Genomic DNA, 254,531 nt, shown 5'->3' on the forward strand with positions numbered 1-254,531 from the left:
AATTTATTTCTGTAATTTTGCTATTTTAAACAATCGCGGCTAGTGGGAAATGTGCTTTAAATTGCATCATTTTTTGATCTTTCTGTGCAGCGTTTATTAGAATGAAATAAAATGTCTACAAAAAACTAATATGTATCCAAACAGGCCAAATAAATTATTAATGATATACAAAAAAGTAAATGCCATAATTATAAATCAATGTGATAAATGATTGAAGAATCAAAATCATCTAACGAAAAATCGATTTTATTATCAGCAAAGTGAAACAAAAAAAGTGAATACTCTTGTATTCATTTTTTCTAACACCATTTAAAACATTAAACGAAAAATTTTGATGCTGAATTTAAGAATATAATTGATAAAAACATCCTACGTTCCATAATTTGCAGAAAAAAGTTCGAATGCAATCAAATATTAGTCAATGATGCTATGATGAACAAATATGAAATCATAATGTTGAACCATTTTCTTGTTCGGACTTAATTTATTGTCTTCCAATCGAACATTATCAGTTCAAATATAATGGCTATGAATTTATGGGTGGTAAAAAAATACTCCTTTATCTCTTCCGCAAAAAAACTCTTGAAATTTCACAAATTATAGCAACGCTTCCAAAATGATTTGAACTTAGAGACGCTATTGCTAAGGGTAATTGTTCAATTTATCAATTAAAAGTAAATATTTGTGCTGAAGAATAAATATCGATTAGTAGCGAGGAAGCGGAATGTCGTTTTATTTTACTCTGAATCAAATATTCCTTACTAATATTGTAGAAAACGGAAGTTTAGTTCATAAAATTAATACTTTTTCCGGAGAAACTTGAAATTTTTTAAAAATGAGAACCACAGATATTTGAAATGAAGGCAAAAATCAAATGCACCGCCCACCTCCCAACGCTTACTGTCATCGGTGTTGTCATTTCGGAGTGTTGTTGGTATATAACAGGCTGCTGCTGTCATTTTCCATCTTATCGACAAGAAGACGTTATGCACATCACATCGATATAAATTGCAAACCGATGGACCGTCTTATTTTTCATCCAAAAAAGAACCAGTTTTTAAATAGACCAATAAATGAATGCGGAAAATGAATAATAATGAACTTTTCAAGCAAAAACTTTTTGATTTTTCAAAATTTCACAGAAATTTCATGAATCCTCTAACTTGAAATATTCAAGGATATAAAACCCTGGATGAAGCCAGAAAATAAGCGGAGTGCCGTCATTAAATGCAAACGAAAATTCGTGGTCAAGGAAGGAATTGCGATTCAAAAATCAACTGTTATAAAGAAAATATACAACACTTTATGCATAATATCTCAAAACATTTACTTATCTATAACATTCCCTTCTATTAGATAAATTTTCATCCAACAAATCATTGCTAAAACAATGACTGACAATGCAATTTTTTTTTTGAATTTTTGACTGAATGATAACCATCAAATAGTTTGACAGTAAGAAGAGCATCAATACTTGTGTAAACAATTTGCATATAACTTTGGAGACTGGTTAAGGATACATTATGAAAAAAGAAGTCAAATTTACAACTGATTGAGAAAACTTGGGAAAACCATATCATTAGGAGAAAATATATTTAAATTTGAACAGATATAAGAATAAGAAAAACGATACTGATATGTATTGTCAAGCTATATGTGTATGTGAATTTCAAACGGCATCACTACACGACTGATTAACATTGCGCCAAATTTTTCAATTTGATCAAATTATTATTCTTTAACTGATTACAACTTATTATTATTATTGCTCATCATTTTTTTGTGGAATTAGTATAATTAATAATAATAAAGAAAGAAAAAGGTTAATAGGAACTCAATACTTCCTTCCATGAACTAAAGCCCTTATAGTTCCACGTCAAATTTTAATTCTTTGTAACCATTAATTTCTGTCTATCAGAACAGGAATTAGTAGTTACAAACACGATAATTAATGCAGGTGATGACATTTCCAGATTTTTGCCTGACAACTTGATTACAAATTATACTTTGATGGAGAATACTAATGTCTTGATTGTAATAGCTTATGGTCTATGGCTGCAGCGAAACGCTTCCGTAACACCATCTCTGAATAAACCGATTTCCCTGCAAATAATGCAAATTGAAAAAAATTACCGAAATAACATCATATTGAATGAACAGCATAACTATATATTATGCAAGGAAAGTTATAGTGTATTGTAATTATTAATGCGACGTCAATTTCAGCCAATCTATGAATCGTTTTTTAAAAATATCAGGAATATTTGTTTGAATATGCGCTTATTTCTCTTATTAACAAGTGTTATCCAGAAACTGTCAAAAATATTTGCTAGAATTCCTTTATTAGGATTTTTCATTACAGAAATATTCTTCAACAGTAAGCAATGATTTTTATGTTAATGACGCAACTATTCTGAGAGAGGCATATGAAAGAAACAGTGCTAATCATTTACTTAAACTTCTTTCTGTAATTCGAGCTGCCATACTACTATAACAAATTTATAGGAAAATTTAGGATAATCAAACTGAAAAAATCTTTTAAAAGTTATTTTGGAACAAAGTGTTAAATTTAAAAATTGTAGTTAAAAGAGAAAAGTCTTTTAGACAACAAGATATAGTAGATACTTGTAAGCTCCAGACTCAAACTGTCAGAAAAAATGAATATAATATATCAAAATAAATTTGTATTAAATCCATAACTCCGAAAATTGTCGTATTTAAATAATACTTAGATAAGTGTTTCATTTAGGAAATCCTTTACCCAATACTTATTCGCACTGTCTGTAATCTTATAGTTTGTAACAAAGAACACGTGCACTGCTTAATATGTTGAAAATTGTTACCAATTTTCTTGTCATTGTCTTCGAGCCCAACAGTCAGATTCAGACTGTCAGCTCTCTATTCAACTAGAGAAAGCCTTTGTTTTAAACCAAATCTACTTGCAGTTTCTGAGAATTGTAGGAGTCTTGCAATATGACATTCACTCTTATTGATATGTTAAAATCTAATGTTTACGGCACAAAGAGTAAGGATGATCTGATAGAAACAGCTCTTTAGCCACGACAATCATGCGCTTTGTTGTAAACCACTTCTACTCTACATATAGATTAAAGGAGATAGAAGGTAAGATGGTGGGCTACGATCGCTCCTCTTTGTTTGTTCGTTTTCTCTGCTCTTGCAGCTACTTTCTAAATTTTTCTAATGATGTTAAATAACTTCGATCCGATATTCTTTGTCCCATTAAATATTTAAAAAGGATTCCAACTGCAAAGTAATTCCTATAAAATATTTGAATTAGAACCTATTTTCAACTCTGGACTATTCTAAAGTTAAAACTATGCGTCATTCGACACATAAGAAAAATGATATTCAACGCCCCTTGAACAAGAGAACCATATCAGCTATCAGGGGGTTGAGGTGGGTTCTGGATGCAAGTATATTTCTCAATGCAGATAATGGTTGCAGATGGTGATTACGGAGAAGTTTTTTGTTGAGAATTTACTGTAAAATATTGAATAAGTCGAACTTTTAAATAATTTTATGAAAAGCTTTCTTAAGAGTTGTTGCATGTGGACTTAGCATAATGATTATTCGATTAGATAGTTGTAAACCATATATAATTACATATGTCGTAAAACGCGACATGTGAAGTTTAAATAAGTTATGTCAACACGAAGAATGAATTTAATAGATTGACCTTCAAGATGGAAAATAGCATAAACATCCTGCAGCTTTTTCTTAACATTCTGCAGAATATTCTGTACTTGTTTGACTCGATGTAAGATTCGACGGAGTCGTCGCGACTGCTTTCCATTTTTCAGATCTTTTTCCAGAACCTATAATTATCACAGTGTATTGTATATGACTTTAGAGTACACTGTATCTCTTTTTATCAGCTTCCTAGTGATCAATCTTATCAATGACCTGTAAACGAAATCGCAGAGCTGGTAAACGAAGCCAATGTCGTAATGTGGTCCATTTATTGAAATCCTGCTGTATTCGGTATTTGTCCCAACGTGAACTGAGGATGGTCAGCTTCTTCCGGAACTGCTCTAATGATAACGAATTTTGATCCTCATTCAGAAACTGCAATTTAACGGAATTTTATTACTAATTTTATTCAAAAATGCTTTTATTCGAAAGCCTTATTTTTATGAAAACATTTAATCGACTAATATAAATGACCAACTGGTCATTTTTACTTTACATGCTTGACTGTCTTTTTACCTTTTTGTATTGTCATTATAATATTACCCTAACAAACATTTAATTCAAAGTAATTCGTCTTGAAAGTGAACGCACAGATTAATAAAATATTCAAGAATAAAATTTAAATCACACCTCTTCAGTATCTCGCTTCAACGTGAAACCATCGATAGCGGTATTTTGCCACGATTCTGGTTGCATCATTGTCAAGGTATTCTTTACTTCCCGGACCACAGTTGCTTCGCACTAAAATTATTTTCTATTTTATAAAACCTCAACAACTTCCTTTTTCCACTATTTGTCAAATTCTATTTAATTATTCAGTGTTTTTCTAACATTAAACATCACCTTATCTTCGTCTTCAATAAGCTTAGCCCGTTCAGTTACTATTTTTCGACCGCCACTTTGAAGTTTCCATTCTGCTGCACAAATGTAACAAGGCTGGAATTTCAGAAGAGTGTTTTTTATTGCAAATTTGGTTCAATTTTTTAGAAAAATCACCTTATCATGAATGCAACTGAGCTCATCAAATTGAAGTGATTACTCGACGGATGAGAATAGCAATGTCAGAAAAAGTTCAATTCTTGTACTTGTAACAGAAATAATCTGTAGATTACATATACTTCTCATCTACTAAATTATAAACCTCACTTTTTCCACTTGCACTTTTCATGTTTTTCGGACATGGCAATTTAAGAATCGTTTTCAGAAAAAAACTCTTACCACGTCATCCATAAGTAATTCATGCTTTTTGCGCAATAGCACAGCATCAACAGTTCTCGAAATCCACAAAATTACGGAAAGCAACAAATGCAACCGTATCATAGATTTCATTTATGAATTGAAGTGATCTGCAGAACATTTGTCTCACCTCTGATCTCTAACGAAAGAAATTAAGTACAAAAATAAATCTCTGAGAGTCAGTAAATCGTACAAAATCAATAAATGGAATTCTTTGAATATCTGCTACAGGTGGAAAATAATTCGAGAATATAAAATGGATTTGCTAATAGATAGAAAACCAATTTCTACAGCAAACAACAAGAAGCCTTTGTTTAGATATCTTTGTTTAAATAATAATAATAATAAATTCAGTAATACTTAGTTGGAGGAAAAGCGTATCATTCCGAAATATTCATTGCATAATTAAATCATTTTCATTAATATCAGGTATTTAACCTATAATATTTAAAATACAGATTATAAGCCAAGCTGAAATCTAAAAATCATGATAATCATATGCATTGATTATTGGAAAAAAGCACATCATTTCAATTTCAATCTGTGAACCGTTCAATCTAACTTGGAGGACGGTCTAGCCTACAGCAGTTAATATTTTATGAAAAGGCATCTTTTTGGTTCATTCAAAACTTCAGATTATATGTCTCAAAGTGTTGGACGTAGCACATTTATTCCCACATCGTTTAAGTTAATTAAATTATAAGATTGACAAGTTATAAATTCATATGCAAAGACTAGAATGAGATAAAGTTTTTGATATCTTTCAGTCCATTTGCTTCTGATTTTTGCTAAATCTTTGTAAGTTACTGAAAATGACCGCTTATAGTGAACAGGTTTATACTCAATAACAAGTTAAACGGAAAAATCAGATGACGAGATAATCTACCGTATAATTTAGATTTCTGAACTATCATCGTATTCATTTCAATCCTCAACAGTTTTCATTTTTCACTTAATCTCTTGGTAAAAGAATCAGTTACTGGAAAATTTGCATACTTCTTTTTCCCTGACATTTAATGGAATTGAACGCAAATGCAAGCAGATTATAAGATAGTGACAGTTTACTTAAAGGAAAATGCACAAATATAATAGTGGAATTGATGAAGTGAAAGAATATAGTAGCAACTAAGAGAGTGGGGAATACAAAGTTTTGTGCCTAGACAACATTCTTATTCCCGGACTACATTGAACACGTCTGTTGTTCAAAAAAATACACCGCATTTTTGCACTTCTACTTTTTTATACCCAACATTAGTCTATTAAAGTGCATCTTATTTTAAAGTACATCTTCCTTAATCTCTATCTGATAAACTGAAATGTGGAACCGATATTCAAAACAAAACCTATTTTATTGATATTTCATACAACTGCAAAAATCATTTTGTGTATAACTGATAACTGATTATTGTGAAAATATATGAGCGCAATAGACAATTCTAACAAAGCAATTTGTCAGTATCACTTGAATTGACTGAATTGAAAACTGACCATAAATACCACAGATAACAAATGATGAGTAGTGAAAGAGAATTCCTAATCTGAATATCTACATTTCTTAAAGACTAAAATGGCAGTCTTCAGCATATTTGCTTATTTCCTTATCTTTAATAGTGAAAATACATTGTACCATTACAGCCTGTCATATTTAACTTTTGCTGAGTGATGAAGACATCAGTTACGAGCTAGTTCCGGCACAAGTACTTTTATTCTTTCTGGAATGCAGTCCACGAATTCCTACAAGTTTAGTATATAATAATCTGAACTGGAACTTCATTTTGAGAATTGAACTTGAAAAACTTGAAATGGAAATTGAAAACTTGAGCTACTTCGAACTTTGAAAGATAATAAAACTATACAAGTAATATATAAAATAAAACGAACCTGATGATTTATCCAATGTGCTGTTGCTAGCACGCCACTATTGTTCGGTATTTGCGCATCTGCACCATAATATAAATCATTTCCTGAGATATCAGTAAGTTTGCCACCTAAAGAATCGCATATCGATTTTATTTAAAGTTTTACGAATTTCTACCAAGCAGCTTAATTCCAACACAGAGAGTTATTTAACCTAACATTTTCATTTTAAAAAAAGGAAGCAATAAACCTGATGCAGTAATTATTGCTTCTGGAGCACACGTATCCCATTTTTTACAACCAGGACTAGGAAAAACATAAGCAGCAGCACCTTCTAAACATTTTAAGACCTAAAAAAATATCAACTTTGACATCATAGGAAAACAATCACTATTAATTTTGGTGAATATCATTACTGATTTTCCCACAAAAAAATATCAGCAGAGGTAATGGAAAAAGTACATATATCTTGCAATGCAGGTTACCCACTGGATAAACTTCACTTTCAACAAAGATAGGCTCCTCTACTGTGAAGTGTATAATAACAAAGTCTAGATTAGGCATAACAGAAATATTATAATTACGCTGAAAGGATATGAATTATCTGAATAACGTGCCTTAAACCCGGCTCCACCAACAAATTCAACATCGTTAATTAAATTTTTTTCCTTCAAGATATTTAGTGTGTCATGAATATGAACAGTGGAATGACTTCGTGTTGTAACAGCATATCGTTGTGAATTGCCTGTAATAAAGGAATTATAGTGGAAAATACAATGTATTAAAGAGCAACTTGAAAACTGTATATTTTACTAGACAACTAAAGAAACGCCAAAAAATATATTACGAAACGAAATGAAATAAGAATTAAGTTATGTCACAACAAAAGAAGCTATTCTTTATACAAAAATTTTCTAAGAATTTCAGCTATAAAATTTTGCACATATTTTTGGAAGTGGTAGAACTATTTTAAATAGCACTTTTTACAATTTCCACGCCATGAACGCCTGTTTCTTTAATTGCCCAAACTGTACGGCCTACCGCACTGGTTCCCCAAAAAGGCTGATGTATAACACCAGCCACTGGCCGTCCTTGATATGATATGCCAATAAGTACGGTCACTTCTTGCTGTTGAGCTGCAAAATGAACACAATGTTTCCATATCATCTGACATGATACAATTTTCTTTTAGCTTTCCAGTCATCAAACCAATACAAAAATAAGACTAAATGAATGAGGATGCAAGCAAGATTTTTTTTTTTGAATAATGAAAAAAAATTATACATTTGGCAGTGGAAATAAAACCTACATATATTGCCCTCAGCTGCAACTAATTCATAGGTTCCATCCAAAGGATCCACCCAAACAACTACCTACAAAATTGCTATGGTTGGAACAAAAACTGTACCGAAAAACATCCACGCAAATAAAACTAAACGCAATTCGATTCAATTTTTTTCTGCATGAAACATTATGGCGAATATACTACTGACATAATATTTAAAATAAAACTTCAAAATAGTGATATCACAAAACACACATCATCCGACGTTATCTGGCGCACTTCATCACTGCACTTACTGTCATGCACCAAAACGCTGGAATCAAAATTATTTACCACACTCGTTCCCATCGGTTCAGTGTTCTGTAAAGTAGGCAACAATCCAAAAGAATTACCTTAATGTTTTTGATTTCAGTGATCTTCACGTCATCAGAGATATCGAGACCGCTTAAAAGATCAGTGTAATTTGAGTTACTGCAGGCCCCATCTCATTTCATTAATTTATAATTCTATATTTTTTGTTCAGCATTCAGCTAAAAGCGGAACCTGGGCAAGAGACAAATCACATAAATTATCTTTGCTGATTTTCTTTTTTTTTTTTTTTTTTTTTTTTGTTTTAATATCTGTTTTGCTAAAGAGAATTTGGATGCAGAGATTCATATGTGTAAAAACATAAATTCTCGTTCAAGAGTGAGGTATGTCCGGCAAGAGATCTTTTTCTGCCTAGGGAAATTTTTTTTTTTTTTCGGAGAAATGAAAGGCAATAAAAATTGCTATCAAGATGAGCAATTAAACATAAAAATATGAAGCTGAAACTGACTGCTTACCTCTTCACCAATAACTTTTAGATTATTCCCAAAATGCTTGTGTAATGATGAAATAATACAATCTTCCGCAGCAATATCCGCATCTGTGTATAAATCTCGTAAATTAACAGGTCCTTTATAATATGATTTACCAGTGCCACTGAAAGCCCATTCCTACAAATAAAATGTTTATCTCCTACATGATTCTCTTCAGTTACTGCTAAAAAGTACCTATCAGTGATAAAAAGGTAAACTGCTGATGGCACAACTCGCAAAAAATAACTCTAATAACGTGTCTTTAAATGTCATTGGAATTTTCAATGAATTAAACCTAATTAATGTTATGTAATGTGATTATGTCAAGAGTCGCAGAATTGAAAAGCACAAATTCTCGACAATAATATATGTCAAACAAATCCATTACGATCTACAAATTGACAAAAAAACAGCATGAATAAAAGCTGTAGCAGAAGATTGGGCAAATCTCTTTAAAAAAAAAAAAACCATAGAAAGCTATTTATGTCAAAAGTGGCAAAAGTTGATATGAATTAACGTGAAAGGCAGAAATCTGGCAGAATTCTATTGGCAAAGCTAACCTTGATAATATTGCCGGCTCGCTGAGCAACACTTACTGACAATGCAACTAACTGAGTTATAAAACACGAATTCTTGAACATTTCTTGCTTCCCTTTCAAATCCATGACATTACTTGCCATGTGAGGGAATTCTAGATCACTGATAAAGAAGTACAAAATTGAGGTTAAGAAACACGGAATATGAAAGATAAAAGACAAGGAAGGTAACTCCGAATCTTGTTCCTCACAAACCACCGCTAACGTTAAGATACGCTTTTCGATAACTGTGACCGAGACCTCAAATCAATGAACCGTAAACTACGGCACGGTCCACTGTATTCTATCGCAACGGAGTAGTAGTGTGGGACAGGCGAATGTTTCTAGTGATTAATTAGCAAAATAAGTGAGCCTACCCTAAACCTCCGAAAGTCTTCAAATGATTCTGTTTTTCTTCTATTTTTAGGGAACATTTAGATTGTGGACAAAGCGTTAAACAGCATTATTATTTGTTTAAATTTACTAGTATTTCCTTTTCTGAATGACTTCTAGCTTTAACGTGTAAACAGTTGCAATGACTTATTTCGACGGAAGCAACCGATTATTACTTAGGAATAAGCCCACCTATTATTATCTAGAAATCGCTCAAAGCTGTAATTAATTTGCTTAGGTGTTCGGATTTTTCGGATCGTGCCTTTAGTGATACCAAACAGACCTTTACGTTTTACATAATGGTTTGTTGGGTGTCACAAAAGCAGGATTTTTTCATTGTTTTTCCTTTAGACATTAAAGAATTACAATAAATCTCTACTTTTTAGCATATCTTGCAAGAAACTCCGCTGTGAAATTATGTTATAAGCCTGGTAGATAAATTCCTTTTCCAGAAGTCATGAATTCGGAAGGGTGAAATCTCACTCCAGTTTTCCATCGCTCCCTAAGAGAGTATATTATAAAAATCGATTGCTGGTTATTTCGAAGAATTTATAGTATGGAACACAAAAATATACTAGTGGCCGACATCGAATAACTTATTCCAGCTGATTTAACGAGATAAAGTTGCCACAGAAAGCCACTTTTCATCTACCGAATTCATCGTGCTCCTTATCGCTTTTTTCATGTCATCAAATTTGAATTTATCACAATTTATAGGTCGGTACTTCCCCTCCGAATCAAATTAGCTCTATATTGGAAATTTTGTTCCTTTCCTGAAGAATGTTATTTCTGATTTTTTTGGTGTCTCCGAACTTATAGTTCAATACTTTTATACTTTGTTTCAACTAGCATATGACTAATTTCTATACATTTTTGCAGTAAGCATTTCGAGCATATTACGAGAAAACTTTTGGATTCGAATTTTTTAAATCAAGTGCATAACCATCAAAAAATGAAAACTTTTCAAAAATGTCTTTTCAAAAAGATATTTTTTAAACAAATTAACATTTGTATACAGATTATGTAATCATTACAGTGAAAACTGCCTAAGATGCACACAGCTGTAAACCTATTTCTATAAGAACAAAAAACCATGAATTTTTCAAAATCTTGCATACTTCCAAAAATAAATGGACCGGTCGATTCCTGAAGTATACTTTAACGAGTCAATAAACAAATTGTGACTGAGGAGCATTAAAAGTATAATTAGATATCTTACAGCGATCTTTCGCATCATAAATGCTCGTGACACAGAAAAATTGCAATAATCTGGTGTCGCTAATAAGTATTACATAAATTTCTGATACATTAGGCTTCATTTTTTACTGCATTTCCAACTTTTGATTGCACAAATGAATTGTTTGTCCCACAAAATTTTAAATCAGTTGAGGTCATTTGAACTGGTTACTTATTAACTCACCATAGGCAAACTATCACACCTTATTTTCCAGACGGTCATTAGCGAAGTACTGCAATCGCCAACACAATTCATTGAGAGACGGACACTATTAGCCTTAAAAATATTTCTGCCAAAAACATTCGCAAAATTCTTATAGAATAAATAGTTTCTCAGGTTGTTTAAAACTTCAACTGATAAAAAACCTTTATTTAGTATGAATAATGGATGAAGGATTATTTCTATCTCCAAAATCTGTCCCATTCTCCAAAAAGAAGTACGAATATCAGTTTTAGTGTCTTGACTACAATATTTCATAATTATAAAATGAACCTCAATCGATTCAAAAGTATTGAAACACGCTTTTATCCCATGAATGCTTTTTGAAAGAAAAGATTTGTACGAAGTACCTGGTATATAATGTACCAACCCTTCATCATTTTTTCTCCAGAAAGAAGCAAGATTGAAATTACAGCAACAAAAGTAAGAAGTTTTTCTATTAGTGATCTTCGTAGCTTACATAACTGAAATTTGGAAAAATGCTCAAGAACCGTAATGGATAGATTATCGAGCAAAATACTAACGTTACAGTGAACTGAAACTGTTATCAGCATTAGAAAATAGTAAAAACAATAAGACCAACCTTTGCCTACATCTCTTTCTAAACACTTCCTTTTTCGCATATTTCGCTCTTTTTTAAGTTCATCCACACTTAGCATAGTTTAATCTTTCACACATAAGATTCATCTCATCATTCGATACCCCAAGGTTTAGCTTGACTACATCAAACAAAAAAGACTGATAAAGGATTTGGTAACAAAAAATTTATAACAAAACAACTAGTCCTTCTAGTTAATATTAACGTCAGACAGCTATACCTATCTGCATATGGCGCAATAACGAACATAATCTACTGAAACCGTCACTCGAAATGGTCTGTGCACGATTCTAAACTACAAATTTAGTTTTCATTACTTAAATAAGCTACACTTATTACACGTCGGTATTTAATACGACACATAAAATAAAATCACAAAAAAGCCTTAACATAAACATTACAGAATGTCACCAAAATGAGGCTTATTAAAGTAGTTATTACAATGTAATTTATGGAAGAAACAAATGTCATCCTTCTCTTTAATGTTGATAGTTGCCCATTAATGAGTAACAGAAATGCAGAATTTGTAAAAGAGTAAAATTTAATTCAACTAATAATTTATTTCCTTAACTTCTCAGTTTCATTCCTGCCATGGTAAATATCTGGCACATGAATAATATCGGCCGGGTTCGCTGAAACAAAATAACGAACAGAAAATGCATCCTGAAAACTACTGAGATAATAAATTAGCATGCTGAATTTGTGAAAAAAAATTTTTAGAAGGCTTAAAGGTGATTTTAATCTTTATTCTCTTTACTCCATACTCCGTAATTATGCACTAGATCTTTACAGACTAAATGAAAACTACGTTGCATCTAAAAAATGAGAGCATGACAGGACAACTATGACTTTTCCGGATTGCTACGTTCGTTATTGCTCGAAGTAAGAATAGGCATGAGCAATTTTGACAATAAATTGCCAAATCTTTGTTGCTGTTCACATTCCTATAGAAACTGCATGCAAATGATAAGCAAATAACTCAAAGCAAATCAAGTTTAATTCTTCGCCTATAAAACATGATACATCATGAATGCAGCAGCATGAGTGTAAGGTATAAACCTGGAAACTTGTACAGTTAAGGCAAATAACTCGGAAACACATATCTCAAAAATCTAAGCTAAGGAGAAAAGGAATTATCAAGAAACCAGACTTCCCCCAGCACAACAATGAATTCTTGTCATTCAGACAAAACAAAAATAGAAATACAAGTCAGGCGTAATGTGGCTTTCCATTCAGTGACGAGATTCTGTATTGCTAATATAGCACTCAATCTAAAAAACTGAAATCATAATAATGATTTGAAAACAATAATGTAAAAAATAACTGGGAAAAGAAATAACCTAAGTTCAGTAGGGTTTTATGCTATCAAAATTCATTCTTCAAAACAAGCAAATTGCGTAAAATACATTACACAAAAAACACTAGATAAATATCTCAAACAGCGTCCAACTAAAATAAAAAAAAAAGGAATTTAAATTAGAATAGCCAGCTTTTATGCAGTATAAGTTATTCTCCACGAGTTAACACCAGTCCGTGACTGAAATCTCGTGCACATAAAAGCATATGCTTGAATATCTAAGGAAATATATTTCTGAAGAACTTCCAAATATTTAGTGAAATGGTTGAAGAATTTGTCAAGTTTTTCGACAGATTTACTGAACGAAGGCAAAGTAGCAGCCACAGTATATATGATATCGTTACAAACCAATGTATTGTTGCATTCCTAGTTCCTTTTGATTTATGATATTCTTTGATGAAAAGTGATATGGTATGAGATACCAAGATTCACTGCATATTACACACTGTAATGTCCCCTCATTTGAAAATGTTTCATTTGCTCAAAATAATATAGGACAAATAGTGGAATAACCATTAATGCTTTACATACTTCTGACATACATCTCATATTTTTCGCATCTTTTATATACTTCTCATTTTTTGAATGTGGATCTTAGTGAATTATGATGCAAAAAAACCTTGAAACTTATAAAAGGATTGATGATAAAGGAGACCGTTTACAGCACTGAGTTCGCTGCTATATTTTCTTCTCTATTGATAAGCAAAGAACTACAGCTAGAGAAAACGGCAATTATTGCAACTCTGATTAAAATTAACTTGTAATACAAAGTAAACAAATATTGAATTTTATTCAGAATGAGATGATGAACTAGATGATTTCGAGCATTTCCGAGATTTTTTCCGAAGAGATTCACCATCACTACTGTTGCTTCGTTTCGATTCTTGTTGTTCATCTCTGAAAATTATGAATGGTATAGTAAAAATTAAGTTTACAACCGGAATTACTAAATCTAAAAACGGAAACTCCAATAGAAAAAAATCTGAAAACATGTTAGCTTGGCAAGGAGTAGCAATAGTTTAAACTCCAGTACGTGAGCGAAAACTCACCAGTAGACATGAATTGAGTAGTAAAAAACACCTAAGATAAAACAAACAATTCTTTAAAAAAAATAAGATGATCCCCAGCTTCGTGACCATGCTTCTGGAATCTCTCTTTCAACAAACAAAGAGGAAAAAACAGTACCTTTCCCTATCCGTATCGATTATCTCAACATCCATGCTTTCTTTTCTCGGTCCATTACGTGCCAAAACTTTTTCCATCAGTCTTTCCCTCATAGCGGTTTCATCTGAAGCTGTTATCTGTTCTGGGTGATCTACTTCCATGCTTTCGCCCTAGAAAAATTTTAAATCATATTAAGAAAAAAGCTACATTCCATCTAAAAAAAGCTTACTTCACTCTGAGGTCTTCGTAAGACAATTCCGCACGAAAATACAGTTAATCAGACCTATTCTGCAAACTAAATAAACGTATCTTAAACGCAAAATCTTTATTCTAAAAGATCTATATAACTAACAGCAGAAGCAGTCTACATCGGACAACCATAACATACTATTAGGCTTAAAAATCCTTGAGATATAAGAGAAATATATCTTCTGATTAAACTAACATGTTCGATCTGCAGTTTCACTTCAGCTTTAATTGAACTACTCTTGCTGTCAGTTTTTCGACTACTCCTTTCACGTTCTTTCTCTTTGCGCGAACTTTTCTTCCCCTTATCATGATCCTTTTCTTCTTTCTTATCACTTTTTTCACTTCGATTAGTTTTTTCCTTATCTCTTCGACTGTTACTTTCACGATCCTTTTCCTTCCTATCCTGAAAAAGGAAATTGAAGTATTAAAAAACACCCCTTTTTATAAGACTTCAAGAACTTATTTCTAATCTTCTTTGATATAAATCGCAAAAGTATAAACCTTATCCTTATCACGTTCACGTCTGTCATCCTTCTTGTGCGGTGTGCGACTTTTACTTCGTTTTCGTTCCTTCTTCTCTCTTTCTTTCTCGCGTCGTTCCTATAAAGTCACCCATGCCAACATTTCATATATTTACAATTGTATAATTGTATAACAAAGTTTTTTTTTGAAATGACTTCACCTTTTCTTTATCTTTCTCTTTCCTATCTTTTGAACGTGAAAGTCTTCGATGACGAGAATGAGAACGTCTACGATGTTCGCTATAATAAATACAGAAAGGTTATAAACTTCAGACGTTCAACTGGTTTCAATCTTTAAACAATATAATTAAGAAATCACTGTTTTAACTCAATTCCTTGTTATCTGAATTTAAGAAATTGTTATCTGCGAGGTCCATATAAATAGTACAAACAAAAAATAAACGTCAAGGAGAAACAAAAATCAAACTTCTTTGCATTACGTCGATCTTTAGACCTTCTTCGTATAAATTTTCTAGTATTTTGCATTACAGATTAACAAAAGAAGACAAGAAAAAAAAAAATACCGCGATCTACTGCGTGATCGTCGATCTTTAGACTTGCTCCGATGTCGACGGCGTGATCTAAACAACTGGTATAGCACCTGGTAATTGAAGAAGAATAAATCACGGTAAAATCTCAGATATAGTTTAAACATACTTTGACCGTGATCGAGAGCGTCGACGTCTGCTTGAACTACGACTTCGATGACGTCGAGGGGACCCAGATCGTCGCAAAGGAGAGTAACTTCGGTCCATTCCTAAAAGAATTCACCAATAAAAAGACGTTATTTATTTTCTCTTTCAAATTGATTTTAGTTAGCAAAACCGATAAGTTCTACACTGCACAAAACACTATTCAAGAAGTCAAATTAAGAAATATAACATCAAAAAATATAAACCAGTGATCCACATCTGGGGAAAACAAAAGTTACCCAATCCTTGGTTCAGCTTACTGAGGGCATTAGCGGATTTATCTGGATTTTGATTGACCCGAATGGCTTCTTCGACCTCTTGCAAGGCCATGTCTGCCGTCTTTCTTTCCGGTTTAATTATAGCAACCCGAGAATGTTGTATGCTAAAAATCATTTGAATATTTCGAAAATTTTGAAGGATTACAGAGCAACTAAACGGAACGATTCAGTGTAAACAAAAGTAATTCAGAGATAAAATTTAGCGCCTTTTATCTTCTTTTGAAGTTGTGACTCATCAATGATTAACTGAAAACTAAACTGAGAATATAAACGCAATAGTCTGGTAAATAACACCATGCATTTATTTAGAAATTCAGATATCTGAATGAAAATACGTAAAATATTTAAAGAATCAAACGATAGTAGAACGAACCGTAAACAGCGACCCTTAAATTCGATGCCATTATTTTGTAGTGCAATTGGGACTGTTGGTTGATTGGTAAACTCGATGTATGCATACGCACACGGCAAATTTTCAGTGCCGGATGTCATCCGAAGATACATTACCTTAAAACTCAGTTATTGATTTACGAATCAGTGAAAGAAAAACTCACAATCTGCTGTACAAGATATTTCCAACGACCAGAAAAGCAAAGAAATAGGAACATCTTTTCAGAAAATGGAAAACGGGATTTAGTTACAACTTGCAAATGCATGTATCTAGAAGACAACCACCTTTAGAATTAAGGATTTGAAATTTCAAATTCCGTTCAGCTATCAGATATAAGAAATTGTTTTCATATCAGGATGGGAAGAGTGGAAATTTTGAAACATTTTTTGCTGTTTCTGCAAGCAGCCAGCTTATTCAAATTATATTCTGGATAAAACGAATAAAATAAAAATCGCAAGCATATCATTTCTTTTATACCACAGTGACTCCAAGATCACGTGACTATTTCTTTTTTCCTTTCTACACATAACAGCGATTTAAAAATCCGACAGAATACCTAATTATCATAAAATGATGAAGCCACTTATTTCGCTTATTCCTACAACTCAAATTTTGCATTTTCAGATAACAACAAGACTCTAACTGCTATTAAAAATGAATTCTGCATAAAATAAATAATATAAAATATAAAATTGTTGAACTCAATCTTGAAATGTAATCATTTCTTATATTTAAGTCACAGAGTCACGGTTTCACAGCATTTTGAGGATGACACGTGAAGCTGGAAGTGGAACAGAGGCTACCTCATCATTTTTCACTTGTTCAAACGATAAATTTCTGTTAAGCACGCGATCAGAGAGAGCTGAAAAGTCTTAACTTTCCTTAAGCATATTTCAATTTACTTTTTTGGAAGTTTCAAATTTTCTATGAAGTTAGAAAAATCTAGGCCATGTTCGTTGTAAACTTTTTTGCACTGTTGAATGAATATTATCAAAACCTCAAACATTTTGCAGGCAAATGTCTTCTGTGCGAAAGCTAAACTGTAGAATATGCCTGGAAGAAGACAACGAATCAAACTTAATTTCACCATGTGAATGTCGTGGTTCTCTGCAATTTGTACATACACGATGTTTGCAACACTGGTTTGATGTCATGCACACGCGAGTAAGTTAATATTATACACAAATTACTGGAAACCGTTAACTTAATGACTTCTCAAAAGCAAAGGAGATAGAGAAAAAAAACTTAAAATGTAGTCATTTTTATTTTCAAACTATTGAACCATGTTTCACAACACTATTAGGATGACACAAACCTGAAAAGGAAATGAAAGCTATCTCATCACTTTTCGTTTGTTCAGATATTGACTTTTTCTTAAACGCATGATCAGAGTGCTTCCCAAAGTTTTAGTTATCCTTGGGAAAAAACTTACGAAAAAAGGAAAGGTAATTTTATAATCTACTTATAAAGCTAATGCTCTAATTATTAAGCTTTGTCAAATATGTAAAACACAGTACGAACTTGAAGATTATGGAATGAAACCTTATACGGAATGGACATTGCCTCAACCACTGAGTGATGATTGGGAGGATCAACTGGATTTTAAATGCGCCCTATTTTGGCTTGTATTTATGTCACGTATTACCTACATTGTACTCAAGTCAGAACAGCTTCTACTGCTTTTTTATCTTTGCTTTCTTAACAAATAACTTATATTAAGCAACGATACACTTATCTGTTTATAGGATAAAACTTCATCATACCAATCAGTGCTAACTGAGATAAATTATGCAATAAGATTATCACTAAAGTAAAAAATTAAAATTAAGCTAAATATATTTATCATTTTTAAAACCTTAAAATTGATTAAACTGATGATTGTAGATTTTAGATTTTTCTCTTTTCAAATTTCAGACATGGTATGAGAGAAACGCGTTTGGCAGTCATTCACATTGTAGGCGGAGGTATATTTCCATCGCCATCTCTTTCTAGCATTATTTGTGGAAGTCTTACGCCTACAACTGTATGCTTTCAACATCATTTTCAGGGAAAATGTACTACATATGGCTTCTATCATTCTGCATAAACTTTGCTTACTACAGTACAGTGATTTATGCAGTCATAAAGAGATGGAAAGAGATAAATTCCATCTATGTTTGGAAAAGCAAAGGAACCAAGAAAAATAATTGATAATGCAATTAGTAAAGCTCCACACAATTTTTACTAATAAAAAACATTCCTAACATATTTTATTAAAGAATGAAATTCGAAATATTGATTCTAGAGCGTGACATAACTTTATTCTCACCAAATTCAGTATTAGTGACTGCTGCAAAAATAATCTTCAATACTATTAAATGAAGTATTTGACCGTAATCAACAGTGCACTTAAATGATTCATCTGTTACCATGTTTTCAAGTTAAATAAATTTTCGTAAAGCAAATATTTTTTTCTACAAGAATCAAAGACAAATAAAATGAACTTACTTCACCAATGCTGTCGTTGAAAAACTTCATTACTTCGTCACCAACGCAGTCTTTCGGTATATTACCAACATAAACTGTACGACGGATTTCTTCTACTTTTGAGGCTTCTGTATTCGCACTCAATGTTGGATATGGTGGTAAACCAAGCGCCGCCAATGTCGGGTCCACTGTAAGCAACTGAAAATAGCATACCAATTTAATAAGACTGAAGCAAAAATTTGGGATTATATCTTTGAATTTCATTTTCACCAGCTCATAACGATATAAATCAAACGAAGCTTTTTTCGAACTCACAAGCAAAAATTTTTGTTTTGCATGTATGCATGCGGTACATTATACCAAATATAAAGTAGATAATAACAAAAAAAAACTGTTTGAAGTGGAAGAATGTTATGAGCTGTGGGTGATACTTGATTTTTTTTTTTTTTTTTTTTCATGTAGAACTAAAAATATAGACATATGTTTGCTCAGAACAAGGGTCGTCTTGGCGCTGAGATGCCACGGAGGACCCACCAAATTCTGACTTCGGTATTGCACAATCTGTATTTGTACATGTTCACAATTCAATCACTCTATACCAAATTACTGAAACAAAATTTAAATGAATAGGACAGCTGCTGCTGGATCTTTTTGTTAAAGCAATGTCCATGAAGTTGAACTGAATCCAGAAAGAACGGCCAGAGAATTCCAACCAGCAAAATGCGATGTTTCTTCGCTACTGTGATTTTTTTTCGAACCTTCAAAAATTTACAGCTTCTCTCAAATCAGCGAAACGCATGTCATAGGATGGACAAGCTATATTCTTAGACATTGCCTAAGAATACGGTAAACCAGATGAGTTTATAAATTATCACAGTAAAGGTTGCTGATGGGATTATAAATGCTGACCCATCAGTTCAATTCACTTTTTTGTCCATTTAAACCTCAAAATATCCCATATCTATCACTTGGTAAAACAGACCCTCTAGTGTCTTAACTGATAACTAAATCAGAGATCTTAAGCGACAAAACAGCAATAAGCGTTTCAACGGCGAGCTGTAATCGATAAAGCTGAAACAAATGAAACACATATTATAGCTCAAGGTCTGTTTCGTTAGAACTTAACATAAATATCGCCAAATTCAAAATACAGATGAACTGGGAAGTTATTTTATCCTCAAATATTTACCTTTATCCTCTCCCTTCCCACATCGGTCAGTCGTTGTCTAAAGAAAATGATTTTAATTTAATAATTTGATATAATCAAAAATAACCATTTGCTGCCCATCTCCTAAATCCTTGACTTGATTAACAACATTCGGTGGTAACTGACGTTGTCCTGGCCACGCCGGCCCACCTGTTTTCAGTGCTGTATCTTCATCCGGTATTGTATCTGCAAAGATATACTTACATATTTATTTGAAAAAATATATTTTTAAAAAATTAAAAAAAAGAATACGTTCATTTTTAGCATTAAATTAATATGTTCTATCATTATAAAACAGCAAATTTGGCCTTATATACGTCAAATAATTATCATTAGCCCAAAAATCTATGAATGAACTGTTAAGATCAATTTCGAGTAATCATATTTATAGCTCAGCAATAGTAGAAACAATACAACAATTCACTAGTTTCTCAAGCATGCCCGCATCACATGGAAAGAAGGAAACAATTAACAGATTCGGAGAGATTAAACACCACTGAACCTGATATAGATGGGATACAAACAAGAGCACGATCGATAAAAACAGTGTTCGTCAAATGCTGCGCCACTTCTACTGATTTCTGATCTTCAAATTTAACGTACGCAAATTTCTGAGTAAATGTCGATAATTGTGGATGATTATCAGAAGGATAAATCTGAACGAATTAATTATTACTGAACAAACAACGAAGAAACTATCCGCGATAAACACTTCCTTTCTATCAGAAATCAATTACGCGATAAATAATAAGGCACTCTTCGTCCTATCACTTTTTCCATTCCCATAGAAAATTAGACTCTGGCATCAGTAAAGATAAGACTAAATTGTAAAGGCGAAGACTATGAACATATATAACCATAAATAACTAGAGCAAATAATTTTTTTGTATGACAGAAAATTGAAACCCATAGAGAATTTCCTATTAATGTGACGATGGGTCTTACCTTAAATTCGTCAATTCGTCCAATAAAAGCGAAAAGCTGATATATCTGTTCACGCGTTGCTGTCATCGAGATGTTGCTAACGTGTAGCACACGAAATCGTGGTTCATCGGTGCCCATTGCTGCAACGAAATTTATTCCTTTTTTAAAACATCAAACACACAACATGACCATAAATGAAAAAGGACGATTAAGAATAGCATCACAATTCCTTCAGTGAACAAAATTACAAGCAAAAATTCGGCTTCTGTTCCTCCAGAATTATCTGAAAGTTTTACGCTTGAACTCCTTCATACCAAAGGTAACTTTTCAAAAGAAGCTATATAGCCAAATAAAATATGCATGGAAGTGTAGTACAGAGAAGAATGATTCTAGTACAAATGTATAGATTTCCAGGAATACGGCAGAAAAAACATATATGAGAGGTGCGTTTATGCAGCGGAACACTGTAGTAATGTAGTTCACTATAGTAATTACAGGTATTTTGGGGTAAATCTGCTAAAAGGAGATTGTATTATCACAAAATGCATCGCTTCCGAATTACTGCACTTACTATACCATAAATATTTGCCAATTTAAGATTTCTTAAGATTAATCAAGATAAAGTTTAATAAGTCCTCCTCGTAGTACACTTAAAGTAATTAAACTAACTAGGCAACTGCAGAAACCAGAATACAGAATGTAGATTAATATAAAAATGATAGGATATAGAAAAAAAAGGAACGAAACAGCTATAAGAGAAAGATACACAGCTGAGAAGTAAGACCAAAATGCTAAACTACAACATCCACTTCAATTAAATAGCATAAGTTCACGAAGGTACGTCTACACTATCCAAGTACGTCCCCAAATAACCTTTCCAGTCGTTGCCTCGTACTTCACGGTTTGCACCTTCGCCAGGACATTGTGCAATGAAATGATGTCCACAGAAGATTAAAGTGTATATTAAGATGTTATCGTACTACATTGTGACATATTTTGTTGTACCGTATTATCATTTATGTTGCTAATGATGTTTATTCATCTTATGCACAACTGTCACATTTTAAAATTTGCATCTTTTATCACTAATTCATAAGCAAAAAGGAAAGAATAAGCCACGGTTATGCTTTTTTTTGTACTTCCGTTGAGCAGTTCACTTGTTAATAATGTCAGGTAAAATTTCAATTCCGGTGGCTTGTCTTTTTGTGAACGTGATATAAAAATTGAAAACCTGCTTTGCATGTCATTCGAAAAACTTACTGCAGGTTATTGAGGAATAAATATTTCCACAACTTAATAAGAAGAATGGCTAACATTGGAAAGTAAGAAGTAACAACAAGTATTGCCCGTCGCATATCTTCATTAATTACGTTAAATTTTATAATCTGCTTTATTTCAGAAGAAAATGCTTTAAAAGAAAAGAAAGGTTTGACAGAGGAAGAGTTGAAAAAATTGCGGGCTCGTTTTAAAAGAAGACAAAATAAATTTGCAGCAATAAAGTATGGATATAAGAAAATTTAATTTTTTGAATCCTTGAAGTTCTGCAATATTTAATTTCCGAAGAGTTTGCATACAATATACTCACATGGAGTAATACTCGATTTAGTGATAATGACTCATAGATTACTCACATTATTGATATTGATCACTGATTAAAAAAATATAACTGAGCTGATGTTTGAAGGAAAGAAATGTCACAATAAGTTTTGCTGTGGTGCGATATCAGCTGAACTTTTTTGACTAATTTCAGGGGTCAAACACAAATAAGAATCGCTGCTGGTATCATGCCTCACATGTATGCCCTTTGGAATGTTTCCAAATTTGAAATTTATCAACTAATTCAAATCTCATGAAGTATAAAAAAGGATAAATAAAACAAAACAACTTGATGTGCACGCTATTTCCATGATACGTATAAATGCTCTAAAATTGTTTTTCGCTTGATACTGGGAAATAACTGAGACAATTCGATGTAATATATAAGAAATTTCAGTGCTGTTCTTTCGCCGCGTTGTGCTGAAGAAGAAGCGTTCGAAAAGGTCGATGTAGACATCAATCCGATAATCACTGAGACAAATAAAGGGTTTTACTTTTCAAGACAAGTAGATTTCAGAAGAGGGACCCTACCAAGTTTATAAACATTCTGATATAACAACTTTGTTTTCATCCTATTATCGTCTAATATTTCTCGCAACGCATTCTCAATTACTTTATTATTCAGAAAAATTGATACCGAAAACTGGTTCTGAAAACTAATCTTGCAAGAAACTGTATTGTAAACTCTGTTGTTTCATATAGCTAAAGTACAATTAGACGAGAAATCATTCACTGCATCTCTCCTACATAGTTCCCCACCACTATTTGCGGGTCAAGAACCTACGAATGAATTTTGCTCGCTCTTGAAGCATAACACAACAGCTGTTTGACTGCATTTTGCATGGCGAAAATCGAAATGTCTTAGATGGGAAATGTAGTGGATAACTTACTAAAAGGCATCTCTCAATTTTTTAGTTGCTATACCATTACTTTCAGGCTGTTTTCGATGCAAGAACATTCCAATTTAGCCAGCGTTAGTATTCTGGATGTCCAGTTTTTCAAAAGAATTTTTAATAAATAATACAAAATCCATATCTGCTTGTTATTTCCAAAATTAACATAAAATTTCGATCTTAGTTTGAATACTCCGATTCTAGTTATTTTAGGTAAATGAAGCAATACCACAGAAGAGGTTATTGATAAATGAATATTCCACAAACATGCTCCCAGTTTCCTAAATTCAGTTCGATGAGTCTAGTAGGCTGTGAATGACTAAGTTTATTTTCTTGTGTCCTAATCTCTATTGCATGTGCAAGTTACCGTTTTGAATACCATTGAGGTGCGGGAACAAGGATGGATTTATCTCTGAACTCAAAGTTAAAAATCAAAAGATATGTTATATAAAACTTGAAAGATATATTGTATATTAACCAGTGAAACTCAAACTAGCGATAGTTCTTCTTAATTACTGTATAAATTTTTTATAGTTCACACAAAGTTCAGGTTAATAATCTCATCATCATTGTTCCCATAACAATTATTGTTTTCTTTTTTTCTTTTTACATTACAGAAAGAAAAATGCGCTTTTGAACAAAAGTACCTTATTAGAACGAAAGAGTGCACATAGATCAAAAAATGAAGATGCATACACAACAAGGAGTTCAGAAACATTTTCACAACAAAGTTGCTTGAATAGCTCAACCAAAGCAAACAGAGTTAGTCAAAGCGGATCAACCTCTTCAACAGCAAATTCTATAAACAAGTTAAGAGCAACGCAGAAAAGCAAGGAAACTAAAAAGAAGTGTTCTGAAACGAATTCATCTCTAGAATTCAAAATTGGTAAGGTAAAGAGCATCAAATCTAGGCCAAATACGCTAAAAAACAAAGTTAAAGTAGGTATGGGAAGAAAAAAAATGCAGAATGATAAGGGGACAAGGATGAAAAAAGAAGATCACGTAGAGTTTAGAGCTTGTCCAAAAAAGTTGAAATTATTAAAAAATCATAAAAAAAAAGCGAGTATAGAGGATGTAAAAGAAACAAAACAAGTGAAATATGGAATGACAGAAAGCGAAAAGAAAAACCGGAAGGATAGAAATGTGGTACCGAATGAAAAGGTAGCAGGACATAAATTAAAGTCGGAAACGTCAAATTTCAGTTCAGTTGAGGTATTCGATTTTTGCATACTTAATAAATTTCTTTTATGTTTATAAGACTGGTTAATTATGTGAACTTATTCTAATATTGTAAGGCGAACTGAGGAAGTAACAACAACTGTCAGTTCCTTTCCTGAATTTATAGATACCTCAAAATTTATAAATTTTACTTCGATCTAGATCTGTGAAACTTAATTTTTCATAGTTAATATAAGCTGTTCTGAAAATTTCAAGAAGTAATTTCCAAAACAACAAACAACTCTCATGTGAAAGTGATAAACTAATTTGGAAATCTGTGCATTCTTACTTTACTGAGAAAAAGATAGAAATTGAAAAGATATTGTGAACGAAAGCAAGATATGTATATTAAACATTTATGAATTCCGTAAATTCAATTTAGGGGAATTAGTTGGATTAAGATTATAACGAAGTGATATTGATTTTCAGTCATCGATTAAAGCAGAATTACTGCCAGCAAATACTTTTTCGGGTAAGTACTGCGCTACATGTTTTTAATATTTTTAAAAGCTGTGATTTCAGGAATTTCCAGGGGCATTGTTAGCGTACCTAATCATGGTTTTGCTTTAATTTTCAACATTTATTAATGTTAATAATTATAATCTAGAAGAATATCCACAAAGCACACAGGATATTAATTTGCTGCTAAAACCGATTGAAATGACAAAAAAAGATCAATCACTGTATGAAAAAATGGACGACGAAATCGTATTGGATACAAACCTCCTGCAGTCATTGGCAACTGATTTAATAACAGAATCCAAAAAAGTGAATAAAGATGTATTAGGTCAAAAATATTTGTAAGCATATTTTTAACACAGATTCAATTTGACTCTATGTATTGATATTTTATCAAATTATATTTTATCATGTATTTATTTTATGTTCAAATTCAAAGCTACCAGAGTAATATGGATGTATTAAAGTAACATAGATGACAATTAACTAATTCATTTATTAATAGGAAATCAAGACAGGAATTTTAGGAGATGATATTGCCAAAAAATTAATTGAAATAGAGAAAAAAGATCAATCAACGATAGACCAAGACCATATTAAAGAACAAAGAGAGGTTACTTTTTCATTTCATAGTTTTTTCATCTTGAAGATAATTCTGTTTCAATCTTAAATCATTGGATTTAAGTATTTAGAATTGATTACTATGAATTTTTAATTTAGCGACAAAATCAAGCGCAAAGTTTATAAAAATTTATGCTTTTATAAGGAAATACTGATGTAGTTTTTTAATCAGGAAATTTATATCAATTACTCGATAATTCAACAGTTTACTATTTTATCAGTGCAGGTTGTAGTATCCGAAATTGCGAAAAGAATAGTAGAAGCACTAACATCCAATCAAGTCCTCGGCAAAGTACTCACACCGGAGGAAGCTGTCATTTTAAGAGATTATTTCAGTCGGAAAATACCATTAAGTGAAAAGGTTTCTCATAAATTACTATTACAAGCAGGGGTAGATAGAAGAAAGGATTGTGGAATATTTATTGACTTTCTTTCAGTTACGAGTTTTAATATTGCTATCGTGTAACGCACTTATCTTAGGTCTAAAAATCAACAAACCAACTTTTTATGAGCTTAGCTCTCAATTACTTGTCTTATAAAAATAATTTAGGTTTGTTTTTTAATATGCCAAAATCGTAAAATATATAAATAAATGATTAACTAGCATTCTATGACAGGTACTTGCAACATTGGATACAGCACTTGATAAAATTTTGCGTCGCGCACATGAATTTTACGATGACAAGAAGGAATTGGATATATTCCTAAAAGATCGAGATTCTGCAAAAACAAAAGTTCTTGATGCCCTTATCGCCAAAAAGTCAAATTATCTAGCTGATTTAATGATGGATGCCAGTTTTTATGCTGATCGAATCAGTAAAGGACTAATTGACGCTTATAAATTAGCCACCGAAGGAATTCTAAGTAAGCGTATAAAGGCAATGTTGGGAAGGGAATCAAAGAACCGGTTATCAGAATATTTCATTGAGTTCAAAGAGTTCTAATTCTGTTTAATAAGTTTATAAATTTTTTTATAAATAAATTAGCTAACTTTTATTCATTTCGTTCAAAATCACTGTTTCCAGTTGCTCGTGATAACTTACAGTACATGCAAGCTGCTGTTGGCCATACGTATCGTTATTCAAAAGACATGGCATATCGTGGTGCTGCACTGACTTACGAGACAGCCGCACGTGGTAAAGAATTAGCCGAAATTGGCGCTTCTGTAAGCACACAAATGACATATGATGCGGCAAAACTAACGTTAGACGCTGCAGTTCGTGGAAAACAGTTTGCGGAAAAGGGTGCAGCTATCGGCTCAAAAATGACATTAGATGCCGCAATTCGCGGAAAACAGCTTGCGGAACAAGGTGCAGCTATCGGCACAAAAATGACATCTGATGCGGCAAAAATGACATTAGATGCCGCAATTCGCGGAAAACAACTTGCGGAACAAGGTGCAGCTATCGGCACAAAAATGACATCTGATGCTGCAAAAATAACATACGACGTCACTAATCGCGGTAGGGGACTTGCAGGACTTGGAATAGCGATTGGTGCAAAAATGACAGAAGCTGCTGCCTCCAAAGGATTACAAATAGCAGAAGGAACAATTCACGCTGCTTCTAAAGGTTCCGCACTACATTTCTTTATATCCAAATTGCCAATTTCAATCAATATTTTCTTCAAGAACTTTTGGACATGTAAATATCTTAATAAAGCTTATATAGTATGAAATTAAGGAACGCAAATGGTGAAAGACAATCTGACAGCAGCGAACAGTACCACTCTTGATTGCTCTGAGACCGCTCTTGAAAGTGCAGTTCAAGCGACTAAACTGGTAAAAATATATGTCCATATCGTTCCTTATAGGAATTCTGATTTTTTTACAGGATGCTTTATTGTTTGAGCTATTTATATAAAAAATTTTTTTTGGCGCAATGGTTCTGTACAACTCATTTTATTTTATATATCTAGGAGAAATATCACAACACACTAGCAAAGTCTTCAATCTAGCTCAATTGACTTCAATAAACTAATATAAGCTTATTATCATGAGAAACAAAAGTTCCTCGAAGCAATAACACCCTTCGTTTCGGATTCAGAATATTTAAAATTTCCAGGAATTCTGTAAATACTGAAATTCTTTTTTTCTTTTTATATGATAGCAGGATGAATGCATCAAAAAATTTATGCCTTCGCGTTATGATAGTGCTTTATTTAAATAATGCAACTGTAAGCTTCTAATTGAGTTTTTTTTTTTTTTTTTTTTTTTTTAAAGTCTATAAGAGAAATTCATAATTGATTCATTAAAGTCGCATCATCAAAATACGTCTAATTCTATTAAAGAAACAAATGCAGCAGAAGACATAGTTCATCCTTGTTAGCTAATTTAGCTTGATTACACCCATTATAAATCGTAAACTTGATCCGTTTCAACCAACTTTTCGTTTTCTCACTAAGGGATTCAAACTTTTCTATAAATTTTGAAGAATTAGTTATCCTTTGCTAACAATAAGCAATGAATGATTTTACAAATGCAATATACGAACAAATGAAAACAAGCAAGTAGGCTGTAACGTTGAAGAATAATTTCGTCACATCCTTGACCCATTTTATTTGAATATAACTAAAGCTTCATTTGTACTGCATAAAGATAGACGAATAATATGTGGAATATCGGTAAGTTTCAGAGCACTTTGGCTGAAAGATTGAAAAACTTCTTTTTAGGTTGGTGAAAAAGTAACAAATCTTACCGGTGCAATGAATCAAGCTAGATCAGGTATACTTCCACAGTTGCTAATTTTTTATCAATAAAAACAAATCAAATATGGCCGAAATGTCCGCCACAAATTAGCATTTTCCAAAATCCTTACTGCATAATCAATCTAAATAAAATAAAAAATTCGTTGCAAATAATTTTATATTTCAGACATTCGGAAATCTAGCGAATGGATTCTATCATTTTTTCAACGGCCTGTATGTGGAACATCCGGTAAGTTTCAGAGCACAGGCTATCAACAGAGATGTTCCTTAGATCATTTTTTTACAACTGTTCTAATTTATTATTGTTGTAAAAAATAGTTGAAATTATTGATACACTAAAAAGAGTTTTTTTGAGAGGAAAAGCGCAGAATGAAGAAAAAAGATAGTCGGAAAGAATACACTCCACAATTCCATTGCTCTCGAAAAGATATTTGCACATTACATTTAGTTTCTTATTGTTTATATATATTATTTCCATAGTGCACATGCTACTAGGATACAATTAAGGACTCATCTGTTGATAGTTCTTCCATTCTTACTTTACTAGCAGTGTGAATTATAGGCACTTCAGAAGTAGAAGATACCGATAACGACTCAAGTGACGACAACAGTGATAAGAACGAAGCGAGTTTATCGGTGAATGAGAAAAGTAAAGTGGTGAATCAGTAGCAATAAAATTAACAAATATGTTTCCTACTCACAGATGTATGTGATTATTTGCGATATTAAATGGCTTGTCACATCGGGAGTCTTTGTGGTCACTCAACACCATGCAACATCTTTCTAGTTTGCAGGATCAATCCTGCATTGCTTTCAAATGTTCAGCTGTTGTGGAAAAAAATAGATAATTCTCAGATAAACTAACCAATTATTGAGAAAGAGAAAGGAACTATGCAGACGAAATATTGGTATTACCAGACACAAATAGAAAACTGCGTTGATACAGCATTGTTGCATCCCAGCCACGGCTGGACAACCGAGGACGTATTTCTGTGCGAAATGTGAAATGTAATGGTTCTCCTTTCGGCGATGTAAATCTAATAAGATAAGAAGGTCGTGGTGTTACATAGTTTTTGGTCAGTATATGGATAGAGGAGAATTACTGGGCACTTTTAATCCTCTTAAAATTGATGACTGGTATTCGTGCGTTAATAAAGAAAAATGGAATAAGTTGATGTGCAGATGAGAAGAGTTTGTATTTGTTGTCCAGTATCCCTTCAAACTTAATTTTTTTGAATTGTCTTTTTTAAATATTTTAAATCGTCATGTATGTTTTCATCTGGACCTCTTCTGTTGTAATATTTTAGTTCCAAGGATTAACTTTAGTAAATTAAGAATTACATTCAAGAAGTGTGATGGCTGTACGGTTATTTGGTCGTGCTCGTTTCGTAGACCTAGAAGAAGATGGTAATGCCGTAACAAGCCGTCAAAACACATCCTTTGTTGCGGTTGGCATCACTGCTGATAATTATTCCGTTTGTATTATTGGTAAAGTTTTTTGCTAATCAATTTTTGGTTTTGTGAAGAGAATACAGCGGAGCAAGTAGTTGTTAATATCCAAAAGCATGAGATTTGGTTACGTTAGATTTCAGATGAAGATGAGATTGAATTATGGAGGTGGCCTATTCCGATGCTAAATGTATTTCGATTAGGCACGATGATGTTAGGTTTCCTGGATCGAGAAAATGATATGAAAATTGGAAGTACAAAGATTTTATATTTTCGAAACACCAAAGGTCTGTTTATTTTAATTACAGCTAAGTAATTCATTTGTGAAGAACGATTTGCTACACTGTTTGCAAATAAGTTTACTGCTTACCTCGTATTAGTTATCTCTGAATTATTTATATTTCTTTGGAGCAAGTTTATAAACTAATTGGCCAGGAATCAGTTGTGACACATTATTAATCTTAAACGAAATTGTTTTAGTAGTACTACTATCAAGAAATTTCAGAAATATCTGAGTTTCTGACGGCTTTTAAAATGTGCCAGTCGCTAAAATCCCCACGACCGTTATCACCAGGAAATGATGCTGAAAAAGTGTCAGTATTTGATGCCCGAACCGAACATGCTTCAGCTACACAATATTTTCAGTTCTATGGGTAATTTTTTTTTTTGGAATGCGATATAATTTTTGTGTATAAGAAGTTGAAGACATTGTCATCATGGTAAAAACGGTGCTTCCAATTCTGATGAAGACATCGGGAATGAAGTAGTTTAAGAAATCACAAGGAGATGGATTTTTGATCCACAGAATTAAGAAAGGGAGAACTTTATAGGTATTTATCACAGCAGCAGAACATGATGCAAGATTATGTACGAACGTCAACATATCAACGAGCTATTCACATAAATGCGAAAGATTTCCTTGATAGGGTAAGTAAAACCTCGTAAATTCTTTTGATGGAAGTATAACTAGTTCTCTTAATTTTTTTTTTGTGTGTGTGTATAAATTCTTTCAAGGTAGTGTTGGATGTGGGAGCAGGAAGCGGTATTCTTTCATTTTTTGCAATACAGTCTGGAGCTCGTCATGTCTATGCTGTAGAAGCAAGTTCAATGGCAATACATTGTGAAGTTAGTTTCTTTTTCTTTTTTACATATATATTTGGCAGTAAATAAATAAAAACATGAGAAAAGAAGAAATGAGATACTACTTGTAAATTTTTATTTTTGTAAATTGTAAAATTTTAGGAACTCGTTCGACGTAACAATTTACTTGATAAGATAACAATTATTGCTGGACGAGTAGAAGACATCACTTTACCGGAACCTGTAGATATCATTATATCGGAACCAATGGGATACATGCTTGTAAACGAGCGAATGCTTGAAAGTTACATACACGCAAGAAAATTTCTTAAACCAGGAGGTATATTTCAAACATTCTTGACCTGTACTTTTTCCTTTCTACATACTAAACAAACTCATAAAATATTCATATAGATGCACTGCATCACTGCATTCTTCAAAAAATATCAAGCTCTAATCGCGCCACAGTTAACCTGATGGTCATTTCATCTTATATAAAGAATTTTATTGAAGCAGTTAGTTGCATATTAATCTCACATCATTCTTTTTTTTTTCATAAAAATCATTACTATGTAATAATATCTCATGCTTCCTGTTAAATTCGTGTTATATAATTAGCAGGAATGAATACCGAAGAGATGCTAGTATCGGGAGCATTAAACCATTTTGTTTGTTTGACTTGTTAATAGTTCAGGCTGTTAGCTTAGTTGATGATTATATTGCATGTATTCATGGCAATGTTCTCTTTCAATGTCAAGAAGTTGTTATGATTGTGCGTTATTACTCTTCATTTTGCAGTCATTAAAGTCGCCCTCCAAGAAAGATTTCTTTGCATTTGATGTGCAGTTATTTTTTCTTTCATTTGTTTCTATTAATTTGATAGGTAGAATGTTTCCGTCTCGAGGAGAATTACATATTGCCTTATTCAATGACGAAGCTCTTTACATTGAACAAACATCAAAAGCAAATTTTTGGTGTCAAGAAAGTTTCCATGGTGTCAATTTATCCAGTTTGCGACCTCAAGCACTTGCTGAAATATTTAAGCAGCCAGTTGTGGTAGGTGAAAGTTTATGTCTGAACGTCATGAGGTGGTCCACCATTTTTTCTTTCTAAACAAATATTGTGTATTTTATCAAGTGTCTCCCTCTTCACAGAAAGCAGTAGTGATTATTTGCTGCTGCTTATTTTCTTTTTGTTAGAATTGTTCCTTTCAGGATACGTGGCATGTAAACTGTCTAATGTCGGGAAGTGTTAAATGGACCATAGATTTCGAAAAGGATCCCGAGTCATTATTGCATAAAATCCATGTGCCATTTGAATTCCAGGTCGCGAAAGCTGGGCATATTCACGGAATCGCATCTTGGTTCGATGTCGCTTTTATTGGTTCAACGTAAATTTTCATTTTATTATGATACTGATTAAATTTCTCAATTAAAACCTAATATAATACAGAATCTTAGTACACATTTTTGCTTTTTCATTTGTTATTCCCACCAATACATTACTGAGGTTTTAAAGCTATAGTTTTACAAGTTTTGATTTAATAAAAATGGATTATCTGCGAAAACTCATGTTCTAGTCATTTCTAGGCAATTTTTTAGGGAAACAGTTTGGTTGTCTACTGCACCCACAGAACCTTTAACTCATTGGTATCAAGTTCGATGTCTGTTTGACAGACCTTTGATGGTTTATGGTGGCCAAATTGTTCGAGGTGCTATCAGAATGCTTGCTAATGAAAGGTGATCGTGTTTTGAAATCTTGTAGTAGTTTGAATATTCAGAACTTGTAGTGGAATTCAAAATATCAGTTTACTTCTTTTGTTTACGGTGGAGGAAGCATTTCATGAAAAAGTGAAGTTGGATGAAGATGAAATATGATTAGAGAGAAATAAATCAAATATAAAAATTAGGTAGATTATGTTATGAAAATTGTGCTCTACAACCATATTTCCTGATGTTTTGATTAACTGAAATGGAACATGTTAAGCACATCTTCCAGGCAGAGCTATGATGTTGAAATATGGGCAGAACTGGGACATAATCGAGTTAGCAATACATTGGATTTGAAAAATCCATTATTTCGATATACGGGCACTGCAGTCCTTCCTCCTGCCGGTTGTGCTAATGATTCTCCGTCTGACGCTCTGTTGCAGAATGCTGGTGAGAAATTTCAAACTACTAAAACATGTCGACTTTTCACTTACTTCGTGGGCCCGTTTTCGTTGAAAGTGCAGAGTTTCTCTGTATTTGCATGAAATACATTTCCACATACCATATGATTAATATTTTATAAGAGATAACAATTAAATATAGCACTAATAAATACCACATTTGATTTTTGAAAGTATTCATGCTTGAGATTTGCCTTGGATTTGAGCTGAGTACAGTATCTCGAATTTTTTGCTATTAAAAAATCGAAAGTTCAATTTAGGTATATTGTCCAATTTAACAACAGGTCAGATGGATTATGCGGTGCACAACATGATCAATGGTTTTGCTGGTGGTTACTGTAGCACTCATACAAATACAACCAATCCTGGAGCATCTGTTGTTGAACCGCCTATAGCTGTTGCTGCACAGATGATTCATACGCAAGATGTCAACCGCGATATTTTTCGGATACGTAAGTGTGAATACTTAACCATGAAATCGAACAGTGATTCGCCGAAATGTACGAATAAATCACTGATCATTTTCATTATAATGACTGCAAGAATTGAATATCCTCAACAATTCAAATTAGTGTATCGATGCTTGGTTCATACAGGATTTATGTTCCGCATGTGGAACTGTTTTTGTCGCTGTCAATTTTTGGAACATTTTAGGCCTCATATTCATGGGTATAACATTTAGTAAGGAATGGAGAGATTAAAATAAGTTTAAGAGCCAGATGTAATAGCCTAATTATGTCAGGACATTGTTTAGATATAGGATTTTTTTGGCTGGACACATCGATTATATTACTTCAAATTTCGGTTGCATACAAAACTGTTTGAAACAATATATACATTTTTTTTTCAGTCACTCAGTCACATTCTCAAATAATGCAAGGTCAAAATGTTATGCAAGCAGGGCAGTGATTTGTCTACAAATTTTTGGCGCATTTCTTCATCCTTTCAAACTTTCCGATGTTTATGCTAATTACTACTGACATTCATTTTTACTCCATTGTTGTTAGTCATTGAATTAGGACAATTTTGCATTTTTGAAAAATATAGATCTTGTTAAGAACGAAACTGGTTTGAAATTCTAAAAAGTTTTAGCACTTATTACTGCTGTCATGAATTTTTTTAAGCGGACTTAAAGTTGCACTCATTTGAAAGAGTAACAATTGAGAGGGTTTTTTTTTTTCTCGATACAATTTTCAAATAGGGAATAGGTTATGGATTTTACTGAATGATCAGAATGTGAAAGACGTATTAGTGGATCATTGCATTATACATTATATTAATGTAAAATCGTACATTATATTATTAATGTAAAACTTTTATAAACATTCTGCCATTTAGCTTTTGGAATATATATTTAAATATTATTTAGTAAATCTAAGTAAAATAAGAGGATAAAAAAAGAACTGTGAAGTGTGAAACGGATAAACAGCAAAGACTATGTTTGAAATAAGTTTAATGTTGGTGTCTTATTTTTTGAATTCATCTCTTTGTCCTCATTTTTATCCACTTAATTTGCTTAGTAGTTTGTTCCCGAACGATGACTGTTTTGTATGAGGTTTATGCTCTTGTAATTCTGTTATTTTTTAATCTCTTTTCATGACATGCAGAACTGTTGCATCATTAAATCATATTAATTATCGCATGTAAATGCCGTCAATGGACCATGATTACAGTCAATTTACTATTTTCCTGTGAATTTGACATATAGCACTCTATTATCTCAACGATTTCTGGTTGGTTTGTTTTTTATGAGGTCATGCAATCAGAATAAAGAGAAAGTGGCCATCTTTTTGTTACTGGATTCGAAATGACTCTTAAATCTTGGAATATCCAAAGAAATATTCTTGGGTTCTCACTTGCTGTACTTTCTTAGGTGAAATTGCTTAAATGTTTCAGTGTTTTTTCCGAGCTAAATACAGTGTTTTGTTTTGAAAGGCGAGTACCGCTTAATTTTATTTAATAAATCATTAAGGATGCTAATTTAATTTGACTAGTGTCATTACCATTTGAAATTTGTACCTTCTGACTATTGAAGAATTTATTGTGCAAGACTGAATTTTGGGATTAGTCTGTTTTATGTTTTCAATGGATGGTGTCACAAAAGTGGATGGATGTCACATACTATCAGTTTCACTTATTATTTTGCTTACTAGGCACACTTGAAGATAGGTGATAATTTTCTGATCTATTCACAAGAAGTTTTCCCAAAAATAACATGTTCAGGTTTATGGCTCATTTCTCAGAACGTGTGATATTTAGACTGCTGATTATTTAAGAATTTAATGAGAAAACGAAGCTGATATGCTACCAAAAATAATCTTTGTCTTTGCATGGTATTACATTAGAATAACTTGTCTAGGACGTGCAAGAGTTTTACGATCATGACTAGGAGGAATTGTAACATCAGAAGGTGAGGAATTTGAGGATGCGTGTATGGCTAGACACACAAGCGACTGTTGCCGAGTTAACAATATTTTCACACGTATTTCTATTCTTATATATTAAGATTTAAAGTTGGACGTACTATTGTGAGAATACTTTAAACTATAGTACGTCTAATTCTAGTGACTAGACTCAATGTAGAATTTTTGTTACACTTCCGATATTGGTTGCTAGCCGTCGTTTTGATGAGTTTCATTTACTATTCACGAGACTGCAACTGCATTCCGTATTGTAATTTCATATTTTGAAATGAAATGGCATCCTTACATTAGTTATCTTTCGTCCTTGCGAAGGTTCTAGAAAAAGTCGAGAATTACAAAAAATAATATTGTTCTTTACTGAACTGTCGCATTTACCAATATTCAGTCCCAGTCGCTGACAAAAACTTCCATCATCGCACTATAAATTGGTTATCATTTCTGGTGCAGTCGAGCATTCCTTAACTTCAGATTACATCAAAAGAAGACAGCAATTAAGGACAGTGGTCATAAAGGTCAAGTGATACTGACTTGGTTGCTTTGAAATGTCATAATTTCAGTACTTCTAATTAAAAGTTGCACTACTTTGCTCGCAGGTAATTCGGAAGTTTAATATCGAAGCACTTCGTAAATACAAATGAAATAATATCTTATGTGTTATATTTTATAATAATATGCCTGTTCTCTTGGGTGTGCGTTCTTCCCTAAATGCTTTCTGATTTATTCACTTATTAATAAATATGCAAATATCACTAGTGTGCTTTGTTGATCTCTACCACTGTGAAATACAAAGCAGAGTCCTTCCCTAGCCTATGAATTATTTTATTCTATTCTCAAATTCTATCCTCAATGATGTGTTCTGTCTACTTCCTTTATGGATGAGCTTCTGAATGTTAGATAGACGTTTCCATACTGTACAATGTTTTAAGTTAAAACTATTAAGAAATAAATGTCTTAACTAAAAAAGGATAAAAAATTGCCAGAATCAAGAGACCCCTGCAATTTGAAGTAATCTATAAGTAACGTGAACTTATGAGATTTGAAAGAATATCTTCAGACATCTAATTATAGACACTTCAGAAGTGCTGAAGAGATGTAACATATGTTTTGGCTTCACACTTCTGAAATCTCAGTGTAATTTTTCAGTATTGAAGATAACAAAACCATTATAATATATCATTGTAATCTCTCCTAGCCCTTCGTAGTTCATGATTTCCAAGCAAACGATCGTCATAATCATTATATTCCGTTATCGACACATTCGCATTTTTTATATGGTTCCCATTGTTCCAATCCTGAATATTTTCTATATATTGCTTCATTCCTAGTCTCCGTTCTTTAAGCAGTTTCGCTATTCTAGTACTAGTAGTTAAAATTATTAGAAAGAATAGTGCTGGATTATTATGAGAAATACTGTTGGTAAATCTCCTTTTCTAACAATAAATTTATGTGGGTAAGGTAACGAAATTGAATAACTTGAAGTAGCAGAGGCGTTTCTGCATGCTGAAAGTGGGCAGTTGATCGAAACATAACACAAGTCATTCACAGACGTTAAAATAATTAAGAATTATAGACATATTACTGTTAAAAGAAAGAGCGAACTTTGATCATGCAGTACTTTGAACTTAATGTAATCGCTGTAATCGCTTAGAAAATGAAGACTATGTAATCGCTTAGAAAATGAAGCTGTAATGAAGTAACTTTAATGAAGCCTTTACAAAAAAAAATGTAAGCAAAATTCCCTACATCATAGATTCCTTAAAATTACACCGTTGGTAATATTAGCACAGTCGTGATTTACGTATAAGTATAAGTGAACTTCCTTAATATCCCTGCGACGTTTAATTTAATGCTACTTCTTTAAATGAATTGGCAATAATATTACAATCAAATTGTAATTGTCGGATGATGAATATGTGCGTGTGAGGTTGATAGCCTTGTAGCTTTGTTAGACTGATAATATTTGTGTTGAGCATCTCAATAAAATTTTACAAAAGGGAAAAACAACGTTTGTAACTATCTTTTTATAAGCATTCTAAAATATACAAAAGAATATTACTTGGCAATCAATATTTATCACTTATTTTCTTTTTTTTTTTTTTTTGCTAATGAATTAGGTGGGATTACTGCTGGTTCGCTTTACAGCAAAATGCAAAATTCTGCATCCGTAAATTACCAATCAAATTTTCAATGGCAACTACTGATCACAGTGCACTGTATCTATCAGCCAGGCTTGGTGGATGTTGAATACGTTATAACGATCGCTCATGTATAATTTGGAAAAGAATGGATGACAAATAATTCCAGTGTTTCTTTTATACAATATCTGATCGACACATCTCTTGACATATGTTGCCTCGTAAGTAAACTTTCTGGATCAGTTACGAACCAAAGATTGTTTTTGAAACTGAAGATTCATTTACTTTAAAATTCTCATTTAATAATGTTTATTATTTACCCTATAGTTATATTCTACTACTAAAATGCATTAATTGAAAACGTTTTTGCCACAGTTCAATATTCAAAAGCTAAGAAAACAAGAAATCTTTGATATCCTTTGCTTTTTAGATGACATAAGTCCAAAATTTCAATTAACTGCAATCATTAGAAAATATTATTAGATTAAGTGCCATCGTCTGTGCACAGCTATGGTTGTAAAAATCAACTCGTTCAACTTGTTCCCATTTTTGCTTCAGTTCTTTAGCTTTGGCTTTATTAAGAAAATTAATCTTTCAAGAACTTTAGCTGCTTTAGCCTTCCGTATTTCTTGCAATTTTTGTGAATTGCTCAATATACAAACTATACAATACAATTGTCCTTTCATACAGATAGTTATAATCACTGAATCCATTTTTTTCTCGTTTAGTTTTTCTGGATTCATGTCCTTGCCATGGCCAACACATAGCGTTCAGTTATGCTATCCTCTGCCATGAAAACATAGTTTCTTTGGTTTTGGCAATTTCTTATCTGTGGCCCATTTGAAGGCAGTTTAAACACGCTTGGTTCCTCTTAAACGCTCCATTCGTTGCTTCACAGTGGACTTGACACTGGCCACCCAGTGTCCCTTATTGCAGAATGATTACAAAATGGTCTTCATTTAACTGAGTATCAATTTGGATTGCTTTTCTGAGTTTCTTTCTGAACATCGCTATCGCTTGATTCTTGCCATTTTGTTGCAACTGGGCCGAGACTTCCGGGTCGTTGATTTTTTCGTTGTTCCTTGTATTAGGCGCGAGATCGTATCTACTTATTGCGCTTGAGACTTGTCTTTTCAAACAGAAAGCAAATAGCTCAACTTATATGTGTTCGAGAGATCTTGAAGTATGCATTGCTGCCTCAGAGTTACTCCAAAATTTCCTCATTTCCGAAAGCGATAGTTAAAATTATTTTACCGTTGTTTGTGGAGTCGTTTACTCGAGGGCTTACTTCAAGTGATTCGTATGTATTTTACAGCACTTTTTTCATATGTAACCGAGATTATCAATACTTCATTTCTTTAAATTCAGTATTCCACCATCTCTGTATATTGCATTTCCTCTCCTTTTCATGGTTATGGTGAGTCCTTTGCACGAATTCCAGCCATTTATCATTGATACTCGAGAGCTTTCTAACATATAGTTCAGTTATTTTATTTTGTCATTAATCATCCTCTCCTGATTTCCGTACTCTTTCACATTGTTGTTCTGCCATACGTTAGTTAATTGTTCCTAGTATTTTATTTCATGTATGAAGAGCTTCAGAATCTTCCCCTTGAAAAATTGTCGGGAAAGATTTAATATGTTTTTTTTTTTTTTTTTTTGTACGATATCGTGCAATACTGTGCTTATATAATAATATGAAGAAAATGAATGCACAGTAAATATTAAAGGATAGCATGGAATTACGACTGATTTCTCACTAAAATTTGTATTTTCATGTCATTATTGATTTTCCATGGAACTATTGCTATCAGTGGAGTTGCCTAATGTACCGAATTGAATCTTTTGAAACACTTTTTAAATCTTCAAGAGTTCCTCCTCTTCTGGCGATGAACTCTATCTTCACATCGGTTTTTTGTTATACTTGTTTTGCTTACTCGACATATCATTGTAATTATGCGACTTTTCACATTTGCGTTGCACTTTCTCTCTTGCTCAAACTCCAGCGTCTCACTTCACGATCCCACTTGTTTAGATTGAATCGAAGCGTATGCCCACTGCTTCAATCCTTTAAACTATTTACCTATTTAATATCATTAAATACAACTAGTTACATTTCTAAGTTTCATTGATAGTAGCAGTAGTCAAGCGAAAGTATAACAACTTAATGGACATTTAATTAATCTAATATTTACTATCGCCATCTTTTTCTGTTACTGTATAAGTGAATATTACAGGATACCGTAGAAGAATAATCTACTGCCGACATTGTGGGGTTACGATAGCAACAAAAAACATACTATTAAAAAACTTTCCTGCAGTTACATTTCTGCAGGAAAGTTTTTAAGTCAGATGTTGAGCCTAAAAATCATTTTTAATAAAACTTCAAGCTTAGCTTATGCTAAGCCTGATTTTCTTGTTTAAATTGAGATATTGAAAGCTTAGACATATGTATACGCACAGTCATAATCTGTTTATTTCTTGCCACAGGAAGAAAATTTATTCGATAAGAATTGAAATATCTGAACAGCAATTTCTTAATATCATAATTTAGCCATCATTTTCCAGTTGGTATTTCCTCAATAGTGTTTATGTTGGATTTTTATAAATATTGACGTTTTCGGTATCACTGTTACATCTAAAAACATTGTTGTGAGGAATTAATAAATAAGAAGGTTTTCAGTTCCAAATTCATGTTTTAATTTCAGTTAAAGATGAAAGAGATTAGAAAACCATTGAAGAAGCTTTTCGCTTCCTCACAATAACGTTTTCACATGAAGTATGCAAACCAAGTTAATAAAATACTCCCATTTTTTTTAACACTAATAATTTCTGATTGTATTTGAAGAAGCGATAACTTCTTCTTCGTCCACTGATGGTCCAGACGATGAGCTCGCTGTATTCACATTATCTTAAAATATTTTGTAGATTTATGTTTTTTATCTTTTTATCAAACCAAAAATTGATCTAAAGAATTGTATATCAATCATTTAAAAGTTCGTACCCCGCTGGACTTCGAACTATAAATGAAATCAATAAAAAATATACGAAATCAAAAATCCCACTTTTAAGAATAATTACTGAGTTACATACCAAAAAGTTTATTAACAATTACGTAAATTAATTCACTAATTTTTTTTCAAGTAATTATGCTAAATATTAGTTCTAAAAATGTTCTCACCATGTTTGAAATACTTCAAATTAGTCACTTTTATTTTTGTCCTACCAATCGCTTCTCTGCAAATAGTATTTTAAAACTGAAGATTTAATTAGATTAAATATAAACGTACATAAAATCAATTATAATTTAATTTCTCCCATCTACTTGCTAGAATGTCTTTTACAATATAAATGAATAACCGCAACGATAAATCTCGAACAACGTCTTCATTCATTTTCCGAAAACCACCCATAGTTAAATGACGCACAATTTTTGGATTGTAGCACTTTGGATCGGAAACCATCCGGACAAGGAAAGAACGTTTCTGAGACAGTGTTGCCTTCTCTTTTCGCTCCAGCATTTCATTTTTGTTAAGACTCGTCCGGTTCGATAGTTAAAATTGTTTTTTATAAATATGATAAATAACGAATAAAGCGAAAGCTTTTTCCTTTTTCTTATTTTTGAAAAAGAAAGCTAAAAGACTTATCTGTTCGATACACTCTTCTTTCTCTTCCGCGGTTTCCAGTTCTTCATCCTCAGCAAGTGGGCATGAAACCGAATCTTCTGCAAACTTTCAATTAGATGATACAAATTTAATGCTATGACAGCTTTTTAATCAAAACTTCTTTCTGGTCAACACATTTCTTGAATTCCCAAGCTGGTCTCATGGCTCATATAAGGTTATCGTGCTTGATCCAGTTATAACTAATATAGTTCCTTTTCACCAGCTACAAATCGTTTATGAGCTCTTATTATTTTGTCGCTTGTCTATATACTCAACATTTAAGAAAGGGTAGGAAAGTAGGAAGATAGAAAGAGATAGAAAGCTAGATTTTGATTAATTTTAACACGATAAGTTGAAAAGAGCTCCTTTTATTATTTGTTCGTAAATAAAGGTAAAATAGAAAGATGAAAGAGATACGGTAGATATGTCGGGCTGTTTGTGAAATGAAATCGTAAGCAATTTGAATATCTTTTTCAGTGGCATGTTCTGCACAGACACAGAAACGAATCACGAAACGTCCATTTAACGATGCTGGTACCATGTGAATACGGCCAGAAGAATTCAACCTTCAAATATTTAGTTTAGAAGCATATCAAAATGAAGCATTGTTGGTTGGGTAGACTCCTAGATAATATTAGAATTCTGTAAAATATTTGGGTATATACGATGATGATTGCAATAAAATTTGCAAACTTGGTAAGGAGTGCTTGATTCATTTCTTCGGAAGCAACCATACGAAAACAAACTAAACCAAGAATTACATCACCAACAATTTCAAAAATATTATCTGCTCGTATGAGTTGTTCAAATAATTTTGCCAAACGACAGTGCTGCAAATATAGAAAAGAATTGTTAATTGAGATTTAAATATCAAACGTGTTGTGAAGTGAAATTGGTAATAAAATGAAATCGGAGTTTTCGGAAACTCAACTAGATCTTCAACTAATGTAAGATTTTTTTTAGTGCCAAATATTTTAATTTAATCAAATTTCATCTTCTTTTCCTTAGACATCTCCATAGTGATATAAAATCTCCCTCCCAACTCTCTTTTGCACTAGTTCATTGCTTCGTTGTATTCTGACCATAAATGATAAAAAATCAAAAAATGTAGCACCAAACGATTTTAAATGTGACAATTGTTAATCATTTGGACAATAAATAATTGAAAAATGTCAAACTCTGCGGATATAACTTTGCAGTCCTTCCACACCATAAACTCGAATTACAAACCACAGTTTCAATGATCGGAAACGACGACTGAGTGGTATACTCCAGTGACGGTAATCGATTGCTTTGTCTAAACGGTAATTTTGAACAGTATAACAAAAGAATATTAAAATATCAAGGGTGGAAGATCTTAAAGAAAAGAGCACTGTTTTGAAGGTGGCGTAAGATTAGAGCAGAAAAATTTAACACTGTTGTTAATCAGTGTTTCAAAATTTTCTAAGAAATAAGACTTTTATAAGATACTGGAATTTCAGAATATGTCAAGGAAAATCAATACCTGTCCAACTGTGTTGCAAATAAAGTGGATCAACAACTAGCGCTTGCGTCAGTTTGTAACGATCTTTTACCCTAGAAATTTTTTATATTATCTGTAAATAATTCAAAAGGATGTTAAAAAACAATGTAAAGAGTAAACATAGCACAAAAGAAGTGATTGATTTTGTAAATTAAGATTCGTGAATATTGCACGAAGTTAGGAGAACAGCCTGGAAACTCTAGGAATTATTACTTCCTTTCTCACTTTTATGAAAACAAATATTTTGTGATGAAAGTTTGAAAAAGTGCTTTTGTTTAACAGTACAGTGAAATTACCACATTGTGGAACAATCGAAATTGATGAGCATGAATTTATTGGGATTGGTGTTAAAACTCATTGCATATTCGATTCCTTCCATCAGTGGCCGGAATTCTGGACAGATCATCGCACTTCCACCATATGCTCCATCTACGTGTAACCATAAATCATTTTCATGACAGACAGGACCAATTTCGGAGAGAACATCGAACGAGCAGCAAGATGTTGTGCCAAGGGTAGTAGAAACGAAAAATGGTATTAAGCCAAGATTACGATCTTCCTGAAATTGTCACGATTACCTAAAAAAGAGAAAACAAGAATAATCAATTCACTGAAATTGAAGAATCTTAAAGTTTGGTTTCAGTTAATCATAGGTCGAGAATGTCAAACATAAAATATATAAATAAAATTGCAGAACATAAATTATATAAACAAATGTGTAACCATAAATCATTTTTCTGGCAAAAGAGATCAGTTTCAAAGCTTTTTAGGACAAGTTTTTAAGTCATAATACCTCTATCGCTAAACGTAGTGTTTTGCCGCGTAAACGAAACTTTGTGTCAGTATCCAAAATTTTCAACTTGACCATCCCGATCATGCAAGCTTTCTCGACTGATGAATGAGCCTTTAAATCATTTCATTAATCTTTTCAAGTACAAATATCTTAAAAGCGCTGCTAATATTTTCTAAATTAGAATATCAAACTTCAGTTTATATTTAATAGTTTATTTAATTCCAATTATTAAAAAGTCAATTAAAGTAAGCAAGTGAGAAAAGGAAATTGATCAATCACTTCTTTAGAACAGTATGCGACTAATTTTGACAGTAAAAGTCCTTCTTCCACAAATGGAAAACGTTGCCTAAGCTCTTTAAGCACTTCAAATCGTGCTGCTAGTAACGAAACAAAATTGCATTCACTTGCGGAACCCTGAAACATTATGAAAATAAAGGTCGAGTTTTAACAATTGGAGAGTTTAGAAAGTTAAAAATTGTTCCAAGTTATTGTTTGAACTATAAATTTGAAAAACTGTAAATTTCTTTCATATGTAAATTGGTACCACAGCATTCTTCAGGACAAGATTTACCTGTATGACACCGCCACCTTTTCCGTTTTCGGTAAATGGCAAAAAAGCATCTGGCAAACCGATCATTCGACCAAACCAATCCAACATGATTATTTCTAGCTCTGTCATCGCAGGACACGCCGCCTAGAAAAAAATTAATTGTCTGACAAATGATTTTTTATTGTCTTTTAAAGCAAAATAAAATGTAAATTCACCCAGGAAAAGCCAACTGCACCGATGGCATCTGAAATCATATCAGCCAAAAGATTCGGAAAGGCATTTCCAGCCGGAAAGTAGGCATGAAATCGAGGGTGTTGCCAGTGAGTAATCTGAAAACAGGTTTGGAATCAATTTGTTCCTCACAACTTTCTGATATGATTTTTAGTCTACAAACTACGGAAAAATATAAAAATATGACTTTTCCTCTAAAAAACTTTCAAACTAGTTGCACTAAATCTAATGTAATTCGTTATTCTTTTAAAAAGCATTCATTACGGTCACAAAAGACCCTTTCCTGATTAATAATTTCTTGTATTTAGTCCTAGAATAGATTCAAGTGTCATGAAGTTCAATTTACCCCAGGCATAATATATCTGTCGAAATCACTAATAACGTCCTCGAATGCTTCCGCATGTTGAGGTGCCATATTGGGTAACAGATTACGTAGATATCCGGGTTCGATTGCTGGTACCACACGTCTCTTTTGTATATTTTCAATATAATCCGCGATGTAGTCAACTACTTCTTTGCCATATTTTCGGAACTCGGTACTACTCATACCGCCTGTTTCTAGAAAGAGGAGAAAACACTTATGTTAGGCATTTGCTGCAGATACAAGAATTTTAAATAGAGTAGTAACAGATAATTTTACATAACCTACTTTTCGGCTGCCACTTCTTGCTTTCCATTTATGAATTTGAAAATGTTTGCTCCACCGATTCTTCAAGTTATTAATCAGCAAAAGAACAATAGCTAAAAGAATAAGAAGTTGGTTAATTGAATATAAAAGCAAATAAAATCAAGCAAGTTGCTTTCAGTTTATAAAATCCATTAGCCATTTCCCGACCTAATTAAATAGTAAAGAAGGCATCATGAAGAAATCAGAACAAAGCTGCATTTGCATTATCTTCACAAATTAAATATGCTCTCATCACACATCTGTTTCTGACAACTATTTAGATTGCTATCCACGCTCGAAAGCATTTTGACATTTTTATCCAAAATTCATGCTATTTTGGTTCATTTTCTTTTTCTCAAGAAGCTAAAAAACATAAAGATATGGTAGGCCATTCTCTGAATAAGCAATTTTATGAGCTAAAATAAGGTCAGATAGACCAGTCTGAGATACTGTACTCAATATTAGATCAAATCTCAATGCATCAAGATAATATCTTTACAAGTGAACAGAAATTTAAAATAAAATATTTATACAGTGATTTTCCATTCATTATTTTTATTACCGGTCTGAAACAATGTCGATGCATTTTGCATTAATATCAGCTACACAAGAGGAAATCTCCACTGATGCAGCAACGAACAGTTAGGGACAGAAGTTATCTCAAACAAAACTGTTTTCAAAAAACACTGTTTGTTCCAAGTTCACAGCTAAAAACGACTAAATCAGTTCTGTTTAGATGGTAACAACAAAAAAGTCATTTATCTCCTCGCAGATTAATTAATAAGTGTTTTACTTTTATTCACAACTAAGGAAACTATTTATGTCCGAATATATAAAGCCTCTGTGACACATATAATGAAAAATTTATCTATGCAGTCATCCTATTGCTATGACACTAAGTAAAATGTTTTCCAAATAAATATGCAAATTAAATTTATTTTAGATGACGTATTTTGCATTACTTGGCTTATTAAAAGCCAGCTTTCTATTCAAGTTTCAAGCATTGAAATTTATCACGGAAGACATTACAGTTATAAATACTACAGTGCCATTCCTTAATAAAATATCAAAAATCCTTCAATCGTTAAAAACGGCGTACTGCTAAACGTACCTTTTCTAAATATTTGTTTATCACCATTTTTATCACTACTTTTATCATCTTACGTATTGCATTAAAATTCATTGGACTACTCATGTAAATATGAAATATTACTTAAATTATATGCAGGATGCGAATGAAGAAAAAACTGAAGTGAAATGGAATCAGTTCTACACAATCCCTTGAGAATTTATATCTAGACTTGGGTTTTATGCGTATTTTTCCAAGTCTATAATTATGTTCTACTAAAAGTCGACATTATTTGAGGTTTATTCCGAAGAAGACGTTTAATTCCTCGATGTTCAGGGTAATTTGGAAGTAACTTGATAAATCCCGGTTTTGTTATAAGTGAGTTCTTTCCATCGGTGCACGAATGTGAAGCTTGCGAAATATTTGTGAAGAACATTTGTTATATTTTGAGAGTAAAATAAAAGTTAGTATTTCAGTTAATAGTACCTTATAATGGTTGGTTTTGAAATGCAGCCTTGTGCCTTTTGGTTGTTGGCTCAATCTCATTGGCGAACGAAAGAGAAAAATAAATTGGCGAACAACAGGTAAACAACAGTTCATAGAGGAAATAAAGGTCAAGAGCATATGAATAATAGTATATGCTGCAGGAAGTGTCAAGAAGTTTAAAATAAGAAAGAATCGCCCGTTCAATTTGTGCATTTCTTTTGATTGCATACAAAATGAAAGAGATGCTTGTTGATAGGATTGATTTCGTTCCACTATTGACTTTACAATTTTAATAAGCATTTGCAACGGATCAAAGCACAGCTTTCCCCTTGATATCCTTGGCATTTAAGCCATACGATTTCAGTCAAATATTTTTGCACGTTATTATTTTAAGCAAACTAGCACATCATTGATTACAAAATATTAATAGTATCAGTGAACTTATATGAGCTGTGAATCCGAACAGATAAAGTATATACAAACTTGCACATCTGCACTACTACCGAAAGATAATCGAACATTGGCCTTTCTATCTTCTGTTTAATGCGGTCATAACCTCCTTTCTCACCACATCTAAATGACCGTCATTGTGAGGAACACATTGATGCGCACCTGCAGAGACGTCTTCGTCTCCTTCCTTCGAGCACATCGCTGCTGATTTGTTCAAGGACAATCAGTGGATTTCAACTGGAAGTGTGCATTTGTTTATTTGTAAATTGCTGATTTCTCTTTTGTGTAAATTGCTAAGATTTCACCATCTTTGAACGTGATATTATCAGCTTTAATGAAGAAAAGTAGCGCGAATAACGCGAGTTGTGTTGTACCAGTCCAGTTTGTCTCGAATTCTCTCCTCATCTTTTTTACCACATTTCTTTGATTTCTCTTCAATACTTTGCATTAGATAGCATTCGATATCAGTGGCATTTCAAGACCGTCGGAACAAAATATCACTGTAACGGCTTTTTCTGTTAAAAGTTGAAATAATGATCCCACAGTCTTGATATATTTATCTATCAATAGCTGAATCACTCGCTATTACCTACCGTTGAAGATAGAGAAGCTGTGGTTCAATTTAGATAGTGGAGACTATACCTGCTATAACGACTACTTTTTTTTTGTTAAAATACATGAAATACCTTCGACATTCACGTAATATTTTCAAAATTTGTATCTCATCAGCAGTTTGAAAAAATAGTCACATTTATTGTTTAAATCCATACTGTTTCGGATGAAGTAACTTATCTGTGAGAAATAATTTGTTTATCAACAATATGGACTAAGTTTGAAATTATTCAGCTATATGTCATTCAACTTCAACTATATATTTTCTAACTTTTTCTCATTTAGAACAGAGGGGAAGGAATTGAGGAAGTGAAGTGTTATCATTTGCTGATGCAGCTACCGCAATGTAATTTTCTAGTTGAATTTAACATAAATTTTGCGGAGCACGTATATGGAGAAATGGTAATCCAAAATTAAAGAATTATTTCATAGGAAATCCGTTTCTGGTACATTGATGTTAGTATTTTCAAAAGGAGGGGGACAAATCTCAAAAAAAGCATACGAAGACGTCTGAAGAGGTCCATTGGTTCTTTTATTTAATATGCTTTTTTCGGCCTTATGCTTTCTTTCTGCGTAAAACTTTAAAAAACAAAATGAAATGTAACTTCTGTTTATTGCAAAATGAAAATCACGGAAGTAAAATTCGACTTGTATTCGTCATTTAATTTCAATCATGCCACTTGTTAAGAACCATAAAATGCCACATTTAGATTACATTTAATGATATGTTAGAACATCACATTCATATATTCGAGTTAATTAACTCTTTGTAAATAGGTAATCTTCTGAAAGTTTGGTCATTGCCTACTTCGAATTGTTAATACCTGTCAGTACTACCAACCTAAACTAAAGAATATCTTTCAGTAGAATGCTACACCAACCTAAACTAACTAAAAATTAAGCGGATTTAGGGAAGTATCTAACTTTCGATCATTTAATAGAATAATCATTTGAAATTGTTGCGCTAACTTACTTCAGGTCTTTATTTGAATAAAGAGTGGAAATATTTTACACAGAGTCACTATTAAACAATAATTATGGCACAGATTATGTTTCCCATTGCTCAGGGATCATAAAATCAGAAGATGGGGAGTTAATAACAGTGTGTCGCATTAGACCTTCTGTTCTCTGCCTACTACCGCGCTTCAACATTTCAACATTCCTCCGATCGTTCAATTTTTATTATTTTTACCCTTAAAAATGTTGAAACTTCATTGATTCATTTTCTATCTCTTGTCCTCATCTATGGCTTACTTATAATTTACGGAGTTTCGAAGAAACTTCATATTCGATAAAATTTCGAGTAATGATTAAGTGATCCAAATAGACATTATCAAGTAAGATATTTATCAATTAGCCTGAAATTGACCTTATTAGAGCCTCCACAATGATCTCATGTTCTCTGAACACACTGAAGTCTTACACTTTCTGCAAAATTAATAACTGTATATATTATATATAAATAAGCTTCAATTAAACCGCTTTTCGCGCACAGTCATGATTCCATTTCGATTCCATTTATTTGGCATTTCAAATAAAATTTCCAATGCGTAATGATGCGCTCCGTTGTAGCGCTTTATTCTTCCCTGATGATCGTAACAACTCATTGTTCACTTCTCCGATTTCTCTAATTCTCCGTTTAATTTTGTTTGTTCGGCTTTTCAAAATTTTTCTTTGGCTGCTTTCATATTCTTAGGCGAAAGACATTCATCAATTTTTCATGATATTTAGTTCCATTCCATCGTTTAGGCGCAATATAGAAAAGAAATAAGATAACAAATGATTTTCACAAGGCAAAATTTCTACATTTGTAAGAAGAGACATAAGTTGGTAATAAAATATTCTATGTGTTATGGAAATATACTTGGAGTCGTCTTCGATCATTGTTAATTTTTTACTTCCATATTCATCAATGGAGTTAGTAATTGTTGCATTGTATAGAAATAGGGAATGTTTCAATACCAGAAAGCTATTCATCATTTTCTAAGTAGTTTTAGACTACCCCATTTTCTATCCGATCATTTGTCTTGGTGAATATAACTCTCTTTTTTTTTTCTCATCACGGAAAAATTCTTCAAAAATCGGAAATCGACTTTTCATCGATATACCGAAGATGATCTTATTGCTATCCAGCCAACCAGTTATTGATTAACGACATATTCTTTTGAATTTTTGGACAAATAGTTATAACAATATTGACAGTGATAAGGATGACAATAAGTAGATAGTTATGATCAAGACAAATACTATATATATATATATAGCAATATCATAGTTTTTTTTTTTTTCCTGGCCTAATTAAGATTACAGTGAATAACCGATATAAGACGTAAGACGATCGAAGGGTCATCTTTTAAAAACTTCAATGATAAGAAATGAAGGAAATAGTTCTATTTATGATACAGTTAGTTATTTCAAGTTGTACAAAGTTGATATTGGCTTTATTTTGTTCTCTTTGATGGAGCGCATGGATTGGAACATTGACGACGGAAATGGTAAGTTGTTCCGAAAAGGTGAAATGCTGTCAAAAATGTTCACTTCCGGTCCATTTTTGTATGCCGCCAGTTTACGACCAGCAAATAGTTTTTAAACTCTTTTTCTACAATATATGTTATATATGAAAACACCAGTGCTTTTACATACCTCTACTCTATTAGCTAGCATTCATTGATGATACAATGTGTGCTATGTAAATAAATTATCTTTACCAAATGTGTCCTTTAGGAAGTGAAGATAGTAAAAGTTAAGTTGAAGTGTCATTCAACGGATTTTGATAAACAGATTGCATTCTCAGAATTATTTATTATAACTATTTATTCACATCCTGCAGTTAGAGTTGTTAAATTCTACAAGAGTAACCGGTTTGTTCCACTGTACATTCTCACCCTATTATCGCTTTATCATCACTTCGTAATATTATTACAATTTCTTTACAGATCACGCAATCATCTCATGGAGTACATCATGATCTTATCAGTCAGTAACTTTTCCCCTTTGTCCAAATTTTGCAGGGACCAAATTTCTTTGGAACAGCAATTCGGAAGCAATAAAAAGAAGTTTTGTACAAAACTTCTATGTCCGTAGTAAAATTTCTGGTTGGCATTTAAATAAAATCACGACGGCCGACTTTTTCAGTGCTTTGCAAATATAAAGTAGTCGATAGAATTACGATACATCACTACCTGCCATCGTCCGATTCACGCTTTTACTATTTGTCAGCTCTGTCTACTGTCACTGCACTATCCTAATTCAGTTCAATTTGATTTCATTTAATTTATTAATTCATTTATAAAAAATAGACGGAGTTATTACATCCACTGCGAAATTTGAAATTTACTGCAGCAAGATCGATTCTTACTAATAAAGAAGATTAAAAAATTTGATGTACTGTGATCACAACTATTCTTTAGGACTTTGCATTTCTTTTATTTATTCATATTCATTTCTAATTTATTTCACCGTATCCTTGTCTTTTTGGATTTCGCTTATATATTATTATCTCTCCATAGTCAGAAATTGTGCTTTTTAAAGTAAATTAGTTTAAACATAAAACGATTTCAAATCTCAGTGTTTGTCTACTTTTCTAAACGAGATCGTATTGTGTGTCAACAAAGAAAGTTACGGATAAAAAAAAAAATAAAATGAAAGAAGTTGTTGATGAAAAACGAAGAAATGGAGATTATATGCCAGTGATTACAAGAAATTAAGTACTATGAACATCTGTTTCAATTAAAAGTGTTTCTTCAATTTTCCTTTCAAATTTGAAACTGTGAGTCAGAAATAGAGGCTGACACGAAATATTTTGAAGTCGTTATTAGTTTTTCAAAAATAAATTATTTCAGTTTTGCTGATGAAGTATTTTTATACTGTTTCAATTTTTATGCTTTCCAAATTCAGTGGTAAAGCTGTGTATAATCAGGTCGTTATGTTTATTTTACATTATCTCGAAATTTTGAAAAAACCAGGAACAAAACTTTGTAATACTTACAGTCATATTTCATTGTTTCAAGATGAGGAGAATTTTACCTGTGCTGTTAGAAATTTTATCAGAAGCATGCAGCAAATTTGTTTAAGTTAAAATTTAACTTATAAGGATGTTAAATACTATCAAATTGGAAGTTTTATTATTCCTTCATTCTCTTCACTTGTTTCAAAGGAATTTCAGTAGCAACTTTCGTTTGTATTCTGAATTAAAATGTGACGATGTGAATATTTTTCTTTTTCCTACATTATTACTCGGCTGTCCGATAAAAATTTTCAGTGCTTTTCAAATGCGATGATAAAGTCGAACACAGCCAGAGCATGTTTATTTCACATTGCCTCAAGTTTTTTCGTGTGTCTGTTTTATGACTTTCTTATAAGATACCAAAAATTTGAATACTGTAACTGTTTAAAAATATTATTCCTCGTTTAAACTGCAGTAATAATCATGGCTTTATATTACGGACATTCTTTGGTAGAATCAATTTATTTAAACTTTGCAAAAGCTTTTAATACTTCGAAGTTTTTTTGATTTTTTTAATAAATTAATGCAGTTAGGAACTAATTGTTCCTGGCCGATATATTTTGTGATCATATAGTTCAGTCGTTTCTATTAGCCGTCAAAATTCAGAGAGTAAACTGAAGTATTTTTTAGAGTTAAATAATGGTGATTCAACATGCTTCAATGAAATTTTCGATCGAAATGATTCAGTTGAAAAAGCAAATGCCTTTGATCAACATATTTTGTTGCCATAATTGTTAATCCATCTTCTTTTATTGGATGAAATAAATCTTTTATAGTATGATCGATAACAGCGAATATTCAACGATAGCCAAGATCGTTTTTAATAAGGTCGAGATATGAAGTCCAATTTAGACTTAAGAGAAATATTTTCTGATGCCACTGGTACAATAATCGTTCATTTTACTGTCATAATTGCCCGAGCTGTCATTTATTCTGAAGTTATTAAGTTGAAAAATGTACTAAAAAAATTTCTGAAGTACTATTTTATATTGCATTTAATTGGTACAACAAATTCACAGTTCAGTTTCAACTGGGTTTCTTTCCAAAATGGTTTCGAGAACATTTCTTCAGAAGCCCCATATCAGAGTAAGATTTTTTGAGTTTTAAAGATGGCATCAACAGTTTGAAATTTCAACTTATCAATTTGTTTGATTACCAAATTTCAATTTGGTAATCAAACATGTGAAGAATAGTGTAGAAGCATTTTTTGAAAGTTTTTTATATATCAGTAGTCTGAATGTTGTTATTTATTCTTACATTGCTTTCGTAACATATTTGATTCACACTTTTTTTATTCCAAAAAGCGAAAGTAAGGACTTTAAAACCTTTAAATACCATAAGCTACCGGTTTCTCTAGTACATTTGCTCCCCGTTTTTAGAAATCTTGAACGAAGAACTTTATATTAAAACGCTGCGAGGTGATCCAAAAATTACTACTTTCGTTATCGACGATAGCGTGGTAAGAAATTTGTTTGTTTGGAATAATGAAATTTGTGAAGTTTGAACGCAATTTATAGGTAGATAGTAAAATAGATCATATTTGAAATCTAATCCAATTCTACTTTATAGCTCGCGGATAATCCAAACAAATCTCAGGTATTTCATAATTCAAAGTCCATCCGATCGAGGCAGCTTTTTCAACGTTCCTTATCAACTTTACCAGATTTTTCAATTGAAAAAAACCCAAGAGATCGTTCAACACTACTCACTGTTATTTTGCCTCGTTCTCCAACCAATTTCGGCCAATTCATCGCTAAAGTTGTTGACATTTCACCAGTCGTGTAAAAGTTTTAACTCTCATTCTTTTGCAAATCTTTAAAAAGTTTTAAAAAAGTAGAAATAAACAACATGAAAGTTATGTTAGACAATCTATTGAGATACCTGTTTGAACTTTAGGAAAATAAGACTTCCAATTCCGATTTCATTCAACTTAAAGTGGTGATGAATCGAATAATTTTAAAAAGATATAATGTTGATAATTTCAGAAATCTATCAGAACGCGATATCAATCGGACATTTTTAGCTTCGCCATCAGATTTTAAGACTATCAGCATTCATGGCCTTCATCCTGGCCATCAGTACAGGTTAAATTTTGCGGAATCTTTTCACATTTTTATTCAGAATAAAAATCAGGGCGAAAGTTTAAATCTTTTCATTTGAAATAACGCATTGAGAACAAAATGCAAATGATGTTTTTCTGGAATTCTGTTTTATTACAGTAAATATATACTAACTAGTTTCATTTACTGGCTATTTCTCTTTATTTTAATCTACTAGGAATGGTAAGAACAAATAAACAGTTTAGTCGACCAGTGATATCGACTCTCGTTTAATGAAAAATAATGTGATTTAGGGACATGAATCATCTTATTTCAAAAAACTACGATGTATATTAAGTGTATGAGAAAGGCCAAATGGATACATAAGTGCTTATAAATTGATTCAAAAAGTGCAATTAATTTCACGTAGAAGTCACTGTGATCATTTTCAGTTGATAATCGAAATGAACATAAAAGTAACTATAAACTGGAAATTTAGATTTATGATTTTTTGTAAAATTCCAAATCTTAAGAGATTTAGAAAAACAAGACTAAACATTAAATAACTGGATTGTAATTCAAGTGGAAAATTATTGTGCATAACGTGAAAATGCTTCCTCATTTTACCTTTAACGTGAAACCACAATGATATATATATGTGTGTTTCCATATATATTTTACACTTTGATATCTAAAATTTGTTAAGCACATGCATAAGATATTTGAAATACTAATCGAACTTATTCGCATCATCAAGAAAGCTCTAAGCCATAGACTCAAATTTACATTTTCATTTTTTGATTATAGTTTTTGGGCAGTAAAATCGCATCTATTAAGATTTTATTATTAGTTACTGCTAAAAAAAAAATTCAAAAAATGAGATTTGATAGGCAGGTAACTTTGACAAAATCCATTTTCTGTCCTTAATTTCTTCAGCGTCACTTCTCACTTGTCATGTAATGGCTGAAGATACATATTCGTTCATCCGAAAATTTGGATCTCTTCATATGAGAGTTTGCTTGTTTGCTTGTCACGTCTTAGTTAGAAATAAAGAGATAAAGGACAAACAGTAGAAGGATTCCCCATAAATAATTTATGGGGAATTATGACTTGATTTTTACAAAAAATTAAAAATTGACATAACGAATAGTAAACCTGAAGGAACATGCAGTTTTTTTTTTTCTCTCAAAAAAGAATTGAAGATTTACTTCTTGCAATACTTTTTTGTGCACTTCATTTCAGTGATTTTGCATTTTTTTTTTCCAACAGAGAAAATTATTTAATGTAAGCGAATTTTAACTTGATTCAGAGCAAATATAATTCCATTTGATTTCAGTGTTACAGTGCTTGGTAGACGAAAAGGTGAATCGCAGCTAATTAAAGAAGAAACAGTGATAACAGATCCGGTAGCACCAGATTTCTCGTCATCTAATGCATCCGTCCTTTCTTTCCACACTAATATTACTCTACGAGCGTTGAAACCTGAAAAAGCTCTACAGGTTAGAGTTTTATTTGAATAAAAAAACAAATGATAGGTTGATAATGAATATTACAATGAATATTAAAAGATAGTAAAGAAATGACTGACAACTGTAAATGATTACAAAATGATTTTGTCGTGAGTTGTTGAAGCTTCCAGCTTTATTTCTGAATGAGTTAAAACAGAATTGTACAGAATTAAGCTTCTGATTTCTTTGAAACTCGTTAATGTTTTTTTTGTCAAGATGAATTTTGATATATGTAATAGAACCTTGTAATAGAATATTCTGAATTTGAAACAGCTCACATGTAGAATTTGTTACAGGATATCTACCAAATATCATATGTACAACTTGATCCGTTACGAAATTTTCCGAAACTTGAAGTTAATGACATTCCGGAACAAAGATATATAGAAATTTATCTTGGAAATTTGATGCCTGGACAAGATTATAATGTTTCTATTACACCACAAATAAAGGATATCGAAGGTCGACCTTGGAATGGCATCCTAACAACAAGTTCATTTTCATCACCGTTATAGCAGCTTAATTTTTTAAACATAGCAGGACTTATAGCAAAAATTTGAATTTTTAGAATTCAAACTCTATCAAAAAATGTTTTAACTGATATCCTATCTCTGTGTTTCTCCTACTGTCTTTCCTGTGTTGATCTCTTGATTCTCTTCTTCGACTTTCCTTTTTAGAACCTTATTCACCAGAAAATTTAACGGTAATAGAGCTCAATACTTCATGTTTACGTCTTTCATGGTTCTTAACATCAAGGACAGGTGCTGATTCAATTTTGATCAGTTATCGGCTTGACAATACCAACAATCCGTTGACTGAAGTAAGATTTGATCTTGGAAATTTCACTTACAAGTTTTGTGAAAGACTAGAAATTTGTCGTTTCTCAGTCATCTTACTTATTCAGCGAATAATTATCATATCATAATGTGTCGTGAAAGTTTTGAAGATTTAATTATTATTTTGGAAGAGGTTGATTTTGAGGAGATTCGTTGGATGTAGATGTAAATATGTGGGGTAACAGAGGAGTATAATAATTCCTTTATTAGCAGAAGTAATAGTACAATAACTTGAGAGTGAACTGAAGTTGAACTCTCCTCGTTTCTGGTAAAAACACACAATGCTCCTTTTCAACAAGAGTGACCTCCTTTATGTATATAGTAAGCAATATGCGTAAACAAAGTATGTGATTTACAATAAGAGGTTAACCTATCGGTCTAACAAAGAGCTGTTGACCTAGGTTACAATCAAATCTGTTTACTAGTTGACTAGCCGCAAAGGACGTCAGTTAAGCAAAAATTGTTAACCTAGTAGTTTCAAGAATAATTTACATTTAGTAGCGACACAACAATGAGTCAACTAAATGAGAATCTGATACCGTCTAAATAGTATATAAAAGATTTATAGTCTAAACATAAGACTTGAAACAAAGGATTCAATGCGAAATTTCATATTAATATATTTCTTACTCATATTTTCAACTCTCATATAGTAATTTTTTGCGATAAAATTTGCGACGTAATAATCCTTTCAATAGTAATTTTAGGTCACAGTACGAAGTAACCAAAGATCTGTCGACATATGCAATGGTTTACAACTTGGACGAACGTACATATTCATTGCAAAAACGAAGAAAAACAGTGAAACATCAGATGATATCAAGCTGCTTTATACGGTGAAACCAAAGGCACCTGAAAATTTGAAAATTTTAACAGATTATGAGAAGCGGAAATTCAGGTGCCGCTTGTTCTTTTATTTTTCGGGTAGTTTTTAATAAAGATTTGATCTACTAGAGCTTATAAGGCCTTTGTAAGTGAAAAGGTAAGTTTTGAAAAAGACATCAAAGCTTATGTAGCTAAAATTTATAGATATAAATTGTAACAGACCTTTTGCTGACCAGATTTTCTTTAGACTGGTTATGGATATAGCGTCAGAATCTGAAAGTTATGTAGAAAAATGTTTCGTCAGTTTGGTAAACGAAAAATTAAATGTCATTGAAAAATTATCAAGCGTTGACAGTACAAACAGCACCTCAGCTGCCAGAGAGTAAGTTCATCCAAGTAATGAAGTCGTTATACAGCTATATGAACTGGTTAATGAGTTATTTCAGAAACTTTTTGCCGAATACGTATATTGCTTATAAAGTATTTAAATTCGACTTGATAATGATTATTAGTTTTATCACTGTAAGTAGCCATTATATTAGTGCTTCACGATAAGAAATCTACTGATTTCCGCACAACATGATTGTTTTCACCGAAGCAATATGCTTATTTTAACGTTTCTGTTTATTTTGAATTTTTTTTAAAAAATATTATTTGATGGAAGTTGGATTTAGATGTTCAATCTATGTAGATCTACATCCCGGTCAACGTTATGAAGTTTCTGCAAAAACAATTAGCGAGAACGCATCGAGTAATATTATCTCTAAAAGTTTTGCCTTACAACCAGCTTTTGATATGGAAACCTTTGGATTACAGCTGTCAGTGAGTGATAATTTTCATGAACTAAACTAAGTAAAGGATTCATTTCTCCAAATTAAACTTTTCCAAAAGTGCATATCTGCATACAGCTATTCTAGAAACTTGCTCATCAATAATGGCTAATTAGTAATGATTAATGGACAAGTTTTAAAATACGTACAAAACCATGCATATTATGAACCGTTCTAAAATCTTCATTTGTCGCGATCTATTGCATAATCTGTATCATTGGTATTTTGATCTGATTAAGATGAAAAATTACAAAAATTAAGAAATGAGTCCAATTTCTACGCAAATTAAAAATGTGAAAATAAATTTGATGCTGTCCATAATTAGTATTATTACTTCTTTTCTTCAGTATGAAAAAGAACTTATAAATAACTGAATTAAAAGTTAAGGAATCCGATGGAACTTTGATGCTAAAATGGCCCGTAGCCGAGATGGCTCAAGCACGACTGGATGACGTTTGGGAAAATATTGTTGGTCCAGATAGCACGTTACATCTACGCGTCGATCCGCTGAGCAAGTCGATGTGGCATGAACAGTCAAAACGCTTTGAACGAAGACAATATGAACGTGATCCTTTGACTATTCCAAAGCTTAGACGTGGTGCTTGTTATAGGGTAAGATGTAAGATGAACCACTTTTGTCAAAAGTCCATTATTATGAAGTATATATGTACCATAAATACTCTGTAAGTACATAGTGTTCATTTGTAAGTAACATTTTGATAAGCAATGATGACAATCGAATAGAATTATATGCATGATGAAAATTAGTGAAATATATGGGCAAAGAAGAATGAGCTTTTCACTGCACCTAACTGCTGATATATACAGAAGTTCGCTAAAGAGAAGGGCCTCCCACTGATCAATTTTTGATAACTTAGAATTTTTTCATCTTCAAAATTTAGCTAATTATTTGCGATATCTGTCCAATTATTTAATCTTCTGTTTAACTTCAATTCAGGTGCAAATTTATACAGTAACAAAAAGCGGCATTGCTAGTGCACAGAAATTTGAAGAATTTCTTCGGATCAGTGCACCAAAAGTCAATATAACGACAAAAGAAATAGCGAAAAGCACAGCTTCTTTTCGAGTAATTCTCGAATCACCTGTTATTTTCGATCCTCCGGAGTGCAATTTACATATCGTAGTACTAGATATGCGAAATATAACCATTTATGACCGCACTACACCTCTGACACCAGAAATATCACCCGTTGTTTTAGAAGGGCTACGGCCTTATCACCGTTATATTATTAGATCCCAGGTGCATTTTTCAATCTTTCTCAAAACATCAACCTCTATAGGACCACAAGTTTTTGAAGTAATTCTAACTTGTTAAACTTGACTGAAAACTGTCAGGTTTCGTATACTTTTCTCATTCTTTGCATAGTCAAATGGCTATTATTACAGTGATCAGTGTTCACAATTTTCAAACATTTGTCACATATGCCTTTGACACACAATAAATGTTTTTTTTTGAATTAATTAAAACATTTTCTTCGAGTTAATCAAATTGTAAAATGCAAATATAAATTCAAATTTCAGATATTTCACATTATTGGCAAAGATTAAATTTGTTTTAGGTCATCTGTGGTAAAGTAAATGATATGAATTGTTTGCCAAAACTTCGGGCAATGGAACCAATCTTTTTCGAAACACGGCAAGATCGACCAGGACCAGTACGAAGTCTGATGGTGCGCATATTGAATCCGTACAGTGTACAATTATTTTGGCTACCGCCATCTTTGCCAAATGGCATTATTACACATTATATTATTGGCATACATTCTGTGGTTTGTTTCTTTTTCAATTGATTTTTAGTTTTTTTTTTTTTTTTTAATTGATTGTAATTTACTGAAATAGATCCCTGATGTTGGTAGTATGCAAATAATTTCTTGCAGACTAAACAATTTATGAGTTACAATTAGTTTAAGTGGGAAAGTGAGAATAGACGAGTTGAAGTTCTGAGAGTCTATTTCTACAAAATATAATTAGACGCTGTAAATATGGACTATTCATCCAGATGAAAGAAAAAAAGACAATTATGGCATAAAGTTAAACTATGAAAAACTTTCTGAACCGATGATATAGAATAACGGTAACAGTATTTTTTTGAAAAAAAAAAAAAAAAAAACTCGAATTTCACCTTCATAAAATATTTGTTATAAAACAGTGTGTATTGACGAATGGATGATTGGTTTTAGATTTTAAAGAAAATTGCAAATTGATAATATTTGTGCGAAGTCATAGCTTATTTACCGCTACTTTCCTTTTTTTTTTTAATTTTAGGTGAAAATTTAGCAAAATTATTTGGCAGTAAATGGTTAAGGAAGAAAACACATCTTTTACTAAAAAAAATAAAATAAAACCTTATGATTTGACCTAGAAAACAGGTTCTCCTCCATGTACTCAACCACTGTTCATAGTTATGAATTTTTATTTGAAATTCCGGACAAAAGAAGGGAAGAGATTCTCACTATTTCCTTGTTCCTTTCTTTTGTATCTTTTTTCTTCCTTCCTTCTTCGCTCCCTTTCCATCATCTTTAATTCTTTTTCTTTTTTTACCGATGATATCTTTCGTCCACTATGCCCCACTCATTTTTTTCTACTATTACGTAATGCCTCGAGATATTGGAATTTTTCGTCGCGACATGAAACTGTCAAGCAGTTCATTTTGCAATTTTTAAACTTCAAGTATTGCCGTTCTAGAATCAGTGTGCCTCTTTGAGTAATTACAATTAAATTACTCAGTTGCATTCCCTCCCCTTATTCTCATGATCACTATATTGCTATTTGCTTTATTAATTTAATCAGCACATGCAATCTTTTTGTTTCCTCTCCGTGCACTTTTTCGGTGAACTTTACATTTGCGCTTCTGTCGTACTGATGCTACCACAACACAAGGTCGTTGAACGGGTTTAACCTGCCTCGACGAAATATTTTTTGAAAATTATTCCCATTTTGCATCAATTTTAAAAGCACTTCAACATCCTTAATCAGTTTCAGGTTACTAGTAAACACTTTTTGTGACACGTGAGTCGTCTGACTCTTGCAGCTTAGAGTTGAATTGGAACTTCCCCTGTCTTTCTTGCTTTTTGTTATTGTAGTTGCTATAGACGAATGCGTTACATGAAAGGTCTATTGTAACGACTTTATTTGATAGCAACCACGATACAAATCTAAACGGAGAATATGCTTATGAAGTTCGTAGCATTAGCCTGCGAATATGAGATGAGAATAAATTGGTGGGAGTGATTACTTCAAGAACTTGCAATAAGTGCATGATTACATTGAGTGAAGAGCTATTAGATGCTCTCCACTCCTTATATAGTAAGAGATGGGTTTCAGTATTGTCAGTTTCTCAAAGAATGACTATTAAATTAGAAAACCTTTACAATATTTCGGATTGCATATGAGCAATTATTATATATTTACGTTATAAATAGGAGGATGATCGAGAAGGTGACTGGTCAGTGAGTGTTGGTGCTGCAGTGAATTCTCCACCGCTGTCTTTTTATGACAGCAATACTAAAACTAACAATAAACAACAACCGATCGAAGCAGTTGTGGATAATTTAGTTGGTGGCTTAAGATATCGGATGGATGTTCGAGCTGTTACGGAAGCTGGTGAAGGTGATTATAGTGCTGCATCTGATACTGTACACGTCGAAATGCCCATTTTACGTTCGTTTTCTCCTTTTATTTATTGTTACTTTTTCAAACTATTTGAATTTGATCTAATAGTTCCATCTTTTTTTTTTCTGAATTTGACTTAATAATTTCATAGCAACTGTATTCTTAATCATAAGTAATCGTGCAATCACCTTAAGGATTATATCAGATACATTATAGTTGTCACGGTGAAGATTTTTAGTGTTTGAAATCGAAAATTTTTATGTTTCTCCACTATTTTGTTGCAGAATTTCTAAACTAAATTCCTTTTGCATTCCTAAATAGGAATGAAATATTTCAGCTCCGCCACGTCCTTCATCACGCATTGAAATAGTGTACAACACAATTCATAGCACAGATATGGGAATACGTTATAGCACATCGATGTTCAATACAAAACATGGATATCTAAAGAAATCTGCTCTAATTGTTGCTGAAGTTAACAATAACAATGAAAATACAATCAACTCTATCACAGACAGTCAAAACAAAACATTTGTAAGATTTTAGTTGTTTAGATGTGCACTTCATAAGTTATTTACTCACTTGTTTACTTGTTTATTTGTTTCTCGTTTACCAGTTTGTTGAACTGGAATGTTTTGTCTTGGAGAACTACTTAATGTAAGCCAGATATTTACACTTTTGCTGACTAAAATTGTCAGCCTAATATGTTTCAAATTTAATTCAACTATTTTTAGACATGGGGTCAAGCACAACAGTTCGATTTATGGCCAGCATACATTGCGGTTGAAACAGCGATCGAACCACTCCGAAAATTTATTCCACCACATTTTGTTTCTGAAGTACGACATGAATATGTTTTTTTACAAACAAATTGTATTGAAATAAATGGGTAGCTGACTACTTTTATTCTCTATACTAATTTTAATTTTGTGAATCCAAATTTCGAACTTTCCACATAAATATGCTTATTTTCCCCCTGTGTGAAGCTGTTTCACTGTCCTTCGATTTTTGTCCTGAACGTTTGGCATAATCATTGTCACTAATTCGTTTATAAGCGTTTGTTGATGGTAATATATGACACTCAATAATATTTTATTAAATGTCATATGTTAACCTTCTCCTTAACTTATCAGTTTCTTTTTTTTTTTCACCTGTCTGGAAATACCATAGGATGTGCTATGCAGTTATTATTTCCAGGAAGCACTCAATTGAGATTGCTGATTTACTTTGGTTGAACAAATTTAATCGCAAAAAAGAAGCCTAATTAGGTCAATAGAGAAATTTAGAACGATTGTGCTCAGTGTATGTTACAATCTTATAAAATCAGAAAGCTTGTTCATTCTGGTACATTTATAAAATTGAACTTTTTTGTTTTCTTTAGTTTAAATTAAATCTCGAAAAGTTGCAGATAATAGGTGCGGACGGCACATGTAATGATATCGAAGTTGATACCATTTGTAATGGACCACTGAAGCCAGCAACGTCGTATCGTTTTAAATTACGGCTGTACACATCACCAGATATGTGGACTGATTCAGAATATTCCGAAATCGCTACTACAAGTTGGTTTATTCATTGTTTTTAGAAATATTTTAGTAGAAGTGTCGGAGTTCCTTGAAAAACAAAGAGTCACCGACAAATCTCTTCAGTACTCTATTTTTACTTTTACGCTATTATGCCACTAGTATGCGTTAGTTTCCTGCAGAAGCACTATAATGCTTTAACGGTTTTTTCACTATTTGAATGAGTGATTTTTAAACTTTTAAGTGATCATATAATTGATAGACAAATCTTGATAGTTAATAGATATTTCGCTTGATTTAATTTCGATGATATTACTGTTAAAATGAGTCTAGGATTTCTAGCGAAGCCGTAAAAAGTTCTATGATTTTAACATTTTGGAACTTTTTGTGAATCAGTATGATTGATTTAAAGAAGGTTTGATTCAAAAATGCAAATTCTGGTTTATATCCGATCGATTATATTTATGTATGTTCCATTGCTGACATATGAAGAAACAATGAAACTGTGCTTATTGTATCTTCTAAGTGGCAAAAGTTGTCGTGAAAGAATTTAAAGATTTAAAAATATTGTTTTTTGGGAGACGTTGTTGATTTCGGACAGAGGAATAGAATATATTCCTTTATTAGCAGAAATAATAATACAATAATTTGATAGAGACGAATCGTAGTTGTATCACAAACTTGTCGAGAGCGAATCCGTCGTTCCCTTTACCAAACTTGTTGAGAGGCGAAAAATCGTTGAGTTATCTTTGTTCTTAGATCAAACAAACAATGCTTTCCTTTTTGGCGCTTGGTGAAAATAATGCCGCCTTATTGGTGATACAAAATAATGGCGCCTTATTAGTGATCTCCTTATGGCAAGCAATATGAATGAACAAAATATATGTAGATAAAAAGTATTATATGATAGCCCTGCTAAAGAGTAATCGGTCTTAAGACAAAGGGTTCAAGATATAAACATTACTTGTAAAATTCATATAACGTATATCTTACTCTCATATAGTAGTGTTTCGCCACATAAAATTCGCGACAAAAATTAAATGGAAAAAGAAATTCATTGATAAAAGAGGAACACTATGGTTATTAGTGAGAATAATAGTATGACTGGAAAGAGGGAAACAATGGGAATTAAATAATTTCCTGCTTAATTAGCTATTGTGTTTTATGTTTCCTGTTAATATTGCTAGATGATTGCACCTAATGATTTGTCCTTCACAGTCACTTGAAGTTTCTCAAATATTCCAAAAAATAGTGTGAATGGGTTTCCTCTCACTTTCTTTAATTTTGTTTATCAGATCAAGCGACTGTTCTCCTTTCTGTTTGATAATTAACTTCAGTTCATTTCTTCTACTCTTATGCTCTTTCTCCGATTGTATCTCTTCCAAAGCTATGTTTGTTTAAAAATTGGATGAGAAACTGTGTCTCTGTGTATGTATGTGTGTTTAAACACAACTATGTACTTTCGTCACAACGCTATTCCCGAGACACCTGAAATCGTAGATGAAGCATGTTGTAGTCTGAGAATATGATGTAATTGTTTAGCTCCGCAAAAACATCATTATTTCAATATGTAATTTATACCTTAAACGTGCATATGCTATTTCACTGAATCAAATAATTTAGCGTGTTGATTTATTTTTATGGATTAATTCATCTTTTTCTTGTCTTTCTTAAGCATAGCATTTTCACCATATTCTTTTACCCAATAATAATTGTGCACTATCCATTCCTTACGCTATGAAACATTTTGAAATGTAAAATGAAAACTACGACTCCTCTTGAGTTTCTCGGTCATGTAAATTTGGTATAACTAATTATTTGTTGTGTTTTATACTGTTAATTTGTTTGTTTATTTGCTTGGGAAAAGTCGATGAAATAACTTTTTTTGTGCAACCAACACTGTTGCACAAAAAAAAAGTTATCTTCTTTTTCCTCACATTCATTTGTGTTTTTTAGTTCCATCAAACTTATAAATGATCCACTACTCACAAAAAACTTTTCATATACTATTGCTTCTTAATTGTTCTTTCTTTTGTTCCAGTAAAATGGCTGGTTGGTAGGATTTCGAAACATTAAAGTAAATGACAAGTTGTTTTTCGGTGCCTATAAATTATTGATTAACCCTAGACAAACTAAGCTAATAATTGAAGAGGAAAGCTTATTCATCTTATAGGTTATTTCTAGGATTTCGATTGGGCACTTATTCAATCATCTGATCTTTCAGTATGTGTGTGTGTGTCTGTGTATGTATGTATGTATGTATATGTATGGCGGTTGTTCGCCATTTGCTTAATCCAGATATTCCTCGAAACAGCTGTTAGTAAGAATTTGGTTGTGGACTAGAAAGGTTTCTCATTAAATGGTAAGCTACGTTCACACCACATGTTGTTGGCCTTTGCTTTTTCTTCTCCTGAGTCTTTAAAGATTTATAAAAACTAGTATGGAGCACAGAAGGTGCTAGCCAATATTTATCTCTCCCTAGGTCAAAATACTTCCTTCCACTTGTATTCTAAAATGTTACCATTATCATCATTTTGTTCCCATTATAAAATTCGCTTTAACGAATTCTGTGCAACATTTTCTATGTTCGCTTATTTATCACTATTGGGAGTACTTTCAATTTAAATATATTGTATCTTCAGATTTATCTACAAGATTAGAATGGAAAGCATAATGTTTTTTTTTATTTGCAGAAGCCTCGCCGACATTGTTTACATTGGGTAGTGTGACGACAGTGCTGTTACTTCTTCTGGTTGTTGGTATTGCTTCTTTAACTACATTTTTCGCTTGGAAAAAACGCAGGAAGTCTTGGTAAGTTACTCATTTAACTGTATCATTTATAAATATAAGATTAAAACAGACTAGTTTCCTTTTATTTCTCCGCTTTCTAAATTACATTTCTTCCCTAATCACAATTCCTTTTCATTTTTCCTTTGCGGTCAGTTTGTTTTTCTATCATTCAGATGCACAGTAATCCTTCAGTTATCATTTCTAGAGAACAGTGATACTGGTCTTCTAACATTGCATTTAAAAGTGATCGAGGAAATTTTTTTTAATTCTGAATTGCATAAAAAGAAACGATTTGTTATGGTTTTTGGATACTTTAAAAAATTTGTATGATGGATGATATTAAGCTTTTCATATAAATGATATGTCTGTTATACGAGGACCAGCAGTTGAAAATAATTTGGTTTCGATCCTTTCACTTTGTAATTTGTCATTTCAGCTGTTGTTGCGAATGCAAAAAGGGCAAAGTGCACACATCCTAAAATATACAAAATTTATCGATGTTCTCTATCATAGTGCAGATGCAATTACTATAATTAGCATTTACTAACAATTACTAGTAATCATGAAACGGTATTAGTGAAAAAACCTAAGTCTATTTGTTATCTTTTCTTATGTAGTTTATCAGTAGTCATTCATAGAGGTGTGGTTTGCAGAGAAACTTACAAGTCTAAACTATCTGAAAATTACGATTCAATCTTAGTTCCATTCTACGTTAGGCGGAATTTTCACGGTAATATCATAATGAGTATTTCGTTTTTTGAAGGTGGTCTCTTATTCCTTTTCTTTTCTGTATTCTACATTCTGTCTCAAATAACATGAAGCTTAAACAAAAATTCTTGCCGAAGGGAAGTAATGGGAAAAAGTAACAATTAACTATTTCTTTCTTAAGCAAGTATATATTTATCCCTGCGAAACTCATGTGTGCCATTTGTGGTCAAGTAAGCAACATGAAATCCCTTCTCTTTTATGACTTACTTCCAGAAAATAGTGCTTCTGTTTCTACCAAATTCCCCTGCTGTCTAAGTATCGTGCAGAGAAATATTGAAACCAGGCGCAATGATCACTGTTACAGCACAACAGCAATCAAGGATCATAGCTTGTATCATTCCTCAAACTGATTCAAATGATGTAATCTAAGCTATTCGAATAACTGAGTTTAAATGAAGGATAAAATAATTAGAAGCTGTTTGCTAATGGTGGATGCAAATGAAGGAGCTCGATTGCGAGTTTATGGATTCCATACTATCACATGCGCTCCATGGAACTTTCAATTAATCATGTAATGATACTAATAAAAACTAACTTGGGAATTCTTATGTGAGAAGCAGGTCAGAGCACAGCAGATGTTGCCTCATGTTAAGATTAATTGTTCAGGTGATGCGAGGTGGTTACTTTCCTGCGCGTGACACTACTTGCATAGCATATTAAAGAAACAACATCTGCTCACCTGTCTAAAATTGTACTGCTGATACAGCTAAAGTTGTCATTCACTACGTTACAGCCATTCGGTAGCCATTTCCTCGTTCACTCACGTGGTGGCATACGTTTCATAGTGACATTGACGATGTGTGTGTATATGATGTGATAGCATTGCGTGCCTGTCAGGCAGATACATACACTGTGGTATAGTGCGGTCGGCCCTTTTTGCAATGTATTTTTCAGTTTGCTTCAGTGCTTGCACCGGTTTGCATTCCTTCCAATGATATTGTTTGCTTACTTCGAGGTGAGTAGGTGGATGTTTTAGATCATTGTTGAGTGTCATCGTGAAAAGACTCAGAACCAACCACTTGTCATTTTGTATCACAAGGAAATAGTTTCCGACAGTGCCCTCATATCCATAGTGTTTATCTCAATATCCTTGGCCCATTCTCATCACGGTCCTGGTTGATTTCACCTCAGCTTAACTGAAGTCATTTCTTTACACTCTCTACACTAACATTCAGATAATCCTTGTTTTTGTTCTATTGTTATTGTTGCAACAGTTACTACAAGTTACCAATCCTTTTGGTAAGTTCTGATCATCCCTGATTCGCATATTCTTTTCCCGGGGTTTACGAAATCTTTCTACAGAATTACTGTGTTTCCATGTTAACATTCTGGCTAATGAGGGTCTAATGAAAGCATTCAAGCCTAAGGCCTTGGAAACTATATGAAACTGGCATTCAGTGAAGTCACTGGCCATCACTAGTTGTTGTTTAATGTAATTAAAATTTAGCTAGTATGTTGTAGTTTTTCTATGACAATGTCTTGCAGCTTAGAAGCGTCTTTTGGTAATGAATTTCCATGAGAATCCATGAAAAAAAAAAGAAGCACAGCTGTAGTTAGAATTCCGATCAATAATATTAGCATAGAGCATATACTTCTTCTGAATACAGCGTATACACTTCACTAAATTTAACTGTTATGAACTGCCCTCCAAAACAGGCAAAATCAGTTACCCACTGGTTTAGAGAGTATTTCTTGATAATTTACGATATGTCAAATTTGAGAGTCGCCAGAATAATGTTTACGTAAAGACAAAGTTTTGAGCAATAAAGTTACTAGTTCTTATACATGTTCGAAATTATTTTCTAGTTTTTTTAATGACATTGTAACAAATTGAACCAGTTGGTTGTCGGGATTAGTTGCAGAATGCTGCTTTTGAACTGTTTAAATTGTAAATACTTTAATTTCTGAATTTTAAAAAGATTTCTTTGCCTGGATTCTCCGTATGTATGTTTCCGTTAATACCGCTTACTTTACCTCATTTCTAGGTACTTTCAAAGTCAAGATATCTCGAGTTCTGAAAATTATTGTACACAGGAAACAGTGTACGTGTTAGATTTCATTTAAGAAAACTCAAAATTTTAGGTCTTCAAAAATTTCATAAAATTTGAGGTTTTGCTTTGCTCTTAATATAACTTTTTTGTTGATTCTCTAATTGAATGTGTGTATGTACTGCACATATGAATTTTTCAACAAGTGGAAGTGGAGCAAATTTTTATCTTCCAAGAGGAAAACTATTTCGCAATAAAATTTTCATTTATCGTTTAGTAGAAAACTTATGACCTCATTTGATGCGTTGTGCATTCAATAAACATCAAAAGTGCTTTAGTTTTTGCCAATTCTGAGCAGAAATGAAGTTGCTGAAGCATTCTTAACAAACTTTTGATACGTCTCCATGGTGCATTGCAAAATGGACTAAATGAATATACTTTTGTTAGATGGGAATGGGTTAGCAGTTAACTTGACAAATATGCGTAGTAAGTATGCGGGGATGATTTTATTGAAGGATTGGGTTCATGAATTCAGTAGCAGATAAGCTAATATATGTTGTATTTGATATGGTGAGGCTATAGAATCACTAAACAATGATGCTACCTTATCTATATTTCTCGTTTTACATTTTTGTTCTCTGTGCTAAATTTATTACATAAAAAGCAGATTGTAATAATTACAAGTTCTCACACCGTTAGATTCCATATTTGCACTCTGCTTAAAGTGTAGTATTCCACTTATACCATCGGAACATATCCTTTATGTACTAAGAACAAGTTAATATTAACATTACGTTATATATTGCTTATTGTGCTTATTTCAGCCCTCGAATATACGGCAGTCAGCAGCATCCGTATACTTATTCACAACAGTTTATCGGAGAAAGAGAAGATAGGGAAGTAACGCGAATCGGAATTGGCGTTTTAAGACCAAATTTTACTTACTCGAGTAATGTTTTTTCCGTTTTTATGCTCATTGCTGTTACTTGGAAGATATTTTTTTCATTTTGCTCTTACTGTAGAATTTTATTTTTAAATTCTGTTCTTTAAATTTGATTTCAGCATTTATTTTTACCTTCGTCTTCGGATTTTGATTTGACGATTAAATCAAAATAGTTTTATTTAACACAGTTTTGATGTTGATCTTAAAACATTGTCTTCAGGAGCATTTATGTTATTATGCTTTAAAAATTAGATTATTAAGGCTAATAAAATCAGTCTTCCTTAGTTCATTATACAATAGCAGCTTAGAGTAGCAATGAGACATCGTTAGGAGCAGTTATAGAGGAAATGCTAATTTGACTAATGGTCAGCTAATTGTTCATTGCAGCATCTTCCAATCAGCATAAACAAGAGCAGAATACTACTGGTGACGGCGAAGTTTTCTCGCACTGGGTAGTTCTCAAGATGATAATGGCCGAACGAGCAGCTCAATGTTTAGCAAAACTCGGTTTGAACACTGCCACAACCACAGCTACTTCTACAAATATTCTGCATCCGCAGACAAGTCAACCTCAAAATATCATTACTACAACGGATTCAACCGCGATGGTTTCTGCAAAACCGAATGATTTGGTAACCACATCCGGACATCATCGAAGGTCTTATTGGATGTTGTTTCTGTTTGACAACAAAATCAATTTAAAAATCTAATAATGTTTGCTCTTCTTATTTGAATATTTTTGGATGCATCCTGAATAAATATCCAGTTTTCAAGTTAGGATTTGGGGTTTTCTTGTTTTCAGCAGATGCAGTTTATCTCATAAATAGAAAATAATCGTCCGGATTTGCGTTACACTTCAGTTAAGGAATCATCGAAGGAGTTTATAATTTTAAGTGTTGAAAAATCGGGGAAAGAGAATTTCAGTAAAACAGCAAAGTGTCAAACCATAGTGTATTAACTATGAACTAAAGCCAATAAATGTCGATAATTTTAGATCTCGTAGTTTACGCGAACGCACGGGTGTTGATCAGCGTCTGGAGCGGTTGCCTAGTGGACCGGTAACATTACAGAAATTTACACCACATACAGTCATTTCAGGAAGCAATATTGATAAAAGGTTTCTTTTTATTATTTAATAAAAATTATTTAATTTTGCGAGTACTACTTATTTGTATAATTATTCTACTGTGTGTTCTGTTTTTTTTTTTTTATATATTAGATAATGAAAAAAATCTTAAAAATATTTTGCTTCTTTTAATCGAGTATTTACGCTTTTGGCGAAGTCAAGACTATCTCCAATAAGTCGTTGAAAATCGAAGCGATGAGGACTTAAATAGATTGGAGAGAAGCATAGCTCTTATAAAAAAGGGTAAAAAAATGCAGCATAGCTCTTATAAAAAAGGCGAAGTAGTGCTTTTAAAGAAAGGACTAATTAATTCTTAAAGTAAGCAGTGGGTATTCGTTTATCATCTTTTATTTTTGTTTTTTCATTTTCTTCCAATGAAATATCATATTTCAGAGCTCCATGGTCTGTTTTATCCATCAGTTTAAAAGTTCAAACTGTCTAGTCCATCGTCAAGCGTTTACTACTATGTGTTACAAAAAATTAATTATGTTGGTTCATGTTTTGAGTTATGATTTAACATTACTTCTTCACTAGGAAATAAATATTTTCAGTAGACCGGTACTTGTCAATAATTTCGCTGAACATGTGCGACTGATGTCAGCTGATTCTGATTTTCGATTTTCTGAAGAATACGAAGTATGTTTTTGCACTAAAATCTATTTTTAATTAAGAGTGTATACTTGTGTTCTTTAAAACATTACAAATTTTAAGCAGGTACTTCCGAAATGCCTAGTTTTCAGGATCTCAAAGTGGTGGGACATGGACAAACATGTATAGCAGCGGACTTAACAGTGAACCGAGCAAAAAATCGTTTCACCAACATATTACCATACGACCATTCTCGTGTAAAGCTCATACCAATTGATGATGACGATGGCTCAGATTACGTTAATGCTTCTTACATTTCTGTTAGTTGATACATTCTCATCAAAAGTGTTTCAAGCTTCTAAAACTATTGTCAGAAGATCCTTTAGAATGCTTCTTTGTCGTAAACAGATTGCATAGAAAAAGTGATCGTTTTATGACAGTTTACAGCAATAAGCATTTTAAGCAGAACGAGAGTTGAAATATAAATGCATTTTTACAGGGTTTCAATTCACGTCGTGAATTTATCGCAGCACAAGGACCTCTTCCTTCGACGCGTGATCATTTTTGGCGAGTTGTTTGGGAACAACATTGTCCGGCAATAATTGCTCTAACAAAATGTGTCGAGAAAGGACGTGATAAATGTCATCAATACTGGCCTGATAATGACCAGCTCAGCGTTCTTTATGCTGACATTGAGGTTTGTCTGTGATCTATTACAAAGATGCTGCATATCTAAGACGAATTATTCAAAAACTGCTTTTCATCTATGGTATGATTTCGCGCAAAACACACCTTTCCTTAATTGTAAATCTCTTGTTCAAAAGTTGTTATTTAATTATATGATCTTATTTCTTGGGTGTATGAGTTTATGTTTTCAGGTGACATTAATGAACGAAACGGTATATAAGGAGTTCACAGTACGTGAACTTAGATTAACAAATATCAGTGAACCAGTCGCACCTTCTCGAACGGTAAAACATTTGCATTATATGGCATGGCCTGATTTTGGTGTTCCTGAATATGCTGCTGGTTTAGTGCGTTTTGTTCGTCTTTTCCGAACTCGACTGCCACCCTCACCTAGCAACAAACCAACCGTTGTTCACTGCAGGTTTGATATTTGTTGTTGTGTCAGAAATTAACCACGAACTTAATATCAATTATGAATAGTATTTAAGTTATATATATGTTTTTTTTTTCCTAAAGGAGATAAAACCTATTATTTGATACTGTTGATCATTGCTCACCAAAAAAACTTTACCAAATATATCTTTACCACTGCTGTTTATCTCGGCCAGATAAATAAGTGGGTGAATATAAACGTTAAATTTAGTGGAATTCTATAATTAAAATACGGAAGTAATTGCAGTGCTGGCGTCGGTCGAAGTGGTACATTTATAGCTCTTGATCGCTTGATGCAGTGTGCTGCGAAAAATTTACCGCTCGATGTTTTTGGCATCGTTTATGAGATGAGGCTTGATCGTTGTCATATGGTGCAAAATGAGGTAGCATTTTTCTATTTTTGTTTTCCCTGTCTATCTTCTATGATAATATTTAAACACTGTCTACAATACACTCATTTTTAAATGGTTTTTGAAAAAATGAGTGTGTTCAATTTCTTAAAACTTGTTAATTATTCCTTAAGCGGAACTTCATTTTCAGCAGCAATACATATTCATCCATCATTGCTTGCTCTATGTTTTGGAAACGCAATATGACATGACTACAAATTTGATAGGTAATAGTCTGTCGCAAGTTGGAAGTAACCAAGGAACTACAACTTTTCTCAGTGATAACGTTGTTATCGACTTTCCAAACAGTATCACCAGTAACGACGTTGGGAACAACCTAAGTGCAGGGATCACAGAAAATGACATTCAAATAATAAGCAGTAATGGGAGCACCACATTTATTGGAACTGGACTTCAACATCAACCAGATACCACATGGATTACCCCTCCTCGTGTCGAAGTACATCTGAATCCAGCATTCGATGATGATGAAGGTATTGCTGAATCTGGCTTGTAATGGCTTTCTAACATTTTGTATTATATTATCTATGAAATACCTGGATGGAACCTCTATATTGGAACTGAGACGTCATATGTTTTTGATGAATTCGTCATCATGTATTTTTAATGGATTCAGGTCTTATATTTTTTGGATAGCTGGAGATGCAGTCCTGACTTCCTGGACACAATGTTCTAATGTGTTTATTTTACTTTCTGCAAGGCCTGATTTTTTCATAAGTTTTTTCAAATATTCAAAGTATCACTGAGATTAAATGTTAATGAATTCTTATTGCTTAGTCACATTTTAAACAAGCTACCTCATGGTTTGCAATATCCAGTGTTTCCCTGATACTTTTATGACGAAAATTTTTTTTTCATCCTTGGAAATTTGAAAATATATCGAAATAGTTTCTTTACGGGTTTCTCTTTCCCATGATTTTTAATGTTTTGTAAGAAGTAATGTCTCTGTGTCGTGTTTCTGTATATTGTTGTTTTGTTGCTCAATGAAATTCAAATTAAAGAATGTGATATATCTCGATATATCCATCAATTCTTCCTACTTCTAAACTGACACTTCTAAAATCATTTAAAATGATAAACATTGTTTCTAATTATCCTTCGATCACATCGTGGGATATTCTACTCAAACTTTTTTCTTTTTTATAAAATAAGGTAAAATGACTTAAAAATTGCACATCTTAGTGATGAAGTTGTCCTCAAAACAGTACCGATGATTGAACGGCCATACATCGCAACTAAGTTCGTATAATTTATCTATTCCTTAAATCTAAAGTGAGAATTTTATTCCATTAATGTACAAATGACCGGGAGCGAAATTAGAACAATTTGCTTGAACATGAATATGATGAGTGCTACTCTGACTAACACTGTCGTTAACAAATATTTTGAAGTCTAATATACAACCATTATCCTGATATGAATCCTGAAAAAAAGAAAGACTTGTTATGGCGATGAATTTTTGTCGAAAATGGGAGTCGGAGTTGATATTCCTTAAAACTGGAACATGTTTTGAGCTTGAATGATTGATTTCTGTCGCTCGAAAGGTGACTAACATCTATTTCAACATTGCTTGAGATGATCAGTCGTGGATCAAGGCTTTAGTTTATGATCTATAGACTTTTAAGGATTCAGTAAAAATGTGGTAAAGAAGGCCTTGACACTGATCACTCTCTGAACTGTTTTATTTAATCCTTTTATTTTTCAATCGTTTTTCGTAAATTGTTAGGTAAGGATTTTGCAATTATCATTATCTGAAATTTGCTGATAAAGATTAAAAGAGCAGCACAGTAAATCACCTCAGCTAAGGAAGAATCAATTTTACTTATCAGTGCAACAATTTACTCCAAAATTACTGTTGCTGTATAGTGGCAGTATTCAAAAATCATGAAGTTTCTTGCTACCTGTCTTTCTACCTTTCAATCATTTTCTTTGTAGATCAGTCTGTCCACTAGAAAAACTCAAACAAGCATGCAAACAAGTGTTGATTGTTAAGGAATTTAGAATAATAAAAATTGAAATCTGAAAGTTAGTCAACATTTCATGTCTTTCGTATGAGGATATACTTAACCAGTTCCAGTTTTATAGAAGATATGGAGTCCTGACTTAGAAAGGAGATTATGAAGATCATACGTAGGATCTCTCAACTGATAAGGTTGATTTACTTGTTGGAACTATTTCTTCAGATTTTATTGTAGGATTGGTACATTTTCGAGATGAAGTTGTGGGCAAATTGCTGCAAAAATGCATGAAATTTTAAAAGAAAAGTGGAAAGGAATTAAAATGGTGAAAAATTTTTCAATTCTATTAGAAACAGTTATTTTCATTCGTAGTTCATTTGTATTGCAAGGAAGGGTATTTGAACCTTAAACACACTGAAAGTTAATCGAAGTATTAAAAAACGAGCTTCACAGATTTCGAATCTCCCATATTATTATATTCTCTAATTAACAGTAATCGTCTATTGTCATCGGTCATGTAAATGCGATCTGTTTTTCGTAAGTTTTCTTGAAAATCAACAGGGAAACAAAGCAAATCCTCGACACGATCAGCTGAAAGAATTTTCTTTGAAGCCATATTCTGTCGTAACGACATTCGATCGCACTAAAATGGAACTGATTGAGTAAGCCACAATTTCATTAACCCTAACTTTACCATTTTAATTGAATCACTCAAATTTTATGAAATGGAATCGAAATTAAAATTATTGAGGCCTGTGCCTTTTGCTATTTCTGACTTCAGGTTGAAGCTTTCCGAAGATAATCTTTTTCATTTTAAATACTGGAGAAACAAACCTCTGCTTTCTTTATTTTTTCATATTCTTCAATGATATCGCCTGAAAAGTCGATTATGTTTGCTTTACAGATTGGTTATTTAGAAGCTCCCGATTTTGTTGATAATATAAAAGTGATAAATAAAACTTACTCTTAGCACTTGTAGTCATTACTATTCTCGAAAATACCCACTTTTGTGAATCGCTGCAAAATCATTGTAAACTCAATATGAACTATCATTGTAAACTCAATATGAACTCAACATTAAATCACTACGAAAACTTACTTTTTATATTTCACTGAAAGAAATAAATTTCTCATATAAATAGATCCTTTTCTATAAGACTGACACCTATTAAAATCAATCTGACTAACAACCGTACCTCAAAGGCTTTCAACTATGAAGTGGTAGAAAAGTTCACCTGTCATATTATTTAGATTGCCGTAATATTCAAATTATTAATAATCGCTGCGAAGAGAGAGGACAGTTATCAAAATTTTCTTGCAGGAAACTCAGCATCCGTATTGCTGTTTTGACGTATCTACCCATTATTTTGACTGTTGGAACGGTCAAATACACAACTACTGATATGTATTTACAAGTTTCATTATGTCGTGTCCTTCGTTCACGTACATGCCGACATATATCTTGTAAACAATCCTTCTTAATCCCGACTCCATCTTTCATGCCATTTTTAACTATCAAATTTTTCAAGCATATAGAATTTAATAATTCTACAAATCTAAGCACAATAGTAAAGTTGGCATTTGTTGGAGCAAATTCAAAAAAGAGTGAGGAATATAAGAAACAAAATTTATTAATTGTTAAGACAGAAATTCATACATAATAATTGGGTGAGATAACATTTTGTATGAAAACGAGCAATTTCTGTATCACATCCTTTTCGCCCGTTTCAATCATCTTATCATGATGAGTGCGCAAAAATGATCGCAGTGTCTCTGTTACTGTGTTCTACAACTCTTTTAATCAAACAACAATCAAGTAATTTATTACATAATCTCAAATTCCTGACTACTATTTCAATTCTGGCCATATGGTTAAAGTACAGTAGTACTCGAGAACGAAGTTCAATTTAGAATCTAGTATAAACATGCCTGCATGCCTTTCACTAATTCCTGATAAGAATACTTGAAGGGAAGAATGTTTGCTTACACGTATTAAGGAATCAGAGTTAATGCCGAGTTGGCAGTATTTCGGTATCATATCGAATACTAGTGCTGGAATAGTAAATGGAAAAGCGCGAATCACCGCGGATAGAGCCAATACAGCGCCATGCCTTTCGCTTAGTGTCTTATGATTTGTGCATTTGAATAATTCCTTCTGGTAAATTACTTTCAAATTACTACTTTATACTTTACAGTTACTTGCAGATAGCATCTCTTAATTCAACATTTTGGTTAATAAAGTCTTCAAAAACTTACAATATAACAACTGGTGAGTGATTGAAAACCGCAGTGTATTAGTGCTGTTAGACAATCAGCTGCCTCTCGTCGTACTTCAAGTTGTGCGTGGCGGATTGCATTGTAAATCATTCGTCTATAATTTCATTATTTCAAATTATATTAGAATGAAATGAAATTTTTATAGAATTCTCTGGTATGTTTACAGAATTCTGCGATGTGAAGGAAAAGTTGTTCACATCTCAGGACAATGCATTTAAATAGCACTAAACATATAAAAAGTGAGAATAGGCTAAGCTAAGGAAGAAGCTTAAAAGTGCTCACGGATTCATTTTTTAAATTATGACATTTATCTATCTTTTGTTTCTTTTTCTCACTTTCAGTAAATACATCAGTAAGTAAGCAAATCAATAAGCATCCTTTGCTTCAATGCATTTTATTTATTAAATTATGAAGTCATGTTATAATATTCCTTGTTATCACACAGCTAATTTCGGTAACGGTTTATAAATTTGTTTAATTGAAGCGGCGAAATGCTTCTCAGAGAAACTTACTGCACAATTTCACGCCTTTTTTGCTTTTCGCAAACAAGTATGTTTGAAAATATAAATACATGAAGAAATTTCATTATAGATACCCATGCCTTCCAACTCGTACTCACATTCATTGTCTGTAATTACTATTTAAACTTCCTTAACAGTCCACTTCGAAACTATGAAAAAAACGATGTCGGACGATTGTTCCACGAAGTTATTTTTCTATTCTTTTACAAATCTCTGATTTGTCAGAAAACTAAACTGAAAATTTTTATTCGATAGAGTTAAATATGACGAACTGTGGAAATGTTGAATTTAAAATGGTCTAATATACCTGTTCAACACTATTCAACATCTCATCAGCAAGTTCGTCACATAGATAAATACCAGACCATGACTGGAACAAGACATCGCTTGCGCCAATTGTCAAATCAGCATCCCGTACCACTTCTGTCTCGTCGTTGCTGAAATAAACGCAAATGAAAGCAACAGATGCATCTTACACAGGTATCTGATGACCATAATGGTTAAACAGTCTTTAAAATAGCCAAAGTTTTGAATGAGAACTTCAATGAAACGAAAAAAAAAAAAACTCACTCGGCTGTTTCTTCATCAGCTAGATGGGTTATAAGTGGAAAGAGAGATATGATAGGCGAAGATAAAGCTACGAAACAGGATTGAAAGTATAGATTCAAAAATTTCAGCAGAGTTTTAATATATAGTTGACGCTGAAGAAATTTCGAATTCAATCTCATCGTTTTTTTTTTGAAACGAATTAACAGATTTATAAACCAAAGAATGTTACTAATCATGAAATAATAATTGTGCATAAACCCAACTTTCCAAATAGCTTCCTAAAAATCTACAGAAATAAACCAAATTCTTCACAATTCTTAGAATAAATCTCGCAATTTACCCTCACGATGACAATATTCGGATTAGTAGCAATCTGTTTGTTAAATTTCTCTGCAATACACGGTGAATTTTTCAATAAAGTAACAGTAGCAGACGGCGGTGATGGTGATGATGCTATCTGCTTTGATTTAACTTCAGGAGATGCACCTCTTTTATTTACTTGTATTTTCCTTGACTTCATCATTTCCTTAATCTATAGAAGAGTATTTTCCTTTTCAAGAAATGCAAGTTAATTTAAGAAAATGAAATATATCAATAAAATTGTACAACAGACAAGAGTTATTACTTGAGTATCGAATATATCTATTATTTCTGCTAACTTTGGAATTCTGTATTTCATTGGTATATTGTTTTCATCACCCATTGCAAAACCATAAACCGCAGGAAATGAAAGCACGCTGCAGTTAATTTTTATACTCCATAGTTCTATTTATTCCTATAGAGCTAATAGTTTTATCTTAGTTTCACAGATCCGATCATTCTATCTTATTTCCATACACTCGATTGTTCTATTTTTGCTAAAGTAAAGCTAAAGTTTCTATGCTTTTAATGAGTATGAAACGCAATCACAATACACTCAAGTGTGAAATGAAGCTTAGCATTTCAATAATTTTTTTTTTCTTTTTAAAGGTCTTTTTGCGTCTCAACAGAAAGTCATATTAATTCACAAATTTTTAAAAAAATTGATAACTTTTCAAAACTCCCCTTTTAACCTTTTAACTAAAATTAATTAAAAATCTCTAACCTCGCAATTTGCTCTCTTTCTGTTGCCAGCCACGATTGTGAAATCATAACATTTGCAATATTTATGACTTGATTTAATAATTCTGTTGTTCTCCAAGCTGAGCAAGAAGAAATGTAGTGTATAAGACCCAATCGTCTGAAACAATAATTATAGTAGAAAAATTAATTTTCAACTTAATTGCTAATTTAATTGTCTGAAATCTCTTGTAATAGAAAGAGATTAATAAGGAAAATGGTAAAACTCTGGCATTATGTTTGGTTTTTCTCATGATTTTTTTTCCTCATCATTTTTTCATAGTTTAACTTTCAAAAATAAAAAAATCACTTACACACATCGATGCCATGTTGTCGGGGCAGGTTTTAAAGCGATTTCAAATAGTGTTTCTATGAGCCAATGAAATCTCCTCACATCAGTAATATCCAAGCAAAACTTCAGCGCAATATCCCAATGATACACTGTTTCTGACATCAAACCTGCAATAATTCAAATACTTTCGAAAATTTCCTGCAAAGCATAATCAGATGATTGAGAATTGACTTAACTGGTCAAGATACCTTCAATATGATAGACAATAATAGGTTTCAACCAGACCCACATCTCTTGCAGATCATTAAAAAGCCAGTTTCTTGAACCACGGATAATGCCAGCGCAATATATTGCAGCAAGTTTTGTCTGTGTGCGTCGTATAAGTGAACGTCCATTCTTTAAACAAAGTCAACATTTATTAGCTTTACCGCAGAATCGAAAAAACAACTAGGACAATGAAATGAGATACTTTTACCTCAGGACCACATAAAGATTCTAACAACATCTTAAATTGCGACACCAGTAACACACCAAAGTTTCGAAACAAATACTGAAAAATGAATTGAGAAATCATGAAGATACTACAATAGTAGTAGTAGTAATCGGTTTACGTGTTTTATCTATAGAAGAAGAATGCAGAACTGAAAAATATCAAAATCATAATGGTAAAACACGTAAGATACTTTTACTAAACGACATTCGCCAGCATAAAATACATCACTGTCTTCCTTCTCCTTCAATAAGATAGTATGCCACAAAATAATAAATTGTTTATCTTTCATATATTCAAGTATTAGTTTTTCAACATCATTGAATTCCGACATAGAGCGTTGCAGTTCTGTTTGTGCATTTGCTGGAGCTGATATTACCAATTTTCTGAAATACTATAAATATGTCAATTTAAAAGAATACAGTTCGTAGAAACTAATATTATCATGAAGAAACGAATATTGTATATAAATTTAAAGTGTAATCAATTTCGATGGAGGAAAAGAGAAGTTGTATAATACATCACAATTATGTTGTATGTTTAGATTAGATAACTACTAGCTGTTCTAATATGTGGTAATTTTAAAAAATGTATCAGTTCACTTTGGCCACTGATAAGCGCCCCAGTGTGGTTTTGATACAAATATTGTTCCATTCCAAGTTTGTTCATCTTTTGGTAAGCCATCACGATTGTAAACGATACATAAATTATCAGGTCTCAAACCACATGCATATTTAAATTTGGGATCAAATACCTGAAGAATTACATTGCTTGGATACTAAGAAGCCAGTCTCTAAAAACTTATTATCAACACAGAATGATTGTAAATTTTGTAGATGCTAAAATAGCCTTATTAGGTGGGTCCCATAATATTCTTTTTGTTAGTGGTTTATTCCATTCCAAATAATTAGCAATACAATCAGCAGCAGTATGTCGCCAAACTGCATGAACATCAACCAACATTTGCAGAAATATCTAAAAGTAGTTTATATTTCATTTCATTTCAAATTAATGAAATAGGGCTCTGTTTAAGAAAGCCTTTAAAATTTCTAAGAGTTGGATGCAATAAAGAATCAAATCCTTCAATTGCATAAACTAACTTCCGCCACTTCAACCGTGAAAAAATTTCGATGAAGGGTGAAAAGAAAAGTTCGTGCTGAATCAATTTGTCGCCAATGGTATAGCTGTCCCTTATTTTTGCAAATTTCAATAAGTTCATTGCGAAAACTACTTATTTTCCTACAATAATAGATATATAATTTCCTAACTCTACCTAACTTTTTATAAGCTGAAATTAAATACCAAAATAACAAACCACATAATTGTTGTTAACATTTCTGATTAATGATGAAAACAAAATTAAGAAGTCCTTTTTTATGAGGGTTCATGAATATCTTACTCGTAATTTTTTCTATGCTTTTCAGTAAATTTGTTTTTTGACATAAGAATTGCATGTGAATGAGACAATTCTTGATATTTCGCATAAAATGTATTATTAGCATTAATATCAGTAAACAGTTCTTGCGCTGTGACACGAATGTTTGTTGAATTCTGTAAACAAATTTGTTAATGAGTCTTTCTTAAAAAATCGATCAAACTTTCCTACCCTTGAAGCCAACCTTATACCTTCCCTTTTTTTGTGCCCTAAAATTTCTTCGACTAGTAAATTAACTTCCATGGAATAAATTAATAATGCAAGATAATTACGGAATTTTAACAATTAGCCACAGTTTTTACGCAAGTGATATTTTATTACAATTAGCAAAAAAAGTTCTTCAATATTTCACTACTGTTACTAAATTTCAAAACTGCTATCGGACGTAAAAATTAATTGAAATAGCAGTTATCAGTAGATCTTATAAAAGTAAAATAAATATACAACAAAGTTGAATCAATGCAATATTCCTCATTGTCTTTTATTTTTAAATAAAATTAACAAACTTTGAACAAAATTATGCACAAAACAAATATATCTGTCCATCTAAAAACTAACGATGTTTCTTTGGATTGTCCACTGTTTCGTGGAAACAGAATCAGTACAGCGCTGTACCAAGGTGATTATAGATGGTTTTTCGGAAACTTTGAGCTTTGCAATCGCTAGCCAACACTTGCATCGGGGAGAAATTGCATTTGAAGTCAAAAATCCACATTTTTTCAAAATATACAGCGCTCCCTGGAAAATCTATTTAGATCATTCCAACGATTGATAAGCTAGAAAAACAAGATTACCAGGAAATGTAATATTTAAAATCTAAAGGATCGACCCAAATACTAATCAAGTACTTGAAACTCTTGGGCAACTGTTAATAACAATAATAGGTGCATTTATTTTCAATTCAAATCTAGAAATGGTATCCTTCTGGATTACTTTCATTTCTTCATGACTGATATTGCGCTTTGGATCCAAATGTTCCAACACATCGTCCACCAATAAATATTTCGAATTCGGAAATTTTGCTATTAGTTTCATCAGTGTTGCTTGAGAAGCTATGCGCACCTTTAACGAACGAAATTTCCTCCAAATAATTAGAAAGCATTTTTTATATTTGAACTTATTGGCAAATCTTACATCGGTGAAAAAGTTTGTACCAAGCTTTACAAGATCCTTCATGATTTTGAGATGCGATTCGGTGAATTTGGAATTTTTAATATATAGATCCTAAAGTTATCTTCAGTGATAATCAAATTTTTGTGATTAATGTGATGAAATAAATTACAGGCAATACTTGCTACTTGACTGAGGCATGACCTTGTAGAAATGACCAGCATTGCAGAAATAATTTCAAACTATCGGACCCCAAATTTTTAAACAATGTGTGTTCGATTATATTAAATTTATAAAAAGCGAACTTTTTGATATGAGAAAATTCGTTGCTCAAAAGAGTCATACTGTTCAGCACGACGTCCTTGTATCGGATCATTGTAATTTATTTTTATATTCTTCTTGTACATCCGAAAGCTCGGTATTGACTAAATATTATTGTTGGTTTACCTAGCTTTCAACAAGTTTTTGAAAATTTCACTTCTGAATCGAAATATGTAAATCATTAAGAAGTCATTGCAAATTATTCATTATGGTGTAAAATTAAAGGAACATTATAAAATACTTACTCGTTCAATACACAGCGCATGCAGGACAGACGAAATATGAAAAAGATTTTTGGATTGACCATCCTGTTGGCTTAATAAAAATTCCATTAAATTATGCATTACAATACGCACTTTTTCTCGAATATTTTCACCATTGAAAGAAAACACTAAAAACTGTCAAAAAATCTTAATTACTATCATAGTGAAGCAATAATGACATTACAATTTGCTGTTACATTAATTAATTATATGAATTTGATATGTGAAAACGAATACTCTTCCTTAGTTTTTGCTCAAAAGTTTGAGAGAAGTAGTCCTCATCCAACTCACATATTTTAATCTTTAAAATTCATATAAAACTAAAAATATCATATAAAAAGGGTGTTGTGTTCGTACTAAAAAAAAACGAACTTTTTATGCGTGGTGACACGGATGTTATACATATAGGATCCATATCAACAACTGTTTCGCTCAATTTAATTTCTTTGGTGTTAAAAATTGGCAAACGATTGCCAACACAGGATAGTAAGTTATAGATGATGATCAATGAACGCTTGATTGCAAACCTGTTCACGTTTATAGTTTTAAACCGCCATCAATTTTTTTTTGCAAACAGAACTGCATAACATTAAATACAATAAATTATGACATTAAATACAATAAATTATTACATACAATAAATTATGAACTGAAGATTCACGGAAAGATTCAATAAAACACTGCAGAATAATGACATAAGCCAAAGAAAGAAAACGAACTTATCCATACTTGCCGGGGCTGTGAGTAATTGAACTTCAGAACAAGCAAACTCATCCAACAATTTTTCCGCAAAATCCACTTCAGCTTCTGTTGGAATATGCCATTTTATGGTCACAACATCTTTAAGACACTTAACACCCCATTTCTGTAACAAATATTTTAATCCTACCGAATTTATAATTATTATCGTTATTTATTAATATTACTATCAATTTTGTTATTAATTTTCCTTATGTCATATTAGATCAATATAAAAACATCATACCATTACATTTTTAAGGAATTTTTATTTACCTTAATGGGCAACGACAAATGCAATGGCAAATCCAAATTATGTTGTTGATCTTCCTCCGATATAGGATAAACTTCTGTTAGTTGTGTTAAAACATTTTTAAGTGACCAACATGCCCCCTACAAAAAATTCAGAAACAAATAGGAAATTTTCACAGCAAATTAAAAGAAATTAATTAGAAAAAAAAAACTAATTAGAAAAAACCTCTAGCTTGGGCTTTTATCAAAGACAGAGCAAATGAAAATAAGATTACTTGATAAGCATTATAACAAATCATTGACATAATGCATTTATGGATTTGAATACATTCCTCCTGATATTTCAGTAGGAGATTGCTGGGCACAGAGAAGATCATTTGCGATAAATATGCAAACCACATTGTTGTTACATCAAGTTCTTTTAATATTTTCTTCTCTTCTGAAATATTTGTGAAGCAATGAAAACACAAAAATTCACTTATCCTTTAAAATGCTACTCAATCTTGTATCTTTTAATAATTACATCTAGCATTAAAAGATTTGTAAACTGAACTTCACATCTGCATTCGAAACTTGCAAATCGTTTATTTATAAAACTTCCAGTCGGCATTTAGAACAGTTAATTTATTTACCTGTTATGTACTGTTTTTGTTTCTCCAACAAGAATTTAATATACATCGGGAAATAACGGACTGGATTAGCCTGAATACAATGGAATTGATTATTTGATGAGTAGTACCCTTGAAAGCTATGGTAAGAAAATGGGATGGATGGAAAAGTGACAAAACTTAGGTAGGAACTGAGTAAGAAATATTTAAAAATTTTTAATATCTTTGGTCTGAGACAATTCGTCTGCTAGTGCTTATCCTTATTTTTCATTTTTATGATAAAAAAAATGTGCTTGAACTACAATATGTATTCACATAAATGGATTCCTGCATAAGTGAGAAAGCAGCATCGGCAGCAACGGCACTTTCGAATTCAGATGTAGAAATGAATTTGTATGTATGATCACCGATTAGCTGGAAAACAAAACCTCAGGATTAGCTTTACTTTAAAGTTGAAGGAAAATTTTTAAGGCAAGATCTATGAACTTAGATGATTTAGAAGGGGTATATTTACTCACACTTCATCAAAATTACAACATTTCCTTTTCTGCATATATAAAAAGAAATCAGTACCGATGCCTTAAATGTAGAGAGAAAACATGGAGCCATGAAAAAAGTTCGAGAAGTACTTCTTACAAATTGAAAAAACACAACCAGTTCATATGGTGGATATTGGAGAAATTATGGATTTAAAATTTATGATTCAGCTCATAATCTTTGGCTGAATTTAAAGAACAGATTAAAATGATAGTTGAATCTTGACGAATTGTATAGTGTTCTGCATTAAACATTGGAGTAATTTGGGTGCTAATGATAATGAGATTTCAAAACATTCATTACATTACAGAAAATTTAATGAATGCCTTCAAATTACTTTTACAAATTAGTCTTACAAAATATATTAAGAATTTATGCTTAAATTAAAATATAAGCAATTAGTTCTAGTGGCTATAGCATACCTCAACAAAACTGGATGAACAATTAAAGAACAATGCATGAAAAGCGCTTTGAATTGTTGCACTTATCACAATTTCTTCACTCCCCATCAAAATTACATCCGAATTATCACATATCGAATCCACGTATGATATGCCATCACTTGGAGCAGAACTTGACAGTTGTGTTATCACTTTGAATACTCTAAAATAAATACTAGATGATGCAACCAGTTAAAATATGACAGTTGTGACAGTGACAGTTAAGAATAACATTTGTTCACTTTAATAAAAATAAAAACTGCTCTGAGTGAAAAAGATATGAAGTGAGACTTTCAATGTTGTGTCAATGCATGTGTCAAAAGCTCAGATCGAGAAAAATGAAAATGTAATGGTGAATTGGATGATGGTGGAAAAACTAAGTATTTTAAAGCAAAAGAGAAAACTGTTGTCGAATATAATTGTGTAACCATTGTAGACAATATCTAAAATCAACTTTCAGTTTTTAAAATTTGATAAGAAAAATCATAATGCAGTTGTATATTTACTTATGCAGTATTAAATAATGTAGTATGAATAATGCTTCACAGCGTTGCGAAATTATTTCATTATTTTATAACATTCTAATATCAGAAAGCAGTTTAACAAAAAAAAAAAAAAAAAGACCCATTCAAGTTTTGGTAACTAACTTATGATGAAACAATATTTAGGTTTAATAAAAAAAGTGCACAAGCAGGTAACTTACTTATTCACAAAATTCTGTACAATGTTTGGGAATCGCGCTGTTAATTTACAAAGACGTTTTTCTTCTTCATTTAAATCCATATATTTGGTCATTTCAAGAGCAGCGGAACAATTCACAATTGGGACTAATTGAAAAATGGTTTCCAGCGTCTAAATTCGCATCGGTTTTAAGTATGCTTGATAAAGAAGCAAAGAAGTGTTAAATTTGAAGGAAGAAATCAAATAAAAATTCGACAACATAATCAGTAATTCGCTATTTCTCTACGTTACTAATTAAATGAGCACTTCCTAGAACGAAGTAAGCATTCAAAAGATTGCTTATCTTTGTTGTTATCAAAAAATAATCCATGCCATAAAATTAGAAAAGAGCTTTATCACTTAAGACAATCTAATAAAGGTATCTTATTGGAATCCAACAACTTTTCACTCTTGCTGATAGTGCTCTTTTCACTCGAAAATTTATACTAGTAATAATTTTAAACGCAGTATTTTCTATATAAATCGAATAGGAATCTACAAAGTCTCCCAGTGAAACTATCGGTAAACTGTTTAGAACAACACGATAGGAAGGTTTGTGTGACTGAATTACTATTTTTTTTTTTTCTCAAATACAGTTTTTAATACAAAACACAAAGAAAACATGTTTCTAACATTGACTCTGTATGTCAGAAAGCGCTGAAAATAATTCTCATTTTTCTTTATGCTAACTTTACTTACATATTTTGTGAAATCAAAATTACAAGATTGACCTGCAAAGAAAGTGAGAGTTTTTGGAAATCATTGATATCGATAGCTTCAATTAATATCTCAAGTAGAAAAATTGCGTGTTCACGTAGCGGTACTCGACAATTATCAGAGTGGACCTCCAATTCATCTATAACAGTCGATGGCGTCGATATATATTCTTTGTCCTGAATTTTTTTTAAAAATAAAAACAGAAAATTTATATGTAAAAACCCAAAGTAAAATGAACAATATTCATCTTCCCATCTCTGAATTTATGGTCGGAGAAAAATGGGATAATTTACTGCTCGTTTTTTAGAAATATTCAGAGTAATAAGTTTTCAAAAAATAAGTGTGATAGCAAGAACAGATATATTATTAATTAAAGAGTAATAGAGTATCTGTATAATAAGAATAAAGTTTTCAAAGAAGAATTATAGCTGTTCATGTAAAGCTATTACAATATGCTAACAATATTGCAGAAACAGGATCACATGCCATTCGCAGCTAAAAAAAAACTAGTCATAAGAAACCAATCACCTCTGTGATTTTATTAATATCGTCAATCCAGTTCTGCTTACAAACATTGTATGTTCGGTAACTATAGGTACCATTGTCACGAACCAGAGGCACGCAAATTTCAACAATACATTCCAATGACTGTTTCAAACGATGTGGTTCTGTGATAGTCGACAGCGATGTATAAATTCTAAAAAAAACGTAAAATAAAAACGCTTTCCCATCATTTTCAAAAAGTCGGTATAATTGTTTTAATTATAAAAAGACTTTGAAAAATGTTTTTCTTTTCAAACTTATCGAATTGTCTTCCAAAAAATTTACCCACATAAGATATGCAATAATGACCGCTGTCCACTCGTGCATTATTCATTAGATTATGGATCATTATTCTTGTGATTAGCACAATATTTGCTACGATATTTTAAAATATAGCCATTTTGTCATCGTCTTATGAATCATATTTTGTTTTTTTGTTTTTTTTTTTTTTTTTTTTTTGATCCAAAAAGTCAGTTAAACGTATAAACTTACAAGTCAAGACACTTTGGTAAGACTAGTTGTGGTGCGAGAAATGCTAAATTTCGCATAACGTTAGATGCTGATGTTTCAGTCGTTGAAAACACCGAATAAAGCACGGATGGAAGCAATGTGCTGACGAACCATTCAATTTGTTCATCCGTAAAGCGCATTTCTGATGGTACCTATTTAGGCTGAGGTTCATTTCAAGAGAATCTGTTTAAGCATGCAACTGGATATGAATTAAAAGCATTTACAGTTGGAAATTATCAATTTTCAGTCGAGAGTTAAAGAAGACCTTGTTTCTGGTTTTCTGACGCACTCGTTCAATACGGATACGCCGTACCATTTCGCTGACCAGAGCATCTAAAAATGACTGCAGAGTTGGCGTATGACCTCCTTCATGTAATGGATGTAAAAAAGATTCGACGCATTTGATCAGCCGTTCGAAACACCGATGAGCACTGAAATATCGGGTTGTCGATGATCGGGAATACTACTTACTAGATAAGAAATAAAATGACTTAATAACTTCTAAAATAGAAGTGTTGGAGAGAAAAGAAAAAGACATTAGGATATTAAGATAGCAACTCTCGGGTTGACTAACTAAGAATTTCCAATCTAATTATAAAATGAGGGAAACCTTTCATTCATTCCACCTAGCATCCATATGATCCATTCTGCACCTGAACTTTCAGAGCCCATCCCTGTCCCATCACCAACTGCTACTTTATTATATCGTACACTTAAATTCAGTGCCCGCAAAAGTTTTGAAAAAATGATTGTGTATTTGGATGACCAATCGATATATCCTGGACAATATTCACTTATCCTGCAAATTGTTAAAGTACAGAGGTTCTCATTTTACTGGCAGAATGTTCATTTCTCATGCAGTGTAAGATTTGATTCTCATATTTTCCATTTTCGGACATTAATCTTCAAAACCAGAGCGGATGCGAACAATAACTTGACCCGTTCTCGAACTCAAGAAAGTAGAAATTTAAACTTTCCAAAAACCTATCGATCAAGATATATTCGCAAATTCATTTGAGGTAAAGCTATTTGTTACTAAGAGATGAGGTTTCGAGTACATTACGGTACACAGTTGGCTAATTATAAAGTGAAGATCAGTGTGCTTAAATGGACATTAAAAAAAGTTAAAAAGAATGTCATTACTGTTTGCAAAGTGGGTATGATTTATTATTTTCTAAATATTTATCATGTAGGCAAAGTTCACTATCTTGCAAAGATATACCAAATTTTTATTTTTAAAGTTCACAATTGCATACCAGTGCAGATTGAAAATGAAAACATACGCGGAGAATATGTGTTGTATGGGACTTTCCCAAGAGCTGTTCATCTCAACGAAATTATAAAAGTACCATATCTCATCGTACCATAATCCAGCACCGTACAGGTCGTGTTCCTCATTGGACATTTTAAGTGGTATAAAAGCTGAGAATAAATTAACGAATTTAATCATTGCATAATCATTCCATACATCAATAAACGGACGTATCTGAAATGTCACACCATGTTAACCTGATTATATTTTAACTCTTCTTGTCTTTTTGTAAGCATTTTTAGAACCAAACCTCATCTAGAATTTCCTTTGTTGCTGATAGTGGAAATAATTCTTTAACAGCCAGAACTGCTGAACGAATGTTCGATTTTTCCAAATTTTTACTGTTTCGTTTGAAGGCTACTTCTATGTACAAATCATAAATTGGTCTCCACGGTAAAGTTACATCATTGCGTTTGATTATCTCATCACTAAAGGACAAGTGGTAAATTAATAGTGCCGCACTTGATTATCAGTGGCAAACATTACTAAAGTTATAAACATTGCTGATCACAAAAGAATAAATTGGTATATATCAACTGCTAACAGAAAATAAATCGATCACTCTCGAAGTTCAATTCCAATAGTATATTATAAACGTTGTAGAAATCCAGTTACATAACGATTTTTAGAACTTTTTACATCATAACAGATAACAGTATATATTTAAGTAGAAACTTTTCGCCAATGTGTGTAAAAGTCACTTAATTAGCGTTTTGATCAATGAGCAAGCTTTATGAATAAGCCTTCGGTCATAATCGGGCTCCAAGATAACATTGTAAATAAACTTGATAAGTTTTATATGATCGGCCTTGGAGAAACGATGACAGAAAAAATTTAAATACCTGAAATAATCTAAAGATTCTTTTTTTTTTCTTTTTTTTTGCAACAATTTATTAAATGTCTATGATTGGATAAGATATAAAATGGATGAAAAAGAAAACAAACTGGCTCAGTTGATTCATCCAAAAAGAAATCCCTGAATCAGCAGCATATGATAAGGTGGAGGCGGCCAGGCCCGCTTTTATCTGCTCTAACCAGAAAGAAGAATTTCGACTGATATTTTCATAATATGGTAAATAAGAATATTCTCGCCGTGTATGTTGAAATTTCGATTTATCACGCAGATAACCTTCTGCACTTGTATACAAGTAACCGTTTTTCTCGCTCTATAAAAGAAAAAAATTTGCATATTACTGTGAATTTCACTTATTGAATTGTTTGATGTATATCTCACAAAAAGGTTATCTTTTGTACTTTCAAATATATAGATGTCAAACGAAGAAGAGATGGATACAATTCATTTAGGACCTGCGCTAACGAACTTAAAAGTATTAGTATACCAAACAATGGATTGTATTAATGAATCACTTGTTTTTCCTTCAACGTTTTCGCCTCATCTTCGCTTTTATTGTCTATTATCCACATTTACCCCTTAAATTGCAAACAAACCGCGCAGAAACTTAAACACAACAGGAATGAACAATATTTTCATAGTTCTTTGCTTCATAAATATAATCAAATGTCATTTACTTGGAATCACTGAAAAGCAATCGATGAAGCAATGCAGGAATATGTGAGATATGTTGAGTGTAAAACAATCTATTTTATCAAAAATAATATTATTAGCGCATGCAAGGCTACTTTAGAGAATTTGTAAATTTTCCACAACAAGTTAAACTTATTCTACAGTAGTAAAAAGAATAACGAAAAACTGCCACATCAACTGCATGATGGCTATAAATTCTTTCGGCACATTCATGTACGATTGAATAAGTTCATTAATGAGGCACTTCGAATGAGAAAGATTATTAACTGTGTGGCAATCAGTGAGAGTGAGACAAACTTAGACAGTGATAGAAGCCAATAGATAGTATGTCTTGAGCTCGGTAACTTAACTGATAAGTTTCTTTGCTTAACTAAGTGATACATTGCAAGTTTCTGCTTCCACTAATACTTTACTTTATTATTTTTCAAGAATATATAGCTTTAAAAAAAACACCTATAACTGAGGGAAATGCCGTATCTTTTATATATGAGATTTAAAAATTAGCATGGTTGGGCTGACAACTTTCTCTGGTGAAATAATAGATGATAAGAAAATCAAATTCGCCTCTACATCCAAGCCATTTCGGCACTCTCGACGACTCAAGCATTCAAACATGAATTTCAAAATTATGCGGTCAATGAATTTTTTGTTATCACACTGAGGGAAAATTCATGCAAGGTCATAAGAATTTTTGTAGGAATTCTTACAAGAATTTTGTGTTTCTTGATCAAATTCAAATTTATCTTTCATAGATACAACAGCCTTCTTCACTCGATCTTGATGGGATACAGGATCTTTATTCGAAAATATTGTTACTCTACAACTATAACTGATTTATGCTAGATTGCTTGATGTATTCTGCGCCGTAATATCCTGTTCTAATAGTCAGTAGCAATCGTTTTTAATCATATTCCTAACATTTATATTTAGGATGCGTTGATCGTTTATTTGTTACATTTTCATAAATTTATTCAAAAATAGCTTTTGATCCACTTGTCTTAGTACATTGCATTTGCATTTGCAATTGGAACGTTTGATCGATCTGTTGTGCCGGAAAAAGATGCAACGTCTCCACATTTCGTGGCACGAATAGTGGGTGATCATCTTCATGGAGTCGTCCTTTGAAGGCTAATACAGATACTTCGAAAGACTGCAAGTGCATGATGCAATGTCGAGATTTTATCAGTTATGTTATTGAGATACCATTCGATTAATTTTATATTATTGCTTCGAAAGAGAAAACATTGAATTTGATACAATGAATCTGAAGCCGATTATTTACCTGATCACAATTAAGTTTACAAGTAATTTCCGGGAAAACATTTCTACACATCCATTTAATCAAACAATCCAAATTATTCACTAGACACATAGCGATTAAACCTCCTGGAACAGATTATTTGAATAAAATGAAATTCTTTTTTAAAATGAATTTTTCCAACTATCAAAATTAGTACTTCCTTAGCTCCTTAACTTTTCTGTGTTCACCTGTCTTCATATTTCTTGTCCTTAGATGTGTGTGCGTGTCTAATAGGAATATAGCATTGCATTTACGCTCATAGACCAGTAAAATAGATCGTTCAAATACGATAAGTATCATATAGATTTGTAAATGATCCTTTAGTAAGTCACTGAAAAAGAAATCTGAGATTGATTTCATTCGAAGTCACATGTCCACTGGGTCAGAATACGTTTCTATTATTACTACTTTTTGCTGTAACAAAAAATAGGAGCCAAATTTAAGACTGTGGAGAAAGTAGAGAAGCGCTCTGCTTCCGGGTATCTGCGTTTTAAAAAGGCTTACTTCTTTCCTAATTAGTTGAAAAACGAATTAGAATTTCAGTGAGAAGTTAGTCTTCTGAGTTATTAAGAAATGAAAACAAAAAAATCACAATGACCGTCCCTTCACAAACTACAAAATCCGATGATTGTAATCTGGAAAACTGCACCTCTGTATAGGCGCTAGCAAAAATTGCTTCAGATTATAAATAATTTTCCCATGCACAGTAATATAATCAATTTCTCGAAATACATTACCGCATCCTTCCAGTGCCTGCGTATTATTTTGCAAAATTCTTAAGAGCAAATGAATTCATTCTAATTATTGTTAATTTTGACAATATGTCACAAATAAAATTCAAAAAATTAGTTCTATTGGATCGACTTTATTAGTGCTCTAAAAATTATTAATAATTTAAGTGTACAAAATGATCTGGAAAGATTCCTTATTGCATGCAAAAAAAATCTATCTCGATGTGTTCATTTGTTTGCATGACACGATACCTGTGGAATAGTGAATGTTTCTGCATGACGATCACAACAAGAACAGATTGGGCGTCGTTTGACCATCTCCTGCTCGTGTATTTCATTACCCTCAATGATGGCATTAATGAACGCGTTTAACAGTTGTGCTGAACAGCGCTGTAAAAACAATGTTGTTGTTTGTTTTTGTTGTTTGTTGTTGTTTGTTGCTGTTGTTGTTTGTTGTTGTATTATTATTCAAAATTATTCAGTCTCAGATATGACATTTCCTCGAATAAATAGAAAAAATAGTATTCAATCCAAATATTATGTTGAAGTTTTCAATTTGTTTTCCACGATTAGACATTTTCAAATATACAAAGTGTTGCAGAATAGCTTTTTATCTCGGAAATCAATAATTTCCATCTTTCGTCATCATTTCTATCAGTGCTGTCTATATAATAGCAGCTGGAAGCAGCAAAGAATTTTATACCGTTATTGGTTTGGCTTTTTCAAATTCAGCTAATATTTTCGATGGCCAATTTCGGAGTCGTGGATACGATCTGACACTATTTCTCCTACTCGCACGTGATATGTGGGTAGGCCGTAGTATAATACCTTCTCGATAGATAAATTCGGTCAGTTTAACAGCAATTATTGTGCAAGCATTAGATGGCTTATAACGACCGGCTAATCGTGACTGTGATATTTCGGTTGGCATTCGCCATACTATTACGCAACCGCCCTGTAAAAACTATTTCAATTGCTTTTTGATATGGAGCGAAATCTGAATTTGCAAGGTGAAAAAGCCTCAACCACAATAAATTAGAGATTACGTTGATTCACATACTTATCTACCTGTTCATATGCAGCGATCAAAGTTGGCAGTAGGCGTCGTTTGAGTTCAACAACATCTTCACATACATCACCGTTATCATTACCACTTTCATTTTCATTTGCGCCAGAAATATTTTGAGTTAATCTTGTGTTTTTCCAGTTACTTTGAACCCTACCTGACCACCTCTGAAACATAAAAAATATAAAATGGTTAAATAGTTTCTGAAAATTTGTTTTTAAAATTTTTTGTAATTTTGTTTATGCAAAACAAATGGTATAAATCAGAAAAGATTTACACATAGAATAGTTTACAGCAGACGTTACAAATGCATATGAGGTTTTGTTGACAATTATGCTTTAGAAACAACTGTGATTCAGTGATGATTGGTGTTAAAATATAAAAAGAATTGTTCGTGTATACACAGCAATAAAGTATATGACTGATTAGTTTGGTTCATTTTCTTTACCTCGGAGTAAAAGAAATTGTCTGACGTTTCAAAAGTGATTAAGTTATTGGGAATATTTTGTTTAAATCTAAACGATCTAACGGAAACCTATATTTTTAGTTTGATAATTTATTAAAGTGTAGAATGCCATTGGTGTCATTCAAACTCTTTCGTTCTTTCATTTCACTATAATAGCACACTGTGGGCGGCTATTGATGTTGTCAGTTTTGTAAGCAGAAGACCACAATACTGGCGGAGATGATGTCACTGGTAATTGTACCGCCCTCTAAAACTGCAGCGAATTCTACGACTATCACTGATAAAATACTAGCAACTTTATTCATCAGCAATATTTGTTAGTCGTATTAGTGTTGCTAACAGTAGCTTCCGAAACGGATACAATTATGTCTCAAGAAAGTAAAATCTATCGCCATTTGGATAATAATGTATTTGGCACAGCTACGAAGCAATTTACTGAAGTCGAAAGAATTTTCAGGTAAGAAATATTTAACAAACATTTATTTCTGAAAAATGTTCTTAAATTTTAATTACAAACAAAACGACATCACCTAGCTTTGTGAAATATGACAGTGTTAAGCCAAACGAAAAAGCTTTTACTAGACGTCTGGGCTTCATGACTATTAAAACGGTAAAGTATTTCATATTCAGTTCACGAAATACTGAGAAACTAAAACAGGAATGATTTGAACTTATTTTCAAAATCTCTTAGGCATTGTAAAAATTTGAATGATTCTAATTGGCACAACTATTTCGTTTTGTTTCAATGAAATCAATATAACAAATTTTTGTTATGTAATAAATTTCTGATTTTTTATGAAAAGAAAAATAATTTAAATCATTTCCGTCGCTGTTTGTATCACTCATTGTCCAACTGATCATCACTGGTCAATAAAGCCTATGAAAGCATCAATATTATTTAAATGAGACTTAGCATCTCAAAAAACTCTCTTAGTCATAGGATTATTGATAGTCCTATGGACCGTTATCATCATTGCAAATCTCGGTGCTACTAGTTAAATCAGAAAGAGTTTTAAAGATCATTATGTTTTTGTAAAAGGATACGTAATGCACATATCTGTCCTGAGTTGTTACTTTAAAAACCTTATTCAATAATATATTTGTATCGAATTTATTTATACCTACTGAAATAAAATGTATGTGTATTTAATAGCATTTTAAGCTAATGTAAATTCGAAGTTTGTATTTTTTTAATTTATTATTTTAAAAACTGCTTCAAAGCTTTTTACTCTTTTTCACGTTTTAAAATTTTCCATGAGCTACTATTAATTTTTTGTTTTAAAAATACAAGTAGTAATAAGTGATAATTTGTCTGGATGAAGAAAGCACATGATTTGTCGTTTGTTTGATAGGAGCACATGAATAACATACTTCAATGTTTTTAATTTGTCCACTACAAAATATAAAACTGGAAAAATATTTGATAAGAATAATGCACTGACCACTCAACAACAACTGTTGCTGCTATCTGTGATCACTCTCTAGCGAAAGTAAAATGTTTGGTTTTTTTGATACTGATTGGATGGAAAATAAACGCAATAAATTTTTTGAAGTTAATTGCTATATATCTCAGGATGATACAATTGATAAGATTGTGTATTCCTCTTATTTTTGTTGTAATTAGGACTGGAATAATAAGCATAATATGCGAAACAATATAAAGCGAAAATATTCATCAGAAGATTTTGTACAAACATCTTTGTCAGGAAAAGAAATGAGAATAAAAATTAATCAAGTAAGATCAAATGTCAGATAAGAAATATTGTAGAACTTGTTTTATTCTTTCCCTTCCATTTTATCTATTTTCATTCCTATTACAACTCAATGAATGAATATAAATTACCAAAAGCAAAAATCAACAAACTGGAAACAACAGAAATTCATGTTTTCTGGTTGTGATTCGCAAAACAGGTCCTTTTAGCACTACAAAATGTAAAAATTTAAGAATATAACGCAAACGATTGATAATGAAAGAATTTTATCTATCGAAATAGTGAGACGTTTTAAATGCATTAGTAATCAATTTGATCATGGAACAAACGGACTGTCATCCAATATCATAAAAGAAAAATGTGCATTAAATTTACCAACTGAATCTCGTGAAATAAAAAAGTTCTTATCATTGGGCTTGGGCTTCTAAAACTATGCTGTATAATAACTACTCCACTGATAATTTTTGAGGATAACGAAGTATTTAAGTAGATCAAATATGTGCTGATGCACTGAGGATTTTTTTTAAATTGATTACTTTCAAGATTTGTTTGAATGTACAGAGTTTGTTTGGTTGTTTGAATGACTCTACTCAATTCATTATTCCTATTTTCAGGAAGAATTTTATCAATGGATGGGAACGTGAAGGTGCGGCAGTATCGATTTATCAGAATAATGAGTTAGTGGTCGACTTGCAAGGAGGATATGCAGATGCAAGTTCGCTGCGTCTTTGGACATCCGATACAAGAACTGTCGTATTTTCTGCTACAAAAGTCTGTAATCTCTTTTTGGTATGATCAGTATATTTGATTTTTGGTATGGTCAATGTATGGTATAAGTTTTGTTCTCCTATATAGGCGGTGAGTGCACTATGTATAGCTTTACTGGTTGATCGAGGACAACTACAGTATTCGGATCGTATCTGTCAGTTTTGGCCCGAATTTGGCCAAAATGGTAAAGAAAATATTACTGTTGGTTGGATCATGAATCACCGCGTAAGCTCTTTGATATTTTTTGTTACTAGAATTCGTTAGTTTGAAACCATGCGTGATTGATATACAATAAATCTTCATAAAATTCAAATTTTTTAAGGCTGGCTTGGCAGCTTTTGGTGAACCGGTCACTAAGGAGGATGCACTTGATCACGAAAAAATAGCTGAAATTATTGCAAGACAAAAACCGAATTGGAGACCAGGTCAGATTAAGTGGTATTTTGTTAATAAGGATTTCGCTTGAAAATCTGCAGTTCAAGGATAGAGTTAGTTCTATTTCCTTACTTTCAGATGTTTTTTTCTTACTTTATGATGACCTTCGCAGAATAATATTTCTTTCAAAAATGTCATCGCTATTGTTCCTTGAAAGAACAATACGAATTTTTTAATTAGTGTAAACAGTTATTATCAACGATGTTATAAGCATTACCTTTTGAATCGTCCCACTTCATTACTGAAACTTAAAAAATGTCTTCTTGAGGATGATAATACTTGAAATAAATTATCTCTTCCAGTTCAGGAACTAAAGCAGGCTATCATGCAATAACGTATGGTTGGCTTGTTGACCAAATTATTAGACATGTTGACTTCAAACATCGTGGTATCGGAACCTTTTTCAAACAAGAAATTGCTGAGAAATTTGGTATTCAAATTAAAATTATTCTGTTGCTATTATACTTGTCCTACTTTATGATATGAAAAATTCGTACTATTATTTAGTCCACGATGGAGTACTTTTCATTCACTTGTAGTTTTCTTTAGTAAAAGATTCAGTTCACTAACTCATACATTTTTTAATTTTGGTCACCTTTTTTTCACACTCAAAATCCATCTTCATTTCATGCTACCTGAACAGAACTATAATTTATTATTAGTTAACATTTTTGATTGAAAACTTTCAAGATCTTTTTATGAACTAAGGAAGCAAAAAAAAGGAATCTCACTTGAATAATAATAATTAATCACATTCTTCAGGGATCGACTTCCACTTTGGTTTACCTTCAGAAGAAGAACATACCGTATCTCGATTAACAGTACCCCCATTTTCCTACAAAGTGAAAGAGATTTTGTACGATCCAAGGATTATATATCTGCTGAGCATATTAAATTTGAGAGCACCTAATTCAATAGCACGAAAAATTCGAGAAACAACTACGTGGATGAAGCTAGATGCGGTAGTTTTTTCACATTGGTTTGCTTTTTTGCGCCAAGAATGATACGGAGATTTATCATATCCGCCTTATTGCTAACTATGATGTGATCTCTTTCAGAATGTGAATACATTCAACGATCCGGATCTTCATCGTATGGAACAAGCTGCAGCCTTAGGAATAACGAAAGCCAAAGATCTAGCTAAATTATTCTCACTTTTTCTACAAGGGAAAATCGTATCTAACAATTTGTTGGATCTTTTCAAAACTCCGGAAATATCACATGGCTTGGATGAAGTAGTCCTTGCCCCATTACCAAAAGGATACGGTTTTATGTACGAACGCCATCCATTTAAACCTGTACGTACGTTGTTTTATATTGTTGCAACAAATAATTCATAAATTTAAATCAGCGTTCTGACGCCACTTTTGTCGTTCAAGTTCAATGATTAATAAAACGATAAAAGTTAGATCCATAGGGTCATTGGCTAGTTGGACATGCAGGTCTTGGTGGTAGCACAGTAATGATGGATATGGAAGAAAAGTTGGTGCTCGCATATGTGACCAACGGCTTGAAACTAGGTACCGGTGAACTCACAAGGACTTATCGGCTGTTGAGGAATGCCGCTTTACGGGCAGTGAGATGACCTTTGAATTCAGATGTAATTTTCAAACATTATCTACGGCAAATTTTTTGACCATACTTTTATTTGCTATCTTCAAATACAATATCTTTCAATAAATATTGCTGAGAGAAAGCTAATTACACTAGAACCGTTATCAATAAATGTAACAATAAATACTGCTTATTGTTACATTTACTTGTTACGTTTCCGCATGGTTCATGTATACCCTAATATGACATCCAATGATCCCAATATTTGTACAAAGTTACAAGTTTCAAGGTTCTCAATTCTAAAGAAGGAAGCATTTTCTTCCCTCATAAAAATCATGCATTTTAGCTATGTTCCTTTTGTTTTGCAATATCATTTGTAATATGGAATTAACGATTATTTTTACATTTCGATATTAATTACATTTGCATTTTCATATTGCATTGTCCCGAAAATTTCGCAGTAATGCAAAACTGAAACAGAACGGTAGTGTTTATATAGCACCGGTATAGTTTGACAAATCAATGAAATCAATATCACCGTAGTATTTCTGACGCAACGCATATTCAATCATAAGTAAATGTAACAATAAGTACTGTTCTGGCTTCATAACCGCTTTGTCACGTTGCGTTCTGACACGAAGTACTGTATCCCGAACATCTACCAATATATCACCATGAGGTACTTTCTCGGTGTAATCCATTTTACGACAACATATATCCAATACAGCCAGTGTACCACTCCTACCTGCACCCGTTGAACAATGCACAACAACTGGTGAACTGGAAAAATAACTCAGAAGAATTTTTAGAGATGTACCCCATAAGTTATAAAAGGTATCAGAAAATATTTAATGACAGTGAAGTTCAATTTTTAATATTTGTTTTAAACTGTGGATCCAACAATCGGAGACATACCATTCATCTTTTAGCCAACCACTTTTTTTTGCTTCATCAATGAACAACTTCCGATTGTAATTTATATCGGATACTAAATAAAGCATTTCAGTTGGTCTTTCTGGTGTACCTTTCTCATGCCACGTATAAAAACATATATGAAGGATTTTCCGTTCTTGCCCATTTCCTTTTCTCAGCTGAAATTCAATGATGCACATCATACCCACCAAATAACTTAGGAAGCACCGTCAACGATTTAAGCTCGAGTCAATTCGAGGCTTGAGATTAGAGCCATTTTTGCTCATATCTGTAGAGATTAGAGCCATTTTTGCTCATATCTGTAGAAATAAATGAGTTGCTCATATCTGTAGAAATGAGTTTTTTCTTTCCCCACTAGATTCAAAATTATTTCTAATACATTAACTAGTGTTGTTATGGATACATCACACCACGCAATCGTTATTACAAAAGTGAAGTGAACTATTAAACCATTAATAAATAATACCTTTAATACTGACGCTTCATATGCTTCTCGAATTAATTGTGATCCGCAAAATTTGATGGAATAGGACCCGAATATGGCGGTAGTTGATCGTTTAATTGGAACATACAAAAATGTCTTTGCTCTATAGAGACTAGTCATTGCAACAATTATGACCACATTTTCCTGATATATCATTGCCCAAAATGACTCCACAGTGTTTTCCATTGGCGACTGCGTCAAAATAAATTTCTTTTCCTCTCGAAAGCCATCCACATAATTAGCATTGATATAATCATGCATGCCTGATGTATGTCTGAAGGTTTCGAATAAAAACTGATAGAAAAGCTTATCAAAAAAGAACCCAAACATGTATGCATGAATTGTAGAAATTTAAAGTTTAGATACTTATTTAAAAAGCAAAGAAAAAGAAATTAATAGAAGCAGAAGTGAATACTGGAAATAAACTGATCAAAACAGGAAGATACTAACGGGACTATCACTCTAGTCTTATCAAGACATCGAATATCTTTGTATCGATTTAACGCTCCATGCTGTTCACAGACAATTGATGAATCTTTGACATCCTTGGAAATAACAGTGGCATAATCAAAGAATAAACCATAAACAGTCATAGAACACACCCGGCGTGTGAAACTAGTAAGCGTTTCTGATTCTCCAATATCATGTAAATACTCACCTGGCTTCAACACATATCTGAAATTGATTTGCCATACCTATACAGACTGCGTATTGGAAACATCCTAGCACCCATTTCAAAAACACGAAATTTCAATCCAGTCGACCGAATAATCTTCATCTATCAGATCATCAACAAATATAGTTACTGTCAAAGTAATTTAGTATCGTTCTATCTTCCTGATCATTTGTCCAGTATTAGTATATATCGCTAACTGCTGTAAGTAGTGTCTGCGATTTATCTGTCATTATTTCATGACGATCTAATGTGATATTATCTGCTAATTTGTTGAAATTCTGTTTTCTATAATGTTTTCTTTTGCAAGCTCAACTGCAATTGCTGTATGCGGTTTGATGGATAAAAATAGTCCAATAAAAGAAAAAAAAAAATAATCCAAACAAATTTCAATTTTTCTTAAGTTTCAATTCCGACTTTTACATTTAAAGACAAACTAGTCAATTAATTTCATTCAAACGAGCCTTGCAGGAACAGCAGGCATAGGTGCAGAGAAAGAAGTTGTTCGAGAAGTGCTTGTGAATTCCGAGCCTTCTGATTGCAATCCTTTGGAAGTGCCCATTCACGATCTGAGAAGAAAGCAAAATAATCCCCACGGTCACTTCAACTCCTCAAATCAACTTCTTCACACCAACACAATGAACTAAATGAATGATGCCAAAGTTCTTCAACATTCTTATATTATGCAACAAAATTACCTTCATTTGAATATGGTCCAGTCTTCATGACTTTCAGTAACCTGCTGATGTTTTATTTATCATCCACAGTCTATCGCAGTAAATCAATCATTTATCTGCTTTGATCAGAGGAGAGCAATGAGTTTAATACGACAGACTAAACGAATGTTTCAGCGAAACATTTTGCTCGATGTAATCGAAATCCATTCTTTTGTGCGGAGTGAACCAATTCGATGCGATTGATTAGAGTGGTCATCTCTTTCAAAATTTTCTTCCACTCTCAAAAACACAAAGAAATACTCCAAAGCTTGCATATGCCATTATGAACCCTTAACTATTTCACTATTCAAATTTTAATGGTTATATTCTACTGCCCAATTGACCGCAACACAGTGTGGTTAAGAAAATTCGTCGAATGTTTAGTGGGCAGCGTGTTTTTTTATTTTTTTACAAAAGGTTAACTGAGTACAAAGAAAGATTAAGAACCTGCGAAAAAAGTACTGAACACCTTTTCCTTGATGATTGAAAGCTATGAGTGAGTAATTGCTGGACAGAGAAGTGTAGATTGCAAGATACAAGGAAAAGAAATGCGTTCAATAAGGCAAATGCAGAGAGTGAGTTGACGAGTCAAAGTGACGAGACACATTTTCTGTCTTTCTCAATGTGGGATTTGCTCGTTTATTCCGGTCGTTTCAGATGAACTTAGACACATAGATAATGTGGATGTTAGATTAACTGTTGTGTGTGCGATCTGTTACGGGCAATCTATATTTCCTAGTTCTTCAGCACTCCCTTCTCGCTTCTCGTCCACTTACCCGCGAGGGGAACTGTAGTCTGTTGAGAGGAAGTGACAGTAGGGTACCACTAGTCAATGTCACTTCAAGTTAGGCAGGTGACAAAAAGCTTTAAAGAAACCACTGTTCTTCAAACCTTTCTTCTTTATATTCGAAGATTCCGACTATTTTTTTTTACAGCTCAGCGATGATACTTACTTTGGCTACTTTGTATATTATGAATTTTTTCTTTGCCACAATTGAATCAAATGTAAGTATTGGGCTGCTAAGGAAGACTGGACGGAAACCGAAACCTAGTGGATATGGCAATCGACCACGTGGAGTTCCATTTGCACGTTGGTATTTATACCTATATTTCCAAAGAAGGGGTAACATTCCGTAGTATATTCAGTGTCTTGAATAACTTAAGAAAAATGAAATTAATAAATTCATATGAATGAATTATCAGGAAGGATTCATTAAGGTGGACCGTTCTATGCAACCGGCGAAACTTTTGCATGTGTAGACAACTCCAGATCAATTCCATTTTCGCAAGTTAATGATGATTATTGCGATTGTCCTGATGGAAGCGATGAACCAGGTATGTACAATGATGCCATTTTTTTCCTGATTTTCTTTAAACCATCAAGCTACTGAGCAATCTATTTAGTAACAATAGCTTAGAAGTGAGATTCAATAGATTGCCCCCAAACATTTGATATTTATAGTACGTTATTATTTTCAAAAAAATGATAATCTTGTACGATAAATCACCAATAAGTTAGCGAAAGCATTTAGTTTTTACTTCTTTCTCGGAAAGATGCAAAGTTCTTGTTATAGTAGTTTAAAGTACGCGATTTCTTTTCTTTTTTTTTTTCTGAATAGCAATAATTATTTTGTCGATGTTTTAAAATCTGAGAAATAATTTCTTATTTGCACTCAGGAACGTCTGCTTGTCCTAATGCCAAGTTCCATTGTCTGAATCGCGGTTTTAAGGCTGAAGATTTACCGTCAAATAGAGTGAATGACCAAATATGTGGTTGGTAAACCTTTAATAAGTTGTTAAAAATTAATCGGATGATGATCCATCATCCCCGCTTTTCATTTTTTGACAGAGACAATTTTCTCTTAAAGCATGATTTAATTTAACTTCAATAATATGTGCTTTAGAGATTTTTCGAGCCTTTGCCGAAATTTTTGAACAATTTAATAACTGCGGTTAGTTTTATACAATATAAAAAAGCTGCTTTGTTTCTGAATTGAATCATTTTTCTTTAGCTACTATGTTTAGATTGTTGTGATGGAAGTGATGAATGGGATAGTGCAGTTGAGTGTCCTGATATCTGTAATGAACTGGGGGCGAAATATCGAGAAGAGATACGCCAAAAAACTGAGTTAGCGAAGCAAGTAATGCAGCAATGATTTTATTAGATGTTACGTTATATCACCTCTTTTTGTTCGCTGAATCTCATAAAAGTTTCTGGTGTTTCATAGATCTTTCATAGGGTGCCAATTTTGCGCCTGTTTGGAAATCATTGATTTACCGTCAAACTTGATTATTCCTTTTGATTCTCGTGCGAACACGACATTGTTCTGATGGTTCGTCTTTTAACGAGAAAATTTCAGGGTTTTGTAAAACGGACGGAATTGGTTGCAGCAGGTCAGCAGTTGAAAAGTGAGAAATTAGAAAAGTTGAAGTCTTTGAAGAAGGAGATGGATGAAATAACAAAGCTGAGAATCGATGCCAGAACAAAAATGGATGAAAAGGCCAGTCTGGCTGCAGAAGCAAAGAAAAGGCATGAAACGACCTGGGAAGGTAATTCACTTTTGATTAAATTAATGTAAAATAATGGCTTGTTCACTGTCTTTTCTGAACATACTAGAAAACGAGAATTTTTTCTTCCGATTCTTATGAACTGTTGTTTATGTTAAATATAAAAGTTACTGTCGTCACTTAATTTCTTGAGAAATGAAGAGTAAATTAGTCAAATCTTCAAGAATGAATAATAGTACTTTTTATATCAATGCTTCCTTTAATTCCTTATGGCAAGAGTTGTTATTATTTAGTTTTCATTGCAGAAGAAAAGCAGAGACTTAAGCGAGATTACGTGTTAATACTGTTTACATCATTCGACTCAAATAAAGATGGAAAGTAAGATCTCCGTAATATGTCGCCTTTTGTTTGATACTAATTCTCTTTGCTAGAAATTTATGGTCAGAGACATTCAATAAGGTTTCAGAGTTACTTTGGATGAACTGAAAATGGCGAAGGAGTTTGATACAAACGGGGATGGAGTTGTTTCTGACAACGAAATCAAGGTTTTATCTTTGACTAATGTTAATTTACTGCAACTTTTCTCTTGTTTTTGGTGAGAAGCATAGGATGACGACTGGTTTTCCTAATTCGTTTTTTTATTACTGAAATTTATAGCAAAATATAAGGGAAAAATGGAGGAAATTTTAGATTCATGAAGCACGAAAGGTTTTTACTATTTTCATTGGGACCTAAGTAAATCGATTTTAGCATGTTTTGCCTGATGGAATGGACGATTGTAATTTTGAAGTTTTTCTTGAAAATGTTTACGACAACATACGCAGTCTTTTCGAAAAAACAAGCGAAATCGAGACAGAAATGGATGAAAATGAACATCAATCCACTTTACCCATAGCAGTGGAATCTAACTCCGGTGTTTGATTAATAAAATTATCAGAAGAATAACTGAAGCATGATTAGTAAATATTATTGAAATAGGTTTAATTTATATACTGAAATGTTGCGGAGAGATATTAAACAAATCGAGTAATATTTGGAAGAAATGTAACTGTATCTTGCTATGTTTTAACAGTAATGCAGAATGAGTTAAATGATTACGTGTTGATTATTGAGTCTGCGTGCCAGCTTATAATTTGTTTAAAAAATGTTGTTGCCTTTCAAAAGTTTATAAGTGTGGCACTGAGATTTGGATCACAATGTTTTAAAATGTCAGAAAACACACAGCGCTGTACTGTTTCATAGCTGCAGAACTACCAGATATTGGTGGAGTCAGTTCATCACTAAATGAAAGTGGAAGTATTGGCGTGGGTTTTCCTCGAATTCCAAATATCGATTTGAAGCAACCGCCATTTGATGAGGAAACGCATGCAATAGTGAAAGGTACTTCGTCATTTTTTATTCAATTATCAGCCGCGAGCTTATATTTAGAGTTTAAATCTGAAAACTTAAATATATTTTTACATCATCGCATTGCTGTTTCAGAGGCAGAGAATACAAGAAAGGAATATGATGATGTTAATAAACGTTACATAGATCTCGAGTTGTTGATGAAGTAATAATTTGCTCCTGTAAAACTCAAATAATGTAATAGATGAAAACGACCGAAAAAAAAAGAGGAGGAATAAGAAAAAAGTAAAAACAAACAAGTAACGAAAAGTTAGGTAAGATGAAAATCTGGTGAACTAGTGGACTTAAGTAGTAGCGGAACATTTTGTCTGAGTAGTAAATTTGGTATGAAATTTTTTCAGAGATTGTGAACAATATGATAGTGATGATTTTGGAACAGATATGGCTTGGGCGTCGTTGAAAGGAAAATGTTTTGAAATGGAAGAAAACGAATATACTTATAAACTATGCTTGTTTGATAAAGCTGTGCAAAAGAGTAAAAATAGCGCTATCGACACTGATTTAGGGTATGTTGAAAATACCGAAGTCATTGGTTAATATTTGATTAGAGTGTTGACTACAATCGACTTCCAGATTTTAACACAATTACCTTAATTTAGACTTTCCGAGCTATTCGAGTGTATATATATCTAAAATACTTCGCATTATGACTTTGAAAATTGTGATTTTTGCAAACTTTTGTTAAACTTCTTATTGCAGCAAATGGAGTGGTTGGATTGGTACTGAACCAAATAAATATACATTACAAAGTTACCAGAAAGGTACACCGTGTTGGAATGGACCAGATCGATCAACAAAAGTAATCACTGAGTGCGGAGAGGAGACAAAGTTAGTGGAAGCATCAGAGCCAAGCAAATGCGAATATATTTTTACTTTGCGTTCCCCTGCTGCATGCCCAGATCCTGCCACTATCGTTGATGAACATGAAGAACTTTAACTGTTTGATATACATTTTGGAAACGTTTTTAAATCCATTACTGTTTTATTAATTAAAATATAGATTTAGAAAATGGAATGCATAAGATAGTAAAGAGGAATGATTTCTATTATTAAAAATGATTTTGAAAATCAAAGCCCCAAATTTCTTTTATAATGTTGTAAGTGTTCACATAGTGCTATGTCCCGAAATGTTATTTGAAAATTTCTCAAGCTGTGAACTCGAACCAATATTAATTGAAGTTTTCATTCATGCTATCCTGTTTGCGCTTAATATGGTATTCTATTAAAACTCTCTCATTTTAAGGATTTATGCCCATGAAATGAGAAGAGACTTCATGATGATAACAGGAGTCTGTATATATATATTTTATATCACATTTTCTTCAGTGGTTCTATTCCTAGCAGACGCATCCCACTGTCTAGAATTTTCCGTGCAGTTGATAATAGCAAAAGTCTTGGTATTGCTATCTCCAGTGGTTCGTTTGATATTCGAAGGATGGAAGAAGCGAAGCCTACAACATTTGCCAGTTGCAATAAATACACGGTTAATCGGCAAGGTTCCATTTCTTGGTAGCTAGCATATAGGATATCAGGAAATGCTTTGAATTGTTTCAAAAGAAGCCAACTCGCTTCATTCGTTTCGAAATTCCCCTCAAATCCCTCCATTAGATTCTGCTTCAAGCCATGATTCCGTTCCTCGATTGACATTAGCCGGCTATGTTTCGTCTGAAATCAACATTTTGCAAATTACAATTGTAAAAGAATAAACCACCAACATTTGGTCTCCAGATTTCAGACAATTTTTTCTTTAAGCCTTTTTAAACATAATGCTTTTAAATACTACTAATTCAAGAGAATCATGAACCTTTTAGACGCAACTAATATCAAAAGAATTTTAATTCTTTTGGTATTAGTGGTGTTTAAAAGAGTGCTTATTGGAAAAGTTTATATCAAAGGATATCCAGTGATACATTGAAAGAAATGAGAGTACGGAGATAAAACTAGTTAAATAAAGATTGTAAAAGGAACTATGCCTGTAGAAGAAGCGCATTATTTTGATTCATTTGAAAAGCCTTATCGAATGAAAACGAGTAATTGGTGGATCGTGCCCTTTTGAGATCATTCACTATCATTGTTCCAAGTGACAGATTCGCTGCGACTTCTTAAAAATACACCTATATCAGATGCTATTTCTCCAAATATCCAATAGTTTCAGTAGACATATTAGTTTATTACATAATAAACATTCAACTGCTGTATAATTATAACATCAAGGATGCTGAAACATCAAGACTAAAGATGAACTTACGAGGAATTTCATTCTGGCTAATTTTCATCGTTCTAGATTTGGTGATAAAGGATTTTGCAAGTTCCAAACCATGTTCTAGTATTTTACTTACCAATTCAACTTCTCCCAGCCTATAAAAATCTATGAAAATGAGAAATCTAAATTTTCTATACAAATTTACAGACTGGACTGATTCATCGAACTATTCTTGAACAATAATGACTTAGAATTAAGAAGGGAAACTTCGTTCATAAAAGTTTTAAATGCCAGTATGAGTGGCAGCACCTGGTAGAAAGACCTTTTACGCGTCCAAATGAGACATGATGTATTTTTTCACCAATATCATTTCGTCCAATGGCATTCAAAAGACACTTCAAATTGGTGAAATGTTGTCGCTGTGCATGATCAACCACATAGAAATACTTATCCGCTGCATACAACTGTTCCCGTAATAAAACCGATGCTAAGTCCCTGAACTTTTGAGATTGGCAATCAAAAATTATGTCAAAATTTGTTTATCCATAGTAAAGTAAACTGCTTGTAAATCTATGCAAAATTGAATGATTACTAATTTCAGTTTATCACTAATGGGAATTTGCATAAAAAGAAAATTAGGAGTGCTTACCTCGACAAATAAAGAGTCGTGTTATTAGATCTTCTGATAACAATAGACCTATTCAGTTCTTTGCATATGACTGTAACAACACCATCACTGCCGTTTTCTGCTTGCCCTTCTCGTAACATACGATTAATTAACTGATGAGCAGAAACGACAAAGTCAGACTCGAAATATTCCACATCCATTGATAAGTTCATACGTCTGAAACTTTTTTATTCGTAATAATATTTGAAATAGAAACTTTCACACTTCATAAGATTCTAAAACAAATACGGGAAATTTGTAAACTATAGTCCAGTTTCGGTGACAAATGTTGAAAATTTAAACTGTTGATGCAGCAATACTCAATTTTGTTACACAATGATTAACGAGCTTAATAAATAAAGAAGGCAGTACAAAGATACTGGAGACGAATGGTGCATAGTCTGAAGATAGAGATTATATTTTCCACCTCACAGAAAATCAGTCAGAAGACAATCAATGAAAAAAGTGAACGGGTAAAGACATTAAACCATGTAACATCTCTGTTAAGAATTTTAGATTCAATCCATATGTAAATAACCTTGCTATACCTATAAAAATGATGCAACTGTTCATGAGATAACTGCCTTGCATTTTGCCAGAACGATAAATGATCATTGGTACCAGCGGTTAACAAAGAATTTTCCATGCTGGCAAGAATATTGTAAGCTTTTTGTAAAAAACTGCTGGAATGTTCAGCTAATTTGTTCGCTTCAACGTAGCATTTAGCCAAAAATGTAAATTTTTGCACAGTGTTCCACGTAGACCATACCTAAAAAGTGCTCTGCTCTATCTGTACAACGAACAAAATAACAAATGGGTAGAGAGAAATAATTATGCCTCTTGGGAGGGTTTCATTACAGGCCAGTGAGCAGCAATCAGTGCAAACTGCAACCCCCAATCACCGATGTAGTTGAGAGATATAACTTTATTGCCAGCAGCTCTATTTATTGTATCGATATAGCGCCCAATAACAGTGGATCTGTAAGTAAAAATAAAAATATTTGGGGAAGTAATACCTAAGGAAAATTTTTCAATATTGCTAATGAAAAGCACACATACAAATCGCAGCCGTTAATAATTAATGAACCGTAATGAAATTAGCAAGTTATAGTTAGTATTTGTTTTTCAACTGATGCCAATTTGCAACTAGGTTTTGCACATTAATCTTTTCTCCATATTAGCTAACCGAGGAAGCAATAAATTCAGCACTGGTAATACTAGCTATAACGTTCATCATATTAACAATCAAAAGTAGTTTTTTTGCCAAATTTTCTACTAGACAACAAAATAGTTACAGAGATCCTTCTTTACTATTACATTATGCATTAATTGCTACAAAATGTTAAGCATCCATATAAAAAATAATGGCAAAACTGTATGCAAAATACTCTTTTAAAAAAATTCCAGAAATAACCTGAAATTGCCAACATGAAATTGTTTGGCAATATTTGGGGAAGAGTAATCAACAACAATAGATTTCCTATTCTTGACCAATTTCTGCAATAACGTTGCAGGCAGATTTTCCTCCCGCCACATCTCATACACAAATCTTTTCATCGATGAGTCAGCTACATGCAGCATTCGGCCTTTAACTGAAACAGATTTTTGAAAATGTGAAGACTTACATCTAAGGCAAAATCCGTAAAGCTGAAAATTAAACGTTGTGATAACTAGGAGAAATCCCAGAACGATCATTCAATATTGTAGGAATTGACAATCCACAACCTTTAACAATCCCATCACACGGTGTTTGAATCTGAAGTCAGATCTTACTTTCCCATAAACTAAAAAATTAGCTTCATTCATTTAAAATGTGTTCAAGATTCGTTCTATGTTAATTAAATTAACCGTAATACATTAATAAAATATAACTGTTCTGCCCGAACTGCATAAATATTTGCATGATTTCTTACAATAAAAAAAATTCCGCTGAGTCACTAATGATTATCTCTTTATGCTGATATATTATTACACTAAATACAATAAATAACACTCACCACTAAATAATATAAACTACCACCCATTCATCAATATTTCGAAAAAAGATTCCTTGTTTATGCTATTTTATTAACATATTCCAGACCGAATAAAAACTTGTGAAAAAATGGCATCAATACACTCACTGTTATTAGCAAATATCAAAAAATTTTTAAAGATTATAATTCCTAAACAAATCTAGTTTTCGCTTAATATTTTAACGATATATTACATTACATCGATCTACATCAATTATGGTGCGCATACTGTTACCATCATTTAATTATGCATTTCATAATATATCCACAGAATTAAAGAATGCAATGATAAAAGAATTACCAACGAATATGAGAAATGCAGTGCAAAAAAAAAGAATTCTGAAATGTTTACAATACATAACACTTGAAAATGTTAAAAAAAATTTAGACAGTGACTCTCTTCAGTGAGTATGTCATTAATGTAACAGTGAATCTTGCGTAAATTTAGAACTCATAAGGCAGTTGCAATTAGTAAACTAAAAGTAGAGTAAACAGTGAATTCTAAAAAAATACTAGATATGCAAAACATGCGACATACATTTCATGAAATGCTTGTCCGCCATCTTGTTTAGCAGTTTCTTATTCCACAGCTATAAGGGACGATTTTGCTGTGCTTTACTGAAGCATATCGAAACGTGTTTCGCATTGAACTCATATTAATATTTGGTGGTAGATTTTTATAGTAATAAAAATAGCAGATTTATTTCTTACAACAATAACTCCACAATCTCTACGTCAGTTTTTTAAAATATTTCATTTGATGATAGGTTGGCAAATTGTTGGGTCAACATATACATATAGCTAAGAGATTTTAGATTAGCCAAATATATCAACTTTCAAAAGGACACTCCTTAACAATTACTCAGGAAGTTTTTTTTTCTTTGGAAATCCGTCGAAAAAATTAAAAAATGATCACAAAACGCGTTTCCCATATTTTTAACGTGACAAAACAACTTAAATTGAAAAACATAAACAACTGAAAGTCAAAATGTGAAAATCACAACTCACAAAACTCTTTTAAACCTCTCCTGGCAGGACACAAAATCACTACTCCCATTTAAAAAGGTAAATTAAGCAAATTCGTCATTTCTTGTTAACAACAGCAAAGAAGTGTTAAAGAAAAGTATAGACGTCACGAGAAAATACAAAAAAAAATTATTGTCACCAAATACAGAGCTTTGTAGCACCAATATTTCATTTATTACATGGATTTTCAACCATCAAAGATGGCTCCTCTATTCAGCAGTGGTTTAACAAACTGAAGTGCTACTAATAAGAAATAATCTGTCAGATCAAGTTGTTATGTAGATATGCCAAAATTCTAAACCAAACTAAACAATGATTCACAGTAATATAGAAGGAAGTAGTGATAGAGCACCATACTAATACCGGAATCAAACACCATGTCTGAAAGCTTTTCTTCGGATATAATAAATACATCAGCACTCTTGAAATGTAACAACATAAATTGAAGTGCACAATTTTACGAAATAATTGATGATATTAACTTTATGACAACTGACGAGTGAAGAAAGAAATGAAGTGTATAATATTTTGCCATAACTAAGAAGTTATAAATGTTGCTGGTTGAACTGCAACTGCTCCTACAGTATAATCGCTCTATTGCAAAATTCATCTAGAGAAGACTCGATTTTCAAACACAAGTAATGGATAAAGGTTTTTGATTGCGTAAATAAAATGTAAATAAATTAAAAGTGAATTTTAACTTCCGATAAATTAGAATATTCCCGAACTAATGACTGGATAACAAAATAGGGCAAAAAATGAATGCCACTGGCGAGCAATAAATAACAGACATTGTTACAGTCATCTGTAATAGTAAATTGTATGAGAATAACAGAAGTGATACAATGAATGCAAAAGGAAAATTTAGTGCAAAGAAATAATATAATTTTTTAAAAAACATAATATAATGTCTTCTACAAAGCAGCTGAAAAAAATTAATGCGTTATACGAACAGAAAGAAAATATAAAAATTATAAAAACTAAGAAAAGAACGTAACCAGAGTCTTTTTTTTTCATTTGAAGAAGTCTTCAAATTTACAATACTTTTGAACATCCGATAAATTATTCTAAAAGATAATAAAAGCAACACTTTATTGTTCATTACTATCTTCAACTAGCACATTGCAATCAGTAGTAACCAATTCGACTCCCCAAAATGATATACAGCAACCAGCCAACTGATTATTTCTAACAAGAGGCAATACCTTAAAAAATGTCCAGAATTAAAGAACATAATTCAGCACTTCCTCTTAAATCGAGAATTTATGAAGGAATCAGTAGAGTGTGGACAAAAAAGTTAAATAAAAGAGTTATGAAGATAAAAATTCGATAGGTTAAATATAACTTCGAAAAACAAATCTAAATGAACACATTTTTTACTTTTTTAAAATTAAATTTTTTAAACTAATAACAAAGCTTACTTTCTGACGTAAATAAGGTCCAAAAAAGATATCATTATAAACAAACATTCCAAAAATTAGCAGTGTAAACCCAAGTAGCTGCAAAAATAAGATAAATAGAGATAACATATTAATACTTTTAATGAAACTTTTTAATAATATATTAAAAAAAAAAAAAAAAAAAAACATTATGGCATAATTTATATACTTGCATGGGGATGAAATGCTCGCCAAAAAGTGGAATTGAAACCAGCCAAACTAAAAGAATTCGAACGCTGTCAAGTACCATCCTTGTAGTCGCTGACAGTTGTTTGGTGACAGAAATACCAGCAAAATTGAAAAATGCAGTGCTAAAATAAACTGTCAACAAGTAAAGCAGATATAAGTAAAAACACTTAAAAAACAAACAACTGTATTAAAGGACAAAGGCTAGAAAGGTGTGAGCAAAAATAAAAATTTAATCAATCAATTTACCCACAAATCTAAAAACGGATGGTTTTTCTATAATGATCATTGGTTTCCATTTTAATTTCAATGAAAAATATTCGGTAGTGATATCGAAAACTTTGGTGAAAACTTTGGTGACATGGTGTGGTAATGAAGAAGAGTGGTAAGAGATTAATTAAAATAATAGAAGTATCCTATTTATGTGTACTTTTGAAAAGAAAAAAACACTTTCAGCAATCGAATCCAATAATTCCTTGGTCAAATCATCTTCAGAAACCAAATAGAATAATTACTATAACCAACCTAATTACAGTAAGCAGCAGTGCATATCCAATCAATGGATTACTTTTTACTTCTCTAAATGTATCGAATACATCCTCTAGTCGATGATATGGATTTGTTGAAAAAATGGACGGCACTTTTATGTAATACATTGGAAACAATAAAAATGTCAGAATTGTTAGGCCGAAGAAACCTATAACAATCAATTTAGCAAGTCGTTAGGCAACAAAAAGAACTATGTATTTGATTAGTTATACATAGTAATTCCAGATCCAATTAACAAATCCGAAAATTGAAAATACATAACGTTAAAATTTCATACAAAGATCAGAATCCAAATGACAAACCTTCTAAACCAACAACAAGTAAAGGTGGCGCATTGGATTCAGTGATGATTTTTTGTTCAACAACCATCTGAATTGACACTATAATTTGAGCAATAATGATCAGCAAATCGCCTAAAAAAATGTGTAGTCAAAAAGATTGTAAGAAAAGCAATACGTCAATCTTTTTTAAGCAGAGATTTTAAACAGGATGATATCTGGATTTAAAACAGATTTCATTCGACTCAAGTCTCTTCCTTTTTTGATGACGTGATTTACGAATTTACGATTATAATATAAAGGAATTTAGTAATTCCATTTGTATAGAAATTTAGTCACTTATCCGTTTATCCGCCAATCTTTTTTCCCAGTATAATGAACAAACCTGTAATAATTCCATTGATATCACGTTTAGAGTTTTCATCAAAAATATCGCTCATTCCGACAATAACAAGACCAACAGTAATAAGGCCCATACCTAACCAACGAAAAGCTTGTAGATATGATTTTAAAAAAGCAACCGAAAAAAGACCAGTGAATATTATCACAGCGCCTGAAATAAAAAAGATTTAATTTAAATAAATATGATGTAATTTGGTTAAAGTAACAAAAGCAAGGAATAATAAACCGTCAAAAAGAGGAATCTTCCGGATCAAAATAAATAATAAATTATAAAAGGTAAGCATATTTAAAAAAAAAAAAAAAACACTAAGAGAGGGAGAGAAACAAGGTAATACTGAGGAACTAACCTCTTAACATCTGGAATGATGAAACCTGCGTAAGATTTAAGCTAATATACATTATCGAGGTTGCAAGAACATCACAAAATGCTGGTACAGCGAATACATAAGGATTAAGTTTCAAAGGATTTTTTTCTGAAATATATCTGGGTATACCGCTTTCACTGCCTTCATCACTATATGATGATGTTTGATCGCGATGATTTTGAATGTAGCGTGCAATGATATAAACAAACAAGCATGACAGTTCACCGATAAACATGCAGATTGCCTGAAGACAAATATTTATTAAACTTCAAATGCATTTTAAGAAAATATTTTTAGCGCTAGTTATTTCAGCAATGACGATTTTAACGAAGAACAAAGTACATCATAGGGGCCTATTTAAAATTTCACAAGATCAAAGAAATTTAAAAAAATGACTTCTAAAAGATATGGCACATATACAATGCATGGTATAACATACTTTAATTCTAAAAAATTCCATCAAATCCTTTCAAAAATAATAATAATGAAAAATTCTTATACCTAATTGATGGAAGCAAATTTGTTTACTTAATTCGGTTTCCTATTAGCAAAGCTGGAAAAGTCATTCACCAATAACCAAGTTTATAACACAGTTCTAAACTTTAAAATTTAGGAATGTACCTGAACAAATGGATGGTTGAAATGTCTGTTATCCGCCTTCATGCTATCAGCCCATCTGCAAAAGGAAATTGACCTATTTACCATCATCATACTTTGAGCGATCTAACCAATTAATTTAGTTAACATTTATCCACAAAATTATGCAAAAAGGAGAAAGGAATGAAAATTTTTCAAAAAAAGAATGTACACTACAGGATGTCAAAATATGAAAAGATATATAACAGCTCAATTATTTGATTATATGATAGATGGGATAAAACCTCAGTAAAATTTCGAAAAGCAATAAGGCTTTTTGAAATTAAATTCTATACTTATAAAATCTGTAACGATACTTACTTTGCTGCAATAGTATTAGCTGATCCCGTAATTACCATTGTCAGGCCAAGCAACAGCAGTTTTAATGCCTGACTCCTATCAGTATCCACCATACTGAAATCAGGAAACACATTATATAGGATTTAAAAGAAATTCAGGGAAGTACACATAGAGTTCGACCATGCATAATTATGAAAGGTGAAAAACAATCTCATTTCCTAGTCATTACTTTTTTTTTACTTTTCGCATAAAACGTTACCAAAAAATTATGACTTAAAAAATAAAAATGAACTGTCAGGTATTTCTAAAATTATCTGAGAAATCTAACAGCTTGAGATTCAATAAAATCGTTTTCAATTTTAATTCAATTGAACTCGAGATAAACCAAACTAAGTTCTTGAGGATCAAATAAAATTAAAGTAAAACTGAATATTTTAAAGACATGTTTTAAAATTATAACTTTTAAATCTTAAAACTGCATGAAATCTATTTCGTACCACCGATAAACATCATAGTCCCCATTTTCACTGTTTGCGAGACCCATTACATAGGTGGGACAAGTATTTTCATTATTAACTAAGTTTAGTGATGCAATGTGATTTGGTTGGGAGTAAAACCGTGTCGAGCCAAAAGTATCTGTGGGTGTGGGTGCGTTGGTGGGATTAGTGTAAGTCAAGCCGAGAGGTGCGGTTGTAGTTGTTGGCTTTACAGGGCTGCGGGTAAATGAAGATGAAGAGGGAGAGAGGGAAGGTAAGTGCTTTGGGCAAGGGGAATAGGTGCAAGAAGGAATCGATATTTAATGGTACCAGGCATACTGCAGGGAAGTCTTGGATCAAGACTAATGGACAGGTAGCTCTTCAATTTATTTCTTTCTCTCTTGCTCTGCTTCATATGTTAAGCAGTAAACGACCATATAAAATTCTCATACTTTAGCATATTGCAGATGGAAAGTAAACAGCAAGAAAAAGAGTTTATTGATAAAAAAACTGGGAAGGATAGTGCGAATCCGCCAGAAGCAAAAAAGAAACGAGTATCTTTTGCTGACGATTTGGAAAAGATGAAAGTATTTGATAGAAGGATGAAGCTAGCAGTGAGTGGAATTACTTGAAATTTAAATCCTGTTGTATAACAACTGCAGCTATCTTGTATGCTGTTTTATATGAATTGTCTCCGTAGTGATCAGTAAAGAGTCCTAAAAAGTTTTATTCGGATAGCGAAGCATCAAAAAAGTCTTCATGATTCAGGTAGATTAGTGAGATTTGCACATTTCAGGTCACACCATCAACAGCCAGTCCTGGTAGAAGCATCATTATGAAAAAGGAAGGTGGAATGAGGGAGATTTGCAATGAAGTCATAAAAAAAAGTGAATTCATGCAGGAGACTTCCATGAATTCAGTAAGGAAACTTGCTGTACCAAATTCGGAAGAGGAGGAGACAAAGAAATCGAGAAAAAGACAATTGCAGAAAATTAGTTGTGGAAAAATTCGGCCAACCAATGAAAGGAGAAAGTTGCAGGTTCGTGAATATCTACTTAAATACTGCGCAGGAAAACCTTTTCTTTACTTTTCTTGAGCAGATTTGAGCTTTTCTCCTCTTTCACAAAGCGTTATATTTCTTTTACTGTAATGGTTATTTAAATAGAAAGTACTTGGAATTATACCTGCTGTATTTAGGTGACACGGAAAATAAAACAAAAATTGTTGAATATGCCAAAGAAAGAGCGCAAAGTGTATATTCGGGAGTTACGACGGAAGCACAAACCACATTTCGACCTTGTACTTCAGTGCAAACATTTGTGGGAGAAATTGCGCTGGTAGTCTTCTTTCCTGATTTATTGTCTTTTGGTACTATTTCTTTCAATGAATCAGTTGGTTTTAGTTTATTTTGAATTTGTGTTTATTTGATTTATCAAAAATGCTACTATAGTGGAAAAACGAGTGAGACTGAACGAAAGAAGTTGGTCATCGATATTTATGGAATAGTGAAGGGAAAGGTGAAAGAATTAATATTCGCGCACGATGCATGCCGAATTGTAGAGTGCATGGTAAAAAATGGAGGGAGCGATGTACGGAATGCTCTTTTTGAAGAACTTGTATCAGAGATTATCAGCATGACTAAGTCAAAATATGCTCGTTTTTTCATCATTAAAATGCTCAAACATGGGTATGTTTTCAGTAAATTCCCACTTCTGCCAAATTTATCATGTTAACAATGAGAATGGAAGAGCTAGTTACTTAAATTAATCGCTTATAAGCTCTGTTCATTTCAGGCGGAAACTTAAATCTTATGCTTTTGCAAATGTTCGAAATTTTATATATTCCAGGAATTGTAATTTTAGTTAACTAAAACTTTTTTCCATTCAACTTGCTTAAACCTTAATTCAAATAGTTTCACAGTAACTTCGAGTAGCTCGAAGTGATTAATGAATCGGTAACTCCTGAACAGTTTTTGAAAGCGTGACCTTCCGTTCTTCTGGTTCTTTTACTTATGTATCATTGACGGAAATCAGGAAATCCAGCATATTATTTCTCTTGCAATATTTCAGTGTATTACAACAGTGAAAACGAACTTATAAAATTAATTCGTGTTCAGTATTCAAATGCTTTGATTTAGATCTGTGGTACAACGTCAAATAATATTCGATGCTTTCCGGGGTCACTGCGTGTCGTTATTACGCATGTCATCATCAGCACAAGTTTTGGAGTCAGCCTACAATGATTATGCAAATGCACAACAACGATATAGCATTATTATTGAGTTTTATGGAGTGGATTTCTCTTATTTCAAAGTCAGTGGTTCTATTTGCGATTTTTCTCGTTTTTTTAGGATAAACTATTCAAATAAAATCATTTTCTAGCGGAATTTGGTTTAATCTTTAAATTAAGCTATTCTTGAATGCGGAATTTTATTGCAGAATATAAATAATAAAAAGTTGTAGCAAGTTTTTGCTATAATTTTTCTCTGTAGTTTAATTTAAAATTTGAAATCCGAAAGCACGAAAATGTCTGCAGCAGGGTTTTGACAATGAGAATTTCCAGTATTTTAGGCTGCTGATAACAGAGTACGCACTTTGAAAGAAATAATAATGGATTTTCCGAGCAGGAAATCATCGGTTGTGAAATATCTGGAAAACATCCTTATTGATATTGTGGACAAGTAAATTCTAAACAAAGACATTAAATTAACTTCAGTTGAATTTTGTTATTCTTTCTGATCACATGTTTTTGCTGAGAAGTGCGGAAATTTACTGCTTACAAATCATATTTGCTTATTTTTAGGCCTCAAATAAAGTTAAGTTTGACGCATCGTTTGTTGAGTGATTTTTTCGAATTTGCTGGCAACAAGCAGTTGGAAGAAATGATTGATTCACTAAAACTATACATACCACAGGTTACGCCGTCATTTCAACTTATAATAAATATTAATCTTATAAATTTTAGGTTTTGTAAATGTTTCATTTCTTATAGCTTGAGATCGAAGTAGGATAAAAGTACGCGAGTGATAAAGGGAGAAAAAGGACGACGAAAAAGATATTTCGTGAATATTCGAGACGTTTTAATTAGAAGCTGTGAAGATTAGGTATAGATTTTTAAAAGAATTTTCCATTTTTTAGATTGTCCATACAAATGATGGCGTCCGCATTGCAATGAAATGTTTATGGAATAGCTCAGCGAGAACGCGGAAGGTTACTTATTTTTTTTTAATATGAAGTTGGAATATTGAATATAATATATTAAAGAGACGATTTTTTGCTTCCAATTTATTTCTGGTGAAGGAATCAAGCGCTTGTTACAGGTAATGCTGAAAAATTTCAAAGGACTTGTAATGAAAACTTGCTTGGAGGAATTTGCACATCGCTTCCTAATTGCTGTTTTCGATACTGTGGATGATACAGTCTTAATTGATAGATACCTTTTAAAGGTTAACTTCTTTCTTTAAGGTTTTTGTGATTTATTGTCGAAAATTTGATGCACTAGGAGAAAAAATTATTTAATCTCAGTAATTGTTTTATCATAGGAAAAAGGACAAAAATAATTAGTTTATTTGTGTTATAATCAGTTTAAAAATGGTTATATGAATAAGCTTTCTAGGAACTGTTGGATAATATTGACGAAATTATTAAAAGTAATTATGGTGTAAAAATTATGCATCATTTAATTCATCCAAGAGATCCTCGCTTTTGTTCAGCATCACAGATTGCAGTTTACAAGGCGGTTAGTTTATAATAATTGATCCTAACATTCCGAACTTGCTTCAAGGACTTAAAAGCATAATAGAGTGTAGAGGATTTATAATTAAATTTAACCTTTTTCATAATTTTGCACTTATTTTACTTTGTGAAACATCTAATTTTAATTACAATTCTTTTAATTTAAATATTTCAGGGGGACGAAAATCCTTACAGCAAAAAGGATTCTAAGCTGCGTTACGCAGAGTTATTTTCATATATTCAGAAGCCATTTTGCAGTTATTTCGCTACAAACATGGATGTCTTGCTTTTCGAGAGTCACGCGTCGTTACTTATCTTGGACCTGCTTGAGGCTCCAAGTACGTTTGCAGTAATTCATCTAATCTCAGCTAAATTTCGAAATCGCAAGGTTTTGTAATAGATAACCAACTCAAGTTGTTAATTATTTCTATCATAATTAACAGTGATATTTGTGTTGTTATGATCATATTATATCTCTATTTTATTTGTAACAACAAGGGAAGAAGAGCGAACCCCGTTCCATGTGTTTTATTGCAAATGCATTAATAGTTTTAATCATTTGAATAAAAATTTTTTCTAGGGTAAAAAAGTTTTTAGATTCCAGATATGTTTTCTTACTCCAGAAGTTCAATCTTTTAGCTGATTTGGATGTTTTCGATCGGAAAGTAAGTTTGGAAGATCGTGCAGCCTGCTATGATGCAATTGCTTTAATATGCAGTCGGGAATTCATACCTTGTGATAGAGAACAACTTCATCCGGTTGAACATCCCCAGGCACATTTTGTAATTTCTAAATTGCTGAAAAGTGATTCTAAATTTGACATCAGGCTCGGTGACTTTATTGTGGAACGCTGCAGAGATCAATTATCATCTTGGGTAATTTTTATTCGTTTCAAATTCCTTCAGCTATTTTTGAAATTATGAGTTAATCAGTGTCTCATATTTATGTAAATTTTAGGTTAAACTACATCTATAAACAAGAGTTGTAGGGAGGACTTGTTACCTGGTATTTGTCTTCATTATTCATGAAAGTATTAATTTCAGCTCGCATGTAATAAAGGATGTTTCATCCTTTTGCATATTCTCGAAAATGCATCTCAACAGACTCAAAAATTGTTAAGAAGTGCGTTGTCTTTGGCAGTAGTAGGAAAATATCACACAAAAGGAGCTACTGCATTAAAGCAGAAATTGAAATAATATTATGTTTGTGATTTTTTTTTTGTAGTTCAAATTTTTATATTTGTATTTTTTCTCGTAATTTTTTTACTAATGTTCAAATAAATTGTCACTTCGTTTTTCTGTTAGTTAAAGGAAAAGAGATGGATGAGTTCAGAGAGAATGAGTTCAAAGAGATGGATGATTTAGGGTGTAATCCACTACTATCGTTCGCTGTAGTATCTGAAAAGTTGTACTTCTTATCAGTCTACTCAAACATGTTTAGTAGCGAATGAAAAGGTAATGAGTTGAAAAAATTCGAAATGTATTTTTTATCAGTTCTGGTTTTACATCGGACAGTAAGCATAATAAAGCTAAATATTGTACCAAATATAATCAGGGTTAGCTGAATTGACTGTAAAGATCAATTTGCACACTGAAATTTTCTCCGTCTATGAAATTCTTCTACAGCACACTACTTAACGAGGTGCATTTTCAGCAACAATTTGTGGTTAATTTTCAATAAGTTAAGATTTTGCAGTTTGGGTAGGTATAAGGTGCAATTTCCTAGAAAGATTAGTGGACTTTTTGATATGGTAATATAGATCAAAATAAAAACAATAAACATAAATTCTACACAGTATACAAACAATATTACTGCTTCTTTGGAAGCACACTTTGAGGATTAATTACATAGAGGAAGTCGTCAAATACATTGAACTGCAAAGGCTTAAGCTCAATTTCTTCATCGTGAACTTTGTTACTCCGGAATGGATCCTGTACTGTCGTCTCAATTGCATTTTCTGACGCCGATTTTATTTGGGACACGGTTTTTGATTCCCAGTATAATTTTGTTTCTGTCTTTGAATACTGTGATTTCGAAACCGGCTCCAATTGGCTCCTTCTTCTCTTCTCTTCCAGATGCGTGGTTTCTAATTTGATTCTAGAATCAGCCACTTGTTTCACCAGATGAAAGGTTCATCTTGTGATACATTCCAGAATTTTAGGATATTGGCTTATCATTGCAATACCATGAAAGACAGTTTTTTTTTTTTTTTTTTTTTTTTTTTTTTTTGGGGAACTTATCAATACCTAGAAAAAGAAGCATTATCCAAGTAATCATCTGTTTGTCCTGAAGAAAGCTGTGGTGAAGACAAAGAAGATCGGGATAGTCGATCCAGGCATTTTTCTAAATCTATTCGTACAGGATCATGGATAAAGTGACATTGGTCGCCGTAAGGACAATAACCAAATGTAGTGTATTTAATACAGAAAGCAGTACGATAACGAGGATTGCTGAAAATTTTCTGAAAAACAAAACGTACAGATATTCAAAGCAAAAATATTCAAAGTGAATTGAAACTTGAAAGAATGTCAAATCTTTAAGGGATTTCAGTATTTTTTGAAGATTGCTACTGTTGAAACCAAAAGTCAAAAATTTATTTATTGGAATAAAATGAACGATAAAATTAGTTTCTGAGAATATTTTCGAATCTGATGCACTGGCTGCTAACCACTTCTGTCTTTGGCATAGGCCGCAACTCCTCTGGACCATGTGCGAATTTGCAACGTTTCCCATAATTGCAACGACCAGTATCTTTCCAGGCTTGACATGGTACCGTCTGAAACTTGCACTATTATCAATATGCAAAATGTCAATGTTAAGAGACATTTTGACGTCAGTCTACAAAGCACAGCCAATATTAATTTATATTATGCTGCATGTCAGTAATGATTTGGTTGTAAGAAGGCTAAAAAAGAAATTAGCAATAACTGTTTCATACAATTGTCATGTGAAGCATATTTTCTCCTGATTATCCATTTTCTGTTCATCCGTTGACAAAAAACAAAACACTTCACAATTTGTTTTTCCTTTTAATGTAATTAATTGTACACTATATAAAAAGTGATTAATTTTATACTTCTACTGCTTTGTATCGTCTGCCACATAAATTTTTGATATAATTGGGGATTTATATTATGCTGCACGTCAGTAATGATTTGGTTCTTTTAATTCCAAACTAAATCGATCTTTTAATTCCAAACGGTTTTGTTCGCATATTTTGACTGAATATTAGATTTACATATTTGAAATATATATATTAAAAAATATAATATATATATATTAAAAAAAATGATAAAAACGGGAATTGTTTAATTAAAAGTGCTGACCTTATGCGTCTCAGCTTTCCGTTTTTGTTTTCGTTCAGCTAATAGCACTTGTGATTGATGAATAAACTGGAACCATTGCCAAATATACAGATCACTTTTTTTAAAACCTGAATCGAAAGGCTTCTCTCTTAACAGATCTTGTCCTATCACTGCATTCATAATTTGTTGCTTGAAGCTAGCTTTAAGTAATCTGAACTATTTCATCTATTTAGCTAACATATAATCAAGTATGTAAGGGAAATTTATACTTATAAACCTGAACGACCCTAAAATGGTTTTTGAAATTGATAAGTAATATCTATTGGAATGAATTTTAAAGTTAAACAGAACTAACCCTTCGCTTTCAATGACTGCAGTTCTCACTTTGTTTGCTGTCAATGTAAGTTGTGGTAATTCCAAACTCTTCAGATGGGCATTGTTCTACAGAGCGCTTCACAACTGACTCCTTTTACCGCCATATTGAGATTTTTCTCTGCAGTAAGCTTTCAACTTCTCTTTTTTAGGTTGAATTGAGGAATTACGATGAAATGACCAGTGGGACTTTATGAACTCTTTAATTGGTTTTTGTTAAGATTACTTGAACTGATAAACATAGCATAATTTGGATATTAAATAAATCCTTGAGTATTAAATGCAAAATTACCTAGTGCTAATATGTATGAAAAATTCAAAATCCAACAACTGAAATGTAATAAAGTTTTTAATAATCGAACATGCAAATGGTTATCCAAAGAACTGAAATTCAAGGATAAGGCAAAGATTCACTTATACGTCGCAAATGCAGAAAATTTTTTCTTACCTTATTGGACTCATGGCCTACATAATTTCTTCCTTTTTCTAGACATAAAGTCCTATTTTATTTTTTGAACTATACCACTATATCAGCAAATAAAATCAGCTGACTGGTCTTGATAATCATATCTTGATCTTCTTTTAAGTCTTATAATAATTGATGAATAACTGATGTAATACCACTTCATCTCATCACATTCCAAAAAAACTTCAATTGACAACAAGAACTGGTTTGAAATTTAGAATAATCCTTCTATTTTCCTACTTGGCTCGTTATTTAATAATTTTGTATGACTTTAGGGTAGCATTCGTTCCTATCGTTCAATGAAAAATTAGGCCCAAATAAATTATATACCATCATTTGTCCTTAATGACATTTTTTTCGCAACCATCGATTATTTCTTAAATCTAATAGAAACAAACTGTTTTATACTTGTATCCCTTAAATGCTTAATCATAATGAACTGAAGTGAACTATTATGATTAGTCCTTAATGGATTCAATGTTAATGTCAGTGACCTGTTAATTAACAAAATTTTTTTAATTTCTACTTGTATTTTTAGTCTGTTTTTGTAAAAGAGCATACTGTCTTTCTATGTCAGATGTTGAATGATAAATAACTGAATGAAAAGGTGAATTCTTGATTTCTTAAAGGCGGGATTTAATTGACCTTTAAATTCCGTTTTATTCTTTTTATTCTTATATTTATACTTTAGCAAATTATTATATTTAAATTTGAATAAATATGCCTTATCAGTACATCCAGCTTATTTTTGACCTTTATCTTTAATTTTTCCATCATCTTTCTCTTCAAATCAAAGCTTTGAACATATATCAAACAAATTTCCATTAATAAATTTTGATACTGCAATAACAGATAAAAAAATGTTGGCTAATTCGAAGAATACTTTTTAGCCTCTCCAGCTCAAACTAATCGGTATTCGCAATTCAAAAGAAGGATAAGTCTCTTTGATCTTCATAAATTCATTAATTAGAAATTTTTTCTTGAAGATTTTTAATACATTTCGGTTACTCTACAGTTATATATAATTTATTATATTTGTAGTAATTAATAGACGTCTTAAAAACCACTTCTAGCTTACTGATAGAATTTTTGAATTATAAAAAGTTGAAGAAGTGATTAAATGAGTGATGTGACATTAGCTGAGATGCATTAAGTGGATCAGTTATAATCCATTTTCCGCCAATAATTATAAGCATTGTGCCAGTCATTTCGGCTTATTTCTTTCCTTAATGAGCAGGCAGTATTTTCTGTTTAATTTCCAAATATTCACAATTATAGTCAAACTGTCCACGATTTGCAAACGGTATGATCCGTTATTTTTAAAAAACGAAATTCTAATTGATGAAACTTTTCTGATGAAAGATTTCGAAAGCTGATCCATTACTGATTAATTTGGCTTGACATCCAATTTTCAAGATGTCTTAATGTTATTAAGCAAATAGTATTGTATTACCTGGAATTTCTTTCTAAGTAGATTATTGAATACCACTAATTATTAAGAAATACGGAAATATAAAGTACTGAAACATAAAAAATTTTTTCATCGTTAATTCATCATTTGTGGAGTTCTGCTATATTGGATCAGTAAATTTAGTCTGATAATGTGAGGCAAAAAGTATTATTCTCTACTCCAAAAAAATCTCTAGTCCTTCAAAAATTCCAAACAGACACAGTTAAAAGTTTAAAAATTATAATCAATAAATGCTCGTTTCGTTTTCACTGGTTCATTCCATTTCCTGCTATTATCAAGCTCATGAAACAGAAACTGTTGCACGCGGTTCCACATTTTGCGTTCGCAATATATGCCCTATAAAAATTGCTTACATTTAATTTTCCGAAATTTGAAATTACATTTGCTCAAATGCAAATTAAATCTATCAGTCTTATTGTACAACTTTGTCTAAAAATTTCTGAAAGTAATTATTATTTTAGAAAATTTTCGATACAAATGGAATTCCCAGAAGCGATCAACTTTTCCTAAAATATGAGATGGAAATGCTGCTTTTAAAGATTAAATTTTACTTGATGAGTAGCTTCATCAAGATAAAAAGGTTTTGTAGCGTTTGGTAGTCGCTTTTGTAATACAATACTATGATTAATCGAAACAATCGCATCCTTCACTCCATGACAGATTAATGTACGACAATGTACTTTTGACACTTTATCGATGCTGTAAAATTTATTGGAGTTACATGCATAACACGGAGTTTTTAGAAAAACGATCTTTTATCTTATTTACCAAGCAGAGTAAAGAATATTAAATTCGATAAGAAAGTAAGGAGTTTAGTAAAGATACCAATTTCTGGGATTATCAGCGTTATCTTATTACTTAGTGTATGATTCAGTAGTAAACTTCAGGAACTACCAATAAATCAATCCATTGCTTATCACAGCAAATAATATTTCGTTCATTCATTCTTAGTTAAATTGTTGATAGTTTGGACAGAAGTCAGGGATCTCGCTGTTCGACTTTCAGTTTAAACTTCAAACAAGTCGAAAAGTCAAGTGGAAGAAATTTCCGATTTGTTTGAAGCTCTCAAAAATATTTTCATTTTTTAAATTTCGTTTTTGTAATTGCTGCACTGAACGAGAAATTTAGTTCTTATCGATCGAGCACAAATGTGTATAAAAATTGTCAAACAAAATGCATGTAGAAAACAGACCTTGAGAACTGATCCAAACAACAGGTCCTTTTACTATCCGGTTTGCGTCCAAGAACACGTAATAGGGATGTGAAAGGGGCAATTAGAACCAATCCTGCCACCTATAATATCACGTTTTTAATTTAGAAGAAAATGATAATGCGAGTACATGGTTTTGATCATAAATAAAATATTGATAATTAAATTGTTCTGTTTCGATTCTATGCTATGTCAAATGAATTTGTTGCGTTTGGAACACATATACATGATACTAATTGCATTGATGTTTTAGGCACAAATCAAATAACTCATTGGTTTGATATCATCATAGAAAGCTTAAATGAGCAAATTTAAAATAAATTTTTTTCTTTTCTACACATAAATGCAACTGGATCTGTTCTCATTTCTTCATTCGTTTTGTTGCAATAAATTCAGAAACACTTCGTGAATAAATAATTGGCTTAACGGAACTTTTTCACGTGACGCCAAATGAATAGCAACTGCGGTGCCCATACTGAATCCTATTAGGATTATTTCATTTGGTTGTGCCCTCATTTCTTCAATTAAATAGCTAAATTTTTAAAATCATAACTTTCATTTTGATATAACTCATGCTGAAGGTTTTACAATATTTTTTTATTTGAAGACTAATTAATAAGTTTATGTATATATAATCAAAACATTTTGATAGCTCTACAACATCATTGCACTGAACATTGAGAATTCATCATTTCTACTTGAATATATAAAGAATGATAAGCATCATGTTTCCTTGTTATTCATCAATTACTTCTCTGCAGAACATGAAGATAACAGAAGAGTTAACTGCCACCTACGTCTATTTTCTATAAGAACTCAATTTATTGTGAAACAAACTGATAAACGGTCTCCATATTCTGATAAACGCTTTTTTCTGTTGGAGTTCCAGTACTCAACCCAAAACCACTGTAGTCAAATGCCATCAGATCACACTGTAAAAAATCTGCTATATCAACCTGAAATGTTCAACAATGAGCTGAACATAAAATCCTGGATAATCAGCGACCAATAACTCAGAACAAAATCTTCTAGAACAGCATAAAAATTTACAAAATGCAGAAATTAAAATTTGAAAAGCTAATACTTCATTGCTGTTCAAAATTTAATGTTTCTATTACAGATAAGATGATGAGGAACATACCAAGTTAGGATCGGTAAGCATACACGATCCAAGATCTGAACTATTTGGCTGGGCAAAAAGTATTACATAAGGCGCTGATTTTTTGCATTGGTAAGATTTCTCACATCGGACATAAAGCGCCACCATAGTATCGTCATTAGCTGATGTTATTAAATGGACCTACTTTTCAACACTTAATTTTAATGCAAAGTTCTCTTTTTAAAGAAAAATTTGGCATCTCTAAATATTCAATTTTTTGTTTCAAGGAATAGATATGGTAACTTTTTTTTTAATTTTTCGAGCTTTTTCTTTAATTTAAACGGTAAATAAATGAATTATAATGAAGGATTAAACTAAGCCGAACACATGATAAGATGATACTAGCAAAAAGCATTTGCTACTTATAATATTTCTCACTTCTATATTATAGTAATTAAAGCAACGATATTTTGGATTCTCTACATTATCATTTATTGCATTGGTTTCTCACTGAATATTTCATCCAAAAATCTAGCTGATTTTTCAATCATTTTTCGATGATAAAAATTTTGCTTCAAATAGCATAGTTTTCAATATGTTCAACCTCAATCCGCAACAGCTGGTCCGCGACATCTGAATTTTTAAATTTTGGTAACAATAAATGCGGCAAGCAGATGGTCAAATCGGTACTTTCTCGAGCGCTTTTTGCATCGCGAAAATGTTGGCGATTGTTAGCCTAAAATTTTGCTTTTAGTAAATCAATATTTTATGAATATATTTTCTAAAAAAATATCAATGGTAGAAGTTCTTTTAATGTACGAACATTGAATTTTGGGTTTGAAATATCCAAAGACTCTTTTCAAAAATTTCATGTGTCTTGTTCACTTGCTTATTTAATTTAAATCGTTCTGCTAAATAAGATACAGCAGTGTCGTTTCCAATGTGTAGTAAACACATTAATACTTATTTGCTGAATGAACATATCGTCAAACAGTGGGAGCAAATAATGGAACAAAATATGGGCATTAGGGTATAGTCCATAAAATTATAACAAGAAGCGCTTCATAATTTTTTGCATAATCAATGAGGTTAAACATTTTGCAGTACTTTTATTAGCTTTGATTTTCATTAACTTTGCTTTTGAATTCAATCATTAATTATTTTCTTGTACTGTTTTATTCTTGTTTAGCACCTGTTTTTTAAACGAGTTGCTCACCTTTCCACCAATTAGAAAATAGTAATGACAATGTTTTGGAGGATGAAAAGCAGCTTTTTGGATCATTAAACTTGGTACTGGTGGACAGAGAACATAGCATACTTTAGTTGTCCATTTTAATGTATCAAGCAGTCTTCTCCATGCTGTCATTTCATCTCTTTCTACTTTTGCCAGTTCTTCTTCAGTCTATGTTTTCTAACTGATATGCGTGTCAAAGGAAGTTAAAGAAAAAAATGTCATAGTTTGGCGCAATAAATCTCGAATTCATTACATTACTTATTAATACATGAACAATACTTTAAGTCTCAACGTGCATTGCACGCAATACATCCTTACTTGGTGATTTGGTTTAGCAACACAAGCACAGATTCCATTTGGTTCTGCAAGAAATTAAACAAATTTTATGCTATTCATTTAAAAATGAATTGAAAAAAACTGAAACAGCAAACCTTTCAATGGTGAAATAAAAGATCCAAGTGTTATTTCCTTATTGTTATTCTAAATTATCTCTTATTTATCACATATCATAAATTATTTAAGCAACTTTTAAGTAATGGAGAAAAAATATAATATAAAATTTGACTTCATATAAATAACAGATCTCGTATTGGTCTTTGTATAGTCTTTTAAAATATATTCTAGTTTTTCTTAAATGTTATTTTTCAAAACTCATTTCGTCAATTAGAAAGGTTCAGAACTTTTAAGGATTATTTCCTGATAAAATTTAAATTTGTCATCCCATGTATTAAGAGTTAAGTTATTAAAAAAACATTTACCACACCTGATCTTTATTATTGATTGCTTTTGTATCAAAAGAAATCAATTGAGCGCTTATACTTGACATACTCTCAGACATGCTATAAATCAAAAAATTAAAGGAACTTCCAGAAAGACCAGTTTACAGCACTGCGCTTTATATGAAGTAATCAATAAATTCAAATATTTATTTCTTATGATTAATCAAATACTTAACTTTAGCATAACTTTAGCAATCAAATACTTAACTGTGCCTGATTACTGAATCCAAAATCATATCTCTGCGATATATTTGATTGTGACTATGCTCGGAGTGACATTTTACTTAGTACAGCAAAACGTTTGAAATGAAATGAATGTGAAATTTAAGAAAATAAAATGTTTGATTTTTCTATGCCTTATGTCACAATAAGTACCATAAGTTCAGTGATCCTGCCTTCTAATAGAATTTTAACTTCCGATGTGCCTGACTACTGAATCGAAAATCACACACACCTTCGCTCTGATATTGAAATCGGCATATTCTTAAGATCTAGGTAATCAGTTTCGACGTGAGACTTTAGAATTTGTTCAAATTCGTTGCTTAGGCCATTTTGGAGAGACAAAGAAAATTTGTTAAAATCCTGTAACTCTAGAATATTTTCTTACTTTTTTAATGTTTTAAGTATTTATGATATTTATGGCATAATAAAGACCTAGAAAAAGTATTAGGGAAATTATTCTCCACAATTTTTTTCCGCCACCAATAATAATACTTTCAAAGATAATTGACTGAGAAAAAAATGAGCGAAACTTTTTGATTGAAACTTGTGTCGCCATAATTGCATAATGATTGAATAATTAAAGAAACCAAACTTTAAATAGCTTCCGCTTAACGGTAAAGATAAAAATTTGCATAATTGCAAAAAGTTTTAATCTGTTCAATTTTAACTGAAAGAAGAAAAACGAAGTATTGGATTGATATTACATGGTTTCTTTTTCTTCTTTTTTAATCGACCTAAATTTAAACAGGGATAAAATTTAAACCTACGTATTCACTGTAGGTTATTTATTCATTGAGAATTCTTTAATGAGCAATTTTTAAAAGTTTGAAAAGTCTTTGATAATGCTCAAAAATGTAACAACAAAAAGACCGAAATAGATTTATTATAATTTGAACTTCAACAGAAAGTATAAGCAAAAGAACCCATAAAGAAATCATTTCATATATTGGATTTAGACTAAAATATCGAACAGAAACTTGCATAGTAAAGTGTTTACTATGAAGTAGAACCTGAAAAATAAGTCAAAATATAAGCAATTTACATTTGTACAAGTTGTTTTTGCTTGTTTTTTGCATTGAAGGAATGTCTGATAAATTGCAATAAATCATTCAGCTAAAATTCTGTATGATACTACTATTCTCTGCTCAAAAAATGCTGTATTTAAAAATAAAATAAAATATATTTTTAGAAAAATAAATATGACAACTACGATTGTTAAAAACGCAATGTCTATTCAAACTATGAACTTGCAATGAGATCTAGGTATTACGTTGAAGCTTAAATTTTTTTGCTGATTTAAAAAACCTAGATTAATATCAAGGACTTCAAACCGGATCCAGGTCAATAATTAACGTTATTTTTCCTCTCTCTTCTTTTATTTGATTTATCTTCATCATGATCATTATTCTTACTATTGAGAGAATCCCTTTATCATTCATTTCCCGAATTTCCATTGTCATTGTCATCATCATCTTCTAATTCGTCATCGTTCTCCATCATCGTTGTATCCAAATGCTGAAATGGTGTTGTCTTTTTGGATTTGCATTTGAAACCGATTACTTCCTGTTTGTTGTGAACCTCTGATAAACGTTTTAATATTTTCCGATATTTAATTTATGCTGTAGGTAGATGATGATGACAATGACAATGGAAATACATAAAATGTAAATTTGCTGTCGCACAAAAATTGAATTGCAGCTTAACAGATTGGACATTCAAGAAACTTCATAAAATATTATTTGTTACTCACAGACTTTTGCAAAAATTTACGACATAAGATTTAAAAAATTGCCAGAGCATTGCCTTGTGATCTTTCATCATCGATTCTGAGTAAATCTTCCAGGTTTTTATCATCCATCTCTACAGTTAACAATTATTTTTAAAACCCCAAAGACATCAGTTAACGAGTATTATGACATAAATGTAAATCAGATTGGACTGTGAATTCATTTAAGCAAATGTTGGATGTAAATCGTAAAAAATACAGATTAGAAGATGCGCCGTATGTTTCACTACTACACTGAGTTACTTAAGTAATAGTTCAGAAAACAAAAGTTCGGAACATTTCATGCCAAAGACATGCTAGTAAAAAAGGAAAGCACTGACTTTCTACAAAATCTTCCACACTGACAGATTAACCTTTAGGCTAAAATCGCAAATTAATAGGCTGGGAACGTTTGTAATGATCAGAAAATATTGAAATAAAGTGGCATAAAAGAATGGTGTCAAGAAAACAATGGATATTTTCGGGGATATTAAAAATTATGCCGTATTTTCCGAATTTTGTGAACTGCAGGTAATTCTCCATACCCAAATTTCGGTAGAATATGTTGCTTGTTCTAAAAGCCATAAAAATATGCAAAATATGACACTGTGGAACATTTTTACTCCTTCGTCACTGTTAAGAACCTGAATCCAAAAATTTACTTATTTCATGATAGGTTTTTTTAGGATAACGAAAACTTCCGAAATCCAAATTTATGCCTTTTGAGTTTCTTTTTGACAATAGAAAATCCTAAAGGTGTAAATAAATCTTATCAGATATAAAATCAAAACATATCTCAAGTGTTCAAATCTAGCAAATCTCTAAATGAGAAATCCTGAAAGCGCTATTCAAAAATCAATCTTGATTAAGAGATAGATCTAATAATAATGTGTAGATAAATCTACTGGAAATCTATTTCAAGCAATAATTTCTCTTAGAAATTAATATTTGAAGGAAGTTGTCCAAAAATTCACTTAATCTCATTTATGCTAACAGATAACAAATGATAGCAGAAGGATTGCGATCAAAAGGAAATGCCCTGCGCAATATCCAGCACTAGTAGTCAATTAATAATAAGATCAATAATAATGGAATTAGCGCCAAGAGAACACCACATAATCTGAATTTCCTTTACTTTTTAGAACGTTGAGATTTACTGATGAAAAGTCTTATTTATTCTGTTAGCGTCACTCCTTTTTAATCTTATTATTTAGTCTTGGCCTTATCATTCAGTTTCGCTTTCGGAATATAAATTTTTTATTCCATAGAAAGTATAAATGACATCAACGGCAGAAAAATATTGGGTAAAGTTTCACAAGGCAGATTTTACAAGTTTGCTTGTATGCTGATAAACAATAACTCGATTCATATCTTTTATTTTTGTTTTTAAGTTAAATTATCACATCTACAAATAGGTTATAATAATATATACAAATAACAGCAAACACATAAGGTTAAGCCATTTCGTTACGAGTGCGTATCTGGCATACGTACTCTTGGGGTACTGATACCATTCCAGGATGTCGTTTTAAGCTTGGTGGTTTCCCTGAAATCAAAGTTATTTAAGAAAAATTCTGAAAAAATTTTTTCATTTTTCTTCATGAATTTTTTATAGAAACTGCCGCTGTATAATAAACAAGAATTTTATTTTAAATCTAAATAAAATTTAGAGACATATCATGTCTATCATGAGTTCACATCTATCCTGCGTTCATTCTTTTAATATTACATAGAAAAGCAGTTTACACATACCATATGCAGCAGTGAATTCGAAATTCTGCAGCAAAGTTGTCAAGATGATAAAAAGTTCTGTTCTAGCAAGTGCTTCTCCTAAACACGATCGCTTCCCAATACCAAACGGTATCAAATGCTCAGAGTTGCGAAGAGTACCTTCACTATTAAGGAATCGTGATGGTTGAAAAGCTTCCGGATTTGGGTAAAGATTTTCATCGAAATTAATGGCACCAATTTGTGGCATTATCATTGTACCCTGGAATGGACTAAATAAGCAAATCGAAATGATACAACTACTTTTTCTCTTCTATTTTTATGACATTTTTCTCACCTTCTGAATTTTATAGCCATACAAAGTTGTGTTGGAAGTAGTAGCATGTGGTATATGCCATGGTAATATATTTATGATACGTTGCACCTCACAAATCACTGCCATTGTATAGTGCATGTTGGTTCGATCTGCCCAATAGACCATTCTTGTTCCCAGATTCTGAATATTAGCCAATCAAGTCACATTATTAGAAATGATGCGATATTCCAACAAATACTTAATGATCGCTTTCATTCGGATATAAACTCTCTTATCGCATCATGAGCTATGATATTAAAAAGGAGCTTGAAAATTGCATTTCAGTTTTTGAATTTATAGCCTTGGAATGGAAGATTAATTCTTTATTTATCAATCACTTAAAGATGGTTGTGCATGACCTTACTTTTTTTTTCAGCTACATTCATCAAAAAAAAATACTTTATCTATTTCATCATGGACAAGTTTCTGAACAACCGGATTGTGAATAAGATAGATGATCGCCCAGCGAAGTGTTGTTACCGTTGTTTCCATTCCACCTGTCCATAAATCTCCAGAATTAAGAGCCAATGTTATTTTGCTGAAGATATGCCTTTCATAAAAGAATGTTCTTGAAGTATTTTACAATATTCTGTTATAAATAACGACACATCAAAGTAAATCTGAGCGGTTTCGAATTGCAGTCCTATTGCTATTGCGGATTTGATGGCGAATGGTGAAGATAAGTTGATTTTCACCTCTTCAGAAGTTAATAGTTCATTATTAGTAAAAACAAAACCTCATTACCCTTACTTATATACTCTTTGCTCAGTATACTTAATCATATTTTTCAAGTAAGCGTCAATGAAATCATTCGGTTCGTCATCTTTGTCAGTAGAAGTGATAATCGCCTTTTCGTGTTCATCAATATGTTTTAAAAAAAACCGCTGTAGTGCAAAACCATTTTTGCAGTAACGATAATATGTTGGCAACAGAAACCGGATAATTGGATAACGGTCCACAAGTAACATTGGAATACTGACGAACTGGAATAGGTGCAATAATCATAACTCACAACTTATAATCATAGAATTCTAGAAAGCAGTTAATCTCCAGTTCAGATTATTTGCACATATTATTCTTTGTACATAGCTCTCACATCTTTGAGAGTAGAGTCGATTAGTTTCTTGAACCGCAAAAACTCCTTATCACCATATTCATAATTTTTTCCGAGAACTAGATCATGGATAATATTACCGACGCAGAATGTAATTGGTAAATGGAGGTCAATTACTGCAGTTTTCTATAAATTAAGCAATGTTAGATAACAAAACTCTAAAAGTGGGTAAGAAAAATATATCTTTTTCAGGGAATTCAAGCAGCTATTTACTTTAAAAGTACATAAGCGTGGGAATTAAATATATGTGTAAGTAACTGAAAATCTGTAATTGTCGATCGTTACGAGCAATGAAATAGCAGAATCTGAAGAAAATATTACCGGAATCGAATAAAAAAAGTTATACAAAAACAAAAGAAACCAGTCCACTAGCGGCTATTTCCTTCTTTAGGTGTTGAATGAGTGTATCCGCATAATATCGGATCTTTTGCTCCATCATATTCTTACCCACTCCAAAATTTCGGAAAACTCTTAAAGCGAAACGTCTCTGATGATTCCACTTCTCATTCTGAGATAAGATAATCCCATCACCATCTGGATGATGATTACTAAAGATTCCGTAAACGAATGACATTGGCCGACCAGCAAAAATGTTTCCTGAACGCTTTATATAAGATTTTAAGATAAATTTAAATTTCTATCCGCTCAAATATAAACATAAAATTTGAATGTCTTGATGTTTACTATATCATTAATTTAGGAAGAAAAAAACTAGTCTACCACCTTTTTGTGAACTGAATCTTCAAAAATTACTGGTTTCTACAAATGATCTTACCTTGATTAACTAGTGCTTCACGAAGAAGTTTATAATCTGCAAGTACGATGACTGGCCCAGGAAGCCATATGGTGAACATTGGACCAAATTTCTTTTTCCACTTGATCATTGAACGATGTGGATAAGCTAGATCAATCTAAATCACATTTCCTCATCATTTCTTAACGAAACTTCATACTGACAGTAGATGCACCTCTAGTAGGAACATTGAAATGCTACTAAAATTGAAGTCAGAGGTTCTATTTACAGCATAATACCTGAGTGTTAACTGCTGAAATAGAAGTGCCTGAGCCAAGCGTTCAGCTGGAAATTTTTATTTAATCTGTTTTCTTGAGGTATATGCTCAGCAATGGTATCAAAAAGTTCAGAAACTGAGATCAGTATTAACTTTTACAGCTGGCTGCTCTTTTTTAGTGACGTTAAATTTTTTTAAGCGTCACTAAATTTATAAATTTTTTATAGAGCCAAGTTTCTTTTCTAAGTTTTGACCATTTGACAGTATTTTTTATATAAACAATTTCAAGACTGAATATATTATCTAAATTCGAGAAAAAGTGGTTTAATCTGCTACTTTATATTTTATAATTCCTTACAGACGGCATCGGCTTAGTTTATTTTTCATTACCCATTTAAATTATATTAATACCTGTAAGAAATTTCCAAAGAAGGGTAATGGGATTGGTCCTGGTGGATATTTATGTCGCAGAACGATGTATTCGCTGTATACATAATAGATAAAAGCGTGGAATATAAATATTATAATAGCAAAAATTGCAGTCATGAAGAATGGTACCAATTTCAAATTGCTTTGAAAAAAAATTTTTTTTAATGAATTTTCTAGAACCAAAATGTAATAATGGAGGGAATTTTTCTTTCAAGAACTGGATTGTAGAGCAAAAACTTTCGATCCAGTGACAACTTTCACTTTTATATCATTTTTTCCTGACCTTAATGGATTACTAATTTCACTTACCGGCCACATTGCTCTTTTTTTTATTTTCTACACTTTTATTTAATAACAACAAAATACCGGATAAAAACATCAACAAATGTGATGGCACAAAAATTTATTCATTTTTTTGGCCATCTCCTTCCAAAAACTTGTTTAATTTAAAACATATAAAAACGATAAACCAAGATGGAAAAAAATAAACAAACAGAAATTAAAATGATAGGAAAACATGACAATAATTAATGTCTTGAGGAATTATAGAATTTCAAGTATTTCTCAATCCTCACTAACAATTTTCAATTAACATAAGCATGTTCTTTCGATGATGTAGTCAATTCAAGCCATATATTTTATCTTTAAATTCATTTTTGACATCTTCGTCCACACTTTTGTAGAAGTCATTGATTTTATTCATCCGATCAATATCTTTCATCTCTGGATTCATCAGTACTGCCGATAACTGCAAAAATTATCCTTTGCTTAGTCAATATTCTTTACGTTCTTTAGTGTCACATACTGAACACCTGCAGTCAACTGCTTACACTAATTTTTTAATAAATAAAAGTACCTTCTAGAAAAATAAAGTAAAGAAGAAAAGTAAAAAATGAAATATTTTCTGCATTCATCTTGAAAATTTAATCTCGTTTTTCTAAATTAAAAATTGATTATTGAGCAGGTAAACAATTAGCTGCAATTAGTAATACTGTAGATTGTATCAGAGAGAGCATTTTCAAAATGAAAACCTTCGCAAAAACTGCTTGTGCTTTGCCAGACATGCCATCGACAATAGTATGAACTTGTTTGCGTTTTTCTTTCTCTTCCAACTCTTTCATCTTTCGATAATGATGGTATAGCTCCTGCAAAATCATGCTTTGTCTTTCTCTAGCAAAATTTTCAAGTTTTTTTTCAGTTAATTTTTCTACGCCTTACCTTTTTGCTCCAGTAATCTGTCAATCGTTACGTTTAAACTTTACCTGTTACAAAACTTTACCTCACCTGATTTTTGCTGTCCAAACTCAAAACTAATTGGTCAATTTCGCTTTGTTTCTGTTGAAAGCTTTGATCTGGGTTTGATACGATTTTATAGAACTGCAATGCAAAATATTTTAAAATGTCCTCTCTTTCCTTATTTAAGTTTAGTTTTGGAGAGATTTTCAGGTCAATGTCAGATTAATTTTTCAAATTTAAACTAAATAATTAAACAAACTGATATTCTCAACCAGTAAGAAATATGATCCGTGTGTAAATTCAATTAAAACTCACATTTTTTTTTATATCATCCGATGTTCTACGTAGGAAGTCGGGCAGATTAGGCATCACGTGAACTGAGATATCGTAATCTTTTTCCTTTATTGTCGAAATGGAGTTCATGAAATTACTACTTTTTTCCATTTCCGCTCCATAACCATAGTATTCCTTCTGATTTGTAAGTAAGGGAGGACTACTTGTTATCCAGGTCGGTTGGAATGGAAGATTTTGGAGGCTTGTCGTTGGAACCGTAAAAGCTCCTATGGAAAATGGCGGCTGAGCAGAAACTGGAAATGATATCGGATACAAATTTGGGTTGAATTTATATACCTGAAATTTCATTTGAGCTTCAACATTTCAAATGAATTTGTCTCTTGAACAATTTCAGATTCGCTAAAGTTTTTATTTTGAAACCTAAGGTGGCAACATTTTTATCCTAATAATCATTGGTAAGTAAACTGCCAAACTTTTAAATATAAATAAGCTCACTGGTATTGATATTTTCGGTTGCGATCGCAGATGATAAGGGAAGAGAACGGGATTTTCTGTTATCTGATGCTGGTGAGGTAATCGATATTGCCATTCTTGAAAATTGAACTGTGCACTAACTCTAATTGAATTCAGGTGAACTACTGATATCCATACAAACCACATTCGGAAAACACAAATGGTAGAAATTGGCTGTGATTGCAGCAAAGCAACTGTTGTAGGAAATTTGAATATACCGAGAATGAAGTCAAGTATTGAACTCATTTTTCACTGGAGAACTTAAAAAAATGAACACACGTTTTCAATAAAGAGTGAAATAAAATCAGCTTGTACTACAGTAGGAGTTTAAAAAATGATTATGAAAAGAAAACAGGTCATTGTATGCTCTATTAACTGCTGCAGAGTTGAATATTTTTGAGCAGTGGATAAAACTGTCTGATTTGGAAGGGAAGGATAGTAATCGGAAATTATCCTATTTTCCGTTCTTTCATTCTCGATAATTACATTGCAAAAAATTATTTTAAATAAATGAACTGAAATAAAATTAAATCAAAATTCAACATTTATAATCATACTTCATTTTTTCTTTGTACTTGAGTAATAATGACCTCAGGAAATGTTTAAAATGGAAGTATTTCAATGGTGTGATTAAATTTAAAAGCAACTAGTGGTTGTCGTTGAAGGTCATTCAGTAATTAGCTCTGATTACAGTGGAATTTTCTAACCTAATTGTGTTTTCTTCCAATAATTTTTTAATACTGCAAACTTAAAGGAATCGTTTGTAAATAAGTATTGGTAATCTAACGAATTCATTAGCTGACCTTATTTGAAGCTTCCTAATAAAAAGTTTGAAAGAATAGATGGACGGTTAGCGTCAGTGATAATCCAGTGAGGGAATTTTAAAAACAGCTTACTTCACAAACAGATACATTCCTTAAATTTCCATTTCTTCTTTATCATTGATTGTCATCTTAAAATTTCATTACTTCTCAACTCTCTGTTGGCAGTCAATGTTCAGAACATTTTTCATATTTTATGTAAAAGGTTCAATAAAATTTCTTCAACAAGCAAGGACACAGGGAATCTATTAAAAGCATTATTTTGAAGATCATTTTGTTCTAGCTGCATATTATCATTTATTCTTCTCTTTAGCTTTGGTTAAGAGCCATTCTTTTCAAATCACTGGTATAAGTTAATCATATTGTGATTTATTTCTTCGAAAATTTTTTACAATTTTTGAAACAGTTTGCATAATTCTGTATAAAATTAGTACTAGAATAAAATTAATATTTTTCTTCTAAAATACTTTTCATTTGATAGTGGAGTAAGCTGAACCTAAGCAAAATGGGTGAAAATTTTGAATTTAAGTTATAACCCAATATACTGGGTTATAATTTCAAGTTATAACCAATATATAGGCCACAATAATGAAAGTTTCACTGAAGCTTTGACAATAAATGGATCAATAAAATTAGCCTTGAAGCCCTCACTGTTGTGGCTTCAATTCATATATATATATATATTGTTAGTACATCTTTTGGAACAAAACTGTTCTATTTTGTTCCAAAAGATGTACTAATTATTCTTGTACTACAAAATTCGGTATAATTTTCAATGTTTAGCATTTAGTTTTTTTAATTTCATCAAGAGAGACTTGATGGAAAATGCATTTTGTTAGGAAATGAGAAATAGTTTGCCAGCCATTATAACTGTCAAGTTTTGATTATCTGCCTATAGTTTGCTGCATTTGCAGGCAATGGAATTTGCGATTGATATGAATGATGGATTATGGCAGTTATTTAGGGCAAATTCCCAATTTTCAGCACATAAAGGAGCAGCGTTGCAGGAATAGTTTGTCCCTTCATTATATGAGTTACTGTCATTAGTCTTTCGTCACATTTTTAACATATGATGGATAGAAAATCTGAAAATTAAAATATTTGGCTTCTTAAGCAGTCACAATAACATGTTAGTATCTGAAAAGCTCACAGGTTCTGCAAGCATTTGTCGTCACTTTTTGATGCAAAAGATAAAGATATTAGGCTTCCATAATAACAAAAAGATAAGAAATGACGCTTGTCTACTAAGAAGAAACTAAGATTCAGAGCAAATACCATTCTACTGCATTATTTTTAGGTAAGATATTTATACTCACAATACTCATGCTCAGAACATTTATAATTTAGAAGAAGTCAAAACCTGAATTGGAACAAAATCTAATCGTTAAGTATTATAACTTATTTAAACATTGACAAATAGAGCTATCTAATTCATTTTCTTAATGCCAGATCTTTTTTGTCAAAATTTCCAAATATTTAATCAAAATTCGTTTTATTCTAATACGAAAAATTTGAAATGCACCATTCCATTGTGTATTTAAATTACTATAACTTCTTTTTAAATGCAATGGGTGAAATGTAAAGGAAAACTGTTTGAATTCTGAGCAAAATGCAGTAAAATTGCAAGCAAACTATTACTTTGTCATAATCTCTGTAAAGAATGAACTTAATATTGTTAGTGTAACCTAACATTTTTGAGAAATTATAAATTCTTCTGGAATTTATGGAAAATGATAAGTGTTCTTTTTTTATTTCTTACCGTTTTGTAATTTCATTTTGTTCACACTAATGTTACTAATAACGAAAACACACACAAAAAAAAAAAAAAAAAACGCACAAAGGGCTTAGCATTATGAATAAGCATTATGCAAGTGGAATTATTTTACTGACTAGTACATGTTCTTTACTCTTCATATTTTGAACAAACATTTTTAAACGCCTTGTAAAACTTCTTCATCGATTCATTGACATTCCTTAACATTTCATCCATGCATATTTTTGCAATAGAGGAAATGCTTAATGCTAATTAGTCAACCATATTAAAGGAAATGCTTAATGCTAATTAGTCAACCATATTCACTCTTTGACTACATTTATTACTTTTTTAACTAGAAAAACCTTAATGCTGTGGTTGATCGTCTTTCCTTCAGCAGCAAACTATGTAAAATGGAGAAGTTAAAATGATGTGCCTTAATTTTGATATTCGTTTATACTCCAGCATTTTATGCAACACCAAATTTATCAAAACTTTTAAAGCTTTTCATTATTTGCATAATTTCCTGGTAATATACCTTATCGACAATTTTCTAGTAGCGTCTTTTATTTTCAGCGTCATTACGTCTCAATTACGTCTACTATTACATCTATCAGTACATCACAATCCCACGGTTGAAATAAACGATTCGAGACTGTTTGTGTCTTTCTCTTATTCAATATTAATTCATTAACAGAAATAATAAAGAATTTGATAATAAAGAAATAATACATCCTCAATACATCGTTATCTATATGAAGGTGATGTAAATCGAGATACCCAATTTTGTTAAATCAAAAATTTGGTAATTCAGCCTGGTACAAATTGAAATAGAACAGAATGGATTCTTATTTCTAGATTGCTTCCTTCTGAATTAAAACACCAGCAAAAACCAATCGTAAATGATAGTATGATAACATAAAAATCGCATAAAAAAATGATGGCATAAGATCAAAGAAAATTTAATGAAACCGAGAACTTATAATATCTACTTGTACTTTTCACTAGCTCACCAATTTATCTCCAGCTGCTAACTGTTGTAAAATACTAAGATAAAAAGCTCTTGTTCGATTACCTATTAATTGGTATATCCTGAATGATAACTACTTCATTCATTCCAATCTGATCAAATCGTATTTTGTTAGATCCATAAGTTTTTTTAAAGTTCATCCTGGAAAACAAAAAAAAACATGATTTATAAAAAGAGATAAAAAAGTGACTTTATGCTTAAAAACTGATTTTAAATTTCATGTTATTAGTTGGCTTCGGTGAAATAAGCTCACTTCATGTCATGGTAATGCAGAAAGCACTTGATTAATTTATCGTGTGGCATTAATAAGGAAACATTTCTCTGCCATAAGTCCTGGAATGTGTAATAATTTTGTTTCAAACATCTATTCGTTTTACTAGCAATAGTAAGTTTCAGCCAACCTTCACAACAAACAATGAAGTTAAACTTAAAAAGATGAACGATAGACTATATGACTCAACAATATCATATACAAAGTGATCTGAAGAATGAGTCCTGGCGACCAGTTGAAACGCAAATCATTTTGGAGCTGTTCGTAGAAAATATTAATTATTAGTTTTTTAAATAAAGACAACTTTCCCTTCTCTGAATGCTTCAACTTTCTTCGACATAATTGCTGGACTAATTTCTTTAATTACTCCTGTCAATTCTGGTTAATAATGAATATTTGGCTATTACTAATTAGTCGTCATTTGATTTTAGAATGATTTTTAGAAGAAGGCAAAAATATAATATGGTAACGATATTATTAACATTTAATACTATTTTGTGTACTTGCTAGTTTCACTTAATTTATACTTCTAAAGTCATTTGTTGTAAAAATCATAGGATTCAATTCTAAATAACTGAATACAATGATGACAACTTTTGAGCTGGAAAAAAAATTATTTTAACAAACAAAAAAGGTAACATATTGCGGTCAAATCTAGTTGAATGCCACTCACTGTTTTGACAAAATGTTACTTTAGGAAAAAAAGAAATTTATTTTTTACCAGGTAAATTTTGTCAGTTATAAGGTCGAAGATAGTTATTATCGCAAGTTCTTTAAAAGTTGACGGAAAAAGATATAAAGAAATAAATTCTGCATTTTGCTAGCTTACTTCGTTGTCAACTCTAAAATTCTAAGGAATTTTTATCGCTGTTATTACTAGTGAATTACTAGTGAATTGTGGTGAAATAAATCATCAAAAGCATTCGATTTATCCCTTACTCCATATTATTTCAAAGTTTCCTATCAAAGTGACCATGACGAATTGCTAAAAAAAGTAATCGGCAAGAGTTATCAAAATAAGTGATTTATGTCATTTTTTTCTTTTTTGATTCTTTTTAGTAATGAAATTGTGTACACTATAAAATAGCATCAAATTCTTAAGGATAAATTCTTCGATAACGAATAAACGTGTGTTCTTGCATCCCATGCGTTAATGTTTCCATATCAAGACGTGCTTGCAAAGTGTTATTGTCCAGCAATGTCCATTCTCGTATCGTCTGTAAGTAAAAACTGTACAAATAGGATATAGCATTTATGTGATATTGTGCATCAAAGAATCTAATAATTCATACTGGCACGAAGTGTTGGTTATTAAAGTCATGGTTAGATCAGCAAATTTTGATACTAGCGGCTGTCTAGATTCTCAAAAATTTTTTTTGATATTACGGAATTTCTACTATATGGAAAGTAGAAGCTTTTCAACTATGATGATTATAAGTCTGTTCCATTTAAATAATTGTTGCACGAAATGATTATTCTTTTAAACTCAAGAGCAGTTTTAAACATCAACAGAAAGTTTTATAACTTTTAGGAATAGATTTAACTGAACTACCCTACTCATTAAATGTTTTGCTTGAGAATTTATTGCGTAATAAAAATGATTAGATATAAAACTTGATAATATAAGAAAACTAGCTAAATGGAAAGGTGTTAGTGCAAGATACTGCAGGTGTTCTCTTCATATGGTCATGTGAAGGGACCAATTGCTTATAATTCTTATGGTTAATCTAACAAGAAAAGAAACAGTACAGTAAAGGAGAATGTTTAACTCTATTTTACTGTACTGTACTGTTTAGTGATAAACTTTTAGTGAAATGCCAAACCACTCTTCTTTTATAATAAGATCGCATATTTTTTCATCAGTTGGAAATTCCGTGCAAGAAATTTTGATTTTTAGGAAAAGTTATAAAGTAAAATTTATATTGGATAAATGCAAATATATAATATGTGTGTGAGAAGCAAAAAAAATATCAAATGATAACAGGAGCAGATAACTACAACTTCTTGCCACGTTCAATTAAAGTGTTTCATATCAAATAAAGTTCAATTATTTAACAATTTTGAGAATAAAAGATTAAAAAGAATTAAGAACTTACTCTAAGAACTGGTAGATCTCTGCTAAAGCTAATTCGTCCAATATCTTTCAAATGAAATTCAATTCGGTTTGGCTCTATGATTCCTTGCTCAACCGTTACAAAACATAAAATTTTAATTCATGAAAATTAATTCTATATATACTTATACCTATACCTGTGTCTCCTTTCATGTTTATATCCTTTCATTTTTAATACTTATACCTGTGTCTCCTTTCATGTTTAACAAGCAAAAATGAAACTGATTATACTCATTTCAGTATTAAGCAAAAAGCATCAATGGGAACTTACCATTATTCATTACAGTAGTAAGTGAAGCAGTCCTTGTTTCAGGCTCCACTGCAATATAACCGTATTCGCTGTGCAATTCCTCATGACCCGATAGTCCCCATGCAAAGGCTCTAAATACAGTGCGGACAAGTGGGGAAAATCTCATCCAATTTTTGCTGCGATATTAATTTTGGTTCTGCCAGTAACGATATATAGTCAACTTTTGCCGGAAAATCTTTTACTAAGATTCTAACTTAGAATCTTTGATTTCAGCTTCGTGAATAATATGTTACGTTGGTGCGTTACCAAGACGTCTGTGAAAATGAAACGATATTCGATTTTGCACAAAATTATTGCAACTTCCCACAAAACATTAAGAAAAACACTAAAAAACACCAAAAAAAAAAAGCTTACGTATATTTGAGCGCTTTCAATCCGGTCATATGATCGTCAGAAATTGATATTTCGATTTGTTCGCCATATGTAAACGTAGGTATTGTTGGGAAAATCGCTTTTCCGCCATGTTCAGATCGCCAAATGCCAATTAACCATGCGATAGGTTGTAAATGAGAAGGAACATGGGAAATATCGAATTCTGTCAAAAAAGTGAAAAAACAAAACAAATCAATGAATACTGTGCAGAAGTTGCATGCCTTAAATGACCTTACAAATTTTCTCCTCGATAGAAAAATTTTCAAAGGATTCAAACTTGAGATAATGATGGAAATGTTTAATGAGAAATATTAACAAACCGATGCGATGAAAGAAGGATGAGCTGTAGAAGTTGTAGTTTTTATAAATTTAGCACTATTGGTTAAAAAATTTTGTTCAAATATTATTTAAAAAATTGGAATGCTATATTTTTTCTATGCACCTTAAGAATAATGGGGGGAAATGAAATGTTCCAAGGATTATTCATACTTCGTTCTAGCTTTTTTACGCAAAAACCGCATGATTTGGGACATGTTTTGATGATGTAATCAGTAGTTTGACATAGCGAAGCATATGACACAATCCAATCGCGGCAATTGTTATTCGAATCCTCACAATATTCACCTATATTTTTTCAAAAAATTTAAATCTTCATACCTGTTCCAATTTTAATCACAAATGAACCGAAAGGAAAAATGTACCGAAAGTAGTCATTGTCATTTCAAAACAAAGGAAACAATAAATTTAATCATTTCTATAAAATATGCTGACCTTTGAGAACATTGAGTAAGGTAGTAATACTGAAAGCCAAAAATAGCAAAACAGATTTCATGTTTCGGGAAAGAGAGAAGCAGTGGGTTATGACAGGTCACCGTTTTCTTGTTGCAAAACATCTCTTTCAAATCTTTCATCAGTAGGAAGGATGATGAATGTGACAGTGACAGTAATGACAAAGTGCCATAACCGGATTTCTAGAGTACTTTTCTCACTGCTATTTCTCACATCGCTTTGATAACGATAACGATAAGAAAAGCAATACAATGTATTCGTTTGATATCATCATCAGCTGATAGCCAAGGGATCAAGTTCTGAGATTATTAAGGTCAGCTTCCCTTTCCCTTATCATGCGAATGAAATGCCCTAGATAAGGTTTTCATAATCAAATAAAGTATTTGAGCAAAGAAGAGATGGAATCTAGAAAAACTTGTTTTGCAATTCCAACTTCCCTTCAAGTTCACTACACATTTTTTTAGATATGAAAATGTCTTCTATGATTAAAAATTGAAAATTTGTATTACTTCTCTTCTATTTGATTATGAAATTAACAAGGAGCTGTATGGGAAGCTATGATAAAGACATCTTCAGATATATTTAAATTTCCTAATGTTGTTTTTGTAGAATCTTCCAGATTTTAAATTCTTTTAAAAATTGTTGAAGTAAATTGATTCTATAATTTATATTTTAAAAGAAATATTGTACTGGAAGTATTCATTTGAAAAAGAATATAAAGGATACAAAATAATTGCTGATAGTGCTTTCTAAAAAATAAAACGGTAGTAATTTTAAAAGCCCTATTTAGTAGGTTGTAAATTCTGACTTGATCCAGTTCCAGTAGTTGGCTTAGTGTCGATTATTTGGTTTTTGGAAGAACAGGATTTTTTAGTTTTTAACTGTTGTTTTTATGTTATTCATTCTAATTTCATAATTAATCTGTGAATAATTTTTGTCAACAACAATTTGTTCTAGTTACAAATAACAGAAAATGATAGGAAGTAGTATAAAAATAACCTATGGATGTTAAGAGAGAGAAAGAGGAGAAATTGATTTAAGATTGAATTGGATGTCAACACACAATTATTTCCTGCTCGATAAGCTTTTTGATTAAAAAACAGGAAAACAGTTGCATTAAATGACAAAGAGCTTTTCATTCTAAATGGTGGTTTTGAAGTTTATTCAACCCCTTGTAGGTCTATATGTCTTTTCCATAAGTTCTACTTACTTTGTCAGTTCCTTACTTTAAACTTTTCATCAGCAACCATTTTGTCACTTCATATATAAAGTTTAAATACACCAAAAATAAGTACGTTGTTGACATTTTTCGCTAGAAAATCATTTTTATTTTTTCATTGTTAGCTTGATTAATCACTAAAAAAATTTTTTATTGTTGGTTTGATTAATTACTAACTACCATAATTATCGTAATTAGTTCATATTTTCCGTATTTATTGGAAGTTCTTCACTTATTGAAAAGATTTATCGCGACATTATCAGCATTAACTGCCTAGCTATTATCAGAAATTCATTAATGAGTTTTGTTCCTTTCTATTTTCTTCAAGTTGACTAGTAGGCAGCGGAAAAGGGTAATATCATTTTGGTAAAATGATGATTGTAAATAGCATTGAAATTAATTGGGAAATTGGAAATAAACGGCAATAATGAATGGAATTGCTATCAAGCGAGAAGTAAGTAGTAGCAACGGTAATAATATAAAGGATTAAATATGAAATTGTTTGAATAAAGTATGAGCAATGAGGAAGGGAAAGAAAAAGCAAGCATTAGGTAGCACCTGTAATAAGGTATGATACTATAATGAAAATGCATCAGTTTGACCTAATATTTTGAGAGGTAGAATCTCTCTCTCTCGCTTTTTCTCTCTTCCTGTCTCTTAATCTCGTCCCACTTTGGGAATGCAGAAATTTCAGTGCTTTCAGTAACGAGCAGTTACCGTATGCATTGTAAGCCAAATCAAAACTCATCCATTAAACAAGGAATTTAGAAAAAAAAGTGATAAATTGAGAGATTTTGTAATTTTGAACTTTTCAAAGAAATCGGACTATATACAATAACGATCGGAAGTAGTGGCCAGCAGTGAATAAAATCTAAATCTGGCTATAATAAATCAGTTAATGTTAACTTCCATGTATAGCCAACTGCAGATCAATGCGGAGCATTGAGGATTATTAGGCTTCCCTAAAGCATTTAAAGAAATGGCCGACTTCCGGTTCTTTTCCAAAAATCGATTTCCTTATGCAGTGTGAAGAAAATTCAGCATTCTTGGGACATGTTAGGCTTATTCAGTCTCCACCAATTAAGCCCATAAACTTCACACAGATACTCCATTTTTCACCTGTTTTTACTTTAAAGCTTTGTCCACATGTAATTTGATACTTGCAAATTATTTCTGTAAGTTACATTACATGTGATGCAATTGAAGTCTGATAGTCTTCAGACTACTTTCATGCTTAAAATATTGAGTGACCAACTTTTTTGTAAAGTTTGTAAGCTTAAACAATGTTTTAAAAACTTATTTTATGCAAAAAGTTGATTTCAGTTGGAAACTGACATACACATATAAATAGTTCCCAATGGGTTTATAACCGGAATACAAAACATGGGTTTTTATTTTCCATGTTTGTAATATGTGCAGGTTCTTTTCACAACAATCTAAGAATCTTTTGCTTAATCACTCGAAACTCCACTCTAAAAAGGTACTTCGATGAAATGCAAACAGCTGGATCTGGTTGCTTTATGGATAGCTTCAAAAACTGCTTCTAGTTCTCCCTCATTCTACTGTTTTTCGTCATACCATTAATCATGAAAGAAATAGATGAATTTTCTGCTTCGTCCTTCTTTTCATTATTGACGAATAAACTTATTAAAGAATTATATTTTTAAGCTTAATTATATTTCCGTCGCTAAGTTTTAGTGAACCGAAAATGCTAAATTTTATTATTGTTGATAAGAAGTTTTACGGCAAATAAAAATCTATTATTAAAAAAAGAATAAGATTAACAGTTTTCTCAGGAAAGTTATTATTGATCTTCTTATCACAAGATAATAAGACACTGAAATTGCTTGAAATGATGAATTGCTCTCAAAGAAAACTTGAAATGTTCATTTCATAATATTAGAACTAGTGACATTCAATATCCCGAAAAGGAAGGTAAAATGCGAAGTGTCAAAGATTTTTCAGGTAGAATTACGTACAAAAAGAATTTATTTTTATCTAGACTCTAAACTAGTTTTTATTTTCCATAATAAATTTCAGCCAATGGATAATTCTGGTTTAGACTTCAATGCTTTTCCTACCCATCCAGAACAATCAGTCGATCTGAACTATCGTGGGATACGAATAAAAGTGTATAAGAACGGTGATCAATATGACGACGGAACAACAGTGGTCATTTGTCGGAAAAGATTTAAACATTGGCTTACTTTTCTTGACTTTCTTACTAAAAAATTAAATTTAATGGCTCCTGTTCACGAGTTCTATCGAACGGATGGTCTTCGAATAAGACATGTTCGTTTTGCACTAAAAATTAAAAATTACCACTGCGATTTTGTTTGAGCAACTATCACTTATGATTATAATTGATTGTAATATCCGACTTCCTTAGATGAAAGTTTAAATCTTTTAGTAGTCAAATTAAGGTTTGTTTTGACAAAATCATTTAGCGTGGTAATAATTGAAATAACCATTACTGGTCCAAATCAGGACATAACTGATTAACTGAGCCATTAAACAATTAGCAGTTATTTTAGAGCTTCAGATTGCAAAATTGAAATTGTTCACTTAAATACATGAATATTAGTTTTAGCTGTTAATAATTCCATAATTAACAAATCATTAGAAACATTCGTTTTCTGTTTTACAGTTCGAAGAAATTGAAAACGGAGGATCATATGTAGCCGTAGCTCAAGGACCATTTCTCCACAAACCATACGGATTGCTACCTGAAGACCGTGAAGTACGCTTTATTCCTTTAAAATCGATAAAGATGAAAACATTTGAATCTTAGATAGTCTCGAATTAAATAAAAAAATCAAACAAGTTTTTTTCACCATTGCAGAAGTGGAACATCAATCCAAAATTTGAATTTCTAGAGCAGAGCACTCTTGATTCTGCTGAGTCCGTCGATATTTATCTGAAACAACGTGGTTACATTTCTCGAACCGGTCTTCCATTCCCATTTGATGGTGGTGTGTGCGTTAATCACTCTTTAATGGACCTTAGACATAATCGTGATCCTTCATCTAATCTATCTACTCATAAACACCTTAATGGGCAGGTAAGCTGAATAATTCTTCAAAACTGATCGAAAGTAAGGAAAGAAGTCATCCTGATGAATGATACTTTGATAGTGATATCTTAAATTTCTATGATATTATCAACCGAAACAGAAAGAATGCCATGGTTTTAGTAAAGTTTTATACTGGAAATATTATCTATTCTAACATGATGTAAGGCATCACTGGTTTGAATATAAGAACAAAAAGAGCCTGAAATTTAGACATTGTTATAATATTAGGAGCTAAAAGGAAGTGGACTATTCAAACCTTATGAAAAGTTGAGACAATCAGATTAAGCAAAAGAAGCCGCCCATGTCCAGGACATTTTTTGGTCAAATGGAGTGCTAAAATTCTAGGCTTGGCTCGAGGACTGGCTTGGAGATATGAGAATCTGATACAACATGAATCACAAGAACCAAGTTAAAATTGATTTGGACAAAATCGATTTAACAATTGCTAACTTATCGAACACCGATTTTTTAACAACCGATAATCCTTTTAAAGAAATGATTTAAAATATCAAATTTCCATCCACAAATAATTTTTGCTTGCTGTCATTTATTCTCAATTTTTGTGTTAGAACTATAAGATAAGTACATTTTAGTCATTAAGTATATTTAGTATTAGTTAATATTTAGTATTAATTAAATAATTAGTATTAGTTAATCCTTTTTCAGGATTAATTCTTTCTTTGCATAGTGCTTTTTTTCTATTTTATTCCCATATAAATTATCTTTTAAGTTTTGTCAAAGAGATATCAGTGATGCCGAATCATAACTGTTTCCGAGACGCAGGTTATTTCTTGTTAAATGGGCATAAAGGCCGGCACATCTCTCTTTCTGTTTTGGCAATTTTAATGTTTTTGATTGAAGAAGGAAGCAAAGGATTTTTAAACTCCTTTTTCAAATTAAAATATTTTCATTAAAAAAACAAATTTAATATTACTGAAAGATCCAGATGATAGATTTTGGAAAATATTCTTTAAAAAACATTCCAAAATTTAGAAACTAGAAGAAAATAATTCGAAAAATGGTGAATTATTGGCGAGAAACGATATAAAGCCGGATATTCCGAGAGAAGAACTGAAAACACAGTTAGAACCTCATCCAACTTCAAGTCCTACGGCCTGTAGTGTGGAATCCCCGAGATGTAATCTTAAAGTTGAAACCAAAACACCTTTGCAAGAAACTAGAATAACAAATGGCCAGAATGCTGAGCAAAATGATAACATTTCGTGCTCCTCAACAGTTCAACCAACCAATGCAGTCGTAAACAAAGTTGGGAAAAATGTTTTGTACAATGAAATTGGAACTCAAAGTGACCATAATCCTATTGTGAAAGAATACGACGAGTGTGTACCAGCACCTGTCGTTCAAATTCCAGATAGTTGTCGAGAGTTCCTGGTTACACAGGAAGCTAAAAATATGCAAACATTAGGAACAAAACAAGCAATGGGTATATCGCAAACGAGAAATCATGAAACTGTTATCACTATAGTAAATGATGATGCATTGGTAAGTTCAAATAATAGTTCAGTTATTATTGTTAATATTTCTACAGGAAAGAAGAAAGGTGATGACGTGAACAATGACAACAAGAATGCTGATGACAAAGAGATCAATCTACCACCGGTAAATAAGGTCACAGGCACTGAAGTGTCATCAGAGAGTTCAGCAGTGGAAATGCTATTACTTCCGGACGGCACTAGAGCCGTAGATCAAATGCAGGATAATACTGAAAAAAAAACGCCGATGGCTATAGTCACTGATAACGTTCCGTTAGAAGTAATAGCTGATAGATTATCATCATCTGTCAATATCGAGAATCAGAGACCAGGAACAGAATCTTCGAAGAAGGATAGAAATGACGTAAACTATGATAAAAACTCGAAAATAAATTCAAAGAGATGTTCTGAAAATGTCGTAATGGGAGGAAACTCTAATGAACAAGAGAATAATTTAGTGAACAAATTTGAGAAGTCTCAGAAAGTAATTTTGGAACAAAATTCAGCTTCAAAATTAAGGGAAAGTCCAAGGCAAAAGACAAATTTAGAAGCGAATGAAAATGGCAAGGAGTTTCGAGATATTTCTAAAACTAATATCAAATTAAATGAAGTATGCAAGAATTTAAAAGAATCAACATCATTATCCATGCAACAAAATGAATATGAGGAGCGCATTTCTGATAATTTTGAATATGATAAAGAAAATGATAGTGCTAAGAAAAGTCAATCAAACCATATAAGCGTTGCTTCTGGACATAAATACCGAGGTAAAGTCACAAGACAGAGAAGTCGTACAGCACCAAATTTCGACAAAATTCAAGAATCTTCAACAACCGACAAGAATTCACACAATAAAAAACGTGTTACTTTAGTAACACCTTCTGCTGTTGGCATGGATTTGAAAATGGAGTCAGGAAAAACAGAGATTTTTTCGGATTCAGAACAACAAATAAGATCCTTTCCAAATCAAATGACGACAACCACAACATCTGTTATTACTACTGATGTTATCACTAACACTACTACTAGTAATAGTATGACTGCTATTACTAATCACAGTACAGTTGCTTTTGGAGATGTAATTACGCATCCTACAGTGGGAGAAAACAAAGTTCCCAATTTGCAACAGAAATATCAGTTAGAAGACGAGACGAGCTTTGAAGCGGACTTTACACCGAGAGAAGATTGTGTACGAAGAAATTTGTCGTCTACGAAAGGCTTTCCAAAAATTAAAATTGATTTGGATTTGAATGTAGATATTTGCGGGTTACCAACGTTTCGCAATTATGATCCTGACTTTAAAGACTATGATTTCATGCAATAGAGCCAAAATTTCTGATCTTAAACCATATTTAAGAGAAAATGGAATATCTCTACTTACTACATTGACAAACTGTCACTTCATTAGAGTAAGTTATCGCATTCTTCATCTTATTTCCAGGAGTGGGTCAAAATTTAGACTTGAATTTAACTGAGTATTTTATATTTAAGTGTTATATATATGTATCCCTTACGCTAACTAAATCCCCTTATACACGTAGTAAGTTTGTGAATGGATAATGCAATTTGCCATTCTCCAATATTTATGCAAGGTTGAGGCTTAATATAAAGCATCAAGTAATAAAACGTAGATGAGAAAATACTCCAAAAAAAACCTGATACGTTTAAATATAATGAAATTGCCTTCAATTATCCAGTAAAATTTTAATGCTTTTTTGAACAGAATCTAAATTCAAATTCCTGCAGCTATTTTATAAGATACAATCTTGCACTTTAACTGTGTTACCTTTAATGAAATAAAGGTCAATCTCAGTTCAACCTCATATCATAGGTCAAGGTATTATATATATATATATATATCCTTTTTGTTCAGTCATGATCACCAGTATTTTGTAACTACGACTTTGTCTTTATCTTTGTTTGTTTCTTCGTATTTTTTACATGCATTTTTAACAGCAGTACCAGAAAATTAGGTGAACAAAGTTGGAGCCTCTTCCAATTTCATTTATCAACAATTCCAAAAATCTTTTCTACGACAACATTTCTTTTATGATATTTTATTGCATTATAACAGTATCTAACATTGTTGACCCATAATAAATATTCCGATTATCTCATAAAAAGTCAACCTAAAGAGAAGACCACTCATCCACTTGGAATATTTCAACTCAGTCTCAGATTCCATACTGAAATTTAATTTCACATTGCCAAATGTAACCTCACTTCTTAGTAAATTCGAAAAATAATGTATTACTTAAACCTCTAGTACAAATGAAGTAAACATCTTTCTTAATTAGGATTTCAATTCACTGACAAATTTTTTTAAGTACCGTTTAATAAAGCATGTGATCTGTTCCGTTTTTTTATGCTGTACGACCATTTACTGATCTCATTTGTGATTATTTTTGAGACCTTTATTGATTTCTGTAAAGTACAGATAATTCAACTGACAGCACCAACGATTTCTCTCCAGAAGACGGGTCAAATTAAAGATATGTTTGAATTTGCACTACAAATTCACGAAATATTTCATTTAACTTCATTCATTATTGATATTGCTATATAATAGAAAGCAAGATCAATAAGAGAATACACTAATTTTTATCCTAAATAATGTAAATAAGTGATGTTCGTAGAGAAATGTGATTAGGAAACTACTGAGTTTTAGCGATTATGAGCGGAACGACTAAAAAGAAAGAACTTTCGTTTGATTTCTGAGACATATGTGATTACTTTAGGTGAGATATTTTCGGATCTGGAGAAAAAGAGAGAGATTTCACCATGAATTCAAAAAAAAAAACATATGTATCGTACGTTCATACATCAAATGCAGCAATTATGTAAGGTGCTTAATTTTGCTTATGTGGCATGCGTACATATACAGTGACCTGTAAGTTAGTAAACATTCTCACATATTCAGTTAATCAACGGCATTACTTAAATTGCAATTAATATCTCAGCAAATAATTTTTTGTAAAAAATAAATAATAAATACAATCTTTTATTTGTTTTTAATTGGGAATGATTTTAGTTGAGTGTAATATGATTATAAGATTACTTGAGTAATTTCCTATTATAATCCTAAATATCATCTAATAGCCATGACTTTTCTTGCTTTGATTCATATTAGCAAAAAAGTCCTGGTCATTTCAAAGGTCTTTATTCAAAAGCAAAATCAATTCGTATATCAATTTATTTTAAATGGATCATATAGCTGAATACAAATAAAACTATAATTACCATAATTAATTTCGACTCTCGTCCTCAAAACGTTCGCTAAAAAAAAAAAAATATATATATATATATATCTTTCAAAATCTTTTCAAGTACATTCTCTATCAGCTTCTACTAAAATAGAAGAAATAAGTTGCAAAAAGTTATACAAAATTTAATCGTTTCCTTTTTAAACAAACTGTAATATAGAGACCATTACGAAAAACTTACGGAACTTTCAAAAAGTTCAGCAATTCCATTAAAGCCTCTGTGGTTGCACCAGGAACTCTGAAGGATACATTTTTAAATTGTTTTTTCATCAAAAAGTTAAGAAACTTAAAATAACGATGATTCAAAACCTGGATGCTGCAGCAAGATTTTGAGGCCTCCAAAAGTTTAGTTTTTCTCTGCACTCTTCAGAAATATTATTCAACTTTGAATAATCAAAATTATCCGGAATAATAGTATCACATTCCTTTCGAATCCGTTCTATCTAAAAACCTAGCTCGAATTAATACATAAAATCGAAATAATATTGGTCGCTGAAACATAAATAAAGAATCTCTTTGGAGTTAAAGTATACAAAACCAATTCACAAACAGCTGATCTTCTATATTAACAATAAAATGAAAAATAACTGTTGTTAGATCTCAGCACTTTGATTAACTAGTAACAACAGAACAACTTCTGAGATATTAAGTAATTGGTTTTTTTTTTTTTTTTTTTTTTTCTTTTTGAAGTTGTATACAATTAAGTGGCAGGAGTTTAAAAAAAAGCGTGTAAATTTAACTTCAACCAAATTCTGCCAAATTTGTTTTGAATTTATTATTCCACTAATCAGTACTTTCATAAAATGCTAGAGCCTTAACAAAATTATATGTTCAAATTCCAGAAATTGAATATGACAACGATACAAAACTGGGACTATTACAGAGTGAAATAAATCATAACGTGGAAAGCAGAAAAGCTAGAATGACGGGGTCAAATGCATTACTCCTTTCTTTATATTATAGTACTCACCTTTGCTAATGATTTGTCTAAATAAAAATAATAAAATGCTTCAATCTTCAACCGATATTCGATTTCTTTATTTTCCAATAATCTTTCTAGCTCAAAAGGGACTGCTTTCTGAATTTCCATGAAGTCTACTTCATAACGACATAACAAATCAAACGCACTATATACTGCAAATAAAAATTTTAAACAATTTGGAATTTTAAACAAACGAATATGTTTGAAATCTTCAAACGGAACAAAAACAAAAACTGTCGCACTAGTCTTGTGATTTTTACTTAGGATTATGCATTTTCTCATGGAGATACTGACACTATTTTTTATCACATAATTCATATTGACACTTTGTTTCTCACCTTTTGTTACTCGAGCATTTTCTAGACAAGGTATAAGTTTTTTCCAAAAATTCATCGGGTATTTAATGGATTTTAGCAAATCCTGCGCTTTATTATATGCAGACAGCATTTTTAAGAAGCGATTATATCGATGCTCGGATACAGCTCCATGTTCATAACCCTTCTTCGTTAATCTCATGTCTGCATTATCGGGTCTGGAACAACGTTCTAAACTTAGAGAAATTCACCAACTTATTTCGAATTCAGAAATATAAAACTAACACGTCTTTTCAAATTATAATGTTCAACAATCTGATTAAAAGATGGAAAAGAAACTAGACTAGAATAGCACAACACTACCGCAAATGTAGACGAAGTTCAGCTCTTGAAGTAAACATTCGGTATGGCTCTGAAGTACCAAGACTGGTCAAATCATCAATTAAAACACCAATATAACCTTCCGTCCTATCGATAACAAATGGTTTTTTATTTTGGCTTGATGCTGCGGCATTTATTCCAGCTACAATGCCTGAAATGAATAGCACTGAATGGATGAAAATGACAAATAGTTTTCAAACGTCACAATTTTCCCTGTAACAACAGTCAATGAATTCAGTTCTGCAAAGAAATTCTCAGCAGTCTCAACACTCTCAACACATTCAGCACTACGTTTGCAAATCCGGAATATGAAATTTCAAGTTCCTTCCTCATTAAAAATCTACTGGAAAATGATTTCTGATGTTATGGAATATCTTTTTTTTTTGATAATCAGAACTAACATAAAACTTAAAAGACAGAAAAAAATAGCTAGATAAACCCTGTGCTGCAGCTTCTTCATATCCAGTGGTACCATTAATTTGTCCTGCAAGAAATAAACCTTCCACAGCTTTGGTTTGCAAAGTTAATTTAAGCTGTTTTGGATCAACATAATCATATTCAATGCCGTAGCCAGCCTGTGATATCTCAACATTTTCTAGACCTGGTATGCAACGATACACCTCGAGCTGCACTTCTGGTGCAAATGTCATCGACATACCTTGTGGATAAATTAAATCAGAATCTAAGCCTTCGGGTTCTAAAAAAATCTGAAAAGCCTTCCTTCAAATTTTAATGAATAAATCGAAAATGGAGTTTTTCTGTGTCAAAAGTTAAAAACAGTATGGATCGTTCGTTTGTTTCTATTCATACTGTCTGTTTAATATTTCATTGCTTAAACTTTAATGAATTGTAGGTAGATATTGGAGATATTTATATAAGGAAGTCTCCAACGCTAACTACCAATCAGTTAAATTCAATCGTTACTCTTAGTATAATGTCAATTACAAAACTATGAAGACAAACCCTGTGGTTAAGATGAGGAAAACGGATAACTTTTGATTCAAGAGATGGACAGTAACGCGGTCCATTTGCTTCACTACGAATATAATTGCATTCGTTGAAATGTTTAAGCACCATTTGAGCAAGGAGATTGTTCGTAAAACCCAAATATGACGGCAACTAAATTTGCATTGTTTTTTTTTTTAAAAAAAAAAAAACTTCGCTAAATTTTTGCTTTTAACGGAGTTCAGATAAAAACAAAAAGTTAAAGAGACATTAACTATGGAAAAATGACATTCAGGAGGAATCCTAGGAAAATAAAAAAAAAAGCAAACAGAAACGATTTAGCAGGTTCACTTGTTGGTGATAAGGAAGTGAGATATGTTCTGTCAAGAATGAAAATGGAATCGGCTTCCGGTCTGGACGTTGAGCAGCAAACTTGCTAAAATCTATTGTATTCTTAAATAAACGTGCTGGAGTACCTGTCCGAAAACGTCCCAGCTTGAAACCAAGTCTGCTAAAGGTCTCCGAAAGTTTCGAACTAGCCTGCAAAACAGTTTAACGACTCCATTACTTTTTTCCAATATTTACTTTCCAAAATATTAAACTGAAGACCATAACCTTTACTGAGAAGAGTTTCAGAAATATCGATCCTTATTTAATGTCGCAACAGTTCAAGGGTCAACTTGCTTAAAGCTCTCCCAAATTAATTTTAATACTCGTTTATTCTGTTTGATGTTTACCTGCACAATGTGTAATCATAATTTACAAAATGGTGGAGATTTTCAGATTATAACTGTGAAAATATTAAGCCTTAACCTTTTCACCCAAACGCCCAGCAGCATAACTTTCTGATCCTCGAAAAAGTTTCCCGCCTAAAAACGTTCCTGTTGTCACCACAAGCGCCTTTGCGTTTAAAATCTGGAATTCGAAGAGTCAGAAAAAAAGAATTCTGGAGAAAATATAATTCCCCCGATTCCATGAGTTGGTTGTAAGAAACATTAATGACCTAAGTAAGCTGTAATCGTACCTCACCATCAGCTACAACTCCACCAACTCGTGGTGTTTTCCCTTCTTCATATTTGATAACCAGATCATCAACCGCTTTCTCCATTACATCCAAGTTTTTCGTACAGTTCAGGATTTCCTAAACAGCTAATTCTGTTAAATTTAGATAGTGTTAATAAAAAATTTCACAGCGAAAAACCGGAAATAGAATTGCAGTAACCAATAACTCTTCCTGCGTAACTGTTCAATATTTGAAATCTGTCTCATACTGAAACAAAAATTTGTGAAATTTGCATAAGAATATAAAGAAAAGAATATTACATGTTGCATATATTCCTTATACAGTTTCCTGTCAATCTGAGCTCGAAGACCCAGCACAGCTGGTCCATGTGAGGAATTCAATGCATGATAATTTATAGCTGATTTGTCGCAAATTCTTCCACATAGTCCATCTAATGCGTCCACTTCGCGTATAAGATGTCCTTACAACTGATTAAATTTTTATATCTACAGATTTTCTCAATTTCTTCCTCATCTCCATCCTCCTTTCCCTCTACTCCAACCTGTTTTGCTTGTTCTTAATATAAACCAAGGTTTTTGACTTTCTATGATCTAAATGAATCCCCTACAATAACAGTCGTACTTGCATCACTTTATGTAACTACCCTTCTACAAAGCATCAGGAAATCAGGAAATGCAGTGTCGAGATATGCATTACCTTTGCCAACTCCACCAAAACTCGGATTGCATGACATTTCGCCGATTGTATCCTTCCTGTTGGTCAATAACAACGTATGAGCACAACATCTAGCAGCTGCAGCGGCAGCTTCGCAACCAGCATGTCCACCACCAATTACAATAACATCGTATATTACTTCTGCATCTCCACCTGTCAATGTGGATAATGTCCTTCGAAACATCCTTTGATAAAGTTAAATGTTGCGACAGTTGCAAATTGTCACCGTCGCAATTATTTTATCGAGTCTATAATAAACAAAGGATGAGTACAAAATCTCATCCATGCGAAGCACATAGTCTACTAAATCTTTCTCGAGAAGAATTTGCTCTGGACATTTTTTTGACGAGGCACCGTTCTAAATTTGAACAATGTTTTAACAGCAATTGAAGCTACTTTGTGAAACGTCCAGAGCAAATATGTCACTTATAGCCATGAACAGATAATATTCACATACTGAAGAACGTTGAAAAAAGAAATCAGTTTCAAGGAAGATGAATCGTTCGCTTTATTTGGAAAACTGTAGTGAAATAAAGTAGGAAATAATTAATGAAACACAAAATTCATAGCACCAACGAAATCCTAAAAATATAAATTTTAATAAAAACATTAAAGCAGTAATTAAATAGTGACAATATGAAAGATAAAGAATAGATTAAATAACTCCAGTGATTACAATTTTGCATTCTGACATACCAAAGAAATCATAAAATGTTTTTGGTAAAATAAAATATGGCAGGTATAAAAAAGAGACATAGATTTTGAAAAAATGTTGATATTGATGCACCCAGAGGAAGTTTGCAGTTCCAGACAATTTGTTTAATGCAAATGTGATTTTTATAAGTTTTTCAACAAGTCATTGAAGTATTCTACGCATTGAGGAAAGACACAGCAATATATCGAGTTCCACTAGTAACTAGATCTTCATGTATATGGGTTAACTGTCCTGAAAGCATAGCTGCATATCCTGAAAAACGAAACTGAAATATCTGAATTATGAAAAATTTCGATTAAAAAATAACGCCAAATTAAGAATTAGAAAGACAAAAAAAGAAAGAAATATAAAAAAGTACCAATCTAATCAGCGGAAACTGTGCAATTATAACGAGCATAATGAATACCACGTCTTCGTAGTCTCTACCATGCTTATTGAAAGGAATATCTACGGTATATGTTGAAGGATCGCGATGAATTTACAAAGAAAATTGTCGTTTTGCTTGTATCAAGCAACAAGCATCGTTGCTGCTTTCACTGGCTATAATAACTTGGAAATCCATTCGATCATCTGCATAAAATCAATTCGATCTCACGGTATGACAAGTATAAAGAAATTAAATAAAAAAAATTGCCATTATTATCACTGTACTTTATTAAGGATTATAATATATGTTACCATCCGCATAGCATGCCTAGAGCGGGGTGAGAGCTCACTAAAGCAAACTTTACTCTTCAACCAAGGTGATCTATGATAAACAGCAGTATATTGTTATAAAAATATTTGCTAAAGTAATATTTATAAGCGAACTATTGAGTTTACAAATGTTGCAGACATAATATTACAGGAACAAATATGTTATGATTAGAAAATACCTTTTGGTATTATCCGATGAAAAGCTTTCCTTGCACTGGGCGAATATATTCATCGAGAAAATATAACCACTCTCTTTCAAAAGTTATTTGTTCCATGTGAATGTGAACAGTTGGTACATTTTTATACCCACTAACTAAACGGTCATCCTATAAATCAGTTTCTATTTTCTGAACTTTTTTTTAAACAAATCATCTTAAATTGAAAAATTAAAAAGAGTAAAAAGTTGAAAATATATAGAATGATTGCAAAGTGATTGCAATAAAGAAACATTAAGCAATGGTTACTCCCCCATAAATATCGAACTTTTTTAAATCTCTCACTTGTAAGTGATCATTTAGATGAAAATGCATGAGTTTCAAAATCCGTCAAAATCAACAAAAAATTTACTTCATTTTTTCCACTTGACTAGTGTCCATAATGCTCTCTTCAATTAATTCCTCATAAAGTTTTCAGATATCAAAGGATAGTTATAAACATCTGGAAATGGCTGAGAGATATCTCTATTATTCAGTACTTCATAACATTTTGGATGTATGTAACGCTGCTCCCAAAGCTAAAAATGACATAAATCGAGCCACGAATTCGAAAATATCACAAACTAGATATATTACTGCAATGTCCCTATGGCATTTTTTATAAAAATTACAACTACTTCAAAAGAAATACTACTAAAAATCCCACTTTGCAATCATCTCACAAGTTTAAAGGACTAACATGTCGATTTATGAACGTTTAAAGGACTAACATGTCGATTTATGATTTATGAATTCGTACATCTCCGGGTGTAACCTTTCACCACTGTTAACGAAATCATCAGTGTGAACAAGAATCTGTAATAATGCTGATTATTAACGTGCATAAAATATCTCTGGAAAGTTAATCCTCAATGTTCCTCATTATTTTTTAATTGAAATCTTCATCAAACTTTTTGCAAGGAAAACCGAAACATAGAAACTCGCTAGAAATATTAAAGAATATGTCATGTTTAAAATATACATTAATATACATTAACTTTAATCAACAATACTGATTACCGCTGTTCATGCGTGCTCACAAAAACTCATGTCGGTATCAACCATAATATTGGAGGTGTAACTATTCTCAAGCACCTTAATTTGGAGTTTATGAACATTTTCGCACTTTATTAAAAGATCTTATATAGAATATAACTAAGTATAAATGAAAAATGATGCGCAGATGAAAAATGGTTTATAGTGGTTTATAGCAAAGCTATGTCCACATCCACATATAAATACATACAAACCAGGCAAACACATATGCATTGTATTTCTTTAAAAAATATAATTTAAACTGCTTCGAAAAATTAATCTTATTCTTGCTAATAAATAAAGTCTTGCTAATATAAGATACATTCCATATCCTCACTCGTTCTCCACATACTATTTCAATATATTCCGTTGAACGTGTAAGTAATATCTATTACTATCTAGCGTACCCCAAAAGTTTGAAAGCAGTTTGCCAGGAAGTGTTAGCAATGGAGCAATGATGTCCCTGGAAAGCAAATTTCAAGACAGTTAAAAATTCCACAAATAAATTGTAGTGATTAACTACAGCCATAGAAAAGAATTATTTAGAAACAAAAATTCATTCCAAAATATATAGAATTCTTCCATAGTTATAACTAATCGCAAGAATCTGCCACCTGCAGACAATATTTAACATTAAAATTCATACAATTTCCTGTAAACAGCAGTGTGAACTAAGGGTTGCAATGTTTCAGGTTTTATCAGATGCACTGTGTCATCAAGCATGAAAACAAAATCATTAAACACTCCCTTAGCAAAAGTCCTGAAATTTGCATCAGTATTATTCTGGAAAAGACTACTAAAACTCATCATCAAAACTTGAAATAAGTATATCAAAACAAATAAAGAGAAGTTGAAACTACCAACAAAGAAGCCTTCCTCGCCTCTTTTTCACTCAAGTTAGTGCTGCTATTGTCGCATCCGATACAGATTCTTCGCATTCTTCAGAAACACTTTGACCTAAACAGGCTGAGCTGCAAAATTTGCAGTACCCTAAGTACTATAACAAATATAAGAAGGAGCATAGTGTTGCTGTAAAATAAACCATTTTGTTGTAATAAGTGATTAAAAATGAATGAACTAAAATTCATATGAAATCATTACTTCTAAAAATATTTAAATAGAAATATTTAAAGGAAATTGTAGGTGGCAATATTTCTATATACGTTTTTTTTCAATCGAGATTTAAATAATTCCATCAGGAAAATTTATCTTTCTCATCGTACGTTTGATTATTGTAAACATAAAAGTCAATTTTGGAAGTGGGGTAAAATATATGCCTTGCCAAAAATTCCCCTATAAATGGAGTAGGTTTGGTAATAAAAAGTACCTATGTAACTGATGGCCAAGCATTTTCAGATATTTGCTGTAAAAAAAAGCTATCATGAATAGAGTCCAGATCTTTTCTAATTGCTGATGCAATTCTTTTCTTTCCCTATTAGATCCCAAAATCTGGAACTAAAATCAACCAAACAAATAACTTACTAGCAAGTTGCTTGTGTCGCATTGTAGATAGCCATCTTGACAGACCAGATCTTGCCAATATAATTACCTCAATGATTCAAGAGCTGAATTCCTTTCCTACTTCCAAGGATTACTGGTGGACGAGTCTCGTACAAAGTTGTGCACCTAGAAAGATCTACTTATGAGAAAATAATCGCAGGATGCTATTTGTCATATAAATTACGGGATAAGTATTTTTCACTGTGGCTCAGGGGGAAAAGTGCCATCGATATCATTAAATTGAGGGAAGCTGGAAAGTTAAAATAATGACAAAGTTATGGTAAGCTGAGTGTAATGCGGAGGGAATTTTAAATAAGACTATAACTTACATACGCATGCCACTGTCATCGATTAAGAGAATCACCTCAGAACTGATCCTGTCAACATTTTGAAATAATATTCCTTTTATATCAAATGTCAATTCCAGGGTGTCCTGTAAAAGAAACTTGAAAAATTGGATAAATTACAAATACATACAGTGCAATGAATGGGAAATAAAATTTTCTGAAATAGAAGAGTCGTCTATATCTAAATAAAAAAAAAAAAATTCTGAAACTATTGAAAATATAAGATTTGTTTACCACTGAATTGTCAGAATACAAGATATTGTATGATAAAGTTTTGCCATCATGTGATCCAATAAAATCAAACACATTCAAAATGTTTCGGACAAAACCAATTAAAGCGACTGACTGAACTTCGCTAAATAGTAATTGGAATAAACTATTCGTTCAACACATTCTTGAAACAATGTAATTAAAGGAAAGACAATGTATTGAATTTATTCAATAATATCGTTGTGCTTACACCGTGTTTGGTGTAAGGAGTGCACGACAAGTGCTGCAGGCGTTAAACTGACAAATAATATCGCTTTCTTACGTAACAACATCAAGTAATTTAAAAATTCGATGGGCTTGAAAATAAAGAACCGAAGTTTTCTAAAAAAAAGTCATTTCACAATCACATATAAACGCATTTATGTTTTTACAGTACGATAAAATAAATGATTTAAAATGTTAACCCATCAGTAATGAGCAAAATAGTAAAATTTGATAATCTGTATACCCCAAGTTCAGTCATCAACATTCGTAGTAATTTGTCAATACCCTAACTTGATAGAACTGCTTTTTTTAACCTTAATGAACAATAGAAAGTGAAGACAATATTGGATTTGCAAGTAACCATCAAAATTTGCTATAGTTAACTTGTAGATCTAATAAAATACGTAAATTTATATCAATAGGTTTAAATAAGCAAGGAAAAAAATACAAACTCTTTGGTTTCCATGATGATTTGAATGAACTGTTTCCTAAATGGACAATCTTCGATATCGAAAATCGATATCATAATGCTCGGTTGAACACTTCAATCTTTCTAAAGCATCATTACTGCCATCGCTCAAAGCGAACAAAGCCAATTTATGTGCGGACGAGTCACATTTGTCGGTTGGTGGCAAAAGTACGAAAGGCAGAAGCAAGATAAGCAATGAATACATGCTACTTATTGCTTATGGCATTTATGAAATGAAATTAGGATTTATTTAGGTCAACCACTGGAAAGTTTTAAGGCATTAAATCTGGCAAAACTTTTCCAAACTTTTTCATTTAAAATGTTAGTATTACGAATGAGCAAAACCAGTGATGATTTATGCTTAAAGTTTATCCAAATATTTACAAAAATAAAAATTTACCACTCAAGTTCGTTAAATTATTGCAAAATTAGTTGAATTATTGCAAATAAACGACTTCTTCTACAATTGACTTTTTCATAATTATCATCCATTTAAAATTTTAGAAATGCAACCTTAAGGATTGAATCATCACTTACGTCTGCACCATTTTAACAGTCTCGAGTATTGTGATACTGATAAAATAGAGCTTATAATATCATCTCTTCCTGATAACTGAGTTTATTGCAAGCCTTAAACAGCTTCATTTTAATCCTTAATCCATATAGCTAAAAAATTGTATTGTCTTACAAGAATACTGGAAAATTTTTAAGCCATTGAATCTGGCAAAACTTCCTATATAGGAAACCGCAAAACTGTATGGAAGAAATATCGTTAAGGAATTGGAATTACTATCATTACTGTAATATCTCACGTCTTTAAATTTATTGATGACGACCCTTTAATTATATAAATATGATGTAGCAAGACAAGAGATAAGCTTAATTCAGAATTAAAACTATATTTTCGAAGTTAAATTTTCATTTTTAAGCAAAGAAAGACTGATATTTAATAGTGTTAAAGACAAATTAATTGATAACTTGACTCGAATATCTACATCACGATATGCACAGGTTTTAGCATTGTTTCATAATAAAACAAATTTATTCGAACTGAAACAAAAATAGCTTCAGTTTTTCTAAAGTTGCAAATAGAGAAACAATAAAGGCAGAAACTTGATATAAGACTATGCAAAATCAAAGACTTTCAAATTCATAAAATAAATTTTCTTAACAATCTCAACTCATCAAAAGTTCAAGTTCGAGACAGCCAACTTTTTAAAATAAAAATTTCAAATTTTAACTACACAAAAAACTGAGGAAAGTCAACAGAAGCATATAAAGCTTAGGAAATAAGTAAAATTTATGGATTGATAAAGGAAACAGCAATATAACGAGTTCCTTGGGTAGTTTCCAAACCTTCATGCAGGTGCGTTAAACGACCCGGAAATATCATCGAATGACCTAGAAAATCATAGATAAAACCTAAACTGAAATAAGCTGCCATAGCTCGAACTGAAATTGGAATAGCTTGCTCTTCCAGTAATCGGCAATAATCCAATTTCAGCCTATCAAAATCAACTTTTACAGCACATATAAGAAATAAAAATCTAAATGATTATGTCTCATTATAGACTAATCTGGAAAGGTAGATTGACGAAGTAAATAATATAAATAATTGAAAATAACGTTCTTTATATCTAAATTAACAAGAACTTATACGTATCTTAACATTTATAAGGGTTCTTCTATTATTTTGGCGGTTATCCGATTTGTGTGCTTCAATATTTTCATTACTATCGCCGCTACATTGTATTGAAAATTGAAGTAGGGCTCGGAAAATATCAAAACACACCATTCCTTATCAAAAAGAAATCTGTACCGCTGATTTAATATGCTAATGAGATACTGTCAAAATCAGAACCCACCAACAGTATCAGCATCAAAAGTGCAGTTATATCGTAAGAAACGAACACCGCCTCCTTCATAATCCACTCCTCGTTTATTCAGTGCAATATCAATACTATAGGTTGAAGCGTCATGATGAGGTCTTAATGAAGCTTGCTCCTCCGGCTTGTAACGTACGACAAACATCATTACGGACTCTACTGGCTGAGAGTGTAAGTTTAAATCTTGTTTAATGGTTAATGATATATTTCAATTTTGAAGGCAACATCAGCATATAAGTGAATGAAATTCAATAGCTGAAAACTACGAAAGTAAAGGAACAGTATAAACTTTTTCATAAATATTAATATTCTAATAATCAAGACATTTCAGGTAGAAATTTTGAATTTCAATAAAAAATGTATTTTTTTTTTGGCAAAGTATATCCTTGATATGATTCTTAGTTTTTTATTGATTCCTTAGCTTTATTTCTTAACAATCGACAATTTTGTAGCAGTAATAAAAATGACTTACCTGTTTGTAATAACCAATAAACAGTTTCTCCTGTATTGGACGAACATATTCATCTAACATATATAGCCAATGCCGTTCGAAACCAATTTGATTCATATGAATATCTCGAGTAGGCACATTTTCATAACCACCAACTAATCTTTCGTCCTCAAATGTGATTTTACAATGAGTATGCAGGGTTCTAATTAATTAATTTTTTAATTAACTCAGGGTCCTAATTAACACCAAGCATATGAAGCTTCTTGAACTTCTTAAAAGTAATTCAACTAATAATATATTCCATTTTACGTTATTTTTTCAAGCAAATAGATCTATCAAGCAACTGGTCAACAGTTCAATACCTTGTGTTTACCATCTGACCACTTCCCATAATATTCACATTCTTCAATAAGCTCCGCACAAAATCTTTCGGACATAAGTGGAAAATCATATACATCCTGACATATTTCCAGAATTTGTATTGAACCATTAAGAGCAGCGAAATAGTTCGGGTGTATATACCGCTTTTCCCACAACTGAAAGAATTTTGATACTCTTCAAAAGATCTTCAAAGACAAAATATTAAGAAATAAAGCAAGGAAATATTCTGTTTCAAAACAACTTTACAGCTAAAATATATTCTGCCATATTTCAAGACAACATCAGTAATATAGACAAAACAATGAAGGCTGAAATTTTAGAATGATGTCGGAAAACCGACAAGAGTCCAGAATCAGCAAAATTCGGAAGGCTGACCTCTTTATTATTGAAAATCTCATACATATCCGGATGAACTTTGGATGATTCAACATCTTCGCTAACTACCAGGAAGCCGTAATAGTGGCTGTTATCAAGATAAAGAAAATGACCCTGTAAGTAGCAAATAAAAAAAAAATAAAGAAAACAATTGGAACAAAAACTAATTAAAGAAAAAAAAAATTTTTTTTCTTCATTAACCAACTTCTTTTCAAAGGATACTGATCAGACATATTGGACGAACATTGGTGCACCATTAGGAAACCACAAACTGAAAGTTTTGTATTCCATTACTTACTTTATCACGTGCAAATGAGCAAAAGCTCATGTCGGGATCTAGTTTATCGTTATAATAATATGCATTTGATAAGGATGTCAGCTGGAATAAATAACAATAATCAAATTACAATCAAGTATATTCGATACAGCCATCTTAATATAATGAACTAGTAAATAGGAATTAGAGAAACGGTTTTAATTTATTCAAACGAAAAAATAAATTCTGACGAGAACTGAAGTCCTAACCAATCACTACTTCTACTATGAAACATTTCCCAAGAGCACTTTGAAAGTGCAAATTATTAAACTGCTATTGAACACATAATGGTACCTAAAATGAAATAATGTTTTAAAATGAAATGAAAATGAATGTCCCTTCTATAAAAATTCCTTGTTGATATTTTTTGATCACAAGTTTGCACTTCGCTGCTCATAAAATTGATAAAAATCTGTAGGATTTAAAACATCTGATAAATTCGTCAGCACATGAAAACCAGGAAGAATGAGTTAAATGAAACTGCGCACTTTTTCCTTCGCAATTATTAAAATCGAACTAATGAAGGGTACGTTCCAAATTCCCACTTCTTTATAATCAATGATATCCAGATAATTCTCGGATCTAGCGTAATATCCATTACTAGAGATTGCGCCCCAGAAATTAGTGAACAACTTATGTGGTTGCCCAACTAAAGGTGCAAGAATCTCTCTGCAATATATAAAATTTCCATATTTATTTTCTCGTTGGATCAAATAATTTACAAATCAAATAATTTTTATCAAAATTTCTAAACGTGTTGCAAGGTTTTTCCATAAACATACGAATCTTTTTCTTTCACTCTGTGAATCATAAGCAGCAAGGCTTCCGAATTATTTAAATGTACATCGCCATCAATCATTATTAGGTAGTCGTCACCCAGTGCCAAGCTTTGTTTTCTAGAAAAAAATTCCCAAAAAACTGCTGAAAACTTAAAAGAAAATTTGGAAAAAAAAAAGACCGGATTGAATTGAACTGTCCTACAGAGAAAAACATTTTTAATCATCCACTTTTAAATTAAGTAGTCGTCACTCAATTCCAAACCAAATTTTGTTTCTAAAGAGAATTTTTTTTAAATAAAAACACGAACAATGAAAATGCACGAGCTTCACGCTCACCCAATTCTGTTGTGCTGCCATCATACAGTAGTGATCGATAACGCCCTTTAACATCTTCAACAAAGCCATTGGTCTAGAAAAATCTGAAAGCTATGACAACCAAGCGGAAAACAGATACAGTTTGACTTTTTCTTCAAATCAACTTTACTAAGCCTTATGTTTAAAGCGAATCTACTTTAAGATTTATCAAAAGGAAATTTATTTGTGAAATTAGATAAAATAACTTTTCCGCCTGATCTTTCACAGCCATTTCAAAAAAAATATCAAGAATTTTATTGTAAAATGACAGTTGTAATGAAATAACAAAACTTACTTCTTTTTCCAAAAAATTTTGATTGCAATAAACATATAAATCAATTTTCTCATCTGCATACACCAAGCTCTTAATATTTTCGAAAAACTCACGAATAAATGGTATCGGTTTGGAAATAATGACCGACAAAAATAACCTCGGTAATTCAATCTTTTCAAGATCCTGAATTTACATTCATCAAAGTTATCATGAAGGTACAGAATTCGGAATAGGAACAACAGAAGCAAAGAAGTGTAACACACAATTTTCAGTTCGAATTATTTAATTGTAAAATGAATAAACATTCTATTTAAAATATATTGTAAAAATGTATCAGATTTTTTTTTCTGCTTTTATTTAAAATTTCCAGCAGTACCATTGTTGTGTGCTGAGTTTTTGCAGTGGTTATCCTAAGCGGATCAACGTAGTTACCGAAATAATTTAAATGGAGCTTGCTTGGACCATTACCATGTATAACCAAAGGATATGTGTTATAAATAAAGTTGTAAATCTGAAATGACATCCGCGTGAGCTGTTGAATTTACTCTGGGAACCTACTATTCTATTAAGAAAACATCTCTGTCTGTCCAATATTTTAAAAAATGCTGCTTCCTTCTTCACCAAAATTCATATTTCACGAATAAAAAAAAACCACTCACAAAATACGTCCCGCTTCTTTCATCACTCATCTCTAACTTTACATCATTCGACGCGCCATTTAGATTTTGAAATAGAATGCTCATTGAATCCAGAGTCATTTTCAGCGACATCTTTAAATAAGTTTGATGTAGTCTAAATTTTTTGCTAATTTTTTAATCCTATGTAAACAGCTTCATGAAGAATGTAACTATCAATGTCATAGTAAGTAATATAAAAAGATAAGAAAACGACGTCGAATTTTTAAATAACAATGATCATGTAGTCCAATCCAATTCACGAATAGCACTGTGAATACCATTCGAAAAAAAAAAAAAAAAAATGATACAGGACCCTATTCTATGTGGGATTATCTTACATTTTACAAGAAGCAGGTTGAAAAGTGTCAGTAACTAAAGTAAAAAAGTATATAAAAGAAAGATATGAGGATAATTCTATAATTCAGACCTATATTTTTGGTTTATCCATGTTATATTATCGTTAATCGTGCAACACACTGTCATGGTAATCAAGTGCTTATCCGCTTTGAAATCTCAACTCTCATTCATTTCTATTAAATGCAAAAAATGGACAAAGAATCCGCAAATTATTCTACTTTCAAAACGCTACATTAAAATAATTTGATGTATTATGAAGGCATTAAAACGCTTTTGAAAATAAAAATCAAATCACAACAGTAAGAAATCGAATCGTTTCCTACACTATCAGAAAGGAGTTTTCATATGGATCTAGATCATAATAATCAGTTAAGTTATTTCAATAACACTATAAATAAATGGCAAAAATCGGTAGAATTGTGGAAAGGATAAATTGTGATAACAAACCAACTCTTATTTGTTCATCCAAGTAGAGGCGTGTGTAATATAACTGATCGTCATCATTATCTTCCACATCCTTGTAGCTTATTAAGTTCCAAATTTCAGGAGCAAAACCCATAAAAACTCCAGAATTTAAATACCTGAAAACCTTCCAACATTTATAATTCAAAAAGTACTTTAGTTTCTTCTAGAAATGGCTTCAGTACACCTAAAAAAATGTATACCTGTAGCCAAAATTAACAAGTGGATATTTCGGGGCTAAACTTCTGTTTGGCCAACAAAACGGTTCCGACGAAAACACGAGACGAAATCCATCAAAGAAAGTGAAGAAATTCCGCAAAATTTGTTCTTCATTGCCCAAAAGTATCACATCATAGCTATAATAAATTCACTGTTTTCAAAATTTACCAAAAGTCTACTATTATATGACAAAATTGACAACGTCGAAAAATTTTTTATTAAGATTTTTCACTTATTTTTATTATACGTTATTAAGTTTTGTTCCTTAATTTCTCTTATTCAAAAGATGCCCAAGATCTCTGAAACAACTATACACAGCTACAAATACATGTATTTACTTATATTACATAAATTTGAAATATATATATATTTTTCAAAAATTATATATGTATATATATATATATAATAACTTACGCATCAACAAATAGTATTATTAAATCATTCCTGTCTTTGTATTTCTCCAATGATTTCCGTAAAATGCGTATTTTCTGCCCTCCACCCTGGAAACTGATCTTTTTAAAAACAACAAACAAACTTTTCGTTTAAACAAAGCATATTCAGCAAAGTGATTCCAGAAAAAAATGGAAGAGTAGTTAACTTGAATAATCTCAACTAATTTAAAAGAGAAGGATAATGTTTGAGAGAACAAAAAAGGGATCGACCTTGTCAACGCGAACATCGCCTCCTCGCCACTGTTCACCCATACCGAATACTTCTAGTCCGACGTCATTAATGTCAGCTGTGCGTTTCAGTCGTCTCAAGCCATCTGTCTCTTCCGTTGCAACTGTCACCACAAGTAATTCTGGCATACCACTTATCTTTTCCATCGTTACTGTTCCATACATCAACACAGTGCTTAACGTTAACACCCATAGTGTCATCCCTGTCATAATTGCCCAAACTATTCAAATTTCAGCACCCCGATTTTTTTAAAATTGTACTGCTACGAATTATACTGAATTCCAATGCGCGACGTGTCACACATCACACGTCTACGTGTTACACTTCATGCTTTCGCACGACGTCGCGGTAAGCTCCCTGACATGAGAAAGATGTCCCAGTAAGTGTCATGGACCGATTTAGCCACCAACAAATGAAATAGCTTGTTACTTATTTTCAAGAGTAAGAAGGGTTACAATTTCCTGCTCATCTATAAGAAATTTCTATAAATTGAAACATGTTAACAATGATAATCAAAGGTCAGTTTTGAACTGACAGAATAGCCATTGTAGTTTTTACCTAAGCAATATTATCTTTAAGGATGTGCGGATAGAAAACAGCTTACTTTTGCAAGCACTAAGGATAACCTAAGGTGACGATAAAGTCATTTTAATTCGTAAATCATGATACTTTGCTAGATTTGCTCACAAATGCACTGCTTGAAGTGCAGAAACTGTTAACCTCTGTGCTGCACGCAACAGAGTGCACGCGGATAGCTCTATGTGCAAGTGATAATGTTCGGTATCTTCCTGTTATATGATAGTCATCTGAAATGCCTATTGCAAAAAATAGGAAAATGTTATAACTGCATAAGGTTTTTGTGCAGTGCAGGATAAATTCAATGCATAGTATCTTATCAAATATAATTGATATTAATTATGGTAATTATAATCAAGAATGGCACTGAAGAGGTCATATGCTTTTTAAAGTTCTTTAAAACGAGAAAAGTTTTTAGAACACGTAAGATATATTAGAGGGTCAGAATAAGTAAGTTCAAACCAAGAAACACTGGGAATTTATTTAAAGGAAATGTGCTGGAACGTAACTACTTTGTAGCTATCACTGGGAGATTCTTTCAATCATATTTGATATGATTTAACGTCACACTCACAAAATAGTTGCGTATTCTATGTACTACAAAATTATACTCCAAATATGCCTTAATTAGCTTCTGCTTAATTTTAAGGATGTAAAAGACGCTAGCGATATTTAATAAAATAGAGTGAGCATAAAGATATGTGAGCTGAGGTAGTCTGCTTTTACTAGAGGAAGGAAGTGTAATGGAATACAAAAAGCATTCTGAGAAAATTGCAGCTGGCGTGCCAAATGTTGAAAGTGAGAAGTTGAAGGGAGTGGATGAAGCTAAAAATGAGGAAATATCGTATTTGTGGGAGGCAATGATACATAGATACATATAGAGCCGACATACTGAGAAAGTTCGAGGTTAAGGCAAGCTTTATTGCAAGCAAAGAGATGGAAGTGTGGAAGCATTGAACAAAAGATCATTTATAAATATAAATTATGTTGAAGGATGAAGAAAGTGATGTGACTAGAAATGTAACGAAAATGATGTAATGATGCAACTAAAATTCTGAAATTTCACAAAATTTTCAATTTTGTGAGAATTCGATATATTTATAATAAAATGGTATAAAATATTGGTCACTCAAAATCAAAACTGAGCTGGAATTGCAAAATGTTAGTCAAAAGTTAAAAAAAGCAAAAAAATTGCAGTGGCTCGTCTAAATTAATCAATCATTTTTTTATTATTGCTAATTATTTCGTTTTTTATCAGTGTATAAAAGATCAGCTACTATTACAAAGTGTAATATAAATGTTAGACTATATATTTGAATGTTTTATTGATTAATTAACTGAAGTTATCATTCATTACTCATGTTCTCAGTGCTTTAGACTTTTTCGAGAAGTTTAGTTAAAATAAATAATCTCAGAATAATTTCTATCTCAGTTTATTAGGTCATTTCAGACATGATTTTGAGAAGATCGATAAAATAGTTAAAGGTTTGCTGTTATATGAAAAATTATAGTGACAAGTGATTTTATCATTTTTTTATCTTCCAAAAATTGATTTCTAAAATAAAGTTCAGTAAATTTTCTTGAAGTTTATGATTATTTGCAATACTAAAAAGACTTTCAGTCCAAAGTCCATATTTCGAGTTGAAGCCTATGCAACATGCTCCAATTAATAAGGTGATGATTAAATTTAATTTGTGAATGTTGTACATTATGTTTTAGAGGTATAACCAAAAAAGGTAAACAATTCAGAATGATGGAATCATTTTTCAAGAAAACCTGCGCCAATTAATTAGTAGTTAAATTATTTCCAGCACTAAGGATAAAATTGATATACTAGTTTTAAATCAACAAAATTTACCAGGGGAACAGATAAACTGTAAAATCGAAGAACTAGTTGTTATGTGCATTGTGAGTGTTCTTCGACTAGAAAGTTATGCATATAATTCCTTCTGGCAAAATAAAGCCGAATTATATCATTATTGCAGATATAAATGATAACTTCAGTATTGATCTATTATAATTCAGTAAATGAAGAGTTAGGTAATGAAATTCATAATCTTGAAATAATAGAATAACCTCTTGGCTATATGTCCCACGTTAGCTATGATTATATCCTCATCGATAAGTCTGCTATTGCAGACAAAAGAGAATAAATTGCGATTAGCAGGTGCTTGAATTGATTTGTTCCTTTGTAGACTGGTTTTGAAATGAAAAAAAAAAAAAAAGAACATTGGATATACTTTCAAAGAATGAGTTTGTTGTGTAATTAAATTGAATATAAAAGTCCAAAAATGTTGTTGTTGCTCACAACAATTTTCAAATGAGAAGTGTCCTTATGACCTCGTATTTTGTTTTTTCAATAAAATTTAAAGTGATGAAAATGGCGCCAATGTAAACATAAAATGCAAACTGCTGTTTTTTGCTACTGTTTCTCTGTTTCTTTAATTTTTTAAGACTAACTATTTTGTCCCGAATATTCCAAACAATTTCTAGACCAGAGATTTTCTGAATTTTTTTCTTTAAAACTTTTGCATCCCAAAAAGATAATAAAATGTCGATAGCAGTCTTTGAGAATATTTATCCTAATGATTTTAAACTTATTAATAATGAAGTCTTAACCTAAGGAAGAAAGCAAATCTTCATATTACAATATTATTTATTGTTCATTCTCATTATTATAATGTGTTTATCTGAATTTCGTTCGACAATGCTTTCTGTATTTGCAATATTGCTTGACTTTTGCAGAACAACAATTCTTTACTTACAAACATTCTTTCATCAGCTGGTTTGGATAAAAAGTTTTTGCTAGAAAGAAATTTAACAGATGATAGAGATAGGTAAGAAAAAAAAAACAAGTAGAAACATCATCAAAATGTGTTAGAAGCTAATTAATTATTCATTCACAAATGTAAATTGTAAAAAAGGTAAGAAATTAAAGCTCTTCAATTCAGAAAGTAAATAGATTTTGAATTTATTCTTCAAAGTTTCATCTTGATTTTTTTCAAAACATAGATTTTTAATTTCCCGATAATTTTAAGAAAGTGAAGATTACTTGATTTGCAGGTAAATAAATGCTTTTTTATAAAAATAATAATGATAATAATGGTAATAATAATAATAACGATAACAATAATAGTAATAATAGCAATAATAATAATATAACAATAATAATAATAATAATAACAATAATAAATAAATAATAATAACATAGGAATGCAAAATGTCATATCGTAGGCTAACAAAATCATTTGTTAAGAGTAAAAAAAACTTAAGAACAAAGTAATAGCAAATAGTCTTAAACAGAAATTCTCGGTATGAATAAATTTAGATTTATCTGCTTAGGCTGTTCGAAATTTTTATGATTAAATCTACTCTTTATATCAAAAGTTGTGATTACACTTCTCTTGTTAACTTGCTTGTTTCTTATTTTAGTTTCTTTCTTGTATTTTGAAAATATTTCTTTTTGAGGCAATTACTTTTGAAATGTAGTATCACGGACGAAAAAACTAAAATTCAGAATAGCAGCTTTCAAAAAGTTTGTCTGATTACATACAAAAAATCTCTCCGACTGATCTACCTTTAAAAATTTTCACGTACATCTGGAAGAGATATATTTGGAAAAAAGCAATCATATGAGAGTTCCTCCAAAAATTTGTGGTTGAATACATGCGAATGATTTATACTGTGTAACATTCGTTGTGATTACAGTGGTACTCACACACTGCTTATCACAACAGATAAAAAATGAGATATTTTTGTTTATCTCTATGGCTTTATAAAAATTTCTAGTTAATCTTCCAGATAATGATTAATTAATGAATCGTTAAAGATGAAATATTTTACAATTTCCTTTATCCACTTACTTTTACTCTGACGTTGGAAACTTAAATACTGTTCTAAACTTGAAACTACCGAATAGACCAAATGATAATATTTTTGACGATAACGAATTGTAAGTATAAGGTATCTAGGTAATCAAAACTAAACTATAATATTTACTCTAAAATGAGTTATATTTCAATGTTATGAACACTAAAATTTTTATTTACGCATTTCTATTATCAATTTTACTTGTATATTTTGAGTTTTAATGGTGCTTTTACAATTACTGCTATCTGAACATTTCAATTTCATTTGTATAATCACCATGTCCATCATTTTCCCAATTTTAATTAATTTTCTTCCCAATTATTCTTAACAACAAATGAATCATTGTAATTAGCGGGTAATTCTCGAAAGGCAAACATTAAGTTAGGAATGCGTTGTTGTGATATTTGAAATTTAAAGATACTGCAATTGTCCTAAATTTCTCAAAAAAAGTGAAAATTTTCAGACAAAAGGCAAGGAAAACTTTCACCTTCCATTGAATAACCTCTAATATACATAGTTACATCTGATAAAGATGTAGAATGAAAATAAGAAATGACATTTTTGCATTAATGACGAAGAACAAGTTTTGTACATTTCACTACAAACAACAGTTCTTAGCGATAGCTCATCATCAAACAACCGCTAATTTGTTTACGACCTTAGTGATGATTATCTGTCTTCTTTTTATCAATGCTATTTGAAGATAAATTCATTCCGATGACCTGAAAATGTATTTTAATATTAGGATAAATCATTCTGGTTTCTTAGCTACAATTTTTGAAGTAGATTTACTTTTAACACAATAAATGGTGAATGAAGGAGCCCATGAGAACACATGAGAAACATATTTATTCCATCTTATGACTGTGTCTTACAAAAATACTGATTAAATTTGCGGAATTTTTAGAAATGTCTAAAAGTGCAAAAGTACAGTGTACACTATACTTTCACATTTCTATATGTCATTATTTTTGTAAGACGTATTCGAAAGAAAATATTGCATGACCATATAATTACGCTTATATTTTTTTCCTCTGCCACCACTGAGCCTGTAAACCTGTAAATGTTCACTAAAGCGCCATCATAATTGGTCATATCACAATTTCCACTTAAAATATTCGCTCACTCACTAAAAGAATAAAAGTACGCTTTAAAACGTTCTATTAAAGTTTTTTCAAATTGACGATTTGATAGCAATAGAGATATATTTATGCAGGTTATATTGTCTAAAATAATGGCAAATTAATTAAGTGATGCATCAACTTTGTAAATAAAAAAGAAGGAATATCAAATCGATGTTATTGACTAACAAAATGTAGCATTGCTGTAATCACAGTTCCTTAGGATAGTAGAAGGAAGAAGAAGCACCTTTCCTTAGGATAGTAGAATAAGGTTTTGCAGTTTGTTAAAAATTCTAATTAAAGTTTGACAATAATTAAGCTACATATGAGTAATTAAGCAATGATCGATGTCATCGGTATTGCTTAATGATCAAATTAATCAAGTAAAATAAGCTTTCAAACTTCTGCACAGTGCAAACAAAATTTAGTTTTTATTTTTATTTTTTGCAATTAAATATGACTTAAATTTTATTAAATACTATGTACATCGATCAACATTAAATCTATAAAGTAGTATTTATGTGCATCGCTCTTAAACACTTTAGCCTTGGCCTAAAATGCACAAGTGAAAGGCAAATAGCTGAATAAGTGGACATTTATGACAGATCGAAATTACGTGTGCATAATTAGCACAATGTATATATTTTTAAACATCACACCAGACCGATATACTTCTCTCATTTCAAATTCACTTTAGAGAAATATTGAATATCGATTAGCTGATTTCTATTATTCTCGTTTTTATAAGGGCACGAATAATGGCAATAAATATGCTCATTTGCAACATATTTAAATTAGATCAACGATTCAATTACTCCATCTGTAAATATGTTTGAATTTAGATTTATTAGTTGTTCACATATATAAAAACTTATGCGCTAGCTATAACACATTTCATTTTTCATACATGGATTAATGATTATTCCGGAATGTTATAAGTTCACTCATTCACCGCAAATAAAAAAATATTTTCAATTGATCAGAAAAATTAGTTCTAGTTGTCAGTGAATCATTTCAAGAACAGGTACTGATCTGATTAAATGCAGTAAAACCATTTTTCACCTGGCAACCCTTTTCTTTAGCTGTGATGAAGTTTATGTGCATATATTGCCTTACAAAATCAGAAGCAAAGAAATGAATCAAAATGAAACACAGTATTTTTTGGAAGTTTAATCAGAGTATCTTTTCACTTTTGAAAGACTTTAGAAAAGCAAAATGACATTGCTAATTTTTTGACATATTCAGAAGGTAAAACAGTCATAAAGCTGAAGTTACAATTTTTTACTCCATTAAAAAAACTGTCTTCAATTTCATTCTTTTGGTGCGGTTGGTTTGTTTCAGCGACTTTTTTCTGCTTCTAACATCAATGCAGAATTCGTAATCAATCTACTCACTTTCTTAGCTTTAAACTCAAAATTTGGAAATTCTTCATTCATCGTTATGAACGGTGATGATATTTATTAGAATATTTGTAGAGAATGCATTGATGTGAAAACTGTCAAATCTAGAGTATTTTTAGTTTTAATAAAGTAATTATAAGTTTTGGTGGATCATTCCACTTCTTTTAGTATTTTTTAATCCAATGTTTTGTTTCTCCTGTTCAATTATTTCCACTTTTAGTCATTATTTTTATTTTCTGACTAATGAAAATTCTTTGCTCAGAACATCCTAAATTATAGATTTGTTATATTATGTAATCCAAAAAAAGGAAAGAAAATACAGAAGTTTTGGGAAATAGAAGTCTAGATGATTTAAAATTCCTTAAATAAATAAATGAAAATGTGATGGAATATTTGGATTTTTATAGTTCAAATTTCACTTGATCCGGACGGCATGATTTACTTTATTTCCGATAAATTGTGACGCATGAAGCATAAGGAAAGAGTTACAAAAATTGTTTACCGATTCAATATGTCAAATTATCTTTTACACCCACCAGCAAAACGTACATTTTTAGCTCCACAAATATCTCAGCCATTGCAGTCAATTGCAATGCGACTAGATCGATGGTTGGACTACGAAAGTGGACATGCATGGTGTGAAAGTGCTTACAAATATCAAACTATTTCAGTTGTTGCTGAATTTGCCAACACTGTCAGTTGTTTATCTTATTTTTAACAAACGTAGCATATTCAATTACTTAATAAAAAGTGAAACATCAATTAAACTTCATTTGCTTTCATCCTTAATTTCATTATCAAATTATTATTTCAGGATTTAGTCAAAATGAGAAGTTCGTGTAAAAACATAGTAACATTATCTCATGAATGTTTTTCGAAGTGAATACTAGCAGGATTATTTTTAAGTAGTATATTTCCAAAAACCAATATCTTATCCATGAAAACTATTATTTAGCTCATTATTAAACATGCATACATATTTCAATGAAAAAATCTTCACTCCATTTGATTAGGTAATTTATAGTTAAAATTTAATGTATAAATTTGAAAAATGCATATGTTTCAGGTAACAAATTTACCACTGATAATGTTACCACTTCTGAATGTTCTTCTGATAAAACCATACATCGAGACTGTTAACTGCATTGTAATTATGCCCCATATTCTCTTAACTGTAAATGGCATTGCATCTACTTATTATCATGCTACTCTCAATCTTTTTGGTAAGTTTTATTTTATTTATTATTTATCATCTCTTATTAATAAAATGAAATTAAGAACTGGTAATACTATAAAATGATCCCGAAAGTTAGGAGAATTTATTTGTTGGTTAAAATGTTTACATATATATAAACATGACAAACAATTTTGAGGGAAATATTACACAGTTTTTGTAATATTCCTTATAATATTCCTTTCCAATTTCACTTTTACCCGTCTTATTCCAGGTCAGCTAATTGATGAAATTAGTATCTTATGGTTGTTGATGATGTGTTTGGCTGCTTATTTCCCAGTTTTCAGCTTCTACCCACAGCAATATCATAAATATATGTGTGTGTTTCAATACTTGATCAGCACTACCGTGTGATTTGTTCCTCATCTTCCTTACTATTTCAGCAACAGACACTAAAATTACTTTAATTTTTGAAATTATAAAATCAGTAGACTCTCAGCTGCGATATTCAACTTATAGCGGTAGAGTGCGTTGTGCGATAGCAATAATAACTATGGTAGTTAGTACATTTTGTTTCGTGAAACCATCACTAAATGCACTGGTATTAATGTTATGGTCTATACCAAGTATCGCTATCATCCGCCACGAAGCTGCTAAGTGAGTTTGTTATCTGATAGTAACCATTGCAAGATGAATTTCTTCCCGAAAAGCTATGTTTCAGTTCTGAAATTTTGGATTCCATATGTATTCCAATAATTTATTAGTCCTTTTTTCAGTGCTGGTATTCCTGAAATCATCAATTCTCCAAGGAAAATATCAGTACTATGGATTGCAGCTTCCATTTGTTGGGTATCTGACCGAGTGTTTTGCGATTTCTGGCTTTTTTTAGGTTTTTTTTTTAAATAAATGTTTCTTTTTTTTTTTTAAATAAATGTTTTTCAGATAGCAGAAATGGAATTTTTTGAAATAGCCCATCGATCTTCTGCAGAAACTTCCATAAAATTTGATTTCAGAATCAAACTATTTGATATGCTCAAACAACACTGCCGTAACTATTTCAGGAACTCCATACTTCCATGCACTCTTTCATTTGTTGAGCAGTTTGGCAGCTTATAACGTTTTCATCATGTTTTCATTGATTGACATCTGTAGGCGCAGTGACAAACACCGTTATAGATACCGCATAAAATATTTTCCGGAAAAAGGACTTATTAGGCTACCATATATCGTCCTTAATCTTGACTGCAAGTATTTGTGATTTTTCTAGTCCTCTTTTACTTCAGTATTGTAAGGTACCGGGTTTTCTTTAAAAAATAAAATGCAATCGATGAAATGTTATTCATTTTGACACTTTTATTTTACCATAGTTTTTTTGAATTTCAATCCACTAATCATAATATTATTCAAGTAGAAATGAGTTTCGTAACTTGTAAGTTTATGTTTTGGTTGGTGACAAATATAGAAGTGGAACTATAAGAAGGGGAAAAAAATACGAACCTTTAGGTTACTTTACACCATCCAATGATAATCTGAGGCATAATTTTAATTCATTGTTGTTAAATGTGTGTTATTAAATGAAATAAATATTTAAGTTTCTTTGTGCATGAAACAATAAGGTTTTTGTAAAGTATTTCAGAATTCTTTCGATCCGGAAAATCATTCTGGTTTACCTACTCTTATTCTTTCATATAATAATCAAGTAGACTGATTTTACGATTCAGAAATTTGATTTATCAATTTCTTCATTATTAACCTTCGAATTAACACTTGGATTAATCGGATAAAATTTAATACTGTGGATTTTGAAGATATGAATATTTACATTTACGAATCGAATACTGGACGGTAGGAAAAAAAATAACGAAAAACAGAGGATTTAAAAATGTCTGATGTAATAGTAATTTTGCTATTTCCATATTCAAATAAGATGGAAGTTGCTAATGAAATAATATATTTATGAAGTTCAAAATTGATATTTTATATGTCAGTCACTTAAATCTTAAAATTTATAAAAATGTAACTTTTCAGACATGCTGTTCTCGTCACTATTTATTAATCACAAATCAATCACTCAAGTTGATGAATAATTCTTGCAAAAAATTTAATAAAATTAAAGAAAAAAATGACAATAATTGAGAAAAAAAATGAATATTGTCTACCAACAACGTTATTGCTTCCTATACCAGTAAATGATTGGATATATTCTTTATGCATTATCAATTTTTACTATTCAATCATCGATACTGTTGCTAGATTCACGATTTTTGTCATGGATAGTGGTGATAATTCTTTGTGATGATGATTTAATTATATTAAATTAACTATACTAAATATCACTATGGTAAGAAGATACATGATATTATCTATGACTGCGTTAACTTGCATTCATTTGTGAGATCACTCTACTATAACTTTTTTTTTAGAAAAATCGTCGTTATTATGTCTTATGAGCATGGAAGTTAAAAATTTCACTACAAAATCGCTGTTGTACGGTTAATCCATATTTTTCATATTTAATTCAAACCGATATCTAAAATGAAATTTTGCTGGTGCTTCAGTGATCAAAAAAAAAGTAGTGGTATTGAATGTAGTGATAATTGGTCATTGTAATTTAATGATTGGAAAAACAAATAAAAGAAGTGGAAATTCAGAAGATCTGTCACATTTCCCTGTTTGAAAAAAGAAATTTGTAGATGGAAAAAACAGATATGCCTCTTTTATTTATTTTTTTTCTTCCAGTTTTGGTTTTATTTTTCAGCTTTTATCAATATAGTTGATGGATTGACATCATCAATTTGAAATGAGTTCCATGTAGGATCCGAACAGAAAGATCGACATCCCTCCCTTATTCTTGTTTCGATCGCATCATCAGCGATTAATACAATCGTCTCCTGTATAAGTTCCTTTATAGAAGAATCTTTGTTTTTTTACTACAAATGTTTCTCCTTCACTATTTATTATATTAGTATTGACTGACAGGAAATTTCAATAACGAGCTCTCCTGTTTTTAAAAAACTTTCAATTTAAAAAAAAACTTTCAAATGAGTTCAACAAATTTAAGAATTGTTTTATTGAAGTACGATGAGTTCAACTGCATAGCGCATTTCTGAGCGATGATTCAAGAACTCCTTGATACAAGCGATGCACAATATATCATTCGATTGCTAGTAAAGTTTTAGGTTTTGAAGAAAAAACTACAAAATTAAATTCCTTCTCAAATTGTTCTGCAGTTGTCCTGCTTTTGCAAGCTGTATTAATATTGTTTATCGTCAGACCATTTCGCATAAATTATGGTCAGCTTCAGTTGTAGAGTAAGCGTTAACTAAAAATGATTTATAAATCAATTCTAGTTTCAGGGTTTTCTTAAAAGCACTGAAAGCAGTGAGCATTACAAATGATATTTGGAAAAGCTTCCCCACCGGAACACCAACTTCGCCAGTCTGCTTTTCTTGCTGTAACCATTTCAACTGTTGCTGTAATCACTTCTATTATTACTTTGCCAATGCTGTATTCATTTATTATTATCTTCCAAAGTCACCTGTTCCGTGAAATAGAGTACTGTAAGGTTAGGAAGTTTACTCTATTTTTATCGTAAATTGCTTTTCCAGCTTTAAATAATTATGGATAAAAATGTTTTTCGCTGAATCACCAGCGATTAACTGAAATAGAATTTTTCCGTTTCTTTAATTTTCCTCCAATTTTCCAATTTGCACTTCTCTAGATTTGGTCTTCAAATATATTATTTGATTTTTTTCCTCGTCGTCGACCTCTTCTCTTCATTCATTTGAAGTCTTTTAAATGGATTAAAAATTCCTTTTCTCAACATTTTCTTCCAAAAGATCAAAATTGTTGCTTTGTCCAATTTATCCGCACGGCGAGTTTAAGGCAAAATATCATGAATCTGCATTAAAGTGAATAATGTAAAAATGTAACAACGTAACATCATTTGATGGGGTCTTGCAAATATTAGTAGCTGTGCCTATACATCTTTACTGCAATCATTAGAAGTGGAAAATCTTTCAAATTAAATTTATCCTTTTGTATTTCAAAGCGAAAAACTGTGCTGTATGCATAATTTCTAAAAGGCACTGATATATTTTCATAGCTCAATTATCCGATTAATATAGAACTCTCGATCACTTAACTAGCTATCGACAATTAGAAAACTCTTAACTGGTTAAATTTCAGGCACGAACAAGGGATATAAATATAGAATTTTCATTGCTAAGCAATAAAGCCAGTGACATCTCAAATGACAGAATGAAACGACAACATAGCAATTATGGGATCAATTCAAATGGACCTTCTATCTTTGGTACTTTTCCTTCTATGTTCATATTTTTCCGAAAGAATTTCAACCATTGCAAAGATGATACTAGAATAGAGTCAATTTTCAGTCTATCTTATTTCCCAACAAATGCTAGAATAGTACAACAATTAAGAATCACACCTTGAAGCCATCTTATTGTAAAGCTACTGCAATAGAAAAACGACAGCCTTACATATCCAATATAAACTTATACTTTGTAATTCTATGATCTCTGAATTTTCAAAATGTTCTTTCATTTTCTTCTCTACTTTACTTTCAGATCAATATCCACAGCTATCTCTTAATACAAACCATAAGTTATCTTCACGAAGTTTTTGCTCGTGTCAACAAGGATCAGTGGGTCAATCAGGAGCTCCAGGTGATAATGGTTCTCCGGGTGTCGATGGTATGCCTGGTACAGATGGTAACAACGGACGAGATGCGAAAATACTTGTTGTGTTAGAAAAGGTAGAATGAAAATCATTGAAGATTCCATTTTGATACTGAATTAAAGCGACCAGTCTGAACAACGAAATAGTAACTCACAAAATTCTCATACATTTACTAAATATGCTAGAATTCATATAGTCGTATTCCGCATAAAATAAAGTTGTCCTAAATGCTACAAAAACAGTCATAATTTATTAGTATACTAATTTTTTTAAGCACGGAAATTAAGGCTTCTTCATTTAGGAGAGTGGTTGTTTCGTCTGTCCACAAGGACCACGTGGAGTACCAGGGATGCCCGGTTTTAAAGGACTTAAAGGAGCAAAAGGATCATTGGGCAAAAACGGTACAGATGGTGAAGATGGACGAATAGGACTGCAAGGGGCGAGAGGTCCTGCTGGTGATATAGGGAAAATTGGTCCTAAAGGTGTATATGGCAAGCCGGGTAGTTTAATCAAAGTAGGGACATCTCAAGGACGCGGCTTCAAAGGAAGAAATGGCCCATCAGGAGGTTACGGACCGCGAGGTAAACCAGGCTGCAATGGAAAGTCATCAGATGGACCGGTTGGTCCACGTGGCATTCCTGGTTTAGAAGGCAAGCCTGGAACATCAGGGACCGTTGGACCACCAGGAGCGCGAGGTAGAATGGGCGAAAATGGAAATTGCCGACTATGTTCGAAGCTACAACTGCTGCCTGGTTACTAGAAAATTATGAAAACTTTTCGTTTTCCGCTGACTCATCGGCAATGATGTTCAGGAATTAATTCTGTTATTAGATATTCACTTCTTTTAACTGTAAAAGCATCAAAAAGAAAAGGTTATGCTTAAACTGAAAAGAAAATTTCCCGAAAAAAATTTCAGTAAGACAACAAAACTTCCGAACAAAATCTGCAATTTAAAAACTAATACGGACGATAGTTCTTATGAATTCAAGGTCAATCAATATGCATAGAAATAAATAAATTTACAAACAAAATTTATAAGAGATTTTAGTGAGTCGTTAAATTATCAACGGTACTGCTGTTTAAGTCATACGGTACAATTAAATAGCGACTGAAATTGCGCAGCTGTCCCGGACCACGTACTTCGCTTTCAAGCAGTGGTAATTTCGTTACATTAAAATCTTCGTAGAGATCAGCAATCTATAAATCAATAATGAAAAGTTCTTTCGTACTACTATTAATAGCAATAAACTAAAAAGCCTTGGTATGAACAAGACGAAAATTATAAAAATATATAAAATTTTTCCATGAACAAGAAATTATGTCTTAAATTTGATAATTCAAACCTGTTCCAAATATTTTTTCTGTATCCCATATCTTGCTGAACATTTCTTACATTTCACACAACCATTCTCATCCTCTTCCGGATACAGTAATTGATTGACAATAATATTATGTGTATCGATGTTCTGCAATTTTTTTTTTTTTTTTTTGCATTAACAAATAAATTCAAGAAAAATGATACTACTAAAACAGTATAGATGAAGAAATTAGGACCTGTTTCGTTAATTCCTGAATAAGGCGTTCCGTTTCATAAAGAGATAAAAATTCGGCAATGCATACACATACGAAGGTAGTAAGGTCCTATAATAGATGAACAGATGAACTCCACCACTTATTAAAATTATTGATAGAAAATTCTGAACTAGCAAATTAATGAAAAGTCATCAATAAATTTATCCCAATCTAAAATATTTTTGGAGCTTCTAATGAAGTATCCAAAAGAACATACCGGATCCTTGAATTGAGAATTTATCCTCCTAACTACGTCTAATGTTTCCCTCAGCTTATTCGTCGTATCATCCGCCGAGATTTCACCAAGACCTAACATTCCACCCATCTAAACATGACACATACAAAAAATATGAGACAAATAAACATGTCAGAAAACTATAAATTATCTTATAAATTAATCATGCTAATATAACTTTCACCTACAGAAGTAAAACAAATAGAGATGTTTTACAACTGAAATGTAACCCTTTTATTTCAATCAAGCCATATCAGTCTTCGTAAGTAAGAAACATTTTTTCATTTTAAAACCTTTTTAATGTTATATATATCGTAACTCCAAATAATGTTCTAGGTATGACACCGTACAATTTTAATGAATAAAACAAATTTACCTGCGTCATTAGAGGAGCAAATGAACTCTGTAGACCGATAAGTTTGCCCAAACTACTTTCGATAAGCGTTGGAAATTGCAATAATCTTAACGTATGACCTGTTGGAGCTGTATCAAAAACAACTACGTCAAAGTCCATTGATTGTATTAATCTGAAAAGATGCCACAATTCCTCGCTAACAAATAAAAAATTGTGGAGAGCACAGTAGAGTGGGTACATTCAGAAGCACATAACTTAGCAAAACGATCTTTTATAAAAAAGTGGCCTATAAAAATAACGGATAGTATAATTAGCAGTGGATATAAAAAGTTTAAAAAGGCGGCTTATTAAATAATATCATAAAAAGGAAGCAAAAAAACAGTACTAACACGCAAGTTACTATAAAGAAATATAAACTGTTTTGAAAATAATGTCAAAAAATTCTTTATAAAGCACTTATTACTTCATCATTTGCGAAAAACTCATTGCTTCATCGATACCTGGAAGACCGCCAACCATTTCTTGTAACACTTGTCTGCCAAGACTTATGATGTCTGGAATAATTAAAGATCTAATGTAATAGTCGCTGCTACAGTTAACACTTAGAATCGAAAAAACCGGAATAAACTGTTACGCTTAAACTTTTCTGAAGTTTATAATGCAGAGATGTGAGCATATCGAAAGGGAAATGGAACACCATAATTAAATTCCGCTACAAATTAGCCGAAATATCTAATTCATATAATTGATTCCAGAGTAAATATGATTACAAAGATATACCTCCTTCACTACTCTCTACTCCAGGATTAACCATTTGAGCATCATTCCCGAGGTTTGCTTCAATCTCCTATAAACAAGAAAGTAGGCATAAACACAAACTGTGGGTCATAAATATAAATGGAAGATTAACGTTGATTTCTGGAACGAACCATTGCATACAAGTTATTGAAGCCATTCACGGCGCTTGGAGTTTTGTTGAATTTTTGTGCAAAGGCATCCGATATATTGTGTGCAGGGTCTGTGGAAATTATAAGCACACTTCGCCGTACTTGTGATAATTGAATGGCTAACGAACAACTACAATTAACTAAGTAATTAGCAAAATAAGGATATGTAATTATAACAGCATTAAAAGTGCAAAAGTCCGCAAATTTCGAACATATTTTCATACCATCTACAGTAAATCATGATCTAGGATAATAATTAAGCTATCCCATAAGTTATACAGAAATGAGCAAAAAAGTTTGCTGCACAGTTACGAACCTGGAAGAGTGGAAAATGAAGGATAAATAAAATGAAACCAATACCTGCATGTCGTCTTACCCACACCACCTTTACCACCCACAAAGATCCACTTCAATGTCGTTTGATTGATTACATTTTGTAACGTAGGTTCTAAGGTGTTCTCCATCATAGTCTAAATCTGAACCGAAGGCTTACTCTATCTTAATAACTGAATTAAATTTCATTGGCTGATTAATTTAGCGTCTCAATTTCGCACAACAATGTTTTCGAAAATGGACGAATTCATGGCTTTATATTTGGTCGGGTTTCTTACTCATTCTATTCCAACTTATGAAATAACCTTGTACTAGAATTGTCTTGTCACTTTTCCTTTTGAAAAAAAAGATTGCATAAGTGTGAAAACGATGTTAAATGCCCCGTCTATTAGTCTCCCTCACTTAAGTATCACTTAAAATTGAAGAGCAAAGCTTCCAAATTCCCTTACTACGCCTTAATCAATATCCTGACATACTCTTTTGCTAAACCCCATCGCCGTCATTTCATGAACAAAATCGGGAAATCTCGTTAATTTTGTGAATGGCTACTATCTGACCCTATTACCTTAGCATCACAGGCATACTACATGCACACATACATACACAACACACATACACACAAACACTTCCGGTCATAAGTAAGCTAGCTACTGTGCTCCATATTACAAAATGCACGAGACCGTGGTTTTTCACTACGCCACACCGAGGCTTCCGAAACAGTTCGTTAAATTCAGTTTCCGGTTGCATAGGTGTCACAATGCGGGGGTGGTGACGGTTCCGGTGATAAGGCTAGCAAGGTTCGACGACAAACACAATAGCATGGTCAGGACAGCAACAAATACTTTTTATTGAGAGCAAGGAGAAAATAATATATGTCAACTGTATAATTTAGTGCAGACTGAGGGCGACATTGATGACCAGCGGGCCATTTCGATTGAGAAATTACAGATGCAGTTATTGAAGCAGTGAAGCTTTTCTTAACGGAGCAATCTAGACAAATGCTGCCGACTAACTTAAAATTTTTTTTTCATATAATATATTTGTGATAGTCGATTTAATCTAACATTTCATTTCACACAAATTTTTACAGATAATATCCAAACATACAATATACATAATCACTCTTAGTTCATATTGGAACTGAACTTTAAGTTCTTTAGCTATAGCGCCACCTGTATTCATTAAGATGAGCGAAACGAACGAAAACCGTCAGTACTTTCACCACCATTTATCATAAGTAAGTTATGTTCAGCAGATCAGTATCAATTAAGTTGTCATCTATTGAGTATTTTGCAATAAAATCCGTTTTTGTCAAAAATTCTCAGTTTTCTGAAATGTTGATTATGAGGATAGGAAGAGCAAGGAAAGGTTTCGAAGGCAAAGAATTATTTGAAATTTTAAAATGTTTTGAAAAATAGAAAAAATTTGAAGGGAAAGTTACCAGCAACATAAAAGAATATATAGCCGTCCCTGATGCATTCAGAAATGACTTCCGCTTCCGTTCTTTCTTCAACGTCACTATCATCAAAATGTATCCAGGTATTGCTGTTTAGGTTTCTCAAATCGCATACATAATGCCCTGAATTTTCGTTCATATATATAGTTAATTTCTGGTTAGGGAGAGTTAAATGACTTTAAATTTAAATTTCAATGGGGATTTTTAAAAGGCTGGTTCATTTCTTAAACGAAGTATTGTTCGATGGAGTGACAAACGCCCTTAGTTATAAAGTGAATACTGACCTTTACTTGAACCAATTCCCTTATGACTGATAACTGCAGCGAGGTTATAATCACATATCGCACCATTCTACAAAAGAAGTATATAAGATTTCCTCAGAAATAGAATAAACTAAATAACAGCTCATATAAGCATCTAAACTAACAAGCTTTCTTCGAAAATTTTCAGAGTAAAAAAAAAAAATGTTTGGATCTGAACAACAGCATCACCATTCAAGTCAACAAACGTACCGAGATAATGTCAAGAACTGGTTTGTAATGAAAATTTTCATTAATAAGGAAAATCGCATTCTTCCTGCTACTATTATACTTTCGAATCGGCAATTCTATAAGGATAGAAGGAATAAAAGTCAAAAAAAATTCTGAGAGACATTTTGTAACGATTTTGACGATGATTATAAACTTTAATTAAAGCGACCTTTAACTGTCATTCAAGCTATAAATGGATGTTTGTTATGGGTATTTTGAAAACTTTAAAATTTTAAATTTTTTAAATTTTATAGATGGAGGTTTGTCATCGGAAAACTCCATTAAACATTAATATTAAAAAATATGTTATTAAACAGATATCCAGTAAAACTTATATTTCTGCAGGTTTTCATGAGAAAAAGATAAGGAAGAGAAAGGAACAAAGAAAGTTACTGTGAGATTTGCCATCCTTTCCGACCGTATATAATGGTCTATACCGAAGCCATCTGCTGTTAAAAAATGTCCAAATTTCAACATTTAATAAAGCGGCAAGGGCAAGAAGTTCAATTTCTGTTGCCCATTCGCCATCATTTGTCATTTTCTTGATATGTTCCTTCCATTTAGCCAGCGAAAGGTGGTTCACTTCTCGAAGTAGATCGTTATAATTCTCTTCAAATTTCACTACCTTGAAAATGTAATGATTGGACTATTTACTTAATTTACAATTTAATTTACATACTTAATTTACAAACATTATTTAGATAGAAAACATGTCAATTACATTTTTCCTAACGATCAAGTGCTCCTCATCACTTCCTGATAAGTAAAGCGCTATGGAACGAAAGAGACAGTTTCCATCTGCTACAACAGGTGCAATCTTTGAAGGTACGCTTTTCTGGAAAAGAGGTTTCTTCTCTCGCCTGTAAAATAAATTTTAAACAGTTACCATATTCACTTCTACAAAACTGCAATCAATGATTCTTTTCACAAGCCATGATGATTTGATCCTTGCTAAGAGCTTTATAAAACTATCCAAAAAATCCTAAAATCGATACCGAACTGCTGAAAAACGGTAGCGAATATTTAATTCGGCACAACAGCGTTCACAAAAATCAGGTCGCGGTAAACAGAATAACGTTAAATAGTCCAGTCTCTAAAAAATAAATCAAGGTCACAAAGAGAGAAATATTTGTATTTGCAAAATAATCTATTAAAAAAATTTTGCATACGAATTAATAATTTTAATAAAGAGAAAGATCTTTCACACCCTACGTCAATAAAACAAAAATTGAGTTAAGCAAAATTACTAGAAAAAAAACAGATGGAAAACCTCGTCAGCATTCGAATCATCTGCAACTACTGAGGACTTTGTGGACAATCTTAATTTTCCCGCTAACTTTTCACCATCGCAATCTTTAATTTCCTGAATTTTTGGTGTACTTTTTTTAACGGTTCGTTTAAGATCCTCTCTTATCTAAAACGATTCTATTGTAAGTTTTCAAAGTGTTTCAGTACTCTCATGTAAAGGTTTGCGAAGGGAATTTAAAAAATAACTTAAATATTTAATCCTTCAGAATCAGTAAAAACCATGTCAGATTCTTTTTCCCCTATTTTTTTAAATAAATTACATCATCATTTATAAAAAAGAATTATAGTGTTACAAAATAACTTTAATACCTTTAGTAAAGAGTATTCAAGTTAGAAGGGAAGTCAAACCAACAAAAGACTTACATTTTCTGAATTACTAGAACCACTCGAAGCTACATAATTCGGAGGTGTTTCCAAAACAAAAGACACTTCATCACTGTTAATACTATTGCTGATAGGAAGGAGGCTGCTAAAAGAACTTTTAGGCTCATAACATTCTCTATTACAAGAAATTAAACGAATGCACATTGAAAGCTTCACTGCATCTTTCAATTTTCTTTGTCTTGCTCTTGATGTTGAATGCTTGAAATCATAACGCTTCAGAAAGATGATCAAGCACCTAAAATGTATCACCTTTAACATGCTTAATAAGCATATAAATACAATGTATTGAAAAAAGTGCAGCACTTGAATGTTAATGAATCCCATGAACTTTCAACCTAAAAAAAACCAATGCAAATCTCTAATTACCAGACAGTATTACGTCTTGAAGAATAATAATTCCACATCAAACTAAGGAGCTTCCACAGTGAAACCGTAAATTGATAAGAATGCGCTCAAAGTATTCCGCATTGGTAAGATATTTAAACTACATAACTCACTTTGAAAAATTAAGGAATTCATGACTCATGGTAGCGTATTTTCCACTGCATTGAAGACAGATATGTTCAACCACTTCACTTTTTAAATAATTTTCTAACAATACTTGTAGCGAAAGTGAGTCACTGTTGCTGTAAAAATTTGTTGAAAAAAGTTTGATGTTGTTACTTGAAGCTATAAATTGTTTAGAAAGTTTTTGTGAAAGAATTTGAATGAGATAAGTAGACAGACACCAAACCTACACTTTATTCACGATTTGTATTGGCAGAAACAGTCCCTTTTCACACATCATTTGTTCGACACCACATCTGCAAGAATTATACCATCATTATCCTACAATCTAGCTTTTTAAATCAGATTATGAGAATTATATAGATTTTATTTAAGAAGAGAAGCTTGATAAGAAACTTGAAATGAAAGATTCTTATCAAACTTCAATGGCTAAGAAACTCAGGAAGTCTGATGACTCATATCCAAAAAACATCCCTACAAATTGCTTTAATTCTATTGTAAATGCCAATTTCATTAAGTCTTCTAAATTAAGCCTTTGCATATCAAATTGCATCGTCCCCTATCAGATATTAGTAGGTAAGACTAGTGGAATGGGGTTAGAAAATAAGGGAAAGCGAATGACGTTTCTTATATGTATAATCATATCATGTAAAAACTTCGATAATTAATAATATAATCAGAAAAATGTTCACTTACATTTCACAAGTAAATGCTATGTAAGTAGAAACACTAACTTATTGCAAATAATTTCATGTTTCAATTCGAAACCAAAAATTGACGAAAGAGATATCATTGATTCGGTATCTGTACTGATTGCAAATGATTTTAGTTCAGAGTCAATTTTATCCAATACAATAGTTAAAAACTCTTTCACATCCTGTAATCACTAACATCATTGACTGCACAATGTCAAAAAAGTGACCTTCCTCTCTGATTTTTTCCTTCATCTTCCCTCCCTTTTCTTTGGCTTTGCCAGAACTTAGCAAGCAAAAAAATATAATTTGAATATGAAAATCAAAAATCGAATACGCTACCTTCTGTTCACTCATTTCAAATTGCTCGTCGTCTAGAAATTTAAAAACATTTTCCAGCAAACACCGCTGCTTTGCACTGGGTGATTTCTGGTAATTTTTTCGAAGTGCTTTTAAAGCGCTGAAAAAATCACATTAGGGATGTGTTCACATCGTATCACGAAATACAACATAAGATATTTTAAAGAATATAGATCGACTTCACTGAAAACAACTTTTGTCAGCAGTTTGGACCGCATGATCCTTCGCAGTCTTCTACATTGTAAAGTTACTTCCATCTTCATTTCCCAATAAGAACAAGTCAATTTTATAGAAAGATAAACAATAATATAGTTAAAAAAAAAACCTCAGAAAGGTGCCTTGTAATGATTCTGGTACGATACTTAACATATCATTAAAGGCCTCAATATGAAACAATCCTTGTAATAAAGCATTCACATAACATGAGTTTCTTTCAGAATTCAGAAATCTAGAAGGATGCATACATTGGAAGATAATGTGATTGAGTGCAGAACAGATAAACGACAATTTACGCCTATTGCTGTTTTTTTCTTCAAAATATTTTTAAAACTAATTTATATTGTAATAACCTGAAGTAAACATTTTAAATAAGGATCTCAATGTTGAATTATCGACTCTACTTCAGGCCTGGAAGGGTCTTCATTTGTTTTCGATTAAACCCTAACTTTCCAGTCCCTATTTATTTGCCTACTACTAATACAAACGAATCCGCTCTTACTGTGACTTATTCTGCTACGAAAATTCGAAACATTCATATGCTGCACAACTGTTTTACCCTTTCAGTGAAACTGTATCTGTTCTTGCCGATAACCGCTCGGAACTCGTTGCGAGATGAGATGCAGACTGTCTTCTACGAGTGCACAAAAAAGCATCATCCAAACTGACAATTCCTTTCTTCGAATTATTGCTTTTTGTAATTACTCCGTTTATTTCCAATATTCTGTTTTCAGAGTGTTGCTTGATAAGAGGACTTAGCAAAATATTTCTGACTTCCTTCTGAGATTTATGAGCAAAACTTTTGCTGGAAGAATGGAGATAAATATCAGTAGATGTGGTTAGTTTTCTTTTCTGATTCCAGTTTTTCATACGTTGTGGGACGACCTTGTCATTGTTCTTCTCGTTTTTGTTCCACTCTATCAGATTTCTTTGAAAAATTAAAAGTAATAGTGGTTATGAGAAGAACATTTCGTGATTTTACAAAGACTAGAACGAAAGCATTATTCGAGAGCCAATGTGTTTCAAAAGTATATGATCCTACAGATCATACAAGCCAGCTTTTGTGAACAATTTGGCATTAACAATACCAAGGAAAAGCATACCTGCCAACACAAGTCTGATGTGTTACACTTATCTGTTGGAATGTTGACAATTGCTTGACCAATGTTCGTTTCTGAACCACTAACTGTTGCTGACTCTCCGATTTCGTTTCACCAAAAATTGGGGAAGGATTACGAAAGATTTATTGGAAAGTGATATATAATAGCAATCTCCCGCCGTCCAAAACCAAATTTAATTACAAAGAATTACCACAACATTTTAATTCATCTGAACGGGATTCGTCTGACTTCAGACAAATAAATATATGACGATTATATCGAATGTTGCCAATCGATTACCGGTTATATTCTCACAAAAAATCATTTTTCGATTCTTCAAAGTCAACCTGTGCGTTTCTGTTGGAGATAACGAAAGGCGTAATAAATCGTGTGACAATCTTTAGATCTTTCAGGCTTTATTAATACATGCTCATTGCAGTCAATGCCCGATTTAAGTTTGCAAATTCGGAATACCAAGCTACTGCAATCTTCCGCTCGTTCCAAGCCGCTTATTTGTGTGCATTCCTGAATTCGTACACAATTTTTACATAATGGAACCAAATCTTCTTGAAATTATGAACTGAATTTATGATTTAAACGATGACTGCTCGATAAAGCCTTCAACATCAACGTTATCACTATAATGTTTAATTTCTTCTGCATAATGATACATCTGGATTCAGTCTTTATACTCTCCTCCTACCGGATGTGAATAAATCCTGTCATTATCATAAATAGGAAGAAAAGAACTCTTTCCAGACGTCGTTCTCCATTTTCCAAATAAAATATTCGCAGGGAGCTTGCTTCGCCATCGTTATACAGCTCAACAAAGCCAGGATGTAAATAGTCCGTGAGTAGCACTTCATCTTTTTCCACGTTAATCTTGAAATAAATTACATTATCAGTATTGTCTCTTATTCTGCAAATTTGAAATGAAAATTTAAAAGAAATGAATATTAGTTCCTACCGATGCAGGCCATTTTGTTAGATACCAAACCATGTGATTTGATGTTGAACTGAGCCACTGCTAAACGTAGAAAAAAAGGAAAATAAAAACAAAATTAATACATTGATTAATTACAATTAACATTCAAGAGCCATATGTGATACCAGTAGAGTTCTATCTGATAAGCACAGAATCATATCCGATAAATATCGAGTCTTAATGGCTAGGACTATGCTTGATGGGTATCGAATCATGCATGAACGTCGTACTGTTATCTGCCTTTGCATAGTCATATGCCACGAGCACAAATGATAAGCGAAATAATCAATACATTAGTTATCCTATGAGAACGGCATGTTCTCAATCATATTCGAGACATTTTCTTACCTGTAAAATCTGTCTATTCCCCTACAATCCAATCATCCTCTAAAGTCATCAAAGTCTGCTATTAGGAAGATATTTCCTAGATCAATTATCAGCAATAACCAAGTAACCCGATTTTATTCACATAAATCGACACTGAGACCTGTATCGAAAAATAAACTCATCCATCTGTCTGTGTTTCTCCTTTTTCTCCCCATCTGAGTCACACATCCTTCCCCAAAATTTGCATAACGATTATCTAAAACTACGTCTTATGCTATATCCGCATCGTTATCACATATCTTATATCAAGTCACTAAGATATTTCTCGAAATCTGTTTCTAAATATTTCAAAGCTTTCAGTGAATCAAACTATTCTGAGCTTGTTTTAACGCCTTATGACACATGCATTTCGTGAGATTCTCCTATCGTTGGAGATACGTACGTGTTTTGTTTTTATTTCTTATCATAATTTAATCGATTAGTATATGAGTAGAATGTGTGCTTTTCATTGAACAATATGGAAGAGCGGGAACTTTAACACTTGTTTTGGTTATTGAAATGGAGAGAGACAGGGACAGGTGAGTTCGATTCCATTTATTGACACATCACATCACGTCTCGAAACAAAAAAGAATTTTTTTTTGTTGTTGTTTGCACGCAGTAAATGTGTGAATAACAACACTGTGTTGTAGGTGTTCGTTCATCAGTATGGCGATATGACTGACATTCGAATCATTTGGCTTGTTTACTAAGCTGTTAATGCATTGTAAAAACTCGTCTAAATGTAAACAGTTCTTGCAAATGAAAACAACAACTATCAGTCTTAGGTGAGTACCTTAACAGGTTTGATTAGGAAATGCTTGAAGTAGAAAAGGAAAAAATAAATATCAACAGCGATTCGTTTTAATATAATCACTCGAATTGCAATATGCACTGCCATCTGATGAACGAATTTGAACGAAACAGAAATGCCATTTAAAGCTAATCATAACTTTTTTGTTGTTAACACACAAAAGTAAACTTCCGAAATTTGCGTTAGAATTTTGATAAAAATTTTCAAGGCATCAAAATAATGCGAAAACTATATGAAAGCAACTAAGTACTGAAAAAGAAATTTGCTTAAAATAAAATTTCCCATTTTTATAAACATTGCAAAGAAAGTTAATTCGATTCGATTATTTAACTATTTGCTCTTTAAGCCAAAATCAAATTGATTGAAAATTCCTTCTCTTTTTTTGTTTTTGAAATAAATACGTGATTTATTAGACGTTATGAGCACTATAGCAATTATCATAGTAAATTCCATAATGCCGTAGGATTTTTACCTCGATTATATTTACAGGAATTCTCAACCCAATTTTCGAAATCAAGAATTATAACTTTGACGAATACATACCTAATCCAAAATCTTTGCATTTCCGATGAAAATTCCCTTCCAGACTTAAAATTTCCTCTCATTTTAATTTATACAGTAAGCAGTCCGTTACTTACATTTCTTTAATGTAAATATTACTTTATTTCTTGAATATTAATTGACAAACTGTACAAGTTTCCCTAACTGGTAGACAAATAATTTTACAGCTGGCAAAATAAGAAAACCTGTTTCTTTGATTGCATCAAATAAAGATGGAATATTTGCATCTTAATAAAATAACTTTTAAAAGATTCACTAAGGCTTTTACACGATGGAACATACAGCCATATACTTTAGAAGTATAGTGTAAGGTCTTCGATGATCCTTAACTTTTGCATTACTTTCAAAATCTGCGATCGTTTTAGCAAACTATTTTCCTTCCATAACAAATAAACAGTTGAGTGCCTTTAAAGTTTGTTTGAAACACGAAAACAAAAAAATCCGGGAAAAGAATAAATGCTTCACACTAAAACGATAACCATATTTTTTCCAATTCAGACTATTTGATCGATGCTAATTAAGATTTTTTTTTTAGGAAGTTGCAAATTCTTATTATGATCGACTAAGAAAAATTTCATATTTAGAATTCTATATTCCATATATTATACATAGATAAATACTTAATTACTTAGTAACAAACTTTCTGTTCGCTAAGAAAAATTCTTTTATATAAGCATTAATTTTGCAATTTGAAGAAGTTTAATCTTGCACCGAAATTCAAATTTAAATTTCTTGCAAAACTGTTAATGAAAATACACATAGTAATTTTATAATCCAATTTGTCACATTCACATTCATCCGCTCAGTTATAGACCCATAGTGAAAATTTCTGGAATGTAGACGAATCATCCGTTTATTAAATTGTTTTGATGATGAACTTAATTACTGTATTCCTCACTGCAATTATATTACTGAATCCTTTGCTGCATAAACAAATAATGAGTTCCTCATTTACAAGATTTTCGAAAATTTCACCAAGTTTTTGGCTTTTTCGTAGTTCGTAAGGGCGGATTCTAATGGAAAATTACTAAAATAGGATACATATCCAAGTTATTGACATTTGGAACAATATGGGAGAATAAATAGTCAAAGAAATTAAGAAAGGAATGAAGTAAATTATTCTACTGATATAACTAGAAATCGATATCACTACTTCATTTACTACCCTTCTATCAGATTTCACTTATAATTAAAGAGAAGAAATCAAAAACAAGCTTTTCTTCCATTGTTTTTTTTCATGCTTTTTCATCCAAAATATTGCCGAAGCAGTTCTTCAGTGCGATTTCTCTTTTATCAGAAGTATTGACGCATGCATCGTAATGAGTTCTGCGTTGTGGATCTATGACACCGTGCTTCTTTGTACAGTGTTCAACGATGGTTGTTTCGTCGAATAATATAATACCGCAATTTCTGCATCTGCAACATTTCTGCTGTAATATCGCATTGATGCAGCGCTGATCACAATGCGCTGGTTAATTAGAAGGTTCATCGAAGTGATACAGAAGGCTAATTTATTCGGTCTACTTTTGTTTCATCACTGAGATATTTTAACGCTTATTTCTTCACCAACATTTTTACACTTTCGTAAGAATTTACGAAAACTTATTCCATCAAGAAAAAAGCTGTTAGAGAAGGGTTATCACTTCGAATAAAATTTAATTTTACTCGAAGTGATGACATCAAATAAACCTGTAATGGAGATGTGCTTGGCCGTGACGCACTAATGACTCCTTTCGTGTTGAAATTTTTCTCCTACAAACCACACACGTCAATTTTGCTAATGATTTCTTCTTTGCTACCGCACATATCTTATCAATCAGCTAAAAGAAAACGAATTTTAGTGATAGAACTAAAAAAACTTTTTCACTTCTGCTTTTGGTTTATTCAACTGTTTTAGCTCATATCGATGAAAGCGATTCATGAAATGAAGTATCATTTATTTTTCATAAGAGATCATTTAGAATTTTTGTTAGAATTATTGTCTCATTGTCATTATCATATTCATTACTACAGTTATCATTTTGATAAGAGTTGTGACATTACTATTTCTTCCTATTATTATAACCGTTGTCGTGTTGTAATTGTGTTAACAAAAGAAATGCTGCTTGTTAACGTTTCAACAGAATGTAACAGATCGAGTAAATTCAGTATTATTGTATGAAGAATATATATGAAGCGTAATTGTCTTCTGATAAATGGGATAAATTAAGAAACGAACATCACAATATGTCGCTTTTGTCTTAGTAATATTCCGCGGGAAGCATGTTCGTAGCAAGGATATTAACTGAGCCATATTTCGCCGGTTTTCATAAGTTATTGAGGGATCCTATAATGATACCATAAGAAATAATGTAAGATTTCAGTCCGAACATTTTTATATGAGTTGAAATATATTCATTTTTCTGGTCGGAAGTTTTTGTCCTAAACATTGCTAAATTTCCAAATTAAAAAATCTTATTTAGTAAAACAAATTAACCTTATTGGGATGTCCCTGTTTGATGTGAGCATAAATTCGTTCTAGCTGGCATTCACTAGCGCCACACATTTTACAACGATAAGGCATTACTTCAGCATGTCCATATAAATGAATTAATATTAATGAATCGGAATTTTGTACTTTTTGTTCACACATCTGACAGATCAGCAAATCTTCTGTCGCATAACTGAAGAAAACCGTTCGATCGATCTATGCCTCATGCAAATGATCATTTTCGTGTTTGGAATGTAAATTTGAGCATTCTTTTTTTATAAGTAAGATAATACCTCATTCGAATAGTTTTAACTTTCCGGTAGAACTCGATCAATGCTTTCCTTTGTTCTTTACTATCTAACTTTTCATCCACACTTTCCACATCCACGTACTGCACATCTTCGGCATCTTCTTTCTTAACGTTATCATTCTGATTGCCGATATCGCATTTAATATTTCGTCCTTTCCTTTTCCCATAAATATGACTGCCAAGTTTTTTGATCTTTTTCTTGGACCAATCCATCCTTCTAACAGTTGAGTTTTCGCTAGAAACATCTGTAAATTAAGATTATTGTTGCTAGATTCAGCAAATCCGATCATAAAATAAAATGAAAGCTTCAACGGCTCGGAAATTCTCGAGAAAAATTGGATATTCATTAGAAATTTACACTTGTTCAAATAATATCAAGTGCTAGTGTATATAAATTTTGACTACAAAATTTTTCTTGAATCTTCTTCTTTTCCTACTAATGAGGTCAAATTATGTAAAGGGAATCAAATCCTCAAAATCTGGATACAATTTTGCCTTACAGTATAATCCATTTCAATTAAAGTGGGAAATTTAAAATTAAACAGATATGACATAAAACGGACTAGAAGAGCAGCAAGGTGCCGATTTCATTTCTGGCTCGATCACGATTACTCTAGCTCGTTTGATTGCTGTTGTCATTTGGGTGCTTCCCACCACCGCTTGTTGCTGTAAAGATTCCGAAATCCATCGTTTCATGAAGGACGATACGGACGGTACTTGCTGGTATAGTCCGTGTTGTGCTATTGTTACCCGTGGTAAATGAATTTCTTGATGCTGCATCAGATTTTGCCATGTTTGCTTTGAAGAATTTGCCATTTTCTGTAGCTCGTCTACTACCAGAAAACCCGCCAGTTCATCAATTTGCGTTTCCTCAATAAGTGGTATGTTCAGTAGTGGTATTGTGGAAGATGCAACTGCTGGAAGATAATTTGTGTTCACCATTGAATTAAAACCAGAGAAAATTTGATGACTATTAGGAGATAAGGGGAAAGCAGAAGAATCCAGATTTGACATGAAGTTCGGATATCTGTTTCGTTGCATAGCAAATGATGCGAACCAGGAATTGTTAGCCGTAATATCAGAATTCAGAATTTGCTGTTGCTGATGCTCTGGTGTCGTTTGATATACTTTCAATCTCAATGTTTTCGGTTCGGGTTGCTGTAGAATTTCTGCCAGTAAACGCTGTTGCTGTAGATCCATTGTATTCGGAAAGCTTAGAGTTACTGAACAGATGGATACCTTAGGCTGTTTGTTTAAGTAGGATTTTAGTACCAGCGATAGTATCTCTTGATTGTCTTTGAATTTGTTGGGTGAAGTTTTGGAACCTTTCTTGCTTTTACTGGTGAAGAAATATTTGCTACTGCAGTAGCTCTCGCTCACATTCAAATTAGCTTGATCCAGAATGGCTTGAATTGCACCGAATATTTAGATGCTGTTCGAAGTATTAGCATCAACTACAATTTTTGGATCCTGTAATGGATATTAACACCTTAAGAATTAAACAATTGTTTTTGAAACATTTATCAACAAGTAAGAAAGTTAGAATGTAGTAATTTAAAAATATTTTTTGGAATTGACTTGTCTACCTCGTACACTTCATATTTGCAGGACCTCAATTAATTTCAAATAAATTTCCATATGTCAACTCGAGGTTATTTGTCATTTGCGAAGAAATTCTTACTATTAGCAAGGAAAACAACATTTAAAATATATTTGCTAAATTGATTAATGAAGAACTGCATGTATTTCTGATTTCTGCTTTTTTGCATGCAGCGTTTTCTGAGAGGTTGGAAAATGCTATATTAGTGTTATAATAAATTAGCCTGAATACCTTTTTAAATATGATTACTGTTTGAAGCAGGAAATACGTGGGAAGAAGTGCTCGATGGGAGTGTTAGATGAAATGTGCGAAATGAGTCTGTATTAGTACTTTCCGCTCCTGCACAGGTAAATGTCTGATTTCACACTGAGAATCGCAGGTATACATTCAACAGCTGTATAAACCCTTCCAAAATCTCTGTCATTTTTAGTTCAATTAAAAAGGTCTTTTAGCAGTAATGTTCGGAAGTTTTCTTTTTTTGTGAGCAGGTATGGAACAACAGCTCTGGCTATCAGAGATAGTATTCTAATCAAGTCAAATTTTTTTAGACAAATTAACAGTGTCTTAGAGTCTTCAAATAACTCTTAGAGAGAGATAAAAAAACTCTTTCTTCCGCTATTCAAAAGAAAATATTTCAAAGTGCCAGAAATTCGTACGAATTTCTGCACTGGTCATGCAGATTGCAAGTCATTTAGAAGAAACGGAGAACTGTATGATGTACATTTTTCTTGTCACCAGTAACACTGAAATTACCTTCAATGCTATTACCAATACTAATAGAAGGACTTAGGAACAATATGATAATCTTTCATTTAAACTACTAGGAACAATATAATATTGCCGCATTTCAGCTTCAGCCCAATAAAAAAATTTTTTGACAGTTCTACTGTAAACAGTGAGTAGAAATTTAAATCGGATTATGCAAACTTCTCTTCACCTGTGTTCTTATCATTACAAAATGTGATGCATAGCTGTCAAGCTGCAGTTATTGATGAGACGAAATTATATTTAAGAGATAGTGAGATATTTTGAAATTTCCAACACTAAAGATGGTAAAATGTTTTGAAGTTCCAAATGCTATCAGTTACCGCTGTTTAAAAAGAGATGACCGAGTAGATTTAAGTTAAGTTGGAATGAGAAAGACTCATGCTAGCGTAACGATTTATACAAATATTACCATCCAAATAAAGCTTTATTTGAAGTTTGAACGGATAATTTTTAGTTTTTTTCTCTCCCTTGAAGAAAGAAAAGTAAAATTGGCTAGGATTCGGAATATCATTTATAATATGACAAAGAAAATTGAAAGAATAATTTGTACATTACTTATTTGGTACTTTTTTCTTCTCAAAAAATTAAAAGAGAAATTTGTAATAAAAACTGCAATCAAATTTCTGCACGCTCATGCAGATTGCAAGTCGTTTAGAAAAAAGGAAATATAAATTGAAGGAAAATACATGGAAATCTATGCTTTCAATATACGCCAATGACACACATACAGACACACACGTTGATGAATGTGACAGATATCAAATCCGAAATGATCAATAAAACAAAGATCATTTCATGCCGTTTTTAAACAAAACAAGAAAACAAAGGAACGTTTTATAGCTGTTTTCTGAGAGGGACAGCTTCTGCATATACACTTCAATAGTGCTGGATGATTTCAAAAATCAAAAATGCAAAAAAAAAAGAAAAAACATTTCAAATGTGAATCATTTTGATGAAAGAATAAAATGTAAGCAAAAGAAAAAAGCAATCAATGCTCAGTGGAAAATTACAGGAAAAGTTTTTTTCGGAAACAAAACCGGAATCCTTTTTGAATCATTTTTAGAACTTTACTTTCTTTTGCACTTTCTGGGAAACAATTTTGAAGATAATAGGGTCACAAAATTAATTGTTTTTGATGATAGCGTTTCCTTCTTTAAAATCTCAGTGCAGTTTTTATTGGAAATAAAAAGAGTGCAATTCCAGAATGAATAATGGACAAAACAGCGAACCTAACAGTTCTTATTAATTCTTCAGTGCTTTTTGATTTCATTTACAATCAGAATAGTATCTGTATGATAACAGTCTATCTAAGTGAATTTTTAAATTTGATATTTTCTCATTATTTCAGTTAATTCTAAATTACTTCGTTCTTTTCTTTAGCCTCTCTTCTTTTCCTTTATGATGTGATTATGGCTACTAGTTTAATTACTCAAAAGATTATTCTTCCAGGTACTTTTGTTTTTATACCAGTCGTTAAATGTGCACTTCTTTGGTAACCATTTTTTTAAATTACCTATAGGACATCATCACTATTAAAGGGCGTGAAATGACAATTGTTCATTTTGGTTTTAGATTTTCGCCAAATGGTTCGTTTATTTAACTCAGTAAACGAAAGTAATCGACAGAAAAAGCAAAAAGTAGTTAGTAAAGGTGGATTTCGGCGAGATTTTGTAATGATTTAAACTACTTAAAAAAATAAAAGGACTGAAGGAGGGAGTGGAGCTAAATTGTTTTTACTAAGATTATCGATTTTTTAGTATATGTACTTATTATATTTACAAAAACAAGAGTTGAGGAACTGTGAGGAGAAAATAAGCAAATTTTAAATACAGTATTTTGAAATTCTTATACTTCCTTTTGTTCTAATCAGGTGCCAAAGTTTTTTCAAATTTTGCTCGATTCACAAATCTAATTTATGCGATGGATATTTTGGATGGAAAGCACTTTGCATGCTATTACTTTATGTCGAATAACACAGTGGAAAAAAAAAAAAAAAACATGTAAGATACCAGTTAACAACAGTCAAGAAGCCAATGAAGGCAGTTTCCAGAAGTATTTCTTTTTATATTAATTCTGAACTTTGGTTATCAAAAAAGAGAAGGCTGAAAAAGAAAATTACCCAAGTTTTCTTCTCTTATTACAAGTGAAATAAAAAATTCAGTAAGCCAAAGAAAGCTTTTAGGAACAATTCTAACAAGCTGATCAAAAGCAATGCAAATATAATGAAGGATATTCAAAGCACGAATGGTTTTTATGCAAAATTAAAGGTTGTGGGAATCGTTTTCGATAACTTTTAATTTCAGACTAGAAGTGAACTTTCCTTCATTTGTCCTTGGTGAATCTAAACTGTGCCAGAACTAATTATAAACTATAACCGATAACAAGAATGTGATTTGCTGTGGCATCTCAAGAAACAAGTGTAAAGAAACTTTGAAATGTACATTTTGCTGTACTTGATTAATTCGAGAAATTTTTAAGAAATAAAAATTTGATCTTCCAATCATTAACAAAGCATAAATTAAATTGTCTCCCTCCCTCTCTTTCTCTTTTTACTTCAATAGATCTAGTAGAAGGATTTATATTTTTTTATTTAATTTTATTTTTTAGCATTACACGGTTATAATAAACTAAAAACAGAGCAACATCGTTATTTCAATGGCAATAAGATAAGACACGATTTTTAAGGCTTACCCATGGCCGCTCACATCATGCAATACCAGTCGATAAAGTTTGTAGTGTTGTATTTATAATTAAAAATTTGACAACTCCTAATATTTTGCTATGACAGAAAATGTAAGAGAGAAATGTTCTGATTGGTTTAGATTATTTCTGTCAATTTTCTTCGAGTATCGGGTCGTTCTACAATCTGCGCGACCGTTAATAAACCATAGCTTTACACTACAGATTAAAATAGAATGCATAAAATGTAATGTGCTGCATTCATAATGAAATGCACTAGCTTCGGTTAAAATAACTGATAATTTATGCAGCTGAAAAATATTTGTTCTATGCTAAATCAAGAATCAAGAATGACGCAATTTTGAAATTATAAAATTGCAGTTATTAATTACTGTTTGTGCTAATGTATCGAAAGAATGACGCAATCTTGAGAAATTGCGTCACTTTTCTAAAATTACACTGGCTAACAGAGTGAACGCTTTTTCAATCAGGGCATGAAAATTATTTGGCGTCAAATTTCAGTTTTTCAAATTCAATTTGCAAACGTCATCACTTTTTCAGTAAAACGTTTGGATAAAAATGAAGCGTGTATATTTAAAAGCTTTAAGTGAACTGATAAATTTGTTATCGATTATATCTACGACAAAGATGGTATTAAGACATCATCTACTCACTTACAAAAGCCATGGCACTATGCTGGATGCTTCGATACTCTTGAAGATACTTGATAAATAGATGTTTAACATAATAGAGCCTTGAGTAACGGAAAAGGGAAACATCTTATGACAGAAACTAAACATCAATTTCTTTTACAACCGGAAAGTCCTTCTACCACCATTTCGAAACTACTCAGACTTTATGTCACTATTATCTAGAAAACTTTATCATGCAATGTATAAGAGAATAAAAAGTGGATTATAGAACAGAGAAATTATTCAGTGTATGATAAATTTAATAAAAATAAGGCAGTCGATAGTGATAGACGAATAGGACAATTGAGGTTAAATTTGCTCTAATTAACATAAATCAATGCAACTTATTTTGCAAAAGCTTTTATTTTCCTAACGATGAAGGCTTTTTTTGCTGATTTGCATGCATGAATAGTTGTGATAGAGGTTTTATCATTTGAGGGACATTTATTCTTTGAAGACATAATATGACAATAGTACAATACCTGAGAATAATTAAATAGTTGATTATTAGATTGTAGAGATGACAAATGCAGAATAAATAATGAATGAAAAGCCCTGTTTGAAAGATTTCTTATTTAATGGAAGTTCGCTTACAAAGACTTTTACAAATGAGTTGATTTTCAGACAGAAATTTCTTACAATATTCCAACAACTGCATATAACTTAAGCTGATTTACAACATCCTTACAATTACCGCATATTTCTATAAAAATATTTTGCTTTTTTCGAAAACTTTGAATAGAGAATCAGTTTAATCGGCTCTGTCATAAAACGATCCGGCTAAACTGATTTAATACTGTTGTTTTATTGCTACTGCTTGCGGTAGTTGAATTCTTTTTGCAATTCTCGATGTTACTATATAAATTTTACAATAATTTGACGAGGTGGCATCGGCGGCAGCTAAACTATTGTTTGCCATGTGTATAGAAGGTTTTAAACACAGTTTAAATGTTCGAAGAACGTCTAACACTTAAATACACACACAGACACGCATATAAATAAATAAGAATTTTACAGAGAAATAGAAACTTTCCAGTTCACCTTCCCAATGAATTTGTTTTTAAGGCATAACTAACCGTTATTAGAAAACAAAGAGAAACAAAATAAGAATTGAAATGAAACTTGAAAGGGTTTTAAAAGAAAAAGTGATGAAAAGAGAAAGATAAAAGTTGGTTTTTATCATTTGAAAGATTTCAAACCATTCACCATCATCTCTTACACACCGATACAGTTCTTCAGTCAGATAGTATTTCATACTTTGGATCGATGCTTTAAATCCGCTTCTTTTTCCACCTAAAGAGGTAGTGTTTGAAAATAGTATAAATAATAAAACACTTCAAGAAACACCGCAAAACGCTTCTGTATTCTCAGTTTTTTCCCAAATCTAATTCGTGCTGTTTCTTATCACAATATTGAAACACTTCAGCAGTGAAAGCGATTAAAGATCTTGGCTTTTTAGTGAAACTCTTTAGGTACTTTCTTAATTCTTCATGACTGCCCTCAACGACATCTATTTGAAAACGGTTTGCTACACATTTAAAACATGAAAGCACTGAAACAACCGTGGCTTTTATATTTACATTTCTTTTCATGATTGTTCTTGCGCTTCTTCGCGAATGTTTGAAAAATCAAATATTAATATTACGTAAAAAAATGTATCCATTTTTTTAAAAATAATTTGACAACTATTTTATTTTTGTCTCTACAATTGTTTCTATAATATCACGAAAAGGTGATATCGGTGCGAAGTTTTTCTTCGGTTAGAAGGTGCCTTTATTGGCTATGAAGGATCAAAGATCTCACCGAAATATTCGAAATTGTTTAACAACCTAAAGCAGCTTTTGAGTGTGAACTAACAGTTCGATCTGATCCTATAAATAGTGTTCAGTACTGTAAAAACCATAGTAAATCACATAAAGGCTTTTATCCATTTTTTAAGTCTCAAGCTCTATTTGATGGCAGTAAATCACTATACAAAAATTGTTTTGTTGTTTTGTTTTAAAATGGAAACATTTCTGATACCTCAAAAAACCTGACAAGATAATGCGCAAATGCTCAGTAGATGACTTTTTTTGAAAAATGTATTTAAAGTGCTGTCATGGTAGGCATATGAACCATCAATTTAGATCGTAGTTGGAAAGCTTAGACAATTTAAATTTGAAGAAACATTACCGAAAATCTAAAAAAGTGTAAAAAATCATTAAAAGTTTGATAAAAATCTTTCTCTGGTTGACTTTCAGAAATTATTTTAGTAATAAACATGCAAGATGGTGTCATTTTGTACTTTTTCTTAGGAAAACAGCTGATTAACTGAAATCAATAAATTCTTTGGACTTACAGACACATTCTGCAAAGGATACAGGAAAATTACCAAAAATCGTGAAGTGAAAACAAATTTCAAAGACTTAGATTTTCTCTACAATACAAAAATAAAATATTTGTGATGCACGACTAAAGTCTCAAAACTTAATCAAAGCAACTGTCGTCGATGACACCATTTGAAATCATCATTTTATAAGTTCCGTAACCTTTCAGGTTATCATATGCAACTACTTCAGGTAATCATACACAACTATTCTTGTTTGTTATAAACAGGAAAAAATTAAAACGGTCTCGAAACATATAAAAGAAAACTTCTTGATGTACAAAATGTAACAATCTTAAAAAAGAAACCAATAAATAATTTATGACACAGTTGCAATTACCATCAACAGTTCATTTTACACTAAACAACATTTTTTGTACATAACCATCAAAACTAATATATTTCAATACTTATAATTAACAACTCTGAAGACAAGTTTTTCTAGCCTTCCATTAGTATTCAAAATTTTAAAGTATGGACATCTTTATCCCTACACAATATGTCTGTATAAATCTTTTGTACCCGTTCAAAAGCTCAGTATTCAATCTTTTAGAACGGAGTTGCTATGTTTTTCAATTTCTATTCTACTACTGTAATCTGCAAAATAACGTTATCATCCAGATTATTTGAATCTATAACTGTTTCAATATGGAAAGAGTGCATAAGATGTATCATCTTATTTAATTTATAAATAAGGCAATAATATTTGAAAGACGCAAGAAATACCATTCAACAACTGTTGCCATTTCGGTTGCACACAACAAGAAATTATAGAAAAAACTTTTAATTAACGCATTATAAAAGCTTTATCTTTGAAGATTAATATCTGTGATAGGAGTTATTGACTGACGGAGGTACATTCTTGACATCCATTACAAGATAATTATCAAAGGACATCAAGGTGTTGCCACTAGATGTTAGGTTGATGAGAAACGAAATGTACTGTTGACCGAGCGAAGGGGATGAAAGTGAAATAAGTGATTGATCACACTGGGTATTAAAATAGCATTATTCATCTAACATATATTTAAAATAAAACAAAAATAAAACATTTTTTTTTAAATAAAATAAAACAACATTTATAGCACAAACTTACTTTAATGGCTTCAAGTTATTATTTCTATCATACAAGAATATCAACAAATTTTTACTTTATACGAATATTCATGTCCTTCCAAAATTTTTAGAATTCTTGGTTTTACAAGTGATCTTTTACAAATGATCAAGACAAAGTCTTTATGAATTAGATTTATACAGATTTCATGTCTGCCAATAATCTCTCAGAAATTCTTACTAAAACAAAAATCTAATGGACTAAGTGCAGTTAAAAGTCAAATTATGTATAATCCTCAGGTTAGCACGGTATGCCTTAATGCTTGTCCAAATAATATTACTATGCCCAAATAATGTAACATAAAAATTTCTAGTACAAAGGTTACTTTATTTAAATATTTCTCAGACAAATAATTCATTAAACAAAATAAAATAAAATGTTTGGTTGCTAAAGCGATGAATCACTTATCTAATTCTTATCTTCCGGTCTGATAATCAGTCTTATGTACATTGGTTGCAGTACTGCAAAGATCTTCCCACTTGATAACCAAGCTTATATTCAATAGTAAAAATGACTTAGTAGTTTAATAGAATAGAAACGAAGCGAAGCGCACCGTTAAACGGGTGCTTTGAGTGTTTCAGAGAGTTTTTCTACTTAAACAAAGCTGTCTTATAGAATACTCTAAAATATAGCAGAATTGTCTAACAAATTCTTACCAAACTTTTCCTATGCGTAACAATAAGGAACAATTTATTGCGAACTCCAAATAACAAAATACTTCAAATAAAATTGCATTATCTCTATAGAATTAAGAATTGTCTTATTTTATCCGCTAAACAAAAGTTCCAAATTCATATTCACGTAGGAACTATTGATTTTGCATCCATCTTTCAAATAGATTTACAAATATCAGTGTAGAGAATGATCTGAAAATTTAATTATTTTGGAAGAGGTTGATTTTGAGGAGATTCGTTGGATGTAGATGTAAATATGTGGGGTAACAGAGGAGTATAATAATTCCTTTATTAGCAGAAGTAATAGTACAATAACTTGAGAGTGAACTGAAGTTGAACTCTCCTCGTTTCTGGTAAAAACACACAATGCTCCTTTTCAACAAGAGTGACCTCCTTTATGTATATAGTAAGCAATATGCGTAAACAAAGTATGTGATTTACAATAAGAGGTTAACCTATCGGTCTAACAAAGAGCTGTTGACCTAGGTTACAATCAAATCTGTTTATTAGTTGACTAGCCGCAAAGGACGTCAGTTAAGCAAAAATTGTTAACCTAGTAGTTTCAAGAATAATTTACATTTAGTAGCGACACAACAATGAGTCAACTAAATGAGAATCTGATACCGTCTAAATAGTATATAAAAGATTTATAGTCTAAACATAAGACTTGAAACAAAGGATTCAATGCGAAATTTCATATTAATATATTTCTTACTCATATTTTCAATTCTCATATAGTAATTTAGAGTTTTGCGATATTAAAATCCACGACAATCAATTCCTTTTTGACCTCATTGTTTTTTCGTCACTAATTGTAAATTACGTTTGAATCTACGAGGTTAACAACTTTCGCTCGACTAACCTCCTTTGTGATTTAGTAATTAGATCTGCTTGAAAACCAGATTAACAGTTCTTTGTTAGACTGATTACTCTTTCGACAGGTCAAATTCTTATTGTAAATCATATACTTTGTTTATACATACTGCTTGTCATATAAGGAAGTCACTCATGTTCAGAGTGAGTGTGTTTTTAACAAGAACTAGGAGAGTTCAACCAAAAGGCAGTTCGACTACAAAAAGCGATTGTCGCTATTTGTACTTCAATTCTTCTCTATCAAATTTATTGCACTATTACTTCTATTGATAAAGGAATTTTTATATTCCCGTGTTTATATTTATATCAAACGAATCTCCCCGACGTCAGTAAATCTCTCCCAAAATAATAAATTCAATTATACAACCTACTTATCGACTCCATTCGTGATATGTTTTGATAATTATCTTATAATGAAAAATATACTTCCACCATTCAACAAAACCTTCATCACAACTGCACAACATTTCATTTCATGCAATTCTCGACATTACAGATAAGAAGCTCCGCTTTCAGCAGAAAGTATGGAGCATTAATTTTTACTTTTGAGGATAACAATCTATAATAGCTTGTATTTCTTCTTCTTTTTTTTTTGTTATTTCTGTGAATTGATTGAAGAAATATGCAAAAACATGCAAGAAGTGGCGTAATATCTTGGATTCTCTGTAGAAATCACGAAAATTTGCGATCATCCCATTCTTTTTTTCTGATAATTACCGCTAAAAAGGATGCGAGGATCTTAGTCACAAGCTTTGACAATTGACAGTTTCGATGAACATCACGGCTCGTTTGTTTTGGAAGGCAGGAGATACAAAATCATGATAAACATTCTTCATTGATCTGATAAATGTCTATAGAAGCGATGTCAGGGAATCACAATGACGGTCTTAATTTCAAATAGTACAACCAGAATTCAAGACTTTCGCAAGAGCTTTCTAATGTAATGGATTGTATTTGTAACTGCGCTGATATGACTTTTAAGTAATCTAAAAGATACTTTGGCAAAAAAAAAAGTGATGCTTTTATCAGCGCTCTACAAGTACTTTTTTATACTTTGCTAAAAACAATCAAACTTGCTTGAATTAATTTCATATAATGTGAAAATTTACATGCATTTCAAAGTCCTTAAATCTAAAACCAAAAAGCAAAGTTACTTCCTTTTCTTTCCTCAAAACAAAGACATTAGTTTATAAAATGGTTGAAGACAATAAATAATTGGATTTCTACGAATAAACTATTGTAAATGTAAGCAAATATAACGTACGTTTTATAGAATCAGAAATGGGATGAACTTTAAATGTTTCTACTTTCCCTTAATTTATCCCTAAGAGATACATGTATCAGCAAAGTCAGAGAAATGCCACAGTTAATTGTATATGTAGAAATGTTTCTGTAAGGAAATAAGTTAACTTAATTCTGCTGTATAAAAATCTGCAATGTAAGATTTGTCTTATTTGAATATTTCTTAAACAAACGACTGACTACAAACAAAAAATAAAGGGAAATCAAGAAATCTGCTTCCTCAAGCGAGAAATCATTTATCCAACCTCATCTCCCGAGCTTAACTTCACTTCTGTGTTTCATCTGGAATGTTGCAATCAGTAACAAATTGTTTGTGGAATTGTTTGAACAGTGCTCTTTGTTCATTATCTATGCTCAAAACGAGTATACAATGTGCTTTATTTCCACTAGATGAGCTAAGGATGAACATTTACACTCACTCAAATCTCTTTCAATAGCAGTAAAGGTAGAGTGACTGTTACAAAAGGTAGTGTGACCTGTTGGCATCTTTAAGCATTTACTGTTATTTGTGTGCTATTATTATACGATGTCGTGTAATATGGTTAAAGGCTATTGTAGACGATGCAAAGCCAAGGACGAATTAAATTTTTCCAGACAACAAACATGTAAGCATGAACAATTTTATATGTAGCTGCAAATTAGGACTGACACTTTTTTTTATGCAACTGCAAAGTAGGAGCTTTATGGATGATCGGATCGGAATGCTTCGAACTTCAGAAGAGTGCATTCTAAAACATTTGTATCACACAACACGCAAATGCAAATAACAACCCACTTCACCACTTCAACACTTCAGCAACGACGCAGATAATGATTGGTTCAATAAACTTGCTGTCTTAGTTTTCAAGTTTAAGGAAGGAAGCATGGAGTATTACTTTCCTCACCAAGGTAAGACTGAACAGGAATACAGGCATTTATGATATAGTTCGTGATTTCTTTTTTGGAACTTCGTAAAGATGGCAAATAGTGTCATCCCTATGTAGTACTAAAATAACTGTCTAAAATTAAACTTGCAAAATTTTATTAAACCTCTGGTCGTTTTTTATATATTTCTTTAATTTTTTGGTAATACTTCAAATGTAAACTTCCAAACCTTCCCAACCATTTGAAATTTTAAACAGTTTTATTTCCAAAAAAAGATCATCTGCTGCACACCTAAACACAATAATCTCTAACCAAAGAAAAACTTCCAGTAAAAATTAAGAATGAGAAAGAGGACAAGCAAAAAAAGCGGTCAAATCAAGCAATCTCATCTAATACCTTTCCACATCTTAAGTAGAAAAATGTGTTGACAGTAAGAATGTTTCGTCAACGAACACAAAATTTTTTTTTAAAAAATAAGTCTGGTGATGCAACCTTCTCAAATGACGAATTGATAGTGTTTATACAAATAATTTGTGTTCTTTGATTTATTTTACTGCAAGATAAAACGAATGCAAATTACTCTCATGAAAACAGTTTTCTTTTTTTTTTTGTTCAAATTTGACAAAAACAATTCATGTATCCAAATCCGGTAAAAACAACTATTGTTATCCAACAAATGAAATTAGTTTTGTTAAATATTATTATAAAAACAAGCAACATGAAAAACAATACGATTACAAACATATGCTGTATAGCAATGAAATATAGAAATTGTTGACGTTTAGCAATATCTAGGTGAATGTAAATGTTGGACATCTTTAAAGTTTTGAATCATTCAATAAACAGTAACTTTGTTCAATTTCCAATTATTCGATGTAAAATCATTGAATTGCTTATGACATTATTGGAAAGCCGCGAAAACAAAGCTTCGAGCATTTGAATTTTGAGGAATATCACTTAATTTGAATTTGTTTGATAATGTCTTTTAAATCATATCTCAAATAAAGAAGTATTCACGGTGATAGTGTATTGTTTTAAAACGATGAGAAATGGCAATATATGACAAAGTACAGTCATTTGTTGTTGAAATCGTTAAATTATAATGACAAACAAAGTATTACTTTTAGAGTACAAATGCAGAGCAAAAAAGATAGACTTTGGGATCAAATCATTTTGTCTAAAGAGTACCAGAAAAATAATTAAATTACACTGAAAAGAATGAGTTAAAGAAATAAATGCAGCAACTTTTGCTGAAATTTGATAAGCCTCTTACAGAATTTGCTTTCACATTGATTTTGTGTGTGCTAACAAAATGTGCACTATGTACTTTGATCATCGATACAATACGAAAGTTTGCGATAAATTCATAGATTTTGCAACCATTTTTGTATTCAATAATTTTTTAATAAAAAAAAAATTGCAAGTTAGTTAACAAAAATTCTATAGATAAATTGATAAACTTTAATTAGATTCCTTTTATGCCGTCTCCATCCTATATCGTTTTTTAAAAATTAGTTTTAGTTTATTTTCTTCTCTCTTTTTTCCGTTTTTTTTTTTCTACTTCACCACTTTAGAGTTTTAGAAAAACTGGAAGAAAACTATCAATTGTATTCAATTGCAAATCTTTTTTTATTAATAATAATAATAAAGTTCAAAATTATTTTAAAAAATTAAGTAATCCAGTATGACTGCAGTATTTGATTAACTTCTAATTACAAATTTTTAAAATAAATCAATAGAATCGTATCACTTTTATGCATTTCACTAATGTTAAAGCCTAATGTTTCTCCGCTATTCCAGTTAAATGGAATGTCACACTGTACTGAATGATGTGACAATACCAACGACTACTTCAATGGTTTGAGGGTCGGCTCGAACACATTTCTGAAAAAGATATCTGCTTTCAATCAATTTCATAATCATCGAGAAGTCAGTTAACACTTGTCTGTTTTGATTGTGGTTTGAATTACAGACGAATTGCTATGTATGTAATGCAGTGCTGTAACAGATTTTACTCTCTAGCAATTGCGTTCCACAAAATATTAATCTGTATTATAATATATGGTAATTTCGTATAGGTGTTGTCTATGAGTATGGGATGAAGCGGAAAAAATAAACAAAAATAAGCAAAGGATCTTAATGAAGGAAATTATGCTACCAGCCGAATTAGCGCCTACTTTTATTAGAAACTGACTTAGTTAATCGTTTGAACTCATTTTGTAGTGGGAATTGGCTTACAACAAACCGTATTATTACAGTTAATAAAAAGCAATCAGTCTTTAGCTATGTAGTAGAAGTAGCTTAGTGATATTACGTCAGTTGCTTATAAGAATGACTGTTAAACTGGAAGTTCTCTACAATATTTCAATATTGCAAGTAGGATTAGTTTATAACAAAGAAAGTTAATTGCACAATAAAATTGGGAGCAATTTTCTGCGTATTGAGCAATGCATTTTTTGTCAAAAGACTGTAACACTCTAAACAATGCTGATAAGCTTAGTTCCATTTTTTGAAGGATTAATGACGGATAAATGATTTCTCATTTGAGATATAAAATTGAAGCACTTTTATATTTGTATAAGGAATATTTAAATAAGACAATCTTTAGTTTTATGGATTAAATACAAATTGGCAATGAACAGCAGATGAACATTTAATAATAATAAACAATTGATGGAAATGATGAGAGTTATATATATATATATATATATGCTTCAATTTCATTCAGTATTTTAATTTTTCAACATTTCAATATATTCAAAGGCTTTTAACTTCTTTGTATGGATGAAATATTTTGCAAAAGAATCCAACATTTTGATTCTCGAATGTTAATAAAAAGCAATATTATGGATCAGAATTAATAGAAACTCCTAAAATTAGTGTAATAAGGAAAAAGCGATCATCAACTAATTTTAAATCACATTTCTATACTTTAAAACAAGCAAATTAATTTACTGCAATACTTCAAGTATCCTGTTATGTTAAGTAAAATTTAACTGAGTAATGAGCTCCAGACAAAATAACATTTGTAAACATTGCTATAATATGTTAAATTCGTTCCATATTTTCTTTTCTTACTTTATGTTCGAGAAATGCGTGTTTTTGTTAATGAATGCTATTTCTTCTTTTTCAGTGAATATTTCAATTAATATAGGCCAAACTCTAACTTTCTGATTCATAATCTGGTTCAGAAAGACGCAGTCCATTTATTTATTTAACTGAAGGATGATAGTTCTGCTAAAGTAATTCATTTCGAATTTGGGACAAGAAGTTAGTTTATTCTTAATAAATAGTTCAATAATGCTAAAATATTATCGATGAAGGAAGAAGGAAAAAACCTTATATTGATTTTCACTGATTTTAAGTTGCAAATGTGCCATCGATTAACACATTACTTTACTTCATTTTGATTAAAAGAAAAACTTTTGCTTCATCCAGAAACTTTTTTTTACTTAACTGTTATCATACAGAAACTTAAAAATTATCCTGTTGAATTGGTTTAAAAAACGCAAAAAAGTCTCTGCATATTATTACCAATTTCAAATTCATTCCACTAAGTATAAATAAAATCAGCAATACAATATGTCCATTTATTCATTTTATTCATATATTCTTTAACATCATTTACAACATCTTTCTTGTAAATAGGAAATCTTTTTCAATAATAAAAGAATGTACTAAGAATATAAAACTTTCATGTTCTCAAATAAAATATTTTTAGAATTTTTCTTTCCATGGCTAGACTATTTTTGAGTAAATTTCAATTTGATTGCGTGTTTTAATCTAAAGTGATTATTTGCAATAACAACATCGATATTCTAACAAATTACTAAATTCAAAACAGAAGAGTAATTATTTTTCAATGAATGTTTTACAGCTCCCCTAACTTACTTTTCAGTAGATGAATAATTAGCAGAGAAATGAAAACTTAAAAAAAAGTGATATCCAAAACAATTTACTGGATATACTATAGTTCTTATATACTATCATTTAAAATTTTCGAAAATATAATTGAACAAAATGATCCTAAGAGATGTTTTGCTAAATACATTTCAACTAGTTTTTGTCCATCTATGCAAAAAATCACAGTGAGATTCCACCTGGTAAATGTAAGAGAAGATAAATGCTAGATGAATATCTTCTGTTATGTTTACTAAGCTGCAGTTAGCATTTATTTATTTTATTTTAAGACTTAAATTTAAAAGTGCTTGAAGTAAATCTGTTTTAGTTGAAGGAATTAGTGGATTACTGCATAAGCAAAGTGTTCGATCAAATGTTGAGCAAGAAATAGAATGGAAATACGACGTTTTCTAGCATTTGCTCTTTTGCGATTTTTATCCGTTTAGATTGTTTTGGTGAAAGCTATAGAATGGAAGGAAATTATTAATTTTTGTATTTTATGGAACGGAAAGTAGTTCAGTCACTCCCTAAATGTGAAAAAACAAAACTGAATAATCCACTTTCTACGTTTTATATTGTTATACCATTTGTCTTCTGAACCAAATTCAATTTTATTTCTTAACTTTGACATCATATCATTCCATTTCTAAGACATGAAATTAACAGAAATTAGAACTCATTGAAAACACACCTGTTTCTGATTTCTGCTGCATTCACATAATTCTGCATCTCGAAAATGCATTACCATTGCTTGTTCTTACCGACAAATGCAGCTTTAGCAACTTGAAAAGGTAATACTGTCTCTTTCCTTCTGGTTCTTTTCTTTTTAGCTGAGTCATGGATCAACTATCTGTTCCCGTTGCATATTGCTCGTTTTTCATGCGCTGGATTTTTTTCTAAATTATTCAAATATTTCTGCTTTTGTTCTTTGATATGCTTACTAGACAGATGGATTGATATATTATTGTTGTAATCAGCCACTAATGTTTTTCAATTATTCAAATATTGGCTTTCATTATGATTAAGTGTAGCAGGAAATAATACATACAAAAGTGATCAACGAAGCATTTGTTTACATTACTTAAAAATAATTCATCACTATCGGATTGTGAAATTTAGTCGTTTATTGAACGATTTTCCTTCTTACCTATACTTTTTTGATTTGAATCCTAAAGTCATTTAGGTATAGTATTTCTTCTTTATTTACAGTTTATGATTAATCATTTATTTCTTTTTCCTTAATGTTATTTTATATTGATTTCGATTGTTCATATATTATTGTCTTTCAATCTTCTCAAAGAAAGGATAGCGGTTATTTTAGCAGAACTTAAGAATCTTCAAAAAACTAAAGTTTGATGAAAATTATTTCGGTATTTATTGATTACTTCGTGAGCAATATATTTTCCAGAACTCGGTTCTCTTATTTACAAAAAGCATCCCTTCAAATATTTTTTTTTCGTTTAAAATTCTTGTTTACTTTAGCCAGTGATAGCTGGAAGATATGATAATAGTGGAAAAGTAGAAGAAAAAGGAATAACTATTGTTGGATCGTGGTCACCTCGTCGAATTACGCAATTCCAGTGATCTTGTCTTGCCAAATAATTTTTCATCGATACATTTAATGTTTTCATGTGAAGAAATGTGAACGAAAAATTGAACAAGTTAGTAAAAACCATTAATCAACAAAATGTTTGTATTGATGATAGCTAGAGAAAGTTTTATTTCAGTTTGATAAAGAAGAGAACTATAGATTGCCAAATATATAGTAATATCAGCAGAAGTTCACGGATCCTAACTTTATTTAAATGTAATTCAGATGAATTTCGTTTGCGGAGACTTTGTAGATGAGAGCTACAAAGGTGATTGATGGTATCGTCTCATCCGAGAGCCATGCTAATACTACTACTTTACCACTAATAGCTTTTATTATTACTGATAAAATTGGTGTATTGTTGTTGGCTAGAAAAAGTTTCATTCTGTTTTGATAAAGAAAAAAAAAAACATAAAACATGAGAGTCTCAAAATTTCTTCAAAGTTTCGAATGCTCATTCATACGTTCAATGCTTTCACTGCTGATATACAATATATTAATTATTAATAATGTCCTAGATTTTTTTTTAGTCTTAGATAATATTTTGTTTTGACAAAGTGATCAATTAATACCGTAGTGGTTAGCTCAAAAAGTGATTCCATAGGTAGTTCACAAAGTTTATCAAATTCAAAAGAAACTATTTATGAAGAGTTAATCGTTGAAGCCATAGGTAAAGCATTGTTCAAATCCCTTACTTCTGGACAAATTAAAGCTAACGAACTGGTTATTGAGTAGTCTGCAGTAGTAATGATTTCCTTAGCGATATGGTTTAAGATTCCACATTTTATTACGATGTAAAACATTGATAGTGTCATCTTTGCTCATAAGCTTCTGGATAATATTTTGTTCTGACAAAGTGATGCTGTTTTTGTGAATTTCGAAGGAAATTAAACAATTCCATTAGTAAATGAAATGGTGTAAAACTTCTGATATGAGATGATACAAGCGTAAGAAATCAAGATATGTGAAGTAGGCAGGTTGAATAGTATTTGATCGAAAAACTGATATTATCAATGTTTATTTCAATTAAAACTTTTGCAACATTTATTTATTAAATATGGTTAAAACAACAAAATTTGATTGAGACTAGTTTATAAGTGGCGCCTAATCCGATGAATTTTAATTGATAATCGCCCAGTTGGATCATTTATTCCGGATAAAATACAGCCGATTTGATGAAATGATTTTTTTCTTTGCGAACTTCCTGTACAACTTCCTTCGTACAGCCATGCGCTTCTGTAATTTTCGGCTTCAAAAGATGCAAGCTGCTTGGATTTAATGAAGTTGTGGTCTAATATTCTCTGATAAAATTGTGATTTGCATTGCACTATTATCCACGCGTCAGTTTCAAATTTGACTGGTATTGCAGATCGATCTTAATATTAGTTCTTTTTTTCTACCTTTTCTCTCCTGCAAATTTCCATACGACTAGGGCATTTCTATCTACTGGAAGTATTCGGTCATCTTGATTTACAGCAAATATTTTTGCTTTTTCCTGAGACGTCTTTTGTGCATCGAGAGTAAAATTCGGGTAGTCCACTTTCATCTGATATACGGATTGTTGTTTATTCTTCTCAGGAACCGTATAGAATGCATAAGTACCACTTGGATCCATCTATGAATTTTCATTTATAAATAGAAGATCAGATTTACTGTTGATTTTGGCTTAATGTTCAGAAATTCTATCCCAGAACCCCAGAAACCTAAAGCTCAAATCAGGAAATTTTAGATCAAACTCATTTTTACATTAAGCTATTTCACTCATAGCTCACCTTAAAAGATAATTATTTCATAAAAAAGCTACTTCATTATAAATTATAAGAATAAATTTTCCTACAAGCAATTGCGAAAATTTCATATGAATCTCTTCGGAACGAATCTTCATAATCCGCATCCCGCTGTCGATAGTTTTGATTTGTAACACCTCGTGTCCCTAAATCGATTTAAAAAGTGCAAACTGTGCAAATATTTGAAACTTTGGAAACTATCCTTATTTTTAATAGTTTGTTGTTAGTACTTGCTATGTGTCTGTTCACTTCACTGTGGTTTAGTAGGATATAATACTGCCAGAAATAATTCCATCTTACCGTGTGCAATGAATCATTGTTATTTTGGTGAACGAAATGTAGTAAGCCTCGACCCATATCTATAGTTGTCAAGAAGATATCAGTGTATCCTGATACAAGACGACTAACTTGATCCCGATAGAAATAGCGGAAATGAGTTGGTTGATTTCTCACCGATTGTGCCACGACAATTGTTAATTCTGCTTATTTAAAACTGCATAATGAAACGAGATGTGAAAAATTTTTTTGTTGAATTCTTTCTAACAATTTTAACAAACGTATTTGTCAGTTTCTGGTAGATGAATGAATCTTAGTGTATAATCTGAATTTACTTAACGATTTGAATTCATATTTTACATTTGTTTTGGTTTACGCATTTTTTTAAGTATGTAGAAATGCATGCCATTTTGAATTTTAGCAAAATTTAGTTATCTTGAATCGATCTAGGTTACATACACCATCAATTGAAAGTATCTGTCATAAGTGTATTGTGTCACTGATTCAATGAATCAATGAAAGAAAAAGTTGTTTAAGTACCAACAAGTATTAACAAACAAATAATAAATAATAGATGCTATCATTTGAAAACTAGCAAATTGAATAAAAATGTTCTTGAACCTTTCAGCAGAATATAAAATTTGTCTAGCAAATTCTGGAATATTTAACATCAGAAAAGACAAAAACAATGAGAACAAAAAAGACCGAATTCCTGTAGATCTTACGGTTTGTTGTACTGTCGAAATTTACAATAATAGTAACATTCAGATCTAAACCAATTAAAACCGGATGCATATTACCGAATGAGCATCGAATATCTTGAGCTTGTAGTGCTCTTATTACTGCTGGTTCATGCATTATCACTTTACTTCAAAACAATTTGAAACAATTAATAGAGTAATTTTTAAGAAAATAATGATATGATAGCGACAAATAATTCACTGGAATGAGAGTTCGTGTTAACTTCAATTAACACATTCAGAAAGTATGGAAGAGTTGAGTTTTTAGCATCGAGACGCTCGACATTAGCATTAGCAAACTTTTTTCAAAAAATTTCAGAAAGTGCAAACCTCTGCTTGTAGAAGTGCAAACCATGCAGACTTTGCACAATAGTCAACATATTCTCTACTCGAAAATCAGATTCAATTTTGACCATTGTAGATACACAGGAATCTGCATAACCTACTCCCAAGTAATATTCATAATCTTTCTGATTTAAATATTCCAGCAGCAATGACATATCGCAGCGTAGAGGTGTTCCCTAAATACGACCCTCTTATTGGAAGGCAACATTATTTCACTTGTTATGCAAGTCAAATGTGTTCCTCGACTGTTAAAAACCTTTCAAACGATCTATAAAGAATGAGTTAGAGTATCGTATTTTTAGAATCAAGATGAATATTGCCCCATAATTTGAGCAGTATCAACATCAAAAATAATTAAAAAACCTGAAGCAAGCAGAAAGTAATGAGCCAAAAGATTTGATAAATGACATAGTCATTAACCATTGCAACAGATTAATAAAATATGCAGAAAGAAGACTTACATTCCATTTATATAAGAAGAAAATTATGCAAAATGCTTATAACACATTGTTATTTTATTTTTCGCTGTATCCTAAATAATTAATCAGTTGATTTAGCAAAGGGGGTATAAAGTTCCTGCATTTATCGCGGTCTTTTATTCCCTTTTCCAACCTTTTGCTTTTTATAAATTGCTTGAATCGAAGCTTATTTATGCTCAAGAATATGAGATCTTCACTGATCCGAATTCTTCGTCTTTCCTTTCTCAACAATACAATGTCACTAAAAATGGCGATGTAAAATTAACATAACTTCTAATTAAGCTAAAAATAGTACCCGGCACGTAGCTAATATAAATATTGGTATCAGTATTAAATGAAGAGATTTACTAAGCGTAAATTAACGAATTGTGGGATGGTAATCAATTATAACTGCATGTGTCATGCATCTTGTCTATAGCAAACCCAAAACCAATATGCTTCCATTGTAGTGTCAATACATTAAGGAAGACTTCGAATTATGCAGTTGCACGACGGGAATTCTGATAGATTATTTGCTGTTTAAACAGCCTTTGCTGGGGCAGCAGATATAAAGTTAGATGCTGATACAATAATGATTCTGAAGATGAGGTTTTAATCCTAATGTGATAGCGTACTCATTTCTTCTACTCGCTGGAAAGAAAGATTTTAATCATTGTGTTCCAAATCAGCTTTTTTATTTAGAAATACCAAGCGAAATTTGGCGCCTGAAAGACAACGATGGAACAAAGACGTAAGTTCATGATGGTCGTGACTCAACAATGATCATTAAAAAAGCAATGTTCCATATTATATTTTAGCAGCCGCCTTCATGTCCAAAGAATTTAGGAAAAATTATTATTGAACTATTTGCTGTTTTAAAATATTACAATTGCTTTTTAATTGAATATTTGAGTGTTGATATCTTAAAACTGTATTTAGGAAAATATGTATAATGATTTTACTTCTGGTCACTGCTTTTATTTGTCACTAGTTCATAATGCTGTTAGAAACTCATTTACACTAAACAATAATTTGCAAAGAACGTCTTACACTTTGGATTATGAAATAAACCATTCAATACTGACAACTTGAATTTTAGCAGTGTCATTTAAAAAAGCCATATTTTATTAATGCTATTTTGATCTACAAATATATTGTGATTACCTAAATACAACAATTGAATCAGTTGAGGTTATCTCTGATTTTCATGAAACCCTTCCGTAGACTGTCGAAACTGTTCGGAATTTTTGGACAAAGCTTTTCCAATTTGGACGTATCCAAAGCACAGTTTCCTTTAGTCGTGCAAAGTTCACGATATTTGTCATCATTTGCATCTAATAACTCATAGTGATGGATGTCCGAACAAACAATCTAAAATTATTTGTTACTTAGAAAATAGCTTGTGGTTTTTTCTCTAAAGTTATACATGACGTTAGATCAACCTCCTTATAAAGTTCCAGTATTTGAGAAAAACTGATCGGCTGGGGATTGACTAAATTCAAATTACCACCAACACGTCTTTCCATGAGATCAATTAGTGCTGGTATGCAGTCATCAAGTATTGTTATCGATACTGGGATGTCGAAGATTTGCCTTAAAAACGAATAAACCATTTTTTTTTTTTTGGAACAAAATTAAGTAAAACATAAGCAAAAACGAAAGATGAAAAAAAATGGAAAGTTTAAAGACCCAAATAAAAAAAAATTTTACTTATATCCCAAAATTTTGGTCAACAGATTTCTCTCTTCGTCTAAACAGAAATTCAAAGGTAACGTTATTCGAGCATTTAAGCATTCCTTGATTCCACCGTGATATTGTTGTATCATACGATCAGTGAAACCTTTCACAATTGAATATGAATTTCCGAAAAATGTTGGCAAATCTAAAACTAATCATTAAATAAACTCAAGTAATAGACTTCTTCATATATAATAATTCCTGAAAATATTTTCAATCAGCAATACAATTACACAAATAGATGAAAGATCTTTTCAGCTTACACAAATAGATGAAAGATCTTTTCAGCTCTTCACAAACATTACAACTGTTACCATCACTTACTGCAACAGGACACAACTAAAAGTTGTTTCTAATATACCATCATCAGTAAATCCTTTGCCGCCTATCGGATGCTCCTGATCATATGCAAATATATATCCAGTCCCGACGTAGGTGAAATGCAAACCCAATGTTTGACATATTCTCGCTAAAGTCACCGTTGAGTACAAATTATCTCGTATATTCTCGAAAGTTTGATTTGGTCCTCCTGGAAAAATCTTTGACTATATATTTTGAATGACTCAAATTTTCAGAGCTGAAGAAATTCAAAAACGTATTCATATGAAATCCCAATATTGCTAGTATTTTATTAAATCTGATACAAATCCTCTTAGGTTATTTGAACCTTCTAGATATTCCACTGTTTTGAATTTACCACCGTGCGTTCTTCCCGTACAACACAGTACATGTGTACAGGAAATACCATTTAACTCATCCAAAACCTGAAATAAACTACATCAGTGACTAAAAAAAAAGTTAAACTTCAAACCACCTTCTGCTTATTTGTTGGTAAAAAATCTAAATCTCAGTATGTCATTGATATCAAGCAATTTGAAAACTACACACCTCCTTATCGCTATTCTTTCCAACTCGACACTTGGCCAGCGTAAAATGGATCTTCCGCTCAAGTAATTTCTTACAGCACTGCTGTCCAATCCAACCTTTGCCACCATAAATAACAACGGTCATCTTCTGACTCCTTTTAGGCAGATTTAATGCAGAAACGATAACTCGACTAATGCCTAAAATTGATTGTTTTTCATTTAAAATTCAAACAACATAAGAATTAAGCAACTGGAAGAATAATCTCGCTCAGGAATTTATGGCAATTGAATCAAATCTATCTGCATAAAATACGCTTGAAAACATTTTAGTAGTAATGCGTTTTCATTGAAATTACATATTTGGCAAGGTCAAGTAATGTATTTCAGAGTATATATCTTTACTGAATCAAGAGGCAAAATCCTAGCATCTTTTTGATAAAAATTAAAAAAGAGATCCTGAAAAATGTGTTATAAATAGTATACCCCAAAAAATTACCTTCTTCAAATGACACTTTTGGTGACCAACCAGTATCCAGACTAATTTTACTGTAATCAAGCAGATAACGTAAATCGTTATATGGCCGATCCAGTATACCAACAAATTCCACAGGGGTTAGACTTCGTCCAAGTTGCCGGTCTACTTCCGCTTGTATAACGTGAGCAAGATCAATTACTGCAAAAAATGATAAACTTATAGCGAATCAATCAAGAAGTGATTAAAGAAATATCTAAAGTTTAAAATACCATTCATTTCAAAATAAGTTCCGATGTTGTAAATTTCATGAATTTTTCCACTTTCGACGGCCTTTCGAATACCTTCAGCTGCATCGTCAACATATAGCCATGAACGTAACTGTTTGCCACTACCTTGCACAGTAAATTTTTCCATATTTTTTGCTAATTTAATGAAACGAGGAATTACCTAAAATTGCTTCTAATCATCATCAATAATCTTAAAGGTTCATAGTAGAGATGAGCCTTTCAAACTTTTTCAAATATTTTTTATTGCAATTAATCTGATATTCTAAAAATTTTCTATTTAAGAAAGTCTGAATCAAGAAATCTAATCTACAGATTATTTCGCTTACTGCTACAATATGTTATAAAAAACCTTAACATCCCACTGATTAGGTCCATAGATATTGTTGATACGTAATATAATGATTGGCATTGCAAACAAGTCGCAGCAAATATGTGCATATGATTCACAAGCTGCCTAAAAACAAGCTGAAAGTTTCAGTCTGGTTTTTCTAAAAGTTTCCTTTTAAAATTTTGTTTTCCTCACCTTTGTAGCCGCATAAGGATTTCCAGGCAAAAGAACTGCGTCCTCTATTTTGCCTTTTTCATCTGCTACCAGGTTAGAATCACCGTATACCTTCAAAACAAATAATAAGTCTTATGTAAGGAAGAAACAGTTATTTTAAAAAATAGATAAATTTCATGAAAATTTGAAGAATTCCACAAAATGTATATATTGCGACATTTCCTTGTTTCGACATCAAAAAAAAATAATTGTTGCAAAATAATTTAGTGATTTATTTGGAATATAATAGTAGTTATAATTGTCGGAATTTTGTATGACTTTTAAATCACAAAGCTCTAAAGGCAGATATATCTTACACTATCAAAATCGGAAAGAGCAGGAAATAAACCTCGTCAGTACTGATATGTAAAAACCTCTCGATTTTCTTGTAGGACTGAATACACTTCATAAACTGGATAAATGCAATCACATTATTTTCAATTGATTCTACAGGATCATCGTAACATCGTGTTGAAGTGCAGTCCGTTGCAAAGTGTATCACGGTATCAATCTATAACAGTAATTTGGGAATTACTAGCTGATAGATCTAGTGATAGAATTCTATATATTTTAGAAGTGTTATTTTAAAAAAAAATGTATATATATTAGAATTATGAAACAAGCTTCAGCAATTAGTTTTTTAATTTCCACTATGCTCCTCCAGTTTATCAAATATTTTATCAGCCTATCAAGTATGTTAATCAGCGGTTTAGTTAAGTCGAAATATCTCTTAAAGATCCAAGAATTCGTCTTATCGCTACGATTATTCTTGGTCCAATAGATATTCAGCACTCTCTTAACTGTTGAGCAGACACCGACACAGGAACTGACCCAGAATGTACAACTTCCCACCGTTTTAACCAAATTGCATGCACTATTTGTTAAGCGGGCAAAATAAGGTTAATAAATGCATGTTAAACTTTACATTATTTTACCTACAAGGAAAATTTTTTGCAAGAAACTGTGATTGTTTGACCTAGCAAATTAAACCTATTAAATCTTTAATTTCTCCTACATTCATTTCCATAGACACTTTTAATTTCTTCCTATCAATTGTGTCGGTACAAGCAATTTTCACCGAAATGGAGGATTCAAGGAAGCAAAAGTATCGGATGATTCATTCAGCAATCCAAGAAGTATTGATGAACATCCAGATGATGTAAGAAGGAGACTGTTTTTCATTTATAATTACTTAAATGAAGGGAACATCATTTTACTCTGTCTATAAAGCATGGATTAGAAAATCTGAAGGCACATATAGGATAACATGCATGCAGCATAAGATAGCATTGTAGGTACACTTATGAATTCTATTGATGATGAAATCGTTAAAGGAAAATATTTCCATGCAAGCTATTTCTTTTACCAGTGGAGTCGCAAATGAAAAAGCATAATATTAAAGGTACATATAAGTTTTTTCATTTTGTTGGTGCGGTAAACTTGATTTAAAAAATTTGGATTTAAATGGAATTGCCTTATTTTCATTTAAGATCCGTTCAACTAATGCACAGTTACGTATGTCGGCTGTGATAAGCTTGTATCGTGATGACTCGATTACTTCTTCATTCACGTAGAAAACATCCGCATTCAAGGTCAACTTATCAATGTTGACAATATTAGTTTGTGGCCAAGTTCGAAAGATATAATTCACAAAATTGGAACCAATAAAACCGCAACCTCCGGTGACTAACACGTTGCGAGGTGTATAGATAGACATCAGCACTTTCTATAATTGAATCTTATCAGATGTAACGCGCACGTAATACAATTCCACAACAAAACATTTCCCGAAGGGTCGGTATTCAAGTGCATTAGCAAGATAGGACAGTTTACTTGGGAAGATGAACAAACAGAATAGGGCTACTAATTATAACTAGAACAAGATATTGATCGCTTAATAATTACCTAAATTTTACACAATTCCCAACTGAATGATGAAAATTTAAAAAGTGGAAAAATTTAGTGTTTTGAGAAAATTTTTTTTAAGATAACAGTGATACGTGTGATCAGCGCCTCTACGTAAAGTATATTACAAAGGTATATTGATTTCAGTACTAGACGGTCTTCTGCGCGACATTATAAAAACATTTGAACAATAAAGTACTGTCTGTTATAATACTTCCACGAAACCAATATCAGACTGAATGATTTCCCAATCTAAGGAATCGAAAATAAACTGATTAGTATGAAGATGACACTTCAACTCTTGTCATTTTCTGTGATTGTTCTTCGCAACTAATTCTTTTTTATTTACACTACTGTTATTGCATATGCACCATAATAAACTCTAATTATTTTCATAGATTCAAGTAGATTCATATTTTCATAGATTCTGATTATTTTCAAGACAGACTTATATATAAATAAATAAATATATATACTTTGAGTATATAAATAGTAACAAAATGGTGAGAAAATTTTAAGGCCCTGTCAGGTTCAGAAATCCTTACTGCACAAGTTAGTACATGAAATGGCCAAATCTAACGCTATTTGATGATATTTCTACAGCATTACTTAATCGATTTTCCTCTGCATAAAAACACAACGTGCAGTAATGATAAATCTAATACACTTGTAGACATTCAGGAAAAACTGTAGACAACAAAATTCCCACATCTCCTAAAGAAAAAAGAAAAACCTTTAGAACTAACAAATATTATAGAAATCACGACCGAACGGATTACACCTTGAAATCTGTAGATAAAATTTGAAACTCCCAAATTTAAAGGATTTTTACATACAGACTTAAAAACACTTAAAAACACAGAACAAGCCGAACTTAGAAATTTGAATAACTCAAGTATCAAGATAAGACACCAATTACCATGAAATACATTTTCCAACGGGCCGCGTTGAGCAGAGGTAACAGGTAGATGACCTATTTTCCTGTTGAATTAGAGATCATAGAAAGTATTAATCATACTTTTCATACTAGACTGTTCAAACAGACACCAAATAGCGGAGTAATCTTTGATAATTTTGAAAAAAAAAAAAAAAAATACTGAACAGTCTGAATATACTATTGATTGAAGAACTTTATGAATATTTCAGCTATAGTAACATCAAAATGAACATAAACATCCGTAGAAATACTATGTTCTGTAAATAAAAGGTGTATCACTTTAATTACGAAAAATGTCGAAATGTGTATAAAATCTGACTGACCTTACTTTTCCAGTTTTTTTTTTCAGTTGCTGTCCCTACGATCTTCCTGATTTACCGATGTTTTCAATTCATGACTGAGAAAAGAATCAAGCAAAATAACCTCTAGAAATAATAACTTACAGTAAAGAAACAAAGTATCAATCATTCTGTTTCATACTTATAAAGCCCCGGCTTGTGAACCTCCAATTTTGGGAATGAAACTTAGACCAAGCCTTGCCAGTGTCATGTTTTTTGCGTAATGTTATAATGTGCCAGTACGAATCGTGCACGCCACACTTAACAATTCCTTGGTTTACATAACGAATGTAGATAAAGAAATCACAGACTACAGCTATCTGGAAAAGAAATGATAAAATTCCAAAGAATGATTCGAAGAAATTCTACTCTATGAAGTTTTCGTTCTTTCAGCAACACTATCTGCAAAGCTAATTACAGTTAGAAAATGTGAAGGTATAACTAACTACAACTGTACGTTAATAGTAAGAGCTTCAATCTGAAACTTATCGATTGCAGTATTGGCTTAGCCAGTAGCTCAAATTATTTATTGCTTAAGTAGAGATTAAAATGAGCGGTTTGAAAAGTTATTTCAAATTCTATTCGATCTATTCTGATCGAGACATAATTAAATTTCATACAGAATTACCTTTAATTGTCCAGCATTCCAGTAAGATCATACGCACCAGAAAACAATTCTGACTTATAATAATAGTTGATTTCTATACAACATACTATGGAAAATACCCCACATGATAAGCAATTTGTTTGTAAATCGAATATTAAAGTATCAAACCCTATTTCGTGCAAGCAGTGAAATATAGCACAGTTATTATTAACCCTCATTTTGTAGGGACAGAAACGTGGAACCATAGATAATGCACAAGTCCTGAAATAATAACGTCGAAATAGTATATATGAAAAAATAAAATCTTAATTTATAAAAAATGTCCGCAAAAAGTTTGAAAGTTACGAGCATAAATAAGATATGTTATAAGTTGCTATTCCCTACGTAAAATTTAGCATTAAATTTAAAGCATAGAATTGAGTGATAAAGAATGATAAAATTTGCTTTACATGACTACTGCAGAAAAAAGGAAAGATAAGAAAAGTTGCATATGATTCACTTAGCATCAGGTTTTGTTTTTGAAACGGCTTCTAGTTCTAAAGTATTTGCTTTGATCGCATTCAGAACTTGTTCTGTTAGCTGAGAATTTATAGAACGATTACAAACCCATAATCCCATCCACATTTCTCTTACTAAATAATAAAGAAATAGGAAGCAAAATCGCACAGAACAAGCATATATTTTTAATAGAAGTTGCCACATATCCTATCTCGATATACTACTCAATAAAATTTAGAACTTCTGGAAAAGAATGAAAATACCTAAAACTATTTTATTCAAACTAGAAAATAATTTACTTTAATGTTATTAAAGTTAAGAAATCGACAGACGTCTTCTGCAATGATGCGTGATAGAAAAGGTGAACTGTCATCGCCTGAAGCACCTCGCTTTCTCCACTGTGTGAGTTCTCTATGATAAATAGGATCGATCTGAATGATAAGAAGTTAATCTGAATAACAGCTAAATTTTAAAGTAAAGAACAGTTGCACTCGAAATTATAAAAGCTACAATAGGAATGGTTGATACCTCAGATACTGGTTCATGTTTTTCGCTCTGTCTTGTTGGTGTCGAATCCCATCCAAACGATAGCAGTGTGTAAATTTTATAGCTGCTTGCGGAACTATGTCTTTCGCCCTTTATCTCAACAACTAAGTCATTCTCCACTATTACAACTAAAATTAGCGCACTTTCACTTTTATAACTATTCAGAATTCACAGAAAACTGAGAAGCGCAATTTTTCAACGCTACAAAACCTCTAGTCCTTAACTGAGTGAAGTTTTTCAATAAAAGAGAAAGGCCAAAGAAGTAAAGCCGAAATCAAATAAAATCCAAAAAAGAAGCAGAATTTTCAGGTCAAAATCTAAGTTTTATTGATCTTTTGAAGGATATATTAAAGTAATCTTTATGTTTAAAAAAAAAGTGCAAAAAAGCAAAAAGTTGCAGAAGAAACGTGTACAGTTACGTGTGCTGCCAAGAAAACGTAACGCTAAACCAGTTCGCTGAGATATATGCGTTACTTGCGATGAAGAAGAGGATACTGGTGACATCACAATAACTTTTAAAGCTTCAACTTCAGCCACTAACATATAAACCTAAAAATCACATGTGTTCATGGAATTCGAATAATTTGCACTGCATGCAATCTAGCATATAAAAAAGTATGCAAAAATTTACGAAAAAGAGACTAAACTAAGTCGTAAAGATGTGACTAAAAAAAGAGGAAGAAATAAATCCCATATATTTGAAGTAATCGACTTTCAGAAGTAGTTTCTCAGCCTTGGCTCGACGACTTTCAGCATCATTGACCATTCGGTAGGCTTCCTGAAGAATCGAGTACAAGTAAATAATAAAAATCATTGAAAAAATTTCACTCGAAAAACTTAGTGGCATAGCTTAAAAGCACCTGGAAAAGTTTCTCGGTCAACTCCTGCACTTCAGAATCTATATGATTCTGAAGCTCACTCAGTCGTGTATACTTCGCTTCCTTCTCAGCGATTGAGTGTCTCAATTCCTTCTCAAGTCGGACGATTTGATCAACACTTTGTTCATAGTTTCCAGCAAACATTCATTTTTCGACGATGACTCTCACTGCAAAATTATTGCTTAATAAATGGAAACGTAACAGTAACGGTGTTAAACTTACAGGTTAATTTAGATGTAAGGAAAATTCTTACTTTAAACAACATACCTTCTACTTATGGCATATGAATCAAACTTTGGATGAATTAAAGGGATAAATCTTATACCATTGCAGTGATACTATGAAAATAAAAAAATTTCCCTCACTGACCATTCAATTATCGTCAATAAAAATGATTGCTAGTAATAGGAATAATTTTCAAGATTATCAGAATAAGCCATGACAGGAAATAATGTTGATTAAAACTGTTCAATATGACAACAAAAATGGTTATTTTTGATTATGAAATCGAAGCAATTTAAATTATATAGATTAAACAGTAAGTCAGGCAAAAATATTTACCTTGAAGAGATAGAAGTCGATTCGGATGGAACTAGATGAGCGCATGACATAAGTGTATTGATATCTCCCGATGGTTGCATCACACTTATTCCAGCGGAATAAATAAAAAGATTGTCGAAAGAAGAGATTTAATGAATTTCCCAGGTTACAAGAATGGATAATTTTCCATTCATCTGATTCAAATCCTAAAATGACGGTTTTAAAACTGAAATATGAGATGTTAAACGAGCTAAAACAATTCGTTGAAAAAATTGGTCCATCTTTAGCATCTCATCAATCTTCAATAGCATCCCATCAATAATTTCTGCGCATGTTATCGATTGTGAAGTAGGAATGATGAAAGATTAAAAATTGTGTTATTCTTCTAGAAAAGGTTCTCTATTTTTGTGAACTAAAATAAAATTAGGGAAAATTTTTAAAAAAATTAAAGAAAAAAGAAAAAGAGCCACTCTTGAAGCAAGAACAATGAAGTTCATGTTAAAATAGCCTTTGCGCTTTGTTTAATTCTTTTTTTTTTTCTTGAAAGCGAACTAAAATAAATAGTTAGGATATTACTTTATTACTTTAATCGTAAATATCGTTTCTATTATAAGAAAAAAAAATAAAAAATAGCCAGATGCGAAAGAATTTGCACTGCTTACCTTACTTTACCTTAATGTTTTCTTGACCCAGCTCTTTTGACACAATTGTACCTCTAGTGCTTCTGCCGAGTATTTCATTCTTTAAAAAATTCTAAATGCTAGAATGAAGGACAAGTGTTCTGAAGACATTTCTTCTGTTCATTTAAAACATACATATATAAATCCAGTACCGCGTAAGTTTTAAACGTCTACTCCGTATACATACTAGCTAACTTAATATTAACTAACCTAATAAAAGTATGTGACATCCTATCCTATGATAAAGTTTATGACAATTAACAGTGTATGTTTAAAGAACTATAAAGGATCTAAATGATCGAAGACATTTCACAACAGAAGTTGTAATAATTAAACATGTTATTGAAAGCTTATCAAATAGTAATGAAAATAAATTTTGAACAGAATTCTAAAAAAGAATATTAGATTCATTAAGAAATGGTATATCTCCAAAATTTTTTCCTGATTGATTGACAAATACGAATAAAAGTCACTAATGTTGTTACTAGTGCGAGCAATACTAACTGACCCATATTCATTTATTGATAAATATTTATAGTGCTCTTCAAACGTGAACTATTGTTCTTCCGATTCTTTAGAGAATGATCGAAACTGAAACCTCCCATTTTTATTTAGGCTCCGATATTAAAATACCAAAATGTCCTGAAAACATTTTTTAATGCCTTAAAAAAAAACGACAAATTTTGGACAAACAGGAAAAAATGACATAATGAGTGATAGATAACAGCTCTTTTCAAATGAACTGATAAGAGTGGATGATACGATGATACGAAAATGATGAATTTTTATCGTTATTCTGCTCATATTACTAATACACTGCATATTTCCGGTGTTTTAAGTTTCGTGAAATTCGTGAAATTATTGAGTAATAAAATTAGCCTAAGCAATCCTTTCAAACATATTTTACATAGTTCCATAGTAATACAATGCTACATCAGGAATAATTAGACAGTAATATAAAATTTGGAAAGAAAGAAAAAAAGAATTTTGAAGATAACAATTACTCAACAAAATGATAACTGCTCACATAGAACAAAACAAAATGTTTCACAAAAATAAAGGAAAACTATTCAAATCTAAGAGGCAATGATGTCATCAAAGTAATAATAAAAATTGACATATTAACTAAAAATAAAGTTTTAAATGATCGAATTTCCAGAACACATAGACGAATAAAGAAAATTAAGATTTGACCACATTTCTCAAATGTGATATTTACAGTGACAATAACGATGTTTCATCCTAATATTATTATGTAAACATATAGAAACACACAGCTATCATTCTTTTATCATACAGTTGCAATTGTTCCTGCTCAGTTTTCATAAATCCGGAAGTTTTACAATTTACACTGTTTTCAAAAAAAAGAAATTTAAGTGGTTTTACGCAAATTTCCTGCAGTATCCAAACTATATAAAGAGTATTCACAAAAGAAAATTCACTTTTACTATGTAAATGTTGAAATTGACTAGTGTTGAAATTCTTCTTGTTATTTTTATAATCTATGGGAAAGAAACAATTTGGAACTGTTATGAAAATTATCAGGAATGTGTTGCAGAAAGCAACAAAACAGATCATATTAACGTGGATAACGTTGGATCTCATAATCTTATAGAATTCTGCTCTCATTATACACAAAATATTCTTCTGTGTCTGGCTAAAAAAGTAATTAACAGCTAGTAAACTTTCTCGATGATGAAATTCCTTAGAGTACTTTAATCTCATATTTTTTTAAAAACATTTCCGTCAATAAAGTATTTTGGAGAAGATAAAAATAATTTTTTTTTCTTAGATTAATCGAATTATTTAAAATTCTGCAAATACTTTTAGGGAATACTTTACTGTATAGTAATGAAATTACAATAAAATAGTAAAACGGATAAGCGATAGAAAAAGAATATTTATTAAGCTCATTAAGTTCTCTTACAGAACTGAACTTTTCAGTTGGGTTTAACAAAAAGTATGTCAGTGTCGACATTTTCACTTCTCCTTGTTGTTTGTGAGGCAGAAACCAAAGGCAACATATCAACTACTATCGTAATTTTTTTCTGAAAAATATAGTACTATCAAATTTGAATCAAGATGAATTGACTAATAATGTCAAATATATTTGCAATAGAACTATGTTAAGGTAAAGCAACAGCAATAACATCAGTGTTACATTCGGAATTTCTTTGAAATCGGCCGAAAAATGCACCACATTCGTTTTACATGTTTGCTCGGCTTTGTCACATGTTATTGATAAAATAATTTGAGGATGGTGATAAGGGATATATCAATTGTAACAATTGTTTTAGAATTATAGGCAGAAAGAGAGTTTTACTATTTTCCATTATTCATTCGTTCTTCTGCTTGAAAAAAGAATAAATTAATATCAAGGAAGTGCAGCGAACTTTGAAACATTTGGCGCGGCTATATGCATATCTTTGTGCTTATTCAAATATCATGGATTTACATCGTGACACAGAATGCTTCCAGTATTCATTAATTCCTCTTTCTTTTCAAAATTCAAAAAATCGTTGGCTCAATTCCATCCTTTATTTCGATTATTTCCATTACTCTACCAACAATTTTAAATCAATGACATGTATATCTGATAACATTTTAGATATCTAATGAAACGCTGTGTTCTAAACATGCCGGATGATAGCTGTATGTTCTATCATTGTGGGAAATTATACCTTAATTTATCAGGATCTCCCCAAAAAAATCTGTCCACACAGCAGCAACAGAAAACAACAAAAACAATCAAAACAGTTAATCAACGTAATCAATTAACAGTTCTCAAGAATCATCAAGACCGAACCACTGCTCTCCTTATTACAATATTAATCTTCATAGGTATGACGCAATAACCTAATAATGTAAGTGTTTATTCCTTTTCAATAGTAACTTTCATAACAAAAGACTTTACTAAAATAATGGGAAAATGATAACTTTAACTATACATATATGGAAATTTATTAGAAAGTTTTTAATTTTGGCCGAAAGCCATTTTCGATGTTAACAATTTAAGGACATTCGAATATACAAGGATCTAATGAAATAATGTAAGTGAGTGGATTATCATTGTCCTTGTCAAGAAATGGGGCGATATAGAGAAGAGTCACTGGATGTTTACTGAAATTAGGAATTGCAGATATCATTTGTCTTTAGGAATCAAGTAGCAACTTGTTCAAAGTGCACTTCGTTTCCTGTAATATCTTTTACGACAAAATATAAAATCATATTTGATGAAACAAGAAGTTTTTTGAAATCTTGATAAGTAAAATTATATTTATGCCTTTTGAAATTGATTTTTGTTATAAATTTTTTTTTTTATAAATTGCTCTTTCGTACTTCTGATAGTAATTTGAAATGATCATGTGCTGCTGATATTTTGAATATATTATAATGAAGCTAGATGAGTCGGAATCATTCACAACGCATAATTCGTGTTTTCGTCTTATCTTCATTTATCAAACAATATTTCAAAAGAGGTCATACAAATTGATATCATGAACTCTAACGATAATTCCTTGACTGCTTGAAGTAATTTTTATGAGAAACTCAATGTTTAAAAAAATCACATGCTACAAATATCTTCGATGGAATTGCAGCGAAATCTTAGCTATACTGAACAAATTTCACATTCAAAAAAAAAAAAAAAACATTGTAACGCATATGAAGAGTAAAACGAGTGGTCAACTGCTGTGATCAACGAGAAGATAAATTGTTATCCATCTAATTACTTCTTCTCATAAACTTCTACCCGAGGATAGCAATTTTGAAAATCGACATGTCTGTAGCTTTTTCAAAACCAAGGTAGTAAGATCAAAGGATATTCACATCTCATGGAAGGTTTTGACTAAGAAGCATCAAATTTTACATTCAAAAATGACATCAAAATTAAGGAAGATAATGGGAATTATACGTTTCAAGAAAAATAAACACGCTACTAGACAATAACTTCAAGAATCTATTGGCAAGTAAAAGACCCTCGAAAAAAAAAGGAAAAATTCTTTTTGACCGAGAAACAATGGATTTCAAGATCCTAAAGACCACTTTCAGTTTGCGATGGTAAATATCAAACTATATGAATTTTTCTAATCAAAAAACAACTGATTACATGTATATGAAGTACATGAATGAATTTATTAAATATAGAACGAGCATATTTTGGCCGAAACTTCCTTGACCGATTTCAGCGCTACCTCAACGTGTAAATTCTCCCAGACTTCAATCCATCTCGACATAGGAAAATAATTCAGTCAATGCGTCCGTTTTATCAACAGCCATTTTACAAATAAATCTTTTAAAAAGAAAATGGCAATGCTTTGAGTTGAATACAAAAGAAGAAAAGCCAAAATCTGATTTACATATTGAGGTAACAATTAAATAGGATGATATAAAGTACGTTAGGAAATTATTGCTTGAAATGCGCTGCTACGTCTTTCTGAAGTGACCGGAAAGTCAGTGCAGCCGCAGAAGTTGTTACAGATAAGACTTGTAAGTTCAAAAATTGTAAGCACAAACTGCCTGTCACGTTTAATTAAATTGAAATAACAACTAATTATTTGTTTTTTAAATGAAATTTGAGAAATATAGATTCTCTTCCATGGAGGTAGTGATGTAAGAGTAAGATGTCTTACACAGTAAGAACAACAGCACTATTTAAAAAAATGAATATCAAAAATGAATGGATTAGGTTAGGAATGTGACGCAAAATTTTCTCTGCGGTCATAAAGCATAAAATTGCTTCAGTGCAGGAATTGAGAGATCTTTCCTGTTGTTCATTGAAGCAGAAGTATTAGGCCTGCTTCATGTTCATAACATTCATTAATAGAATGCTTTCTGGTTTACAAAAAGCATAACGAGAAAGTGGAATCAGTCCCTAGAGATAATAAGTCTCATGTTTTGATTACGAAGATAGGAAATCACTAAGATCCCGGATAATAAACAGTTCGTGGAATTTGCAACAATAAAAGATGAAACAGTAAAAGGAAGAAAAACAGAAGAGCTGGAGGATGAAATTTTCGAAAACAGTCAAAAGCTAGAGAATAATTACATCAGTAGGAAAGTGGAACTATCTGTCAAGAGTCTCAAAAAAATTATGAATGGCAAAAACTTTCCACATATAAAGCTTTTAATAAGGCTTGGATCATATAATAGAAGGCTAGAAAGAACAAGCAAATCTTGATTCGTATATATGAAAACCTCTTTCTGTCTCTAACAGTTATTGTCAAGAGCAATCCAAATGGATGATCAAAGGAAATTCAAATTATTTTTGGTTGAGAATATTATTGGCGAAAAGTAAAACAGAATGTTTGAAGAAACATAGAAAAGCAGATAACGATAAATTTTTAGATGATCAAAAATCAGCAAATTAAACAGGCTGGCATAAAGTTATCAATTAATATGGATGAAAAAAAGCGTTTTTATTAGTGGCCGAGACAAACAACTAATCAGTGACTATAAAGACCAATGACAAATAAATGGTCTTGATGGTACTACCTTTCTTACTCCTCCAACTAACGCTCAACAAAAGTAAAAAGCAGATTAAAAGTTGATTTTCTAAAACCAGAAAGAGATAAGCAGAAGAAATAACTAAATAGGGGATGAGATAGCAGTTTGAGATCGATCCAGAAGTCATCCCCAAATTTTTACCAGCATGATGAATAACAGAGCAAATGGATTTGTGCTGAAAGTAATCTAGAATTTCACCATAAATTTCTTAGATTTTGACATTAAGCCAAATGATCGTTGATATAGTCAAAATAAATGTTATAACAACCCACATACCACTTTTAAAACGCATAAAAAAAATACTGAATAATCATGATATACGTTTCCAAGGAGTGGTAAGTATAATTACTAGTTTCTCTTCTAGTTATGAAAGATTCCGAAAATTTGTTAAATTCAAATTCGGAATTTTTGTAGAACTAAACTTTGAATTAAAGAGATATCCCAGTGAAGCAGAAATCTAAGTGAAACAAAGTGAAATGGTTAAAACCTCTTTAATCACTTTTAATTATAATATTGGTCATTTTCCTCTCTATAAATCATCCAGAAGTGCTGGTATGAATGCTTTTTGAACTCCAAAAAAATTTTATACGACAAGTACGTTTTTTATGAACGTTATCGGAAGCACTAAGCATAAAATTTGAGTTAATAAAGAACAGTGTTGTTCATCCCTGCATTGGTAATCAGATCTTTTAAAAAAAACCGATCATTCAAGTCAAAATTAAAACAAGATTGAGGTTTTATGTTGTTAAACATACAATTGAATAATATACCAAAACTTTCCCAATAAACAAAATATGCTAATCTATATGTAGCAAAACTATGTCAAACTCACTTGAAATGATGGTCAAATACTAAACTGGGTTAAAAGAATTGACAGAAAGTAAATCCTAAATTAATCAATGCCAGTTTTGAATAAATTATTTGCGAAATCGGAAAACAACATTTCAAATAAGTTTCGTCAATAACTCATTTTCGTTACATATAATTAAATATTCCAAAGTTCCTTGGAATAGATAGCATCAGATCAAAGACTTCGATGAAAATTCTCTCTAAATCAGATGTCGAACAATGAACAACTGAAAATTCTGTCTTTCAGCTAAAAACGAATAATTGACTGTTTAAAACTACAATTCTTGAAATAAAAAGTATTTTAAGAAAAAAAAATTGTACAAAACAATTTAAATTAAGGTGAAGAGGAAGCGATTGATTCATTTCTATTACAGGTTTCGGACATAAGCATAAAAAATCTAAGAAAATATAGTTTCCTGAATCGATGAGAAGCGAACTTCGAAGAAAGAATCAATATTTGGACATTTTATGTGCACACAGTCAACAATTATATATCGTTTATACAGTTGCAATCAGAAATGAAACAATTACAAAAATACAGAATTCTCTAAAATTTTGAGATTCGGAAGTTTAGAAAATAAATTTAAGCAAGTCCAGTTTTGTGATCCAAATATCTCTGGTATTCGTTAACTGTCCGCCACTGAGCATTTCCAAGTATTACCTGAGGTCGTTTCACTTTAATAAACTCAAAAGCTACATTCGGGTACCAACCATTCTTACGCATCAAATAACATGTAGTAAACATTGCGCTTCGTGTCCGACCCGCTTTGCAGTGTACGTATCTAAAAAATGATTTTTTTTTTTTTTTTTTAAATGAAGTTATTATGATCTCAATTATCCTGATTTTTTAATATATCTCAACCATATCTCGAATGTCTATAAAAACATGTTATCGAAATTTTTATTCTTAAACAAATTAAACGAGAGTAAGAAAATCGTTACTTACACCGATTTACCGCGCTGTGCGATTTCATCAACAAATTTGAGGGCCTTATCGATTGACGCTCTAGATGCTGTACCTACGAAATCGATCATTGGTAGAGCATAGAATTCTACACCATTTTTTGTCCATTCCTTTTCATCCATTGCTTTCCAAACGATTTGTGTTTCATATCCTTATAACAGAAGTTTTCACATTGAGAATGTAATAACATATAATTTGATTGTTCACCTTGGCTAATCAAATTTATGTAATATTAAATCCCACTTTTTTATATTAAATTACGAATTCATATATTTGCTACCAGAAATTTTCAAGACAAAAACAATTCTAAAGCACTTTGTTGTTACATTTAACATCAGGAATCATGTACCTTCTGTACAACAAATAACAGCACCAACATTTTCTTTCTCAATAAGTTCTTTTACCATGCTCCGGAACGGCAACGCACCGAGTACTACGATATCATCAATACGATTATACCATGCCCACTTCACTGGTTGCAGATAATTACGTAGCAAATTAAACCCCAAAGTAGGGTAAAGTAGCAATCCTTCAAACATGACTGCAAAAAAATTAGAAAACTCAATATATCAACGAAACAAATTAACGGTGAGAACACGTACTGCGAGTCAGGTTCAGATATTAGTTTATGTTTTCTTTTGTTTATCTACCAATTTGCTCTCATTAATAGATAAAATACAGTTATGAACAATCTTGTAATACTTCGCTTATTTACGAATGGCTAACAAGTACGGAACAACTTCTTGAAGATCTTTTATTGATATTAATAAATAGCAGAAGCTTTGCAAATTAGCGGAAATGAATAGGCGATATAATTTGATATAATTAATGAATTTAAGAAGAGAGTTTAGAAAATGATCTTTTTCAACAAGAATTTTACAAGCAAAACAGCAATTTATGATCAACAAAGATGAAAACTGTAAAGAATGTATATAGAATAATGAGATCAATGAAGGTTTCCACTACTGAATAATTAAAAAAGCAAAATGAAACCACTCATAATAATAACATATCGATATAATTCTAATTCTTATGAATGGAATCCAATTCAACTAGCATTTTTTAGACCAGAAAATATAAGCAAAACCAAAAATTTGTTATGTACTTTCTAAAAACCAGTTTAATCGACCCTGAACAAACAAAAGAAAAAAGGACAAGCTAACATGTAACTTTAATTATAAAGTAAAGCTGCCTATAAGATAAAAAAAAGATGCGTGATAACTGAAATCCAGAAGAAAAAAGTTTTGAAGAACATGAGATTTTAGAGAATTTTTAACGACAAAAATGTTTAAGTTTAAAAGTTTCGAAAGAAAATTTCTAGAAAATATTACATTTTTAAAGGAAATAGCAGAGAATATCTATGGTAATTGTAAAGCACAATCTCATAAAACTCAAAAAATATTTAAAAATCAGAGATCATCAAACATATTTGGTGGAGGGTGCGCCCCAGAAAATTCGTAACTTCCACTATTGATTAAATCAAATGATGAATACTCTTCTCCATTATCAGCTGTCATAATTGGTTCACGATCATTGTATTCACGAGTGCCTGGAAATCGGTAATCTGATTGGGAGTTACTAATTCCACCTCTCAGTGCTCCATGATCTGAAATTTCGAATGAAAAATTGTCTTCTGTTTTTGATAAAAACATAACAAAATTTTAAATACAGCATTTATTACTAAATATTTGTAGAACACATAAAATAATAAAATTAAATGAATACCAATATCCTTAACCGATCATTATTATAATGTCCGTAAGCAGATTAGATTCCCAGAGTAACAGTATCCAAGTTATATTATTGAAAATCAGCGCTTAATTTTGGCAATTCAATCCGAGTGAACTAGTATTTCGAATAAAGTTATTTAAGCTTCACCTGAAGCTGTCTTCATTGTCAACTTTTCGCCCCAATACTGATCCCTTTCTTCACGATAAGCAGCACGCATTATTTTATTACGCTCTGAAAAAAAAAAAATGAGAGTATAAGGAACATACATACGAAATGTAGCATGTCTTCTGTGTAACTGTACACTAAAATCCAATAAGTTTTGTAATATAACTGGAGAACATTCAAAAATCTTAAAACCAAGTAAGATTTTTCTGCAGTCAGTGAAAAAAAATTATGAAAAAAAAATTAGACTTTTGAAATTTTAGTGTACAGTTATACATGTGCTTACCCAACGAAACACGAGCCTTTCCACCACTAACCAATTCTACAGTCATTTCATCATCATCAACGAACTGATCGATACCAAGAAAGTGCAATAATCGAATTCCCAATCTATAATAAAGCCAGGAACATAAGAAAAACAATAAAATGCAACAAAATAAGATAGTCAGTCAAATAAAATAGCAACTAAAAAAAAATTAAGCAGGAAAACTAACTTGAACCAAGTTCCCAGTGCAAGTAAAACAATTAGAATAGGAAGATAGATATTGATCCCTTTTGCCAGAACTGGTATTAAATCTAAGTGACCCATCAACTAAAAAAAACATTATTTTTTGTGTAGGAAAGAGCTACAAAAGTTAATGAATAAAAGCTAAATTACACTAGTATTGAAATCATGTAAAAATATTCTCAAAAATATTTCAAGTTACACACAAATAGCAACGTTTCTTCAGAAATTAACTTAATTCATTACTAAAAGTGAAAAAAGAAATGAAAGTGATCACATTTTTATGAACAAGAACTCACTTTTGTAAACTGTGTTTCGACTCCAAATTCTGTATCTGAAGTAATATGTGAGTCGAGATGAATCATTCCCAGCACATTGAGACATATTGGTGGAGTTAAGCGACATAGTAAGCTATAATGAATTTCTTATTCACCAAGAGTAATTAGCATTACAATGTAACATAAGTTACATCGACAACGAATAACTTGGTATTCATTTTCTGATGTATTCTATGCAAAATTAAAATTCATAAATTCCATGTAAATGATGCTTTTATAAATACATAGCGCTAAACAACAAGCTATTTTCATCGGTCATATGATGAGGGTCCAGATGGTAATAGCGATAGATTTGCAATTTAAACACTGTATAATATGCACAGATACAAAGATAAGATATGATTACAGTTGCATAAATCTGAAACTGACGAGAATCAAATAAGCATTTATCAGCACAATTGATATAATTATCTGGAATATGTAATTAAACTATAAGAGAATCAAGACAAAAAAAAAACGCACTCGTTTATTTCCAGCTCTTTGCCTCACGTATCAATAAAAAAAAAGTTTATTTTATAATCCTCTTTTATATCATTAAATTTGTCATTCAGAAAAGATCACCTGAACATGAAGATAATGATAATCATAGGCAGCATGATGAACAATAAGAGCTGCTAGTGAAAGCCGTGGATGTACAATGAAAAAAGTGCATTCACTCCACATCACAAATCCGGTTATCGCATAAAAAAAAAGTCCAAGAATCTAAAAGATTTTTGGATTGTCTTGCGCTGAATAGGCATCAATCACTTCTAAATTTACCAGATAATCATCTACAAAATACAATTATTAAGTTGCCATAAAATTATTTAAACAAATAACTTACCTTCAACAAAGTCCTCTTATACAATACATGCCACAAAAAGTAAACACGAGATGGACAGAAGAAAAAATTTGTCTGATGTTCCTTAGTTCTAAAAATGAAAGCAGTGAAAAACTTATGTTGAGAATAATTTTTATTGGCAAAAATTTGCTTTTGAAAAACAAAAACAATGTTTTTTAAAACAGCGTTATTTATAACTACTGTCAAGTTAAGCCAGACAACAAATATTTTTAACGAAAGGTTATGGGCACCAAAAATACCAATTGGTGTATTGTCTGACCTGACAAATTGGCCTGTCATTTCTGCCTGCTGAATATCTTCTAGATATAAGGCTCGAAATATTAAAGCATTCCACTGTGCCTGTTTTCTATGATGATTTTGCACAGCACTGATAACACGTTTGTGTAATCGTATCTATAAATCTCGAATAAAAAATCCAAAAATAGCAAATTTCTTTTATAAAAAATTGGAACTTTTTATAGTACTCAAAGTGGATGAAAGTTTAGGAAGTACATAAATTCTTTATTTCTTTATTTGAATTATCCAAACACAAGCTGATAAAGAAAAGAAACGGTTACATTTATGTTAGAACATTCTCCCATACTATATAAAAAGTTTGTTATAACATTGAAAAACTTTTCTAAATGTTCTAAAGCTTTCTAAACCTTTCATATATTCTTATGCTATTCTTAATCCTTTCTAGGAGTAGAATGCATCTAGATATGACGACTAAATTAAAATCACTTCTTTTATAAAAAATTGGAACAGTTTTTGTAGTACACAAAGTGGAAAGATTTTTTTTAAAAGATTTAGAAAAAACAAAACTAAAACCAATGTGGATGACGAAGAGATCGCCTCCTTAAATGGAAAGCAGAATATTTTTTGGAAGGTCCAGAAAAAACAAAACTTGCCAGATACTTCTCACTTGCGATGGAACCTTCACTGTTTGGTGTGCTGTTAGAAACTACTGAAAAACCGTCATTCGATCTCGAAGTAATCTGTGAGACCAACTCCGGTGGAAACTTCGCCAAAATTATCTGCGCATACTTTCGTAGTGTGTGCTCACTACACAGAAGCGTTAAAACGCTTCGAGCTTCTCTGAATACCGAATTTTAAATTTAACTTTTTGTTCACCAAATATCAAAAATAAGTTAATTTGATTCTCACTTTTTGAACTGCATTTTAAACTTTACAAAAATTTCAAATCCAAAGTGTGGTAAAAAGAACTACGGAATAAATGTGTGGTAAAAAGAACTACGGAATAAATGTTTTACTAAACAATTTCTTGCACTTAGAAGACTCTGGAATTACGGAAGCTTGTCAGAACATTTTATTCATAGCAAAAAATCAGTTATCAATCTATACGGCAGTCAGTGCAATTAATAGATAAGCCCTTGTGTAAAGTTAGATCTCTAGGATACAAAAAAAAACAAAAACATTTGTAGTGAATATTACACGTACTTATACGCCTCTCGGACGGCATGTTCGGCGTCGTTTTTATCAGTCGACAGCTTATCTATATCAAAATACGTTTTGTTTAGCCGATAATCTGAAAATTGAAATTCCTTTGAGATAATAAACGTATATGATATGGACAGACTCAGCCGCATATTCCATACATTATTTAATAATTCCTAAATTAAAGATGCAAATTTTGATATCTATAAAATTCTGACTGCACCGTTCATAAAATATTCAGAATTGGAGATCAAAGAAACTCAAGAGTAAAGTGACAACATAACAAAAGATACCTCGACTTCCCATTTGCCAAAACTGTCGAGGAACCTCTATTAAGCCATAACCTAATAGAACCACCAATAAAAACAAACCCCAAGTGTTAGAGGCAGAAATAAGGATCACTTTCAAATGTTCCCTGAAAATATTCATAACGTCTTTTAGTTGTATTTTGCGATTAAACTAAATAAAAATGGTTAAAACAGCAATAAATGTTATTACGTATGTTTGCAGAAGGAGCAGAGCAAGTGGAAAGATAATAAAGATTTCCCTAAAATCAGCTATCAGATCAAAATGTAAAACAGAAAACTAACGCGTTTAGTACCACTCCTTTCACAGCAGCATAAATCATCAACATGAAGAAAACAGCAAGATAGGTTCCGTAATATATGGCATTACTGTATATAGCAGATCGCAGTTTACCAAGTGACGAGAAATCACCAGCATCTGAATAATTTTGCATCAACGGTAATACAATCCTGCAAAAATCCAAGGACATTAAAGTTGAGTATAGCAGAACAGCCAACCTAATCAAAAGAATCACAAGAATGATTACATGACAAAAAATTAAATTTAGGAAAAAGCATATCAGCCACATCGAATAGTGGTAAAGTGATAAAGCATTTTTCAAACAAAAATTTTAATAAATACAGAGAATGCAGGTCATTGTTCCAGTACACAACAACTAACTTAACACTCACAACACTAACCATGTCAGTAGTTGTGCTGTCCAATAAACAATACGCCATAATCGTAGCAAAACGTAATTCGGCACAAAGCCAATCGGTTTTCTGCACACTGCATCTGTGATGTTTATGACATTCAGATCTTTCTTGACTGACAATTGCGCTTCTTCCAGTAAGCAACGATTATAAAATGTCTAAAAATTCACACAAATAACACACTGCTGTGAGCTCATGTAGTTCCAAATCCCTTTTATTCACAACTATAAAAAGCCAGAACTGCGAAATAAACCAGACTTTAAAGCTTAAGAATGCAGATGAACAGCTAGTTAATATCCCTTGTTACTTACACGACGAAGCCATCTTGTTTCTTATTTTAGACTTAGTCTAAGAAAAATAAACCTAAAAATATCGGAAAATATAAATTCAAGTTTAAGCATAATTTTGCGATAAAAGCTTACGATAGCAATATCCAATGGCAGAATAAAGATAATAATAAAAGAAAAGAACCAGCCAATAAATGTTGAGATCGTTACAATGAAATGCTGTCGCCGCCAATTGCCATATTTATTCAGTAGTAACAATGTCAGGAAAAATACTGCAATCAGTTCTAATACCAGTATGCCAGCACCCATCTTGAAAAGCACTTAACTTTTGAGTTCTGATCAAAATATTAAAGATGGAGAGCAAATAAACGAGCCCACTGAAGAAAGTCCAAGAAAACCCACTAAAGAGCACAAATGATAACTGGATGAAAAAACCTTAACTATATTCACTTCAAATAACCTAAAATTCCCTGTATACCCTATATAAAAAGATGCTCAGAATGTAACACCTGATCCACTGATATCCCATAAATTCAAGAAAAAAAAAAAAAAAAAAACATATCAATGCCAAAAATTTCCACACATATTCCCTACCTTGGATGCCATTCAAAATCCAATAAATTAAATTAAACAAAGAATGAAGGACAATTTCTACTGCAGAATTATTATTCAACTGAGACTAAAACAAGAATTTCAAAACAAATTTTCTAGTTTTTAGTTTTTATTTGAAATATTTAAGTGCAAGAAATTAAGTAAAGCAGTTATGAAAATGGAAACATCAGAACACACAAAACAGCAACAGAAACAGAGTACCCGTCTAATTTAGGTGCATCCCGAGTTGCAACACACACTTGAAATAAGTTTTAAAAGTTTTAACCTCGAAAATTTTGAAAGAAAAATAGAAAGATCGCAAATACAGAACAAAATTTTCAAAAAAGTAATTTCAATTATACAAATATGATATTTACATAAGTGTCTGAACGAAATTTTTTTTTCCACCATCGATTGAAGACAATAAAGCCACAGAATTCAATCCGGACCAGAACTTGTTCATAAAATTTTCGGCTATTTTTAAACAATAATCTCGAAAGCTAGACAGCAACAAGGTATGCGAGTGTGGCTTGAAATCTTCAAAATACAAAACTGAATATTTGGCAACAAAGCTAACATGTACTAAACTTATTATGAGACCGAAAAACTTTTACTTAAAAAGAGATTTCGATCTTTTCAAATAATCTAACAACATCGGTTATGAATCTACATCGCCACTTAGTTAGTTACTACCTGTATTTCATGTAGTAATCAATAACACTTGAAAATGCAGCAAAACCTGCCGCACCTAACGCAGCTGGCTTTACACCTGCACGAAGACCAATCAAACCACCAACAATTGCTCCAGCTAAAGTACCATTTTTCCAATCATTACATGCTCGATAACTTTCCACTAAGCATTCAGTGCCCGTAAATAAAAATCCTATAGAAGCAAAGTTCTTTCCATACGAACGCATTCGTAACTTCGATTCCAACCACATTTCTTTCAATGTTGGCTGTAACAACAAAATTTAACTCTTTGTTAGGTTATTTAATCAATGACAAAACAACCGAAATACAATGCTATCACAAAAACACACAGGTACAAACGACACAACGATGTGGCGTCAATAGCAGTCATACAGATCCGTCAATAATTTACGCAGCGACGATGGTTAAGAAATTCATCGTAGTATTTTTCAGCAGTTAATTTAATTGAAAATCAAGTAAATCAGCTGAAAATTTTAAAGCTTACAAGTGTGTAATGAAATTAATAGAAAAAGGAAACATACAATTTTTGTTAGATTAGCTCCAAATGCCATAGTTGCCTGCGGATCAACTGAAGCAGTAAATAAACCGAAAACAATGCCAAGACCAAAACCAGCAATTGCTGCAATAGTCGACTTGCAAGCGCAATTCTCCATCAATCGAGCAAATATTAACTCTTCACGGGTCATTTCTGGTAAAGTAAAAGTCTGCAAAGATCTTTTAACGAAATCTCCTACCCAAAAACTAATATTTATCTATATCAGAACTTAATATTACAATAAGAATATGTTTTCACGTTCGTCTTCCAACAACACTCTCCGAATTTTTCTATATTAGACTAACAAGTCGTTCCCTACTTTTTTTTGATAACTATGAGCTCCAAAACACTTAAAAGAATATACAGCGAAGAGGACAGTGAACTAACCTGAAGAGGCTTTATAGGAATGCGATCAGCATTCCACGGCCTAGTCCTCCTTCCAATCATTTCATCCATTAGTTGACAATAAGCTGAAGGAATGTAGCTGAATTCTCCGACTCGTTTCTCTTTCGCTTCCGTTCTTTCCACTCGGAATGGGTTACCAAAAGGATTTTTGAATTCCAGCATTTTCTATGATTTTTAAATTTCAACAGTCTGTTCAAATCTTGAATAAACTAAATAAATTGAAAGAAGAAATTCCTAAATAAATGAAACTGTCTTCCTCGACAAACTCTAAACTAGTCTCAGATTTGCTAAAATTATTGTGGAAGTAAGACATAATCGCACCTTCCAAGACAAAAACACTATCAAAAAACCAACATAAAGCAACGCACGAAGTCAAAATGTCAGCATTTAACGCAGTTCCCTTAAATACACAATCGTTTCTCCTTATGTCTGGTTGAGATGGGCTCCGTGTATTTGTGTTGGTAACACGCACGTGGCTTTACTTCACCTAAATTTCATTTAATGGATTCAATACCATTTGCATTATCGAAGCTCTCAATACTGCAGAAAGTATTGCCTTATCAGTATATAAGACATATCAATGCAAATATCTAAAAATTGCTAATCTAACAACTGGACGAAATATCCTCGTGATGTTTAGGCTGAGGACGAAATGTCCTCGTGATATGTTTATGAGTAATAAATCTGAAAAATCTAAGTATAAAATTGGAAGATTCTCGGATAACAGATAATAGAAACGAGAATAGTAGTGTCAAGATGAGATTTAAACATGAAATGCTACTTGCTGTTTACAACATTTCTTAATTCAAATTATTATATTTATAAGATTCGCTTTGTTCGAAATGACTTTCTTCTGCTTCCCACTCAAGAATTTTTGAATTTGTTTATTATTTATAGATCGACGATTATACTTGCTGTGGATTTCTTCCATTTAGAACTTCCTGTCTTGTTTCTTTAAAAGAAATATGATCATAAGCGTTTTTACAGAGATGAGATTGTTATGTGAAGGACTCAGTTAATGATTGAAAATATCTGACAATGCTTTCTTTATTCTTCGTAAGCTTTTTTAAGTATTTTCGGCGCATCCGTTTGTAAAGTAAAATAATATTTCTAGCAAACTTAATGAATAATTAAAGTGTATCTTCTCTTCTTTTGGGTTACTTCAATAATTGATACTATTGTTACAACCAAAATTTGATATTATGGGTTAATCAATAACAGCAATACATGTAGCACTTTTCGCTGTCACACGTAACCGTATAGCAATCTTTTCAACGGAGAACTGTTGGTAAAGAAACCGGATTCTGTCCGCCATGCATGATCTTTTCAATGATTCAGCGTAGCAAGACACAGTTTTCGGCACCACACCATTTTTCGACATTTTCATCGTTTTAATTTTGCCTTTCAAGAATCGATTAGCACTGTTTAATTTGTAGTAATTCTTTCCTTGCATAGAAGAGCACTTATCGTTAGTGATCACCGAGATATTATTTAAAGATACTAAAAGGAAGTTAACATTGAAAATTGTCAGTTATTTGTTTACAAATTTCAGAAATTCCGAAACTATTTTTGATCTATAATGGTACGGAAATGTAGAAACAAAACTTTTGAGTGAAGGGGAAGCTAAAATATAATACAATGTTAGTGAATGATCTAATTAATTGAAAGCGTTAAATCTTTGTACTGTTAGACTAAATTCAGGATTTTAAAATTTAATCATCTGCGAGAGTGAAATGAATTTTTTGTAATATATTAATGTCAGAAAAATATTTCAATATCAGTGATTATCGACAGCCGAACCATTTTATTATAAAGTTGTTTGATTACGAACTATTTAAAAGTTACTTAAAGTCATCCCAGTAAATTATGGAGTTGATTCTTGCTTAACTCTCCTAACTTTATAATTCTCTTTGAAGTTCAAATACTGCTGATTCCTTCCTAACACGTTGTGTCTAATATGTCTGAAGCATTTCTTCTCATCTAAAACACGCAAGTTCAGAACTTTTGCATCCTTCAAAAGTTATTAACCACATTTTCAGTATCATGAAAAATTTGTTACTTCCAGTTCTTTCACTTTTATGTGTCGCTGAAGAAATATGCGCTGGGCACGAAGAACGTAAGGCTTTAGAAAGTTTAAAAAACAAAAGATAAGTGGTTTCTTAGTGTGAATTAAAGCACAACTATACTTAATTATTGATTTTGAAAGATTACATTTTTTTGATCGAAATAGATGTAATCTATGATTTCTACTTTTTCAAAATTGATTTATGGTTTCTTAATTGCTGCTAATGCAGTTTATAACGCCGGAAAGTTCATCAAATTGCTGGACTAAGATTTTGGGTTTCTTAAAATAAATTCTGATTTAAATGGTACCAGGATATGATCTCAGAAAACTACCACCGGATTTGAGGCCTATTATGGAGTTGATCGGACTTTGGCAACTGGAGACAAAATCCGGTCCGACACGTGAATACAGTCCTCCTGATCTAATTGATATTGCCATTAATCCAATTCCAAAATTTGGCGCCCGTGCTGCCAACATTACGTGAGTTCGATTTTTATTTAATCAGAACAGAAATGATTCACAGATTAAAGGAATTGATATTCTCATAATTCATCAGTAAAATTTGTTGTAGACACTGTTCAATAAACTATATTGGTTCTCTTTATTTCTGCAAAATTTACAATCGAATTTTAGTCACTTTTGTATAGACGTTTAGGCACAGACTGTTATTCTCTAAGAACTCTTGCGCTATGAGAAAGCAATTTCAGTCGTACTCTTATTCTAATATTTTATTAGTACTTCTAAATAGTTTCATCCACACCCACTTTCTACTCCGATGCACAGTAATATCATTTGTATTTATGTAATAAGAAGTGATTGTTAGCATTTTAGTGGCGAAAAATGAATTGTGTAAATGATTTTTTTTAAAAAAAGTTCTGGAACAAATTATAGGAACATATCAAATATAAGCAAATCCGATTTCCATCATTAGTCACAATTCATCGTAAATATTCGAATTCAATTTCGTCAATCAATATTCTTTCGAATTTTATTGTTTAAATTCATGTTATCTATGATTTAGTACCCATTAATGACAAATTTCAGCAAGTCCAGACTGATAAATCTCAAGTCTTTTTTGATCTCCATTTCTGAGAATGTTAAGAAGGTTTAGTCTATCAAATAAATACCCATTACTTACAAAACAGTTGCAGGTAATGCTTGCAGTACCCACAGAAATAAACAGAGGATACGATATTTGCATTTGAGTAAATAATAACGCAATCAGTTAGTAATCTTATCATGTTGTAATGACATGCTTGTTATCAATATTTATCAAAATAACACTCCTATATGCATGTAAATCAAAGTAATACTCTTGCATGCAATCTACATTTCTTATAAAGAATCTCCGAATACAAAAGATAGCTTTGGTTAGATTTGTGAATTATTTGCCTCGAAAATAGCATTTTTTATAGTCTGGAAATGAATAATGAATAATATATACATATGTTACACTCAATAATATTAACAATGAACATACACTGATTAATAAATTGAAAACAGTTTATGAAATAGATTAGAAAAATAAACATCTTTTTACTCTAAACATATGAATTAAGTTGGTATTTATAATTAAAGTCTTTCTGACTCTGTTGTTTTCTCTCTATCACAAGGATTATTTTGAATCTTAAAATACCATATACAATTTCAGGCACACTTATTTTGATTCTCAGAAGAATATTATACGATCAGATTATGGTTTTATGCCAGTAAAAAATGCAACAAAACGAGATCCTCGCATACACATCGCATATTTGACCACTAGTAGCGAAGGTATTTATTGCTGTACAATTTCACGGAAGATAAACCAAGCATCAATAAGTGAAAATTTTCACACTATGTTTTCTTGAAGTTTGCATCATACTACTCAATTATCGGCAGCAAAGTTGGTCTTAGCTCATTTGAATCCGCTAAAACTTGAAGAATTCAAATGTGCTTATAAAATGAATCTTGTAGGCTATTCGATGATGGAACAAGGAACAGTGGTGGGCCGTAAAATCACATTTCATCTGAAGCAATTTCTGCGCCGAACATTTTCAGTTGGAAGTAGTGGTAACGAGTTGGATATTCGAGAGGTACTCTTCATATGTTGCGAAGTTTTTTTATAAACAAAAAAATTTGCATTTCAAATATTTTACTCACGAACAGCTGCAACACGGCTATACTTTAGACATTAACTAACTTCAGCTGATAGCAAAAAGCTGATTAAAGCAATGTAGTAATATATCTTTCTACTTGATTAAATATATAACACATTTTTTAACTTTTTCTTTAGTCAGTGATTGCTGTTAAATAAAGCAAAAGTAGAAAGTGCAACTAAACATGAAGGAATTCCCTCTTTGCAGCCTCGTATACAGCGCCAGAATAACTAAGTGCGCATATCCTCGACAGTTGAGTGCTATACTCTTATCACCTTTTACCACTTCTAGAACTTCTTTTTCTTATTCCAGTTTTTTATTCATTATGAACATATTTAATTCTAATTTCCAATTACAGTTCGAGCGACGATTCGAGATTCTGGATTTTAATCATATGACAATGAAAGTCCGTGCCGAAACAGCTAGTGGGACAGAAAACTTTTTAGCTACATATCGCAAGCTTATGCCTTGAGCATGATATTTTTATCAACCTAAATTTTTTGAACCTAATTGTCACTATAGAATTAGGAAAATGGAATAAATTGTTTGAGAAAATCTTTTATTTTATGAAATATAAGATTAATAACTTCTTCATACTTTTTTGAAATTTCCGAGTAGTTTTTGAAAATTCTATGAAATTAGAAATACTGCTGGAAGTTTGAAAATCCATGAATATGTGAATAGGTTGTTAGGAACTATTTCAATTAAACATTTTTCCACTATCACGAAAGACTTTTTGGGTTACCTAACAAAAATGTGAGAAGAGTAATGGAAGTTTTAGGTTATTCTCTTTACTATCTTTCGATTCATCTTCATTCTTTTCCGTTGAAGCTTTGAAGGCTTCTCTTTTTTACCAGTTTAAATAATGCGAAGTGAAAAGCAAGTCTTAACTTTTGATCCTGCAATGATATTTAGCCAGCAACCGGAGTGACTGCATCTCTTTTAGATTAGAAAATTCCCT

The 254,531-nt window shown here is 31.7% G+C and overlaps 41 protein-coding genes and 1 non-coding gene across 54 annotated transcripts; 15 read left to right on the forward strand and 27 right to left on the reverse strand.

The window, feature by feature from the left end:
- Nucleotides 1-2,020: 2,020 nt before the first annotated feature.
- Bm10392 (Uncharacterized protein) lies at nucleotides 2,021-5,031 on the reverse strand (the record flags this gene model as incomplete). The annotated part of the gene is made up of 6 exons (XM_001899824.2): nucleotides 2,021-2,103; nucleotides 3,698-3,836; nucleotides 3,925-4,086; nucleotides 4,342-4,452; nucleotides 4,555-4,647; nucleotides 4,930-5,031. The coding sequence occupies 6 exons, from the start codon at nucleotides 5,029-5,031 to the stop codon at nucleotides 2,021-2,023; spliced, it is 690 nt and encodes a 229-aa protein (XP_001899859.2).
- Nucleotides 5,032-6,618: 1,587 nt separating this feature from the next.
- On the reverse strand, nucleotides 6,619-9,608 carry Bma-bpnt-1 (Uncharacterized protein; the record flags this gene model as incomplete). The annotated part of the gene is made up of 9 exons (XM_001899825.1): nucleotides 6,619-6,681; nucleotides 6,829-6,935; nucleotides 7,055-7,154; nucleotides 7,422-7,549; nucleotides 7,785-7,940; nucleotides 8,114-8,177; nucleotides 8,345-8,449; nucleotides 8,914-9,066; nucleotides 9,489-9,608. The coding sequence occupies 9 exons, from the start codon at nucleotides 9,606-9,608 to the stop codon at nucleotides 6,619-6,621; spliced, it is 996 nt and encodes a 331-aa protein (XP_001899860.1).
- Nucleotides 9,609-14,095: 4,487 nt separating this feature from the next.
- On the reverse strand, nucleotides 14,096-21,337 carry Bma-rsp-7 (the record flags this gene model as incomplete). 2 transcript variants are annotated; one of them, XM_043078532.1, is made up of 13 exons in its annotated part: nucleotides 14,096-14,204; nucleotides 14,493-14,641; nucleotides 14,917-15,123; nucleotides 15,222-15,320; nucleotides 15,403-15,481; nucleotides 15,766-15,822; nucleotides 15,899-15,998; nucleotides 16,194-16,315; nucleotides 16,585-16,718; nucleotides 19,090-19,266; nucleotides 20,343-20,461; nucleotides 20,778-20,931; nucleotides 21,221-21,337. In XM_043078532.1, 13 exons carry the CDS (start codon nucleotides 21,335-21,337, stop codon nucleotides 14,096-14,098), a joined length of 1,623 nt encoding a protein of 540 aa, XP_042934466.1. The 2 variants fall into 2 exon arrangements, with proteins under 2 accessions (XP_042934466.1, XP_001899861.2); XM_001899826.2 differs by having other exon boundaries at nucleotides 16,173-16,315.
- Nucleotides 17,371-18,792, forward strand: Bma-marc-2 (Uncharacterized protein; the record flags this gene model as incomplete). The annotated part of the gene is made up of 5 exons (XM_043078533.1): nucleotides 17,371-17,471; nucleotides 17,616-17,766; nucleotides 18,093-18,262; nucleotides 18,517-18,566; nucleotides 18,650-18,792. The coding sequence occupies 5 exons, from the start codon at nucleotides 17,371-17,373 to the stop codon at nucleotides 18,790-18,792; spliced, it is 615 nt and encodes a 204-aa protein (XP_042934467.1).
- Nucleotides 21,338-22,365: 1,028 nt separating the features above from the next.
- On the forward strand, nucleotides 22,366-29,361 carry Bm10393 (Uncharacterized protein; the record flags this gene model as incomplete). The annotated part of the gene is made up of 18 exons (XM_043078534.1): nucleotides 22,366-22,372; nucleotides 22,599-22,698; nucleotides 22,950-22,994; nucleotides 23,193-23,282; nucleotides 23,732-23,768; nucleotides 23,902-23,927; nucleotides 24,306-24,574; nucleotides 24,758-24,900; nucleotides 25,336-25,378; nucleotides 25,514-25,693; nucleotides 25,893-25,978; nucleotides 26,213-26,347; nucleotides 26,604-26,850; nucleotides 27,012-27,557; nucleotides 27,669-27,766; nucleotides 28,657-28,708; nucleotides 28,859-28,921; nucleotides 29,255-29,361. The coding sequence occupies 18 exons, from the start codon at nucleotides 22,366-22,368 to the stop codon at nucleotides 29,359-29,361; spliced, it is 2,274 nt and encodes a 757-aa protein (XP_042934468.1).
- Nucleotides 29,362-30,047: 686 nt separating this feature from the next.
- Bm10394 (Uncharacterized protein) lies at nucleotides 30,048-34,300 on the forward strand (the record flags this gene model as incomplete). Of its 2 annotated transcripts, none has more annotated exons than XM_043078535.1 (12): nucleotides 30,048-30,180; nucleotides 30,285-30,428; nucleotides 30,647-30,794; nucleotides 30,972-31,068; nucleotides 31,156-31,266; nucleotides 31,384-31,561; nucleotides 32,105-32,277; nucleotides 32,436-32,611; nucleotides 32,823-32,960; nucleotides 33,220-33,380; nucleotides 33,652-33,843; nucleotides 34,242-34,300. In XM_043078535.1, the coding sequence occupies 12 exons, from the start codon at nucleotides 30,048-30,050 to the stop codon at nucleotides 34,298-34,300; spliced, it is 1,710 nt and encodes a 569-aa protein (XP_042934469.1). The 2 variants fall into 2 exon arrangements, with proteins under 2 accessions (XP_042934469.1, XP_042934470.1); XM_043078536.1 differs by having other exon boundaries at nucleotides 33,676-33,843.
- Nucleotides 34,301-40,771: 6,471 nt separating this feature from the next.
- On the reverse strand, nucleotides 40,772-45,387 carry Bma-tdc-1 (Uncharacterized protein; the record flags this gene model as incomplete). The annotated part of the gene is made up of 15 exons (XM_001899831.2): nucleotides 40,772-40,860; nucleotides 41,131-41,186; nucleotides 41,310-41,461; nucleotides 41,537-41,673; nucleotides 42,032-42,180; nucleotides 42,308-42,444; nucleotides 42,793-42,911; nucleotides 43,119-43,189; nucleotides 43,433-43,695; nucleotides 43,930-44,040; nucleotides 44,209-44,343; nucleotides 44,501-44,623; nucleotides 44,695-44,808; nucleotides 45,057-45,268; nucleotides 45,360-45,387. The coding sequence occupies 15 exons, from the start codon at nucleotides 45,385-45,387 to the stop codon at nucleotides 40,772-40,774; spliced, it is 1,896 nt and encodes a 631-aa protein (XP_001899866.2).
- A 7,449-nt stretch (nucleotides 45,388-52,836) lies between these two features.
- On the forward strand, nucleotides 52,837-73,422 carry Bma-dep-1 (Uncharacterized protein; the record flags this gene model as incomplete). Of its 3 annotated transcripts, none has more annotated exons than XM_043078538.1 (27): nucleotides 52,837-53,086; nucleotides 53,380-53,459; nucleotides 53,570-53,781; nucleotides 53,986-54,084; nucleotides 55,376-55,538; nucleotides 55,844-56,039; nucleotides 56,225-56,367; nucleotides 57,091-57,281; nucleotides 57,456-57,590; nucleotides 57,883-58,030; nucleotides 58,426-58,650; nucleotides 58,997-59,299; nucleotides 59,619-59,828; nucleotides 61,482-61,719; nucleotides 62,009-62,205; nucleotides 62,406-62,510; nucleotides 63,080-63,233; nucleotides 65,888-66,005; nucleotides 69,565-69,689; nucleotides 70,071-70,341; nucleotides 70,678-70,800; nucleotides 71,361-71,445; nucleotides 71,550-71,717; nucleotides 71,897-72,094; nucleotides 72,276-72,505; nucleotides 72,764-72,899; nucleotides 73,057-73,422. In XM_043078538.1, 27 exons carry the CDS (start codon nucleotides 52,837-52,839, stop codon nucleotides 73,420-73,422), a joined length of 4,869 nt encoding a protein of 1,622 aa, XP_042934472.1. The 3 variants fall into 3 exon arrangements, with proteins under 3 accessions (XP_042934472.1, XP_042934471.1, XP_042934473.1); XM_043078537.1 differs by having other exon boundaries at nucleotides 53,597-53,781; XM_043078539.1 differs by lacking the exons at nucleotides 52,837-53,086; nucleotides 53,380-53,459; nucleotides 53,570-53,781; ... (8 more) ...; nucleotides 58,997-59,299; nucleotides 59,619-59,828 and having other exon boundaries at nucleotides 61,635-61,719.
- Bma-mir-5844 lies at nucleotides 61,105-61,226 on the forward strand. Its single transcript, XR_006228210.1, has one exon. It is a non-coding gene; the product is annotated as a pre-microRNA Bma-mir-5844 (primary transcript).
- A 910-nt stretch (nucleotides 73,423-74,332) lies between the features above and the next one.
- Bm1408 (Uncharacterized protein) lies at nucleotides 74,333-75,173 on the reverse strand (the record flags this gene model as incomplete). Its single annotated transcript, XM_043078540.1, has 2 exons — nucleotides 74,333-74,349; nucleotides 75,089-75,173. 2 exons carry the CDS (start codon nucleotides 75,171-75,173, stop codon nucleotides 74,333-74,335), a joined length of 102 nt encoding a protein of 33 aa, XP_042934474.1.
- A 144-nt stretch (nucleotides 75,174-75,317) lies between these two features.
- Nucleotides 75,318-91,042, reverse strand: Bm6063 (Uncharacterized protein; the record flags this gene model as incomplete). Of its 3 annotated transcripts, XM_043078542.1 has the most annotated exons (40): nucleotides 76,536-76,670; nucleotides 76,872-77,039; nucleotides 77,141-77,255; nucleotides 77,674-77,789; nucleotides 77,990-78,119; nucleotides 78,253-78,383; nucleotides 78,572-78,763; nucleotides 78,857-78,968; nucleotides 79,316-79,450; nucleotides 79,644-79,788; nucleotides 79,870-80,017; nucleotides 80,097-80,171; nucleotides 80,305-80,497; nucleotides 80,714-80,865; nucleotides 80,961-81,086; nucleotides 81,212-81,350; nucleotides 81,511-81,662; nucleotides 82,105-82,284; nucleotides 82,480-82,608; nucleotides 82,681-82,770; nucleotides 82,962-83,081; nucleotides 83,223-83,368; nucleotides 83,613-83,767; nucleotides 83,960-84,105; nucleotides 84,255-84,371; nucleotides 84,506-84,669; nucleotides 84,863-84,932; nucleotides 85,154-85,252; nucleotides 85,798-85,978; nucleotides 86,519-86,667; nucleotides 87,267-87,428; nucleotides 87,781-87,949; nucleotides 88,288-88,457; nucleotides 88,571-88,736; nucleotides 88,916-89,104; nucleotides 89,589-89,791; nucleotides 89,868-90,045; nucleotides 90,319-90,459; nucleotides 90,563-90,783; nucleotides 90,986-91,042. In XM_043078542.1, the coding sequence occupies 40 exons, from the start codon at nucleotides 91,040-91,042 to the stop codon at nucleotides 76,536-76,538; spliced, it is 5,766 nt and encodes a 1,921-aa protein (XP_042934476.1). The 3 variants fall into 3 exon arrangements, with proteins under 3 accessions (XP_001899868.1, XP_042934476.1, XP_042934475.1); XM_043078541.1 differs by lacking the exon at nucleotides 82,681-82,770; XM_001899833.1 differs by lacking the exons at nucleotides 76,536-76,670; nucleotides 76,872-77,039; nucleotides 77,141-77,255; ... (35 more) ...; nucleotides 90,563-90,783; nucleotides 90,986-91,042 and adding exons at nucleotides 75,318-75,527; nucleotides 75,719-75,759; nucleotides 75,849-75,867.
- Nucleotides 91,043-92,130: 1,088 nt separating this feature from the next.
- Nucleotides 92,131-94,436, reverse strand: Bm2123 (Uncharacterized protein; the record flags this gene model as incomplete). Its single annotated transcript, XM_001899835.2, has 7 exons — nucleotides 92,131-92,313; nucleotides 92,446-92,549; nucleotides 92,652-92,794; nucleotides 93,113-93,216; nucleotides 93,447-93,584; nucleotides 93,898-94,149; nucleotides 94,263-94,436. The coding sequence occupies 7 exons, from the start codon at nucleotides 94,434-94,436 to the stop codon at nucleotides 92,131-92,133; spliced, it is 1,098 nt and encodes a 365-aa protein (XP_001899870.1).
- A 655-nt stretch (nucleotides 94,437-95,091) lies between these two features.
- Bma-lact-2 (Uncharacterized protein) lies at nucleotides 95,092-99,226 on the forward strand (the record flags this gene model as incomplete). 2 transcript variants are annotated; one of them, XM_043078543.1, is made up of 8 exons in its annotated part: nucleotides 95,092-95,183; nucleotides 97,053-97,209; nucleotides 97,294-97,431; nucleotides 97,529-97,631; nucleotides 97,949-98,071; nucleotides 98,404-98,603; nucleotides 98,700-98,939; nucleotides 99,059-99,226. In XM_043078543.1, the coding sequence occupies 8 exons, from the start codon at nucleotides 95,092-95,094 to the stop codon at nucleotides 99,224-99,226; spliced, it is 1,221 nt and encodes a 406-aa protein (XP_042934477.1). The 2 variants fall into 2 exon arrangements, with proteins under 2 accessions (XP_042934477.1, XP_042934478.1); XM_043078544.1 differs by having other exon boundaries at nucleotides 99,084-99,104.
- A 460-nt stretch (nucleotides 99,227-99,686) lies between these two features.
- On the reverse strand, nucleotides 99,687-101,847 carry Bm5551 (Uncharacterized protein; the record flags this gene model as incomplete). The annotated part of the gene is made up of 5 exons (XM_001899837.2): nucleotides 99,687-99,975; nucleotides 100,111-100,286; nucleotides 100,595-100,886; nucleotides 101,063-101,287; nucleotides 101,750-101,847. 5 exons carry the CDS (start codon nucleotides 101,845-101,847, stop codon nucleotides 99,687-99,689), a joined length of 1,080 nt encoding a protein of 359 aa, XP_001899872.1.
- Nucleotides 101,848-102,943: 1,096 nt separating this feature from the next.
- Bm7665 (Uncharacterized protein) lies at nucleotides 102,944-106,853 on the forward strand (the record flags this gene model as incomplete). The annotated part of the gene is made up of 12 exons (XM_001899838.2): nucleotides 102,944-103,091; nucleotides 103,220-103,336; nucleotides 103,679-103,774; nucleotides 104,027-104,142; nucleotides 104,362-104,551; nucleotides 104,815-104,887; nucleotides 104,976-105,054; nucleotides 105,260-105,422; nucleotides 105,758-105,889; nucleotides 105,992-106,061; nucleotides 106,258-106,422; nucleotides 106,616-106,853. The coding sequence occupies 12 exons, from the start codon at nucleotides 102,944-102,946 to the stop codon at nucleotides 106,851-106,853; spliced, it is 1,587 nt and encodes a 528-aa protein (XP_001899873.2).
- Nucleotides 106,854-107,227: 374 nt separating this feature from the next.
- Nucleotides 107,228-110,367, reverse strand: Bma-rars-2 (Uncharacterized protein; the record flags this gene model as incomplete). The annotated part of the gene is made up of 8 exons (XM_043078545.1): nucleotides 107,228-107,581; nucleotides 107,890-108,017; nucleotides 108,165-108,274; nucleotides 108,429-108,614; nucleotides 108,769-108,963; nucleotides 109,335-109,555; nucleotides 109,624-109,765; nucleotides 110,201-110,367. The coding sequence occupies 8 exons, from the start codon at nucleotides 110,365-110,367 to the stop codon at nucleotides 107,228-107,230; spliced, it is 1,503 nt and encodes a 500-aa protein (XP_042934479.1).
- A 2,551-nt stretch (nucleotides 110,368-112,918) lies between these two features.
- On the reverse strand, nucleotides 112,919-116,095 carry Bm16938 (Uncharacterized protein; the record flags this gene model as incomplete). The annotated part of the gene is made up of 9 exons (XM_001899842.2): nucleotides 112,919-113,032; nucleotides 113,249-113,326; nucleotides 113,436-113,577; nucleotides 113,978-114,149; nucleotides 114,304-114,414; nucleotides 114,665-114,832; nucleotides 115,029-115,290; nucleotides 115,668-115,722; nucleotides 116,004-116,095. The coding sequence occupies 9 exons, from the start codon at nucleotides 116,093-116,095 to the stop codon at nucleotides 112,919-112,921; spliced, it is 1,194 nt and encodes a 397-aa protein (XP_001899877.1).
- A 610-nt stretch (nucleotides 116,096-116,705) lies between these two features.
- Bma-puf-12 (Uncharacterized protein) lies at nucleotides 116,706-121,388 on the forward strand (the record flags this gene model as incomplete). Of its 2 annotated transcripts, XM_001899843.2 has the most annotated exons (14): nucleotides 116,706-116,831; nucleotides 116,926-117,072; nucleotides 117,255-117,497; nucleotides 117,656-117,795; nucleotides 117,909-118,145; nucleotides 118,596-118,770; nucleotides 119,029-119,138; nucleotides 119,261-119,372; nucleotides 119,596-119,667; nucleotides 119,778-119,903; nucleotides 120,074-120,196; nucleotides 120,368-120,530; nucleotides 120,832-121,067; nucleotides 121,236-121,388. In XM_001899843.2, 14 exons carry the CDS (start codon nucleotides 116,706-116,708, stop codon nucleotides 121,386-121,388), a joined length of 2,163 nt encoding a protein of 720 aa, XP_001899878.2. The 2 variants fall into 2 exon arrangements, with proteins under 2 accessions (XP_001899878.2, XP_042934480.1); XM_043078546.1 differs by lacking the exon at nucleotides 116,706-116,831.
- Nucleotides 121,389-122,000: 612 nt separating this feature from the next.
- Nucleotides 122,001-123,677, reverse strand: Bm10395 (Uncharacterized protein; the record flags this gene model as incomplete). The annotated part of the gene is made up of 4 exons (XM_001899844.1): nucleotides 122,001-122,289; nucleotides 122,439-122,653; nucleotides 122,861-122,968; nucleotides 123,519-123,677. 4 exons carry the CDS (start codon nucleotides 123,675-123,677, stop codon nucleotides 122,001-122,003), a joined length of 771 nt encoding a protein of 256 aa, XP_001899879.1.
- A 2,339-nt stretch (nucleotides 123,678-126,016) lies between these two features.
- On the reverse strand, nucleotides 126,017-130,906 carry Bm10396 (Uncharacterized protein; the record flags this gene model as incomplete). The annotated part of the gene is made up of 13 exons (XM_001899845.2): nucleotides 126,017-126,142; nucleotides 126,358-126,505; nucleotides 126,999-127,099; nucleotides 127,419-127,548; nucleotides 127,854-127,972; nucleotides 128,158-128,316; nucleotides 128,720-128,851; nucleotides 129,332-129,517; nucleotides 129,668-129,711; nucleotides 129,781-129,829; nucleotides 130,113-130,188; nucleotides 130,583-130,718; nucleotides 130,831-130,906. The coding sequence occupies 13 exons, from the start codon at nucleotides 130,904-130,906 to the stop codon at nucleotides 126,017-126,019; spliced, it is 1,482 nt and encodes a 493-aa protein (XP_001899880.2).
- Nucleotides 130,907-133,569: 2,663 nt separating this feature from the next.
- On the reverse strand, nucleotides 133,570-136,868 carry Bma-daf-9 (Uncharacterized protein; the record flags this gene model as incomplete). The annotated part of the gene is made up of 9 exons (XM_001899846.2): nucleotides 133,570-133,661; nucleotides 133,868-134,105; nucleotides 134,181-134,339; nucleotides 134,598-134,736; nucleotides 134,949-135,181; nucleotides 135,295-135,438; nucleotides 135,674-135,909; nucleotides 136,088-136,223; nucleotides 136,734-136,868. 9 exons carry the CDS (start codon nucleotides 136,866-136,868, stop codon nucleotides 133,570-133,572), a joined length of 1,512 nt encoding a protein of 503 aa, XP_001899881.1.
- A 502-nt stretch (nucleotides 136,869-137,370) lies between these two features.
- Bm10397 (Uncharacterized protein) lies at nucleotides 137,371-138,941 on the reverse strand (the record flags this gene model as incomplete). Of its 2 annotated transcripts, none has more annotated exons than XM_001899847.2 (5): nucleotides 137,371-137,499; nucleotides 137,783-137,896; nucleotides 138,036-138,128; nucleotides 138,303-138,617; nucleotides 138,777-138,941. In XM_001899847.2, 5 exons carry the CDS (start codon nucleotides 138,939-138,941, stop codon nucleotides 137,371-137,373), a joined length of 816 nt encoding a protein of 271 aa, XP_001899882.2. The 2 variants fall into 2 exon arrangements, with proteins under 2 accessions (XP_001899882.2, XP_042934481.1); XM_043078547.1 differs by having other exon boundaries at nucleotides 138,303-138,574; nucleotides 138,777-138,870.
- Nucleotides 138,942-143,854: 4,913 nt separating this feature from the next.
- Nucleotides 143,855-146,296, reverse strand: Bm2219 (Uncharacterized protein; the record flags this gene model as incomplete). Its single annotated transcript, XM_043078548.1, has 5 exons — nucleotides 143,855-143,886; nucleotides 145,054-145,163; nucleotides 145,447-145,627; nucleotides 145,954-146,088; nucleotides 146,236-146,296. 5 exons carry the CDS (start codon nucleotides 146,294-146,296, stop codon nucleotides 143,855-143,857), a joined length of 519 nt encoding a protein of 172 aa, XP_042934482.1.
- Nucleotides 146,297-149,515: 3,219 nt separating this feature from the next.
- Nucleotides 149,516-153,362, forward strand: Bm2007 (Uncharacterized protein; the record flags this gene model as incomplete). Its single annotated transcript, XM_001899849.2, has 4 exons — nucleotides 149,516-149,764; nucleotides 150,120-150,212; nucleotides 150,315-150,533; nucleotides 151,539-153,362. The coding sequence occupies 4 exons, from the start codon at nucleotides 149,516-149,518 to the stop codon at nucleotides 153,360-153,362; spliced, it is 2,385 nt and encodes a 794-aa protein (XP_001899884.2).
- Nucleotides 153,363-155,283: 1,921 nt separating this feature from the next.
- Nucleotides 155,284-159,845, reverse strand: Bma-mtcu-2 (Uncharacterized protein; the record flags this gene model as incomplete). The annotated part of the gene is made up of 13 exons (XM_001899850.2): nucleotides 155,284-155,314; nucleotides 155,483-155,539; nucleotides 155,611-155,744; nucleotides 156,272-156,435; nucleotides 156,622-156,815; nucleotides 156,961-157,129; nucleotides 157,418-157,685; nucleotides 157,942-158,097; nucleotides 158,275-158,463; nucleotides 158,737-158,838; nucleotides 158,948-159,064; nucleotides 159,247-159,407; nucleotides 159,644-159,845. 13 exons carry the CDS (start codon nucleotides 159,843-159,845, stop codon nucleotides 155,284-155,286), a joined length of 1,944 nt encoding a protein of 647 aa, XP_001899885.2.
- A 4,006-nt stretch (nucleotides 159,846-163,851) lies between these two features.
- On the reverse strand, nucleotides 163,852-165,148 carry Bm14769 (Uncharacterized protein; the record flags this gene model as incomplete). Its single annotated transcript, XM_043078549.1, has 4 exons — nucleotides 163,852-163,927; nucleotides 164,131-164,234; nucleotides 164,383-164,503; nucleotides 165,075-165,148. The coding sequence occupies 4 exons, from the start codon at nucleotides 165,146-165,148 to the stop codon at nucleotides 163,852-163,854; spliced, it is 375 nt and encodes a 124-aa protein (XP_042934483.1).
- A 1,243-nt stretch (nucleotides 165,149-166,391) lies between these two features.
- Nucleotides 166,392-172,512, reverse strand: Bma-let-268 (Uncharacterized protein; the record flags this gene model as incomplete). 2 transcript variants are annotated; one of them, XM_043078550.1, is made up of 16 exons in its annotated part: nucleotides 166,392-166,492; nucleotides 166,957-167,140; nucleotides 167,450-167,596; nucleotides 167,791-167,964; nucleotides 168,185-168,298; nucleotides 168,483-168,563; nucleotides 168,989-169,169; nucleotides 169,283-169,396; nucleotides 169,588-169,688; nucleotides 169,929-170,090; nucleotides 170,284-170,418; nucleotides 170,567-170,677; nucleotides 171,393-171,522; nucleotides 171,607-171,759; nucleotides 172,037-172,122; nucleotides 172,285-172,512. In XM_043078550.1, the coding sequence occupies 16 exons, from the start codon at nucleotides 172,510-172,512 to the stop codon at nucleotides 166,392-166,394; spliced, it is 2,202 nt and encodes a 733-aa protein (XP_042934484.1). The 2 variants fall into 2 exon arrangements, with proteins under 2 accessions (XP_042934484.1, XP_042934485.1); XM_043078551.1 differs by having other exon boundaries at nucleotides 172,285-172,503.
- A 7,269-nt stretch (nucleotides 172,513-179,781) lies between these two features.
- Bm6142 (Uncharacterized protein) lies at nucleotides 179,782-181,702 on the forward strand (the record flags this gene model as incomplete). 2 transcript variants are annotated; one of them, XM_043078553.1, is made up of 6 exons in its annotated part: nucleotides 179,782-179,964; nucleotides 180,337-180,493; nucleotides 180,719-180,821; nucleotides 180,964-181,101; nucleotides 181,221-181,333; nucleotides 181,458-181,702. In XM_043078553.1, 6 exons carry the CDS (start codon nucleotides 179,782-179,784, stop codon nucleotides 181,700-181,702), a joined length of 939 nt encoding a protein of 312 aa, XP_042934487.1. The 2 variants fall into 2 exon arrangements, with proteins under 2 accessions (XP_042934487.1, XP_042934486.1); XM_043078552.1 differs by having other exon boundaries at nucleotides 181,506-181,702.
- Nucleotides 181,703-183,838: 2,136 nt separating this feature from the next.
- Nucleotides 183,839-185,905, forward strand: Bm3910 (Uncharacterized protein; the record flags this gene model as incomplete). The annotated part of the gene is made up of 4 exons (XM_001899854.2): nucleotides 183,839-184,009; nucleotides 184,633-184,759; nucleotides 185,034-185,221; nucleotides 185,447-185,905. The coding sequence occupies 4 exons, from the start codon at nucleotides 183,839-183,841 to the stop codon at nucleotides 185,903-185,905; spliced, it is 945 nt and encodes a 314-aa protein (XP_001899889.2).
- Nucleotides 185,906-186,189: 284 nt separating this feature from the next.
- Bma-asna-1 (Uncharacterized protein) lies at nucleotides 186,190-188,721 on the reverse strand (the record flags this gene model as incomplete). Of its 2 annotated transcripts, XM_001899855.1 has the most annotated exons (9): nucleotides 186,190-186,342; nucleotides 186,489-186,611; nucleotides 186,700-186,786; nucleotides 186,935-187,042; nucleotides 187,329-187,479; nucleotides 187,771-187,861; nucleotides 188,088-188,154; nucleotides 188,237-188,384; nucleotides 188,615-188,721. In XM_001899855.1, the coding sequence occupies 9 exons, from the start codon at nucleotides 188,719-188,721 to the stop codon at nucleotides 186,190-186,192; spliced, it is 1,035 nt and encodes a 344-aa protein (XP_001899890.1). The 2 variants fall into 2 exon arrangements, with proteins under 2 accessions (XP_001899890.1, XP_042934488.1); XM_043078554.1 differs by lacking the exon at nucleotides 188,615-188,721 and having other exon boundaries at nucleotides 188,237-188,239.
- A 1,187-nt stretch (nucleotides 188,722-189,908) lies between these two features.
- Nucleotides 189,909-196,140, reverse strand: Bm7266 (Uncharacterized protein; the record flags this gene model as incomplete). The annotated part of the gene is made up of 19 exons (XM_043078555.1): nucleotides 189,909-189,916; nucleotides 190,029-190,166; nucleotides 190,328-190,394; nucleotides 190,556-190,650; nucleotides 190,967-191,198; nucleotides 191,295-191,433; nucleotides 191,569-191,666; nucleotides 191,844-191,987; nucleotides 192,245-192,500; nucleotides 192,763-192,891; nucleotides 193,003-193,068; nucleotides 193,507-193,649; nucleotides 193,807-193,924; nucleotides 194,150-194,272; nucleotides 194,600-194,968; nucleotides 195,144-195,222; nucleotides 195,488-195,665; nucleotides 195,891-196,022; nucleotides 196,108-196,140. The coding sequence occupies 19 exons, from the start codon at nucleotides 196,138-196,140 to the stop codon at nucleotides 189,909-189,911; spliced, it is 2,547 nt and encodes an 848-aa protein (XP_042934489.1).
- A 2,960-nt stretch (nucleotides 196,141-199,100) lies between these two features.
- Nucleotides 199,101-201,845, reverse strand: Bma-ztf-22 (Uncharacterized protein; the record flags this gene model as incomplete). The annotated part of the gene is made up of 6 exons (XM_001899858.2): nucleotides 199,101-199,281; nucleotides 199,555-199,685; nucleotides 200,084-200,191; nucleotides 200,342-200,528; nucleotides 200,629-200,890; nucleotides 201,209-201,845. 6 exons carry the CDS (start codon nucleotides 201,843-201,845, stop codon nucleotides 199,101-199,103), a joined length of 1,506 nt encoding a protein of 501 aa, XP_001899893.2.
- Nucleotides 201,846-204,928: 3,083 nt separating this feature from the next.
- Nucleotides 204,929-205,374, forward strand: Bm17501 (Uncharacterized protein; the record flags this gene model as incomplete). The annotated part of the gene is made up of 2 exons (XM_043078556.1): nucleotides 204,929-205,065; nucleotides 205,317-205,374. The coding sequence occupies 2 exons, from the start codon at nucleotides 204,929-204,931 to the stop codon at nucleotides 205,372-205,374; spliced, it is 195 nt and encodes a 64-aa protein (XP_042934490.1).
- A 14,784-nt stretch (nucleotides 205,375-220,158) lies between these two features.
- On the reverse strand, nucleotides 220,159-222,370 carry Bm10398 (Uncharacterized protein; the record flags this gene model as incomplete). Its single annotated transcript, XM_043078557.1, has 6 exons — nucleotides 220,159-220,303; nucleotides 220,468-220,682; nucleotides 220,905-221,000; nucleotides 221,155-221,333; nucleotides 221,856-221,998; nucleotides 222,201-222,370. The coding sequence occupies 6 exons, from the start codon at nucleotides 222,368-222,370 to the stop codon at nucleotides 220,159-220,161; spliced, it is 948 nt and encodes a 315-aa protein (XP_042934491.1).
- A 496-nt stretch (nucleotides 222,371-222,866) lies between these two features.
- Nucleotides 222,867-223,436, forward strand: Bm1412 (Uncharacterized protein; the record flags this gene model as incomplete). Its single annotated transcript, XM_043078558.1, has 2 exons — nucleotides 222,867-222,949; nucleotides 223,376-223,436. 2 exons carry the CDS (start codon nucleotides 222,867-222,869, stop codon nucleotides 223,434-223,436), a joined length of 144 nt encoding a protein of 47 aa, XP_042934492.1.
- A 419-nt stretch (nucleotides 223,437-223,855) lies between these two features.
- Bm1876 (Uncharacterized protein) lies at nucleotides 223,856-228,296 on the reverse strand (the record flags this gene model as incomplete). Its single annotated transcript, XM_001899861.2, has 12 exons — nucleotides 223,856-224,044; nucleotides 224,116-224,266; nucleotides 224,384-224,555; nucleotides 224,772-224,939; nucleotides 225,078-225,174; nucleotides 225,299-225,474; nucleotides 225,773-225,949; nucleotides 226,021-226,198; nucleotides 226,388-226,492; nucleotides 226,562-226,651; nucleotides 226,929-227,090; nucleotides 228,054-228,296. The coding sequence occupies 12 exons, from the start codon at nucleotides 228,294-228,296 to the stop codon at nucleotides 223,856-223,858; spliced, it is 1,908 nt and encodes a 635-aa protein (XP_001899896.1).
- A 1,585-nt stretch (nucleotides 228,297-229,881) lies between these two features.
- Nucleotides 229,882-233,109, reverse strand: Bm4355 (Uncharacterized protein; the record flags this gene model as incomplete). The annotated part of the gene is made up of 6 exons (XM_043078559.1): nucleotides 229,882-230,124; nucleotides 230,892-230,992; nucleotides 232,077-232,188; nucleotides 232,271-232,381; nucleotides 232,999-233,022; nucleotides 233,056-233,109. The coding sequence occupies 6 exons, from the start codon at nucleotides 233,107-233,109 to the stop codon at nucleotides 229,882-229,884; spliced, it is 645 nt and encodes a 214-aa protein (XP_042934493.1).
- A 1,854-nt stretch (nucleotides 233,110-234,963) lies between these two features.
- Nucleotides 234,964-236,363, forward strand: Bm1413 (Uncharacterized protein; the record flags this gene model as incomplete). The annotated part of the gene is made up of 4 exons (XM_043078560.1): nucleotides 234,964-235,173; nucleotides 235,453-235,545; nucleotides 235,888-235,985; nucleotides 236,117-236,363. 4 exons carry the CDS (start codon nucleotides 234,964-234,966, stop codon nucleotides 236,361-236,363), a joined length of 648 nt encoding a protein of 215 aa, XP_042934494.1.
- Nucleotides 236,364-240,445: 4,082 nt separating this feature from the next.
- Bm3672 (Uncharacterized protein) lies at nucleotides 240,446-241,365 on the reverse strand (the record flags this gene model as incomplete). Its single annotated transcript, XM_001899862.2, has 3 exons — nucleotides 240,446-240,644; nucleotides 240,809-240,977; nucleotides 241,176-241,365. 3 exons carry the CDS (start codon nucleotides 241,363-241,365, stop codon nucleotides 240,446-240,448), a joined length of 558 nt encoding a protein of 185 aa, XP_001899897.1.
- An 870-nt stretch (nucleotides 241,366-242,235) lies between these two features.
- Nucleotides 242,236-247,434, reverse strand: Bm2824 (Uncharacterized protein; the record flags this gene model as incomplete). The annotated part of the gene is made up of 15 exons (XM_043078561.1): nucleotides 242,236-242,432; nucleotides 242,705-242,788; nucleotides 243,006-243,109; nucleotides 243,214-243,311; nucleotides 243,524-243,635; nucleotides 243,787-243,920; nucleotides 244,124-244,264; nucleotides 244,386-244,473; nucleotides 244,663-244,796; nucleotides 245,294-245,480; nucleotides 245,844-245,931; nucleotides 246,134-246,255; nucleotides 246,431-246,595; nucleotides 246,827-246,996; nucleotides 247,261-247,434. 15 exons carry the CDS (start codon nucleotides 247,432-247,434, stop codon nucleotides 242,236-242,238), a joined length of 1,998 nt encoding a protein of 665 aa, XP_042934495.1.
- Nucleotides 247,435-248,405: 971 nt separating this feature from the next.
- Bm2823 (Uncharacterized protein) lies at nucleotides 248,406-249,529 on the reverse strand (the record flags this gene model as incomplete). The annotated part of the gene is made up of 3 exons (XM_001899864.1): nucleotides 248,406-248,672; nucleotides 248,949-249,131; nucleotides 249,350-249,529. The coding sequence occupies 3 exons, from the start codon at nucleotides 249,527-249,529 to the stop codon at nucleotides 248,406-248,408; spliced, it is 630 nt and encodes a 209-aa protein (XP_001899899.1).
- A 1,881-nt stretch (nucleotides 249,530-251,410) lies between these two features.
- Nucleotides 251,411-254,042, forward strand: Bm2951 (Uncharacterized protein; the record flags this gene model as incomplete). The annotated part of the gene is made up of 5 exons (XM_001899865.2): nucleotides 251,411-251,483; nucleotides 251,744-251,912; nucleotides 253,084-253,205; nucleotides 253,389-253,507; nucleotides 253,929-254,042. 5 exons carry the CDS (start codon nucleotides 251,411-251,413, stop codon nucleotides 254,040-254,042), a joined length of 597 nt encoding a protein of 198 aa, XP_001899900.2.
- Between the last annotated feature and the right edge of the window lie 489 nt (nucleotides 254,043-254,531).

Source organism: Brugia malayi (assembly GCF_000002995.4).
Source record: "Brugia malayi strain FR3 genome assembly, contig: Bm_v4_Chr2_contig_001, whole genome shotgun sequence".
In the NCBI taxonomy this organism is placed as follows: Eukaryota; Metazoa; Nematoda; class Chromadorea; order Rhabditida; family Onchocercidae; genus Brugia; species Brugia malayi.